This window comes from Anolis sagrei, chromosome 4, assembly GCF_037176765.1.
Source record: "Anolis sagrei isolate rAnoSag1 chromosome 4, rAnoSag1.mat, whole genome shotgun sequence".
Taxonomy (NCBI): Eukaryota; Metazoa; Chordata; class Lepidosauria; order Squamata; family Dactyloidae; genus Anolis; species Anolis sagrei.
In genome coordinates, this window is record NC_090024.1 from 240,810,423 (window position 1) to 241,098,780 (window position 288,358).

The 288,358-nt window shown below is 44.5% G+C and overlaps 3 protein-coding genes across 3 annotated transcripts; 1 reads left to right on the forward strand and 2 right to left on the reverse strand.

Moving 5' to 3' along the window:
* Window positions 1-1,012: 1,012 nt before the first annotated feature.
* Window positions 1,013-41,984, forward strand: FAM110A (family with sequence similarity 110 member A). Its single transcript, XM_067468263.1, has 2 exons — window positions 1,013-1,170; window positions 36,997-41,984. Exon 2 carries the CDS (start codon window positions 37,309-37,311, stop codon window positions 38,401-38,403), a length of 1,095 nt encoding a protein of 364 aa, XP_067324364.1. The 5' UTR covers window positions 1,013-1,170; window positions 36,997-37,308; the 3' UTR covers window positions 38,404-41,984.
* Window positions 41,985-95,851: 53,867 nt separating this feature from the next.
* Window positions 95,852-145,640, reverse strand: ANGPT4 (angiopoietin 4). Its single transcript, XM_060771872.2, has 9 exons — window positions 145,076-145,640; window positions 107,608-107,763; window positions 106,557-106,678; window positions 104,826-105,058; window positions 102,244-102,359; window positions 101,844-101,945; window positions 100,139-100,305; window positions 99,169-99,299; window positions 95,852-96,781 (listed from the first exon to the last, which is right to left on the reverse strand). Exons 1-9 carry the CDS (start codon window positions 145,406-145,408, stop codon window positions 96,609-96,611), a joined length of 1,533 nt encoding a protein of 510 aa, XP_060627855.2. The 5' UTR covers window positions 145,409-145,640; the 3' UTR covers window positions 95,852-96,608.
* A 17,525-nt stretch (window positions 145,641-163,165) lies between these two features.
* On the reverse strand, window positions 163,166-236,587 carry RSPO4 (R-spondin 4). The gene is made up of 5 exons (XM_060771871.2): window positions 235,428-236,587; window positions 176,796-176,984; window positions 174,526-174,672; window positions 174,233-174,418; window positions 163,166-166,382 (listed from the first exon to the last, which is right to left on the reverse strand). Exons 1-5 carry the CDS (start codon window positions 235,507-235,509, stop codon window positions 166,294-166,296), a joined length of 693 nt encoding a protein of 230 aa, XP_060627854.2. The 5' UTR covers window positions 235,510-236,587; the 3' UTR covers window positions 163,166-166,293.
* Window positions 236,588-288,358: the final 51,771 nt, after the last annotated feature.

Here is a 288,358-nt window from a genome sequence, read left to right on the forward strand (position 1 = left end):
ACAAAAACCACTGGATGAAAACTAACAAAATGAAGTTCAACAGTTCAACAAGTGACCCCTTGCCACTTTGGCAGGAAAAACGAAATGCAAAGATACAGAATGGGGGAGCAGTACATGTGAAAAAGATCTTGGAGTCCTTGTGGACAACAAGTTAAACATGAGCCAACAATGTCATGTGGCGGCAAAAAAAGCCAATGGGATTTCGTCCTGCATCAAGAGGAGCATACTGTCTAGATCTCGGGAAGTAATGCTACCCATGCTCTATTCCGCTTTGGTGAGACCACACCTGGAATATTGTGTCCAATTCTGGGCACCACAACTGAAGAGAGATACTGACAAGCTGGAATGTGTCCAGAGGAGGGCGACTAAAATGATCAAAGGTCTGGAGAACAAGCCCTATGAGGAGCGGCTTAAGGAGCTGGGCATGTTCAGCCTGAAGAAGAGAAGGCTGAGAGGAGATATGATAGCCATGTATCAATATGTGAGAGGAAGCCACAGGGAGGAGGGAGCAAGCTTGTTTTCTGCTTCCCTGGAGACTAGGACGCAATGGAAGAATGGCTTCAAACTACAAGAGAGGAGATTCCATCTGAACATGAGGAAGACCTTCCTGACTGTGAGAGCCGTTCAGCAGTGGAACTCTCTGCCCCGGAGTGTGGTGGAGGCTGCTTCTTTGGAAGCTTTTAAGCAGAGGCTGGATGGCCATCTGTCAGGGGTGATTTGAATGCAATATTCCTGCTTCTTGGCAGAATGGGGTTGGACTGGATGGCCCATGAGGTCTCTTCCAACTCTGTGATTCTATGATTCTATGCTGCACCCAGCCTTAAGGAGAGTATGGCAAGGAATCAAACCTGTTGTTGTTATCCTTGCAAGGACTGCTGGGAATCATTGGCAGGCTTTCTGCAGGGAGGCAGGGCAGTGCCTTCCTTGGGCAAGCCCTCTTTCCCTCCCTCTCTCTTCCCAAATGCTGCTGCCTTCTTCTCTGCTGCTGGGCGAACCCCCTTCAGGAAGGGAAATTCCCCAGGTGAGTGTCAACAGGAAGTTGTGCAAGGCGCTCACCTGGGCGCTCAGGTCACCTGGGAAGGTTTAACTCGGCGCAGGCAGAACGAGAAGCAGCTGCTTCAGAGAAGAGACGAAAGGAGGAAAGGAGCTCCTGTTTTCTCTCTCAAGAAGGTAAGAAAGCTCCCTTTCTTTTCCTCCATTGCTGCCCACGTTGCAGATTGTCCTGCCAACTGAGGAGCCATGCCAGGCAGGCAGAGATGCAACAGGTAGAGTTGCATCTACCTGCCCTCTCTTTTGAACTCCCAGGATCATTTTTTCTTACTAGCTCAAAACTCCGATTCCCATTTTCCCCCTTTCCCCAGCTATCAGGTCTCCAAGAGCTGCATGACAGGTAGAAATCCAACAGGTAGGGTGCCTGCTTTCTCTTTTCAACTCCCAGAGCATTTTTCTTAGTTGTGCATGGCTTCTATTCCTCTTTCTCTCCTTTCTTTGGCTATCAAGTCTCCAAGAACTACCTGGCAGGTAGAAACTTAATAGGTAGAGTGATTGACCTCTCCCTCTTTTAGACACCTAAGTCACTTTTTTCTTAGTGGCAGAAGGCTCCCATTTCCTTTCCCCCTACTTTCCGGATTATCATATGTGGCAGGCAGAAATCCAACAGGTAGACTGACAACCCTCTCTCTTTTAGATACCCAGGTCTTTCTTCTATTCCCTTCTATTCCCATTTTCCCATGCTATCAAGACCCCAAGATTTGTGTTGCAGGTAGAAATCCAACAGGTAGGGTGCCTGCTTTCTTATTTCAACTCCCGGATGATTTTTCTTAGTAGTGCATGGCTTCTATTCCCCTTTCTCTGGCTATCAGGTCCCCAAGAGCTGCCTGGCAGGTAGAAACCCAACAGGTAGAGAACTTGACCTCTCTCTCTTTTAGACACCTAGGTCACTTTTTTCGTAGCAGCAGAAGGCTCTCATCCCTTTCCCCCACCATTTTCCGGATTATCATGTATGGCAGGCAGAACTCCAACAGGTAGGGTGGCAACCCTCTCTCTTTTAGACACCTAGGTCTGTCTTCTTAGTTGTGCAAGACTTCTATTCCCATTTTCCCATGCTATCAAGACCCCAAGATTTGTGTTGCAGGTAGAAATACAACAGGTAAAGTGCCTACTTTCTTTTTCAACTCTCAGAACATTTTTCTTAGTAATGCATGACTTCTATTCCCCCTTCCCTGGCTATCAAGCCCCAAAGACCTGCCTGGCAGGTAGAAACCCAACAGGTAGAGTGCTTCACTTCTCCCTCATTTAGACGCCAAAGTCACTTTTTTCTTAGGAGCAGAAGACTCCCATTTCCCCAACTTTCCAGATTATCATGTCTCCAAGAGCTGTGTGGCAGGCAGAAATCCAACAGGTAGGGTGGCAACCCTCTCTCCTTTAGACACCTAGGTGTGTCTTCTTAGTAATGCAAGACTTCTATTCCCACTTTCCCTCGCTATCAAGACTCCAAGATTTGTGCTGCAGGTAGAAATCCAACAGGTAGAGTGCTTGCCCTGTATCTATTTTCAAAGATGTCCTAGGTCATTGGTTCTCATAGAAAGCTGGAAGAAAATACAAGTTTTTGGACACTTTCAAAACTTATTGGCTTATTTTCACCTATGCTTGTCTCTGAAAAAAGGGCAAAAGCTTTGATTTAAGGTTAGCTTTTAAGGTGCCACGAAAGTCCCCATACAATAATAATAACAATAATAATAATAATAATAGAATACAGAAATAATAATAAAATCCCCTTTTCCTTCCCTTTTTGTCCCATACCCAGTAGAGAAGGGCAGAGAACTGTATGGCCTTCGGAAATATAGGGACCGGAACCCAAAGTATTCCTCACAACTGGCTCTGCTGGTCAGGGATGATGGGAATTGTTGTCCAAGGACATCTGGAAAGCTCCAAGATTCCTTCTCATGATAGATGGAGGGCCAACAGAAAAATGTAACTTTTCTTTTGACGAGAACACAGGATCGTTGGATTGAGTTAGGAATAATCGCTCAAGACTTAAGGGATCATGGGTTGCTGTGAGTTTTCTGGGCTGTTTGGCCATGTCCGAGAAGCATTCCCTCCTGACGTTTCACCCACATCTATGGCAGGCATCCTCAGAGATTGTGAGGTCTGTTGGAATCTAGGCAAGTGAGGTTTATATATCTGTGGAAGAATGTCAAGGGTGGGAGAAAGAACTCTTTGTCTGCTTGAGGCAAGTGTGAATGCTGCAATTGATCACCTCGATTAGTATTGAATAGCCTTGCAGCTTTAAGGCTTGCCTGCTTCCTCTCTGGGGGAATCCTTTGTTGGGAGGTGATTAGCTGGCCCTGATTGTCTGGAATTTCCCTGTATTTGAGTGTTGTTCCTTATTTACTGTCCCGATATTAGAGTTTTTAAATACTAGTAGCCAGATTGTGTTGATTTTCATGGTCTCCTTCAAAGAGTTGGAAGAGACCTCATGGGCCATCCAGTCCAACCCCATTCTGCCAAGAAGCAGGGATATTGTATTCAAATCACCCCTGACAGATGGTCATCCAGCCTCTGTTCAAAAGCTTCCAAAGAAGGAGCCTCCACCACTCTCCGGGGCAGAGAGTTCCACTGCTGAACAGCTCTCACAGTCAGGAAGTTCTTCCTCATGTTCAGATGGAATCTCCTCTCTTGTAGTTTGAAGCCATTGTTCCATTGCGTCCGAGTCTCCAAGGAAGCAGAAAACAAGTTGCTCCCTCCTCCCTGTGGCTTCCTCTCACATATTTATACATGGCTATCATGTCTCCTCTCAGTCTTCTCTTCTTCAGGCTAAACATGCCAGGCTCCTTAAGCCGCTCCTCATAGGGCTTGTTCTCCAGACCCTTGATCATTTTAGTCGCTCTCCTCTGGACACATTCCAGCTTGTCAATATCTCTCTTGAATTGTGGGGCCCAGAATTGGACACAATATTCCAGGTGTGGTCTAGATGGCTGGGAGGACAACAGATGGAGAATATACACTTCCCAGAATAGGGCCTGGATTATCATATGTGAAAAAGAAACTGCATTTTTCCCCTGGGTTATATTGACTGCGTGCCAGATTCTCCACCAAGAATCACTTTGTGATTAGCATACATATAAAAAACTATAATATTTTGGTTTTTTTTCCAAGTGTTGTATCACTTGATTCACTATCCAGACTCAGATTTTAAAAAAAAATAAGGATTACTAATGCTTTACAAAAAATACTGCATAAATAATGTGGATTTTGGAGGTCTCCATTAGTGACGATATACATGAATTGGAGAATATGGTTAAGGAAGATGTTGTGTGCCTTCAGGCCCCCTGTCAACATATTGATTGTGTTATTGTGATTGTGTTTATTGGAATGTTATTTTGTTACTGTATTTGGTTTTTTTCTTTTTATGTAATTTTGATGATGTTGCTTGTTGTTTATGTTTTGGTTTTATTTTGCTGTAATATGTTGTCTGGGCTTGGCCCCATGTAAGCCTCTCCAAGTCCCCATTATTATTATTATTATTATTATTATTATTATTATTATTATTTGGCTGTGGATGGTGAGATCCGGACTTTGGATACCAGAACCCAAAGGCGCGGATACCAAGTCTGTTAGGCAGCCGCCAGAACCGGTCTACAGCCAATATTCCAGGTGTGATCTACAGCCAAAGCAGAATAGAGGGGTAGCATGACTTCTCTAGATCTAGACACTATGCTCCTATTTGGCCTGCATCAATAGGAGCATAGTGTCTAGATCTAGAGAAGTCATTCTCCCCATGCTCTATTCCGCTTTGGTTAGACCACACCTGGAATATTGTGTCCAATTCTGGGCACCACAATTCAAGAGAGATATTGACAAGCTGGAATGTGTCCCGAGGAGGGCGACTAAAATGATCAAGGGTCTGGAGAACAAGCCCCATGAGGAGCGGCTTAAGGAGCTGGGCATGTTTAGCCTGAAGAAGAGAAGGCTGAGAAGAGATATGATAGCCATGTATAAATATGTGAGAGGAAGCCACAGGGAGGAGGGAGCAAGCTTGTTTTCTGCTTCTCTGGAGACTAGGACGCAATGGAACAATTTCTTCAAACTACAAGAGAGGAGATTCCATCTGAACATGAGGAAGAACTTCCTGATTGTGAGAGCCGTTCAGCAGTGGAACTCTCTGCCCCGGAGTGTGGCGGAGTCTCCTTCTTTGGAAGCTTTTAAACAGAGGCTGGATGGCCATCTGTCAGGGGTGATTTGAATGCAATATTCCTGCTTCTTGGCAGAATGGGGTTGGACTGGATGGCCCATGAGGTCTCTTCCAACTCTTTGATTCTGTGATTCTATGTTGTCCGGGCTTGGCCCAATGTAAGCTGCTCTGAGTCCCCATTGGGGAGATGGTGGTGGGGTATAAATAAAGTTTTTATTATTATTATAATTACCCCTCTGATACCCCCTTGCAACCCCCCCCCCAAGAGTCCCGACCCCCAGGTTGGGAAACACTGCACTGGACGGCTGTTGACCGGTGCTGGTGGCCACCTAAGAGACTCGGTATCTGCGCCTTCAAAGTCCAGATCTCATCATCCGTGGACCGTTTCAAATTGCTTTATTTCAATATGGCAACCCATGAATTTTATCGAGTTTACCCGACATTCATGATGGTCTCCCACCCAACTGCTAACCTGGGCTGACCCTGCTTATCTTCCAAGGTCACTTGGGTTTCTAGTGCCTCTGATCTGGAATTGTTTCCAACATTTCAAAAGTCAACAGATTTTAAAAAGGGAATTCAAATCCAGTATTGGTTCTTTTTAAAAGTCCTTTCAGTTGACTTTCAAAACACTATGGACAGTGTTCATAGAAGTGAACGGCAGACTTTGGAATGCAGAGGCGTGTTCAAATATATGAACAGAGTTTTCTTAATGGGATGGAATTCTGCTTTGGAAAGGAGATGTTTGCAGAACTTCTTGGCTTGCTTTTCCAGTTTGTAGAATGAATGCAGTTTGGCAATATGTTAACAGCCATGCCTTGGTGCTATGGCTTCCAGGGAGTTGTAGTTTTGTGAGGCAGAGAAGGCAAAGTACCTTGCAAAACTACAATTCATGAAATTAGATAGTGCTGCACAATGGGAGTTAAAATGGTGTCAAGCTGCATTACTTCTACAAAGTTCAGTTCAACAATATGTTAACTGCCGTGGCTTAGTGCTATGGCTTCCAGGGAGTTGTAGTTTTGTGAGGCAGAGAAGGCAAAGTACCTTGTAAAACTACAAATCATGAAATTCGATAGTGTTGCACAATGGCTGTTAAAATGGTGTCAAGATGCATTACTTCTACAAAGTGCAGTTTGACAATATGTTAACTGTCGTGGCTTGGTGCTATGGCTTCCGTGGAGTTGTAGTTTTCTGAGGCAGAGAAAGCAAAGTACCTTGTAAAACTACAATTCATGAAATTCGATAGTGTTGCACAATGGGAGTTAAAGAAGTGTCAAGCTGCATTACTTCTACAAAGTTCAGTTCAACAATATGTTAACTGCCGTGGCTTAGTGCTATGGCTTCCAGGGAGTTGTAGTTTTGTGAGGCAGAGAAGGCAAAGTACCTTGTAAAACTACAAATCATGAAATTCGATAGTGTTGCACAATGGCTGTTAAAATGGTGTCAAGATGCATTACTTCTACAAAGCGCAGTTCGACAATATGTTCACTGCCATGGCTTGGTGCCATGGCTTCCAGGGAGTTGTAGTTTTGTGAGGCAGAGAAGGCAAAGTACCTTGTAAAACTACAAATCATGAAATTCGATAGTGTTGCACAATGGCTGTTAAAATGGTGTCAAGATGCATTACTTCTACAAAGTGCAGTTTGACAATATGTTAACTGCCGTGGCTTGGTGCTATGGCTTCCGGGGAGTTGTAGTTTTGTGAGGCAGAGAAGGCAAAGTACCTTGTAAAACTACAATTCATGAAATTGGATAGTGTTGCACAATGGGAGTTAAAGTGGTATCAAGCTGCATTACTTCTACAAAGTGCAGTTTGACAGTATGTTAACTGCCGTGGCTTGGTGCTATGGCTTCCGGGGAGTTGTAGTTTTGTGAGGCAGAGAAGGCAAAGTACCTTGTAAAACTACAATTCATGAAATTCGATAGTGTTGCACAATGGAAGTTAAAATGGTGTCAAGCTGCATTACTTCTACAAAGAGAAATTCACCCTTGGAGGGTTGGGAACAAAGATGTCATCCTTAGGATTGATTGAAAGGCCCACGAGATATTGTCAATTGATTACCTATTAGTTGTTTGTGGTCAAACATTCTCTGAACTTCCCTGCGGCCTTCTTTGTTTGTTTGTTATTGCCTCATGCTTGGAGCTGATAGCAACAATGGGAACAAGGGCAACCAAATCTGGTTTCTTCTTCCCCCAAGACAAATATTTAGGATGCTTTTGAGAAGCTCACAAGAAAAGCATGCAAGTAATGATACTCTCTTTTGGTTTGCTTCAGTGTTGGACTCCTGCAGGTGGGTCTACATTGTCGAATTAATGCAGTTTGACACCTCTTTAATCTCCATGACTAAATACTTTGGAATCCTGGGATTTGAAGTTTGGGAAGGCAAAGCACTCTTTGGTAGAGAAGATGGAGGGGCTAGTTATGTTTGAGCCATGGCAGTTAAAGTAGTGTCAAACTGCATTAACTCAACTCGCATGATGTGGATTCCACTTTGTGGCCCCATTTCTTGAGGTTGGCTCTGCATCTCATGGTGCCAGAGCGCAGTCCGTTCAGCGCCTTCCAAGTCGCCCAGTCCTCTGTGTGCCCAGGGGGGGAGTCTCTCATTTGGTATCAGCCATTGGTTGAGGTTCTGGGTTTGAGCCTGCCACTTTTGGACTCTCGCTTGCTGAGGTGTTCCAACGAGTGTCTCTGTAGATCTTAGAAAACTATTTCTAGATTTAAGTCGTTGACATGCTGGCTGATACCCAAACAGGGGATGAGCTGGAGATGTCTCTGCCTTCATCCTTTCACTATTGGCTGCTACTTCCTGGCAGATGTCAGGTGGTGCAATACCGGCTAAGCAGTGTAATGTCTCCAGTGGTGTAGGGCACAGACACCCCGTGATAATGCGGCATGTCTCATTAAGAGCCACATCCACAGTTTTAGTGTGGTGAGATGTGTTCCACACTGGGCCTGCATACTCAGCAGCAGAGTAGCATAGCGCAAGGGCGGATGTCTTCACTGTGTCTGGTTGTGATCCCCAGATTGTGCCAGTCAGCTTTCGTATGATATTGTTTCTAGTACCCACTTTTTGCTTGATGGAAGGTTGAGAGCCACTGGTGTAGACACACCCATAGTAAAATGTTGAAGTTCTGTGCCTCTTTTATAAAAACAAATAAGCTGCAGAGAGCATTTGGAGATCCCTACCCATTCTGTCTACTCTAAAGCCATTGATGTTTTCAAGTATCCAAAATTCACATGCAAACACCCTCTAGGACCAGAAGGCCGTTTTCTGAATTAATTCAAGAGGAGCACATTTGTACACCAAGTTACTGATTAACAACCTTTTTGTTTTGGAAGGAAGGAGATTCCTGGCACAGAATTCAAAAGGTTTTTCCCCCCTTTCTCTATTTGTACAGAAGGAGCAAAGGCAGGAATCCAAACAATTCTAGGTCAGCCGGATTACGAAAACCTGCGCCCTTGGGTCAACCTTGGAAGGCTGAGAAAACACCAATTGAACACCGGATGCTGGTGCCTCCTCCATACTACAACTCCCAGGGTTCCATAGCATTGAGGTCCAATTAATGCAGACTACTTCAACTGCCATGCCTCAATGCTGTGGAACCCCGGAGGTTGTAGTTTGCTGGGCCACTAGCACTCTTTGGCAGAAAAGGCTGAAGACCTTGTAAAACTGCATCTCCCAGGATTCCACAGCATTGAGCCTTGGCATTTCAAGTGTTCATAGAATCATAGAATCAAAGAGTTGGAAGAGACCTCATGGGCCATCCAGTCCAACCCCATTCTGCCAAGAAGCAGGAACTACAAGAGAGGAGATTCCATCTGAACATGAGGAAGAACTTCCTGACTGTGAGAGCCGTTCAGCAGTGGAACTCTCTGCCCCGGAGTGTGGTGGAGGCTCCTTCTTTGGAAACTTTTAAACAGAGGCTGGATGGCCATCTGTCAGGGGTGATTCGAATGCAATATTCCTGCTTGTTGGCAGAATGGGGTTGGACTGGATGGCCCATGAGGTCTCTTCCAACTCTTAGATTCTATGATTCTATGATTCTATATTGCATTCAAATCACCCCTGACAGATGGCCATCCAGCCTCTGTTTAAAAGCTTCTAAAGAAGGAGCCCCCACCACACTCCGGGGCAGTGAGTTCCACTGCTGAACGGCTCTCACAGTCAGGAAGTTCTTTGTCAAACTGCAGTCATTTTGCAGTGTACGTACAGAAGTGGACAAGGATTAGAATACAGGTCACTCCAGTCTTAAAGTCAACATTCTCTATATTTATTAATTAGATGTACCAGTATGTTTATATTTTTATGGCGCTGCCCTTTGGACGGTTCGCAACCGGAATTTCATCACCTTGCTTTTTTATTTTGGGATTACCATCCAAGCATCCCATTTGAATATGAAGCTGTCAGAGAGGTTTTCTTTGCAGCTGCCCCAGTTCGGAATATGTTGCAAAATCGTTACTGAACCTCCCTTGGCAAGTATTTTGTGGCAAGGGCTAAGCAGCAACAGGGTGGACATATGCAAACTGTATTTATTTAATGCAGCGTTTCTCAACTTGGGGGTCAGGACACCTGGGGGAGTCACGAAGGGGTGTCAGAGGGGTCACCAAAGACTATCAGAAAACATAGTATTTTCTGTTGGTCATGGGGGATCTGTGTGGGAAGTTTGGCCCAATTCTATAGTAGGTGGGGTTCAGAATGCTCTTTGGTTGTAAGTGAACTAAAAATCCCAGCAACTACAACTCCCAAATGTCAGTACCTATTTTCCCCAAACTCCCCCAGTGTTCCCATTTGGGCATATTGAGTATTCATGCCAAGTTAGGTCCAGATCTATCATTGTAGTGTCAAAGGCTTTCATGGCCGGAATCACTGGGTTGTTGTAGGTTTTTTCGGGCTGTATGGCCATGGTCTAGAGGCATTCTCTCCTGACGTTTCACCTGCATCTATGGCAAGCACTCGGAGGATGCTTGCCATAGATGCAGGCAAAACGTCAGGAGAGAATGCCTCTCTAGACCATGGCCATACAGCCCGAAAAAACCTACAACAACCCAGATCCATCATTGTTTGAATCCACAGTGCTCTCTGGACGTAGGTGAACTACAACTCCAAAACTCAAGGTCAGTGCCCACCAAACCCCTCTTGTATTATCTGTTGGTCATGGGAGTTCTGTGTGCCAAGTTTGGTTCAATTCCATCTTTGGTGGAGTTCAGAATGCTCTTTGAATATAGGTGAACTATAAATCCCAGCAACTACAACTCCCAAATGTCAATACCTATTTCCCCCAAACTCCACCCGTGTTCCCATTTGGGCTTAAAGAGTATTTGTGCCAGATCCATCATTGTTTTAGTCCACAGTGCTCTCTGGATGTAGGTGAACTACAACTCTAAAACTCAAGGTCAATGCACACCAAACCCTTCCAGGATTTTCTGTTGGTCATGGGAGTTCTGTGTGCCAAGATTGGTTCAATTCCATCGTTGGTGGAGTTCAGAATGTTCTTTGAGTGTAGGTGAACTATAAATCTCAGCAACTACAACTCCCAAATGTCAATACCTATTTCCCCCAAACTCCACCCGTGTTCCCATTTGGGCTTAAAGAGTATTTGTGCCAAGTTAGGCCCAGATTCATCATTGTTTTAGTCCACAGTGCTCTCTGGACCTAGGTGAACTACAACTCCAAAATTCAAGATCAATGCCCACCAAACCCCTCCTGTATTTTCTGTTGGTCATGGGAGTTCTGTGTGCCAAGTTTGGTTCAATTCCATCATTGGTGGAGTTCAGAATGTTCTTTGATTGTAGGTGAACTATAAATCCCAGCAACTACAACTCCCAAATGACAAAATCAAGAAATCCTCCCCACCCCACCCCATCTGTATTCAAATTTGGGCATATTGTGTATTTATGCCAAATTTGGTCCAGTGAATGAAAAAACATCCTACATATCAGGTATTTACATTACGATTCTTTGCTACTCATAAGAGTAGCAAAGTTACAATTGTGAAGTAGCAATGAAAATCATGTTATGTTTGGGGGTCACCACAACATAAGAAACAGTATCAAGGGGCCGCGGCATTAGGAAGGTTGAGAAACACTGATTTAATGTGTTGTTGAAGGCTTTCATGGCTAGAATCACTGGGTTGCTGTGAGTTTTCTGGACTGAATGGCCATGTTCCAGAAGCATTCTCTCCTGACGTTTTACCCACATCTATGGCAGGCATCCTCACAATCTTTGAGAATGCCTGCCATAGATGTAGTTAAAATGTCAGGAGAGAATGCTTCTGGAACATGGCCATACAGCCCAGAAAACTCACATCAGACAAGTATTTATTTAGTTCATCTTGGTCATGCCAAGAGTTCAAGTTCTGCCACATCGTTCCTTGCATCTCATAATTTTGTTCTCACAACAGTCCTGTACAGTAGGCTAGGCTGGGAATTAAGGGAGATTGAGTGTATCTTCACAGTCAAATTAATGCAGTTTGAAAACACTTTAACAGCCATGGCTCAGTGCTATGGAATCCTAGGACTTGTAGTTTCATGAAGTCTTTAGCCAGGAACTGGGAAATAAAGGAGTGGAGAAGGGAAGTCTTCAAGGTGTGGAAAAACAAAGGGTTGCATTCACCCTTGGGTTTTGAAATGCAGTTCATCAAAGGCCTCACAAGTAAGAACAAAGGACACTTTATAAGTACTGTTCTTAAATTGACTACACACTATAATTATAAGGGTGGACATGATATTATACGAATAGGCGTTGAAAAAGGGGGAGAGGGGAGAAACATCAACAACACCTTTTGAACTGTCTTCAGCCCAATATCTGCCCTTTGTTTCCTGCACAAAATTATTATAAATACTAGCCGTCCCCTGCCACACATTGCTGTGGCCCACTCTGGTGGTCATGGGGGTTCTGTGTGGGAGGTTTGGCCCAATTCTATCATTGGTGGGGTTCAGAATGCTCTGTGATTCTAGGTGAACTATAAATTGTCAGGATTGTTGAAAGTATGCATGTATGTTTTCCAATGTGTTTCAATATGTTTAACAATGGTGTTCATGTGTATTCAAAATGGATTCAGTTATGTTCAATTGTATGCTAGATTTGGGAGAGATCATCCGGAGTTTCGGGGTACAGTGTCATCTGTACGCAGATGATGTCCAACTCTGTCACGCCTTTCCACCTGCTACTAAGGAGGCTGTTCAGGTCCTGAACCGGTGCTTGGCCGCTGTAATGGACTGGATGAGGGACAACAGATTGAAACTAAATCCAGACAAGACAGAGGTACTCCTGGTCAGTCGAAAGGCCGAACAGGGTATAGGGTTACAGCCTGTGCTGGACGGGGTCACACTCCCCCTAAAAGTGCAGGTTCGCAGTTTGCAAGTTCTCCTAGACTCATTGCTGAGCCTGGAGCCCCAGGTTTCGGCAGTGGTCAGGGGAGCTTTTGCACAATTAAAACTTGTGCGCCAGCTGTGCCCGTACCTTGGGAAGTCTGACTTGGCCACGGTGGTCTACGCTTTGGTTATATCCCGTTTAGAGTACTGCAACGCTCTCTACGTAGGGTTGCCTCTGAAGACTGCCCGGAAGCTGCAGCTAGTCCAACGCTCGGCAGCCAGACTACTAACGGGTGCTGAGTACAGGGAGCACACCACTCCGCTGTTACACCAGCTTCACTGGCTGCCAATTAGCTTCCGAGCACAATTCAAAGTGCTGGTGTTAACCTATAAAGCCCTAAACGACTCCGGCCCTGTTTACCTCTCCGAACGTATTCTCCCCTATGAACCATCAAGATTATTAAGATCGTCTGGAGAGGCCCTGCTCTCGGTCCCACCGGCCTCGTGAGCGCGCCTGGTGGGGACGAGGGACAGGGCCTTCTCGGTGGTGGCCCCTCGACTCAGGAACTCTCTTCCACCGGAGATCAGAACCGCCCCGTCTATCCTGACATTTAGGAAACAGGTGAAGACTTGGTTATGGAGACAGGCATTCGACGAGTGAGCCAGATATGGATGATGATGAACAACGAGTTAGTGTGACAACTGACCATTGTAGTTATTGAATGTAATTGCTGTTTTAATTTTTTAGTGTAAAATGAATTATTATGTTTTTATTAACTGTATGTGATATTATGGTTGGAAAATGGTCTGAGTCCCTCAAGAGAGGTGAGAAGGCCGGTATATAAAACTTTTAAATAAATAAAAAATAAAATAGATTTGTTGTTGCTAAAGGCAGAGAGAGTCAAGACCTTGACAGAAGTTAGATAACACAGTTTCCTGCCAGGGAAGAAAAAGGGAGGATCCAGCCAGAGAGAAACGAGATAAGCAGATGATCTGAAAACTGTTGTGTGTTGTGCTTTGTAGTGTTCATGATGTAGTCTGCTTGGAAGTAGACCTGTCTTAAGATGTGCTAAGTAACCTGGTAACCTCAATTCCGCTGTGCATAGACCCCATCCAGAGAACACTGTGAACACAAACAATGATGGATCTATGTATTGTCGAAGGCTTTCATGGCTGGAATCACTCAGTTCTTGTGGCTTTTTTTGGGCTATATGGCCATGTTCTAGAGGCATTTCTCCTGACGTTTCGCCTGCATCTATGGCAAGCATCCTCAGAGGTGAGGTCACCTCTGAGGATGCTTGCCATAGATGCAGGCGAAACGTCAGGAGAAATGCCTCTAGAACATGGCCATATAGCCCGAAAAAACCCACAAGAACTGAATGATGGATCTGTACCAAACTCTACACGAATACTCAATATGCCCAAATGTGAACACTGGTGGAGTTTGGGGGAAATAGAATCTTAACATTTGGGAGTTGCAGTAAACTTTGTTATTTTTGAAACTGAAAACTGCAGTGAGTCCTGTTTTGCGTCTGTGTGATCTGGTAACCTCAATTCCGCTGTGCATAGACCCCAAGGGTCTCACTCTGACAATAAGGTTATGGGCCCTGACCTGCTGACCTGCATCCCAGACCTGCGTTCCTGACCTGACAGAGTTGAGAGGGTGTCGCCGGTGGTTTACTAAGATCCAGACCTGGAAACTTGCTGACTAGACCCCAGTTTAGTCATGGTTACTCCTTGCGTGGCCTTGGGCAAGTCACATTCTCTCAGCCTCAAAGGAGAGCAATGGGAAAATTCCTCTCAAGAACTTTAACCTTATTTGAAAGCACATAACTATGGAATGGGGTGGGGACCAGCAAGGGATGAAAATAGAGTGAATACCTTAAAGGAGGTATGGGCAAACTTTTTCCCTCCAAGTGTTTTGGACTTCAAGTCCCACAATTCCTAACAGCTGGTAGACTGTTAGGAATTGTGGGAGTTGAATTCCAAAACACCTGGAGGGACAAAGTTTGCCTATGCTTGCCCAAAAGCCACCTGATCCCCTCTAATCTTGGAAGCTAAGCAGGGCCAGACCTGGTTAGTACTTGGATGGGAGACAGCCAATGAATACCAAGCTACATTTCAAAAAAAGGAACTGGCTAAACCACCTCTTAAATATTCATTACCTTTTTAAGAAAACCTGATGGGGTTGCCATAAGTTGACAAACGACTTGAAGGCACATTTGACTGGCAGCTTGACTTGAAAACATTGACGCAGCAACATTTCGTAATGCATGTTTTTCTGCTCCCATCTCAAGCCTTTAGGGAAGAAAGTGGGAGAAAAATATAAATAAACCTATTTGGACCAGGAAGCTGGGATTTCCAGTTCTTTGTGTCCTTTGAGACCTGCCTTCCAGGAAGGCCCTTTATACGTTGGGAGCACCCTCTTTTTCGTCTCTCCTTGTGGGAGTATCTCTCAAATTAAGAGTTTGCAGAGGCTGAGACCAGAAAGACAGGAACTGGCATGGAAAAACATAATCTGCAAAACAAAACAAAACAAAGGATAAACAGATGTTTAAAATTATCCACCCTAAGCAACCCCTAAACCTGCTTCAGATGCTTTTGTTCCGACCAGGATCCTCTTCCTCCTCCTTTCTTCTTCTTGCAGACACTGTGTTTTCCAAACTGGGTGAGCTGAGCTGCTCAATAAATCATGAAAATTATGATGCGATTACAAAAACATGCCATTTAAATATAGAAACAGAGCTTAGACACTGCCTGGCGGCGGCGGCTCTTACTCCAAATGCTGTTATTACCATCTTTATTATTAAAGTATTTTGGTCCCACCTTGCCTTATAATGTCTCGGGGCAGGCTGCAATAACAATTAAAGTTTTAAATGGTTTTATAAAAAGGGAAAAATAATGTGTGCATTCTCGAATCATGTTATAGACATTGGAAAAGCATGTTAAACAACTTGGAGAGGTTGAAATGCAGCAGAGTCTCGCATATCCAACATAAACGAGCCGGCAAAACTTTGGATAAGCAAAAATGTTGGATAATAAGGAGGGATTAAGGAAAAGCCTATTAAACAACAAATTACATTATGTTTTTACAAATTAAGCACCAAAACCTCATGTTTTACAACAGATCAACAGAAAAAGCACTTCAATGTATGGTAACGTTATGTAGTAATTACTGTATTTACAAATTTGGCAGGAGCTAGGGCTAACAGCGGGAGCTCACCCCAGATTCGAACTGCCAACCTTCAGATTAGCAGTTCAGCATTATAAAGGGTTTAACCCAATGGTTCTCAAACTTCCTTATGCTGCAATTCCTCAATACAGTTCCTCATGTTGTGGTAACCCTGAACCATAATTTTGCTACTTCATAACTGTAATTTTACTACTGTTGTGAATCATAATATCCAATATGCAGGATGTATTTTCATTCACTGGACCAAATTTCGTGACTGTGTCTTCCCTTACGAGTCCATACGTTCCCTAATCATAGAATCATAGCATCAAAAAGTTGGAAGGGACCTCATGGGCCATCCAGTCCAACCCCATTCTGCCAAGAAGCAGGAATATTGCATTCAAATCACCCCTGACTGATGGCCATCCAGCCTCTGTTTAAAAGCTTCCAAAGAAGGAGCCTCCACCACACTCCGAGGCAGAGAGTTCCACTGCTGAATGGCTCTCACATTCTTATGGGGAGTGTCTTCTCTCTCTCTCACCTCCATCTCAGGCTTGGTTAGTGGGGACGAGGGAAAGGGCCTTCTCGGTTGCAGTCCCCAGGTCTGGAATTCCCTCCCCAAGGCTAGCACCCTCCCTATCCACATTTCATAAAGATCTAAAGACGTGGATGTTTCGTTGTGTATTCGATTAGTCAATTCCCTGGACAGCTGGCCCAGGTAAAGGTAAAGGTTGTCCCCTGACATTAGGTCCAGTCATGTCTGACTCTGGGGTGTGGTGCTCATCTCCATTTCTAAGCCGAAGAGCCGGCGTTGTCCATAGACACCTCCAAGGTCATGTGGCCGGCATGACTGCATAGAGCGCCGTTACCTTCCCGCCGGAGCGGTACCTATTGATCTACTCACATTTGCATGTTTTCAAACTGCTAGGTTGGCAGAAGCTAGGGCTGACAGCGGAAGCTCACGCCGCTCCCTGGAATCGAACCTGCGAACATTTGGGCAACAACCTCAGCAGCTCAGTGCTTTAACCCACTGCGCCACTAGTGCTTTGACTTGCAGGAAATTTTCAAAGATTCCCCCTTGATCTTTTTAAACTGAAGATGTCTGTCATCAGTCCATGCACAAGTGCAAAGCAACATCACATTTTGATCAGGATGACTCAGTGTATTAATGAAGACACAACTCTGGAGAAGCTACATCAGTTTGCCTATGCTTGTTCCTTCTGGGAAGGCAGACTGCTCTCCTGCTTCGTCTCACCTCATTCCTGATTTAATTGTGAACTCCTTTTGCACTCTGAACTAGTGGCAACTGAACTCAGCTGAGGACAAAAGGATAAAGTTGGAAGAGAAAAGAGACAGTGGGATGCTTTAAAAGCAGCCAAGAAAGTGAGAGGACAGAGGATTCATAGGGACTGTCCCGGCCAAACTAGGACAGGTAGAGATTACGATGTGTCACTCATTTCCACCCTTCCAACGTGTCCTTTAAACCACTCACTTTCTCTTTCCCGAGACCCTAGTACAAAAGATTTCAAATCATCTAAACAAAAGAATTTTGCATCAGGGAAATTTAATCCTGTTTTATTCTAATCTCAGGATTCTGGACTTTTCAAAGGGCAGGATTTCAGTTATATCTTGTGTCCTATACCCTTTCTATACATCTGTGAAGCTCTAAATGCAGAGGAAAGGTCATGCAAAGAGAGACCTAACATTTTGGATTATCTTTACTGCAGTTTTGAGCATATAAAAGAACTTTTGTGCATATAATGTGCTTCGAGCAGAGGAAAATCAAGTTCCTATGAAAAAAGAAGCATGTTTATCAATGGGTTGTTGTAGATTTTTTGGGTTTTATGGCCATGTTCTGGAAGCATTCTCTCCTGACGTTTCGCCTGCATCTATGGCAAGCATCTTCACAACCTCTGAGGATGCTTGCCATAGATGCAGGTGAAACGTCAGGAAAGAATGCTTCTAGAACATGGCCATAAAGCCCGGAAAGCCTACAACAACCCAGTGATTCCAGCCACGAAAGCCTTCGACAATACATGTTTATCAAGTTTGCAGGTGGCACCAAATTGGGTCGGATCACTCCAGAGGACAGAATCAGGATCTTATACTCCAGAGAACAGAATCAGGATCCCAATGGCTTTAACAGATTAGAGAGCTGGACCAAAACTAACAAAATGAATTTCAACAGTACTAGATTTATGCACAATACATTTTTTTCGTGTTGAGAAACTGCAAGTTGCTTCTGGTGTAAGAGAATTGGCCGTCTGCAAGGACGTTGCCCAGGGGATGCCCGGATGTTTTGATGCTTTACCATCCTTGTGGGAGGCTTCTCTCATGTCCCTGCATGGGGAGCTGGAGCTGACAGAGGGAGCTCATCCACACTCTCCCCGGATTCAAACCTCTGACCAGTTGGTCTTCAGTCCTGCTGGCACAAGAGTTTAACCCACTGTGCCACTGGGGGCTCCTGCAGAACACATGAAATGCACAGATATAGGATGGGAGAAGCTTGGCTTGAAAACAGTCCATGCAAAAGGGATTTGTGAATATTGGTAGACCTCCAGCGGAACATGACTGAATAGTGTAATATGGCAGCTAAAAAAGCCAATGCGATTTTAGGTTTTATCAATAAGAGGATAGTGGGTTGTTCTAGTTTTTTTCAGGCTGTATGGCCATGGTCTAGAGGCATTCTCTCTCGACGTTTTGCCTGCATCTATGGTAAGCATCCTCAGAGGTTGTGAGGTCTGTTGGAACAAGGGAAAAGGATTTATATATCTGTGGAATGACCAGGGTGGGACAAAGGACTCTTGTCTGCTGGAGCTAGGTGTGAATGTTTCAACTGACCACTTTGATTAGCATTTGATGGCCTGACAGTGCCTGGAGCAATCTTTTGTTGAGAGGTGATTAGATGTCCTTGTTTGTTTCCTCTCTGTTGTTGTGCTGTTGTAATTTTAGAGGTTTTTTAAATACTGGTAGCCAGATAGTGTCGAAATTGTGTCGAAATCGAGGGAAATCATAGTTTCCCTTTGTTCTACTTTGGTCAGACTTATTTATTTATTTATTTATTTACTTAATTTGTATACCGCTCTTCTCAGCCCTTAGGCGACTCAGAGCGGTTAACAACAATAGTTTCAGAGTACACAATACAGAACCATTAGACATTTAAAAGCCATAGCATCACAATTAATTAAATATCAACATCAATACATCAATATAATAATCCATCACTTCTCATCAATAGAATCAGAATCCAGTTTCGTTATCCAATTATCCGTGTCCCAATAATCAATAACCAGTAACACTGCCTAGTTGAATGCCTGTTCATACTGCCAGGTCTTCACCTTTCTCCGGAATGCCAGTAAGGAAGGGGCCGATCTAATATCTGCAGGAAGGGCGTTCCACAGCCGAGGGGCCACCACTGAGAAGGCCCTGTCTCTCGTCCCCGCCAGGCGAGCCTGTGAAGCCGACGGGACCGAGAGCAGGGCCTCCCCAGACGATCTTAATGTCCTAACTGGTTCATAGGAGGAGATGCGCTCGGACAGGTACGTCAGGCCAGAACCGTTAAGGGCTTTAAAGGCTAAAGCCAGCACTTTGAATTGTGCCCAGTAGCAAACTGGCAACCAGCGGAGCTGGTGCAACAGAGGAGTTGTATGCTCCCTGAATGTCGCTCCTGTTAGCATCCTGGCTGCCGATCATTGGACCATTTGAAGCTTCCGAGCAGTCTTCAGAGGCAGCCCCATGTAAAGAGCGTTGCAGTAGTCTATACGGGATGTGGCTTGACCTGGAATACTAACCATGTGTCCAGTCCATAGTTCAAGATGGACAACCTAGAAGGTGTCCAGAGAAGGCCAACCAAATTTGCAAAGGTCTAGAAACCAAACCCTATGAGTAGCAATTGAAAGCTTGGAGAAGAAAAGGTTGAGAGAAGGCATGGGAGTCACGTTTCAATATTGGAAAGGATGTCACATTGCTCCAGAAACAAGGACATGGAGCAGTTGATTCAAACTGTAGGAAAAGATGGTTTCCCCTTGACATTAAGTTTAGTCGTGTCCGACTCTGGAGTTGATGCTCATCACAATTTCTAAGCTGAAGACCTGGCATTGTGCATAGACATGTGGTTGGCTTGACTGCATGGAGTGCCATTACTTTCCCTCCAGAGTGGTACCTATTGATCTACTAACATTTGCATGTTTTTGAACTACTAGGTTAGCAGAAGCTGGGGCTAACAGTTGGAGCTCACCCTGCTCTCCGGATTCGAGCCACCAAAGTTTGGTCAGCAAGCTCAGCAGCTCCAAAGATACTCCACTAAAATTAGAATGAACTTTCTGAACTTTCTGACAGCAAGACCCACTCAGCAATGGAACAGGCCGCCTCAAAATGTGGTGAAGTTTCCTTCTCTGGTGGTCCTTAAACAAATATTGAATGACTATCTGGCAGGAAGGCTTGCATTGTGCCTTCTTACAGTGCAGATGGGGGTTGGACTGGATGGCCTTTGGGGTCTCCAACTCTAGGATTCTATGCTTCTAGTCCTTAAAAGATTTCCCCAATCCAAATGCCTGGCTCTGTTTAGTCCCATGCAAAAATTGAGCTGTAATTATCCCTTTCCAGAGAAGGTTTCTCCTTCCCACCCAAGGCGTGCGCCTTTTCCTGGACTCCATTGGTAACACGTCTAACTGGTTTGGAGGACTTGAGCGGGAAGCTATATCGGGCATAGGACGTAAACATGGAGATAGTGAGGTGTGTGTTGTTTTCGGCCTGACCCCATCCCTGGTTGTGTAGGTGAACATACCTGTTTTAAAAGCATCCTGGAATGTTGTACCAGTCAGTGCTAAGAGTTGTTGTCGTCGTCGTGTGCCTCCCAGTCAACTCCAGTTTTCAGCTTGACAACATTTATAGGGAAGAGCTTTGCCATTGATGCTTCCTTGTTCAAGGTCACCAAGTAAATCTTGGCAAGGTTTACTTCAAAGAGGTTTGTCATTGCCTTTTTCAAAGTAGCTTGCCTAAGGGCACCCAGCAGGTTTCCATGGCCAAGTAGAGACTCGAACCCAGGTTTCCCAGAGTCTGAATGCATTCCTCTTCTCAACACCATCTGGGTTCCCCCATTATTTGGGTTAGTGCTGCATAGTGGATTGATTATTGGATTGATTATTGGATTGAATTGTGTCCAATTCTGGGCACCACAATTCAAAAGAGATATTGACAAGCTGGAATGTGTCCAGAGGAGGGTGACTAAAATGATCAAGGGTCTGGAGAACAAGCCCTATGAGGAGCGGCTTAAGGAGCTGGGCATGTTTAGCCTGAAGAAGAGAAGGCTGAGAGGAGATATGATAGCCATGTATAAATATGTGAGAGGAAGCCACAGGGAGGAGGGAGCAAGCTTGTTTTCTGCTTCCATGGAGACTAGGACGCCGAACAATGGCTTCAAACTACAAGAGAGGAGATTCCATCTGAACATGAGGAAGAACTTCCTGACTGTGAGAGCCGTTCAGCAGTGGAACTCTCTGCCCCGGAGTGTGGTGGAGGCTCCTTCTTTGGTGGCTTTTAAACAGAGGCCGGATGGCCATCTGTCGGGTGATTTGAATGCAACATTCCTGCTTCTTGGCAGAATGGGGTTGGACTGGATGGCCCATGAGGTCTCTTCCAACTCTTTGATTCTATGAATCTATGATAGTTGGACTAAAACTCCGGAGAACAGAGTCAGCCATGAAAACCCTCTGGTGAATCTTTGGTAAGCTACAGTGAGGAAGGCAATGGTAGACATCAAGAAAACCCTATCATAAATTGGAGTCCAACTCTGGATGTCATGTAAATGCACTGGGGTTACACACTCTCAGCCTAATTACATCTTTGGAGTCTCTGGTGGTGCCATGGGTCAAACCTTTGTGCCGGCAGGGCTGAAGACTGACAAGTCGCAGGTTTGAATCCAGGGAGAGCGCAGATGAGCTCCCTCTATCAGCTCCAGCTCCTCATGCAAGGACATGAGAGAAGCCTCCCACAACGATGGTAAAACATCAAACATCTGGGCATCCCCTGGGCAATGTCCTTTCACCTGGAATACTAACCATGTGTCCAGTCCTGGGCACCACGATTCAAGATGGCCAATTCTCTCACATCAGAAGCGACTTGCAGTTTCTCAAGTTGCTTCTGATATGACAAAAAAATTATAGATTTGCCTGAAGGCTGCCTGTGTCTAATTCTGGACACCGCAATTGAAGGGTAGCTACCAATGCAATGCAGATTAAAAATTCAAACATGCTATAAGAGCAGATCGCATATGACACAATTTTTGCTAAGGTCTTCAACGGAGTCCCCCATGACCTTGCAAGCAAACTAGTCAAATGTGTGCTAGCCAATGCTACTAAGAATGGATCGGTAATTGGTTAAGTGAATGGGTCCAGATAAAGGTGACTAAAATGATGAAAGGGTCTGGAGAACAGGCCCTATGAGGAGCAAAGATACAAAATGGGTGATGCGTGGCTCGAGAGCAGTACGTGTGAAAAAGATCTTGGAGTCCTCTTGGACAAGAAGTTAAACATGAGCCAACAATGTGATGTGGCAGCAAAAAAAGCCTGCATCAATACCCCTCCATTCTGCCTTGGTTAGACCAAACCTGGAATACTGTGTCCAATTCTGGGCATCACAATGGAAGAGAGATATTGACAAGCTGGAATGTGTCCAGAGGAGGGCGACTCAAATGATCAAGGGTCTGGAGAACAAGCCCTATGAGGAGAGGCTTAAAGAGCTGGGCATGTTTAGCCTGCAGAGGAGAAGGCTGAGAGGAGACATGATGAAAACCATGTATAAATATGTGAGGGGAAGTCATAGGGAGGAGGGAGCAATCTTGTTTTCTGCTGCCCTGTAGACTAGGACGCAATTGAACAATGGCTTCAAACTACAGGAAGGGAGATTCCACTTGAACATGAGGAACAACTTTCTGACTGAGAATTGTTCAGCAGTGGAACTCTCTGCCCTGGAGTGTGGTGGAGGCTCCTTCTTTGGAGGCTTTTAACCAGAGGCTGAATGGCCATCTGTCAGGGGTATTTTGAATGCAATTTTCCTGCTTCTTGGTAGAATGGGGTTGGAATGGTCTCTTCCAATTCTAGGATTCTAGGCTTAAGTTGGGCATGACTTTAAGGCACGCAACAAGATTTGAATGAGAAACATCTGAGAGCCCAGGTCAGTAACAACCTCACATAGATGTTGCAACTCAAGACAGGACATCCACAATAGTTTATCTTATTTTGTATGCCATTTATTATTTCTTTTAAATAACAGTATCACCAAGAAAAGCAAAAATATGGACCCAGACTCCAATTCCAAATGGAGCAGGGCAGATCTTGCAAGGGCAGCATGGATCTTGCAAATGTTACTTATAATCCCAAAGAATTCCCCAGATGACATAGCCAAACCCATACCAGTTGAGGCAGTTTAGGGGTTGTAGTCCAAGTAGTGTTTTTGGAGCTATTCCATCCACCCTCATTGATACTTTCAGGAAATACCCTTTCCTTGCCCTTTGAAGCCTTGGAGGTGTGTCCTTCTTCTTTCCCTGTCTCTCACCCGTTGCTCAAGTCTTTCCAGTCTATGCATGCACAAGGCTTTCCTGGCTTCCCATTTATTAACCCTGTCTTGAGGTCTCCTGTTTCTTTTTCCCCTTTGTCAAAAAAGTCTGGAGATTTAATAGCAGAAATGGTACAGGTTCCCCTAGGCCAGCATTTCTCAACCTAGGGGTCGGGACCCCTTGAGTGTCAGCGGTGTCAGAGGGGTCACCAAATACCATCAGAAAACACAGTGTTTTCTGTTGGTTGTCGGGGTTCTGTGTGGGAAATTTGGCCCATTTCTATCCTTGGTGGGATTCAGAATTATTTTTGATTGTAGGTGAACTAGACATCCAACAACTACAACTCCCAAATGTCAAGGTCTGTTTTCCTCAAATGCCACCAGTGCTAACATTTGGGTATATTGAGTATTTCTAGATCTAGGGAAGTCATGCTACCCCTCTATTCCGCTTTGGTTAGACCACACCTGGAATTTTGTGTCCAATTCTGGGCACCACAATTCAAGAGAGATATTGACAAGCTGGAATGTGTTCAGAGGAGGGCGACTAAAATGATCAAGGGTCTGGAGAACAAGCCCTATGAGGAGCGGCTTAAGGAGCTGGGCATGTTTAGCCTGAGAGGGGATATGATAGCCATGTATAAATATGTGAGAGGAAGCCACAGGGAGGAGGGAGCATGCTTGTTTTCTGCTTCCTTGGAGACTAGGACGCGGAACAATGGCTTCAAACTACAAGAGAGGAGATTCCATCCGAACATGAGGAAGAACTTCCTGACTGTGAGAGCCGTTCAGCAGTGGAACTCTCTGCCCCGGAGTGTGGTGGAGGCTCCTTCTTTGGAAGCTTTTAAACAGAGGCTGGATGGCCATCTGTCAGGGGTGATTTGAATGCAATATTCCTGCTTCTTGGCAGAATGGGGTTGGACTGGATAGCCCAGGAGGTCTCTTCCAACTCTTTGATTCTATGATTCTATGAGTGGAACCAGGTTGCAGTGGCACCACCTGGCCTTGGGAAGGCTTCCTGAGTCAGTTTTACGGACAGGGTTTACGAAATCGGATCTGCCGATGTGTGTCTTTCCATGGCCCCGGGGCCGGCAGACATCCTTATGATGACATTCTTCTTTTTCTGTTGCAATCTTTGGTTGCATCTTGGACTGGAAGGAGAGTTAGTTTAAGCTTCAGCTGGTGGTATTTTGCAGCATGGAGGTCATTAGGGAGAGAGTTGGCATGGTTTGAGCATTGCATTGTGACTCTGGATACCTGGGTTCAAATCCCCACTTGGCCACGAAGCCCACAGATTGAACCTTGGGTGAGTCACACTTTCTCAACCTCAGATGAAGGTAATGGCAAATATCTTCGAAGCAGATCTTTCCACGGATGAGGAATTCACCATGGATGGGGACTCCCAAAGCTCAGATAACGTACATTCCAATCCTATTTTCAAGATTCCCAGGATGGCATGAAATAAAATAAATTCAAATAAGAAGCAGTAAAAAGTAATTTATGACCCGAAGGTGTATTAAACTCTGTGCAATAATTAATAGCATTAGAATTATGTCAATGTATGATGATGCCAAACCAGCGTCAGCTAAGATCCTTGCCTTATTCCAAGCCTTATGCATTATATATTAATTGTTGCTCAGTTAGCAGGCACCACATTTTAATTGCATGGCCAGATTGCGTCTGCATAAATCAAGAGAAAATGGTAATAGAGAAAAGCAGATGTATTTCTTTTGAAAGGCACCCCAGCTAGTTATTTGAGAATCATAAGAAGAACAGAATGGAAGGGTAGGATAAAAGGATTTGTGTAACAAAGAGAATCAAAAGTAAATGTCCTCTGCACAGTGCCAGTTACGCTTTGTTACATAGAATTGTACAATTGGAAGGAAGGGCCATCTAGTCCAACACAACATCCAAAATCTTGAACATTTCTGTTCCCAACCATTTAGGATAAAGCAGCGTTGCCAAAGACCATCAGGAAACACAGTATTTTCTGTTGGTCATGGGGGTTCTGTGTGAGAAGTTTGGCCCAATTCTATCACTGGTGGGGTTCAGAATGCTCTTTGATTGTAGGTGAACTATAAATCCCAGCAACTACAACTCCCAATTGTCAAGGTCTATTTCCCCCCAAATCCACCAGTGTTCACATTTGGGCGTATTGAGTATTTGTGTCAAATTTGGTCTCCTTGGTCAGCTTTCACCACCTATTGATTATAGATTTATGTTGCCTTCATCTGAGGTTGAGAACGTGTGACTCACCCAAGGTCAATTTGTGGGCTTCGTGGCCAAGCGGGGATTTGAACCCAGGTCTCCAGAGTCACAATGCAATGCTCAAATCATGCCAACTCTCTCCCTAATGACCTCCATGCTGCAAGATACCACCAGCTGAGGCTTAAAGTAAGTCTCCTTCCAGCCTTCAACATAAAGGCGTTTCTCAACCTGGAGGTCAGGACCCCGGGGGGGGGGGGGGGTGTCACAAGTGGGTGTCAGAGGGGTCGCCAGAGACTATAAGAAAACACAATATTTTCTGTTGCTCATGTGGGTTCTATATGGGAAGTTTGGCCCGGTTCTATCGTTGGTGGGTTTCAGAGTGCTCTCTGATTGTAGCTGAACTATAAGGTAAAGGTTTCCCCTGACATTAAGTCCAGTCATGTCTGACTCTGGGGTGTGGTGCTCATCTCCATTTCTAAGCCGAAGAGCCGGCGTTGTCCGTAGACACCTCCAAGCTCATGTGGCTGGCATGACTGCATGGAGCGCCGTTACCTTCCCGCCGGAGCGGTACCTATTCATCTACTCACATTTGCATGTTTTCGAACTGCTAGGTTGGCAGAAGCTAGGGCTGAAAGCGGAACCCTTCCAGTATTTTCTGTTGCTCAAGGGAGTTCTGTGTGCTAAATTTGGTTCAATTCCATCATTGGTAGAGTTCAGAATGCTATTTGATTGTAGGTTAACTATACATCCCAGCAATTACAACTCCCAGTTATCAAGGTCTATTTCCCCTCAAATCCACCAGTGTTCACATTTGGGCGTATTGAGTATTTGTGCCGAATTTGGTCCAGATCCATCATTGTTTGGGTCCACAGTGCTGTCTCAATGTAGGTGAACTACAACTCCAAAACTCAAGGTCAATTCCCACTAAACCCTTCCAGTATTTTCTCTTGGTCTTGGGAGTTGTGTGTGCCAGGTTTGGTTCAATTCCATCATTGGTAGAGTTCAGAATGCTCTTTGATTGTAGGTGAGCTATACGTTCCAGGAACTACAACCCCCAAATGACAAAATCAATCCCACTCAGAACTCCCATTAGTATTCAAATTTGGGCATGTTGGGTATTGTTCCAAATCTGGTTCAGTGAATGAAAATACATCCTACATATCAGATATTTATATTATGATTCATAACAGGAGCAAAATTACAGTTTATGAAGTAACAACAAAAATAATGTTATGTTTGGGGATCACCACAACATGAGGAACTATATTAAAGGGCTGCGGCATAAGAAAGGTTGAGAACCACTGGGATAAAGGATACTCAACCTGAAGTTTTCTTTGTCTGCCACATTTGCCACAGTCTGTTGTTCTCAAAACAATTTGCAGAACAAACAAACAGGGCACCGCAATTGTGTTTCATCACAGCATAAACCCAGTTACAGTTGAGTTGCTGCGTTTCAAAAACTGGAACGAAAAGGAGACCTACCAGTAAGTCGGTTAACTCTACGGTGTGCCAACATCAACATTACCTTTGTCCTTAACCTTTCACTGAACTGTTCCTATTAAGAGACCTAATCCAAGAATGCCTCTCCAACACATTCTCAGCCTCAGATCACCATAGGAATGAACTTGAAGGCACACAAGAAGGTGAATTTATCATGAGGTTTCATTGGCAGGACTTGTTTCGGTGGGAATGCGTATGCTGCCCTTTGAGGCTGAAAGCGGGAGACTTGATCAATGTCTTCCAATGGGTTTCCATAGCTGAACAAAGCACTAGTTCGTTCTTCTTTTTTGTGCTGAGGCGTTATATAAATTAGTGAAATGGAATCAACCATACTATTCTCTAGATCTGCTGTTCTGAACCTGGAAGGAGAATCTGAGATTGATGAGAGATTTAATCCCATCTGGCTGACTTTGCAGTGTTAATTCTTCCTTATTGGAGCAAAATTGTGGAATTGGCTATCAAAACAGAAAGTACAGATTGATGTTGATGTGTTTTAATAGGTTGTTAATGATTTTAATGGCTTGTGTTTAATTTTATTTTAATGTTTATATGTTTTTGGTTTTTAATTGAGAAAAAGTGGGATATAACAACAACAACAACAACAACAACAACAACATTATGTTATGAAATTTTAAATAATTTTTGTTTTTGGTTTGAAAGTGTTATTCCCTGTTTAACTGTGTAGTACTTTCTTTGAAAGTAGCTGTTCAACTCCAGAAACCTTTTTTTTGGCTGTCACAAACTATGTTGAATTGGGTTGCTGTGAGTTTTCCGGGCTGTCTGGCCATGTTCCAGAAGCATTCTCTCCAGATGTTTCACCACATCTATGGCAGGCATCCTCAGAGGTTGTGAGGTTTGTTGGAAACTAGGCAAGTGAGGTTTATACGAGTATATCTGTGGAATAATGTCTAGGGTGGGAGAAAGAACTCTTGTCTGTTTGAGGCAAGTGTGAATGCTGCAATTGATCACTTCACTTCACTTCACTTTATTTCTTCATTAGTCACTCTCCACCAAGATGCTCCGAGCAACTTACAATCTAAAATAGCATTTACACAATATAAAAACATTCAACATACAAACATTCAACAGTGACTATTTGGCAAATTAGATCTGATTACTTAAATGCACAACCAAACAGCCAAGTCTTGAGCGCCTTTACAAAAGGTCGCAACTCCGACATTGCTCTAATGTATGGAGACAATGAGTTCCACAGAATTGGAGCATAGGTCCAAAAAACTCTACGCCTTGTAGCTTCCAGGTGTACCTCCCTAGGGCCCGGTATGTATAGGAGATTTTCCTGGGTGGATCGAGGTGACCACTGATGGAGAAAAGGAATGAGGCGGTCCCTAAGATATAAAGGTCCTTGGCCATTTTGAGCTCTAAATGTCAGGATCAGGATCTTGTAAGAGACCCGATGTTCTATTGGTAGCCAATGCAGTTGTTGCAGAATCGGTGTAATATGGGATCTTATAGATGATTCCACTAGCAGCCTGGCCGCTGCATTTTGGACCATCCGAATCTTCTGGGTTGTTGACTTCAGAAGGCCAGCATATAAGGCGTTGCAATAGTCCAACCTCGTGGTGACTGTTGCGTGGATTACCGTTGCCAATGGTTCTACCGAAAGGTAGGATGCCAATTTCCTTGCCTGGCGAAGATGGAAAAAGGACTGCTTCCTTATGGCAGTGATCTGGGCCTCCATCGTCAGCGATGAGTCCAACACCTTGATTAGCATCGAATAGCCTTGCAGCTTCAAGGCTTGGCTGATTCCTGCCTGGTGGAATTCTTTGTGGGGAGGCGATTAGCTGGCTCTGATTGTCTCTTGCCTGGAATTGCGCTGTTTTTTAGTGTTGTTCTTTATTCACTGTCCTGATTTTAGAGTTTTTTAAATACTGGTAGCCAGATTTTGTCCATTTTTATGGTTTCCTCCTTTCTATTGAAATTGTACACATACTTGTGGATTTCAGTGGTTTCTCTGTGTAATCTGACGGTGGTTGTTAGAGCGGTCCAACATTTCTGTGTTCTTAAATCATATACTGTGTCCATAATATGCTCATGAACCAGCCTGGACACATATCATTCTCTCATTCACAGATATATAAACCCCATTTTCCTAGCTTCCAACAGACCTCACAATCTCTGAAGATGCGTGCCATAGATGTGGGCAAAACGTCAGGAGAGAATGCTTCTGGAACATGGCCAGACAGCTCAGAAAACGAACATCAACCCAGTGATTCCGGCAATGAAAGTCTTCAGCAATATACCTCCCTATATCCCTGTGTTTCAAATGTATCCTCCTCTCTTGCTAGCCTTGAGGAGAGGCAGGTAATGAATAAAATTATTATTACCATCAGCAGCAGCATTAGCATTTCCATTAACATTACTAGCATTGCAGAGAGAGAAATGCCGAAGATATCCCTTTGTTTTAACTGTGCTGTATCCAGCCTTGAGGAGAGGTTCAATCCCACTATAGATATTGAACTATACTTCCCAGCAGACTTCGTGAGCACTAACCATGTGCAGAATGCTGGGAGTTGTAGTCCAACAACAGTCAGAAAGTCCCAATCCCAGTCTCTTTTTGCATAAAGATGTTTGGAGTCATTGGAGGACGGGAAAAACCTTGAAACTAGTCTTGCCAGGTTTCGTGAAAAACTTTCCCTTTTACGTTGCATACTGTAGTTTTTCTTGCAAGACATTTGTGGCAAAGCGCTGCCACGATCACTTTGAAGAAAGGATCAAAGCTCGTAATTTCCATTCCTGGGATAGGCGCTATCTCTTGCTTTTGCCCACAGCAAGCCCCCTTTTCTAAATCTCTCAACTTAAAAAAGGGTTTGATTGTGTCTTTGCAAGATGTTGACACTGTGGTAAACCATTTTGGCGACCCCCTGCTATTCATCCTGCTGGTTAATGAGCCACGAGAACAGTTTGAAACGGGCTTGTCACAAATGTGGGAAGAGAAGGCGAGAGGCGGGCGCAGGGCTTCCTTCGCCTTGGGCAATCATGGCAGCCCTCCTTTCATCTCTCCTCTGTTGCAGAGACTGATATGTGCCTATTTAGCTGTTTCTCCTTTTCCTTCCACCTTCTTTTTGGGCAAACCTATGGTGACCCTAAGGCATGGCCATCAGTGGGGTTTTCTGACCAAATCAGTTCAGATTAGGCAGAAAAAAATGAAATGCAAAGATACAAGATGGGTCATGCCTGGCTCTACAACAGACTTCAAGATCTCGTTGAGAAAAAGATCTTGGAGTGTCTCTGTAGAATGCATACTCAGCAGCAGAGTAGCATAGCGCAAGGGTAGATGTCTTAACTGTGTCTGGTTGTGATCCCCAGGTTGTGCCAGTCAGCTTTCGTATGATATTGTTTCTAGCACCCACTTTTTGCTTGATGTTCAGGCAGTGCTTCTTGTAGGTCAGAGCATGGTCCAGAGTGACTCCCAGGTATTTGGGTGCATTGCAATGCTCCAGTGGGATTCCTTCCCAGGTGATCCTCAGAGCTCAGGATGCTTGTCCAGATCAAGGAAAGTCATGGTGCCTCTCTATTTTGCTTTGGTCAGTCCTCTTTACCCAGAATATGGTGTCCAATTCTGGACAAAACGGTTTAAAAGAGATATTGACTAGAATCATAGACTCTATGATTGGAAGGAGACCTCATGGGCCATCCAGTCCAACCCCTTTCTGCCAAGAAGCAGGAAAATTGCATTCAAAGCACCCCCGACAGATGGCCGTCCAGCCTCTGTTCAAAAGCTTCCAAAGAAGGAGCCTCCACCCCCCCCCCCCCGGGGCAGAGAGTTCCACTGCTGAACGGCTCTCACAGTCAGGAAGTTCTTCCTCATGTTCAGATGGAATCTCCTCTCTTGTAGTTTGAAGCCATTGTTCCATTGCGTCCTAGTCTCCAGGGAAGCAGAAAACAAGCTTGCTCCCTCCTCCCTGTGACTTCCTCTCACACATTTATACATGGCTATCATATCTCCTCTCCGCCTTCTCTTCTTCAGGCTAAACATGCCCAGTTCCCTAAGCCGCTCCTCATAGGGCTTGTTCTCCAGACCCTTGATCATTTTAGTCGCCCTCCTTTGGACACATTCCAGTGTGTCAATATCTCTCTTGAACTGTGGTGCCCAGAATTGGACACAATATTCCAGGTGTGGTCTAACCAAAGTGGAATAGAGGGGTAGCATGACTTCCCTGGACCTAGACACTATGCTCCTATTGATGCAGGCCAAAATCCCATTGGCTTTTTTTGCCGCCACATCACATTCCTGGCTCATGTTTAACTTGTTGTCCACGAGGACTCCAAGGTCTTTTTCACACGTACTGCTCTCGAGCCAGGCATTATCCCCCAATAAAGTAGTGGTTCTCAACCTTCATAATGCCACGACCCCTTAATACAAGTTCCTCATGTTTTGGTGACCCCCAACCCTAAAATTATTTTTGTTCCTACATCATAACAGTAATGTTGCTGCTGTTGTGAATCATAAATATCCGATTTGCAGGATGTATTTTCATTTACTGGACCACATTTGGCACCAATACCCGATACGCACAAATTTGATTTCTAGTGAGGTTGGGGTGGGATTGATTTTGTCATTTGGGAGTTGTAGTTGCTGGGATTTATAGTTCACCTACAATCTGAACTCCACCAACAATGGAATTAAACCAATCTTAGTACACAAAACTCCCTTGACCAACGGAAAATACTGGAAGGGTTTGGTGGGCATTGGCCTTGAGTTTTGGAGTTGTAGTTCGCCTACATCCAGAGAGCACTGTGGAGTCAAACAGTGATGGATCTTGGCACAAATACTCAATATGCCCAAATGCGAACACCGGTGGAGTTTGGGGAAAATAATCCTTGACATTTGGGAGTTGTAGTTACTGGGATTTATAGTTCACTTACAATCAAAGAGCATTCTGAACTCCACCACCGATGGAATTGAATCAAACTTGGCACACAGCTCTCTCATGACCAATAGAAAATACTGTGTTGTCTGATGGTCTTTGGTGACCCCTCGCGACCCGCTCAGGGGTCCCAACCCCCAGGTTAAGAAATGCTGCCTTAAGCAATAAGTTTTCAAAGTTTTACACTGTAGAATTAATGCGGTTTGACATAACTTTAACTATTGTGGTTCAGTGCTATCGAATCCTGGGAGTTGTAATTTGGGAAGGCACAGTGTGAAACTACAAATCCCATGATTTCATAGTTCTGAGCCATAGCAATATAAGTGGTGTCCAACTGAATTAATTCTACAATGCAAATGCACCCTAGGACTTTATAGATCTTCACCAGCACTTTGAATTGCTTCCAGAAACAGAGCAGCAGTCAGCGGAGCGGCTGCAACAAAGGAGTGGTGTGCTCCTTGTGGCCAGCCCCAGTTAACAATCTGTCATTACAGTCATCGTTAAAATGCAATTAAACTGCCAATAACATTTTAAGAAACTTGAAAAATGCTTTTTGCGGCTGCAGAGACCAGAAAATGAACCAACAGATTCAAATATCAAGAGAAAAGATTCAATCTAAACATTAGGAAGACTGGGTTTTGTTTTGTTTTGTTGTAATAACGGTTTGAGAATGTAATACATTGCCCTAGAAGGTGGTGGGCTTGCCTGCTTTGGTGAAAGGTCATCTGTCAGGAGGCCTTTGATTGTGTCTTCCTACCTGGCAGAAGGGAGTTGAACTGGGGGCCCTTCCACACAGTCCTATGTCCCAGAAGATCAAGGCAAAAAGCCCCACATTATCAAAGTGTGGATGCAGATAACCCAGTTCAAAGCAGTTATTGTGGGATTTTCTGCCTTGATCTTCTGGGATAGAGAGCTGTGTGGAAGGGCCTTGGATACCCTTTGGGGTCCCTTTCAACTCTGAGGTTTCTGTCTTTCTTGAAACAAACAAAGTGAATTAAATTCAATTAAATTCATTTAATTCACTGACTGAGAGCCATTCAGCAGTGGAACTCTCTGCCCCGGAGTGTGGTGGAGGCTCCTTCTTTGGAAGCTTTTAAACAGAGGCTGGATGGCCATCTGTCAGGGGTGATTTGAATGCAATATTCCTGCTTCTTGGCAGGGGGTTGGACTGGATGGCCCATGAGGTCTCTTCCAATTCTATGATTCAATGATTCTATGAAATTCAACTTTGCTGTCCAGTTTGGAGATTTTAGATGGTGTTCAGGTATTCCTTGTGTGGAGTCCCAATTAAATTATTGCATATTCACTTATTTGTGGATTTGATTAAAACGTTCTAAGGATTTCTTGGTTATCGAGCGCAACTCCTTGGTCAGCTTTCACCACCTATTGATTATAGATTTATGCTGAAGGATCTAGAACAGTGTTTCTCAACCTGGAGGTCAGGACCCTGGGGGGGGGGTCACAAGTGGGTGTCAGAGGGGTCACCAGAGGCCATCAGAAAACACAATATTTCCTGTTGATCATGTGGGTTCTGTGTAGGAAGTTTACCCAGTTCTATCGTTGGTGGGGTTCAGTATGCTCTTTGATTGTAGGTGAACTATAAACCCCAGGAACTACAACTCCCAAATGTCAAGGTCTGTTTTCCCCAAACACCACCACATTTGGGTATATTGAGTATTTGTGCCAAGTTTGGTCCAGATCCATCATTGTTTGAGTCCACAGTCCTCCCTGGATATAGGTGAACTACAACTCCAAAACTCAAGTTCAATGCCCACCAACCCCTTTTAGTATTAGTGTTCCCATTTGGGTATCTTGAGTATTTGTGCCAAGTTAGGTCCAGATCCATCATTGTTTGAGTCCACAGTGCTCCCTGGATGTAGGTGAACTACAACTCCAAAACTCAAGGTCAATGCCCACCAACCCCTTTTAGTATTAGTGTTCCCATTTGGGTATATTGAGTATTTGTGCCAAGTTAGGTCCAGATCCATCATTGTTTGAGTCCACAGTGCTCCCTGGATGTAGGTGAACTACAACTCCAAAACTCAAGGTCAATGCCCACCAACCCCTTTTAGTATTAGTGTTCCCATTTGGGTATATTGAGTATTTGTGCCAAGTTAGGTCCAGATCCATCATTGTTTGAGTCCACAGTGCTCTCTGGATGTAGGTGAACTATAACTCCAAAACTCAAGGTCAATGCCCACCAAACCCCACCTGTATTTCACCTGGTTGAGCTGAAAAATGCGGTATAGAAATAAAGCAAATAAATAAATAAATTCTGGTGGTCATGGGAGTTTTGTGTGCCAAGTTTGGTTCAATTCCATCGTTGGTAGGGTTCAGAGTGTTCTTTGATTATAGGTGAACTATAAATCCCAGCAACTACAACTCCCAAATGACAAAATCAATCCCCTCCCAACCCCACCAGTATTCAAATTTGGGCGTATAGGGTATTTGTGCCAAATTTGGTCCAGTGAATAAAAATACATCCTGCAGATCAGATATTTGCATTACGATTCATAACAGTAGCAAAATTACAGTTATGAAGTAGCAAAGAAAATAATGTTATGGTTGGGGGGTCACCACAACATGAGGAACTGTATTAAGATGTCACGGCATTAGGAAGGTTGAGAACCACTGGCCTAGATATTCCTAGAGAGGTGTAGCATTGTAAACATTCAGTGTCGCTAACCCCCAAATCGTACATTTCAGTGGCTGAGATTGTGTCACTTTTTACTTCCTGATGGTTCACTGCAAAGAGATTTTTTTCATGCTCAATTTGGATGAAATCACCTTTCCGGCTATATGTATACAATGTATCTGAAACATAAATGAATGTTGTGCTTAGAATTGGGTCCCATCTTCAAGATGTCTCCTTATGTATGTGCAAACATTCCAAAATCTGAAATGTGGAACAGGCGTTTCAGGTGAGGAGCACTTAACCAGTATTTATAGTATCCCACCTTTCCCCTAAAATTGGGACTTGAAGAAACAATGCCATTCAAACTATGCAACATGTGAACCTTAAAATGGAACAAAGCTCTTTGCAGCATCCCAATGGATATCACTCATTGGGTTGTTGTAGGTTTTTTTCGGGCTATATGGCCATGGTCTAGAGGCATTCTCTCCTGATGTTTTGCCTGCATCTATGGCAAGCATCCTCAGAGGTAGCGAGGTCTGTTGGAACTAGGAAAATGGATTTATATATCTGTGGAATGACCAGGGTGGGACAAAGAACTCTTGTCTGCTGGAGCTAGGTGTTAATGTTTCAACTGACCACCTTGATTAGCATACAATGGGCTGACTGTGCCTGGAGCAAACTTTTGTTGAGAGGTGATTAGATGTCCTTGTTTGTTTCCTCAATATTGTTGTGCTGTTGTAATTTTAGAGTTTTTTTAATACTGGTAGCCAGATTTTGTTCATTTTCCTGGTTTCCTCCTTTCTGTTGAAATTGTCCACATGCTTGTGGATTTCAATGGCTTTTCTGTGTAGTCTGACATGGTGATTGTGAGAGTGAAACATTCACACCTAGCTCCAGCAGACAAGAGTCCTTTGTCCCACTCTGGTCATTCCACAGATATATAAACCCTTTTTCCTAGTTCCAACAGACCTCACTACCTCTGAGGATGCTTGCCATAGATGCAGGCGAAACGTCAGGAGAGAATGCCTCTAGACCAGTGGTTCTCAACCTGGGGGTCGGGACCCCTGGGGGGCGGGCGAGGGTGTATCAGAGGGTTCACCAAAGACAATCAGAAAACACAGTATTTTCTATTGGTCATGGGGGTTCTGTGTAGGAAGTTTAGCCCAATTATCTCATTGTTGGAGTTCAGAATGCTCTTCGATTGTAGGTGAACTATAAATACCAGCAACTACAACTCCCAAATGTCAAGGTCTATTTTCTCTAACCTCCTCCAGTATTCACATTGGGGCATGTTGAGTATTCGTGCCAAGTTTGGTCCAGATCCATCATTGTTTGAGTCCACAGTGCTCTCTGGATGTAGGTGAACTACAACTCCAAAACTCAAGGTCAATACCCACCAAACCCTTCCAGTATTTCCTGTTGATCATTGGTGGAGTTCAGAATGCACTTTGATTGTAGGTGAACCCTAATATATCCCAGCAACTACAACTTCCAAAGGATAAAATCTCCCTCAACCCCACCAGTATTCAAATTTGGGTGTATTGGGTATTTGTGTCAAATTTGGTCCAGTTAATGAAAATACATCCAGCATATCAGATATTTACATTAGAATTCATAGCAGTAGCAACGAAAACAATGTTATGGTTGGGGGTCACCACAATATGAGGAACCGTATTAAGGGGCCGTGGCATTAGGAAGGTTGAGAAACACTGCTCTAGACCATGGCCATATAGCCCGAAAAAACCTACTACAACCCAGTGATTCCGGCCATGAAAGCCTTCGACAATACAATAATCACTCATTGTTTGATCTTCAGTCTGCAGTGGGAGATCCCCCATAGGATCCATGCATTCAGTCCTTTGCAGGAAGGCAACCATGAGACTTGCGTGCTAATGAGACGTCATGCAAATGCGCCTCTTTTGATGCCCATCTCCTTTGGGGTTTCTTGATGCATTCCCCCCTCCAGGAAGAACAAAATCATTTGCTCCTATATGGGAAAAGCACAGGTGATGCTGCGAAGCTGCAAGAAGGGGTCAGCGGAGGTGGTGTGGTAGGAAAGGAAAAAGAATCCGCACCATAATAGCCTAGCAAGCGGAGGCTGGAGTTGACAGGAGGTGTGGGGGAGAGAGTGTGTGGGTTTTTTTCCTCCTTCCTTTCTTCTGGGCTTTTTATTTTCATTCAATGAGTTCCTTTCTCTTCCCCTCCTGCCTCGTGATAGGCCAAAGTTCCTATTTGAAGCGCCTGTGTGGCGGCCCATTGGCTGGCAGAGCAGCCCTAATGAAAGAGGTGGGCAGGGCCTTCCCTTGAAATAGACAGCCCTTGGCTCCCGTCTTTCCAGGGAGGGAGAGGGATAGAGAGCAGGCAAGACAGCCAGCCTCCCAGACTGCCTTTGTCTGCTCCTGAGTGTCCGCCGCACCAACATTGTTGTGCCGAGCAACCCAGGCGTGCAAGGATACAGAGGCTTCATTCGTGAAGGTGGAGAGATTTCCAGGCTTTGCACTCATCCATCTCTGATTTTTCCTCCTTTCTTTGCAGAACGTCGCTCTTCGGAAAGGGTTGTTTATCTCCTGCTAAATGGTTGACAAGACGGATTCAGCATTGGTGAGACCCATCACAAATCCGGTACCAAACAAAGCATTGTAAGAAGAGGTGAGCGGCTACCACACCTGAATTGCATGCTGTCTAGAAAGGACAGATTTTCTTCCACTGTACGGTTTGGAGAAGACGGATTTGGGGTTGGCGAGCCTGGCATGTGAGACCCATTGCGGCCTTTGACACTCATCAGGAACCAAGTGGGAGTAGAAACATTGTCGGAAGAGGTGAGCGGCTTCCAGCCTCTGGAGCATCATGCCAGTGGAGACGCTCCAGGCCAGCCACGCCATGAAAGGCATCTCGGTGACGGCAGCCCCTTTCACTTCGGCCATGCCCTTCCGCATCCTCAACAAGGGGCCTGAATATTTCCGCCGGCAAGCCGCCAGCGCTCCTCCAGCTGCCAAGAAGCTGAGCGCCGTGGAAAGGTTGGAGGCCGACAAGGCCAAGTACGTCAAGAGCCAGCAAGTGGCCACCACCAAGCAGGAACCGGTGAGGCCCCTGTTGCTCAAACAGCCACTCTTCACACCGGGGGTGAGGCGGGTGATGCTGACTCCAAGCCGCAAGACCCCGCAAGGCAGCCGCTGTGGGGCCAAGACCTCCCTCAACTTAGACATCCTCAACAACCTGATCAATTTTTGCGACAGCCCACTCTCACCCTTCCCCAAAGCAGAAAAGAGTCCCCTGGAGTCCAAGTGGATGTCTGAGGATCGTAGTAGAAGCCCTGTGTATCTCCCGGGCACCCCAAAGACAAAGAGTGCCCCCTCAGAAGGTATGAGTAAGCTGTCTCAAAGCTCAGCTTCTTCATCCTCTAAGCCGCCCAGCACCGTCGCCGTGCGCAGAGTGGACGTCCGGCCCTGTGGACCAATGAGGGCCAGAGTCACTCCGGCTATCCAGCTGACGCCCGTCCCTACCTCTCCGGCTCAGGCCCGGATCTTGTCCGCCAGTCCTCTGAACTCCCCCAGCCCCTGCGGCGAGCTGCGGCCGGACAGCGCCAAGCGCCAGACCTGCTTGCACCGCTCCAAATCGGACCTGAGTGACCGGTATTCGCGAGCCACGGCCGACCTGGAGCGCTTCTTCAACTACTGCGGCTTGGACCCCGAGGACATGGGGGACATGGAGGTGGAGCGCTTCACCCGGGCCAGTTCGGACATTGTGTCCGTCAAGTTCCACAGCGTCAGCACGGCCAGCTCCGAAGGGACCCGCTCCCGGCGCAGCGCCGTCACCTTGGAGGAGCGGCAGGCCGAGCGCATGCCCTACGGCATCTCCATCGTCGAGCGCAACGCCCGGGTCATCAAGTGGTTGTACGGACTGCGCCAAGCCAGGGAGTGCCAAAAGGTATCCAACGTATAGCTGGCCCGCGGAGGATGAATGGAAAGAGAGCAAGGCCTTCCTTCCCAAGATGGTTTTCTCTGTGTCTGTTTTGCTATTGACCGTGGTGGGGAAAGTTTTGCAGCTGTTTTGCATGGTTTTTGTAGGGGGTCCCTTTTGGGAAGCATCGTCTTACGTGTGCATGTGTGTGTATGTGTGTTTTTGCAGTAACTCTGATCAGGGATCTTTCATCCAAAATAAACCAGGTCTTCATGATATAGGTCAGAATAATCCCACTGCAAAGAGAAAATGGTTTGAACACCTTCATGTATTAAGATTTAGGGAACAAAGCATGGCCCTCTAGAATGTGTTGGACTATAATCCCCCAAATGCTAGTTACTATAGCCCATGATGCTGGGAGCTAAAGTCTCAAACATAGAACTATACCTTGCTCCCAAATTAACCACCTGCACATAGAAAAATGGGATGGTTTCTTAGAATTTCTCCCCTATTTCCAGGATTTGTCACCGCTGCCAAATGTGTCTGATTTCAACTCCCATCATCTCCAAGCAACATAGGTTCTTGGGAATGATGGGTGTTGCTGTCAGATAGATCTAGGAAGTGTCACAATGGCTGAGCTGTAAATGTAAATATTGCAAAGCCAACATAGTAGAGAAATCCTGAATGAACTTGGCTAGAATGTATATGGGTGTGTTTAGACTGAAGAGGGAAGACCGAGAAGTGACATGATAGCCATGTTTAAATACTTGAAATGATGTCATCCTGAAAATGGAGCAAGCTTGAATCTGCTGCTCTGGAAACTAAGACACAGACAGAGCAATTGATTCAAACTGCAGGACAAGAGAGGACACCTAAATACTAGGAAAAGCTTCCTTGCTCCAAGAACACATCCGAAGGTGATGGACTTGCCTTTTTTGGAGGTCTTTCCATAGAGGCTGGATGAGCATTTTTCAGGAGTGCATTTCTGTATGAAAAGAGATTGGCTTGGATAGTCTTTGGAGGTCCCTTCCAACTCTGCGATCCTATTCCCAGCACTCTCTGGACCCTGAATGCTATCCAGTCCATTCACCTCTTTGCTTTGCTTTGGGTTGCCAAATGACACAGAGAAGATTTATAGTAAAGGCAAACAACCCAAATTAGGTAACAATGGGAAATCTTGAGGGCGAGATTGCTGCAGAAATCAGAAACCCATTGTGTGGCAGCCACTGGATTGCAAACTGCTTTTGTCTGGAATCTACCTGGGTGCCCAGTAGAGAACCAGGTGAGCTCAGACACCCATTGTGGCATTTTGGGGCAGGGCATCTTTCCAGCAGGAGCAAAACTGGGCAGAGTAATGAAATCTGTGCTAAATGTTCCCAGAAACCCAGTGCAAGACTATGGGGATCTATCGGATCCTATTGGGGTGAATCTTCCATCAGACAATTGCTTTCTCTAGCCTGTTAATGAACCTCTCCATCCCAGAATGGGGAAATGTTACCCTTTGGGCATGGCTGGCTGCAGGATTCTGGGAGTTGTAGTCCCCAAAAGGGCATATTGCCACGCTCTAGCCTTTTTGCTTTCAAGCACGGGTCACAAATGCGGATAGCAAGCTGCTATTGAAAAACAGGGTATTATTATTATTATTATTATTATTATTATTATTATTATTAAGTTTCAATGAACCTTTTCACAGGTGGTTTTCATTGTCCATGTCTTGCTAAATTAAAACACATATGAGTATTTTCCTCCTGTTTGCAACCAAGGAGTAAAGGTGGGTTGCAGCAAATTTCCTCTCTGATTTATTTGCTGGTGGGTTCTGATCCTTTTTGTTCCTTGAGTTACATGACCTCATTTTGATGCCTTTCCAATGCAACAAATCTTTGTTGTTTCAGTTGAGCTATGCTTCTTTCACTCCCTCTACTTGCATTGGATTCACATGGGGTTATTTCCTTGATTCTTTGATGGGAAGTCAGAGCCATTTGACCTCCATGGGTGCAAGAATTAATGCACATTGTTGACTTTATTGTGGACTTTAAGGCTGAAGTGACCTGTGTTCTAATCCCTGTCCACTTCTGTATGTGCACTGTAGAATGAATGCAGTTTAGCACCATTTGAACTGCCCTTGCTCGATGCTATGGAATCATGGGATTTGTAGTTTACTGAGGTCCCCACACTTTTTTGGAAGAGAAGGCTAAATACCCTGAAAAACTCCCATGGTTCCATAGTATTGAGAAAGGGCAGTTAAAGTTTGCACAACTGCATTCATTCTACAGTGTAGATGCACTTGGTATTTCATTTTAGTGGGGTTTATTTTCCTTTGAGGAGCCCCCAGTTTGTTTGTGGGTTTTTTTTGTCATGTCAGGAGTGACTTGAGAAACTGCAAGTCGCTTCTGGTGTGAGAGAATTGGCCATCTGCAAGGACGTTACCCAGGGGATGCCCGGATGATTTGACTTTTTTTTATCATCTTTGTGGGAGGCTTCTCTCATGTCCCTGTATGAGGAGCTGGAGCTGATAGAGGGAGCTCATCCACCTCTCCCTGGATTCGAACCTGCGACCTGTCGGTCTTCAGTCCTGCCGACACAGGGGTTTAACCCACTGCGCCACCAGGAGCCCCCAGTGACGCAATGGGTTAAACCCTTGTGCCGGCAGGACTGCTGAACGAAAGGTCGGCAGTTCGAATCTGGGAAGTGGGGTGAGCTCCCATCTGTCAGGTCCAGCTTCTCATACGCAGACACGAGAGAAACCTCCTATAGGATGGTAAAACATCTGGACAATGTCCTTGTAGACGGCCAATTATCTCACTCCAGAAGTGACTTGAAGTTTCTCAAGTTGTTCCTGACACAAAGAAAAAATTCTTTGGAAGTGGGAAGTATGCACTGGCAAAAATTGACCCAGATCCGGGTTAAACATATAGGACAAAGTTAAACAAGAGTATTTCCGTGATAATAATTCTTTGCTTACGACATTCACTGACAGCTTGGCAGGGAATTTATAGAGATCCATGACAAGCAAGTACTGAACTTGGGAAAAATGTATGGACTGCAATTGCCAGTCTCCCTGCCCTTCTGACCAAAGCCATGGTCCAAAAAGGAACCTCAATTTTCTATAGCAAACTTTACATAGGAATTTAACCATTAAGGTTCTGTACTGGAGAGGGTTTTTGGACTACAACTTCCAGAATCTTAGCCAGCTTGGCCTAAGTTGTTGAGTTATTGTCCGAAAAGGAAACTGAAATGACTTTAGCAGACTTGACATCGGACCTCTTCCAAGCTCCAGATCAACTGACTATAGGAAACATTACCTAGGAGTTGAGCCATGCAGGCATCCACCTACCTCTGTACAACAAACCAGAGTTTTGCTGTGTGTTACGTGTGTGTGTGTGTGTAATTGTCTGTTTATATATGCCTTTGTATCCCAAAACACTGAGCCCTGCTCTCTTTGCAATCCCTTTTGCATTGAAGATGATGTCCCGTTCCGATATTTATAATATTTCTTCATACTGTTTCTAAGTTTGTACATTATTTTCTGCTGACCACTGTCCGGTCGGAACAGGGAAAAAGAGATAGAGAAACCCTGTCGATGTCTTTGTATTAAAGTCGTGTTCTTTAAAAAACAAACAAAACGCCTTTGGGTTTTAATTCCCGCTTTATGGAGCTGAACTCTCGCTCGTAACCTCAGCCGGAAGGCTGTCCTGGAAGTGGCTTATTGCCGAAGGATGCTGTTACATTTAAAAATAAACTCGCTTTGCAGAAGGGAAGGTGGGGTCATTTTGGAGCCAGGAGGCACAGCTGGGATTAAAATATCTCCATAATCATAAAATATGCACAGAAATAAGGGGTCTTTTTGGAAAAGAAGAAGCCAGGAAGTTGTCCTTTTGCTTTGGAGGAGATGGAAAAAATGCAGAAATCTTTTTTGTCTCATTGGTGGAAGCTAGTCAAAAGTTTTGCTGTTTACTTATAGTCAGACCCTTATTTAGCTCAGCGTTCCTCAACCTGGGGGTCAAGACCTGTGGAGGGTCCATGAGGGGGTTCCAGAGGAGTCACCAAAAACCACCAGAAGACACATATTTCTGATGGTCTTAGGAACCCCTTTGGCAGAGAAGGCTGAAGACCTCTCCACGTGTCCTTCTCTTCCTTTTTTGGAAACAGACAGGAAATCCTTGCACCAAAAGACCTCCTCCTGCTGTGATCGTAGGTGAACTATAAATCCCAGCAACTACAACTTCCAAATGTCAAGATCTATTTTCCTCAAACTCCACCGGTGTTCACATTTGGGCATATTAAGTCTTCGTGCCAAGTTTGGTCCAGATCCATCACTGTTTGACTCCACAGTGCTCTCTGGATGTAGGTGAACCACAACTCCAAAACTCAAGGTCAATGCCCACCAAACCCTTCCAGTATTTTCTGTAGGTCATGGGAGTTCTGTGTGCCAGGTTTGGCTCAATTCCATTGTTGGTGGAGTTCAGAATGCTCTTTGATTGTAGGTGAACTATAAATCTCAATAACTACAACTCTCAAATGTCAAGGTCTATTTTCCCCAAACTCCACCGGTGTTCACATTTGGGCATATTGAGTATTTGTTCCATGTTTGGTCCGGATCCATCACTGTTTGACTCCACAGTATTCTCTGGATGTAGGTGAACTACAACTCCAAAACTCAAGGCCAATGCTCACCAAAAACTTCCAGTATTTTCTGTTGGTCATGGGAGTTCTGTGTGCCAAAATTGGTTCAATTCCATCGTTGGTGGAGTTCAGAATGCTCTTTGATTGTAGGTGAACTATAAATCCCAGCAATTACAACTCCCAAATGTCAAGGTGTATTTTCCCCAAACTCCACTGGTATTCACATTTGGGCATATTGAGTATTCATGCCAATTTTGGTCCAGATCCATCACAGTGCTCTCTGGATGTAGGTGAACAACAACTCCAAAACTCAAGGTCAATGCCCACCAAACCTTTCCAGTATTTTCTGTAGTTCATGGGAGTTCTGTGTGCTAAGATTGGTTCAATTCCATCATTGGTGGAATTCAGATTGTAGGTGAAATATAAATCACAGCAACTACAATTCCCAAACGACAAAATCAATCCCCCAATCCCACCAGTATTCAAATTTGGGTGTATTGGGTTTTTGTGCTAAATTTGGTCCAGTGAATGAAAATCCATCCTGCAGATCAGTTATTGACATTACAATTCATAACAGTAGCAAAATTAGAGTTATGAAGTAGCAATGAAAATAATGTTATGGTTGGGGGTCCCCACAACATGGGGAACTGTATTAAGGGGTCGCGGCATTAGGAAGGTTGAGAGCAGTACATGTGAAAAAGATCTTGGAGTCCTTGTGGACAACAAGTTGAACATGAGCCAACAATGTGATGTGGCGGCAAAAAAAGCCAATGGGATTTTGGCCTGCATCAAGAGGAGCATAGTGTCTAGATCTAAGGAAGTAATGCTACCCCTCTATTCTGCTTTGGTTAGACCACACCTGGAATATTGTGTCCATTTCTGGGCACCACAATTCAAGAGAGATATTGACAAGCTGGAATGTGTCCAGAGGAGGGCGACTAAAATGATCAAGGGTTTGGAGAACAAGCCCTATGAGGAGCGGCTTAAGGAGCTGGGCATGTTTAGCCTGAAGAAGAGAAGGCTGAGAGGAGATATGATAGCCATGTATAAATATGTGAGAGGAAGCCATAGGGAGGAGGGAGCAAGCTTGTTTTCTGCTTCCTTGGAGACTAGGACGCGGAACAATGGCTTCAAACTACAAGAGAGGAGATTCCATCTGAAAACAAGGAAGAACTTCCTGACTGTGAGAGCCGTTCAGCAGTGGAACTCTCTGCCCCGGAGTGTGGTGGAGGCTCCTTCTTTGGAAGCTTTTAAGCAGAGGCTGGATGGCCATTTGTCAGGGGTGTTTTGAATGCAATATTCCTGCTTCTTGGCAGAATGGGGTTGGACTGGATGGCCCATGAGGTCTCTTCCAACTCTTTGATTCTATGATTCTATGAGTGCAATTGGAGTCATTGGGTTATAACCCTCCCATTTATACCCTATGTTAAGTTATAACATTTAAAGAATATACTGGATCAGTACATTTTGGCACAAGTGAGAATCATGCAGACTTCCAGATGTTGTTAATCATATGATTTCTCCAAGCAAGTGGAACAAGGCTGCTTTTGGGCACAGAGAGATCGTCTCAAAACTTGAAGACTTAAGATCCAAATGGATCGTAAATTCTCAAGACTTTTCAATATCCCATGAAATTTAAAAGTTGCAGGCTTTCCTTCTTTGTAGAGAAATGTGACCAGTGCTATAATATGACAAAATAAGACAACTTTGCCATCAGAAATGGCAAAGGAACAAGAGGACCTTCCAACATTCAGATGATTTTGGCCTTTCCTAGAAACCAACACTTCATATAAGTTAGGAATACAAACCACCCGTTCCATTGAAGAGAGAGTGCTTTACATCGCTGCGAATTTTTCAGGCTGTATGCAAAATGCCAGCCATAGATGCAGGTGAAACATCAGGAGAGAATGCAGTTGGAACATGGCCATACAGCCCAAAAAATTCACAGCAACCCAGTGATTCCGGCCACGAAAGCCTTCGACAACAGCCTGCTTTGGTTTTACACATTTCATTCTTAATGAAACAGTCCATGGACCTGGAGCAATTTGACCTGTTAGCTTCTCACTCAAAACAATGGACCATTGTGTTGTTGAAGGCTTTCATGGCTGGAATCACTGGGTTGCTGTGCGTTTTCCAGGCTGTTTGACCATGTTCAAGAAGCATTAACATTACGATATTTCGCCCACATCAATGGTAGGCATCCTCAGAGGTTGTGAGGTCCACAAACTCTGAGGATGCCTGTCATAGATGTGGGTGAAACCTGCACCTATGGCAGGCATCCTCAGAGGTTGTGAGGTCACAACCTACAACAACACAGATAAGTAAATAAACACTCAAAGAGTTTCTCCGCTCTGCAAGACCAATTCAATAATAGGAGAAGGGAAGAAAGGGGGTCAGTTGTCAGTTTTCTTCATACATTTGGGAAAATTCTCCTGTTTGGGGGGCAGGGGGATTGCAATCGGCCTATGATTTTACATCATATGGAATCTGTTAAGTGTGCATTAAAGAGCAAAGCCTGTTTTGCCCTCAGCCTGATCCTTGCAACGTCAGCCTGCTGCTAGTGCCATGTTCTCCCCCTCTTTAAAATCCAAAAAAAAAGGAAAACAATGGAAGCAAAGTTAAGGAAAAGAAGATCCTTCTGAGGTCATGTATAGGGAATAGGCCAGTGTTTCTCAACCTGGGGGTCAGGACCCCTGGAAGGGTCATGAGGGGGTGTCAGAGGGGTCGCCAAAGACCGTCCTGAAAATACAGTAATTTCTGTTGGACATGGAGGTTCGTGTGCGGGAAGTTTGACCCAATTGTTGGTAGGGTTCAGAATGCTCTTTGATTGTAGGTGAACTATAAATCCCAGCAACTACAACTCCCAAATGTCAAGTCTATTTTCCCCAATCTCCGTCACTATTCACATTTGGGCATATTGAGAATTCATGCCAAGTTTGGTCCAGATCCATCATTGTTTGAGTCCACAGTGCTCTCTGGATGTAGGTGAACTACAAGTCCAAAACTCAAGGTCAATGTCCACCAAATCCTTCCAGTATTTTCTGTTGGTCATGGGAGTTCTGTGTGCCAAGTTTGACTCAATTTCATTATTGGTGGAGTTCAGAAGGCTCTTTGATTGTAGGTGAACAATAAATCCCAGCAACTACAACTCCCACAGGACAAAATTAATACCTTCCCCCAATCCCACCAGTATCCAAATTTGGGTGTATTGGGTATGTCTGCCAAATTTGTTCCAGTGAATGAAAATACATCCTGCATATCAGGTGTTTACATTACTATTCATAACAGCAACAAAATGACAGTTATGAAGTAGCAACAAAACTAATTTTATGGTTGGGGGTCACCATAACATGAGGAACTGTATTAAGAGGTCGTGGCATTAGGAAGGTTGAGAAATACTGGAATATGCAATTGAGGGAAGAAGGCATCAACTGGAGCAATGGACAGCTCCTCCATCACAGACAGAGGGTGCATCTACACTGTAGAAATAATGCAGTTTGATTTCAACAGCCACAGCTCCATGTTATGAAATCAAGGAATCTGTAGTGTTACAAGGTCTTGAGCCTTCTCTGCTAAATGCCTCTCCAAATGCCAACTCCTAGACTTCTAGGATTCCATAGCACTGAGCCATGTGTTGTTAAACTACATTAATTCTACAGTGTAGATTCACCTGTTGTTGTTCATTCGTTCAGTCGCCTCCGACTCTTCGTGATCTCATGGACCAGCCCACGCCAGAGCTCCCTGTCGGCCGTCACCACCCCCAGCTCCTTCAAGGTCAGTCCAGTCACTTCAGATTCACCTAGGGCCAATGTAATGGTGCTGGAATCATAAAGGCACGTGCCTTGTTTCCTGCTCAGCTGTTTTGCAGCGTTGAGGCTTGCAAAGAAACTCACAGGAAGAAACACACCAGGAAACACTAATAAGTTTCTAGAGCCACATTGTCAGGGATTGCTTTAATACAGGATATCCTGCCGCAGGTTTTTGTGAATGGCAGCCAAGATATATTTGGCAAAGGCATAGAAAGGCATAGTTTATTAGCTCTGGCAAAGGAAAGAAGAGGACACTCCTACCAACACAAGTGTCTCTGATCCGCTATGGTCTAATATGCTGAAGTTAGGGGCACAAGACCCCCCTGGAAGTGAAAAATAACTAATAAAGACATTGCCAATAAAGACAATAAAGACCTGCGTAGAAATGTATTGGTCTCCCAGCACAAATCTGTGGCTAACCTCTGCTGGAAGTTGACCATAGAATTGCACTGGAAGAACTAAAGGACCCACATGCACTGACTTGGAGGTTCCGGAAGTTGTACCCCCAAACACAACTTGCCCAATGTGATTTGCTGACCATAGGAGGAAACACCAAAGTATTATTTGCCATCAAATGGATGAAGAACCTGCTCACTAATCAGGGGAAAGTCATACTCTCTCAGTTTCAGATGGGAAGCCAATGGCAACCCCCCTTGGAACAAACCTTGCCCAAAAAAAAGCTCTGGACTGATTCTCCTCATTGGTGTTGTATGCCTTCAAGTTCTTTCTGCAAAACTATCATGAGGTTTTCTTGGCAAAGTTTGTTAATAGGGAATTTGTTATTGCCTTCCTCAGAGGCTGAGAAACCCCCGTCTCCAAAGAAACGATCCAATGATCAAGCCAATACAACACAGTGGTTCAGGCCCCTTCTACACTACCATATAATCCATATTATCAAAGGAAGTTATTATTATTTATTATTATATTTATAGAATCATAGAATCATAGAGCTGGAAGAGACCTCATGGGCCATCCAGTCCCACCCCATTCTGCCAAGAAGCAGGAATATTGCATTCAAATCACCCCTGACAGATGGCCATCCAGCCTCTGTTTAAAAGCTTCCAAAGAAGGAGCCTCCACCACACTCCGGGGCAGAGAGTTCCACTGCTGAACGGCTCTCACAGTCAGGAAGTTCTTCCTCATGTTCAGATGGAATCTCCTCTCTTGTCGTTTGAAGCCATGGTTCCGCATCCGCGTTATTATATTATATATCTTGCTTTGTCTCCCCAAAGGGAGATACACATTATCTGCTTTGAACTGGATTTTATGAGTCCACACTGCCATATAACCCAGTTCAAAGCAGATAGTCTGGATTTTATATGGCAGTGTGGAAGGGGCCTCAGTTTACAGGTGCCATATAAAATCCATCTGCTTTGAACTGGGTTATATGGCACTGTGGACTCAAATAATCCAGTTCAAAGCAGATAATGTGTATCTCCCTTTGGGGAGACAAAGCAAGATATAAATAAATATAATAATAAATAAATAATAATAATAACCTCAAACTTGAAGGCACAAAAGGACCACAATGATAATACAGCCTGTTCTCCACAATATAAGAGAGGCACTCCATGCACTCATGCTGGCCACATGGCCTTGGAGGTATCTACGGACAATGCTGGCTCTTCGTGCAGAAGTTAATGAGAATCAAGTTAATTAGTGTAGATAGAAGGCAAGGCTTTTGCAAACAGAGACAGAATGCTCAGGTGCAAAGAAGATCAGTTTGTTTACAAGATGGCCTACGAGGTCTCTTCCAACTCTATGATTCTATGATTCTAAGAAAAGAGAGATAAAAAAAACCTTTATCTGATGGTAAGGTCAAGAGAAATGCTTTCCTTTTGGTTTTGGGATCTGGAAAAGCCTTATATTGATTCATGGGAAAGAGTTGCCTCAGTTGGGTCAACATTGGAATTTCATGATGGTCTTGCTTTCAAGTGTTCTTAGTTCCATGTACCAAGTTTTTGCCAAGCTCCTGTTTACAGTATTGGATTTTTCGTGCTGCCCTGTTTCATGGATTTTTGTTCCCGTTTCATGGATTTTTATACTTATGGATCTTGTTTTGCCTTGAAGCTCATGGACTAACCTTTGTTTTGGAACTTTACTGGTTTTGCTAATTTTACTACTTTGCCTAATTATATTCTTCACTAAACTGCTTGCTGATTTTACCAAGCTGGTGTGGTGTTTAAGGTCAGAGGTGTTCCTGCTCTGGTGTACAATAGCCCATGCCTGATTTAAAACCACCGAATCCATTATGCATTTGCATATATTTCATGGTTGTATTTGAGTATGCACAGTCGGCCCGTCCACATTTACAGAACTGACTTTTGCAGATTTGATAATGCTGGAGGAAGTAGAAATTGTGAGAAAGGTGCACCACATTCCAAAAAAAGTATTTTTTCCCAGTTCTGACAACAAGGTAATCTGAGGAGGATTAAATTACCAGTGGGTGGATCATCCTGTCTCCAGCAGCCCAAAATTCTGTCCTAAAATACCTTTGGTTTCGTAACTTGCTCATATTATGCAAATGAAGTGAATGCATCAGGTTTCATTAGTTTGTTCTTTCAGCTCGTTCTGCATAATCTATTTTTGTTTCAGCCATTTATGGAAAGGGAAGAGGAGATGTACGAAGCCGTGAATCCTGATCTTCTGTTCTCCTCACCCATTTACAATAGCAAGAGTTGCCCAACCTGGTTATTTCATTTCGCCTGCCCATATTATTGTGGGAATGAACATTTTGTAGGTATATGTCAAACTGCTCTTCTTTTTTGTCGATTATGAAGTTTCCTATCCCTATTCTTTCCATGTTATTCCTGCTTCTAGTACCAAACTTTCCATTACAGAAGGGATGCCCAGGAACGCAATGGGGTCATTAGCTGTGTTATACCTGGACTTGTCCTTTGGCAGAACCTGCTGCTCTGAGATGCCAAGGTTTGTGGGCCGGCCTGCCCAAGCCTGCCTGTCAATACACCGCCAAGGCTGCACAAAAGCAGGGGAAGCATGAAGGGCAAAAATCCTGATAAGTATCTGAAGCAGCTGGGCACGTTTTATAGGGCAAGCTTAGGTTGGTATTGAGTTCCTGCCATTCTATGGCCCCGTGATCGCGTTTCCACACAGCCTTGCAACCTGCCCTGCTGCATTTCTTTAGTTTTTTATTTTTAGTGCCATAATGCAGTTGTGCAATTCAAGCATTTAAAAACAGATACAAAAGCTAATTATAAAATACATCCCATGGAAACAAGCATCCTGGAAAAGGGGGGCAAGGAGGAGAATTTGCCCCTTGATATTACTCTACACCAGTAGTTCTCAACCTTCCTAATGGCGTGACCCCTTAATACAGTCCCCCATGTTGTGGTGACCCCCAACCATAATATTGTTTTCATTGCTACTTCATTACAGTCATTTTACTACTGTTATAAATCATAATGTAAATATCTGATATGCAGGATGCATTTTCATTCACTGGACCAAACTGAGCACAAATACCCAATACACCCAAATGTGAATGCTAGTGGGGTTGGGCGAGGATTGATTTTGTAATTTGGGAGTTGTAGTTGCTAGGATTTATAGTTCACTTATAATCAAAGAGCATTCCGAACTCCACCAGCAATGGATTTGAACCAAACTTGGCTCCCATGACCAATGGAAAACATTGGAAGGATTGGATGGGCATTGACATTGAGTTGTAGTTCACCTATATCCAGAGAGCACTGTGGACTCATGCAATGGTGGATCTGGACCAAACTTGGCATGAATACTCAATATGCCCAAATGTGAACACTGGTGGAGTCTGGGAAAAATAGATCTTGACATTTGGGAGTTGTAGTTGCTGGGATTTATAGTTCATTAAAATCAAAGAACATTCTGAACTCCACCAACCATAGAATTGGCTCAAACTTCCCACATGGAATCCCCATGACCATCAGAAAATACTGTGTTTTCTTATGGTCTTTGGCGACCCCTCTGACACCCCCTCGCGACCCCCTCAGGGGTCCCGACCCCCAGGTTGAGAAACACTGCTCTACACAGAAGCAGAAAGGATTCACTGCACCAGCGTAGGTGACAGGGACACTATGGAACTGGGAATGACCATAATTATCGATTTTACTCATTAATTGCTAGAGGTGGCATAATTATGGAGAAGACCATTACCAATGTTGATAGGTGCCGCTCTAATGTTGATGGGTCCAACTCCAATGTCGATGGGTCCAGCTCTGGTGTTCTGTCGTGCGCTGGGCCTGTAACAGCTGTATTTTCTATAGGACGTATACTTTAAGCCCAGCGGGAAGCCAGGGGTGCCTCAAAGAGAGGTTCTCAGGGATTTTTCTGAAGTGATGGTCTTTAGAGTCTTTAATGATACAACAAAGTCTTTATTATGGAACAAACAACAAATCTTCAATGGTTCAAACAACACTTCAAGGCTTTCTTAGTCTGGCCCTCAATGGACTGGAACCTGAGTTTGATTAACTGTACTTTCTCTGTAGGAAAAAAACCCCTATTTAACCTCTCCCAGGCTGTTTACTATCTATGCCTCATCAGTGTGGGTCCTACTACCGATTCCAAATGCATCTGGGTATTGAGTAGACCTACCAGCCAAGGTTTGAAGATATTTCAGCTGGAGTTCCGTGGATCTGTAGTGCTGTCCTCCCTCAGAAAATTCTTTGAAAGTTCAGGGCTGTTTTCCCTCTGTTTGCTGTGAGATTGAGAGGCCGTGAGCTCTCAGCCAGAGCCTTGGGACCTTTTTCCTGGAATTTCTGTTTCTGTTTCCCCGGATGTTCTTGAGAAAAGAAGCTTTTCTACGGGACGAGCTGGTCTACATCCCATAGTTTAGCTTCCTTATGAGAGACTGCCTAAAAAATGGCTCCTTTCCCTCCCAGAGCCCTGAACAAGGGGCGGAACCAAAGCTTAATTATGATGGACAGGAGGCCTGTCCTATGACTGCAAACAGATAACAGAAAGAAAATAAAGTTGGAGCTCCTGTATAGCCGTACCACACACCGGTACCAATTAGCTTGCTTCATATCATAAAGTCCTGAATGGCTCAGAGCAATGGGCACAACTAGCAGCTTCATTGATGGTAACTGTCATCAAGACAACTTTGGTTTTCAGCAGCTCTATGAATGAGAGACATCCAAGTCTCTCTATCCTCATGGCCCTCCTCTTTTCCCACTGATTCCCACTTCACCAGACATTACTGTCTTCTGCTGTCTTCTCATGATACACCCAAAGTATAACAGCCCCAGTTGAGGGTGCATCTACACCTGGTATGGGCCGACTTCAGCCCTCCAGGTGTTCTGATATTCAACTCTCACAGTTCCTAACAGCTAGTAGGCTGTTAGGAATTGTGGGAGTTGAAGTTCAAAACATCTGGAGGCCAAAGTTTGCTCATGCCTGATCTACACTGTAGTGTTAATGCAGTTCGATAGCACTTGACTGTCATGGCTCAATGCTATGGAATCCTGGGAGTTGTACTTAGCCTTCTCTGCTAAAAAAAATCTAGTGCTTCACCAAAACTACAACTCCCAGGATTCCATAACACTGGATCATAGCAATCCAAGTAGTGTCCAATTGCATTCATTATACAGTGTAGATGCACCCCAAAAAGGACAAAACCATGCAGGCCTTATAGGATTCACTGACTTATTCATCCAATAGAGATGCTTCAAATATTTACTTACTTACTTACTTTACTTAGGTGATCCCTCGTTGGCCGAGTAGGATAGCCTTCCAAGATCAGTGTTATGGTGGGTCCGTAGGTGATTGTGGAGCCCTATTCTTGATCTGCATCTTCTCCCACAGTGAGGGCATTGGACTGAAAGATCAGTGTTATGGTGGGTCCGTAGGTGATTGTGGAGCCCTATTCTTGATCTGCATCTTCTCCCACAGTGAGGGCATAGGACTGAAAGCTTTGTGCTTGGTAGTTCCTTTGGGCAAAGTTGCTGTTTGTCATCTGTTTACCTTCTGGTTCAGTTACATCTAGAAAAAAAATTAGGTGCTGTATAGATAAAGCTTGCTCACTATCTCTGATGATGTAACTGAATGCATGCTCAGGTGAGCCACACAATGTGTGCGTGCATCCTGTGTGCCTCCATGCAGATCTGCATTGCATCACGTAAACAAACAACTACTGCAACGTTGACCTGTCTGCAAAAGGCACAAAGGGTGTCCTGCCACTTCAGTAGGAGAACTGACACTTATGTAGATACCCACAGAATGCTATGGGAATTTCGCTCCTGGCATGAGAAGAAAGACAGGCAGCAAATCTTGAGAGAAATTAAAACTACGGCGCGGTTGGGTGCAGCCAAGATAAGACGACAAAGCCTGGGTAACAAGCAAAGCTTTTATATTTATAGGAACCTTATCTTTTCCCACAATTGATCGGTTTTCAAAATGCTGCATAGGCAAGAAAAGAAAGCTGTGAAGCGACGGCTTCATTGTCTCTCCAGCTCACCACTCCTTGTTGGTGTTCTGCCGAATAAGCGCCTACAATGCAAGCTTCTTTCAGTATATGGCTGCTTATCAGTTCGTTAGCCTTCGGTAAATGCACTTCCATGGCAGAGCTCCAAATATGAACAATGTAACTCTTTCAGAAACTAGAGCATAGCTTCAAGAACTCCAAAACCCAGCATGCTCAACAACAAACAATAAACCCCAGCAGGCTGAACAGATTTTTATCTCAGCCATGATCTGAATCAGGCATGGGCAAACTTTGGCCCTCCAGGTGTCAACTTCCACAATTCCTAACAGCCGGTAAGCTTGCTGGGATTTCTGGGAGTTGAAATCGAAAACACCTGGAAGGCCAAAGTTTGGCCCTACCTGATAGCTGCTCCTTCATTTGGTTTTGTCACAGTTCTAGGTTGCATCAATAGGTGTATAGCGTTTAGATATAGGGAAGGAATAGTCCCACTCCATTCTGCTTTGGTCAGATCTTACATAGAATAACCCTATATCCAGTTCTGGGCACCACATTTCAAGAAGGATATGGACCAACTGGAACATGTCCAGAAAAGGTCAACCAAAATGGTTAAACGTCAGGAAACTATGTGCCCCTCTGAGGAGCAGCACAGGGATCTGGGTATGTTTAGCCTGGAGAAGAAAAGTTTAAGAGGGGACAGGAGAACCATGCTTAAGTATCTGAAGGGATGTCATATTGAGAAGATTGCAAGCTTATTTTCGGCTGCTCTGGAGACCAGGACACAACAGAATAATGGATTCAAATTACAGGGAAAGAGAATCTATTTAAACCAGTGTTTCTCAACCAGGGTGTTGAGACCTCTGTGGGGGTTGTGAGGGGGTGTCAGAGGGGTCGCCAAAGACCATCAGAAAGCATAGTATTTTCTGTTGGTCATGGGGGTTCTGTGTGGGGAGTTTGGCTCAATTCTATTTTTGTTGGGGGTTTAGAATGTTCTTTGATTATAGGTGAACTATAAATCCCAGCAACTACAACGCCTAAATATCAAATCTCTTTTCCTCAAACTCCATTAGTGTTCACATTTGGGCATACTGAATATTATTCATGCCAAGTGTGGTCCAGATCCATCATTATTTGAGTCCACAGTGCTCTTTGGATGTAGGTGAACTACAACTCCAAAACTCAAGGTCAGTACCCACCAAACCCTTCCAGTATTTTCTGTTGGTCATGGGAGTTCTGTGTGCCAAGTCTGGTTCCATTCCATCATTGGTGGAGTTCAAAATGCTCTTTGATTGTAAGTGAACTATAAATCCCAACAACTACATCTCCCAAATGTCAATGTCTATTTTCCTCAAACTCCACCAGTGTGTACAATTGGACATATTGAGTATCCATGCCAAGATTGGTGCAGATCCATCATTGTTTGAGTTCACAGTGCTCTTTGGATATAGGTGAACTACAACTCCAAAACTCAATAACCACCAAACCCTTCCAGTATTTTCTGTTGGTCATGAGAGTTCTGTGTGCCAAGTTTGGTTCAATTCCACTGTTGGTGGAGTTCAAAATGCTCCTTGATTGTAGGTTAACTATAAATTCCAGCAAGTACAACTCTAAAATGACAAACTCAATCCCCCCCAACCCCACCAGTATTCAAATTTGGGTGTATCTGGTATTTGTGCCAAATTTGGTCCAGTGAATGAAAATACCTAGCAGATATTTACATTTGGATTAATAACAGTACTTACTTACTTAGGCGATCCCTCGTTGGATGAGTAAGATGGTCTTCCATTATGGATTTCCTTGTGGGTCCGTATGTGGCTGTGGAGCCCTATTCTTGCTCTGCATCTTCTTCCGCAGTGGGGGCATTGGTTTCCAGGTGGAAGGCGGTCCCGGTCGGGGTTGGCTTGACGCGCCTTCCTCCTGGCACGTTTCTCTCTTTCACCCTCCACTCGTGCCTCCTCAAATTCTGCAGCACTGCTGGTCACAGCTGTCCTCCAGCTGGAGCGCTCAAGGGCCAGGGCTTCCCAGTTCTCAGTGTCTATGCCAGAGTTTTTAAGGTTGGCTTTGAGCCCATCTTTAAATCTCTTTTCCTGTCCACCAATATTCCGTTTTCCGTTCTTAAGTTCGGAGTAGAGCAACTGCTTTGGGAGACGGTGGTCAGGCATCCGGACAACGTGGCCGGCCCAGCGGAGTTGATGTTGGAGGACCATCGCTTCAATGCTGGTGGTCTTTGCTTCTTCCAGCAAACTGACGTTTGTCCGCTTGTCTTCCCAGGAGATTTGCAGGATTTTCCGGAGGCAGCGCTGATGGAAACGTTCCAGGAGCTGCATGTGACGTCTGTAGACAGTCCACGTCTCACAGGCATAGAGCAGGGTTGGGAGGACAATAGCTTTATAGACAAGCCCCTTGGTCTCCCTACGGATGTCCCGGTCCTCAAACACTCTCTGCTTCATTCTGGAAAATGCTGCACTTGCAGAGCTCAGGCGGTGTTGTATTTCGGCGTCGATGTTGACTTTGGTGGAGAGGTGGCTGCCAAGGTAGCGGAAATGGTCCACATTTTCTAATGTGACACCATTAAGCTGCATTACTGGCATTGGAGAGGGATTGGCTGGCGACTGCTGGAACAGCACCTTGGTTTTCTCAATGTTCAGTGACAGGCCGAGCTTCTCATATGCTTCTGCGAAGGTGTTTAGAGTGGCTTGTAGATCTTCTTCTGAATGCGCACAGACGACATTGTCATCAGCATACTGGAGTTCTATAACAGCTGTTGTTGTAACCTTGGTTTTGGCTTTCAGTCTGCTGAGGTTGAATAGCTTGCCATCTGTCCGATAGATTATTTCCACTCCGGTGGGAAACTTCCCATCAACAAGGTGAAGTATCATAGCGATGAAGATGGAGAATAGAGTTGGGGCAATAACACATCCCTGTTTGACACCTGATTCCACCTTAAATGGGTCACTTTGGGAGCCACTGCTGTCCAAGACTGTTGCCATCATGTCATCGTGGAGGAGCCGCAGGATGTTCACAAATTTGTTTGGGCACCCGATTTTGTGGAGGATGGTCCAGAGAGCGCTGCGATTCACTGTGTCGAATGCCTTTGCAAGGTCGATGAATGCCATGTACAGAGGTTGGTTTTGTTCTCTGCATTTTTCTTGGAGCTGTCGTGCAGTGAAGATCATGTCCACGGTTCCTCTGGAGGGGCGGAAGCCGTTCTGGGATTCTGGGAGGGTGTCTTCTGAGAGGGGCAGAAGGCGGTTTGCAAGGATTCTTGCGAGGATTTTCCCAGCGGAGGTTAGAAGGGAGATACCTCGATAGTTTCCGCAGTCTGTTCTTTCCCCTTTTTTGAAGAGGGTGATGATGGTGGCGTCCTTGAAATCTGCTGGGATTTTCTCAGTCACCCACACTTTTTCTATGAGCTGGTGGAGTTGGTGTGTCAGCTCAGGTCCTCCCTCTTTAAAGATTTCAGCAGGGATCCCATCTGGTCCACTGGCTTTGTTATTCTTCTGTTGTCTGATGGCATTGCTGACTTCTTCCAAACTAGGCAGTGCTGCAAGCTCGTCCCTGGTTTGTTGTTGCGGGATTTGTGAAAGGACCTCTTTGGCCACATTGGAGCTGCGGTTCAGGAGGCTTCGGTAGTGTTCTTTCCAACGTAGTGCAATTGAGTTTTGGTCCTTCAGGAGTTTGGTTCCATCTGATGAGTGTAGAGGCTGTATCCCATGGTTTCTTGGTCCATAGATGACCTTTGTGGCTTTGAAGAATCCCTGAGCATCATGGGTATCTGCCAGGTGTTGGATTTCTTCAGCCTTCTTTGTCCACCAGATGTTCTTGAGTTCTCTTGTCCTTCTTTGGACCTCAGCTTTTGCACTGGCATAGATCTTTTTCTTAGCAACACAGTTGATGTCTCTCTGCCATGCTTGGAAGGCTTTCCTTTTCTTGTCAATTAGCTGTTGGATCTCGATGTCATTTTCATCAAACCAGTCTTGATGTTTCTTGGCTTGGTATCCAATAGTTTCTTCGCAGGCTTGGATGATGGAGGTCTTCAGTTTGTTCCAATGTTCCTCGACACTTTCGGGGTGTACTGTGGGTAGATGGTCCTTGAGTGCTGTTTGGAGATGGGCTCGTCTGGAGGGCTCCTGAAGGGCTTGGGTGTTCATTTTGCGCCTTGTCTTCCTTCCTTGGAGTCTGCGCTTGGGGGCGATCTTGAGAGCCATCGAGGATCGAATTAGCCTGTGGTCAGTCCAGCAGTCGTCAGCACCTGTCATGGCTCTTGTGAGGAGCACATCACGGCGGTCTCTGGCGCGTGTGATTACATAGTCTAAGAGGTGCCAATGCTTTGACCGGGGGTGCTTCCATGATGTCTTGAACTTGTTTTTCTGGCGGAAGAGCGTGTTGGTGATGACAAGGTTGTGCTCCGCACATTTGGTGAGAAGCAGGATGCCATTTGAGTTGCTGTTTCCAACCCCGTCTTTTCCGATGGTCCCTGGCCACAGGTCGAAGTCTCGCCCGACTCTTGCATTGAAGTCCCCCAGGAGGATGATTTTGTCCTCCTTAGGTATCCCCGATAGGACGTTGTCCAGCTGACAGTAGAATTTCTCCTTGATGTCTTCGTCAGCATCTAGTGTTGGTGCATAGGCACTTATGATGGTTGCCCGTTGGTTTTTGGCAAGATCGATTCGGAGGTTTGAGAGTCGTTCGTTGATGCCAGTGGGTGCTTCGGACAGATGTTTCACCAGATTATTCCTGATGGCAAAGCCAACTCCGTGCATTCTTTGGTCTTTTTCAGGCAGTCCCTTCCAGAAGAAGGTGTAGCCTCCTTTTTCTTCCTTCAGCTGTCCCTCTCCTGCTCTCCGGGTCTCCTGAAGGGCTGCTATGTCGATGTTGAAGCGTCCCAGCTCCCTTGCAATGATGGCAATTCTGCGTTCGGGGCGTTCACTGCCACTGTTGTCCATCAGAGTCCGTACGTTCCACGTACCGAAGTTCATTTTCCTTTTTTGGCCGCAGGGTGGTGACCCCACTGGACGTGGCAGTCCAGTCAGGGATAAGTGAGGCAGACTATGTTTAGGGCACCTTTTCTAGCCCCCTCCCCATGTGGGGTGAGCAGAGTGGGTCCTCAATAGGGCTGCTCAGTCGCGGATACAGCTGCCGAACTACTCAACTGCCTCGGACCTTGAGGTAGAACGACTGAGTCCGTACCCACCGCCCATGTGCCAGTCTGTGACTAGGGGCTTCCAGATTTCACAGTCCTGCCCCCGTCGCCACTCGCTGATTGCCATGGGACTTTGGTTGCTTGGTTTTTGTTTTCTTTGGAAGACGCCTGTGCGTGGGTTTTTTTAATGTGTGGAGGTCAGTGCACAACTGATCAGCACACAGACTTCGCAGAGTGAGGTTCCACTGGTGATGTAGTTTAACACAATGACCGTGGCTTCTCAGTCTGTTGCAGCCTTCTTCCGCCTTCGCAGCCGTTGTAACATGTGCCATGTTATCCTCCGCCTGCTCCGCCGTTGAGGTCTTTGGGTCTTCGGACTGTGCTTGGTCTGGAACCTCCCCCGCGGCCACTCCTGGGAGTGCACGACTCCAGTTGTTGTGCCTACAGGTTCATTGGAACGCGCAAGCCCCCTCACCACGACAAGGTGACAGTCCATTGAGGGGGTAATAACAGTAGCAAAATGACAGTTATGAAGTAGCAACAAAAATAATTTTATGGTTGGGGGTCACCACAACATGAAGAACTGTATTAAGGGGTCGCAGCATTAGGAAGGTTAGAAGAACCACTGACCAAAACATTAGAAAGGACTTCCTGATGGTCATAGCTGTTTAACAGTAGAATGTATTGTCTGGGAGCCTCCCCTCTTTGAGGTATTTCAACAGAGACTGGATAGCCATCTGTCAGGAGTTCTTGGATTGTGCGTTTCTGCATGACGGAATAGGGTTGGACTGGATGGCTCTTGGGGTCTCTCCCATGAGTCTATGATTTCTCCTGTTTCTCTGTTTCATGCAAGCTTCCCCAAGGCATTGGACTAAGGGCTATTGGAGACAAGCGGGTGTGCCTTTGGCCTCATCTTCCCAGGCCGTTCTTGCATCTCTCTTATCCAGTTCCACTGGTCTGCCTTCCACACAATCTGGCCCATTGCCTCTCTCTCTCCCCTGTGGGTCAGCTTGAATTTCTGCCCGCAGGTGGTTCTTGCCTCAGCTGCTTGCTTCCCCCTCAGAAACCACGTCCTTCCCGTTCTCTGCCCAAGGTTCTTGCGGGCTCAGCTTCTCTCCCCTTTCTTCATGGTAAACATGATCCTCGCCTCAGCGTTCGCATCTGGCACCAGGAAAGCCGCCGGCAGCTGTTGCCCAACCTCTTTAACAATCCTTTCCTTGAGTTGCAAAGCAAGGCAAAGAAATATGATGCTTGGATTTGACCAGGTTGGCTGAGACAGAATATGGCAGGGGAAGGCCCTGGAGAAGAAGACCCAAAAGACTGTAGACATTTTCTGACAGTTGAGATGGTCATTGCAGCACAGTTCACCATCTACTGAGAGTACTTGGATCGTGCATTTCTATGGGGCAGGATGGGATTGGATTGGGTGCTTGAGCAGTCTATTCCAACTGTGGACTGGACTGTGGCGCAGCTAGTTAGTAGCTAGCTGCATTAAATCACTACTGACCAAGAGGTCATGAGTTCGAAGCCAGCCCAGGTTGGAGTGAGCTCCCGACCATTAATAGTCTTGCTTGCTGTTGACCTTGGCAGCTCCAAAGACAGTTGCATCTGTCAACTAGGAAATTTAGGTACCACTTTATGCAGGAAGACTAATTTAACTAATTTACAACACCATAAAACCTTCCAGCAGCGTGCGGAAGAATGAGAAAGTTCTCCATCAAAGGACTTGGTGTCACAAGTTGACGGAGAAGCTGCAGCTCCTCCTGTGGCCAGAATGGAGCATACCCTCATGAAGCTGGAAAAACTGGATCGTTAAATTACCTCTGTGTCTGTCTATAGATGTTGTATGTCTAATGGCATTGAATGTTTGCCATGCATATGTGCATTGTAATCTGCCCTGAGTCCCCTGTGGGGTGAGAAAGGCAGAATATAAATACTGTAAATAAACAAACAAACAAACAAATAATAGAATTCTATGATTGCGTGTCACCTATTTATAGCCCATGTCTCAAATCCTTTTGGTTTTATGCCTGCATCAGTTCCTCAATGGAAGATGTTAGTTGTATTTGATGTAGAATGTGTGTACTGTTTGCTAAATTCAAGGCCAGTCCAAACACACCTGGCCAGATCCCTCAATGTTGGTTCGTGACTGCCTTTCTCATAATCTGCCAGTGCGTGTTTCTCTTCTTCAACCATTTGTTTCATTTGCAGAAGCCCTCTCTTTGCCTCCTGATTTTCTGGACAGGTAAAGTCTGTCAACATTACTGTTCACGTGTATAACTACAGGCATATGTGCAACCACACTTCATGCCCAACTTCCACTGCCTTTGCAAATCTTCTACATTGAACAAAAATGTCTAGTTACTTTAATAGGGGGAATTTACATAAAATCTGCATGATTTGTGCTCTTAAATTCTGGTTGGTCCTTCAGGTATCAGATGAATTTCAAAATCTCACTCTGTCATAGAATCATAGAATGGTGGAGTTGCAAGAGATCCCAAAAGCCATCCAATCCAACCCCATTCTGTCGAGACAGGAAGACACAATCTGAGCCCTCCAAACAGATGGCCACCCAATCTCTGGGTTGTTGTAGGTTTTTTTCGGGCTGTATGGCCATGGTCTAGAGGCATTCTCTCCTGACGTTTCGGCTGCATCTATGGCAAGCATCCTCAGAGGTAGTGAGGTCTGTTAGAACTAGAAAAAAAGGTTTATATATCTGTGGAATGACCAGGGTGAGACAAAGGACTCTTGTCTGCTGGAGCTAGGTGTGAATGTTTCAACTGATCACCTTGATTAGCATATAATGGCCTGCCAGTGACTGGAGCAAACTTTTGTTGAGAGATAATTAGATGTCCCTGCCTGCTTCCTCTCTGTTGTTGTGCTGTTGCAATTTTAGAGTTTTTTAATACTGGTAGCCAAATTTTGTTCATTTTCATAGTTTCCTCCTTTCTGTTGAAATTGTCCACATGCTTCTTGTGGATTTCAATGGCTTCTCTGTGTAGTCTGACATGGTGGTTGTTGGAGTGGTTCAGCATTTCTGTGTTCCCAAATAAAATGCTGTGTCCAGGTTGCTTTATCAGATGCTCTGCTATGGCTGATTTCTCTGGTGGCAAAACCACCAGAGAAGGAGATTCCGCCACACTCCCAGGAGGCATATCGTAACTTTGATAATCTTCAGGATGACACATACAACTACTATTGATATCCTTGAAAACCACTGGCGATCCTGGATTGTTCATGGTTAGGACACACCCTGCCCCGGATTAGGAAAATTTTGCAGGTTTTTACAAGTCGTTCCTGCCAAAGACTAACATTGCCGCAACATGTTCCATAGGACGGGACAGCAGGGCGATGTTGCAATGGGTATTTTTAAGATGTACTTTTGAATGCGCACGGAAGTGTATAAAAAGGAATGAACATGGTCACATCGAGCTGGAAATGGAATAAGATTTTGCGTTTTCAGGGGGTTATTTTTGGCTAGGCACTGCCTCACCAACAGGGAGGAGTGGGCGGATGGAAGACAAAACTGGGTCACGCAGAAGGATGGCACAGGAGCTGCAAGAGGAGGAGGAAGAGGAAGAGGAAGATGAGGAGGAGGAGGAAAAGGAGGATCCAGGCAGCCTGAGATGAGGAGGGTGGGATGCTGGCAAAGGCAGCCCTGAGTCGTGCGTCTCTGTTGCTGAATCACTGCTCGGCTGGCCAATTCATGTACTGTCTGCCCACAAGACAACACTGAGTCAGAAGTCCCACCCTGATAACGCATGCACCTCTTCATGTGTTCTACAGGACCAGCTATAACTGAACATCGCAAATACAATATAGGGCAGTGGATCTCAACCTTCCTAATGCTGTGACCCCTTAATACAGTTCCTCATGTTGTGGTGACCCCCAACCATAACATTATGTTCATTGCTACTTCGTAACTGTGATTTTGCTACTGTTATAAATTGTAATGTAAATAATCTGATATGCAGGGTGTATTTTCATTCACTGGAACATTTTTGGCACAAATATTCGATACACCCAAATTTGAATAACGATGGGGTCGATTTTGTCATTTGGGAGTTGTAGTTCCTGGGATTTCTAGTTCACCTACAATCAAACAGCATTCTGAACTTGACCAATGAAGGAATTGGACCAAATTTGACACACAGAACTCCCATGAGCAGCAGAAAATACTAGAAGGGTCTAGTGGGCATTGACCTTGAGTTTGGGAGTTGTAGTTCACCTACATCCAGAGAGCACTGTGAACTCAAATAATGATGGATCTGGACCACACTTGGCATGAATATTCAATATGCCCAAATGTGAATGCTACATCCAGAGAGCACTGTGAACTCAAACAGTGATTGATCTGGACCAAACCTGGCATAAATACTCAACGTATCCAAATGTGAACACTTGTGGAGTTTGGGGGAAAATAGACCTTGACATTTGGGAGTTGTAGTTGCTGGGATTTATAGTTCACCTACAATCAAAGGTCATTCTGAACCCCACCAATGATAAAATTGGACCAAAATTCCCACACAGAACCCCTATGACTAATAGAAAATACTGTGTTTTCCGATGGTCTTTGGCGACCCCTCTAACACCCCCTTGCGATCCCCCCAGTGGTCCCGACACCCAGGTTGAGAAACACTGATGTAGGGCCTTGTTTACATGGACCACTTAATCTGGAGTCAGTCTGGAGTAGTGGTGGAGATACAGAGTCCAGCCAAGCTGTACCTGGGCTGTTTATTACTTACCCTTCTACCTGGTTGCATGGGCTCATATGCTGATGTCAGCAAGAGGTGCCCACAATGGTCGAGAACCATCAAGGAGCTTTGTGGCCATCCGACAGTGACTGTGATGGCAACTTAGGCCCAGTCCCTGCACTGATGAATGCGGGGTAAAGGCGGTGGCAATAGTGGCCTGTGTGAACCAGCATGCTGTTTCACTAATTTCTGCTGTCCACTCTAGGATGAAGTTGTATCACTGCTCTGGAGTTTGGAGCAAACTCTGGAGGACCCTCAGACATTTTTAACATGGAGCTAAATCAAGTTAACACTGCTCTCCTTCTGTTCCCCTTTGCCATAGCAGCGCCCAGACTCACCTCTTTCCCCATCAATAGCCCCTGATGGCTTCATCATGGAGAGGTGGCAGACCAGCAATGGGTATGGCATTCCGCAAAGTCAGAAATACAGTTTAATGGTGTAACATTAGAAAATGACCATTTCAGCTACCTTGGCAGCTACCTCTCAACTAAAGTTAACATCGACATTGAAATACAACACCTCCTGAGCTCTGCGAGTGCAGCATTTTTCCAAATGAAGCAGAGAGTGATTGAGGACCAGGTCATCCATAGGGACACCAAGATGCTTGCTTATAAAGCCATTGTCTTCCCAACCCTGTTATGCGCCTGCAAAACGTGGACCATCTATAGATGTCACTCTTGACTTCTGGGATGATTCCATCAGCGTTGCCTCCAAAAAATCCTACAAATTTCTTGGGAAGATAGGCAGACAAATGTCAGTGTGCTGGAAGAAGCAAAGACCACCAGTATTGAAGCGATGCTACTACATCATCAACTCCGCTGCACTGAATGGCACATTGTCCGAATTCTCCCAAAGCAGTTATTCTACTCCCAACTCAAGAATGGAAAATGGAATTTCAGTGGACAGGAAAAGAGATTTAAAGATGGGCTTAAAGACAACCTTAAAAATGTGGCATAGAGTCTGAGAACTGGGAAGCTCTGGCCCTTGAGTGTTCTAACTGGAGGTCAGCTGTAATCGAAAGTACTGTGGAATTTGAAGAGGCATGATTGGAGGGCGAAAGGGAGAAATGTGCCAAGAGGAAAGCATGTCAAGACAACCCTGACCAAGACCATCTTCCACCTGGAAATCAATGTTCTCACTGTGAAAGAACATGCAAGTCAAGAAGAGGGCTCTTCAGTCACCTACGGACCCACCACTTAGAAGGCAACCATACTTAGCCATGAGGGATCACCGGAGGAGGAGGAGGAGGAGGAGGAGGAAGAGGAGGAGGGGGGGGGGGAAGGCATGACTATGCTGGTTAGCCACCACCATGCAGTATTTATTTATCATGTCAGAAGGAAGTTGAGAATACAGTTATAATATATTTAAAAACTACAAACAAAGTTTTAAAACTTGGCATTATGTTAAATTTCCTTTGACCAGAAGCTGGCCACTTCAAGTGCCTCTGGTGTTGCTGCAGAATCGTATGTTTGGTGATTCATTGTCATTGTTAAATGCCCTCAAGTAATGTGCTGGTACAGCTGTACCAGGAGCTCCAATTTTATTTGCTTTGCATTGAATGTTTGTTTGCAGTCCTAAGTTTCAGGACTTTGCAGATAGGTGGCTTCTTTTGGTTGCAGTCATAGGGCAAGTCACCTGTCCATCATCATTAAGTTTGGTTCTGCCCCTAGCTCAGGGCAATTGGGAAGGGAAGGGAGCCATTTTTTAGTTAATCTCAGCTAGGAAAGCTAATGTACAGGATGTGTACAAGCATCCCCTGTACAAAAGCTTCAACCCTTAAGACCTTCCGGGGGAAAACAGTCCTAAGAGTCTCCAAAGAATTTCCTGGAAAACAGCCCTAAAGACCAAAGAACTCCAGCTGGAGAACATCTAAGCCTTTACTGGTAGGTCCACTCAGCGTTTGAGAAGCAGTTTGACCCGGTAGCGGAGCCCACATCGGTAAGGGTTAGATTACAGTCAGCCTGGGAGAAGTTAAAAAGGGGATTTTCCTTTAAAGAAGAAGTTATTGAAGACAGTTGCCTGTCCTTCGTGGGCAAGATTAGGAATTCTCCAGTTGCCTAAAAGCTTGGAATCATTTGCTTAACTTTACTGAAGAGAAGAGAAGTTTCTGTTTGATTGTTCATTAATAAAAGACTTGGTTGTACTTCACAAGCCATCTAAAGATCATTTGTGGTGGAAAGCCTCTGAGAACTTGCACTTCCTGTTCTAAAGACAATTCTTTACAGGCCCAGCGTGCGACAGAACAAGTAAGCTTCAACCCTATGAAAGAGAGACCTCCAAGTCAGCTTGTCCTCAACCACTCGGTTCAGGTCTTGCAGATTCAGAGCATTTGTGGCTTCTTTGGTTCAGTCCATCCTTCTGCAGTGTCCATGCTTATGAGATCTTTGAAGGGAGAGTCATCATAGCAAGCCATGTTTTATAGCAGTCAGTTGGTAAAGGCCTTCTCTTTTTTGCTTTCCAAAACAATGGAACAATGGCTTCAAACTACAAGAAAGGAGATTCCATCTGAACATGAGGAAGAACTTCCTGACTGTGAGAGCCGTTCAGCAGTGGAACTCTCTGCCCCGGACTGTGGTGGAGGCTCCTTCTTTGGAAGCTTTTAAATAGAGGCTGGATGGCCTTCTGTCAGGAGTGCTTTGAATGCAATATTCCTGCTTCTTGGCAGAATGGGGTTGGACTGGATAATGGCCCATGAGGTCTCTTCAAACTCTATGATTCTATATGCTAATCTTACTTAAATTTTTAAAAAGGCAACAGCAAAGGGATACAAAAGTATGCATATATATTAGGCCTGTCTGTTTTGTATCGTTAATTCGTTATTCGTTTTTTATTCGTTTATTTTTTAATATCCGACGCGATATCAAAACAATATTTTCAAACCCGGAAGGGTTTGAAAATATCGAAGCAGAAGCCTCCATTTTTTTACGAGCTGAAGCTCGTCTCGTTAATGGGGGAGGCGTGCTGCTGCTGTGTGCTGCTTCTGTGCTTCAGTGCTGTGCTGGCCTGGGTGGCTGGGAGCCAATCCGGCGCTCCCAGCCACCAATGCTGGCATCGTGGCTGGTTTTGATTGGCCAGGGAGGGCTTTAAAAGGAGCTCCGCGCGGCCGCGGAGCTCATTTGGCGAGGCGTTTGAGGAGAGAGGTGTGTGGGAGGAGGGTGTGCTCGCTCTCACAGTGCTGCTTGCTTGCCGGACCGGTGCTTGTTGCTTGGGGTTGGGGGTTCTAAGAACTCCTTTACTTTTACCTTTTGTGTGTTTTTCTTTTTATTTTGGTCCCTGTTGGTCCCTGTTTGTGGTCTGTGTGGTCCACAGCAGGGCGATTTCCTCCTTTTTTTGCATTTCTGACTATTTTTTAAAATACCTTAAGTGTTATTCTTTAAAAAAAATACCAAAAAAAATTCAGAAATATTCCAAAGCTCTTGTGTGGCTGCTGAGTACTCCTGTTGGACCCTGTGGCTCTGTGCACCACAGCAGGGCGATAATTTCCTCCTTTTTTGCATTTCTGACTATTTCTACAAATACCTTAAGTGTTATTCTTTCCAAAAAAATACCAAAAAAAATTCAGAAATATTCCAAAGCTCTTGTGTGGCTGCTGAGTACTCCTGTTGGACCCTGTGGCTCTGTGCACCACAGCAGGGCGATAATTTCCTCCTTTTTTGCATTTCTGACTATTTCTACAAATACCTTAAGTGTTATTCTTTCCAAAAAAATACCAATAAAAATTCAGAAATATTCCAAAGCTCTTGTGTGGCTGCTGAGTACTCCTGTTGGACCCTGTGGCTCTGTGCACCACAGCAGGGCGATAATTTCCTCCTTTTTTGCATTTCTGACTATTTCTACAAATACCTTAAGTGTTATTCTTTCCAAAAAAATACCAATAAAAATTCAGAAATATTCCAAAGCTCTTGTGTGGCTGCTGAGTACTCCTGTTGGACCCTGTGGCTCTGTGCACCACAGCAGGGCGATAATTTCCTCCTTTTTTGCATTTCTGACTATTTCTACAAATACCTTAAGTGTTATTCTTTCCAAAAAAATACCAATAAAAATTCAGAAATATTCCAAAGCTCTTGTGTGGCTGCTGAGTACTCCTGTTGGACCCTGTGGCTCTGTGCACCACAGCAGGGCGATAATTTCCTCCTTTTTTGCATTTCTGACTATTTCTACAAATACCTTAAGTGTTATTCTTTCCAAAAAAATACCAAAAAAAATTCAGAAATATTCCAAAGCTCTTGTGTGGCTGCTGAGTACTCCTGTTGGACCCTGTGGCTCTGTGCACCACAGCAGGGCGATAATTTCCTCCTTTTTTGCATTTCTGACTATTTCTACAAATAATACCTTTAGTGTATATTCTTAAGTGTATTTCTTTTTACCAAAAAATACTCAAAAAATTCCAAAAAAATACTGAAACTCTCCTGTGTGTCCGAGTCTCCAGTTGGTCCCTGTTTGTGGCTGTTCCTCGCCCACGGCAGCGCCATTTTCTGCTTCATTTTGCATTGCTGACTATTTTTAAAAAATACCTTTAGTGTATTTCATTTTTCCAAAAAATACTCAAAAAAATTCCAAAAAAATACTGAAACTCTCCTGTGTGTCCGAGTCTCCAGTTGGTCCCTGTTTGTGGCTGTTCCTCGCCCACGGCAGCGCCATTTTCTGCTTCATTTTGCATTGCTGACTATTTTTAAAAAATACCTTTAGTGTATTTCATTTTTCCAAAAAATACTCAAAAAATTCCAAAAAAATACTGAAACTCTCCTGTGTGTCCGAGTCTCCAGTTGGTCCCTGTTTGTGGCTGTTCCTCGCCCACGGCAGCGCCATTTTCTGCTTCATTTTGCATTGCTGACTATTTTTAAAAAATACCTTTAGTGTATTTCATTTTTCCAAAAAATACTCAAAAAATTCCAAAAAAATACTGAAACTCTCCTGTGTGTCCGAGTCTCCAGTTGGTCCCTGTTTGTGGCTGTTCCTCGCCCACGGCAGCGCCATTTTCTGCTTCATTTTGCATTGCTGAGTATTTTTAAAAAATACCTTTAGTGTATTTCATTTTTCCAAAAAATACTCAAAAAATTCCAAAAAAATACTGAAACTCTCCTGTGTGTCCGAGTCTCCAGTTGGTCCCTGTTTGTGGCTGTTCCTCGCCCACGGCAGCGCCATTTTCTGCTTCATTTTGCATTGCTGACTATTTTTAAAAAATACCTTTACTGTATTTCATTTTTCCAAAAAATACTCAAAAAATTCCAAAAAAATACTGAAACTCCCCTGTGTGTCTGTGTCTCTAGTTGCCAACTCAAAGTCATACAATACAGTGCTTGATCGCTCATTTGTGTGCTTCCAACCTGTGTGATGAAACGCTTCCTTCCTGGCTTTTCTAGTCGCAAGGGCCAAGTGCTATCGCGAATACCAAAGAAAGGCAGGGGACTGCAGATGGACACATTGACAAGAAGGGAACATTCAACCGACGAGATGGTTATTGAAACACCCACAGATGCTTCAACCAGCAGTGAGATGGGAGGACCTCCTCCTTATTCCTCAGTTCGAAAGACTCTACATTCAGATCCTGATGTCCTTCCAAGTACCTCTCATACTAGTAGTTGTTATGAAGAGGAGGGCGAGGAGGCGGACGTGTCTGAGGAATGGGAGGAAGGAGACAATAATATGGAATCTGCTTCCACCACAGGAATTAGTGATCAAGAGGACTGCTTGGTGCTGCAGGGCGAGCCACAGAAACAACCAACAACAAGCCCTTTTACAAACACCGACAGTCCAAACACGAGCATGAGTAGTACATCTCAAGTGCGTGGTAGGGGTAGGCCGAGATCGCTCCTATGGGATCATTACGACGTCCATAAGGACAAGGCCACTTTGGCCGTTTGCAGGCATTGCGGTGCGAACGTCAGCAGAGGAAAAGATATGAGGCATCTTGCCACAACAGGGCTAAGTACGCACATGAGGAGACACCACCCAACTGTGAAGTTGGACGTAGTTGAAGTCGCCAGCACATGCAGCAGCACTCCGAACACACCAACAGGCCCCGTGCAGAAAACCTTTGATGCTTGGGGCCTGCAAGTTACAAGGATGAGATCTGGAGTTAAGGCGCCATCAGTGAAGGAAATAACACGTCGCCTGGGAGAGATGATGGCTCTGGACCACCAGCCCTTCCGTATGGTGGAACGGGAAGGTTTCCGCCGATTTGTTCACCTCCTGGCACCATGGTACAAGATCCCAAGTCGCATAACTTTCTCTCAAACAGTCATTCCCGCTTTGTTCGAGGGATGCAAGCAACGTCTCAGGAACCTTTTGAGCAAGTCACAACCCGTCCATGTACATTTCACCTCTGATATCTGGACGAGCACGGGAGGAGGGCATTCCTATTTGTCCCTGACCGCTCACTGGTGGGAGATGGAGGGTTGCCAAGACTCGGGTCATCGTTGGGCACTCCTGTCCCTTGAGGTGATCGATACGGATCACAGGGCCGACACCATTTCTGAGTACTTGCGAGAGATGATGAGAGACTGGATGCGGCATACTCATTCTGGTGGTACTAACTCGGGATTCATGGTCACAGACGCAGGAAGGAACATGATCCGGGCGGTCGAAACTGCCGGCTTCACTAACGTAACATGCATGGCGCACTTGCTGCATAACTGCGTAAAAGATGGGTTCAAGGGGACCGATGAGAACAGCGCCACCGCCGTCTCTCAACTCATTGAGCGTTGCCGCAGAATCTCGGGCTTCTTCCACCGTAGCTCTAAGTCTGCAAAACTGCTGCGTGACAGGCAAATCCTGGAGCGCCTCCCACAACACCGGTTACTGCAGGATGTCCCCACCCGCTGGAACTCCACCTACATCATGTTGGAGCGCATGGTGGAGCAACAGAGGGCAGTCCATGCTGTCTCGCTGTCAATTGCGGCTCCGATAAACAAGCTGGTCCCCAACAACCAGGAGTGGATGACCATCACTCAGCTGGTTGAGATCCTAGAACCGTTCAAACTGGCAACCGAAAAACTTTCAGGAGACAAAGCAATACTCAGCCATGTGCTCCCAGTCGTCTCGCGTTTGAAGAGCCATTTGGAGTCGCTGGGTGGACAAAGTACATTGCAGTGTACGGCTGGGCCCTTGACTCCACAGGCCCAGGAGGTGGTCAGAAAGTTGAATTTGTCCCTCCGTAAACGTCTTCTACCGTTGACAGAGAGTAAGACTCATGTTTTGGCAGCACTCTGCGACCCTTCCATCAAGGACACTGTCTGCTCCAAAGAACTGCCAAAGTGGAAGGCCGAACTTATCTCGCTTGTGAGAGAAGAATACTCTCGGAGGGTGGGGGAACGCTCAGAGCAAATTCCTTCTGCCGTTACTCCCCCAAACACCAGCGGTTATGGCAGCACCGATAACGTCACACCCACCTTGCCACCTATCAGGGATGAAGCAAGAGCACTGCAGCTGAAAAAGAGGAGAGCGGAGCGTTTCATTCCCGACAGTATAGCTTTGATGGCAGGGCAAGGAACATCTTCGTCGGCCCGGGCAGCAAATATGGACTCGGCAGAGTTCTCTGTCAATCGGTACTTTGACGAGCCTCAGGAGGATGTAGACACCGATCCATTGGCGTACTGGTCCTCAAAAAGGAGTACATGGCCTGACCTCTCAACCGTAGCCCGCAAGTTTCTCAGCTGCCCACCAACTAGCGTGCAGAGTGAGAGGGTTTTCAGCCTGGCAGGAGATGTCGTCACCCTCCAACGTACCGCACTCAACCCCCTTTCGGTGGAAAAGCTGGTGTTCTTAAAGGCCAACTTGCCACTTTTGGGCTACCCGGAGATAGATTTCGACACCAACCCTGGCTCCGTGCGGTAGATCACCTTAGTTGCTTTGTGCTTTGTGCCTGCTCTACGCGGGAAGATTGCCCTGATGTGTACTTTACTGCTTCGTGTTGCCTTCCGTTACCACTGCCTGCCTGCTCAACGCGGGAAGATTGCCCTGATGTGTGCTTTACTGCTTCGTGTTGCCTTCCGTTACCACTGCCTGCCTGCTCAACGCGGGAAGATTGCCCTGATGTGTGCTTTACTGCTTCGTGTTGCCTTCCGTTACCACTGCCTGCCTGCTCAACGCGGGAAGATTGCCCTGATGTGTGCTTTACTGCTTCGTGTTGCCTTCCGTTACCACTGCCTGCCTGCTCAACGCGGGAAGATTGCCCTGATGTGTACTTTACTGCTTCGTGTTGCCTTCCGTTACCACTGCCTGCCTGCTCAACGCGGGAAGATTGCCCTGATGTGTGCTTTACTGCTTCGTGTTGCCTTCCGTTACCACTGCCTGCCTGCTCAACGCGGGAAGATTGCCCTGATGTGTGCTTTACTGCTTCGTGTTGCCTTCCGTTACCACTGCCTGCCTGCTCAACGCGGGAAGATTGCCCTGATGTGTGCTTTACTGCTTCGTGTTGCCTTCCGTTACCACTGCCTGCCTGCTCAACGCGGGAAGATTGCCCTGATGTGTACTTTACTGCTTCGTGTTGCCTTCCGTTACCACTGCCTGCCTGCTCAACGCGGGAAGATTGCCCTGATGTGTGCTTTACTGCTTCGTGTTGCCTTCCGTTACCACTGCCTGCCTGCTCAACGCGGGAAGATTGCCCTGATGTGTACTTTACTGCTTCGTGTTGCCTTCCGTTACCACTGCCTGCCTGCTCAACGCGGGAAGATTGCCCTGATGTGTGCTTTACTGCTTCGTGTTGCCTTCCGTTACCACTGCCTGCCTGCTCAACGCGGGAAGATTGCCCTGATGTGTGCTTTACTGCTTCGTGTTGCCTTCCGTTACCACTGCCTGCCTGCTCAACGCGGGAAGATTGCCCTGATGTGTGCTTTACTGCTTCGTGTTGCCTTCCGTTACCACTGCCTGCCTGCTCAACGCGGGAAGATTGCCCTGATGTGTACTTTACTGCTTCGTGTTGCCTTCCGTTACCACTGCCTGCCTGCTCAACGCGGGAAGATTGCCCTGATGTGTGCTTTACTGCTTCGTGTTGCCTTCCGTTACCACTGCCTGCCTGCTCAACGCGGGAAGATTGCCCTGATGTGTGCTTTACTGCTTCGTGTTGCCTTCCGTTACCACTGCCTGCCTGCTCAACGCGGGAAGATTGCCCTGATGTGTGCTTTACTGCTTCGTGTTGCCTTCCGTTACCACTGCCTGCCTGCTCAACGCGGGAAGATTGCCCTGATGTGTGCTTTACTGCTTCGTGTTGCCTTGCGTTACCACTGCCTGCCCTGATGTGCACTTTAGTGCTTCGTGTTCCCCCCCCCCCCCAAACTCCTTTTCATAAACCCTTTCCCCTGTCGTCCCCTACCGGTCCCCTTTCAGCCTGTTGGGCATCGCCTCTGGGGTGCCAGGAGAAGAGGCTGTCCTGTACTCCTGTGTACGCTTCCCCCCTCCCCCAACTCCCTTACCCATAAACAACTACCTACCTCATAAAAAAAAAACACAAAAAACCACCAAAAAAATGAAAAACCCATTAAAAAGGAAGGTACTTATATTTTAATAGTAGAGCAGCTGCTACTATTATTCGTTGATTTAATTATTTAAAAAAGGAAAACAAAGGTACTCACCAAAAAATGCTGCTATTATGTGTTTATTTATACATTTCTTTAAGAGGCACTCCTGTAGTCCTGTGTACGCTTCACAACAGGGCGTTTGTCCTCTATTTTGACCTGTCTCGTGGCTGTTTTTTGTTAATTTTAAATTTCTGAATATTTCCTAAAAATACCTGCCTTTCATTCTTTTAAAGAAAGAAAATATTCGCTTTCACGAATCGATTCGTTATTAATCTCAATATCGAATCGAATCGTATGTAATAACGACGTTTCGGAAGTCGCTTTTGCGCATGCGCGATCGCGTCCGCCGTACTAACGAATAGATTCGTTATATCCTTAACGAATCGACCCCGTGCCAATAACGCCCTCCCCCCCAACTCCCTGTCATACAGCCTTGATTATTGTAGTGAGCCACTATCAGTCTCACTGTAACGCCCTTGTGTACTTTACATCCCAAGCTTCCTCTCGCATCCTTCCCTCTCAGCCTTCTGCTGTGTTTTTCAATGTTTTTATGAGTGATCTCTGACTGTTCCTGAGCAGTGAAATACAGAAGACATGGCTGCCCGGCTCCTCTCCCTCTCAGCCTTTGGCACTCCTGTGCCTTCCCCCCCCCAACTCGCCTCACGCCAGACCGACAGCTTAATTTTAGTTTAATTTAATTTAATTTTAAATTTGTATTTAATTTAATTTTAATTTTCCATTTTTAAATAGAGGCAAACAACTCGGTGAAATAGGTTTTGTTTCACCATGGGAAAACCACCTTCGTGAGCACTTCTTTTTATTGATGACTTTAATTTTCAGGAACATTTCCCTGATGCGATCGGACCCAGGTTATCTAGAGTAACCAAGGCGGCCGGCCGAACTTTTTGGTTCATTTCCCATTTTTGAATGGAAACCCTCCCCCCCACCTCCCCTGAATACACGCATCCTGAGGTCTGCGCTCGTCGGCATGTACTAGCTGTAGAGGCCATCCAATCCAATCTCCTTTTGCTAGGCAGGAAGGCACCATCCAAGCCTTCCTGACAGATGGCTAGCCTGTCTCTACTGAATCATAGAATCCTGAATCACAAAATCCTACATTTGGAAGAGACCCAAAAGGCCACCTAGATGGCTTCCCCTCCCCCCAACTCCCTTTCATACACGCATCCCTGAGGTCTGCGCTCGTCGGCATGTATTAGCTCTAGAAATAGCTTTTGTTTCACCATGGGAAAACCACCTTCGTGAGGACTTCTTCATCACGGAGGTCTGCGCTCGTCGGCATGTATTAGCTCTAGAGGGTGGGTGAAATAGCTTTTGTTTCACCATGGGAAAACCACCTTCGTTAGCACTTCTTCATCACGGAGGTCTGCGCTCGTCGGCATGTATTAGCTTTTTGAAGTTAAAATTAAAGATTCTGAACAATGTCGTTGAAGGATGTAATTATATTTTGGTAGGGTGCCGTGATGCGTATTATTGATGGTTTTAATCCTAACCCTAACCCCCCCCCCAACTCCCTGTCATACAGCCTTGATTATTTTAATGAGCCGTTATCAGTTTCACTGAGTAACCAAAGCGGCCGGGCCATCATCTCTCCCACGCACTGGGTGATCTGCTTGGCTGTGGGTGACTTTTCCCCCGATCTCATCCTGCCCATGGGCAGACCCCAAACTTTCAGCGTGGACTGAGTCTGTCTCCCCGCTCCCCCCCAACTCTCCCCACCAAGTCATCACAACAGCTACGGGAGGGAAGCACATGAAGCGGTGAGGGAGGAAGGGGACACCCGCATAGTAGCCAGATCGTCCGAATCAACCCTGGCGATCAATGGCAACTTATTTTTATGGCGACTTTTAGGCAAGTTTTTTTTTATATTATATTTTGGGAGGGTGCCCTGATGCGTATTATTGATGGTTTTAATCACAGGGGTCAGCACACACGGAGTGCAATGGATGAGCCTAACCCCGGAGGACCACCTTCGTGATCACGGTGTCTCCCCGGTCATTCCCTGCCAGTTTCCCGCATTTGGGGAAATCGCAGGGGTCAGCGGGACTCAAATGGAAATTTCACTTTGAATGGCTGTCTTGCAAGGCACTTCTGTGAGTCTTCTCTTGCCGTGCCGTTTCAGGCTCCCAAACTTTTTGGAAATGTCTTCCTTTTTGCTAGGACACTGTAACTTTCATTTCATTGGTTTATTTAAAAAAATACAAAAAAAAATTCTAAAAAAACAAACACCGACACTCTGACAGTCCAAACAGGAGAATGAGTACACCTGAAGTGCGTAGGGGTAGGCCGAGATCGCGCCTATGGGATCATTACGATGTTATCCCAGTCGAGGAGAGGCAGTTTAAGGAGAATATCCCGGCTCCCAAACTTTTTGGAAATGTCTTCCTTTTTGCTAGGACACTGTAACTTTCATTTCATTGGTTTATTTAAAAAAATACAAAAAAAAAATCTAAAAAAACAAACACCGACACTCTGACAGTCCAAACAGGAGAATGAGTACACCTGAAGTGACGCCACGTTCCACTCCAGCAACACGCGCCTCACCTTCACAGCCACACACATCCCAAGATCAATCAAATCAATCAAATCAAATCAATTAAATCAAATCAAATCGGACCCAGGTTATCTTGAGTAACCAAATCGGCCGGGTGAGCTTTTTGGTTAATTTCCCTACTTTTTGGTTAATCTCCCCCACAACTCCCCGTCATGCAGCCTTTGGCACTCCTGTGCCCTCCCCCCCCCCCAACTCCCCGTCATGCAGCCTTTCCTCCTTTATTTTCCTTTCTTTACTATTTTTAAGAAATACCTTTACTGTATTTGTTCTTCATTTGTTCTTCATTTGTTCTTCAATAAAATACCAAAAAAATTCGAAAATATTCTAAAGCTCTTGTGTGGCTGTTTCACCTACTTGGTCCCTGTTCCCTGATGCGTATTATTGATGGCCTCCTGCGCTGCCTGTGTGCTTACCTCCTCCTCCTCCTCTTTCCTCTGCAACGCACCTCCCATGACGCCACGTTCCACTCCAGCAACACCTCCGACTTTCATTTCATTGATTTATTTTAAAAAATACAAAAACAATTCTAAAAAAACAAACACCGACACTCTGACAGTCCAAACAGGAGAATGAGTACACCTGAAGTGCGTAGGGGTAGGCAGAGATCGCGCCTATGGGATCATTACGATGTCTCCTGACATTTCGCCCACATCTATGGCAGGCATCCTCAGAAGTTGCGAGGTCTGTTGGAAACTAGTCAAGTGGGGTTTATATATCTGTAGAATAATGTCCAGGGTGGGAGAAAGAAGTCTTGTTTGCTTGAGGCAAGTGTGAATGTTGCTATTGGTCACTTTGATTAGCATTGAATAGCCTTGCAGCTTCAAAGCCTGGCTGTTTCCTGCCAGGGGGAATCCTTTGTTAGTAGGTGTTAGCTGGCCCTGATTGTTTACTATCTGTTTTCTGAGTATTGTTCTTTATTTACGGACCTGATTATAGAAGGTTTTTTTTAAATTATCTGCTTTGAACTGGATTATATGGCAGCGTAGACACTTATAATCCTGTTTAAAGATGATGATGGGGATCATCAGCTTCGACATTCAGGATTATATGGCAGTATAGATCCAGCCTTAGAGTTAGTTACAGATTTCCCTTTATGAATGCATAGCCTGGAAAATTATTTTGCAATATATATATAAATTCAAATCAATTTTGCTTTGCTTTGCTTTGCTTTAGTTTTACATTGCCACTGCCTGCTAAACGCAGGAACATTGTCCTGATATTGAATACAAAACAGATCATAGAATCAAACAGTTGGAAGAGACCTCATGGGCCACCCATTACAAACCCCTGCCAATAAGCAGGAAAACCGCGTTCAAACCACCCCTGACAGATGGCCATCTAACCTCTTTTTTTTTTTAGGCCAGCTCGATCCCAAGATCAATCAAATCAATCAAATCAAATCAATTAAATCAAATCAAATCGGACCCAGGTTATCTTGAGTAACCAAATCGGCCGGGCGAGCTTTTTGGTTAATTTTTGGTTAGTATTATTGATGGTTTTAATCACAGCCTTGATTATTGTAATGAGCCATTATCAGTTTCACTGTAACGCCCTTGTGTACTTCACATCCCAAGCTTCCTCTCCCATCCTTCCCTCTCAGCCTTTGGCACTCCGACAGTCCAAACAGGAGAATGAGTACACCTGAAGTGTACTTTCAGCCTGTTGGGCATCGTCTCTGGGGTGCCCGGAAAAGAGGCACTCCTGTGTGTACGCCCCCCCCCCCCCAACTCCCTGCAGCCTTTGGAAAAACGAATGCGACTTTATTTTGGTATAAAAAATAGGGATTACAACAAAATTGGAAAGTTCAGAAAAGCAAAGGGGAAGCAAACTACAAGCTAGCTATCATTACCTAAGTATTTCTTTTACTCTTGATTAATGATTAATGATTAATGATTGATTTTAATGGCGACTTTAGTACTGGAGACCTCGGTACACTCCTTCTTTACCTTGGACGTAGTCCTCTGCCACCGAGCGCCATCAAGCGGCGGAAGCCTTCCCGCTCAACCATATGGAAGGGAGTATTCTTCCTGCGGATGCAGGTGCTGCCAGTTTCTCTTACTCTCACCTTGATCATTGGGTGATGCCTCTTCATATGCATCTCCAACCCTTCCTGTCAGATGGCTAGCCTGTCTCTACTGAATCATAGAATCCTGAATCACCAAATTCCTACATTTGGAGGAGACCCAAAAGGCCACCTAGATGGCTTCCCCCCCCCCAACTCCCTTTCATCCACGCATCCCTGAGGTCTGCGCTCGTCTGCATGTATTAGCTCTAGAGGGTGATCATGATTTTAATCTCAACTTTTCGTCAAGTTTTTCATACAGTTTTTCGTCAAGTTTAAAATAGCTTTTGTTTCACGTAAGAGAAATGCTCCCATTACTTCATTCACTGCCAGTCCCCATTTTCGTAGAAGCACTTCTTTTCATTAATTGTTTTTATTGCCAGTCCTGTACTCTAGTGTACGCTCCCCCCCCCCACAACACAACGTGCTTTGAGCACAGTAGTTTTTTCAAAGTAAATGCTTCGGAACCGCGGGACTCAAATGAAAATTTGACTTTGAATGGCTGTGAGACCAAAGTTCGTCTTTGCCTCCCTTAACTCTCTTTCATACACACTTTCCCCTCCTCTTTACCTCCCTTAACTCCCTGTCATACACCCTTTCCCCATACTCCTTTCCTCCGGTATCTGTTCGTCTGCAAATTAAACTCTAGAATTACCACATTTATATCTAAGGAACAGGGGGAGCGACCAAAGGAACCATAACAGATTCAAATCAACTCTGTGAAATACATACCACCCCCCCCCCAAACTCCCTTTCATACACGCATCCCGGAGGTCTGGGCTCGTCGGCATGGATTAGCTCTAGAGGGTGAGCATTTGGAAAATTTTCCATTTTTAAATAGAGGCAAATAACTCGGTGAAATTGTTTTTGTTTCACCATGGGAAAACCACCTTCGTTAGGACTTCTTCATCATGGAGGACTGCGCTCGTCGGCATGGATTAGCTCTAGAGGGTGAGCATTTGGTTAATTTCCCATTTCTGAATGGAAACCCTCCCCCACAACTCCCCTTCATACACCAGGGTTCAGAGACGTTGCTCGCATCCCTCATACAAGGATGGAATTACATTTTGGGAGGGTCCCCTGATGCATACTACTTTGGTTTCTGCGTTGTGGTGTCTTACATTGTCACTGCCTGCTGAACGCGGGAACATTGCCCTGATGCGATCGGACCCAGGTTATCTAGAGTAACCAAAGCGGCCGTTTGCCCGGTGTTCCTGAGCAGTGAATACAGAAGACATAGCTGCCCGGCTCCAGCACTGAATATTTTAATGAGCCATTATCAGTTTCACTGTAACGCCCTTGTGTACTTTACATCCCAAGATTCCTCTCCCATCCTTCCCTCTCAGCCTTTGGCACTCCGACAGTCCAAACAGGAGAATGGGTACACCTGAAGTGTACTTTCAGCCTGTTGGGCATCGTCTCTGGGGTGCCCGGAAAAGAGGCACTCCTGTGTGTACGCTTCCCCCCCCCCCAACTCCCAGTCATGCAGCCTTTGGCACTCCTGTGCCCTTCCTCCCCCCCCCCCAACTCATCACAACAGCTTCAGCATGGTCACCAAAATACTGTATATTTCTGGTTTGTGATTGATGATTACCAGTCTTGGAATTACTCTAAAGATTTTCTATCTTCAAACCTCCGACTTTCGTTCTTGATTGATTGATGCAAGCGGCCAGCTTTGACGGCACTAATTTTTTCAAAGTAAATGCTTTGGTCCTCCACATTTTCATAGAAGCACTTCGTTTTATTGATGATTTTAATTGCGACTTTATGGCAAGTTTCTGTGCCCTTCCTCTTGGCAGTCCTGTGCCTTCCCCCCCAACTCCCCGTCATGCAGCCTTTGGCACATTGCCCTGATGCGATCGGACCCAGGTTATCTAGAGTAACCAAAGCGGCCGTTTGCCCGGTGTTCCTGAGCAGTGAATACAGAAGACATAGCTGCCCGGCTCCAGCACTGAATATTTTAATGAGCCATTATCAGTTTCACTGTAACGCCCTTGTGTACTTTACATCCCAAGATTCCTCTCCCATCCTTCCCTCTCAGCCTTTCGCACTCCTGTGCCCCCCCCCAACTCCCTGTCATGCAGCCTTGATTATTGTAATGAGCCATTATCAGTTTCACTGTAACTCTCAGCCTTTGCATGCGTGTTATTTGTTCATTTGTGTAGTAACTTCCAACCGGTGCAGCCCATGAGCCTACACGAAGCCCCAACTCATCACAACAGCTTCGGGAGGGAAGCACATGGAGCGGTGAGGGAGGAAGGGGACACCCGCATAGCCAGCCAGATCATTTCTGTAGTTCCAACCAGTGTGATGAAACGCTTCGTTCCCGGCGAATACATTGAAACACCCGCATAGCCAGCCAGATCATCCGAATCAACCCTGGCGATCAATGGCACTCCTGTAATCGTGCACTTGTTCCTGATTGATGGGACCGGCCTGCTTTGAACACACTAAAAAGGAAACACTTTGGACCACAGGGACACTCGTTTAAGAGCATGGGGGGAGCGCCGAGAGAAGTTGAAATTTGACTTTGCATGGCTTCCCAACCCCCCAACTCCCCTTCATACACCAGGGTTCAGAGACGTTGCTCGCATCCCTCATATAATGCTGGAATTTTGGGAGGGTGGTAACTGTCTTCCTGGCTGCTGAGAGTAGGCCAGTACTTAATCCCAGACATTTTCAAGGAAGCTCTTCTTTTTATTTATGACTAGCTTGGGGACCCGGCGCTGCCCGGGTTATTAGAGAAAGTGGGTAATGGCGGTTCTGTATGCCAAGTTTGGTCTTTATTGGTCATTGGATAACGGCTGCATTGTTTTCAGGAAGTGAGTGAAGGTACTTGAAGTGCCATCATCCATGGCCCATCCTCCTACAAACAGCAGCAGGATATAGAGTGGGTCATGGGGGCTCTGTGTGCCAAGTTTGGTCTTTATCAGTCATTAGATGAGGGTGGCAGTGGTGTCAGTAAGTGAGTGAAGGTACTGCAAGTCCCATCATCCAAAGTCCATTGTCTTTCAAACAGCAGCAGAATGTAGAGTGGATCATGGGGGCTCTATGTGGCAAGTTTGGTCTTGATTGGTCATTAGAAGAGGGTTGCAGCAATCTTCAGAAGGGAGTGGAGGTACTTGAAGACCCATCATCCATGGTCTGTCCTCCAAACTGCACCAGGATGTAGAGTGGGTCATTGGAGCTCCATGTGGCAAGTTTAGTCTTGATGAGTCATTGGCGAGGGTCTCAGTGGTCTCAGGAAGTGAGCAAAGGTACTGCAAGTCCCATCATCCATCTCCAAAGTTTTCCAAACAACACCAGGACGTAACGTGGGTCATGAGAGGTCTATGTGCCAAGTTTGGTCTTGATCCGTCATTGGATGAGGTTTGCAGAGGTCTCACAATGTGAGTGAAGGTACTGGAAATTCCATCATCCATGGTCCACCCTTCTCCAAAACTGCAGCAGGATGTAGAGTGGGTCATGGGGGCTCTGTGTGCCAACTTTGGTCTTGATTGGTCATTAGATGAGTTTTGCAGCAGTCTTGGGGAGTGGAGGTACTTGAAGTCCCATCATCCATGGTCTGTCGTCCTCCAAACTGCTCCAGGGTGTAGAGTGGGTCATTGAAGCTCCATGTGCCAAGTTTAGTCTTGATGAGTCATTGGCGAGGGTCTCAGTGGTCTCAGGAAGTGAGTGAAGTGACTGCAAGTCCCATCATCCATTGTCAAATTCTTCCAAACCGCACCAGGATGTAGAGTGAGTTATGCAGGCTCTCTGTGTAAATTGTGGTCCTGATCCATCATTGTTGGCAGTTGTAATGGTCTTAGGAAGGGAGTCCAGGTATTGCAAGTCCCATCGTCCATGGTGCATCCTCCTTCAAACTGCACCTGGATGTAGAGTGCGTCATGGAGACTCAGTGTGCCAAGTTTGGTATTTTTTGGTAATTGGATGAGGGTTGCAGTGGTCTGAAGAATGAGCAATGGTACTGCAAGTCCCATAATCCATGGTCCATCCCCAGCCAAACCACACCAGGACGTAAAGTGGGTCATGAGAGGTCTCTGTGCGAAGTTTGGTCCTGATCAGTCATTGGATAAGGTTAACAGTGGTCTCAGAATGTGAGTGGCGGTACTGCAAGTCCCATCATTCAAACTGCAGGAGGATGTAGAGTGGGTGATGGGGGCTCTGTGTGCCTATTTTGGCCTGTATTGGTAGTGTTCTGACCCAGCCTCCGGCCTTTCCTTTCCTCTCTTTCTCATCTCGGAATGTTGGATTTGAGGCTGGCCAATCAGAGACCATATGCAAATTTCCTTCTGTCATGCCCCGTTTCTGCCATGAACCCTCTTCTCCACCAGGGGCTCCTAATCAGTCTTTGGCAAGGGTCTCAGTGGTCTCAGGAAGTGAGTGAAGTGACTGCAAGTCCCATCATCCATTGTCAAATTATTCCAAACCGCACCAGGATGTAGAGTGGGTTATGCGGGTTCTCTGTGTAAATTGTGGTCCTGATCCATCATTGTTGGAAGTTATAATGGTTTTAGGAAAGGAGTGCAGGTATTGCAAGTCCCATCGTCCATGGTGCATCCTCCTCCAAGCCGCACCAGGATGTAGAGTGGGTCATGGAGACTCAGTGTGCCAAGTTTGATCTTTATCGGTAATTGGATGAGGGTTGCAGTGGTCTCAAGAATTGAGCAATGGTACTGCAAGTCCCATAATCCACGGTCTATCCCTGGGCAAACCACACCAGGACGTAAAGTGGGTCATGAGAAGTCTCTGTGCGAAGTGTGGTCCTGATCAGTCATTGGATAAGGTTAACAGCGGTCTCAGAATGTGAGTGGTGGTACTGCAAGTCCCATCATCCATGGTTCATAGTCCTCCAAACTGCAGTAGGATGTCGAGTGCGTGATGGGGGCTCTGTGTGCCTATTTTGGCCTGTATTGGTAGTGTTCTGACCCAGCCTCCGGCCTTTCCTTTCCTCTCTTTCTCATCTCGGAATGTTGGATTTGAGGCTGGCCAATCAGAGACCATATGCAAATTTCCTTCTGTCATGCCCCGTTTCTGCCATGAGCCCTCTTCTCCACCAGGGGCTCCTATTGAAGCTGCCCAATCAGAGACCATATGCAAATAGCACCACAGCGGCAGCCAATCAGAACGCTGGCACATACCCCTTCCGCCCTCCGCACCTCTGTCCTTCCCATACAAACAAACACTCTTCTTTATTATATATATATGATACAGATTATGTTACATTACTTTATTAATATGTTTTTTTAATTATTACATTTCTTTTAATTTCCAACCGTTCTAAATATGGGGGAAGGGGTGAAGATAAGGGAGGAAAAAAATCATAAATGCAAAAAAAAAATTGACTCCCTTCTATTCTGCTCGTGCAATATCTTTTCATTTTCTAATGTATATGAAAAAAAACAAAATGAGTTCCATCTAAATGTATGATGAAGCTGTAAAATGTGTTGTAAGGTAATGTTTTCCATTAACGAATCGATTCGTTATTAACGAACTCGCGATTAACGAAATTTCGTTAATGCCTGCGCGCATGCGCTACAGCGCTACAGCGCCATCTTAACGAATCGATTCGTTATTAACGAGCCCGCCAATAACGAAATTTCGTAAATACCTGCGCGCATGCGCTGCAATGCGGAAGCGCCATCTTAACGAATCAATTCGTTATTAACGAAATTTCGTTAATGTGGAATTCGTTAATCGATTCGTTAATAGCGGAATGACGTATTAACGAATTTCGTTAACGTCCGCGCATGCGCAAAAAACCCGCGGCGCCATCTTAACGAATCGATTCGTTATTAGCACCAAATTACGAAATTCGTTAATATTTACGAAATTTCGTAAATAACAAAACATTTTTGGGTAAAGTTTTGTAAATAATTTAAATATCGAAACAAAAAAACACCCCAATTAAGAATCGAATTTAGAAACAAATTTTTTCTTGATCAAACAGGCCTAATATATATATTGCTGCTCCCCAAAAGAACTGTTTGGAATGAAATATGGGGTGAAAGGCATATTTTCATAGAATCACAGAATCATAGAATTGGAAGAGACCTCATGGGCCATCCAGTCCAACTTCCCACCGTGAAGCAGGAAAATCACATTCAAAGCACCCCTGACAGATGACCATCCAGCCTCTGTTTAAAAGCCTCCAAAGAAGGAGCCTCCACCACACTCCGGGGCAGAGAGTTCCACAGCTGAACAGCTCTCACCATTTGGAAGCTTTTCCTAATGTTCAAGTAGAATCTCCTTTCCTGTAGTTTGAAGCTATTGTTCCGCGTCCTAGTCTCCAGGACAGCAGAAAACAAGCTTGCTCCCTCCTCCCTATGACTTCCCCTCACATATTCATACATGGCCAACATCATATCTACCCTCAGCCTTCTCTTATTTAGGCTAAACATGCCCAGCTCTTTAAGCTTGTTCTTCAGGCCCTTGATCATTTTCGTCACCCTCTGGACACATTTCAGCTTGTCAACATCTCCCTTCAATTGTGGTGCCCAGAATTGGACACTTTTCATTTCCTCCCAAATAAGCCACTTTCCCAGGTCCGGCAGGTGTTCTGAACATGCCACATTCCCTCTTTGGATCATAAGAACAATCTCAAAGAGGCCAAGTTTTTGTTGAACTTGGGCTGCTTATTACTTGTGTGCCAACAGAACTGGAGGAGAGGAATGCTTCTGAAAGGCCAGGTGGGAAGAAATAAAGGCAAGTGAGGACAGATTGGCCTTTCTGTCCCTTATCTCAGCCTCTTGAACCAGCTCCCCTTCTCTGCTCCTTTTCATCACCCTCTGAATGTCAGCTGTTTGTGGAAAAGTCAAAGCAGGGTGTCTGGGGCGAGAGGGCTGAGCAGCAGGAGGAATGGGATGGCGCTAATGCGAATGCAATTATGATCTGTATGTTTTTCAAGAAGCATAATTGCACCGGGACAGCTGGCCGGTTCCCCGTCTTTGTCCTTTTCGCCTCCCTACGTCAAGATGGGGCCGGGGGTGGCTCATGCCCACATGCAAAACTGGGAGGGGGAGGCAGTTGCCATGGCAGCCACCCCATGGGATGCGCAATCGCTGCTAGGCACACGCATCATGTGTCAAATCTGTACCGGTCCCTGGAGAATGTGTCCACCTTGCAAACCACCCCCAAGACTGGGCTGAGTGTCAGACTGAGATTGCAAATCTTTGAATCCATTAATAATGATAGTGCTGGGAGATGCTCCAAGGGACATCCAGTCCAATCCCCTTCTGCCATGCAGGAACACCCAGTCAAAGCAACCACAACAGATGCCCATCCAGCCTCTGTTTAAGCTTCCGGAGAAAGAGACTCCACCAATTTAGGTTGTAGTCTGGAGATGTTCCTATTTGCCATCAAGTCAATGCTTTAAACGAGCTGTCCTCCTTTCTTCACAACCGTGGACAGCAAGTGGAGAGGGGAGGTCTGGTCTCTACTTTGTGGGGTTCCTCAGGGGCCCATTCTCTCTCCTCTGTTGTTTAGCATCTATATGCGACCACTTGCTCAGCTGGTTCGAGGTTTTGGGCTTGAGTATTACCAGTACGCTGATGACACTCAGCTTATGTTGAAGATGGAAGACCGACCGGACTCTGTACCTGATAATTTTCATCAATGCCTTGAGGCCATTACTGGATGGCTGCGTGCCAGCAGGTTGAGGGTGAATCCAGCAAAGACGGAGATCCTATGGCTGGGTCAACTGGGCAGTGGGGATATCCAGCTGCCTACCCTGGATGGCGAGGCGCTACGCCCGTCACCGTTGGTAAAGAGTCTGGGAGTCCTTTTGGACCCTCTGCTGATGATGGAGGCTCAGATCTCTGCCGTGAGCAAAACCGCCTTTTTTCATCTGCGGCAGGCTAGACGGCTGGCCTTCTATCTGTCCGGAGACGACCTAGCTACGGTGATCCAGGCCATCTCAAGACTGGACTACTGTAACACCCTCTACATTGGCCTTCCTTTGCTGGTGATCCGGAAACACAAACTGGTGCAAAATGCAGCTGCTCGGCTTCTTGCGGGAAGTCCGATGAGATGCCACATAACTCCAATCTTACTGCAGCTGCATTGATTACCGATTGAGCACTGGATCACTTTAAAGGTGATGGTACTCACCTTTAAGGCCTTGCATGGTACCTGAGGGACCAGGCATGTAGCCAGGGGGGGGGGCTCGGGGGGCTTCAGCCCCCCCCCCCCCAAAATTCTCATGGTGGTTCGCGGAAAGGCCTTACTGGTGCATTATTTAAACTGTTATGTTTATTAATATCATGATTTGATCACCATTCTCAATATATCCCATATGTATGGGGGTATTGGGGTAATGATACAAAAGGTTTGCTAGGCTAGACCCTCTTTCACTCAGACTCAGCCCCCCCCCGAAACTCAGCCCCCCCCCCGAAACCCCCCCTGAAAATTTTTTAGCCCCCCCCCCCCGAAACGAAATCCTGGCTACGGGCCTGTGAGGGACCCCCGACCAACCCCAGAGATCTCTCTGCTCTGAAGACCAAGATTTATTGGAGGTTCCTAGTTTTAAAACTTTGCGTCTAACAGCAACCAGACGCAGAGCCTTTACAGCAGTGGCACCATCACTCTGGAAAACTCTGCCACTAGAAGTCCATGCCTTGCGGGATTTATCAGCTTTCCGCAGGGCTTGTAAGACATACTTGTTTCGACAGGCCTTCGATCTTTGATATGTTGTTTTAAATTGTGTTAGATTCATAGAATCCTAGAATCAAAGAGTTGGAAGAGACCTCATGGGCCATCCAGTCCAACCCCCTGCCAAGAAGCAGGAATATTGCATTCAAAGAAATGACTCAGATTCGAGTCATTTCTTGTAAGCCACTCCGAGCCTTAGGGGAGTGGTGGCATATAAGTTTGAATAATAAAATAAATAAATAAATAAATAAATAAATGTTGACCGTATGAATGAAATAATTCCAAATCTTATCAATTGCCTTGGCCACTCCTTGCAAATTCGGGGCAGCCATCATTTCATTGATGGAGTCCATCCCCTTCTAATTTTGTCTCTCACTTTTCCTCCTATCTTCCACTTTACATACACTATGTAGCAAACTTTGAAAAACAAAATCTGTTCCTGGTTTGAAAGTGTTATTTCCTGTTTAATTATGCTGTACTTACTTTGAAAGTAACGGCGCTCCATGCAGTCATGCCGGCCACATGACCTTGGAAGTGTCTACGGACAACGCTGACTCTTCGGCTTAGAAATGGAGATGAGCACCAACCCCCAGAGTCGGACACGGCTGGACTTAATGTCAGGAGACTACCTTTACCTTTTACTTTGAAAGTAGTTGTTAGACCCCAGATACTTTGTTTTTGTGGCTACCACAAATTATCTTGAATTGCTTGAGACACAGTGATATATTCATTGAAAAACTGTTGCAAAATATGTTGCAGGATGTCCTGCAAAACCAAATTTTTCTCAGTTTAATAAAGTAGTCCCGTGCTTCTATGATAGAACTAATTAAGAAATGGCTTGGGCACAGTGGTCCACGTTCGTGTTACATCCAGGATAGACTACTACAATATGCTTTGAGAGCATCCAAATCCCTGCATATTTCCTATTCCTGGACTGCAACTCCCAGCAATCCTCCAGATAGATAGATAAGATAGAGATAGATAGGTCTGTAGATAGATTGATCAGGAGGACTGCTGGGAGTTACAGTCCAAGAATAGGTAGAGAGGGAAGAAAGGGAAGAAAGAGGAAGGGAAAGAAAAGGAGGGGGAAGGGAAGAAGAAGAAAAGGAAGAAAGAAGAGAAGGAAAGAAAAAAGGAAGGAAGGAAGGAAGGAAGGAAGGAAGGAAGGAAGGAAGGAAGGAAGGAAGGAAGGAAGGAAGGAAGGAAGGAAGGAAAGAAAGAAAGAGGAAAAGAGTGAAGGAGGGTTGGCCACAGCAATGCATGGCAGGTACAGCTAGTTTGTTATAAAAGAGAAGCAAACAAGTAGAAGTATCTTGGTGAGAAAAGTCAACATAATAATAATATTTTTTCCACCCAGTTCTAGGTGCTCTTACTGCCTATTACAGGGAAAACCAACTGATCCCTAATCCATCTAAAACACAGACATGTGCCTTTCACCTTAAGAACAGACAAGCTTCCCGAGCTCTGAGGATGACCTGGGAAGGAATCCCACTGGAGCATTGCAGCACACCCAATACCTGGGAGTCACTCTGGACCGTGCTCTGACCTACAAGAAGCACTGCCTGAATATCAAGCAAAAAGTGGGTGCTAGAAACAATATCATACGAAAGCTGACTGGCACAACCTGCTGATCACAACCAGACACAGTGAAGACATCTGCCCTTGCGCTATGCTACTCTACTGCTGAGTATGCATGCCCAGTGTGGAACACATCTCACCACGCTAAAACAGTAAATGTGGCTCTTAATGAGACATGCCACATTATCACTGGAGAAATTACACTGTTTAGCTGGTATTGCACCACCTGACATCCACCGGGAAGTAGCAGCCAATAGTGAAAGGACCAAGGCAGAGACATCTCCAGTTCATCCCTTGTTTGGGTATCAGCCAGCACGCCAATGACTTAAATCAAGAAATAGTTTTCTAAGATATACAGAGACACTCGCTGGAACACCTCATGTGCTGTCGCACGCTGGGCCTGTGCATAAGACTGTAGACAGGACATAAATTCTGTGTGCCCAACGGGACGCCGGGGCTGCCTCAGATTAAAGGCCTTTGGATTTCCTTAAAACAGAGTCTCTAGATTGCTTAAAGGTTCAACAAAGTTCCTTATTAATGAAAACAAACAGGTACTTTAAGGCTTTCTTAACAGTCTATTGGTTCTTTCAATCTTGTCCACAGGGAACAGGCACCATCTTCATAACTGTAACTAATGGGGAAATCCTTAACTTCTAATCTGGGCAGTCTGTTTTTGCCTCTGTTGGCATAGAGCGCCTGCACCCGGTACCAACTGCGTCTGGCTTCCGCGAGTGACCCTTACCAAGCAGAGCTTTGTAGACTTCCAAGGGAAAAGGAGTTCAGGTTTCGGTGATGGCTGGCTGAAGTCCCTCAGCGAAGGAGCTGCAGGGCTGTATATCTCCTCAGCCAAGCTGTGGGGCTGTATGATCCTTGGCCAAGCTGTGGGCTGTATAACCTCGGCCAAGCTGTGGGCTGTATAACCCCGGCCAAGCTGTAGAAGACGAAGTTTTCTACAGGAGCTCTTGGTATTATGTCCTGTATGGAAAGTTTCTCTGTGTGGACTGAACTCAAAATGGCTCCTATTCCCTCCAAAACCCAAAAAGGGGGCGGGACCAGGGAACCTAACTATAATTGACAGGTGGCTTGCCCTATGATTGCAGCCAAAAGAAGCTACCTATCTGCAGAGTCCCTGAAATTTGGGACTACAACAAACATTCAATGCAAAGCAAACAAAATTGGAACTCCTGGTACAGCTGTACCTGCACACTCCTGGCTTAGATTTCTCAATGATGAGAAATCTACACTATAACAGTGACAAATATCCCCACACAATAACACAATATCCCCAACTTGTTGGTTGGGCTTAGAGTCTTTCCACTTCCTGCGACTCTGGAGTTGAGCCAGGTACTCTGCCTTCCAGCATCTCCAAAACAAATTCGTCGAAGGACATTTAATCAACTACCAAACCTTGCAAACTTTGTGTTTTGTCTGTCTGTCTGTTAAAAAATGCAATACAACTGTTTGGTTTGCTCCTGACATGATAAATAAATAACCAAGAAAATAATGTTTCTTCCACCAGGGGCTTTGCTTTCCTGAGGGAAAAGCTGTTTTCTGTGCATAAAGAAATCAATGCATGTATTTCATGCAGAATATATCCTGAAGCATGATTCTTCTTGACCCAACACAATTCTAACACTATGGGTCCTCTTTAATCACTGCAGCACCATCCTATGAAATCCTGACATTTGTGCTTTAAGGAGAGCCATAGAGTCATAGAGTCATAGACTCAAAGAGTTGGAAGAGACCTCATGGGCCATCCAGTCCAACCCCATTCTGCCAAGAAGCAGGAATACTGCATTCAAATCACCCCTGACAGATGGCCATCCAGCCTCTGTTTAAAAGCCTCCAAAGAAGAAGCCTCCACCACACTCCAAGGCAGAGAGTTCCACTGCTGAACGGCTCTCACTGTCAGGAAGTTCTTCCTCATGTTCAGATGGAATCTCTTCTCTTGTAGTTTGAAGCCATTGGTCCGCGTCCTAGTCTTCAGGGAAGCAGAAAACAAGCTTGCTCCCTCCTCCCTGTGGCTTCCCCTCACATATTTATACATGGCTATCATATCTCCTCTCAGCCTTCTCTTCTTCAGTCTAAACATGCCCAGCTCCTTAAGCCGCTCCTCATAGGGCTTGTCCTCCAGACCCTTGACCATTTTAGACGCCCTCTGGACACATTCCAGCTTGTCAATATCTCTCTTGAATTGTGGTGCCCAGAATTGGACACAATATTCCAGGTGTGGTCTAACCAAAGCAGAATAGAGGAGGAGCATTACTTCCCTAGATCTAGACACTCTGCTCCTATTGATGCAGGCCAAAATCCCATTGGCTTTTTTTGCTGCCACATGCTTATTGATAAGAGTTTTATATTACCATGCACCTGATCAATCTCTTTCATTGAATTTTACCAGACTAATGCGAACTCTGATCAATGCTGTGTCCCATTCATACTTCCCTTTGGCTTTTTTTCAGGGGTAGTTCCCCCTAACTCTCTATTTTCTTCCCACTGAAACCCCATTAAACAGGAAATAAAAAGAGCCAACAATGGCCCCCAAGTTTTACTGGTGAATTCCAACAAGAGGAGACACATGGTTTCGATTGCTGAATAGCCATTGAAATGTCAACATGTTTGTAAATGAAACTGATTTAATGCAGGGTTGGCAACCCCCCCCCCCCCCATTGCATGTGGTCTCTGGCAGCGACTTTTATGGCCCTTGAAACTGTCCACTGGCCTTGCAATGACAATAACAACAACAAGAACAGCAACCTTTCTCTCTCAATCGAGACTCTAAGCATCTCCCAACATTAGCAATAATACAAAGACTCCGAAACACTATTTGGAGAGTCTCACTAGGTTAGGCAAAGGTTGTCCCCTGACATTAAGTCCAGTCGTGTCTGATTCTGGGTGTTGGTGCTCATCTCCATTTCTAAACTGAAGAGCTGGCGTTGTCCGTAGACTGGGTTGTTGTAGGTTTTTTTGGGCTATATGGCCATGTTCTAGAGGCATTCTCTCCTGATGTTTCGCCTGCATTTATGGCAAGCATCCTCAGAGGTAGTGATGTCTGTTGGAACTAGGAAAGGGGGTTTATATATCTGTGGAATGACCAGGGACAAAGGACTCTTGTCTGTTGGAGCTAGGTGTGAATGTTCCAACAGACCTCACTCCCTCTGAGGATGCTTGCCATAGATGTAGGCAAAACGTCAGGAGCAAATGCCTCTAGAACATGGCCATATAGCATGAAAAAACCTAAAACAACCCAGTGATTCCGGCCATGAAAGCCTTCAACAATACATTGTCCATAGACTCTTCGAAGGTCATGTGGCCAGCATGACTGCATGGAGCGCCATTGCCTTTCTGCCAGAGCGGTACCTATTGATCTACTCACATTTGCATGTTTTCAAACTGCTAGGTTTGAAAACAGAAGCTGGGGCTGACAGCGGAAGCTCACATCGCTCCCCAGATTCGAACCTGTGACCTTTCAGTCAACAAGTTTAGCAGCTCAGTGGTTTAACCCCCTGCGCCACTGAGGGCTCCATATCACTAGCCCACATTAAACCACAAATGTCAGGATTCCATAGGATGGTGCTGCGGTGAAGACCTATAGTTTTAGAATTGTGTTGGGCCAAGAACAATCATAGTTCAGGATATTTTCTGCATAAATCCAAGTGTTGAGTTCTTTATGCTCAAAAAACAGCTTTTCCCTCAGGAAAATCAAGCTCCTGATGCAAGAAATATTATTTTCTGAGTGGAAAAATAATATTATGTCTGGGTTGCTGTAGGTTTTTTCGGGCTATATGGCCATGGTCTAGAGGCATTCTCTCCTGAAGTTTCGCCTGCATCTATGGCAAGCATCCTCAGAGGTAGTGAGGTCTGTTGGAACTAGGAAAAAGAGTTTATATATCTGTGGAATGACCAGGGTGAGACAAAGGACTCTTGTCTGCTGGAGCTAGGTGTGAATGTTTCAACTGACCACCTTGATTAGCATATAATGGCCTGACGATATTATGTAGACTATTCTCACTTCTACTTCTTTGCTTCTCTTTTATAACAAATTAGCCATCTCCTGCCACACGTTGCTGTAGCCCAGTCCGATGATCTGGAAAATAAAGTAATGAGAAAGTGTTGGTTTCTAATATATGTAATGTCTTTATGCTTGTGGGTAAACAGTTTTTTGTTGTTTCTTTGTCAGTGTTGATGTGGAGATTGTCTGGTTTGCCTACTCTGGAACATGCAACATAGAATTGTCCTTCTATAGGGTCCCTTTCAAATCTGTGATACTATATCTGTCATATACATGTATGTGTGTTTGTGAATCATATATGTCTATCTATATCTATAGCTGGATGGCTGTTTGTCAGGAGAACTTTGATTATGTTTTCTTGCCCTGGTGAAGGGAGTTGGACTGGATGGCCTTAAGGCAGCATTTCTCAACCTGGGGGTTGGGCCCCTTGAGGGGTCATGAGGGGGTGTCAGAAGGGTCACCAAAGACCACCAGAAAACACAGTCATGAGGGTTCTGTGTGGGAAGTCTGGCCCAATTATATCGTTGGTGGGTTTCAGAATGCTCTTTGATTGTAGGTGAACTATAAATCCCAGTAACGACAACTCCCAAATGTCAAGGTCTATTTCCCACCAACTCCATCTGTGTTCATATTTGGGCATATTGTGTATTTATGCTATGTTTGGTGTAGTTCCTTCATTGTTTGAGTCCACAGTGCTGTTTGCATGTAGGTGAACTACAACTCCAAAACTCAAGGTCAGTGCCCACCAAACCCTTCAAGTGTTTTCCGTTGGTCATGGAAGTCCTGCGTGCCAAGTTTGGTTCAATTCCATTGTTGGTAGAGTTCACAATGCTCTTTGATTGTAGGTTAACTATAAATCCCAGCAACTACAACTCCCAAATGGCAAGGTCTATTTTCCCCAACCTCCACTGGTGTTCACATTTGGGCATATTGAGTATCTGTGCCAAATTTGGTCCTGATCCATCATTCTTTGAGTCCACAGTGCTCTCTGGATCTAGGTGAACTACAACTCCAAAAATTCTAGGTCAATTCCCACCAAACCCTTCCAGTATTTTCTGTTGGTCATGGGAGTTCTGTGCGCCAAGTTTGGTTCAATTCCATCATTGGTGGAGTTCAAAATGCTTCTTGATTGTAGGTTAACTATAAATTCCAGCAACTATAATGATCACTCCTTGTGTTAGTAGTGTCTTGTGGCCAAATCTGGCAGCAATTCATTCAGCGGATTTTGAGTTATGATGTCACTCAAAACAAACAGAGATTTTTTTGGGGCTATATGGCCATGGTCTAGAGGCATTTTCTCCTGATGAGGTTTAACACTTCCCTGATTTGATAATAAACAGTGGGAACCACCAATGGCACAATGGGTTAAACCAACAGGTCAGAAGTTTGAAGACCAATAGGTCAGAGGTTCGAATCCGGGGAGAGCGCGGATGAGCTCCCTCTGTCAGCTCCAGCTCCCTATGTGGGGACAAGAGAGAAGCTTCCCATAAGGATGGTAAAACATCCTAGCGTTCTGTGGGCAACATCCTTGTAGACAACAAATTCTTTCACAGCAACTTGCATTTTCTCAAGTCCCTCTTGACACACACAAAAAATCATAAATAGTAATTGATTGTTGGATTTGTGTTGTCAAAGGCTTTTTGTGAACGGAATCACTGGGTTGCTGTAAGTTTGCCTCAAAACTTGCCTCAAACAGACAAGAGTTCTTTCTCCCACCCTAGGCATCATTCCACAGATATATAAACCCCACTTGCCTAGTTTCCAATAAACTCACAACCTCTGAGGATGCTTGCCATAGATGTGGGCGAAACATCAGGGGAGAATGCTTCTGGAACATGGCCGGACAGCCCAGAAAACTCACAGCAACCCGATTGTTGGATTGATTGATCCTTCACATTATGGACACTATTCCTTTGCAAACTTTTTCCAAGCTTGGATGAGTTACTTTTGCTGGAGTATAACTTAAATCATCATCACTGGGGGATTCTGGGAGCTGTAATCCCAAAAACAAACATTTCCAAGCTTCTGCTTTTGCCAGTATTTCCGTTTACAAAAAATGTGCTTCTATATAATTCCTTAGATACTTGGTTTGATGTGAAATCACCACCAAAAATCCCACAAACTCTGGCTTTGTATTTTACTTCCAAGAAAACCTGGGGAAAATTCAACTTCTTCTCATTGGCTTTCCTGGCAATGAAATTATACTTCTGTCCTTTAGCGACCTCTAGTGGCCTATTCCTCTACTTGCAAGTATGTGTATACTATATTCTCAAAGTGAATGCAGGATCTCCTCCTAAGAAAGGATTGTGGAAAAAGATTCCAATGAGTTGTGCTATCCTTTTGATGGCTAGGTTACGGCCATTCCCTTCACCCAAGACTCCAAAAAGAAAATTTGGCTCATGCAGACTTCTTAGAGGCAAAAAGAAGCTGAAAAGAACAGCCAGAAAGAGCATTCCTAACAGCACATTTTAGTACCTATCAGGAGAACATGGGAAATGAGGCCAAGGCCCTGCTATGCAGAAAAGTTGCATATAAGGTAAACAAACAGAAATATGTTATTTCTCCCACTCATCTTTCCAACTCTCATTTTTAAGGTCTTGCAAATCAACCACTATTTCCTGCAACATATAGCTGGATACATGGGATGCATCTACATTGTAGAATTAATGCAGTGTGGCATTAACTTCCCATCGCACATCGGGAGGGGGCAATGGCAGCTAGCTTGTAGAGTTTATCAACAGGTGTAGGTTTAAGACATCCTGTGATTATTCTGCATGTTTCATTCAATGCTATGTTCACCTGCTTTGCATGGGCAGACCTATGCTAAACAGGGCAGCCATACTCGGCAGTTGAGTAAGACAAGGCCAGGACTGATGTACTTACTTACTAATTTTGGGTCTGCAGACAATGTGCTGCTAGTAAGTTTTCACAGGATGTTATTGCATGTAGCTACTTTGTGCTTGGTGTTCAAGCAGTGTTTCCTATATGCTAGTGTTCGATCTAAGGTGACACCGAGATATTTAGGATGGAAACCATGTTCAATCTCTTGACTTTCCCAGGTGACTTTCAATTTCCTGTTGGCTTCACGGTTGCGTAGGTTGAAAGCACACACTTGTGCCTTGGCAGGATTGGGCTTTAGAACCATTAGGATCACTAGTACCAAATGGGTTATGAATCAGTTTTTGTCAATTTTAGATTCGGTTTGGTTATTTGGGGTGCAGATTCAGAAAATTGCATTGGACAGACCACATCAGCTCTAGTTTCTAATATAGAACATATGCCACCCAGTAGTTGCCATCTGCTCACCCACAGTAAACCATATTTAAGAAGCCTCAGCACTATAAGAGGGTTTTGTGAGAACAGTCACTCTCATTGATCTTCCGGAGAGGCCCTGCTCTCAGTCCCACCACTTTGGCAAGTGCATTTGGTGGAAACGAGAGACAAGGCCTTCTCTGTGATGGCCCCTTGACTATGGAACTCTATCCTGAGTGAGATTAAATCTGCCCCCTCCCTCTTGTCGTTCAGGAGGCTAGTGAAATCCTGGTTATGGAACAAAGCATTCCCAGAATAATGGCTGAGACTGGTTACAGACCAAAGTGAGTGGCTACATATGTGGACTGAGTTGAACATGATTTTACCTTGACGATTTGGTATATATGTATTTTATCTATATGTATTTTAATCTTGTATTGTTGTATGATGCTTTAACTTGTATTATTAGCATTGAATCCTTGCTGTAAGCCATAGTCCCTCTACGGAGTCCCTCTACGGAGGTGAGAAAATCGGGATATAAAAGTTTTAAATAAATAATAATAATAAATATTGAAACGAAGTAATAATTGTGAAGCCATGGACCCTATTTTAGTTCTTGCAGACCACTGGTGGCTCAGGAACCACTGCTATAGAGGGTGTCCCACAGATGTTGACCACAAAGTCATAATGGAGAACCAATACATTTTAGCAAGACCATATTCCTTAATTTTCTGCCAACCTAGCAGTTCAAAAACATTCAAATGTGAGTAGAGCAATAGGTACTGCTCCAGTGGGAAGGCAACGGCGCTCCACGCATTTATGCTGGCCACATGAATTTGGAGGTGTCTGGACAATGCCGGATCTTCGGCTTAGAAATGGAGAGGAGCTCCAACCCCCAGAGTCGGACACGACTGGACTTAATGTCAAGGGAAAACCTTTATCTTTACTTATATTCCATAATTAATCAAATCTACAAATGTGGAGGACCAACAGTAGCTGAATGCTTAAACCCAATGGGCAAAAGCTTCCACTCTTACCACATTCAGATTCTAGAAACCCTTGTTTTGGAAAGCTCAGCAAGGAACACACGAAGGAGAGAAGAACCACTAGAGACAACAATAAGAAAACTTTACTTCTCTTTCCCCTTCTCTATTAAAAGCAGAATGCAAACTAGCAACGTCACAGAGAATGGTTACTATTCTACACCAGCCTCGAAATGGCTTCCTTACATGTCCATTGCCATAAATGAGTCTAGTCCTTGGAACAATGGCCACTGGCCAGTAATAGGGAAATGGCAAGCAGTTTGGCTCTTTTAGGGGAAAGAATAAATGTCAACGCCAACCAAATGGATGCACTAACCTGTAGTACAACCATTCTGAATATCTAACACTTTCAGGCTTTGTCCATGTTCGCCAACACATTCCTCGAGCATAAATGTGCCAAAAAGGATGTAGCATACACTATAAGATTTCCATATGTTATGAACTGTAGCAGTGATGGTACATGACTTAAAATCCAAACAAACACCCTCCAATCCAGGAGAGAACTGGAGGAAAAGAAGTCCAACTATACGACTAAAAATGGCATATATTTCCCCCAAAGGACAAGCATTAACATATGCAAGAGTCCTTTCTTCTTTTCATTGGTATCCTAAGATACCTCTGAAAGCTTCCATTTGTTATCAGAAAGGCAAGATTTGATGCTTGCATCTTTGATGAATTCCTGATCACTTTTCACAAGGGACATCATTCCCAGAAAGTCTGCCATTGCTCCGTTGCCACAAGTCTAGGATAGAAGACCCTTCGTTATCCATCTAGGAGCATCCTTGTTGGTCCAGAGAAATGGTGTCCCAGCCACCTTCTGCTACACTGCTTCGCGGCCACTCAAAGGCCGGATCATCATCCGCGTGCTTTTCAGCGAATATCCCGGTCCCTGGAAGTAATGCCATCGGATCCCGTTCAGTTTCCGGATGTTGTGCCTGGCTGGGTAATAGATGCCGTTCAGATTCGAGAGGCCGCAGGCATCAAACCACCAACCTGGAGGCAGAAGGTTTAGAAGTCAGGGAGGAAGATAATCATAGAGACGGAAGAGCCACAATGGCCGTCTAGTCCAACCCCCTTCTGCCAAACAATCCAAGCCCTCCTGACAGATGGCCACCTAGCCTCTGCTTAGAAACCTTCAGAGAAAGAGACTTGATCAGACTCTGAGTCCAATATCAAACAGCTTTGACCATCAGAAGTTCTTACATGGAATCTCTTTCCCTGCATTTTGAATCTATTCCTCTATTGTGTCCCAGTCTCTAGAGCAGCAGAAAACAAGCTTGCCTTCTCCAAATTTATAAATGAAACTTTATCATAGGTATGTATTAGGCATGGTTTGGTCTGGTCGGAATCATCTTAATTCGGAATAAGTTCAAAAAGATTTGCTTTTTGAAGCAATTTTGAAGTTTTTAAGGAAACCAGAAGTCCCTTTGCCCTTCTGAAGCTTTTTCTGCCGTTTCTGTTATGAAGAAGTGAGTGAGTCGGAAATTATTCAGTTTTTCCCCGCTTCTGGTCCCTGGCCTCGGCTCAAGCCTGGGAAGCTGTTTCAAACCAGAGTGGATGAATTTCCTCCCTTTCCTCTCCCTCCACTTTTGTCTCAAGCCTGGGAAGCCATTTTAAACCAGAGTGGATGAATTTCCTCCCTTTCCTCTTCCCCCTACTTCTGTCTCAAGCCTGGGAAGCCATTTTAAACCAAAGTGGATGAATTTCCTCCCTTTCCTCTCCCCCCACTTCTCTCTCAAGACTGGGAAGCCATTTTAAATCAGAGTGGATGAATTTCCTCCCTTTCCTCTCCCCCCACTTCTGTCTCAAGTCTGGGAAGCCATTTTAAACCAGAGTGGATGAATTTCCTCTCTTTCCTCTTCTCCCACTTCTGTCTCAAGCCTGGGAAGCCATTTTAAACCAGAGTGGATGAATTTCCTCCCTTTGCTTTCCTCCCTCCCAGCTTCTGGAGTAAAACAACTACTTTCAAAGTAAGGACCACCCAATGAAACAGGAAATAACACTTTCAAACCCTTAAGGAAGGATTCAGAAGTCTCGGAAGTTTTGAAAAGTTTTGAACATTTTTTTTCTGTGAAAATCAGAATTGACTTTAGAATTGAACCACCAGCGTACCCTACATCCGAAACGAGTTTTGAACCATTTTTTTTATCAAACAAGCCTAGTATGTATATATGTATGTATGTATGTATGTATGTATGTATAGAAAAAACAACATGCTTTTGTTGTTGTGCAAATACCTTCAAGTCATTCCCAGTTTATGGTGACCCTATCATGGGGTTTTCCTAGCAAGATTACTTCAGGTGGAGTTTGTTATTGTGTTCCTCTGAGACGGAGATAATGTGATTTTTTTCCAAAACGGGGGAAACATATAGTAGTTACAGGCCCTATCTACACTGCCATATAAAATCCAGATAATCTGCTTTGAGCTGGATTATATGGCAGTGTAGACTCATATAATCCAGTTCAATGAATATAATGTGGTGCATTCACTTTGTTAATCTGGATTATATGGCAGCATAGAAGTGGCTGCAGTGAGCAATTGGCATTCACTGGGATTTGGAACTGCATTATATGGTCAGTGTAGACCCATATTGCAGTTTAACTCAATTGAACTGGATTATATAAGTCCATACTAACCATATAATGCAGTTCAAGGAGCCCCTGGTGGTGCAGTGGGTTAAACCCCTGTGCCGGTAGGACTGAAGACCGACAGGTCGCAAGTTCAAATCCAGGGGGAGGCGGATGAGCTCCCTCTATCAGCTCCAGCTCCTCATGCGGGGACATGAGAGAAGCCTCCCACAAGGATGATAAAAACATCAAATCATCTGGGTGTCCCCTGGGCAATGTGCTTGCAGACGGTCAATTCTCTCACACCAGAAGCAACTTGCAGTTTCTCAGGTCGCTCCTGACACGACCAAAAAAAATGCAGTTTCAAACTGCATTATATGGCAGTGCAGATGGGCACTAAGTCCCATGATATATCATAGCACAGTAAAATGGCATCCCTTCTATAAAATGGCAAAATAAAGGTTGGTTAGTGCTTTCAAGCCATATACAGTGAATCCATGGGTGCAAAATCCATTGGATACAGAGGGCTGACTGTATAGGATTTGGCACTCTACATGGTTTCTGGCATACACTGAAGGCCTTGGAACATATTACCTGTGGATAAAGGGGGACTACCATATAGAGCTTACATTTCCAATCCAGTTATTGTGGATCATGCCTGAAAACCAACTGGTAGCCCAGTGAATCCGTTTCAGCAAGGGACTTATCTGTTCCCTTGCTTTAAAATAGTCAGTGCCCAAACTCATAAGCCCTGCCCTCTTCTCCTCCTCCTCCTCTCCTCCCAGAGTTGCCAAGGTTGAGGCCATACTCACCTCCAGACAGCATCTGGGCACATTTGCACATACAGTTGTCATTGTCTGCATCTCGAGTGCTGAAGCCGGTGCCTTGGAGGGGCAAGCCACTCTGCTGCCCAGCCGTGCCCCGGTAGCCTTTCAAGAATAGCCTGGAGAACAAAGGCCAGGAGGAGAAGCATGAAATTCATGGAATGGGGAGATTACTTGAGTATTTTTAAAATGTATCTTTCTTCCCAACATGGCCCCACCCTTGGGGACAAGAAGGAGATGGTGCAAAGGACCACCCAGCTCTTCTGTTGTTTCTGTGGACACTCTTTGTGCCCTCTCTTGGCCTCCTTTCCACCAGCAAGACTGGAACTGTCTTGGGATGAGATCTCTGGCTAACAGTTTTGGTTTGAAAAGCGAGGGAGGATGTCTTGGTGGAGGATTAGAACACCTTTCTCTGCTCTGAGGTTTGTTGAAGATCAAATTTACTTGTCTGGGATCCAACCTGGAAATTCTAACTCTGGCGAGCTGTCAGTTGACCACACACCTTCTAACATTTCACAGCTGAAAAGTGGAATGTTTATGCGTGCCTTCAAGTTGCTTGTCAACTTAGGACAACCCTGTAAATTTAAGAGCATTTCTTTAAACAAAGAGGTGGTTTTTGTCAACTCCTTCAGAAATATAACCTAGGGCACCTGGGGTTCATTGGCAGTCTCTCATCCAAGTACTAACTTGTGTCGATCCTACTTAGCTTCCAGGACCTGGTTGTCAGTGTATGAACTACTATCATATTTACTTGATTCTCCTGCTCACCTTTTTGGGCTAAATTACTTCTCCAAAATTAAGGCACACATTAGATGGTGATTTTGAGAGTGTGTTGGAGAATTGCTGCTGTGAGTAGTGAGGAAGAAGAAGCTGTAAAGTTTGTACAATACACTGACAATACACTAGGTCAACTTATACATGTCTAACCTGTGTATGGCTAGCCAAGATGCTTTCTCACCTGTACCGTTGCTTCTCGCCCCCAAGCTGGAACTTCTCATACAAGGCATAAGCACGATGTCCCTCCCAGTCCAGGAGATCCACCCTCAGAGAAAAGGCAGCTTGGTTGGTCAAGAGATGGACTGCTTCGTTCCCCAGCCAATACTCTCCTGCAGGATCCCCAAAGCCCTAAGAGAGAGGGAAACACAAGTACTCAGGGAAGGGTTCGATGTTCTGGGAAGGAGAGCTAAAACACTTTCCTGACTTCTAAGGCTGAATTCACCTCCTGTTTTGGGCCTTCAAGTACCTGTTGACTTATGGTGTAAGATAAAGGTTTCCCCTGACATTTTCTAATCGTGTCCAACCCTGGGGGTTGGTACATATTTCCATTTCTAAGCCAAAGAGCTGGTGTTGGCTGTAGATGCCTCCAAGGTCATGTGGCCAACATGACTGCAAGGAGCACCGTTACCTTCACGCAGAAGTGGTACCTATTGATCTATTGTCGAGGGCTTTCATGGCCGGAATCACTGGGTTGTTGTAGGTTTTTTCGGGCTATATGGCCATGGTCTAGAGGCATTCTCTCCTGACGTTTCACCTGCATCTATGGCAAGCATCCTCAGAGGTAATGAGGATGCTTGCCATAAATGCAGGCGAAACGTCAGGAGAGAATGCCTCTAGACCATGGTCATATAGCCCAAAAAAACCTACAACAACCCACCTATTGATCTGTTCACATTTGCATGTTTTCAAACTGCTAGGTTGGCAGAAGCTGGACCTAACAGCAGGAGCTCATCCCACTCCCCAGATTCGAACCGCCAGCCTTTCGGTCAGCAAGTTCAGCAGCTCAGAGTTTTAAACTGTTGTGCCACTGGGGGCCTTATGGTGACCCCATAAGGCAAGGAAGATTCAGAGGTGATTTTGCCAGTTCCTTCCTCTGAAATATAGCCTTCAGCACCAGGAATTCATTGGCAGTCTCCTGTCCTAGTATTAACTATATCTGATTGGGCTTGTTTTCCAAGATCAGATAAGATCTGGGCATTCAGACCTACTCTCACATGTACCTTCTGTTGACACACAGGATGCATTCAAACTGCAGAATTAATGTGGTTTGACACCACTTTCACTGCCATGGCTCAATTCTATAGGATCCTGGAAATTATACTTTTAACCTTCTCTGTGCAAGAGTGCTAATGCCTTACCGAACTACATCTCCCAGGATTCCAAAGCATTGAGACGTGCCAGTTAGTGTTGTCAAACTCCATTACTTCTACAGTGTAGGTGCAGCCACACAGTCACTAGATCTCGCTGGCAAGATGGATTCAGAAGCGGTTTACTATTGCCTTTCTCTGAAGCTGAGAGAGACTATTTTATATGTGCTTATTTTATTCCTCATCCTTGTTTTTGTTTTCCTACTTTGCATTTGATTCTTGATTTGATTGTCAATATTAAAACGAATAAATAATAACTATTTTAAGAGAGTGAAAGAATTAGAGGTCAACTTTGAGTCTCCTTGTGGAGTGAAAAAGCAGGGTATAAATAAACATAAACATAAACATTAACATAATAATAATAATAATAATAATAATAATGGTTGTCTTAGACACTTGGAAAGTGTATGTATGATACAATACAACAGCCAACATAGTGATCTTGTCTGCTGTGTACTATTCTTGTTGTGTTTCAAATAAATAAATAAATAATGTGACAAGTTTAAGGTGGACCCAAACCTGTTTGTACTCTTTCCAGCTCTTTTGGAAACTGATGCTGCCATTGACTCTGTGTTGGATCACAATCCATCCACCGCCGTCTGTCTCCATGTCACAATAGGTCTGTGGAAGAAGAAAAAGGAAACATCCACATAATCATCACCTCCAACAAGTGCTAATCATGACTGACCTTGCTAAGCTTCCAAGATCAGAGGGAGTCTGGTGCCTTTAGGGCATTTAGAATCCAGTATTAGTCCCAAATCTCTTCGTTTTTCTCTGTGGCAACATAAACAATGATGGGGCCACAGAAGTATTAGGGTCATTTCAATCCAAGCCACTTAAAAGAATTTGGATGGAAACAGCAGACCTAATTTTATGAAACAAAGCTGACACCTCCCTTCTTTTGCGTTCATTTACTGACCTTTTTGGGTTCAGTCATATTGTTGATATGGAGGGTGTAGACCCCACTGCGGTTCATTCCAGACTGGAGGATTTCCATGCAATCCTGAAACATCCGGGTCTCTTTCTTAGGAGGAACTGGAACATGAAAGACAATCCTAAATAACCCTTTTGCTACTTCAAGGAATGCAATTCTTCTCCTTAAGTACTTTCCCCTGAACTGTAGTTCAAGAACTCTCTAAGGGTGCATTTACACTGTAAGATGCTTCAGAGAGGTAATAAATACAGCCCCATGGTATGCAAAGATTATGGATGATGTTGCTGATTGCTTTCACAGGTTGCAGCAGTACCAAAGAGAAGAACTGTTGTCGTAAACTAAGAATTACACATTCTGCTGATCTCTTGTAATTAGCCTGATTAACTTCATTTTTGCGAATAGCTAACATCTCACATATGGCTTGTACTGTTTTGCTATTCTCTGCCATTTGTGCTATAGAATCATAGAATCAAAGAGTTGGAAGAGACCTCATGAGCCATCCAGTCCAACCCCCTGCCAAGAAGCAGGAATATTGCATTCAAAGCACCCCTGACAGATGGCCATCCAGCCTCTGTTTAAAAACCTCCAAAAAAGAAGCCTCCACCACACTCCGGGGCAGAGAGTTCCACTGCTGAACAGCTCTCACAGTCAGGAAGTTCTTCCTCATGTTCAGATGGAATCTCCTCTCTTGTAGTTTGAAGCCATTGTTCTGCGTCCTAGTCTCCAGGGCAGCAGAAAACAAGCTTGCTCCCTCCTCCCTGTGGCTTCCTCTCACATATTTATACATGGCTATCATGTCTCCGCTCAGCCTTCTCTTCTTCAGGCTAAACATGCCCAGCTCTTTAAGCCGCTCTTCATAGGGCTTGTTCTCCAGACCCTTCATCATTTTAGTCGCCCTCCTCTGGACACATTCTATGCTAGAAATGCCATAAATGCAATATCATGTGCCCAGGGCCACCCCATCTGATGTTATGGTATTGGCTACAGTGCCAGGCTTTAAGAACATCCTCGTAAACAACAAGCAATCTCATTATATATTCTGTGCAAGCCACATATACATTAAATAAGGATCACCATGGATGCATTAGATATTGCTTATGGACACTTTGTCTTTTTCTTTGTAGATCTGAATTCCAGTAAAATACCGATGCCTGAAATAATGCTTACTAACTTGACCAATACTGTGAGTAGATTGGACTGAAATCAATGCTGCACTTTGGCCACAGTTATTGTTTGCTGCCTCTTTGGTCCTATCTACACTGACCATTTAATGCAGTTTGAAGCTAGCTTCCAACTGAAGTGGCCAGGCAATGAATTTCCACATAAGCGTATGAAAGAACCTGCTTAATGTGGCCAAGTGCTCTGTGGTTTGTGTCATCACCATCCTTTCCTCAAACTGGTTCCAGGAATTCCTATGTAATCATCTACACCAGCGTTTCTCAACCTGTGGTTCAGGACCCCTGGGGGTGGGGTCACAAGGGGATGTCAGAGGGGTCTCCAAAGACTATCAGAAAAGATAGTATTTTCTGTTGGTCATGGGGGTTCAGTGTGGGAAGCTTGGCCAAATTCTATTGTTGGTGGGGTTCAGAATGCGCTTTGATTGTAGGTGAACTATATATCCAAGAACTACAAATCCCAAATGTCAAGGTCTATTTTCCCCAAACTCTACCAGTGTTGACATTTGGGCATATTGAGTATCTGTGCCACGTTTGGTCCTGATCTATCATTGTTTGAGTCCACAGTGTTCTCTGAATGTAGGTGAACTACAACTCCAAGAGCAAGGTCAATGCCCACCAAACCCTACCAGTATTTTCTGTTGATCATGGGAGTTCTATGTGCCAAGTTTGGTTCAGTTCCATTGTGGAGTTCAGAAGGATCTTTGATTGTAGGTTAACTATAAATTCCAGCAACTACAACTCCCAAATGACAAAGTCAATCCTCCACTCCAACCTCACCAGTGTTCAAATTTGGGAGTATTGGGTACTTGTGCCAATTTGGTCCAGTAAAGGAAAATACATCCTACATATCAGATATTTGCATGACAATTCCTAACATTAGCAAAATTACTGTTATGAAGTAGCAAAGAAAATAATGTTATGGTTGGGGGTCACCACAACATGAGGAACTGTATTAAGGGGTTGTGGCATTAGGAAGGTTGAGAACCTCTGATTTACACAGTGAAACCACTTTGTTCAATACTGGTTGGAAACTACTTTAAATGGCCAGTGTAGATGGGTTCTTTGTCTTCCTGCTCAGCTTCAGGGCTCATCCTAGATTTGCATCCCAACTGGGAAGATACAGTAGGGCTGATATTTCAGTCCTACTAATAGCATCACCACTGGAGACTGCCTTTTCACCCTTAGCATCTGTGACTCTCAACAAGAGAGCTACTCCTTTCTTACTCCTTACATTGGACACCATGAGTTACTGCTATAGTTGATACCAGCCCTAGTGATGCTGGCGCCTGTCATTTCCATGAACATCTTTCAAAATCCCCAAATGAAAGAAGTCCTTCTACAACATCATCTGAGTCTGTCTTGGACTTCTTCCTGTGACCCTAAGCTCACCTTTGCCTTGGGAGACCAGCTGGACCAAATTCTGGACAGACTCCAGGAGCTGCAACTGCTGATGATGGAGCAGGCTGGCGTTGCTGTTGGCAGCCTGCAAGGACATCTCCAGGCCCTCAATGGTGTCACTTTGGCGGCTCACCAGCTCCTGCAGCTGCTCTTTCTCCTTCCGGATCCCCTCCAGCTCCATCAGGTGCTTCGTCTCCATCTGCTGGACCCGTGTTTCTAACAGGCTGAGAATAGAAAGGAGACAATCACATGACACAATTATAGTGCTATGATTCCACTTTAATCACCATCCTATACAATCCTGGGATTGGTAGTATGCTGACGCACTAGAGCTTCCAACTGGAATGACCTCTCTCCAAACTGCACTTTGCAAGATTCCATAGGAGAAAGCCACATCAGTTAATGTGGAATTAGCACTCTGTGAGTGTTTTTGGATAGTGTCCAGGCTCAAGTCTAATTCATAAGTATTTTGCCACAGAAGTGTATGCCAGTGAAATACTGAGAGTAACTATGAGTTTTTAGGGGTTTTTTTCCATATCAGGAGTGACTTGAGAAACTGTAGGTCGCTTCTGGTGTGAGAGAATTGGCCACCTGAAAGGATGTTGCCAAGGGGACACCCGGATGTTTTGTTGTTTTTACAATCCTTGTGGAAGGCTTTTCTCATGTCCCCACATGGGAGCTAGAGCTGACAGATGGAGCTCATCCACGATCTCCCTATTTTAGGACCTCCAACCTGTTGGTCTTCAGTCCTGCTGGCACAAGGGTTTAACCCATTGCACCACTGGGGGCTACTGAATATGAGTTCATAGAGACTTTGAAAGGGACCTATGTGACATTTATGTGCCATCAATTCATCTTTGGGAGCTTTCAGACAGTACCAGAAAGAAGTGGGACAGAAAATCATGGGACCTGACTGCAAGTCCAAACACAGAGTTATCAGTCCTGGGAAATCCTTTGGGACTAAGTTTTTCCCCCCAGTCGACTCTCTGAGATGTGCTGGACCTTATATGCGCTGATGTGGGTGTGCACATAATCAGATTTCTTATTCTTGCTCCTCACCCTCCTGTAAATTCAAGTTCTGTTCAATTTTATAAACATCAGAACAAACAAATGGTTGCAGTGAGTTGTCAGTGTAATTGCTTTCCAATTGTGCTTCCATTTAGCCACCTTTGTGTCCATGGCTCCATTTGTTTACAGCCCTGATTAGCTGTTTTGTGATTTTAAAATGCATCTATTTAGCTTAAACTTCACTTAAGCCACCCTCCCTTTTATCCTTACACTTTTCAGGGCCTGTGTCGAAGGGCCCTGAGATGTTGTTGAGTGTGCTTTGAAATCATGTACAATGACCCTAAGTGAGCCTATCATGGGATATTCTTGGCACAAGTTGTTAGAGGGGATTTGTCATCATTGCTGTTCTTTCAGGCTTAGAGACAATGATTTGCCCAATGTCATCTCGTAGTTTTCAATGGTTGAACAACTATTTGAATCCTGGTCTTTAAAGTCCTCATCCAACATTCAAATTGCTAAACCATGCTGGCTGTCAGAGCAAGAATACACAGTAAAATGTGTAAATAAATTTCAATGCAATGCTCTCACCCTGAGATTTTTCCTGCTCGTCTCAAGAAACAGCAGCAAGTTGTAGGGCCTGAGATGATGGATCAGGCTCCGAAATTGAATACTATTACCACTTGCTACTTAGATGAGGTTCACAGAAGAGCCTACCTGTTTCGGTTCTGGAGTTTATGGATTTCATTCGTCTGCATCAAGAGTTGCTTCTCCAGCTTGTTTGTGGACAGAGAGTTCTCCAGAAGTTGGATCTCAATACGCGACGTTTGGTTTAGTACCTGCATATGGCATGGAACAAAATGTAAAGTCAGAATGAGAAAATACGCTGAGACAGGTTGAGTGTAATGTGCAAAGAAGCATGTACAGAGTGCTTGCCCATGCTACAAAACAGCTACAGCCATTAACTACATGCCAAAGAACTTCCAGGACTCAATAGCATTAAACCATGGCAGTAAAAGTGGTGTCAAACCACATTAATTCAACAATGTAGATGCACCCTAAGATTCAGTGCTTCAACATTCTGGTCCTGGAAAGCTTGAAACCAGACTTGGTGAAAAACTTCCACCTCTTGCAAATCCATTAGTTTTGATGTAGAAAGCTCATCTTTAGTGGCACTTTGTTTTTAATGGTCCACTTCAAGAAGAAGAATGTCTAAGGCAGAAAGATGGGACAGACAGACTGGGAAATCTCCTGAGGGGGCTGGGAAAATTAGTGATGGAACTAGATCTCACTTTTGATCTAGACTCTGGTTTCCTTCCACACAGCTGTATAAAATCCACTTTGAACTGGGTTATATGTCAGTGTGGACTCAGATAAACCAGTTCAAAGCAGATATTGTGAATTATCTGATATTCTGGGATATATCGCTGTGTGGAAGGGTCCTTGAAGGCATTTATTGTTCCTGTATGCCAAGAGGAGTGGGACTTGTGTAGTGTAGTCTCTACTGCAGTCTCCATCAGCCAGCAGAATTAATAGTGAGGAATGCTGGGATTTATTGATTTTATGGTTATATTGCATGTATGTCAACTGCGAATTGTTGTAATTTGATGTAGTCTGTGTACGATTGTTTATGTTGCAGGCATCAAACTGTGCCTTGCTCCTGTAAGCCGCCCTGAGTCCCCTTCGGGGTGAGAAGGGCGGGGTAAAAGAACCCCCAAATAAATAAATAAATAAATTTACAGTGCAACCTTTTTGCTCTGGAACCTACTTGGGCCTCCACATCCGTGAGTTTCCTGGTTTGTTCGGCTGTTTGATTCAAAAGGTTTGTGCCAATCTCTAGCATGGTGGCCGTCTGGTTGTGCACCACATTTTGCTGGATCTGCACCATTTCTGACTTCATGTTCATCTGGATGTAGCTCTCCAGCTAAAAAGAAAATAACAATAGTAATAATATTAATATAATAATAATAATAATAGCTGATGAAATCATTGATCATATCCTCAGCTGCTGCAAGAAAATTACACAGACAGACTACAAACAGAGGTACAACTCTGTGGCCCAAATGATTCATTGGAACTTATGTCACAAGTACCACCTGCCAGTAGTAAAGAACTGGTGGGATCATAAACTTGCCAAGATAATGGAAAATGAACATGCAAAAATACTGTGGGACTTTCAAATCCAGCCTGACAAAGTTTTGAAAGACAATACACCAGCAAGACGATTGTGGAAAAGAAAAAAGTTTGAATTTTAATGTCGCCATACCGGTGACAGTCGCATTGAGGAAATACAACAGGAAAAATTCCGCTGTTATCAGGACTTCAAAATCAAACTGCAAAGGCTCTGGCATAAACCAGTCCAGGTGGTCTCAGTGGTCATGGGCACACTGGGTGCCATCCCAAAAGATCTCAGCTGGCATTTGGAAACAATAAACATTGACAAAATCACGATCTGCCAACTGCAAAAGGCCACCTGACTTGGATCTGTGTGCATCTTTCGAAAATACATCACACAGGGAAGTGTTTGATGTGACAATGTATTGTCGAAGGCTTTCATGGCCGGAATCACTGGGTTGTTGTAGGTTTCTTCGGGCTATATGGCCATGGTCTAGAGGCATTCTCTCCTGACGTTTTGCCTGCATCTATGGCAAGCATCCTCAGAGGTAGTGAGGTCTGTTGGAACTAGGAAAAAGGGTTTATATATCTCTGGAATGACCAGGGTAAGACAAAGGGCTCTTTTCTGCTGGAGCTAGGTGTGAATGTTTCAACTGACCACCTTGATTAGCATGCAATGGGCTGACTGTGCCTGGAGCAAACCTTTGTTGAGAGGTAATTAGATGTCCCTGCCTGTTTCCTCTCTGTTGTTGTGCTGTTGCAATTTTAGAGTTTTTTAATACTGGTAGCCAGATTTTGTTCATTTTCATGGTTTCCTCCTTTCTGTTGAAATTCTCCACATGCTTGTGGATTTTAATGGCTTCTCTGTGTAGTCTGACATGGTGGTTGTGAGAGTGGTCCAGCATGTCTGTGTTCTCAAATAATATGCTATGTCCAGGTTGGTTCATCAGGTGCTCTGCTATGGCTGACTTCTCTGGTTGAAGTAGTCTGCACTGCCTTTCGTGTTCCTTGATTCGTGTCTGGGCGCTGCGTTTGGTGGTCCCTCTGTAGACTTGTCCACAGCTGCATGGTATGCGGTAGACTCCTGCAGAAGTGAGAGGATCCCTCTTGTCCTTTGCTGAACGTAGCATTTGTTGGATTTTCTTGGTGGGTCTGTAGATGGTTTGTATGTTGTGTTTCCTCATCAGCTTCCCTATGCGATCAGTGGTTCCCTTGATGTATGGCAAGAACACTTTTCCTCTGGGTGGATCTTCACCTTTATTCTCGTGGCTTGTTCTTGGTCTTGCAGCTCTTCTGATGTCTGAGGTGCAGTATCCAAGATGAACTGAACCATCTCAACTGGGCTCTCCAGGCCAATGAATACTCCACCTCAGACATCAGAAGAGCTGCAAGACCAAGAACAAGGGGGGAAAAAAGAAGGGGCCTGAGGTTGTTAGGACTTGTGGGAATTGGAGGGCCAAAGTTGGCCCATGCCTGGTCGAGAACATATTTTTTTTGCGGTAAAAAAAATCCCAGCTCTTCTTGAAGCCAGAGAGTATGCTATCTAGCAACCTGACCATTGCGTTCAGGAAACAAAATGAAACAAAATGCTATCCTCCACTTGGAAAAAATCAATCTCTCTGGGAAATGTTAGCTGGAGCAATATTGCTCTTTTTATCCTTGACATCTTCTTGCTTTAGAAACATCTCAGCATTTCCAACATTCAGGCTATATGACTAGACCAGCTGGGAAAAGATGATTTGACTGAGCAAAACCCTGGAACACAACACAAGTTCAGAGGTGAATTTTCCAAGCCAGACAACCCAACACTGTATAGGAAGGAAAGCATTTACATTTCTTGGATTTAAATTGCAATTTTTGAAAATGTAATCAAAATTCAATTTAAAAAAAGGAAGGAAAGCATTATCTCAGTTCATCCTTCAGCCAAGGGAATGAAATTTGTAAATATCTCCCAGCGCTGCTGTTTCTCTTTCCAACTTCCCTTTTGTGTCTTTATTTACTGTATTATTTATATACCGCTTTTCGCAACCCCTGAGGAGACTCAAAGTGGATTACAACAAATAATGGCAAAATTCAATGCCTAGCATACATAAAACCAAATCATAAATCTGAACAACATATAACTAAAGCATAAATTCAATCAGACAATCGACTCTAGGATAAGAGGACATTTAAACATGAAAACATAAAAATTAAAAACACCTCATGAAAACGTATTGTCGAAGGCTTTTATGGCTGGAATCACTGGGTTGTTGTAGGTTTTTCCGGGTTATATGGCCATGTTCTGGAGGCATTTTCTCCTGACATTTCGCCTGCATCTATGGCAAGCATCAGGTGCTTGCCATAGGTGCAGGTGAAACGTCAGGAGAAAATGCCTCCAGAACATGGCCATATAACCCAGAAAAACCTACAACAACCTCATGAAAACATTAAAATCACATGATCCAAAATTGTAGATCAGGCCATTCCAAATGTCAATTGCACATATTCCATATTTACTTCTTGTACTGGTAACTTTACTAATCAAAAGCTTGGTTCCATAACCTCGTCTTTGTTCTCCTTCTAAAGGCCAGAAGAAAGAGGGCTGATCTAATCTCACAGGGGAGAGACTTCCAGAGTCGAGGAGCCACCACTGAGAAGGTCCTGTCTCTGGTCCTGTCTCTCATCCCCACCAACTGCACTTGCGAAGCAGATGGGACCGAAAGCAGGGCCTCCCCAGAAGATGTTAACCTCAGTGATGGTTCATACCAGGAGATACATTCATCCATGTAAGCTGGACCGGAACCATTTAGGGCTTTATAGGCTAAAACCAGCACTTTAAATTGTGCTCGGAAGCAGACTGGCAACCAGTGGAGCTGGCATAACAGGGGAGTTGTGTGCTTCCTGCATGCCGCTCCAGTGAGAAACCTGGGTGCTGCCATTTGAAGCTTCTGTTTTGGTACAGCTGCACCAGGAGTTCCAGCTTATCTTGCTATCTGTTTGATGCTGCATGTATTTTGAAGTTATATGCCTTTGCAGTTAGATGACTCTCCTTATTTTGCAGTTATTGGGTCAATTGCTTGTCAATTATCCATAGGTTCCCTAGTCCTGCCCCCTTTTTGGGCTTTGGTAGGGAAGTGAGCCATTTTGAGTTTATTTTCAGCTAGGTTAACCAATGTATGGGATGTGTGTTGCTTCCCCTGTGCAAAGGCTTCAACCTTTAAGAATTTCCAGGGTTACAACAGAATTCCAGGGTCACAGAAACTCTAACAGATGCTCCAGGGGAGAACAGCTTTACGAGTCTCCTAAGAACTCCAGGGAAGCCTTCCACAGCCTTGAGAGTTTCCAGGAAGACAGCCTTAAGGTCTAAAGAACTCCAGCTGGAGAACATCCATTGCCTTGCTGGTAGGTCCTCTCAGCGCTCGAGAAGCAGTTCGGCCTGGCAGCGGAACCCACACCAGTGAGGGTTGGATTTTAGTCAGCCTTGGGAGAAGTTAAAAAAGGGGAATTTTCCTTTAACGAAAATTATTGAAGACAGTGCCTGTCCCCTGTGGGCAAGATTGGGAGAACTAATTCTTTATCAAGAAAGCTTTGAAGTACCTGTTTGATTCATTAATAGAAGACTTTGTTGTATTTTTCAAGCCATATCAAGACTCTTTTGTAGTGGAAACCTCTTAGAACTTCTTCTTAGGCCCCTGGCTTCCTGCTGGGCAAAGGTTACACATCCTATATTTAAAGCCAACCAAATACAGGCCCAGCGGCGACAGAACAGCTTCTGAACAGTCTTCAAAGGCAACCCCACATAGAGTGTGTTGCAGTAGTCTATTCGGGATGTAACCTGAGCATGGACCACCATGGCCAAGTCTTGCTTTCCAAGGTATGGGTGCAACTGGCTCACAAGTTTGAATTGTGTGAACGCTCCCCTGGCCACTGCTAAGATCTGGGGTTCTAGGCTCAATGATGAGTCCAAGAGAACTCCCAAGCTGCGGACCTGCGTGTTCACGGAGAGTGCAACCCCATCACGGAGAGTGCAACCCCCAGGCTGTAACCCTATATCCTGTTTGGCCTTACAACTGACCAGAAGTGCCTCTGTCTTGTCTGGACTCAATTTCCATTTGTTCGCCCTCATCCAGACCATCACAGCTGCCAAACACCGGTTCAAGACCTGAACAGCCTCCTTAGCAGCAGGTGGAAAGGAGTGATAGAGTTGTACATCATCTGCATACAAATGATAACACTGTACAGCAGTGTTTTTCAATTTTCTGTCTTCCAGATGTTTCGGATTCCAGCTCCCAGAATTCCTGGGTGCATCTACTCTGTGGAATGAATGCAGTTTGACCCTACCTTAATTCTATGGCTCAATGCCATGGGATCCTGGAAGATGTAGTTTTATAGAGTCATTAGCCCTCTCTGCCAAAGAGTGCTGGCGCTTCATAGAATCATAGAATCAAAGAGTTGGAAGAGACCTCATGGGCGATCCAGTCCAACCCCATTCTGCCAAGAAGCAGGAATATTGCATTCAAATCACCCCTGACAGATGGCCATAAAAGCTTCCAAAGAAGGAGCCTCCACCACACTCCAGGGCAGAGAGTTCCACTGCTGAACAGCTCTCACAGTCAGGAAGTTCTTCCTCGTGTTCAGATGGAATCTCCTCTCTTGTAGTTTGAAGCCATTGTTCCATTGCATCCTAGTCTCCAGGGAAGCAGAAAACAAGCTTGCTCCCTCTTCCCTGTGGCTTCCTCTCACATATTTATACATGGCTATCATATCTCCTCTCAGCCTTCTCTTCTTCAGGCTAAACATGCCCAGCTCCTTAAGCTGCTCCTCATAGGGTTTGTTCTTCAGACCTTTGATCATTTTAGTCGCCCTCCTCTGGACACATTCCAGCTTCATCATACAATTCTCATAATTCCATACCACTGACCCTATGGTAGTTAAAAGTAGTGTCAAACTGCCTTATTTCTGCAGTGCAAATGCACCTTAAGAGGGAAAATAACACACACACACACACACACACACACGAGATTTCTTTTTTCTGCTTCCATCCCATAATTCCCAAACAGCTGGGGAATATCCGCTTGCATCTCCTTTGGGATTTGGTTGCTCCAATCCCAACTATGTTTTGGACGCTGTGTGACAGTGTAGAAATAAACATGTCGTTTCCTCCAACACGCATCCTAATCTGCGTTTTGTTGAAGCATTTCTGGGGATGGCAAGCTTTTATTTTAATATCACTACAAAAGATTCCTGCAAAGTTTAATAGCAGATTTATATATATATATATATATGTTCATGTCACCAGCTTGATGGCCCTGGCTCCATTTGGACTCCTAGAAATTCCTTGCCCACAGCAATGGAAAATGAAACTTGAGCAAGGAACATTATGTATCGCAGGCGCATCCAAGGACAGAGTGCTAATGCTGTAATTTAATTGTTACCCAGTGGAGCCCGCTTTCTTTCTCTTCTCTCACTTTCAATTGTTAAATGGTGAATCAACATGTAATTAATCCAGTTGATTCAAAGCTTTACTTTATTTGGGGATGCATCTTTACTGAGGAATTAATGCACTTTGACCCAACTTGAATTTCAATTTATTGTTGAAGACTTTCATGGCCGGAATCACTGGGTTACTATGAGTTTTTCATGCTGTATGGCCATGTTCCAGTAGCATTATCTCCTAACGTTTCACCTGCAGCTGTGGCTAATGGCATTCTCAGAGGTTCTGTTGACAGTTAGGCAAGTAGAGTGTATATATACATGTGGAATATCCGGGGGGCAGGGGAGAGAAGCCTTTGTTACAGTAAGTCGTAGCAGGACCAAGTGTGTGTGTGTTGAAGAAAAACCTTATGATGGTAATTATTATGTGCAACTGGTAATGTAGGTCAACCAGCAAGCTTGGGCCACCCCTGGTGGGGTATAACTAAACGACTCCGACCCTGTTTACCTCTCCAAACGTATTCTCCCCTATGAACCATCAAGATTATTAAGATCGTCTGGAGAGGTCCTGCTCTCGGTCCCACCGGCCTCGCAAGCGCGTCTGGTGGGAACGAGGGACAGGGCCTTCTCGGTGGTGGCCCCTCGGATCTGGAACTCTCTCCCACTGGAGATCAGAACTGCCACTTCTATCCTGATGTTTAGGAAACAGGTGAAGACTTGGCTATGGAGACAGGCATTTGACGAGTGAGTCAACACCCTGAGATATGGATGGAGGATGATGAACAACGATTTTAGTGTGACGACTGACCATTGTAATTATTGATTGTAATTGCTGTTTTAATGTTTTACTGTAATATGTATTATGATGTTTTATTGATTGTCTGTGATATTATGGTTGGAAACCGGCCTGAGTCCCTCAAGAGAGCTGAGAAGGCCGGTATATAAAACTTTTAAATAAATAAATAAAATAAATAAATATAACTGTATGGGTTTTAGAATACAGTTCAGTGTTTGCTCTCAGGAGCTCTATACACAAAGGCTTTGCTCTGGGGAGCAGTTTGGAGAAGCTACTCTGAAGGAGGCTATGGTGGAATAGCTATTTACTCAAGGTTTATATTTTGCTCTCTCATTTGATTGAAGATGAAGGACTATGTAAGTTTGTTGCATTGTTATTTTTGTATGCAACACTGAAAGTTTATGTTTCACCTCTGCTATTAAGAGTAAAGATTTTTCTGTTCATTTATCCTCTTGCCTGTGTGTCTTTTACATGAGACATTGACTAGAATTCTCTTGCTGCACAACAACCTTGTCTGTTTGAAGCAAGTGTTGTTGTTGCAATTAGGTAAAGGTAAAGGTTTTCCCCTGACATTAGTCCAGTCATGTCCGTCTCTGGGGTTGGTGCTCATCTCCAACTCTAAGCCATTTCTAAGTTGTCCGTAGACACCTCCAAGATCATGTGGCTGGCATGACTGCATGGAGCACTGTTACCTTCCCACCGGAGCAGTACCCATTGATCTACTCACATTTGCATGTTTTCGAACTGCTAGGTTGGCAGAAGCTGTGGCTGACAGTGGAAGCTCACACCATTCTCCAGATTCGAACCTGCAACCTTTCAATCATCAAGTTCAGCAGCTCAGTGCTTTAACCCATCGCACCACTGGGGGGCTCCTGGGTGTTGCAATTAGCAAGCTCGAATTAGCATTTGAGTAGCCATGAAGCTTGCAAAGTCAATCAGGAAGTGAGTGGGTGAACCAAAACACCTAAACCAGGCTCTACAGGCCAATGTGTACTCTGCGACAGACATCAAAAGAGCTGCAAGACCAAGAACAAGCCACAAGAGTAAAGAAAAAGATCAATCCAGAGGAAAAGTGTTCTTACCATACATCAGGGAAATCAGTGACTGCATACGGAAGATGATAAAGAAACACAACCTACTAACGATCTATAGACCCACTAAGAAAATTCAACAAATGCTACGTTCAGCACAAGACAAGAGGGATCCTCTAAACACTACAGGAGTCTACCATAGTGTTTGTCCTAAGCAGTTCGAAAACAGTTTGAGCTGTAATTAGAGAAATTAGGTATCATTAAAACAAGTGGGGGAGGTATTTTATGACATATAGAAAAAGTTCAAAAAATGCCCAATGACCAGGGCAAAAGGAAGGAGGAAGCCCCAATGGCTCTTGATTATACAGGATGGAGTGACAGCACCCTCCTGTGGCTGGATTCAAGTCTGTTGGAGCTAGGTGTGAATGTTTCAACCTAGCTCCTTGATTAGCACTTGATGCCTGACAGTTTTTAGGTGTGACTTGTTACTGCCTAGCAATATCCTTTGTTGAGAGGAGATTGGGTGTTCCTGATTGTTTCGTGTCTGGAGTTCCCCTGTGTTCGAGTTTAGTTCTTTATTTACTGTTATAACTTTAGATATTTTTTAATACTGGTAGCCAGATTTTTAAAAAAAATGGCCATACAACCCAAAAAACCTACAACAACCCAATCAAGTGGCAGTTAACACCTCCCAAACAAAGGATGCCTCAAGCCAAACAACAGCCAGGCTACCTCTATGCAAATAGTGATTGACTTTGCAGCTGCAAGACTACCCAAATACTAATCAAGTTTGCTAATTGCAACATTTGTACTTGCTTCAAACAGGCAAGAGTTATTTCTCCCACCCTGGGCATTTCAGAATTATATACTAGGGCTGGGCGGTTTTGTTCGTTAATTTCGTAATTCGTTATTGATTCGTATTTAAATTAGCTTACGATCTGATATTGAACCATGCAGGAGCAACTAAAAATCGAAACGAATTTTTCAATTTATTTCGTAATTGTTTCGTAATTGGTTCGAAATCATTTCGAAATTGTTTCGAAATCGTTTCGTTATTATTTCCGTATGTCCGGTGCAATTTTTATAGTTGTTGTTTGTTTTATCAGTGATGAAAAAATAAATTATCACACCAACAGTCAACAACAGAGGGAGAGGGAAGCTTCAGAAGTTCCCCCTCTCCCATTTGGAGGTTTTTTTAGCGTATTGCGCAATCGCGTCCGCCATTAATGAATCAATTCGAAATTTACAAAATTTTGAAATTTTTAAAAGGGAAAATTTCAGAATTATTACAAAATACCAAACACAAGGGCCACCTAAAAACGAAACGAGTTTAGAAACAATTTTTTCTGTTGTTACCCAGCCCTATTATATACACATCACTGGCCTCATATCCAACAGACCTTTGAAGATGCCGGCTACAGATGCAGGTGAAATGACAGGAGAGAATGCTACAAGAACAGGGCCATACAGCCCAAAAACTTACAGCAACCCATTGAATTACAATTACTATGGCTTAAAGCTGTGGAATCGTGGCACTAATAGTTTTTAGCAGAGAGGTTTCACCTTGTAAAACTACAGCTCTCAGGATTCAAAGCATTGAGCCATGGGCAGTTAGAATGGTGTCAAACTGGGGTGGAACTCCTTCCTTGGAGGCATTTAAACAGAGGCTGGATGGCCATCGGTCAAGGGTGTTTTGATTGTGGGTTTTCTGCATGGCAGGGAGTTGAATTAGATGCCCCATGTGTATTATTCTATGAAACTGTGTTAATTCTACAGTGTGGATTCACCCTCAGATTCACAATAGGATTTAGGCAAATAAGGGAGCCATTTAGATGCTAGAACTGTGGAACTAGATGTCCACTCCAAACCTAAATGCATAAATAATACATGGAAGTAAATGAGTTTTTTATATAAAAAAAAATACATCACTTATAAAGAGACCCATAAGATCTGGGGAAAAAGACATTCCACTACAAAGTTGGACAGGACCTTGCTGTCAAAAGAGGATGCGATGGCAGATTGGGCGTCTGCAATGTTTGGCATCCTTGCAAAAGACAGAAAGAGAGATGCTTTCCGTTTAGGACACAGATTAAAGTCAGATGTGGTCTCCTTTCTCCCAATGCACCAGGGAGCTACATTTCCCAAAACTTTCCTATTTTTAAGAATTGTTATTGTAAATCAGATGTTTAGCTAGTTTGATGCATTCCAGGTGATCAGTGTTTTGGAAAGATTTGTGGGACTTGGAGAGGAGGAGGACTTCCAAAGATATACTGCACAGATCCATGGGGGAATGTCCCAAAAATGTATTCATTCTGTGGAAGTCAGTCAGGAAGCAAGATATTTAGGGGGAAAAACCTAACAGTGTTACAAGTACCCATTATCCAAAAGTGTTTTAGATTCTGAATTTTATTTTTTTTAAGATTTTGGAATACTTATATTGGCTCTCAATCTGGAGATGAATCCAAGGTCAAACACAAAATCCCTTTATGCTCCATATACACCTTGTATACACACTTTGAAGGTAATTTTATACACAATACAAAATTTTGTGCATGAAGAAAAGTCGTTTACATTGGACTCTCAGAAAGCATTGGTATTGCTATCTCAGGGCCCTTCTACACTGCCATATAAAATCCAGATTATCTGCTCTGAAATGGATTATTTGGAAGTGTAGACTCATATAATTCAGATCAAAGCTGTATTGTCGAAGGCTTTCATGGCCGGAATCACTGGGTTGTTGTAGGTTTTTTTGGGCTATATGGCCATGGTCTAGAGGCATTCTCTCCTGACGTTTCGCCTACATCTATGGCAAGCATCCTCAGAGGTAGTGAGGTCTGTTGGAACTAGGAAAAAGGGTTTATATATCTGTGGAATGACCAGGGTGGGACAAAGAACTCTTGTCTGCTGGAGCTAGGTGTGAATGTTTCAACTGACCACCTTGATTAGCATTTGATGGCCAGACAGTGCCTGGAGCAAACTTTTGTTGAGAGGTGATTAGATGTCCTAGTTTGTTTCCTCTCTGTTGTTGTGCTCTTGTAATTTTAGAGTTTTTTTTTAATATTGGTAGCCAGATTTTGTTCATTTTCATGGTTTCCTCCTTTCTGTTGAAATTGACCACATGCTTGTGGATTTCAATGGCTTCTCTGTGTAGCCTGACATGGTGGTTGTGAGAGTGGTCCAGCATTTCTGTGTTCTCAAATCATATGCTGTGTCCAGGTTGGTTCCTCAGGCGCTCTGCTATGGCTGATTTCTCTGGCTGAAGTAGTCTGAAGTGCCTTTCATGTTCCTTGATTTGTGTTTGGGTGCTGTGTTTGGTAATCAAAGCTGTTATTGTCGATTATCTGTTTTGATAATCTGGGTTATATGGCAGTGTAGAAGTGGTCTCAGCCACTCACGTGGACGATTTTGAGTTTTGGAACTCAGGGTATGGGATGCTCCACCTGGATGCTTTTGGTAAAACTGCTTCCTCAAAAGATGAAAGATGTCTGTTTGCCATTGCACGTGCTTTTGTTCACTATGTATCTTGCACTAAGAGTGCTGTTCCATCAACATTGCCATATAATGCAGTCTGAAACTGCATTGTATGGTCACTGTAGACTCACCTAATGCAATTCAATGGGATTAAACTGCATTAAATAAGTCTATACTGACCTTACAGACCAGTTTCAAACTGCATTATACGGAAATAAAGATGGGGTAAGTATGTGTTGAATTTACAGATCAGTTAACAAGGAACTTCCTGATGGTAGGGGCTGTTTAGCTATGGAACTTGCTGCCTCTTCTCTGGAAGTTTTTAAGCAGAGGCAGGATGCCCATCTGTCAGGAGTGGTTGGGTTGTGTCTTCCTTCATGACAAAAGAGGGTTGGACTGGATGACCCTTGTGGTCTCTTCCAGCCCTTGAATTCTAGGGTTCTATATGTCTTTCCTTTAAGGCTCCTTCTACATTGCCATATAACCCAGTTCAAAGCAGATAATCTGGATTTTATCTGGCAGTGTAGAAGGGGACTAATTCTATTTCCGCTTGCTGCTTTTCTTTATACGGCTTCTGCTGTCCAGTCACATCCGCCTGGCTGGAATCAATTACTGATTTTCACTCCACTTGTTTGTTTATTGAAAAGCTTTCTTTGGTTTTTGTTTGGTTTGGTTTTGTTTATAATGCAAGTTGCCTTTTCCAGCCAATGCTTCCTAAGGAAGTGTATTAAAAGATTCAAGCCAGGCAAAACAAAACTCAGATGTCAAAGCCAGACAGCAAGCAAGTTCAAAACAATGGCTGCCAAAGTCACCCAGGTTTAGAGGTCAAGGTGGATTTGAGAAGGAAGTAGGAAGTGGTGCCCATTATACCTACAAGGCTGTGGTATGATGAAAATCAGAGACTTGGGCAAAACCCTGATATCTAGCAACCCTCCTCCTTACAATTTCTAATGTTGCCCTTTGCTGCAGATTGGGAAGGCTTTAAGACAGTGTTTCTCAACCTGGGGGTCGAGACCACTGCAGGGGTGGGAAGGGGGTGTAAGAGGGGTCACCAAAGACCATCAGAAAACACAGTATTTTCTGTTGCTCATGTGGTTTCTGTGTGTGATGTTTGGCCCAATTTTATCATTGTTGGTGGAGTTCAGAATGCTCTTTGATTGTCGGTGGACTAGAAATCCCAGCAACTACAACTTCCAAATGTCAAGATCTATTTTCCCCCAACTTCACCAGTGTTCACATTTGGACATATTGAATATTCATGCCAAGTTTGGTCCAGATCCATCATGCTTTGTGTCCACAGTGCTCTCTGAAGGAAGGTGACCTACAACACCAAAACTCAAGGTCAATGCCCACCGAACCTTTCCAGTATTTTCTGTTGGTCATGGGAGTTCTGTGTGCCAAGTTTGATTCAATTACATTGTTGGTGGTGTTCAGAATGCTCTTTGATTGTAGGTGAACAAGAAATCCCAGCAACTACAACTTCCAAATGTCAAGGTCTATTTTCCCCCAACTTCACCAGTGTTCACATTTGGACATATTGAATATTCATGCCAAGTTTGGTCCAGATCCATCATGCTTTGTGTCCACAGTGCTCTCTGAAGGAAGGTGACCTACAACACCAAAACTCAAGGTCAATGCCCACCGAACCTTTCCAGTATTTTCTGTTGGTCATGGGAGTTCTGTGTGCCAAGTTTGATTCAATTACATTGTTGGTGGTGTTCAGAATGCTCTTTGATTGTAGGTGAACAAGAAATCCCAGCAACTACAACTTCCAAATGTCAAGGTCTATTTTCCCCCAACTTCACCAGTGTTCACATTTGGACATATTGAATATTCATGCCAAGTTTGGTCCAGATCCATCATGCTTTGTGTCCACAGTGCTCTCTGAAGGAAGGTGACCTACAACACCAAAACTCAAGGTCAATGCCCACCGAACCTTTCCAGTATTTTCTGTTGGTCATGGGAGTTCTGTGTGCCAAGTTTGATTCAATTACATTGTTGGTGGTGTTCAGAATGCTCTTTGATTGTAGGTGAACAAGAAATCCCAGCAACTACAACTTCCAAATGTCAAGGTCTATTTTCCCCCAACTTCACCAGTGTTCACATTTGGACATATTGAATATTCATGCCAAGTTTGGTCCAGATCCATCATGCTTTGTGTCCACAGTGCTCTCTGAAGGAAGGTGACCTACAACACCAAAACTCAAGGTCAATGCCCACCGAACCTTTCCAGTATTTTCTGTTGGTCATGGGAGTTCTGTGTGCCAAGTTTGATTCAATTACATTGTTGGTGGTGTTCAGAATGCTCTTTGATTGTAGGTGAACAAGAAATCCCAGCAACTACAACTTCCAAATGTCAAGGTCTATTTTCCCCCAACTTCACCAGTGTTCACATTTGGACATATTGAATATTCGTGCCAAGTTTGGTGCAGATCTGTCTTTGTTTGAGTCCACAGTGCTCTCTAGATGTAGGCGAACTACAACTCCAAAACTCAAGGTCAATGCCCATCAAACCGTTCCAGTATTTTCTGTTGGTCATAGGAGTTCTGTGTGCAAAGTTTGGTCCTATTCCATCATTGGTGGAGTTCCGAATGCTCTTTGATTGTAGGGAAACTAGAAATCCCAGCAACTACAACTCCCAAATGTCAAGGTCTATTTCCCCCAAATTCCACCGGTGTTCACATTTGGGCATATTGAGTATTGGTGCCAAGTTTGGTCCAGATGTCTTTGTTTGAGTCCACAATGCTCTCTAGATGTAGGTGAACTACAACTCCAAAACTCAAAGTCAATGCTCACCAAACCGTTCCAGTATTTTCTGTTGGTCATGGGAGTTCTGTGTGCCAAATTTGGTTCAATTCCATCATCAGTGGAGTTTGGAATGCTCTTTGATTTTAGATGAACTATAAATCCCAGCAATTGCAACTCCCAAATGACAAAATTAATCCTCCCCAGCCCCACCAGTATTGGGTGTATTTGGGTGTATCGGGCATTTGTGCCAAATTTCATCCAGTGAATGAAAATACATCCTGCAGATCAGATTTGTACATTATGATAACAGTAGCAAAAATACAGTTATGAAGTAGCAACAATAGTAATGTAATGGTTGGTGGTCACCACAACATGAGGAACTGTATTAAGGGGTCGCAGCATTAGGAAGGTTGGGAACCACTGCTTTAAGACATTGCCCTCTGCTGTGGGCACATTGCATTGGAGAAGTTGGGCACTTTAAAATGTTCCCCTTGGTGCTGATTTGCTGCATTCGGCTTTACTTTGTTGACCACTTTTATTGCCAGACAAAAGCAATATTCAGTGGTGACTCATTCTTGGCTGTCCCTGTCTTTGGACCCTGAAACTGCTAACAACTCCCCAACTTGGATAAGTATTGTGCGGTCATTAAGTCGTGGATCTGGCTGCTGCTTCGGAGAACTGAGTTCAAATTACTGCTAACCCATGAGATGTCCAAGGCAACAAAGCATAGTAATCATCAGTGTAATTTTTTTGCACACATGCAAAAAAATTACATTGATGATTGCTATGCTTTGTTGCCTTGGACATTTCATGGGTTATGTTCACAAAACACAAAGAAAGCACATTTTCAGGCAATGGTCAGGCGAAATCTAGAGAATGCAGGTGTTTTGGCTGGTGAGATGGTTGGAAAGAACACATGGAGCACTTCATATAAGCAATGTCTGGCTAATGCCAAAGAAAGCAGAAGAAGAGGACATTATGTAGAGCCAAATTGGTTGAGGTAAGAATCAGGAGAAATGAAAATATGCACAGGAGTGTTGTTTATGGTCCAAAGCCTGATAACTAATCAGAACTTGGGAAAATTGAGTCTTTGGCTCCAAATCTAGCTGTTCGTCCCAATTAGAGGAAATTTAGTTAAATCGATTTAATCTACAATACGTTTTGGCTTTTATTATTATTCCAGTCAGGATAAATGTTTGATTTTAGACCACAGATTACAAATCTCAGAACCCCCTATATAGAATCATAATGTTGGAAGAGACCTCATGGGCCATCCAGTCCAAACCCCTGCCAAGAAGCATGAAAATCGCATTCAAAGCACCCCCGACAGATGGCCATCCAGCCTCTGTTTAAAAGCTTCCAAAGAAGGAGCCTCCACCACACCCCGGGACAGAGAGTTCCACTGCTGAACAACTTTCACCGTTAGGAAGTTCTTCCTAATGTTCAGGTGGAATCGCCTTTCCTGTAGTTTGAAGCCATTGTTCCATTATCTTCAATTCCATGTGAAGTTAAGGAAGAATTTCTTTGTGGTAAGACTAATCCAACAATGTACTAGGTGGATTCTCTAAGGTCCCATTTACATTATCATATAATCCAATTTCTGGATCCAGATTATCTGCTTTGAATTGGATTATGTGGCAGTATGTAGACTCAGGTAATCCACTTCAAAGCAGGTAATCTGGCATTCAGAAACTAGATTATGTGGCAGTGTCAATCCAGTCTTAGTTTAAAGATCATTTTTTGAGATCTTTAAACAGAGGTTGGATGGGCTTCCTTGTGGGGCATTTGCGTATCTCTGCATGGCGAGGAATTAGAGCAAATGACCTTTGCTGTTCTTTCTAACATTAAAATTAATCAAAATGATGACCTCATTGACTGTTTTTTTAAGGAGTCAGTGCAACTTTCATTCTGCAATAACTTTGCTCAAGGCAATTGCAAGAAAGAGCAGCTTATAAGTGTGATGGCGCGACTGGCACCACCTATATGTAGAACTGTAAGTTGCAGTATTTGAACTGTTGTATCATGCCTGATTTTGCCTTTTTATTCTGTAAATGTATAGTTGGATTGATTGGTTATTTATAGCTGTAAATCAATCTTGTTTGCACCAGTTGAATTGCTCCTCCTGCTCAATTGTTTGACCCCACCTCTTCCTAGAGAGCAGGACAGTGTTTCCTTTTCCATTCCACCATCAAACTTTCTATCAGATGGACGTGAGAGAGAGACATGGCTCTGAAGCCCTTGATTAAGTTACCTCTCAGCACCAATTCTGAGGTTCTTACCCTTGAGACTTATGCTTCATGTTCAGATCAACCTGGATGACACTGAGAAGTCTCAAGCGCCTTCAAACCAGTTCTTTGGCACCAGAGGAAGGCTTTGTGCCTTCAAAATATAGGCCATTGGAACTGGGGTTGTGATTATTCCGATATTCACAGCCATTGAGAAAGAGGGACCTGGAAAAGCTGCTCAGCTGCAAAACTCCTTGGACCCAAGACAACCAGAGACTGTCATGTATATTTTCCTTTACCCCATTTGAAACTTCCAGCTTATTGCCTTAAAGGGATAACTCTTTGTGAACAATAAAACCTATTTTGAGTTATCTACAGTGTTTTGGTCCTTGGGAGTTCCAGTTTTCTTAAAGGAGGGCAAGAAGCAATCCCTTGGGGAAAGATGTCACGTCCATGCCTCTTTCACTAAGAGTTATAGTCCCCAGGCACAACTGCACAATAAGGATTTCCAGATAGTGCTGAAAAGTGCATCAAAAACACGCTAAACGTATTAGAAATGGCTGTCTTTTGAGCTTAGCCTGTTTAATTCTGTAGTCAGTTGCAGCTTCTTGGTTCTTCCACCCCGAAGGGTAGCAAGTGAATGTTCATGTCTAATTAGGCATGGTTAACAATTAGCACTTTTCATAAGCAAAGGAGGTCCAAGCTGCAGCTGTTGGCCATGTTATTCTCAGCAGTGTTCCTCCAGGCTATCTCTCATTTCTCTTCATCGCTCCCGCACCAGAACCTCGGTCTGTGTTTACTGTACTCTTCTCACAAATGTGTTTGTTTTCATCAAACAATGGTTTTTGCCCAGGAAAGTTTTCAGATTAATTAGGCGATCGTAAGTCTCCAGAAGCCGTGGGCTTCACAAAAGTTTCTCCAGTAACAGTCCCCAGCTACTCTGTCCTACAAACTGCTCTTCCGCAGTCATACAAATTTGTGAGTGTTTGTGTGTATGTGGGGAGGCAGAACAGTCTTAAGATCTTTCTGGACCTTATCATATTGGGAAATGCTCTGTTTCTGAGAGATTCTTTGAAAACGAGAAATGCAAAGATACAGAATGGGGGATGTGTGGCTCGAGAGCAGTACGTGTGAAAAAGATCTTGGAGTCCTCGTGGACAACAAGTTAAACATGAGCCAACAATGTGATGCAGCGGCAAAAAAAAGCCAATGGGATTTTGGCCTGCATCAAGAGGACTCTAGTGTGTAGTTCCAGGGAAGTCATGCTATCCATTCTCTATTCTGCCTTGGCCAGACCACACCTGGAATATTGTGTCCAATTCTGGGCACCACAATTGAAGAGAGATGTCGAGAAGCTGGAATGTGTCCAGAGGAGTTCAACTAAAATTATCAAGGGTCTGGAGAACAAGCCCTATGAGGAGTTCTTAAAGAGCTAGGCATGTTTAGCCCGCAGAAGAGAAGGCTGAGAGACGACATGATAGCCATGCATAAATATGTGAGAGGAAGTCATAGGGAGGAGGGAGGAGGCTTGTTTTCTACTGCCCTGGAGACTAAGACACAATGGAACAATGGCTTCAAACTACAAGAAAGGAGATTCCATCTGAACATTAAGAAGAACTTCCTGACTGTGAGAGCTGTTCAGCAGTGGAACTCTCTGCCCCAGAGTGTGGTGGAAGCTCCTTCTTTGGAGGCTTTTAAACAGAGGCTGGATGGCCATCTGTTGGGGGTGCTCTGAATGCAATTTTCCTGCTTCTTGGCAGAATGGGGTTGGACTGGATAGCCCATGAGGTCTCTTCCAACTCTAGGATTCTATGATTCTGAATGGGTCCTAGGAATGTTTGCCTCATTCCGTCAGTAATCAGTGAGAATCCATCTGGAAAACATTGCAGAAACAGAGTAACTGCACACAGGATTCTAATCGTGTTTTCTGATTTGCTACTTTTTTACTGTTGCTGAAGTGCTGTTAATAGATGTGATTGGAAAATAAGTAAGCATCCCACGTGAATACAGTATGCATCCAGTCCTAAAAAAATACAGATGCATACTGATTGAAACCGATTACAAGCAGTCTCCAAGTTATGAAAAAATAGGTTTGTATGTAAGTTGGAACTGGTACACTTTTTAAGTATAACTAGCCAAACACACACACACAGAGAAGCTTTAGATAGCAATAGGGAAGGGTTAACTCCTCTGTGGTGTTTCCTTTGCTGTCTGTGCCCCTCACTTTCTATCCCAGTGGAATAGGAATTTGAAAAATTTGGCTTATTGTGGAAACAAGGATTGGTGATAAAGTTTCAGTGGAGACTGCTTTTCCCCATGATAATAACTCAAATTTCAGAAGTGATTTTCTCTTCTGGGGGATAAATTTCTCTCACTTCCTGTTATCTAACCCCCGTTCATGTGCTTTTCATCTCAAGAACAGACAAGCATCCTGAGCTCTGAGGATTATTACCTGGGAAGGAATCCCACTGGAGCATTGCAGCGCACCCAAATACCTGGAAGTCACTCTGGACCGTGCTCTGACCTACAAGAAGCATTGCCTGAACATCAAGCAAAAAGTGGGTGCTAGAAACAATATCATACGAAAGCTGACTGGCACAACCTGGGGATCACAACCAGACACAGTAAGACATTTGCCCTTGCGCTATGCTACTCTGCTGCTGAGTATGCATGCCCGGTGTGGAACACATCTCACCACACTAAAACAGCGGATATGGCTCTTAATGAGACATGCTGCATTATCATGGGGTGTCTGCGCCATACACCACTGGAGACATTACACTATTTAGCTGGTATTGCACCACCTGACATCTGCCGGGAAGTAGCAGCCAATAGTGAAAGGACCAAGGCAGTGACCAGGGCTGTAGCCAGAAAAAAATTTCGGGGAGGGTTGACAATTTCGGGGGGGGGGGGTTGAAAATTTCAGGGAGGGTTGAAAATTTTGGCGGGGGGGGGGGGGGAGGGGTGAAACCTGCCTCCTAGCTCACGCTGAAGCAAAGAGTACAGCAGGGGGCAGAGCAACCTTCAATAGTCTGCAGCTCCGCCCCTGTCAACCACCTCCAGCAAATCTGGCCTCCTTAATGAGAGCATTCAACACACAAACCCCCAACTTGGTTGCTTCACTACATCAGGTATTGCTGCAAGTAATGACATTGTGAATAAATTGTCAATATTTGCCTGAGATAGTGCTTGCAGTTCTGGAGGGACTCTTAATTTGGGTTTGCATCTCATAGACTTAGCATGGGGATTTGGTTAACCAGTTAAAATTCATGAGTAAACCAGGTTTTTAAAAAAAATCTGAAACATTTCGGGGGGGGATTGAACCCCTAAAACCACCCCCTCGCTACAGGCCTGGCAGTGACATCTCCAGCTCATCCCCTGTTTGGGTATCAGCCAGCACGCCAACGACTTAAATCAAGAAATAATTTTCTAAGATCTACAGAGACACTCGCTGGAACACCTCAGCAAGCAAGAGTCCAAAAGTGGCAGGCTCAAACCCAGAACCTCATTTAATGGCTGATACCAAATGAGAGACTCCCCCCTGGGCACACAGAAGACTGGGCGACTTGGAAGGTGCTGAACAGACTGCGCTCTGGCACCACGAGATGCAGAGCCAACCTCAAGAAATGGGGCCACAAAGTGGAATCCATGACATGCGAGTGTGGAGAAGAGCAAACCACTGACCACCTGCTGCAATGCAACCTGAGCCCTGCCACATGCACAAGGGAGGACCTCCTTGCGGCAACACCAGAGGCACTCCAAGTGGCCAGATACTGCTCAAAGGACATTTAATCAACTACCAAGCTTGCAAACTCTGTGTTTTTTGTATGTTTGTTTGTTTGTTTTGTCAAAAATGTAATACAACTGTTCGGTTGCCTGACACGATAAATAAATCCCCGTTCTGAACTAGGAGTCCTTTTTAAGTTGGATGTCTGTAAATCATGGACTTCCTCTACATCCTCTGTCTTTCTAACCAGATTTTGAGCAGCCAATGGCTCTTTCTGGTTACACGTCCTTGGCTTGTCATTATTATGAACCGGCTGGAGTAGGGGTACAGGATTAAAAGTGCTGATGTGTCGGAGGGATATGGGGTTATAATATAAGTGCGGTGTGCGGAGATCCTGGTTCTAACTAAAGTGCTTCTGGGATTTGGTACTGGGGTTCCTAATCTGAAAAGGCACATTGGAACAGTCAGGTTTTCAAATTCTTTCTGAAGACTGCCAATGTAGGGGCTTATCTGAGGTCTTTTGGGAGGGCATTCCAGAGGCGGGGGGCCACCACAGAGAAGGCCCTGTCTCGTGTCCCCACCAAGCGCGCTTGTGACACAGGCGGGATCACGAGCAGGGTCTCTCCAGATGACCGGAGTGAACATGTGGGTTCATAGACAACGATACGGTCATGCAGGTAGGGTGGTCCCAAACCGTTCAGGGCTTTGTAGGTAAGCACCTGCACCTTAAATTGGGCTCGGAAAATAAACGGCAGCCAATGGAGCTCCTTAAACAGGAGGGTTGACCTCTCTCTGTAAGGAGCACCAGTTAACATCCTGGCTGCTGCCCGTTGGACCAATTGGAGTTTCCGAGCCATTTTCAAGGGCAGCCCCACGTAGAGCGCATTGCAGTAATCCAGTCTGGAGGTGACTAAGGCGTGGACCACCCCGGCCAGATCAGCCTTAGCGAGGTACAGTCGTAGCTGGCGCACAAGTCTCAGTTGTGCAAAAGCCCTCCCGGCCACCGCCGACGCCTGAGCCTCAAGCGTGAGCAATGAAATGTCTTTGGGTACATTTCATAAAACCATAGTTGGAAGAGGCCCCAAGGCCACCTTATTCTGGGGAGCTCTTTCCTTCTTGTCCCCTGATCCTCTTTGCAGCAGGTTTCATTGCAGAGAGAAGGAGAAGCAGGGAATATTTGTTTCCATTGGTCTGACTCCATGTGCTGAAATCTGGATTCAAACCAATGTTATGATTTCCCTGGGATTTGGGTGGATTGCTTCCCGACGCTTGACCTGTTCCCTCATCTGTCAAGGCTGATGGCAGCTCTATAGGAGTTCTCTCTCTCTTTCTTTCTCAATCTCTCTCTCTGTCTGTCTGTCTCTCACTCTCTCTCTCCCACTGATCATTGAGTGGAGCATGGTCTCGCAGCCCTGAACCTCCTCCCCTCTCCATGCATGACTCCATCCCATATTTTCATTTGCCTTAAAATTAATTTCCCCCTCAATGAGAAATAGCTTCCTTCGTCTAGAACTCTTAAGCTCCAAGCTCGGTGACTTTAATTTCAGATAAAGTAAGAACAACAAATGCAGAAGAACATCCGGAGTGCCAAGAAGAGGACAAGCCAGGGCCAGAGATGGGTGGTGGGTACATGCTCCTTTCTATTTTGGGAATTATATTGGTTTCCCAAGATCCCCAAAATGGAGGGAAAATGCTGTAATGTGTCCAGAGGAGGGTGACTAAAATGATCACAGGTCTGGAGAACAAGCCCTATGAGGAGCGGCTTCAAGAACTGGGCATGTTTAGCCTGCAGAAGAGAAGACTTTGGAGCTCCGAAAGCAGCCAAAGGAATGGCCATGTATAAATATGTGAGAGGAAGTCATAGGGAGGAGGGAGCAAGCTTGTTTTCTGCTGCCCTGGAAACTAGGATGCAATGGAACAATCGCTTCAAACTACAGGAAAGGAGATTCCACCTGAACATGAGGAATAATTTCCTAACTGTGAGAGCTGTTCAGCAGTGGAACTCTCTGCCCCAGAGTGTGGCGGGGGCTCCTTTTTTGGAGGCTTTGAAACAAAAACTGGATGACCATCTATTAGGGGTGCTTTGAATGCGCTTTTCCTGCGTCTTGGCAGAATGGATGAGCCCCCGGTGGCGCAGTGGGTTAAACCCCTGTGCTGGCAGGACTGAAGACCGACAGGTCGCAGGTTCGAATCCGGGGAGAGGCGGATGAGCTCCCTCTATCAGCTCCAGCTCCTCATGTGGGGACATGAGAGAAGCCTCCCATAAGGATGATAAAAACATCAAAATCATCCAGGCGTCCCCTGGGCAACGTCCTTGCAGATGGCCAATTCTCTCACACCAGGAGTCACTCCTGACAGGCCAAAAGAAAAAAAAAGGCAGAATGTAGTTGGACTCTTACAACTCCAGGATTTCATGATTATATGATTGTATAATTAATACAGTTTGACACCACTAGACAGCCATGGCTCAGTGCTACAGAATAATGAGGGTTCTAGTTTCGCAAGTACTTTAGCCTTCTCTGCCATAGATTGCTGGATTCCACACCATTAAGGATTCCATACCGTTAAGCCCTGGCAATTTAAAGTAGTTTCAAACGGCATTAAATGTACAATGTAGATGCACCCACTGCGGCAACTGGATGTACAACCAAATGTCGATGTGTAGTGATGACATAGAAATATCTTGGAGTCTTCGTGGACAATAAGTTAAACATGAGCCAACAATGTGATGTGGCGGCAAAAAAAGCCAATGGGATTTTGGCCTGCATCAATAGGAGCATAGTGTCTAGATCTAGGGAAATCATGCTCCCCATGCTCTATTCTGCTTTGGTTAGACCACACCTGGAATATTGTGTCCAATTCTGGGCACCACAATTCAAGAGAGATAGTGACAAGCTGGAATGTGTCCAAAGGAGGGCGACTAAAATGATCAAGGGTCTGGAGAACAAGTTCTATGAGGAGCGGCTTAAGGAGCTGGGCATGTTTAGCCTGAAGAAGAGAAGGCTGAGAGGAGATATTATAGCCATGTATAAAAATGTGAGAGGAAGCCACAGGGAGGAGGGAGCAAGCTTGTTTTCTGCTTCCCTGGAGACTAGGATGCAGAACAATGGCTTCAAATTACAAGAAAAGAGATTCCATCTGAACGTGAGGAAGAACTTCCTGACTGTGAGAGCCATTCAGCAGTGGAACTCTCTGCCCCGGAGTGTGGTGGAGGCTCCTTCTTTGGAAGCTTTTAAACAGAGGCTGGATGGCCATCTGTCAGGGGTGATTTGAATGCAATATTCCTGCTTCTTGGCAGAACAGGGTTGGACTGGATGGCCCATGAGGTCTCTTCCAACTCTTTGATTCTATGATACTATGACTCTATGAAATAGGCAGAACTCATGTCTGTCTGGATGCATGACAGCACAGCAGGCACACCTCTGTTTCTGCAACTTGGAACAGAAGAGATTAGGTATCATGCAACAATGCCTATCCACTTCCATAGTGAAACTTGCCTTTGCAGAAGACACCAGCAAGCTATATTTGTCCAAAATTAAATTCTGGGCATACTGCCACTAACAAGTGCAAGGTTTCCAGGTATCTTTTGTAGCAATTCCAGCATCATTGTTCCTTAAGTGCATACTAACCCCTCATTTTTGCAGATTTTTGTAGTGTTCCCAAAAAAGCAATTGGCCAAAACCTGTGATAGGATTAGCAAACTGAATGAATACATGATGGGCATTTCCTTTAAAACCATGGCTTCTCTCCGTTGACTGAGTTTGTGGTGTGTGCGTTTCCTGGATAAATTTTATCATATGCATTCCAGATATTCTTGGTGTCTATCCAAATAAGAGGCCTGTTTTCTATCCAGTCGGATAGTGGCGAATCTTCGCCTGGGGTTGTAGTCGAGATGCAAACATTTCGGGGCTGCTTTGTTTATCCACGACAGTAAACCAATTCTAACTGGTTCAACTCCTGAAGGAGTGGCTCCTTTTGTAAAATTAATAGAACTTTACAACAAGAGGGATTGCTCTGCACAATACATACTTGGTGATGGATTTTCCCTTCTAGCTGTTGTGAGTACACTAAGAAGCAATAGGGAAATCAAGGTGGGAGATGGCACACAGAATCATAGAATTGGAGGGAACCCCAAGGGCCATCCAGTCCAACCCCATCTTGGCAGGAAAGAATGCATACAATGCAAGACATCCCAACAGATGGCCATCCAGTCTGCATTCAAAAACTTCCAGAGATTTAACTAGACTTCAAGGAACTCAGATACAGCCAACCCTCAATTTCTACACACTTCAAAAACAGTTTATAGACGGAGCCCCACTGGGCTATCATTCGATGCAAACCATTTCCACCTGTCGTTCTGTGGCCTGTGAATTGTTTCAGAAGTATTGTCAAAGGCTTTCATGGCTGGAATCAATGGATTTTTGTAGGTTTTTTGGGGGGCTATATGGCCATGTTCTAGAACAGCATTTCTCAACCTGAGGGTCGGTACCCCTGGGAGGGAGTCACAAGGGGATGTCAGAGGGGTCGCCAAAGACCATCAGAAAACACAGTATTTTTCTGTTGGTTGTGGGGGCTCTGCATGGGAAGCTTGGCCCAATTCCCTTGTTGGTGGGGTTCAGAATGCTCTGTGATTAGGTGAACTATAAATCCCAACAACTTCAATTACCAAATGTCAAGTTCTATTTCCCCCAAATTTTACCACTGTTCACATTTGGGCATATTGAGTATATGTGCCAATATTTGCTCCAGATCCATTATTGTTTGAGCCCTCAGTGCTCTCTGGAGGTTGTGAACTATAACTCCCAAACCCACGGTCAATACCACCAAACCCTTCCAGTATTTTCTGTAGGTCATGTGTGCCAAGGTTGGTTCAATTCCATCGTTGGTGGGGTTCAGAATGCTCTTTGATTGTAGGTGAACTATAAATCCCAGCAACTACAACTTCCAAATGACAAAATCAATTCTCTCCCCCAACCCCACGTATCGGATATTTGTGCCCAATTTGGTCCAGTGAATGAAAATACATGCTGCATGTCAGATATTTACATTTCAATTCATAACAGTAGCAAAATTACAGTTACGAAGGAGCAATGAAAATAATGTTATGGTTGGGGGTCACCACAACAGGAGGAACTGGATTAAGGGGTCGTGGCATTAGGAAGGTTGAGAAACACTGTTCTAGAAGCATTCTCTCTTGACATTTCGCCTGCATCTATGGCATGCATCCTCAGACGTTGTGAGGTTGCAACCTCACAACCTCTGAGGATGCCTGCCATAGATACAGGCGAAATGTCAGGAGAGAATGCTTCTAGAACATGGCCATATAGCCCAAAAAACCTACAACAACCCACTGTTTCAGAAGTGCTTGGAAACAGAGGATTCTGGAGTTTGAAAGCAATCGTCTTCAGAGCTCCCAGTGTGTGCAGAAATGGCGAAAGGTGCCTGGTTGCATTATAAGATAGGAACTATCAGGTTCACCTGTGTTAGTTAGTTTTAGTGATATTTAGAGTAGGTGTCTCGAAGTGAGTCTTTGTGGACAACAAGTTGAACATGAGCCAACAGTGTGATGCAGCAGCTAAAAAAGCAAATGGGATTTTGGGGTGCATGAAAGGTAGTGTGTAGATCGAGGGAAGTCATGGTGCCTCTCTATTCTGATTTGGTCAGACCTCTTTACGTGGAATAACACTGTGTCCAATTCTGGGCACCACAGTTTAAAAGAGATAATGACAAGCTGGAAGGTGTCCAGAGGAAGAGGGCAACTGAAAGGATCAAAGGTCTGGAAACTATGAAACCCTATGAGGAGCATCTTAAAGAGCTGGGTCTGTTTAGCCTCAGAAGAGAAGGTTGAGAGAAGACATGATGAGAGTCATGTATACATATGTGAAAAGGTGTCATAAGGAAGAGGGAGCAGGCTTGTTTTCTCTTCCCTAGAAACAGGACTCAGAGAGTTACACTGTTGAACAGCGCTCACAGTTAGGAAGTTCTTCCTAATGTTCAGGTGGAATCTGGACACATTCCAGCTTAGAGTCAACACCTCCAAGGTCATGTGGCTGGCATGACTGCATGGAGCACCGTTATCTTTCCACAGAAGCAGTACCTATTGATCTACTCACATTTGCATGTTTTCGCACTGCTAAGTTGGCAGAAGCTGGGCTTAACAGTGGGAGTCCACCCCGCTCCCCACATTCGAACCACTGACCTTTCAGTCGGCAAGTTCAGCAGCTCAGCAGTTTAACCCGCTGCATCACCAGGGTCTGTTAAAGTGGAATCAAACTGCATTATTTCTACAGTATAGACACACCCTTGGTGCAATGCGGTCTTCCCCCTTTTCCATTGTCTTCTAATTTGTGCAGAAGCTGGCAGAAGCTGGGCCTAACAGCTGAAGCTCACCCCACTCCCCAGATTCGAACTGCCAACCTTGCAGTCAGCAAGTTCAGCAGCTCAGCAGTTTAACCTGCTGCACCACTAGGGACTATTAAAGTGGAACCAAACTGCATTATTTCTACAGTATAGACACACCCTTGGTGCCATGCGGTCTTCCTCTTTTTCCATTGTCTTCTAATTTGCGCAGAAGCTGGGCCTAACAGCTGAAGCTCACCCCACTCCCCAGATTCGAACCGCCAACCTTGCAGTCAGCAAGTTCAGCAGCTCAGCAGTTTAACCCCCTACACCTCCAGAAAACTATTTTTCAGTTTTTGAAGGCTATGTGCAGCCTACAAGTTCCATATTATCTATCTTGTTATGAGTACAAAAAAGCAGGGAATGTTGTGTGCATGTTAAAAAGTGCAGGGAAGCTGATAATTCAGAAACAGCTTGTCCTTACTTAATCAAGGGACCCTGGCAGGCTAGAGCCTGTGAGTTGTTTCTGTTGCTATAAATAAATGTAGAGTAAAAGAAAAGAAAGCTGGTAATTCAGAAATAGTTTGTAACTCTGATTTATCTTCTTGTGTGCTGCTTTGAGACCAACTTTTGCAGAAGGAAGATGGATAAACATAAGGGAGGGAAGGAATACAACTAGATGAGATTAAACCATACAAAAACACCATTGAAATAGAAAATTAAAGAGCAATACATTTATAGAATTAGCCGCCCCCCCCCCCCCCCCCATGGTAGCACAGTGGGTTAAACCCTTGTGCCGGCAGGACTGAAGACCGATAGGTTGGAGGTTCAAATCCAGGGAGAGTGTGGATGAGCTCCCTCTGTCAGCTCCAGCTCGGCATGTGGGGACTTGAGAGAAGCCTCGCTCAAGGATGGTAAAACATCATAACATCCGGGCATCCCCTGGCCAACGTCCTTGCGGACTGCCAATTCTCTCACACCAGAAGTGACTTCAAGTTTCTCAAGTCGCTCCTGACATAGAAAGAAAAATAAACCATTTCCTCCTATCTAAATGGGATCTTTTTTGCCTCCAATTTTTGTGTAGAGGAGGTATAATCCTTTTTTATACCTTTCCCAGGGAAAGCTCGGATGTGGTACCATGCAGTGGAAGGCTTCTTTCATGTCCCCGCATGGGAAGCTGGAGCTGACAGTTGGGAGCTCACCCCACAAAAATTATAGAATGGGCACCACAATAGAAGAGAGATATTGACAAGCTGGAATGTGTCCAGAGGAGGGCGACTAAAGTGATCAAGGGTCTGGAGGACAAACCCTATGAGGAGCGGCTTAAGAAGCTGGGCATGTTTAGCCTGAAGAAGAGAAGAATGAGAGGAGATATGATAGCCATGTATAAATATGTGAGAGGAAGCCACAGGGAGGAGGGAGCAAGCTTGTTTGCTGCTTCCATGGAGACTAGGATAAGTAACAATGGCTTCAAACTTACTTTACTTACTGACTTAGGCGATCCCTCGTTGGACGAGTAAGATGGTCTTCCTTGATGACTATTTTTGTGGGTTTGTAGGTGGCTGTGGAGCCCTATTCTTGGCCCGCATCTTCTCCCACAGTGAAGGCATTGGTTTCCAGGTGGAAGGCGGTCCCAGTCGGGGTTGGCTTGACGCATCTTCCTCCTGGCACATTTCACTCTTTCACCCTCCACTCGTGCCTCCTCAAATTCTGCAGCACTGCTGGTCACAGCTGACCTCCAGCTGGAGCGCTCAAGGGCCAGGGCTTCCCAATTCTCAGTGTCTATGCCAGAGTTTTTAAGGTTGGCTTTGAGGCCATCTTTAAATCTCTTTTCCTGTCCACCAACATTCCGTTTTCTGTTCTTAAGTTCAGAGTAGAGCCACTGCTTTGGGAGACCGTGGTCAGGCATCTGGACAACTCCGGTCCAGCGGAGTTGATGGCTTCAAACTACAAGAAAGGAGATTCCATCTGAACATGAGGAAGAACTTCCTGACTGTGAGAGCCGTTCAGCAGTGGAACTCTCTGCCCCAGAGTGTGGTGGAGGCTCCTTCTTTGAAAGCTTTTAAACAGAGGCTGGATGGCCATCTGTCAGGGGTGATTTGAATGCAATATTCCTGCTTCTTGGCAGAATGGGGTTGGACTGGATGGCCCATGAGGTCTCTTCCAACTCTTTGATTCTATGATTCTATGATTCTATCATAACATCCAGGCATCCCCTGGGCAACGTCCCTGCAGACTGACAATTCTCTCACACCAGAAGTGACTTCAAGTTTCTCAAGTTGCTTCTGACACAGAAAGAAAACAAAACCATTTCCTCTTATCTAAATGGGATTTCTTTTGCCTCCAACTTTTGGGTGAAGAAGGCATAATCCTTTTTTATACCTTGCCCAGGGAAAGCCCAGATGTGGTACCATCCGGTGGAAGGCTTCTCTCATGTCCCTGCATGGGAAGCTGGAGCTGACAGATGGGAGCTCACCCCACAAAAATTATAGAATTCAAACTTTTTAAAATATTCATTAAAATATATGTGATAAATTCCTAAAAGCCTGTTAGAATAGGAAAGTTTTTGCTTGCCAGCAGAAAGAGAGCAAGGAGGGAGACCTCTGAGTGTGCATCTACACAGCAGAGTGAAACCAGTTTGGCACTGATTTAACTGCCATGATGATTGAATACCATGAATCCTGCCAAATCAGAGGGCACGAACGTACATTTATATTTCAGCCCATTTTAAACCCGAATTGGTTTCTGCAAAGCCCCGTATCACCGACTTTGCAGACTTCTAAAGGAACCCTAGTGGGATCTGGCAAAAATAATGTTACTTCCCCAAAGAGCATTTGGGAAAGCATTTGCTTTCCCAAATCCCCCCTTTCCTTCTGACCCTTGTCCTACAGTGTGGCTCTTCCAAGGCAGGATTGTTTTGCATAAATCCAGCTGGAACCACTTACCGGGACCTGTTTTCTTTGGATTCAGGTCCTGAAAAAACAAGAGAGAAGCATGGTATGATTGGGGTGAGGGGGAGAGGAGAAGGCAGGCCACGAAAGAGTGTTATTGCTTAGCCAAAAATATAACCAGGATACTAAATAAAAAAACTTTAAAAACTATTTGATTTGCCTTCAAAGCCCATCATTTAGGAGGAAAGAAGTGCCTCTGAGCATGTGCAAAGTGCTCCCACCACCAAGGAGTAAAAGGTCTAAGGTTCCATCTATACTGCCATATAATGCAGTTTCATATCTGCATTGAACGGCGTGATGTGACAATGTGGATGAGCCTGAAGATAAAGGAGGAAAGTTGGTGAAGTTGGGACATTTGAAAAGTAGCTGGAAAAATGGGAAGGCCAAGGATTAGAATCATAGAATCATAGAATCAAAGAGTTGGAAGAGACCTCATGGGCCATCCAGTCCAACCCCCTGCCAAGAAGCAGGAATACTGCATTCAAATCACCCCTGACAGATGGCCATCCAGCCCCTGTTTAAAAGTTTCCAAAGAAGGATTAATTAGGATTGACCTTGCCAAATTGGATCAGTTGGAGGGTAGGGTATCATTCCCAGACCTTAGTTTCGGGAGTAAAGTGTGGAGACCAAGAGATGGCTTCTGGTAATGTCACAAGAGGTGGTTTCTGTAAGTCAGTCTACACTGTATCATGAATGTGGACAACTGAAACATTCACACCTAGCTCCAGCAGGCAAGAGTCCTTTGTCCCACCCTAGTCAGTCCACAGATATATGAACCCTTTTTCCTAGTTCCAGCAGACCTCACTACCTCTGAGGATGCTTGCCATAGATGCAGGCGAAACATCAGGAGAGAATGCCTCTAGAACATGGTCATATAGCCCGAAAACACCTTGCCAAATTGGATCAGTTGGAGGGTAGGGTATCATCCCCAGACCTTAGTTTTGAGAGTAAAAAGTGGAAATCTAAGGGCTGAGAATGGCGGTCAATAAGTGCATCTAATAAATAAATAATAATAAATAATAAATAATCTAGAGATGGCTTCTGGTAATGTTACAAGAGGTGGTTTTCTGTAAGTCAATCTACACTGTATCATGAATGCGGACAGTTGAAACATTCACACCTAGCTCCAGCAGGCAAGAGTCCTTTGTCCCACCCTGGTCAGTCCACAGATATATGAACCCTTTTCCTAGTTCCAGTAGACCTCACTACCTCTGAGGATGCTTGCCATAGATGCAGGCGAAACGTCAGGAGAGAATGCCTCTAGACCATGGCCATATAGCCCGAAAAAACCTACAACAACCCAGTTTGATATCACTTTAGCTGTCATGGCTCAAGGTTATGTAAGTTGTGCTTTGGTGACGCACCAGCAGTCTTTTCTACTTCATCACACTGTTAAAGGCTCCTCCTTAAACTACAAACCCCAGAATTCTGCAGGTGGCAGTAACCGGATTTAAAGTAGATTCTAGTATAATGAAGTCCATTATTAGGCAGAGAAACTTTAAAGACCTTTGGAAACTACAGCTCTCATGATGGAAGAAGAAAAAGAGTATGACTATGTCCTGCCTTCCATTCCTTTTCAGAAGGGGAGGAGACATGCAGAGCAAACACCAGGAATTTAGCTGCTCTAAACCACTGAGATGTGAAGAAAAAGAGACAGACGATGATGATGATTGATGATGATAATAATAGACACTTGGGAAGTGTCTGATGTGTGATCCAATACAACAGCCAGCAGAGTGATCTCGTTTGCTGTGGACTCATCTTGTTGTGTTTCTAATAATAATAATAATAATAATAATAATAATAATAATAATAATTTGAAGACTCTGCAAGGAAGCAGATGAAACAATAGATCCCATCCTCAGCTGCTGCAAGAAGATCGCGCAGACAGATTACAAGCAGAGGCACAACACCATTGCTCAGATGATTCATTGGAACTTTTGCCACGAATCCCATCTGCCTGCGACAAAGAACTGGTGGGATCACAAGCCGGAAAAAAGTTACAGTGAATGAACACATCAAACTCCTCTGGGACTTCCGAATTCAGACAGACAGGGTTTTGGAGCACAATACTCCTGACCTCACGATCGTGTTAAAAAACAAAGTATGGATTGTCAATCCCCGGTGACAGCAGGCTTGAAGAGAAACAACTAGAAAAGCCGACACAGTACGAGGATTTAAAGATCGAACTGCAAAGACTGTGGCACAAATCAGTCAAAGTAGTCTCAGTGGTGATCGGCACACTGGGTGCAGTGCCCAAAGACCTTGGCCTGCACTTAAACACAATCGGCGCTGACAAAATTACCATCTGCCAGCTGCAGAAGGCCACCTTACTGGGACCTGTATGCATTATTTGTCAATACATCACACAGTCCTAGACACTTGGGAAGTGTCCAATGTGTGATCCAGTTCAACAGCCAGCAGAGTGTCTGCTGTGGATGCATCTTGTGTTTTAAATAATAATAATAATAATAATAATAATAATAATAATAATAATAAATTATTTATATACCACTCTGTCTCCCCTAGGGGACTCAGGGCAGTTTCAAAATAGCAAAACACCAACATACATAGTATGCAAAACATAAGCATAGTATGCAAAACATAAGCACCTCACTACCTCTGAGGATGCTTGCCATAGATGCAGGCGAAACGTCAGGAGAGAATGCCTCTAGACCATGGCCATACAGCCCGAAAAAACCTACAACAACCCAGTGATTCCGGCCATGAAAGCCTTTGACAATTCATTAAGCATAGAATTATTTATTGCGCTTTGCTTTTCTGTTTTGATTGATAAACCAAAGCATCCCACAACATTAAAAGGTAAAGGTAAAGGTTTTCCCCTGACATTAAGTCCAGTCGTGTCCGACTCTGGGGGTTGGTGCTTATCTCCATTTCTAAGCCAAAGAGCCGGCGTTGTCCATAGACACCTCCAAGGTCATGTGGCCGGCATGACTGCATGGAGCGCCATTACCTTCCCGCTGGAGCAGTACCTATTGATCTACTCATATTTGCATGTTTTCGAACTGCTAGGTTGGCAGAATCTGGGGCTAACAGCAGGAGCTCACCCCGCTCTCAAGATTTGAACCTGCAACCTTTCGATCAGCAAGTTCAGCAGCTCAGCAGTTTAACCCACTTAAAACAATACAATTAAAAACCTGCAAAATCAGATCAGGAGCTGCATATCAAAATTGAGATTCCCACCTCCGAAGATTGTTTGACCAATGTTTACAAAGGAGAGTGATGATGGAAAGGCATTGAGGAGAGTATATTTATAAGAAGAATCATATTTAATATTTCTCTGTCTATTTCAGATTCTTCCCCCTCCTTTGTCCCTTCCCCAACTCCAAAGTAAAAACAATCAGACATCCGCTTCTGGTGACAGGCCTGCCAAACCCCCCTGGGAACCTAAATGTCCATGAGCCCCGGAAGGAAGACGGGTTTTCGAAAAGGAAGCCAAGATTTAGGAACATGCTTGGGAAACCACATCCTCTGACCCCCGTGCCCTGTTCCAGTCCCAAATGCAGAGGGGACAGTGGGGATAGTGGGAATGAAAGGCGGGTTGATGGGGAAGGGACACATTATTCACATATACACTTCCTTCCAGGATGCTAGTTAATGATGGTAACATTTGAAAAATGTTTTGCTCCTGGTTTGAAACTGTTTCTTTTTTCCTGTTTAGTTGTGTAATACTTACTTTGAAAGTAGTTGTTACACTCCAGAAACTTTGTGTTTGTGGCTGCCGCAAACTAGGTCGAATTGGTTGAGACTCGTTGAGATATCCATTGAAAAACTATAGCAAATTGTGTTGCAGGATGTCGCACAAAACAAAGGTTTTGCAGGTTAATAAAGGTTTTCTATGTGTTTTTAATGATATATCCAATTAGGAAAAGATATTTGTAATCCAGGAACAAAAATTTTCCCCCAGGCACTGCCAAACCATCAAATGCTAATCAAATGCTATCATATCTCCTCTCAGCCTTCTCTTCTCCAGGCTAAACATGCCCAGCTCCTTAAGCCACTCCTCGGAGAACAAGCCCTATGAGGAGCGGCTTAAGGAGCTGGGCATGTTTAGCCTGAAGAAGAGAAGGCTGAGAGGAGATATGATAGCCATGTATAAATATGTGAGAGGAAGCCACAGGGAGGAGGGAGCAAGCTTGTTTTCTGCTTCCCTGGAGACTAGGATGCGGAAGAATGGCTTCAAACTACAAGAAAGGAGGTTCCATCTGAACATGAGGAAGAACTTCCTGACTGTGAGAGCCGTACAGCAGTGGAACTCTCTGCCCTGGAGTGTGGTGGAGGCTCCTTCTTTGGAAGCTTTTCAACAGAGGCTGGATGGCCATCTGTCAGGGGTGATATGAATGCAATATTCCTGCTTCTTGGCAGGGGGTTGGACTGGATGGCCCATGAGGTCTCTTCCAACTCTTTGATTCTATGATTCTATAAGGTGGTCAGTTGAAACATTCACACCTAGCTCCAGCAGACAAGAGTCCTTTGTCCCACCCCGGTCATTCCACAGATATATAAACCCATTTTCCTACTTCCAACAGACCTCACTACCTCTGACGATGCTTGCCATAGATGCAGGCAAAACGTCAGGAGAAAATGCCTCTAGAACATGGCCGTATAACCCAGAAAAACCTACAACAACACATTGTTACATAATGTTTTTCAGCATTATAATACAACTATAAGTTGGACAGGATCCCAAGGACCATCTAGTCCAACCCTCTGCTCATGGAGATGTATACCAGAGGAGTGGCTATGCAAAATCTAGTCAATATCCTCTCCCCTTCCTGTTCAGATTTGGAAAGGACACTTCTGATTAATCCTCTCTCGTCCCATGCTTCTCAATTGCTTTTAAAATGTCCCAGTTTCTCTCACCGCCTCCAACTTTCCCCTTTTGGTCTCACCTTGTTTTGATAGTTGCAAAACATGTTTATAGTGTAAAGATTATTGGCATGCAATAACCTCAGCAAAGGACGAGGAGAGGAAGCAAGTGGGATCTTACACTTCCCAGCAGACTCATAGAATCATAGATTCGGAAAAGACCTCATGGGCCATCCAGTCCAATTATTATACTAACAGTCCAAAGGACATCAGAAGCTTTTGGTCTGCCTAAGCTTCACAGGAGAGAAGATTAAGACAGTTTGTAAGCAGCAATTTATAATCCATCGCTTTGCATCAGAGGATTCCAGGAAAGATTAATGCAACTAGCAAAATCTCCTTTTGTAATGTATTGTTTTAAGTTATCTTATGATAGTCCCTGGTGGAGTTAACCCTTTATTCATCCTGTTTTCAGTAAACTCATTTTGGTTATCTTTTCATCTTGCCTAAAGTGCCTCCGTTTGTTAAGGGTCTTTATCTTAACAGAAGGTATCAGAAAGTAAAGCAAGACATTATAGTTTTCCCAAAGGCTCGGGCATGCCATCCCAGCATAGTATCAAGAATGAGGGAAATCATATACCCATTCTCTTCTGCTTTGGTCAGACCTCACCTGGAATAACCCTGTGTCCAGTTCTGGGCAAAGCACTTCAAGAAGGATATCAGCAAACGGGAAGTTGTCCAGAGAGGGGAAACCAAAATGGTCAAAGGTTGGAATAACATGAATTTTTGTGGGTAGTGGCTTAGGGACCTGGGTATGCTTAGCCTTTGCCACTAACCCTCGCAAAAGTAGAAGGAATACTTCAATGTCTACAGGACAAGGTGAATTTGTTAATTATGTTGGATGTAGAATCATAGAATCAAAGAGTTGGAAGAGACCTCATGGGCCATCCAGTCCAACCCCTTGCCAAGAAGCAGGAATATTGCATTGTTATTGTTTTTGCTCAACTTTAAATGAAGAATCATAGAGAACCAGAGAACTATAGGGCCACTTGCACTATAGTTCTGTTTGTTGCAGGAAATCGTGCAGATGAAGCCTCCTTGGCACATGGCCATCCATCCTCTAGTCCAAACTCTCCCACAAAGAAGAACTTATCACCTTCTGAGATACGCAATCTGCTCTTACCATCAGGACATTCCTTCTATGCTAGTCATCTTATACAGTTGTCCATCACATTTGTGGTTATGACTTCTGCAGATTTGAGCGTTCACAAATTCCATTAAAATGTTATCTCAGAATCTCTACATTCTCTAGTGTCACCATTTCATCTGACCATCCTGGAAAACCTAGAGATTTCCAGTGAGAGAGGTTTCTTGGAAATTCTATGCCCTCTGGAACAATGTTATGGTTAGATTCCACCACATGTCAATCACAGAGTTAGCCTGGAATAACTAGACATTGCTCAGGAGATGCTCTCACAGATAAAAAAATAATAATGACAATTTATTTATTTGGTTTTTTTCATGTCAGGAATGACTTGAGAAACTGCAAGGTGCTTCTAGTGTGAGAGAATTGGCTGTCTGCAAGGACGCTCCCCAGGGAATGTCTGGATTTTTTTACCATCCTGTAGGAGGCTTCTCTCATGTCCCCACATGGGGAGCTGGAGCTAACAGATGGGAGCTCACCTCACTCCCCAGATTTCACTTTCCTAGGGATCCTGAGTTCTGAACTTCAGTGAATGTGGAGGGTTTACTATAATTCAAAAACTGAGACTGAAAGAGAAATGCTCACTCCAGGTGTGAAAAGATCCTCTTTTGTTTTCTATATTACTCCCTTTTTTCAGAGCTCAGCACTTGACCCCGGATATACCGGACTATACAGGTAATTCCTCCCTTATCTAGAAGTCTAAAAAAACTCCAAAACCCTAAACATTTTCCTGCCAACTACCTGCTTCGGAGGGAGTGGCTTTATTTCGTACATTTCTACCCTGCCCTTCTCCCCATAAGGGGACTCAGGGTGGCTTTAGCACTCATCCTTAATGATGCAACCTTGGGATGCTTCCTTATTTCTTTGGTTTCCAGGTCAAACTCTTACTGACCTATCACTTGGATTAGCATTCAGTGAAAAGTCAAGGCCAATAGTGGATGGTCCCGGGAACCATTCCCCAAATACCTGGGCATGCATGAGAACCAAGCCATCGGAGGGATTGTGTTATGTTGTCATGGGTCTAGCTTGGTGGTGGTGCTGAAGCCAAAGGGGATGTCTTGCCTGAATGTTGACCAAGTTGACAGAGATTGGAATCTGCTCAGCAGTAATGAGCCAACGCACCAATCACCTCTTCTGTCACTCCAGTGCTGTGCAGTGCAGCTGGAGTGGGAAGATAATGTGACCAACTCCTGGGGAGGCAAGTAGAGAGAGTTCGTAGCCTGTCCCCAAATGTCCACATGCTTTTCTATCTTGACACCATCACACATCAGCCAGCAAGCCAACACCTTAAATCTGTGTTTCTCAACCTGTAGATTCCCAGGTATTTTGGCTTACAACTCCCAGAAACCCCAGCCAGTTTACCAGGTGTTAGGATTTCTGGGAGTTGAAGGCCAAAACATCTGGAGACCCACAGGGCGAGAACCTGTCTTAAATCAAGAAATAGCTTTCTAAGATCTACAGAGATACTCGCAGTAACACCTCAGCAAGTAAGAGTCCAGAAGTGGCAGGCTAAAATCTGGAACCTTAAGCCATGGCTGATACCGAATGAGAGACTGCCTCCTGGGTGCCCAGAAGACTGGGCAACTTGGAAGGTGCTGAACAGACTGCACTGTTTTAGTGTGGTGAGATGTGCTTTGCACTGGGCATGCGTACTCAGCAGCAGAGTAGCAAAGAGCAAGGGCAGATGTTTTCACTGTCTCTGGTTGTGATCCCCAGGTTGTACCATTATTTCAAGGTTTTATATACTGACCTTCTCACCTTCAAAGAGGGATTCACAACATGTGTTAACATACAAAGAATATACAATAACAACACAATGCCACTACCAGTCAGTTTCCTAAGATTGACAGACATACTTGGAGGAACATCTCAGCAAGCGAGAGTCCAAATGTGACAGGTTAAAACCCAGAACCTCAATCAGTGGATGAGCAACTCCCTCCTGGGCACAAAGAAAACTGGGCAACCTGGAAGGCGCTAAACAGACTGAGCTCTGGTACCACAAGATGCAGAGCCAACCTTAAGAAATGGGGGCACAAAGTGGAGTTCACGACATGCGAGTGTGGAGAGGAGCAAACCACAAACCACTTATTACAATGAGCCCTGACATATGCACAATGGAGGACCTTCTTGCAGCAACACCAGAGGCACTCCAAGTGGTCAGCTACTGGTCAAAGGACATTTAGTATAAAGCCAAGTTTTTTAAACTTTGTGTTTTTAAAATACATTACAACTATACCCTCGGTTTACTTTTGAGACGATAAATACCATCACAACACAATATATGTATCTCTCCTCGGATGTCTGTCTGTGTGCATATCACAAGATGGTGCCCTGTGGAGCATTCCTTCCAGGTGGACCATTGGTAACCTGGCCATGGCCTCACTTACCTTCAGCAGCCACTGGGTGTTGTTTTCCAAGACCCGCTCAAGCTGCTGGTATCGCTGGGCAGACTGGTCCTCCTCATCGCTCCTCAGCAAGGGTCCGGCCGGTGAATCCCGCTGCAGGATGTTGGGGTTGAAGGTGTCCCCTGGGCGCTGCTGGTGGCAGGGCAGAGGGTCAACCTCTGGCAGGACAAAAGTGTAGCTGCAGCGCCCCTGCTGCACACGGTGGGAGCGGCGACGGAGACCGCTCTCCAGTGCCCTCCTCTGGCTGCCCTCTGCCCAGAAGACCGCCAGCAGGGAGCCAAAGGCCCAAATGTGGGGGGTGCCCATCTTCCACATAGTTGCAGTGGCAACTGCAAACACCCAGTCCTTGGGAAGGCTTTGCCTTAGTTCCTCCTGATGCGCAGAAGTGGTTAGAGCCCCCTTTCACCGTTCTGTATTCTTCTCCTCCTGTTCTAGATGCCCCCTTAAAGCCGCCAATGCTCTTTCTTTTATCATCCTTACTGGCTGCAGCAGCAATATTGGCCAGCCTCACCAAGAGAGAGAGGGAGAGAGAGGGAAACGGGGGGAAATCCAGATGAGTTTGATGCTCGACTCCCCACCCCCACTGGTGCAGCTCATATTTCAAATGGGATGTTTTACACACACTCACACAGGCTCCAAAGCCAAGAACTTTATTTTCAGGCTCTTACGCAGATTTCTGCATCATTCCATGGTCCGCTGCAAATGCCACCATGCCAGGGGTGGGCTGCAATTTCTGGGGATCGAAAGCCCACTTTAGAAAGAAATCTCTGCATGCCACACTTGTTATCTTTGTAGGGCAAATAATGCTCATCCCAGAGGTTTTCAAAAGCATAAAGAAATTGGGATATATATGTGTGTGTGGGGGGGGGGGGATTCCAGGGATCTGGGGGTCACAGGGCAGCCAGTCAATTATATTACATTTCTAACAGAACAAAGCAAACAGAGAAAACACAAAATGTGTGAGTTTGGTAGTTGATTAAATGTCCTTTGACCAGTATCTGGCCACTTGGAGTGCTTCTGGTGTTGCTGCAAGAAGGTTCTCCATTGTGCATGTGGCTGGTCTCAGGTTGCATTGCAGCAAGTGGTCTGTGGTTTGCTCCTCTCTGCACTCGCATGTCGTGGATTCCACTTTGTGGCCCCATTTCTGAAGGTTGGCTCTTCATCTCGTGGTGCCAGAGCGCAGTCTGTTCAGCGCCTTCCAAGTCGCCCAGTCCTCTGTGTGCCCAGGAGGGAGTCTCTCATTTGGTATCAGCCATTGGTTGGGGTTCTGGGTTTGAGCCTGCCACTTTTGGACTCTCGCTTGTTGAGGCGTTCCAGCGAGTGTCTCTGTAGATCTAAGAAAACTATGTCTTGATTTAAGTCATTGACGTGCTTGCTGATACCCAAACAGGGGATGAGCTGGAGATGTCTCTGCCTTGGTCCTTTCACTATTGGCTGCCACTTCCCGGCGGATGTCAGGTGATGCGATACCGGCTAGACAATGTAATTTCTCCAGTGGTGTAGGGTGCAGACACCCCGTGATAATGCGGCATGTCTCATTAAGAGCCACTGTTTTAGTGTGTCACAGTTTTAGGGTCACAGTTGAAAACCATGAAGACCCCATATGTCCCAAGGCTTACATGTTTCCTATACAATGCGAATATTTTATATGCATTTTCCAAGGAGCTCCCAGTGGCACAATGGGTTAAACCCTTGTGCCAACAGGACTGCTGACCAAAAGGTTGGCAGTTCAAATCTGGGGAGCAGGGTGAGCTCCCGTCGATCAGCTCCAGCTTCTGGCTTCCCATGTAGTGACATGAGAGAAGCCTCCTACAGAATGATAAAACATCAGGGCGTTCCCTGGGCAACGTCCTTGCAGACACCCAATTCTCTCACACCAGAAATGACTTGTTTGGGGTTGAATGTTTGGAGCAGGCATGGTAGCTGAAAATTCCCATGCATCCTTCCATTTCTTTTTCTTGGATGCTATGCAGCAGAACAAGCCCAAGCTGTGGCCCTCCAAAATATTCCTCCTCACACCTGGAATATTGTGTCCAATTCTGGGCACCACAATTCAAGAGAGATATTGACAAGCTGGAATGTGTCCAGAAGAGGGCGACTAAAATACCATAATCAAGGGTCTGGAGAACAAGCCCTGTGAGGAGCGGCTTAAGGAGCAGGGCATGTTTAGCCTGAAGAAGAGAAGGCTGAGAGGGGATATGATAGCCATGTATAAATATGTGAGAGGAAGCCACAGGGAGGAGGGAGCACGCTTGGTTTCTGCTTCCCTGGAGACTAGGACGCAATGGACAATGGCTTCAAACTACAAGAGAGGAGATTCCATCTGAACATGAGGAAGAACTTCCTGACTGTGAGAGCCATTCCGCAGTGGAACTCTCTGCCCCGGATTGTGGTGGAGGCTCCTTCTTTGGAAGCTTTTAAACAGAGGCTGGATGGCCATCTGTCAGGGGTGATTTGAATGCAATATTCCTGCTTCTTGGCAGAATGGGGTTGGACTGGATGACCCATGAGGTCTCTTCCAACTATTTGATTCTAGGATTCTATGAAAAAAAGGCATTTTGTTGGAATTCCCTGCAATAGACAGAGCACCCAAAGCCCCTTTGTTCTAATCCATGTTTACAGCTCTTGACATGGGAATGATTCATCTTCTTCTATTCCAAACTTTAAAGGACCTCTCTGGGCCCTTCCACATAACTATGTAATCCAGAATATCAAGGCAGATAATTCATGATATCTGCTTTGAACTGGATTATCTGAGTCCACACTGCCATATAATCCAGTTCAATGTGGATTTTGTACAGCTGTGTGCAGTGCCTTTCATGATCCTTGATTCGTGTTTGGGCAATGCTGTTTTTGATAGTCTCTATGCAGACTTGTCCACAGTTGCATGGTACATGGTAGACTTCTGCAGAGACAAGAGGATCCCTCTTGTCCTTTGTTGAATGTAGCATTTGCTGGATTTTTTTTTTTACAACAACCCAGTGAATCCGGTCATGAAAGCCTTTGACGATACAATATACTAGCTTGGGGACCCAGCGGTGCCCGGGTTATTTGAGATAGGCATTGTTTCTCTGTGCTGCAGTTTTAGTCTAGACCCAATGTCATCTGTGTTCAGTGGGTGCAGGTGAACTACAACTCCCATATGCAAGTCCCATGGTCCATCCTCCTCCAAACTGCATCAGGATGTAGGGTGGGTCATGGGGGCTTTGTGTGCCAAGTTTGGTCTTGATCAGTCATTGATGTGAGTTGCAGTGCTCTCAGGAAGTGAATGAAGGTACTGTAAGTCCCATCATCCATGGTTGTTCATCCCACAAACCATACCAGGATGTAGAGTGGGTCATGGGAGGTCTGTATGCCAAGTTCGATCTTAATCAGTCATTGGTGTAGGTCAGAACGGTCTCAAGAAGTGAGTGAAGATAACTGCAGTTTCCATCATCCATGGTCCAAAGTCTTCCAAACCGCACCAAGATTTAGGGTGGGTTATGGGTGTGTGCTAAATTCGATCTTGCTCTGTCATTGGTGAGAGTCACAGTGGTCTCATGAAGTGTGTGATGCTACTGCAAGTCCCATCATCCATCATCCATGGTCAACCCTCCTTCACACCACAACAGGATGTAAAGTGCATCATAGTAGCTCTGTGTTCCAAGTTTGGTTTTGTTCAGTCATTGGATGAGAGTCGAGGTGGTCTCAGGAAGTGAGTGTAGGTAGTGCTAGTCCCATCATCCATGGTCAATCCTCCTTCAAACCACAACAGGATGTAAAGTGCATCATAGTAGCTCTGTGTTCCAAGTTTGGTCTTGATCAGTCACTGGATGAGAGTCGAGGTGGTCTCAGGAAGTGAGTGTAGGTAGTGCTAGTCCCATCATCCATGGTCAATCCTCCTTCAAACCACAACAGGATGTAAAGTGCGTCATAGTAGCTCTGTGTGCCAAGTTTGGTCTTGATCAGTCATTGGATGAGAGTCGAAGTGGTCTCAGGAAGTGAGTGTAGGTAGTGCTAGTCCCATCATCCATGGTCAATCCACTTTCAAACCACAACAGGATGTAAAGTGCATCATAGTAGCTCTGTGTTCCAAGTTTGGTCTTGATCAGTCATTGGATGAGAGTCGAAGTGGTCTCAGGAAGTGAGTGTAGGTAGTGCTAGTCCCATCATCCATGGTCAATCCTCCTTCAAACCACAACAGGATGTAAAGTGCATCATAGTAGCTCTGTGTGCCAAGTTTGGTCTTGATCAGTCATTGGATGAGAGTCGAGGTGGTCTCAGGAAGTGAGTGTAGGTAGTGCTAGTCCCATCATCCATGGTCAATCCTCCTTCAAACCACAACAGGATGTAAAGTGCATCATAGTAGCTCTGTGTGCCAAGTTTGGTCTTGATCAGTCATTGGATGAGAGTCGAAGTGGTCTCAGGAAGTGAGTGTAGGTAGTGCTAGTCCCATCATCCATGGTCAATCCTCCTTCAAACCGCAACACGATGTAGAGCGCGTTGTGGTGGCTCTATGTGCCAAGTTTGGTCTTGATCAGTCATTGGATGAGAGTCGAAGTGGTCTCAGGAAGTGAGTGTAGGTAGTGCTAGTCCCATCATCCACGGTCAATCCTCCTTCAAACCACAACAGGATGTAAAGTGCATCATAGTAGCTCTGTGTGCCAAGTTTGGTCTTGATCAGTCATTGGATGAGGGTCGAAGTGGTCTCAGGAAGTGAGTGTAGGTAGTGCTAGTCCCATCATCCATGGTCAATCCTCCTTCAAACCACAACAGGATGTAAAGTGCATCATAGTAGCTCTGTGTGCCAAGTTTGGTCTTGATCAGTCATTGGATGAGGGTCGAAGTGGTCTCAGGAAGTGAGTGAAGGTAGTGCTAGTCCCATCATCCATGGTCAACCCTCCTCCAAATGGTACCAGAGGGGTAAATGAAGTGTGCGAAGGATATCCCCCTTCCTGATATTGTTGGACTGCTACTCCCAGCATTTTTCATAATTCCCTCTGCTGATCCAGACTGCTGGGTGTTGCAACCGAACAATCGGAGAGCATACACCTCCAAAGGTAAATAACCAGAGCTTGGGAACCTTGCTTTCCTGGGCCGCAGTCCCCAGACTCCCCTTGTGTTCACAGCCAGTGACTTTCCCAACCTCTGCTCCGTGCCTCTGCCTTCTCACAAGGATTCAGATGTTGACTTCTGCCCCCTTTTCCTTACATGCCTCCAGTCGCCTCTGTTTCTGAAGTTTGCCTTTTCTTTGCATGCTCTTTTTAGACTCACAGCCCTTCACTCCAGGACGGAGCCTTGACCTCATCCTCGAAGGCAAAGCAAGGGAGGCTCCTCTGACTCAAGCGCTTTCGCCTTTCAAAGGAGGAGAGATCCCCCTTCCTTGCTCTGGTTCTGCGAAGTCTTCCTTGATTAGTACCAGCTGTGACCTCGCTGGGTTCATGCCTAGCAGCCGTTGGGATCCCAGAAAGCATTTCCTTCTCTCTCTCTCCATCTCTTCCATCTATTTATACCATGTCCCAGGGAACTGATTCGGGTCCTGTCTGCAATCATTCCTCACATCCAAGAGAATGCTCCCCAGAGTGAAGGAGACTACTATGGATTTTGGCAGGGCCCTCATTAAAGGACTAATTGGCCAGGCACCATCGCTGTATCGCAGGCACGGGCAAACTTTGGCCCTTCGGGTGTTTTGGACTTCAACATTAGAAAATGTTGACCATTTCCAGGTTGTTGTAGGTTTTTTCGGGCTATATGGCCATGTTCTAGAGGCATTCTCTCCTGACGTTTCGCCTGCATCTATGGCAAGCATCCTCAGAGGTAGTGAGGTCTGTTGAAACTGGGAAAAAGGGTTTATATATCTATGGAATGACCAGGGTGGGACAAAGGACTCTTGTCTGTTGGAGCTAGGTGTGAATGTTTCTACTGACCACCTTGATTAGCATTTGATAGCCTGGAAGTGCCTGGAGCAATCTTTTGTTGAGAGGTGATTAGATGTCCCTGATTGTTTTCCCTCTGCTGTTTTGCTGTTTTAATTTTAGAGTTTTTTAATACTGGTAGCCGGGAGCCCCCAGTGGCGCAGTGGGTTAAAGCACTGAGCTGCTGAACTTGTTGATCGAAAGGTCGCAGGTTTGATTCTGGGGAGCGGCGTGAGCTTCCGCTGTCAGCCCTAGATTCTGCCAACCTAGCAGTTTGAAAACATGCAAATGTGAGTACATCAATAGCTACCACTCCGGCGGGAAGGTAACGGCGCTCCATGCAGTCATGCCGGCCACATAACCTTGGAGGTGTCTACGGACAACTCTGGCTCTTCAGCTTAGAAATGGAGATGAGCACCACACCCCAGAGTCAGACATGACTGGACTTAATGTCAGGGCACTACCTTTACCTTTACCTAGCCAGATTTTGTTCATTTTCATGGTTTCCTCCTTTCTTTTGAAATAGTCCACATGCTTGTGGATTTCAATGGCTTCTCTGTGTAGTCTGACATGGTGGTTGTTGGAGTGGTCCAGCATTTCGGTGTTCTCAAATAAAATGCTGTGTCCAGGTTGGTTCATCAGGTGCTCTGCTATGGCTGACTTCTCTGGCTGATGTAGTCTGCAGTGCCTTTCATGTTCCTTGATTCGTGTCTGGGCGATGCTGCTGCATTTGGTGGTCCCTATGTAGACTTGTCCACAGCTGCATGGTATTCGCTAGGTTCCTGCAGAGTTGAGAGGATCCCTCTTTTCCTTTGCTGAACGTAGCATTTGTTGGATTTTCTTGGTGGATCTGTAGATAGTTTGTAGATAGAAAGCCTTCGACAAGACATTGACCATTTCTGTTCCCTTGGCAGCTACCTCTCCACCAAAGTCAACAGCGACACCGAAATACAACACCACCTGAGCTCTGCAAGTGCAGCATTTTTCTGCATGAAGCAGAGTTTGAGGATCGGGACATCCGTAGGGATACTAAGGTGCTTGTTTATAAAGCTATTATCCTCCCAACTTTGCTATATGACTGCAAAACGTGGACTGTCTACAGACGTCACATGCAACTCCTAGAACGATTCCATCAGCGCTGCCTCCAGAAAATCCTGCAAATCTCTTGGGAAGACAAACATCAGCATGCTGGGCGAAGCAAAGATCACCAGCTTTGAAGCGATGGTCCTCCGGCATCAACTCTGCTGGACCAGCCACGTTGTCCGGATGTCCGACCACCGTCTCCCAAAGCAGTTGTTCTATTCCGAACTCAAGAATGGAAAACAGAATGTTGGTGGGCAGGAAAAGAGATTTAAAGATAGGCTCAAAGCCAACCTTGAAAACTCTAGCATAGACACTGAGAACTGGGAAGCCCTGGCCCTTGAGCGCTCCAGCTGGAGGTCAGCTGTGACCATACAGACCACCAGAATATTGATCCTGGAAGACTATCTTACTCGGCCAACGAAGGAATTGTAACGAAGGAATTGTGGGTATTGAAGTCCAAAACACCTGGAGGGCTAAAGTTTGCCCATGCCTATTGTACAGCATGTGTCTTTAGAAATGAAAAAATAGCAAAATTCAGTAAATATCCAAATTTCAGCCCATTCTGATATTACCTGATTCTTATGAAGAAGGCCTATCTGTGGAAATGCATTCAGCCCTTACTTAGGCGATCCATTGTAAACCAAGGATGATGGACTTCCAGGTGTAGTGTCTTGTCGGTGGGTCCGTAGGTGGCTGTGGAGCCCTATTCTTGATCCACATGTTCTCCCGCAGTGAGGAAATCGGTTTCCAGATGGAAGGCAGACCCAGTCAGGGTTGGGTTGACATGCCTTCCTCTTGGCACATTTCTCCCTTTCACACTTTATTCGTGCCTCTTTGAATTCTGCAGCACTGCTGATCACAGCTGACCTCCAGTTTGAGCACTCAAGGGCGAGGGCTTCCCAGTTCTCTATGCCACAGTCTTTGAGGTTGGCTTCAAGCCCATCTTTAAATCTCTTTTCCTGTCCACAAACATTCCTTTTTCTGTGCCGTTGTGCCTGGGGGCTATAAAACCCTTAGTGAAAGAGGCATGGACGTGACATCTTTCCCCAGGGGATTGCTTCTTGCCCTCCTTTAGGAAACTGGAACTCCCAAGGACCAAAACACTGTAGATAACTCAAAATAAATTTTAGTGTTCACAAAGAGCTATCCCTTTAAGGCAATAAGCTGGAAGTTTCAAAGGGGTAAAGGAAAATATACATTACAGTCTCTGGTTGTCTTGGGTCCAAGGAGTTTTGCAGCTGAGAAGCTTTTCCAGGTCCCTCTTTCTCAATGGCTGTGAATATCGGAATAACCACAACCCCAATTCCAATGGCCTATATTTTGAAGGCACAAAGCCTTCCTCTAGTGCCAAAGAACTGGTTTGAAGGCGCTTGAGACTTCTCAGAGTTATTCAGGTTGGTCTGAACACAAAGCATAAGTCTCAAGGGTAAGAACCTCAGAATTGGTGCTGAGAAGTAACGTAATCAAGGGCTTCAGAGCCAAGTCTCTCTCTCACGTCCATCTGATAGAAAGTTTGATGGTGGAATGGAAAAGGAAACACTGTCCTGCTCTCTAGGAAGAGGTGGGATCAAACAATTGAGCAGGAGGAGCAATATAACTGGTGCAAACAACATTGATTGACAGCTGTAAAAACCAATCAATCCAACTATACATTTACAGGGTAAAAATACAAAATCAGGCATGATACAACAGTTCAAATCCTGCAACTTACAGTTCTACATATAGGTGGCGCCACTCGCGCCGTCACATTTTCCGTTCTTGAGATGGGAGTAGAGTAACTGCTTTGGGAGACTGTGATTGGGCATTTGGACAACGTATAACATTTTATATGTTTTATACTTCCACCTGGAAACTGTTGTCCTCATTGCAGGATAAGAATCAAGAATGGGGCTCCAGGGCCACCTACAGACCTACCGCCAAGACACTTCACTTGGACGACCATCATCCTCAAGCTACAAGAAATCACCTAAATAAGTAAGTAAGTAATAATATTTTTAAAATTTTATTATTATTTGTGTCAGGAGCAACTTGAGAAACTTCAAGTCGCTTCTGGTATGAGAGAATTGACTGTCTGCAAGGGGGACACCCAGATGTTTTACCAGCCTGTGGGAGGCTTCTCTCATGTCCCCGAATGAGAAGCTGGAGCTGATAGACAGGAGCTCACCTCGCTCCCCATATTTGAGGAACAGCTACACCTTTGAATTAATGCAGTTCGACACCACTTTTACCTCCATGGCTCAATGCAATAGAATCACTGGAGTTTTATTTTGACAAAGCCATTTTGTGCAGGTACAGCTGTACCAGGAGCTCCAATTTTGTTTGCTTTGCATTGAATGTTTGTTTGTAGTTCTAAGTTTCAGGGACTCTGCAGATAGGTGGCTTCTTTTCACTGCAATCATAGGGCAAGCTACCTGTCAATTATAGTTAGGTTCCCTGGTCCCGCCCCCTTTTTGGGGTTTTGGAGGGAATAGGAGCCTTTTTGGGTCAGTCCACACAGAGAAACTTTCCATGCAGGACATAATACCAAGAGCTCCTGTAGAAAGCTTCGTCTCCTACAGCTTGGCCGGGGTTATACAGCCCACAGCTTGGCCAAGGATCATACAGCCTTACAGCTCCTTTGCTGAGGGACTTCAGTCAACCATCACAGAAACCTGAACTCCTTTTCCCCTGGAAGTCTACAAAGCTCTGCTTGGTAAGGGTCTCTCGCAAAAGCCAGAAGCAGTTGGTACCGGGTGCAGGGGCTCCACGCCAACAGAGGCAAAGACAGACTGCCCAGATTAGAAGTTAAGGATTTCCCCATTAGTTACAGTTATGAAGATAGTGCCTGTTCCCTGTGGACAAGATTGAGAGAGAGCCAATAGACTGTTAAGAAAGCCTTAAAGTACCTGTTTGTTTTTATTAATAAAGAGCTTTGTTGAACCTTTAAACAATCTAAAGACTTTATTTTGGGGAGGTCCAAGGGCCTTTAATCTGAGGCAGCCCCGGCGTCCTGTTCGGCACACAGAATTTATGTCCTGTCTACAGTCTTATGCACAGGCGCAGCGTGCGACAGCACACATTTCATCCCAAGCATTCTGGTACCTTAGCAAACTTTAACTGCTAGGATTCCATAGCATTGAGCCATGGTAGTGAAAGTGGCGTCAAACAGCATTAAATCTACAATGTGGATGCACCCCTGGTCTTGAGAAAATACTGTAGGGCAAGGGGAAAATACAGTTCCATTTCCCGTGAACAGAAAAGCCTCTGGCTCCTTGCTCTTGGCCTGGCATGTTGTGTTGTGGTTGGCAATTGACTTTGGCTGGAATAAGGCCTCCTCTTCTCCCAAGGGGTGGACAAAAGCAAGTTGGCACTGATAACGCCGAGCATCGTTAATCATGCTTGGGGCTTACTTGACAGGCTGAGGGTCTTGACGGGGCTGGGATGGTAGTCAGTGATGTCACAGGGAAGTGGTTGGCTGAGAACTACAATTTACATGCAAAAATGGAGTGAAATGAGCACTCAGCTTATAGTCAAGAGCTTGGATAAATTCCACCGCTTTTTGTTGGGACTTATGGCAACCCTGCGAATGAGAACTCTCCAAGGGTGTGTCTATACTGTAGAAATAATGCAGCTTGAAATCATTTGAACTGCTATTCCTCAATGTTATGGAGTCCTGGGAATTGTAGTTTGGTGAGGCATCGTGACTCTTGACACAGAGGGCTAAAGATCTTGTAAAACAACAACTCCCACGAAACATAGCATTGAGCCGTGGCAGTTAAGGTGGTGTCAAACTACATTAATTCTACAGTATAGATCAGGCATGGGCAAACTTTGGTGCTCCAGGTGTTTTGGACTTCAACTCCCACTATTCTTAATAGCCGGTTATGGGAATTGAAATCCAGAATCATAGAATAAGAGTTGGAAGAGACCTCATGGGCCATCCAGTCCAACCCCATTCTGCCAAGAAGCAGGAATATTGCATTCAAATCACCCCTGACAGATGGCCATCCAGCCTCTGTTTAAAAGCTTCCAAGGAAGGAGCCTCCACCACACTCCAGGGCAGAGAGTTCCACTGCTGAACAGCTCTCACAGTCAGGAAGTTCTTCCTCGTGTTCAGATGGAATCTCCTTTCTTGTAGCTTGAAGCCATCATTCCATTGCGTCCTAGACTCCAGGGCAGCAGAAAACAAGCTTGCTCCCCTCCTCCCTATGACTTCCCCTCATATATGTATACATGGTTTTCATCATGTCTCCTCTCAGCCTTCTCTTCTGCAGGCTAAACATGCCCAGCTCTTTGAGCCACTCCTCATGGGGCTTGTTCTCCAGACCCTTGATCATTTTGGTCGCTCTCCTCTGGATACATTCCAGCTTGTCAACATCTCCCTTCAATTGTCGTGCCCAGAATTGGAAACAATATTCCAGGTGTGGTCTAACCAAGGCAGAATAGAGCATGGGGAGCATGACTTCCCTGGATCTAGACACTAGACTCCTATTGATGCAGGAGCATGCAAGAAATCAGTTAGTGTGTGTGTCAATAAGATGCATGAAGCTGATTGGTCAGGCTACACGCAGGGAGCAGGCTGAGCCTGGGACTTTTGGATACTGTTATATTTTTCAGGCTTGAGCTATGCAGATGTTTGCAAAGAAGCAGAGAGAAGCAGAGAGAGAGAGACAGAGTTTGTAGTGTGCTCTTGCTTCATTCGCTGCTGAAGGGGTTTATCCACATGGACAAAGAAAGACCATTTTAAATGTCTCATAAAAGAGCATCATGTGCATCAATGCAACTGATCACATTATTGTAAATATGTTGTTTTGATTTATGAAGAGTAAACTACTTGTTCTTTGGGTTGTTGTAGAGTTTTTCGGGCTATATGGCCATGGTCTAGAGGCATTCTCTCCTGATGTTTCGCCTGCATCTATGGCATGCATCCTCAGAGGTAGTGAGGTCTGTTGGAAGTAGGAGAAAGGGTTTATATATCTGTGGAATGACCAGGGTGGGACAAAGGACTCTTCTCTGCTGGAGCTAGGTATAAATGTTTCAACTGACCACCTTGATTAGCATATAATGGCCTGACAGTGCCTGGAGCGAACTTTTGTTGAGAGGTGATTAGATGTCCTTGTTTGTTTCCTCTCGTTGTGCTGTTGCAATTTTAGAGTTGTTCTGGATAGCTTATTTTCTTTCTCCAGTAAGGCAATGTGGGGGCTGGAGAACAAGCGCTATGAGGAGCGGCTTAAGGAGCTGGGCATGTTTAGCCTGAAGAAGAGAAGGCTGAGAGGGGATATGGTAGCCATGTATAAATATGTGAGAGGAAGCCACAGAGAGGAGGGAGCAAGCTTGTTTTCTGCTTCCCTGGAGACTAGGACAAGGAACAATGGCTTCAAACGACAAGAGAGAAGATTCCATCTGAACATGAGGAAGAACTTCCTGACTGTGAGAGCCGTTCAGCAGTGGAACTCTCTGCCCCGGAGTGTGGTGGAGGCTCCTTGTTTGGAAGCTTTTAAACAGAGGCAGGATGGCCATCTGTCAGGGCTGATTTGAATGCAATATTCCTGCTTCTTGGCAGGGGGTTGGACTGGATGGCCCATGAGGTCTCTTCCAACTTTTTGATTCTATGATTCTATGAAAACACCCAGAGGACCCAAGTTTGCACTGGGACCAGGGTTTGAGCTTGTGGAAGAGGTCTGTCTGCAGCATTTGCTCTCTTTGGGTCCAAGTGTTTGGACTTGCAAGAAAGAAAAATCCAGCAAAGGGCGTCAATGCAACCGTTTGTGCCTCAGATCATGTCTGTTTATATTTTCCCGTAGCCTTAACTGCAGGCCCTGGGGACTCTCTCGGAGCCAGGTCAGAGTGTGCGATCCTGTCTTCTCAAGGCATTTCATCTCCCGGCTTGCTGGTGGAAATCTTGCAGCGAGAGGAGGAGGATGGCCAAGTTCGTCCCAGCATTTGACCCGAGCTTTGGGGGTTTTATAACTTCCCGTCTTCTCAAGAGTCTCCAGGAAAAGAAATATAGTCTCAGGGGAGAGAGAACAACCAGCGGCGTTTTCAGTTTGGCCTGTTAAGAGTTCTGTTCTCCTGTCCAAAAGGCTCAATTTCTGATCCACTGGACACATAGCTGGGCTGTGATCTTTCTCTACTAGATGCTGTTCCTGATCTGGAAGATCCCATGAGTGCACCCATACTATGGAATTAATGCAGTTTGACACCACTTTGGATACCATTCCTCAATGCTATGTGGTCCTGGGAGTTGTAGTTTGATGAAGTGTCAACACTTCTTTGCAGAGAAGGCTAAAGACCTTGTAAAATGCCCCCTCCTATGCAGAGGTGGCCCTAGGTAATTTTCAATGGTAAACAAAAAATTTGTTTCTAAATTCGTTTCGTTTTTAGGGGGTCCATTGCGTTTCATTTTTTTTTAAAGAATTCCAAATTTTTTCTTTAAAAAACTTCAAAATTTACAAAATTTCGTAAATTTCGAATTGATTCGTTAATGGCGGACGCGATTGCGCAATATGCTAAAAAAACCTCCAAATGGGACAGGGGGAACTTCTGAAGCTTCCCTCTCCCTCTGTTGTTGACTGTTGGTGTGATAAAACAAACAACAACTATATTATATTATATTATATTATATTATATTATATTATATTATATTATATTATATATTATTATATTATATTATTGTATATTATATTATTATAATATATTATATTATATATATTATATTATATTATATTATATTATTATAATATATTGTATTATATATTATTATATTATATTACGAAAATAATTACGAAATAATTACGAAAATTGGAAAAATTGTTTCGATTCTTAATTACTCCTCACACTATTCCAAAATGGCTCAATATTGGATTGTAAGCTAATTTAAATACGAATTAATAACGAATTACGAAATTAACGAACGAAACCGCCCAAGCCTAATTGATACATATTTTCTGTTCGTCGTGGGAGTATTGTGTGCCATATTTGGTTCAATTCCATCATTATGGAGTTCAGAATGCTCTTTGATTGTAGGTGAACTATACATTCCAGTAACTACAACTCGCATATGTCAAGGTCTATTTTCCCCCAAGAGCGCCTCAAGAGCGCCCCTGGGGAAAATCAACTATACTGCAAATGCTTACTTTGCGTAATGGGTTGAGCCACTTCTGCTCCTATGATTCCATAGCATTGAGCCATGGCAGTCAGAGTGGCGTCAAACTGCATTAATTCTGCAGTGTGGATTCATCTGTGGGATTGACCAGGGTAGGAATAGCGTCTACCAGGATCCAGCGATATGTCTTTCCTGAGATTCAAAAGTCTGAGAGCTGGAAACTCCAGATGAGTCCCATGTTGTTCACAAAAAACATTGGAGCAGCATTAGTTCACAACAAAGTTTCAGACTTTACAAGGAGAGCTCCTCTTGAAAGGATTCAATATCCAGTATGATAGAATCATAGAGTTTAAAAGACTGCAAAGAAGGAGCCTCCACCATACTCCAGGGCAGAGAGTTCCACTGCTGAACAGGTCTCACAGTCAGGAAGTTCTTCCTAATGTTCAGATGGATTCTCCTCTCTTGTAGTTTGAAGCCATTGTTCTGAGTCCTAGTCTCCAGGGAAGCAGAAAACAAGCTTGCTCCCTCCTCCCTATGACTTCCCCTCACATATTTATCCATGGCCCTCATCATGTCTCCTCTCAGCCTAATCTTCTGCAGGTTGAACATGCCCAGCTCTTTAAGCCGCTCCTCATAGGGCTTGTTCTCCAGACCCTTGATCATTTTAGTCGCCCTCCTCTGGATGCATTCCAGCTTGTCAACATTTCCCTTCCATTGTGGTGCCCAAAATTGGACACAATATTCCAGGTGTGATCTAACCAAGGCAGAATAGAGGGAGAGCATGACTTCCCTGGATCTAGACACTAGACTCCTATTGACTCAGGCCAAAATCCCATTGGCTTTTTTTCCGCCGCATCACATTGTTGGTATATCCTAGAACTGCACTGGCTTTTCAAGCAACTACATCACTCGGTTGATCCATTTTCAAACTGCAAAATGCTATTTTTCTGGCAAAACATTTGCTTTTTCTGGAACCCTCAGGACAAGCCACAATTTAACTGCATTAAAATACCAATTATTCAATATTAGAAATAAATTGCGAGTTGTTTTATTCATTTGGGGCATTTTTGGAAGCAGTTGGTAAGCTCTTTATTGCTCCCTTAAGCTTATGCACCCGCAAACTTTGGAGAGAAGCAAACCCACAAATACTCAACAAATGCTAAACACATGAATGTGAAGAGCCAATTGTAATCATCATCATCATCATATATTCTAAAATTTTCTTCCTTCTTCAGAGGATATTCAGAGCAGTCCTTCAAAGGGTCTTGTGCATATTTCCAGCCCTTGTCAGAGATCTTGCAACAGAAGTTTTAGAATAAAAGAATCATAGAGTTGGAAGAGACCTCATGGGCCATCCAGTCCAACCCCCTGCCATTTGGGAGTTGTAGTTGCTGGGATTTATAGTTCGCCTACAATCAAAGAGCATTCTGAACTCCATCAATGATGGAACTGAACTAAACGTGGCACACAGGATTCCCATGACTAACAGAAAACACTAGAAGGGTTTGGTGGGCATTGACCTTGACTTTAGGAGTTGTAGTTCACCAACATCCAGAGAGCACTGTGGATTCAAACAATGATGGGTCTGGACCAAACTTGGTAGGAATACTCCATATGCCCAAATATGAACACAGATGGAGTGTGGGGGAAATAAACCTTGAGATTTGGGAGTTGTAGTTACTCGGATTTACAGTTCACCTACAATCAAGGAGCATTCTGAACCCCATGAACTGTTTACCCACAAACATAGAGAAATTACATATATTAGAAACCAACACTTTCTCGTTACTTTATTTTCTAGATCACCAGACTGGGCCACAGCAACATGTGGCAGGGGATGGCTAGTATTCGATTAAACAGTGTAATTGATTACAAGGAACACGGAATAACGGATGATGAGATTGGATTCTGATTCTATTGATGAGACATGAATGATTTGTTATATTGATGTTTAATTGTTGTTATGCAATTGTTTTTAAATCTTTCAATTGTTTTGTAATGTGTGCATTTAAATTGCTGTTGTTAACTGCTTTGAGTCACCTAAGGGCTGAGAAAAGCAGTATATAAATGAATTAAATAAATAAATAAATAATTCATATACTGCTGCAACAAAAGGGAAAGAAAAGCCTTCCTGCTTATTTGGGAAAGAACACAAGTTTCTGCATGTTTTGTTTTTTGAGTGGAAGACCACTACAACTGTGTTTTTGGAGACCGGATTCCTTAACCAGAATAGAGTTGCTTCGGCAAGAACAAGAGTTTTATGACTGCATAGAACCCCTGACATGATCAACATGCTTCATATAGGATATGGATTAGGGTTCCTAGATGTTGACCTAAGATATTTAGTGAGAGGAGGAATCTCAGAGAGAGAGAGCACTGCCTTGTAAAGTGTTTGCACAGGTTAGACATTCACAATTTGATTACATATGGCCTGCATCAATAGGAGCATAGTGTCTAGATCTAGGGAAGTCATGCCTTGGTTAGACCACACCTGGAATATTGTGTCCAATTCTGGGCACCACAATTGAAGAGAAATATTGACAAGCTGGAATGTGTCCAGAGGAAGGTGACTAAAATGATCAAAAGTCTGGAGAACAAGCCCTATGAGGAGCGGCTTAAGGAGCTGAGCATGTTTAGCCTGAAGAAGAGAAGGCTGAGAGGAGATATGATAGCCATGTATAAATATGTGAGAAGAAGCCACAGGGAGGAGGGAGCAAGCTTGTTTTCTGCTTCCATGGAGACTAGGACATGGAGCAATGGCTTCAAACTACAAGAAAGGAGATTCCATCTGAACATGAGGAAGAGAACTTCCTGACTGTGAGAGCTGTTCAGCAGTGGAACTCTCTGCCCTGGAGTGTGGTGGAGGCTCCTTCTTTGGAAGCTTTTAAACAGAGGCTGGATGGCCATCTGTCAGGGGTGATTTGAATGCAATATTCCTGCTTCTTGGCAGAATGGGGTTGGACTGGATGGCCAATGAGGTCTCTTCCAAGTCTAGGATTCTATGATTCTATGATATCTGATTTAAATATTTTCTTTAAAAATCTCTAGATCCTCCAGCATGACTGTATGGTCAAGTTCTGCCAAAAAAATGATCAACCCTTCTGTTGGAATCTCTAGGACATTCAATGCAATTCTACGATCAATTTCCATTAGAAACTGATTATAGAGTGGCACTGGGGAATCCAGACATTCCTAGAGAAATCAAAACCCTTTACGGTTCTGGTCCGAACGTATCTCCCTCTACGTCCCACCCTGGAGTCTGAGATCATCTGGGGGCGGGGGGGCTGCTCTTGACCCCACCACTGTCACAAGTGAGGCTGGTGGGGACGAGGAACAGGGCTTTCTCAGTGGTGGCCCCTCACCTGTGGAACTCACTCCCGGGGGAAATCAGAGCATCATCATCCCTCCTCTTCTTCAGGAGGAGTGTGAAGATGTGGTTATGGGACCAGGCCTTTGGGCAATCTGGCAATTAAATAAGACAATCAGGCGAGTAAGACCAACAGGATTGACGAAGTGAAATTGAAAATTAGAACTATGAGATAACAAACGCTGACCATGTAGGAGGAGGAATTGGGTTTGTATTGGTTTTATTGATTTTATTGATTTTATCGGTATAATGCATGAATTGTTGTTAACTGTGAATTGATGTAATTTTGTGTTTTGATTGTTCTGTGATGCAAGCATCAAATTGTGCCTTTGCTTTTGTAAGCCGCCCTGAGTCCCCTTCGGGGTGAGAAGGGCGGGGTAAAGAACCCCAAAATAAATAAATAATCTAAATTTTATTTTCAGTTTTTTTATTTTGGTAGGGGTCTTGTTGCCCCTAACCCCACTTAAGCGACTGAGGGGGGAAAGGAAAGGGCCCGAGGCTGTTAGGAATTGTGGGAGTTGAAGTCCAAAACACCCGGAGGGCCAAAGTTCACCCATGCCTGTTCCAACTCTATTCTGGAAATGTTGCAAAGGCCTGCTTTCATGCAAAGAATAAGAAATCTTCTGTTTTTAAATTGTCTTTATTGAGTAGCAAATGAACCAGACAGCAGCCCTGCTCTTTGATGCAATACAGACAATATATAAAACATCTTAACAGTGGATGTATTTATGTGCTTGCACTCAACAGAAAGCAAAAAATTGTGTCGCAGCAAGATAAGGAAGGAATTTTTTTTTTGGTCCGGTAGTGCCTCCATGTGGTTATTTGTAGATTTGAACGTGGAAAAAAAAAGAGATCTTTCCTTTGGATACTTTCTGATGGAGATGAGAACTACAGCAGCAAAGCTTGCCTTCTTGCATTTCCCTCTCCTTTTTTCCTCAGCCAAAGTCCTGATATACAGTTTGATATACAAGGCAACGTTTTATAACAAAAAAATATGCAAAATTCAAAAATAAAACACATACTTCTTATATCCATATAAAATGAAGGGCATTTTTTTAAATACATGGACACTCTAGAAATAAATTCTTTATATTTTAATATATATATAATTATATAATATATAACTTTTATTTGTTATTTATAGAAACAATAAAATGTCATTTCGCTTCATCCAGAATTACAAAAAAACCCCAACGTATCTGACATACAAAATTTGCTCAAGAAAAGGACCTACGGAGACTTAGAGTGCATGTAAACATCTGTAGATGTAGTGGTTGCTGAAAGCTAAAGACCAAAAGCATTTCAATTGGAATTGTGCAGGACAGACAGACTCACCATTGCCTATTCAAGCCTTCAGCAAATAGCTCTCTCTCTGGGTTGTTGTAGGTTTTTTCGGGCTATATGGCCATGGTCTAGAGGCATTCTCTCCTGACGTTCCTCCTGCATCTATGGCAAGCATCCTCAGAGGTAGTGAGGTCTGTTGGAACTAGGAAAATGGGTTTATATATCTGTGGAATGACCAGGGTGATACAAGGAAGGGGTCTGAGGCTGTTAGGAATTGTGGGAGTTGAAGTCCAAAACACCTGCAGGTAGCCAGAAACTCTAAAACTCTTTTTAAAAACCCTCTAAAATTACAACAGCACAACAACAGAGAGGAAACAAACAAGGACATCTAATCACCTCTCAACAAAAGTTTGCTCCAGGCACTGTCAGGCCATTATATGCTAATCAAGGTGGTCAGTTGAAACATTCACACCTAGCTCCAGCAGACAAGAGTCCTTTGTCTCACCCTGCAGTCATACTGGCCACATGACCTTGGAGGTGTCAATAATGCCAGCTCTTTGGCTTAGAAAGGAAGATGAGCACCACCCCCCAGAATCGGACACAACTAGACTTAATGTCAGGGGAAACCTTTACCTTAACTATCCTCTCTAAGAATCTTCTAGGTCCCTGAGGGTGATTCTATGGAAGCAACCAACAGAAGCATACCATAGAATTACCTGGAGGACCTATAAAGTTTCTGAAGATGTGGGTAGGTCAACCCAAAGTCCCTTGTGTAGAAGATTTAAACTACTTGTTGCACATTTATTTTACCTTTCTGTCCCTAGAGCCAATCTAATTCAACTTAGATGCAATCCAAGGCACCAATTCATTTTCAATTTAGGACAGTGCAGAAGAAAAGAACAAAAACAGTGGCAATGTAAGCTAACCAGAAGATTCTATTAACTATTTAAAAAACTCATCAAATCCACAATTTTACTTTGCTGTTCATTAGGAATGGTCTACAGTGCCATTTCAGCACATGGCAGGACCCCTTGACACCAGCCAGGTTTGGTTTCATCTCCAAGGTCCCTTTTAATTCCTGATTCTAAAACTGGGGTTTGAACAAAGGTTCACTATTGCTTTACTAAGCAAATGTAAGTGATCCATTGCTATGGCCAAGACAAGTGTTGGATAGAGATGCCTCCTCTTTATTCCCTATTTCTTTTCAATGGAGAGGATGGGCAAGACAGAGCTTTGTGCAGGAAGGAAGCAAAGAGGCAAAGCAGCAGATTTTCAGCATTAAGGTAGAGAAGGTTTGAGCAGAATGGAGTTTTGGAGCATTTGAAAGCTAAGAAGTTTGTAGGGTGCTGTAGGTCCAATATGGAGGCCATCTTTGTTCATGTCTGGGGTTGCCTTAACCTACGCTCAACATATATTGCAACATATGAAAATACTTCCAGCATCCTACTTCCAAAGAAAAGAGTCTGGACACAAGGTTTCACCTCTGACAACTGTGGAACATGTAGAACAATCCATCTTGGAGGCCCACTGGGAGATCTGGATGAACCTCATCAAAGCCAACTGAAGAACGCAGTTGTCAGAGATCAAGAGCCCAAGATGACCCCAGGAAATTGTTCTAGACCATCTGTTTGGCTTCTCCATCCTGCAAGAAGTCTCCTGCCTTTCTTGGTCCCACTGGAAAGTAGGCTGAGCTCAAGGACAGCTGTCTAGCCAACTGCTCCACTGTTCTTGATAGGTCAAGAATGTTGGGTTCAATCCAGACACCTTTCACTATGGAGTAATGAGTTCTCTTAGCTTGTTGGTTCCATGCCAAGGTAAAGGATGCAATGAACTAGGTGTATCAGTCTTTTTGGACAAGATAAGGAGTTATCCATCCATCTTTAAAAGAATCCATGTCAATGTTAACTGCTGTGCTACTTTGGAGAAAGATGTAACAATGCATTGGCGAATAATAGTCTTAGGCCTATGAGAGACTACATTTTCCAGTCCATCATGGAGTTTGGGCAGTCCTGGTAGCTTTGTGGAGGTCTTCTTCTCCCTGGGTCCCTGGTGGTGGAGGGATATTATTCCTTGTCTTCTGTTGCAAAACCATTTAGGGCACCACTCCATTTATTACACACAGAACCAGCACTGTATAGCCGTGATGTTTCTTCCAGTGGTGTTCTGTGTGTGCAAACTCATGAATATTTCAACAAACCAGAACTTGGAAATCTTGTGGCAGGGAAATGCTGGGGAGGCTAAAAGTCTGGATCTGTAAAGGTTCTCGCATTCAACAGGCCATAACATGACCCCTCTTCTCTCTTTCTGGAAAGCAGGGATAGAAGGCATTATCTGGATGGAAAGGAACCAGGAGAAAAACGTAATGACGGGAAAGAGATTTCATCGAGAGGCTGCAGAGAGAGGCCACATCTTGGTGGACTACCTGGTGGACTGCCTTGTGTGTCGCTCCCCAACCCTCCCCAGGACCTTCCACTTGCTTCGAAACAGATTAGGTGGCCAGGAGAACGTCCAGTTTCTTCCTTCTCCTTTGTTTCCTTTCCCTCTTCTCTTTCCTTTGGTTTCTCTTTCCTTTCTTCTCTGAAAGTCAAAAACAAGAAATTGTCAGGTATTTCTTCAATCTAAAGTAGTTTCTTAGTTCAAACCTCCAAGCAGTATTAAAGTACCATCTACAGCAGCACTTCTCAATCTGGGGGTCAGGACACCTGGGGGGGGGGTCGTGAGGGGGTGTCAGAGGGGTCTCCAAAGACCATTAGAAAACACAATATTTTCTGTTGGTCATGGGGGTTCTGTGTGGGAAGCTTGGTCCAATTCTATTGTTGGTGGGGTTCAGAATGCTCTTTGATTGTAGGTGAACTATTCATCCAACAACTAAAAATTCCAAATGTCAAGGTCTGTTTTCCCCAAACTCCACCAGTGTTCACATTTGGGCATATTGATTATCTGTGCCATGTTTGGTCCTGATCTATCATTGTTTGAGTTGAGCCCCCGGTGGTGCAGTGGGTTAAACCCCTGTGCTGGCAGGACTGAAGACCGACAGGTCGCAGGTTTGAATTCGGGGAGAGGCGGATGAACTCCCTCTACCAGCTCTAGCTCTTCATGTGGGGACATGAGAGAAGCCTCCCACAAGGATGATAAAACATCTAATCATCTGGGCGTCTCCTGGGCAATGTCCTTGCAGACGGCCAATTCTCTCACACCAGAAGCGACTTGCAGTTTCTCAGGTCACTCCGGACACGGAAAAAAAATGTTTGAGTCCCCAGTGCTCTCTGAATGTAGGTGAACCACAACTCCAAAACTCAAGGTCAACCCCTTCCAGTATTTTCTGTTGATCCTGGGAGCTCTGTGTGCCACGTTTGGTTCAATTCCATTATTGGTGAAGTTCAGAATGCTCTTTGATTGTAGGTTAACTACAAATCCCAGCAACTATAACTCCCAAATGACAAAGTCAATCCCCCGCTCCAACCTCACCAGTGTTCAAATTTGGGAGTATTGGATATCTATGCCAATTTGGTCCAGTGGATGAAAATACATCCTGCATATCAGATATTTACATTTCGATTCACAACAGTAGCAAAATTATTGTTATGAAGTAGCAACAAAAATAATGTTATGGTTGGGGGTCACCCCAACATGAGAAACTGTATTAAGGGGTCATGCCATTACGAAGGTTGAGAAGCATGGCACTACCATATATCATAACATCACCCAACACCAACTTATTCTGTTGGTGTTCTTATATACACTTGCACGATGCAATGTCCCATTCATGCATTCGTTATCTCATACACCTGATGCAAATCTAACTTCAGGGTCTCACTATCCTCATGTTTTATCACTAACCTCAATCAGTGGCTGATACCCAATGAGAGTCTCCCTCCTGGGCACACAAAAAACGGGGTGACTTGGAAGTCGCTGAATAAACTGTGCTCTGGCACCATGAGATGCAGAGCCAACCTTAAGAAATGGAGCCACCAAGTGAAGTCCACGTCATGCGAGTGTGGAGAAGAGGAAACCACAGACCACCTACTACAATGCAACCTGAACCCTGCCACATGCACAATGGAGGACCTTTTTAAAACAACACCAGAGGCACTCCAAATGGCCAGTTACTGGTCAAAGGACATTTAACAGAATGGCAAGTTTGCGAACTTTGTTTTTAAACGCAATACAACTGTTTGGTTCGCTCCTGACACGATAAATAAATAAATCACTGCAAGTATGACTCAGCCCTTACAGTACTTAAAGTAACCCATCAATGCATCTTCAGAATAGGTTAGTATATTTTAAAACTCCAACACAAGATCCTATTAGTTCAAGCATCATGGGGTTTGATGGAGTCCAACAAGATTCTGGCAGGTATTAGGTTGGTGAAAGCTGTCCTCAGCAAAAGCCGTATCTTAAAGACTGGCTAAAAGGCAGTTGCATTTCACCTTACACACTAGCCTAGGACTGGGATAGAACTGTCTGTTTTTAGTGGGAATTGTAGTCCATGGTAGGGTTGCAGTAAGTACAACCCAACTTGAAGTGCAAAAATAATATTTTCATGATTGGAGAACTGCACAGATAAAAATCCCCATTATGAGACAAGCCCAGATTGCAGGCTTCAACTGGCAGCCATGCCAATCAGGATGCCTTATTCCCACACTGGCCAATGATCTGTCTAGTCTAGGGGTGCTTCTACATTGTAGAATGAATGTAGTGTTTGACCCTACCGTAACCACTGTAGTAAAATGCTATGGAATCAAGGGAACTGCAGTTTGGTAAGGCACAAGCAGTATTTGACAGAGAAGGCTGAAGATCTTGTAAAAGTACAACTTCCATAATTCCATAGCTGAGCCATGATAACTAAAGTGGTGCAAAACTGCATTTGTTTTACAGTGCAGATGCCCCCTTGATTATCTCCACTCTTTCCTTTTTATGACAGGCATAACAGTACTGTTCCATTATCTGAGCAGAGGACAGAAGGTGGCGCTAGAGAGAGAAGGATAGATTTCCTGAATTTAACAATTCTTTTCCCCTTATTCGGTCAAAAGTAATTACTGACAATCCTGAAACTCAGTCATGTTTACACATTGTAGGAGAAAGTGGGTCTCGGAGTATGATTGGTATTTCAGTATTACTGATATAGTAATTACTTCAAGTAATAATCTGCTCTGCCATGGAAATCTGTATTATGCGATGAAAGCAAAAAGACCGATTTGGGAGGCCAAAAAAAGAGGATGTCACTGTTATATGGTGGCATACAGTATTTATTATCTGTGTGCATTATACTGCTGCCTCATATCTGTTTTTAATACTGTTTATATTTAATTCTGTTTTAATGTTTGTATGTTTGTATATTTTGAATTGTATGCTATAATGCTTTTGTGTTAAGTTGCTTTGAGTCTCCTTCAGGAGAGATAGAGCGGGATATAAATAAATTTGTTGTTCATTCATTCAGTCATTTCCGACTCTTCGTGACCTCATGGACCAGGCCAGAGCTCCCTGTCAGCCGTCACCACCCCCAGCTCCTTCAAGGTCAGTCCAGTCACTTCAAGGATGCCATCCATCCATCTTGCCCTTGGTCGGCCCCTCTTCCTTTTGCCTTCCATTTCCCCCAGCATCATTGTCTTCTCCAAGCTTTCCTGTCTTCTCATGATGTGGCCAAAGATCTTGGCCTCTAGTCTCCTTCCCTCCAATGAGCAGTCGGGCTTTATTTCTTGACGTATAGACTGGTTGGATCTTCTTGCGGTCCAAGGCACTCTCAGCACTTTCCTCCAGCACCACAGTTCAAAAGCACATCTCTTCCTTGGCTCAGCCTTCCTTATGGCCCAGCTCTCACATCCATAGGTGACTATGGGGAATACCATTGCTTTAACTATGCGGATCTTCGTTGCCAGTGTGAGATCTTTACTCTTCACTATTTTATTGAGGTTAATCATGGCCACAGTCTGCATCTGCAGTAATCTTTGCGCCTAGAAATACAAAGTCTGTCACGGCCTCCACGTTTCCTCCCTCTATTTTCCACTTGTCAATTATTCTTGTTGCCATAATCTTGGGGTTTTTTTTATGTTTAACTGCAATCCAGCTTTTGCGCTTTCTTCTTTCGCCTTGATTAGAAGGCTCCTCAGCTCCTCCTCACTTTCAGCCATCACTGGTGTCATCTGCATATCTGAGGTTGTTAATGTTTCTTCCAGCAATTTTTACTCCAGCCTTGCATTCGTCAAGCTCCGCACATCGCATGTGTTCTGCATTCAAGTTGAATAGGTTGGGTGAGAGGATGCAGCCTTGCCGTACGCCTTTCCCAATCTTGAACCAGTCTGTTGTTCCATGGTCAGTTTTTACTGTTGCTACTTGGTCCTTCCTCAGGAGAGAGACAAGGTGATTTGGTATCCCCATACCACCAAGAACAAGGCGTAGAGCTTTTTCGACCTCTGCTCCAATTCTGTGGAACTCATTGCCTCCATACATTAGAGCAATGTCAGAATTGCGACCTTTTGTAAAGTCATTCAAGACTTGGCTGTTTGGTTGTGCATTTAAGTAATCAGATCTAATTTGCCAAATAGTCACTGTTGAATGTTTTTATGTTGAATGTTTTTATATTTTGTAAATACTATTTTAGATTGTAAGTCGCTCAGAGCACCTTGGTGGAGAGGCAACTAATTAAGAAATAAAGTGAAGTGAAGTGAACTTGCTACAATTTAGTATGATCCACACAGTCAAATGCTTTAGAATAGTCAATAAAACAGAAATCGACATTTTTCTGAAACTTCCTGCCTTTCTCCATTATCCAGTGGATATTGGCAATTTAAATATAAATAAATATTATAATAACAATATAGTCTGTTTTATGAGGCTGGAGGGTGGGTTGAAAGAGGCAAACAATTCCCCCTTGTTTTCCTGTTATTTCCCACACCCGCATCCCCATTGTGAAATCAAACCTCATTTATTAAATGGGAAGCAGAGAGGGGGAATACCCAGTGCAAACACCCCACTGTAAGATGGACTATCCTTCTCTCTCTAGCGCCCCCCTGTGGCCTCCGCCTGGATAATGGAACAGTACAAAAGAAACAAATAAAACATCTCCAGCTCCAATGCTTCTGTTTTCTGTTGTCTTTGCATTCAGCTTGCATGAAGGCTTCCCTTCAAAGTTTTTATGCACTTTGCTCAAGAGGATGAGTTCAGCTCCCTTGAGAATAAAAACAGAAACAAAACCCAGAAAACAACTCTTGCATTACCCAAAGCGAAGAACAGCAGATTGAGCTTCCTGTTTTCCCACAATTTCCATGTCTTTTTGGAAAATTCTCCCATGCCAGGCTGCCTTGTCATAAGGGTTTGGTTCAAAACAGGAGAAAAATGGTGCAGCCTTCTAGATGTAATGAAACTATAACACCCAACAACATCCCTGGGTTGTTGTAGATTTTTTTCGGGCTATATGGCCATGGTCTAGAGCAGGGGTCCACAAACATTTTAAACAGAGGGCCAGGTCACAGTCCCTCAAACCGTTGGAGGGCCGGATTATAATTTGAAAAAGACATTAATGAATTCCTATACACACTGCACATATCTTATTTGTAGTGCAAAAAAACACTTAAATGCAATATAATAATTAAAATGAAGAACAATTTTAACAAATATAAACTTATTATTATTTCAATGGGAAGTGCGGGCCTACTTTTGGCTAATGACATAGGATTATTGTTGTTGTTGTGTGCTTTCAAGTCTTTTCAGACTTACGTTGACCCTGAGCAAGGGCCGGATAAATGACCTTGGAGGGCCGTATCCGGCCCCCGGGCCTTAGTTTGAGGACCCCTGATCTAGAGGCATTCTCTCCTGACGTTTCGCCTGCATCTATGGCAAGCATCCTCAGAGGTAGTGAGGTCTGTTGGAACTAGGAAAATGGGTTTATATATCTGTGGAATGACCAGGGTGGACAAAGAACCCTTGTCTGCTGGAGCTAGGTGTGAATGTTTCAACTGACCACCTTGATTAGCATATAAGTGCCTGGTGCAAACTGTTGTCGAGAGGTGATTAGATGTCCTTGTTTGTTTCCTCTCTGTTGTTTTGCTGTTCTAATTTTAGAGTTTTCTTTAATACTGGTAGCCAGATTTTGTTTATTTTCATGGTTTCCTCCTTTCTGTTGAAATTGTCCACATGCTTGTGGATTTCAATGGCTTCTCTGTGTAGTCTGACATGGTGGTTGTGAGAGTGGTCCAGCGTTTCTGTGTTCTCAAATAATATGCTGTGTCCAGGTTGCTTCATCAGGTGCTCTGCTATGGCTGACTTCTCTGGTTGAAGTAGTCTGCAGTAAGTTTCATGTCCCTTGATTCGTGTTTGGGCAATGCTGCTGCGTTCGGAGGTCCCTATGTAGACTTGTCCACAGCTGCATGGTACACGGCAGAGGTGAGAGGATCCCTCTTGTCCTTTGCTGAACATAGCATTTGTTCGATTTTCTTGGTAGGTCTGTAGATAGTTTGTATGTTGTGTTTCCTCATCAGCTTCCCTCTGCGGTCAGTGGTTCCCTTGATGTATGGCAAGAACATTTTCCCCTGGGTAGATCTTTGTCTTGACTCTCGTGGCTTGTTCTCAGTTTTGCAGCTCTTCTGATGTCTGAAGAGCTGCAAGACCCTTAGCATCCCCCTAGCCAATGCAGCCAGTAATGAGGCATTCAGGGAATTGTAGTTCTGCAATGCTACAGGCTAAAATCCCATGTAAGTTTAGGGTAAATCTCCACATTGAGAGCTACAACTTGATTGTGTTACACAAGCCTTTTCTCAAATGGCTGTATGACATGCAGCAATACACAACAAAATGTGCAAGTGAATGCACAACCCAATGAAGACAAAATATGGGAGACTAGGGAGGAATTTGCTGATTATGTTCACAACGTTAGTCTTGGCTTTAATCTGGAACAGACTGGTCTGCTCTTCTTTGATTGACAGCCACTGCCCGGGGCTTGAGGGGGTCTCTCCCAAATCTGATACCGGAGACCCTTCAGCTTGAGATGCCAAAGAATGAACCGGAGACCTTCTAGATGCCAACCAGGTGTTCTCCTTCTCTGAAGCCAAAGGCCCCGAAGGCCACATTCGACACAAAATGGACTTCTAAGTTATCGCCCCCTGACTCATCCGCACATGTGTTTTTACTCCTCAATAAATCCAAATGAAGTCCAGCATTTTGCCATTTGGAAGCTTCTCTTTCTCCCCCCGTTTTGGCTTCTTTTATTTTGTAATAAAGGAATGATTTATGAAGGATGTTCCCAAAGAACAAGGTTGCTATTTCATGTTTTAAAATAATTTTTTCATATACAGGGAGGTGCAAAGACCATTTGTGCAAAAAACATGCATTATTTAAAATAATAGCCTACATTTTTTGCTCTGAAAACTATGTGCTTTGTTCAAAAGATTGCATAAAAAACCTAGCGAATTACAACTGTGTAAGTGGAACTTGTGTTATCACTTGTGTTAATACTGGTAGGGTTGGGGGTGTATGTGATTTTGTCATTTGGGAGTTGTAGTTGCTGGGGTTTATAGTTCACCTACAATCAAAGAGTATTCTGAACTCCACCAACAATGGAATTGAACCAGACTTGGCACACAAAACTCCCATGACCAACAGAAAATACTGGAAGGGTTTGGGAGTTTGACCTGGAGTTTGGGAGTTGTAGTTTACCTACATCTAGAGAGCATTGTGGACTCAAACATCTGGATCAAACTTGGCACGAATACTCAATATACTGAAATATGAACACTGATGGAGTTTGGGGAAAATAGGCCTTGACATCTGAGAGTTGTAGTTCCTGGGAGTTTGACCTTGAGTTTGGGAGTCGTAGTTCACCTGCATCTAGAGAGCATTGTGGACTCAAATATCTGGATCAAACTTGGCATGAATACTCAATATACTGAAATATGAACACTGATGGAGTTTGGGGAAAATAGGCCTTGACATTTGGGAGTTGTAGTTCCTGGGATTTATAGTTCACCTACAATCAAAGAATATTCTGAACTCCACCAACGATGGAATTGCACCAGACTTGGCACACAAAACTCCCATGACCAACAGAAAATACTGGAAGGGTTTGGGAGTTTGACCTTGAGTTTGGGAGTTGTAGTTCACCTACATCCAGAGAGCATTGTGGACTCAAACATCTGGATCAAACTTGGCACGAATACTCAATATACTGAAATATGAACACTGGTGGAGTTTGGGGAAAATAGGCCTTGACATTTGAGAGTTGTAGTTCCTGGGATTTATAGTTCACCTACAATCAAAGAGCATTCTGAACCCAACCAATGATAGAATTGGGCCAAACTTCCCACCCAGCACCCCCATGACCAACAGAAAATACTCTGTTTTCTGATGGTCTTTGGTGACCCTTTTGACACCCCCTCGCAACCCCCGCAAGGGTCCTGACCCCCTGGTTGAGAAACGCTGCTTTAGACCCTTACCTCCAGGGCAGCGCTTCTTCATGCGGCATTTCCTAGACTCGGTCAGCACTGGGCATGCCTCTGTTTCCTCTTTGCTGGTCTTGATGGCCTCCCGGCTCCTTGTGGCTGAGCCCCACCGCCAGCCGCACGTCTGGCCTTGGTTGGCGCAGGGGCTCCAGTTGCCCCACGGCCCCATCTCACACTTTTCTGGAAGGGAGAACAAGACACAAAACAATTGCAACCACATTCCTCCCAAAAATAGGAAGTCGGGCAGGGGCGTTGATGTTGCACCACAAAGAGCAAAAGCTACTTGCCTGGCTTGCATTCCTGGGTACTGGGCTGGGCCATCGTGTCTAGGGGACACGTGCTGAAGCATTTGCCTTTGTGCAAGAAGAATGGCTTCTTGCATTTTATGCAGAAGTCTTTGCTGAAGCAGATCTCACAGTTGGGCGACCGGCATTCTGCAGAGGCAAAGAGAGAACCCATTGGACACAGCAATGGTCAACTGAGACATCTCCAGATCATCCCCTGTTTGGGTATCAGCCAGCACGCCAACGACTTAAATCTAGACATAGTTTTCTAAGATCTACAGAGACACTCGCTGGAACACCTCGGCAAGCGAGAGTCCAAAAGTGGCAGGCTCAAACCCAGCACTTCAACCAATGGCTGATACCAAATGAGAGACTCCCTCCTGGGCACACAGAAGACTGGGCAACTTGGAAGGCATTGAACAGACTGCGCTCTGGCACCACGAGATGCAGAGCCAACCTTCAGAAATGGGGCTGCAAAGTGGAATCCTCGACATGCGAGTGCGGAGAAGAGCCAACCACTGACCACTTGCTGCAATGCAACCTGAGCCCTGCCACATGCACAATGGAGGACCTTCTTGCAGCAACACCGGAAGCAATCCAAGTGGCCAGATACTGCTCAAAGGACATTTAATCAGCTACCAAACTCACAAGTTGTGTATTTTCTCTGTTTGTTTGCTTTGTTCTGTTAGAAATGTAATATAATGGACTGGTTGCTCTGACACGACAAATAAATAACTGAAACATTTAAGAGAGATTTTTAATAAACAGGCTGAATATTCCCAGGCAGAAGGACACTGCTCCTGTCCATCCCTGCGCTGCAACTTCCACAATGCACCAGTCAGCATGCCTCCTCCATGGCTGCCAGCATTGGACATACATGAAAGGCAAAGCTCTTACAGAGCTCCACAACCATCTGGCAGAGGCAACAAGACAGAATGACACTGTATTGTCAAAGGCTTTCGTGGGTTGTTGTAGGTTTTTCGGGCTATATGGCCTGGATGGCCCATCAGGTTTTCTTCCAACTCTAGGATTCTATGATTCTATGAGAGGCCGGCCTCAAACCAGTTCCAGGATCCACAACTATAAATAATGCTGGTTTTTTCCCCCCAATGCAACCTTCTGGAATGCGTATGAAGCACATCCATGGAGTACTTTGGGTATCTGAACACCAATTCACCTTTTGTGGGGACAATTTCATGCAATGTGGTTTATACTACAGCGTGCCAATGCCCATCAAGGACTTCATTTCTAGCTTTCCCCTGCTTTTGCTTGTGTTGGATTACTGGGCGTGAAGTACACTGCAGTGCGTTTTCATGATATGCATGGTGTAGTGGATTAAAGCCCGACTGCTCATTGGAGGGAAGGATAGTAGAGGCCAAGTACTTTGGCCACATCATGAGAAGACAGGAAAGCTTAGAGAAGACAATGATGCTGGGGAAAAATGGAAGGAAAAAGGAAGAGGGGCCAACCAAGGGCAAGGTGGATGGATGGCATCCTTGAAATGACTGGCTTGACCTTGAAGGAATTCGGGGTGGTGATGGCCGACAGGGAGCTCTGCCCTGGGCTGGTCCATGAGGTCACCTAGAGGAGACAATGATGCTGGGGAAAATGGAAGGAAAAAGGAAGAGGGGCTGACCAAGGGCAAGGTGGATGGATGGCATCCTTGAAATGACTGGCTTGACCTTGAAGGAGTTCGGGGTGGTGACGGCCGACAGGGAACTCTGGTGTTGGCTGGTCCATGAGGTCACGAAGAGTCGGAAGCGACTTGACGAATGAACAACAACAGTGGGTTAAAGCACTGAGCTGCTGAACTTGCTGATCGAAAGGTCGCAGGTTCGAATCCGAGGAGCGGCATAAGCTCCTGCTGTTAGCCCCAGCTTCTGCCAACCTAGCAGTTCGAAAACATGCAAATGTGAGTAGATCAATAGGTACCGCCTTGGCGGGAAGGTAATGGCACTCTATGCAGTCATGCCGGCCATATGACCTTGGAGGTGTCTACGGACAACGCCGGCTCTTCAGCTTAGAAATGGAGATGAGCACCAACCCCCAGAGTCGGACACGACTGGACTTAATGTCAGGGGAAAACTATTTACTTTTATTAATCCAGACATGGGCAAATTTGGTCCCTCCAGGTGTTTTGGACTTCAACTCCCACAATTCCTAACAGCCTACCGGCTGTTAGGAATTGTGGGAGTTGAAGTCCAAAACACCTGGAGGGACCAAATCTGCCCATTCTTGCAATAAAGACATGATTGTTGGAATGGGCCACTTACTGATGCATCGGTTGACCTCTTGGCCTCGCACCCCAAAGTACCCCGATGGGCAGGCGTGGAGGCAGGCCCCGTATTGGCGGATCCCATCCCTCCAGAGGAGCAGGAAGAGCTTCTGTTGGCAGGAGGTGCACCCGTTATCCTCCGAACACATGATACATCCTGTGCAGTTCTCAAACAACGTGGTGCTTACTGAAAGAGAGAAGAAAAACAGATGCAACTTGTGAGAAGAACCATCCTAATCAGTGCCGATCCAGACTGAGAGAGAGAGAGAGAAGAGGAAAAGTGAACCAGAAGTTGAAAGTGTGTCACGTTGCCGTAATTTAGATCTGTTGAAAGTGCAACTCATCAGAAAGCGGGGTGTCGAAAGCCTGTCTAAAGAAGATGAAGTGTTGGGAACAGGGTGACCCGCTAGTCTTTATTTCAACAAAACTGCTGGAGAAATCTCAGATGGCAGAGTCTGCAATTGCAAAACAGCTATTTTTGGTCGATACAAATTAATACAGATGGGCCCATCTGGACAGATTGAAAACACCCGAAGATCAATCTCTGGTTTCTCGTTCCTGTCCTTACTGTTTGTTTGTTTGTTTTGGGATTTGCAATGACGCCGTCCTCCTTCTGAATTATTCCCAGGGAACTCCCAGGAGGACATTTAATTCCCACTCTCCACATCAGTTTTAATTTAAACAGTATTTCCTGAAATGAGATGGATTTCTCCATCGCAGTGTGCTTGTGTTATCCAGCGACTAAGATGGTGAAATAAAATAGCAACTGTTCCTAGGACTGCTATAAAGATCTAAAGGACCGATCGGCCGTTGGCAGGGGGGAAAACCTTTTTATCCCACCGCTGCCGCCAGTTTGTAACGATCAGCCGAAGCTCTAGGGAATAATACTTCTAATATATTCCCCAGCACACACACTCTAACGTTCCTTCGGCTGTTATATTGCCCCCAGCTGTTCACCAATGTAAGCTGGACTGAATGACCATTCAGCCGTTGATACCAATTTGAAGGAACAGAGTTGAGGACTTTGTTTTCTAAGGCTCCAGCTGGACACTTGTCATAAAGCTCTATGTGTATTAAGGTATTACTGCCACCACTCAAATAGATTTTGAGAATTTATCTTGATGTTATGTCTGAGGTAAAGCTTGTTGTGCCCCAGCCCTTCCTTTAACTCCCTCTAAAGTGTCTGAGGCGAAAAGATGTAAGAAACCACTGGAACCGACTTGATGGAATGAATCAATGTGAGGACTTCATGTAAAGTTGAACTAGAACAAAGTTTATTTAAAAGTACTGGAACAAACAACTGGATTCTTCTTTGAGTTACAAAAGCGTATATGGTTAGCACAGCACAATCTTCTTAAACGGTTACTAAGTCTTCACAAGCTTACTGAACTTCCCAACTGGGTATCTGTTCTTCGACGTGAGCAGATTCCCTCAGACAGATTAAACCTATCTGTCCCCTCAGCGTATCCAGATCCCACTAGAATACTCTGTCCTTTAGAGTGTATAACAACCAGTGTGTTCTTCCCCCACACCAGTTCACAGGCGGCTATTGACCCTTCATGCCACTCTATAGCCCCACCTGCCTTTCAAACACTCTCCCTCGGGAAATCTTCAGCTCACTCGAAAACTACCCTCTCCCTGTAGCTTAAAATCCAATCTCCCTCTTCTGCTGTTTAAAACCCTTCTCTCTGTGATGTTAATCCCTTCTCTCTCTCTGATAGAAGCTGCCTGCCTCTTTTCACTCACAGCTCCAGCTCCTCCCATCTGTCCTAGCCAATCCTGTATTGAATCGTCTACAACTGCCGATTCAATAGAGATCATTCATTCATCCTTTCAGTTCCCTTTTCATGGCTGGAAGGACCGGGCAGACCCCATTCAACTCAGTATGGGTGTGCTGGTGCGGCAGTACCAAAAGCTCCAACTTCCTTTTCTTTCTTTGAGTGTTTGCATGTATTCCAAAGTTCCGTGTATTTTGCAATAAGGTGGCTTCCCTTGGTTTGTATTTACAGGGCCAATGACCCATCAATCATTGCTAAGTTTTGGTTCCGCCCCTTTTCCCAGGGATCTGGGAGGAGAGGGAGCCATTTTAGGTCAGTCTTATAGTTGAAAGCTTAGCTACAGGATGTGAATCAGCTCCACCTGTAGAGAAGCTTCGTTTCACCAGAAATTCTGGGAGAAACAGTTCCAAAGGACTCCAGCTGGAGAATCTACAAAGCCTTGAATGGTAGGTCTACTTGGGACCCAAGAAGCAGTTTGGAGCCGGGAGTAGAGCCCACACCAGCAAAGTTTAGAAAGTAGATTGCCCAAGGAGGGGTTAAAAGGGGTTTTCCTCTTAAAGAAAAGAAACTGTTAATAAAGCCACCAGTTCATTCAAAGCCTTGGAGTATTTGTTTGACCTGTTGAAGATCTGAGAAGTATTTGATTGTTTTGTTGAAGACTAAGCAATAATAAAGGACTTTGTTAAACTTTTCAAGCTTCTAAAGACTTTGTATAGGAAAATCCTTAGGGCCTCTCAGCTGAGGTACCCCGGCTTCCCGCTGGGCACAAAGAGCACGTCCTGTTCAAAACCCAATTGCTATAAGCCCAGCGTGTGACAGCACAGTGGGGTTGCAAGTCGATCTCTGCTCTCTCCAAACTACACCTAGGTTGCATCTACACCAGTGGATCTCAACTCACCTAATGCCATGACCCCTTAATGCAATTCCTCGTGTTGTGGTGACCCCAACCATAGAATTATTTTTGTTGCTACTTCACAAATGTAATTTTGATACTGTTATGAATCATACGTAAGTATCTGATATCCAAGATGTATTTCCATTCACTGGACCAAATTTGGCACAAATATCCAATATGCCCATATTTGAATACTGGGGGAGTTGGGGGGGGGGATTAATTTTGTCATTTGGGAGTTATAGTTGCTGGTATGTATAGTTCACCTACAAAGAGCACTCTGAACCCCACCAACAATGGAATTGAACCAAACTTGGCAAAGAGAACTCCCATGACCAGCAGAAAATACTGGAAGGGTTTGGTGGGCCTCAACCTTGAGTTGTGGAGTTATAGTTCACCTACATCCAGAGAGCACTGTGGACTCTTGATACAAATACTCAATATGCCCAAATGTGAACACTGGTGGAGTTTTGGGAAAATAGACCTTGACATTTGAGAGTTGTAGTTGCTGGGATTTATAGTTCACCCACAATCAAAGAGCATTCTGAACTCCACCAGTGATGGAATTGAACTAAACTTGGCATATAGAACTCTCATGATCAACAGTAAATACTGGAAGGGCTTGGTGGGCATTGACCTTGAGTTGTGGAATTGTAGTTCACTTACATCCAGAGAGCACTGTGGACTCAAACTATGATGGATCTGGACCAAACTTGGCATGAATACTCAATACGCCATATGTGAACACTGATGGAGTTTGGGGAGAATAGACTTCACATTTGGGAGTTGTAGTTGTTGGGATTTATAGTTCACCTACAATCAAAGAGCATTCTGAACCCCACCAATGATAGCATTGGGCCAAACTTCCCACACAGAACCCCACGACCAACAGGGTGGTCTTTGGCGATCCCTCTGACATCCCCTTGTGGCTCCTGCAGGGGTCACACTGTAGATGCAGTTGGACAATACCTTATCTGCCCAATGTTATGGAAACATGAGGGATTGTAATTTGTGAGACATCAACACTCTTTGGCAGAAAAGGCTGAAGACTTTGTAAAACTACAACTTCCAGGATTCCCTAACATTGAGCCATTACAGTTAAAGTGGTGTCAAATGACATTAATACTAATAATACACTTTATTTATATTTCACTTTATCTCCCCGGAGGAACTCAGAGCAGATTACAATATATATAAGGCAAACATTCAATGCTTTTTTTTTTTTACACAAACAACAACATACAATACACAGATAAGGTAAAGGGTTTCCCCTTTTTCCATTTCTGGCATCTGGAGGTGATGCTCAACTTCCAGCCATGGTGAGGTACTGTTGTTCTATCTTCCATGCCAAAGGAGCCTGCTATCCATAGACATCTCCAATCTTTTTGTTGGCATGTTTGCATGGAGCACCCTTTTTCCTTTTCATCGAGGTGATACCTATAGATCTACTCACATTACATGCTCTCGAACTGCTAGGTTGGCAGGAGCTAGGAGTGACAGATGAGAGCTCACCCCGACTCATGGCTTTGAACTGTTGACCTTCTGATCAGTAGCCTTTCCTGAAACTAGCACACCCTGGGAGTCAGGTCATGAGGGGGTTGCCAAAGACCATCAGAAAATATATATTTCTGATGGTCTTAAGAACCCCGTTGGCAGAGAAGTCTGAAGATCTCTCCACCTGTCCTTCTCTTCCTTTTTGTCGGTGAACTATAAACCACATCAATTCCAACTCCCAAATGCCAAGGTCTATTTCCCCCAGACTCCATCAGTGTTCACATTCAGGCATATTGAGTTTTCGTGCCACGTTTGGTCTTGATCTATCATTGTTTGAATCCACACAGTACTCTCTGAATGAAGGTGAACGACAACTCCAAAATTTATTTATTTATCTATTTACTATGCTTCTATACCACCATTCTCAGCCCAAGGGTGACTCAATGGCACAATTCAATGCCCACAACAGTACAAAATAATGTAACATTAGAAACATTTAACACAGGTAAAAAAATCATTACAATTAACATCAGTAACATAATAAAAACCATAAGTCCTACGCATTTCATTACCATTCATTATCCAATCACGTTGTCCAACCGTTCCAAGATCAGAGTTTCATAGCTACACTGCGTTTGGGAAGGCCTGCTCATATAGCCAGGTTTTAACTTTTTTGCGAAATGTTAAGAGGGTGGGGGCTGATCTAATGTCCCTGGGGAGGGCATTCCACAACCGAGGGGCCACCGCTGGGAAAGCCCTATCCCTCGTCCCCGCCAATCAAACCTGTGAAGATGGCAGGGCCGAGAACAGGGCCTCCCCAGAAGATAGAATCATAGAATCAAAGAGTTGGAAGAGACCTGAATGGGCCATGTCTTAAATCCCTAGAGGGTTCGTAAGGAGAGATACATTCGGACAGGTAAGCAGTGCCAGAACTGTTTAGGGCTTTATAGACCAAAGCCAGCACTTTGTGCTCGGTAGCAAATTGGCAGCCAGTGGAGCTGGCGCAACAGAGGAGTTGTATGCTCCCTGGGCGCCGCTTCTGTTAGCAACCTGGCTGCTGCCCGTTGGACCATTTGGAGCTTCCGAACAGTCTTCAAAGGCAACCCCATGTAGAGAGCATTGCAGTAGTCCATACGGGATGTAACCAGAGTGTGGACCACCGTGGCCAAGTCAGACCTTCCAAACCTCAAGATCAATGCCCACCAAACCCTTCCAGTATATTCTGTTGGTCATGGGAGTTCTGTGTGCCAAGTTTAGTTCAACCCCATTGCTGGTGAACTTCAGAATGCTCTTTAATTTTAGGTTAACTAGAAATCCCAGCAACTACAGCTCCCAAATGACAAAATCAATCCCCACCCTCACCCCAACCACACCAGTATTCAGTATTCACATTTGGGCGTATTGGGTATTTGTGCCAAATTTGGTCCAGTGAATGAAAATACATCCTGCACAGGCCCGTAGCCAGGATTTTGATTTGGGGGGGGGGGGCAGAGTTTGATTTGGGGAGGGGGGGCTGAGTCTGAGTGAAAGAAGGGTTACCCTAGCAAACCTTTTGTATTGTTACCCCAATACCCCCTGCATATGGGATATATTGAGCATGGTGATCAGATCATGATATGAATAAACATAACAGTTCAAATAATGTACCAATAAGGCCGTCTCTCAGACCACCCTGAGAATTGGGGGGGGGGGGGGGCTGAAGCCTGAGAATTGGGGGGGGGCTGAAGCCCTTCAAGCCCCCCCCCCAGCTACATTCCTGATCCTGTATATCAGATATTTACATTACAACCCATAACAGCAGCAATATTACAGTTATGAAGTAGCAACAAAAATAATTTTATGGTTGGGTGGTTGGGGGTCACCACAACATGAGGAACTGTATTAAGGGGTCGTGGCATTAGGAAGGTCGAGAAACACTGAGCTAGTGGCTTTTAACCGCTGTGCTAACGCAGCCCAATAATTCTGCAGTGTAAATGCACCCTGAGAAGATCGAACCAGTCCATACTTCAGGAAATAAAGCCCGACTGCTCATTGGAGGGAAGAATAGTAGAGGCCAAGATGAAGTACTTTGGCCACATCATGAGAAGAAAGGAAAGTTTAGAGAAGACAATGATGCTGGGGAAAATGGAAGGAAAAAGGAAGAGGGGCCAACCAAGGGCAAGATGGATGGATGGCATCCTTGAAGTGACCGGCTTGACCTTTTAGGAGCTGGGGGTGGTGACGGCCGACAGGGAGCTCTGGTGTGGGCTGGTCCATGAGGTCACGAAGAGTCAGAAATGACTGAATGAATGAACAACAACAAAATGCACCCTGAGCTATATTTTGAGAGCCAGGATTTGAGCTCAGCCATAGAAACTCACTGGGTGACCTTGGCTGAATCACACACTCTCAGCCCTAGAAAACCTGTGAGAGGGTTGCCATAAATCGGAAATGACTTGAACTTTTGAGCGGATCCTCTTTCAGATTTTGTGCTTCTGTGTTCCTTTCCAGCATGCCTTTCGGATAAAGACTTGGCGGGCCAAATCCAATATGTGGTTGAATTCCAAAGTAATATTTTTGGGAATTATCCCAGGAAAATTGAACGACCAAATTTCATACAGAAAGGTTGGTTTTCGCTTCTTTTTCTAATTTGCACCATTACACAATGGTGCAATTTCCACAAATTAAGAAAAGGATTGGGACGAAACAGCTAATATGTGGTGCTCATAGATGGAAATTACACAACAAGGCAGTTTCCATGTACAAGAACCAGATATTCCATGTCCTCAAATCTTCCTCAAAGCACGTTTGGCGATTCTTTTTCGTTTTCGCATAGTTTCCGTTGTACTAAAATGTTGTGGAGGTAGAAAGGTAGAGAAAAAGGGAAATGGCACAACATCTGTTATGTTGTCTTTCTGATGGTTGGAGCCTATATATATATATATATATATATATATATATATATATATATATGACATAACTCATGTACAGAATTTGTTCCATCTTGCAATTCTGCAATCTGTATTTCCAACCAGAACTTAACCAGAGCAGAACCAGTTGGATACCCAAGTCCCCAAACAATTATGGGATGGAACGGTTCCACTCCTCTCATCCTTTGTCCCAAGACATGCGGGCGCCTACAGCAGAGAAACATAAACCTCAGGCCGAGCTCCCCCTCTGCGCAAGAGACAAAATAAATTGATAATTCCCTGACCTTTAACGCTGTCCCAAAAATATATTGCTTTTCAGCCTCCTGCAGACAGTGTTTTCTCTCTCTTTCTCTCTTCCAAGAGATCCAGAAGTCGTTGGAAGACAATATGAACCTCAAGGCCTGGATGTTATTTGTTGATGCCAACTACAGTAGACCCACAAAATGAAAGCAATTTTCCCTAAAAGTTAACTTACTATTCAACAATTGACTTAAAGCAGTGGTGAGGAACTGTGTGGCAAATAACAAAACGAATTTCAAACGGGAGCAGAAGCTGAACATGAGTCAACAAAGAAGCCAGTGCAATTCTAGGCATCCACCATAGGAGGATGGTGTCTAAATCGAGGGAAGAATTAGTCCCACTGGAATAATTCTGTACAGTCAGTCCCCAAGTTATGAACAAGATCGATCCTTGTATTGTCGAAGGCTTTCATGGCTGGAATCACTAGGTTCTTGTGGGTTTTTTCGGGCTATAGAGCCATGTTCTAGAGACATTTCTCCTGACGTTTCGCCTGCATCTATGGCAAGCATCCTCAGAGGTAGTGAGGTCTGTTGGAATTAGGACAATGGGTTTATATATCTGTGGAATGGCTGGGGTGGGGCAAAGAGCTCTTCCCTGTTGGAGCTAGGTGTGAATGTTTCAACTGACCACCTTCATTAGCATTTGAAGGCCTGGCTGAGCCCTGGAAAATCCCCTGTTGAGAGGTGTTAAGATGTGCCTGGTTGTTTCCTCCCTGCTGTTTTGCTGTTGTAATTTTTGAGTTTTTTAATACTGGTAGCCAGATTTTGTTCATTCTCATGGTTTCTTCCTTTCTGTTGAAATTGTCCACATGCTTGTGGATTTCAATGGCTTCTCTGTGTAGCCTGACATGGTGGTTGTTTGTGTGGTCCAGCATTTCTGTGTTCTCAAATAATCTGCTGTGTCCAGGTTGGTTCATCAGGTGCTTTGCTATGGCTGACTTCTCTGGTTGAAGTAGTCTGCAGTGCCTTTCATGTTCCTTGATTCGTGTCTGGGCAATGGTGCTGCATTTGGTGTTCCCTATGTAGACTTGTCCACAGCTGCATGGTATAGGGTAGACTCCTGCAGAGGTGAGAGGATCCCTCTTGTCCTTTGCTGAACGTAGCATTTGTTGGATTTTCTTGGTGGGTTTGTAGATTGTTTGAATGTTGTGTTTCCTCATCAGCTTCCCTATGTGGTCAGTGGTTCCCTTGATATATGGCAGGAACACTTTTCCTGCCATACATCACTTTTCCTCTGGGTGGATCTTCACCTTTACTCTCATGGCTTGTTCTTGGTCTTGCAGCTCTTCTGATGTCTGATAGCTCCTGTAGATTTGTTCTTAAGTTGAAATTGTAAAACTTGTGCGCCAGCTGTTCCCATACCTTGAAAAGCCAGACTTGGCCACGGTGGTCCACACTCTTGTTACATCCCGAATAGACTACTGCAACACACTCTACATGGGGTTGCCTTTGAAGACTGTTTGGAAGCTCCAAGTCGTCCAATGGGAGGCAACCAGATTTTTCACCGGAGTGGTGTACAGGAAGTACACAACCACCCTGTTGTACCAGCTCCATTTGCTTCCCGTAATGTTGTATGTTGGTAGACATGAAAAGAGATTTAAATATGGACTCAAAGCCAACCTTAAAAACTGTGGCATAGACACCAAGAATTGGGAAGCCCTGTCCTTTGAATGCTCTAACTGGAGGTCAGCTGTGACCAGCAGTGCTGCAGAATTCAAAGAGGCACAAATTAGGGTGAAAGGGAGAAACATGTCAAGAGGAAGGCGTGTCAAGCCAACCCTGACTGAAACCACCTTCCACCTGGAAACCGATGTTCTCACTGCGGGAGAACATGCAGCTCCACAGCCACCTACGAACCCACCACCAGACATCAGACTTGGAGGACCATCATCCTCGGATTACGAGGGACTGCCTAAGTAAGTGAGTACTGACTGCCCGTCTGCTACCAAGCAGAATTTAAAGTGCTGGCTTTAGCCTATAAAGCCCTAAATGCCAGTTTTGACCCAGCTTGCCTGTCCGAACGCATCTCCCTCTATGAACAAACTTGGAGGTTAAGATCATCTGGCAAGGCTCTGTTCCCAGTCCCACTCTTTCACAGGCATGACTGGTGAGGATGAGAGCCAGGGCCTTCTCAGTGGTGGCCTCTCGGCTATGGGACTCCCTCCCCAGTGAAATCAAGTCAGCTCCCTCCCTTCTTACCTTTATATGATTTTAAATTCATGTTTTAATGTACTGTATATGTTGAAGTTGTTTGCAATTTATAATGTAGATTTCAAAGTATGTATGTATGTTTAAAATGTAGTAGCAATGTGCCAAGTGTAATGTATTCCTGTATGGAAAGAGTTAATTAATTCACTCCTGATGTTTCACCTGCATCTATGGCAAGCATCCTCAGAGGTAGTGAGGTGGGGATGCTTGCCATAGATGCAGGCAAAATGTCAGGAGAGAATGCCTCTAGAACATGGCCATATAGCCCGAAAAAAACCTACAACAACCCAGTATAATTTCTCCATGGTGTTGGGCATAGACATCCTGTGATAATGCGGCATGTCTCATTAAGAGCCACATCCACTGTTTAATGTGGTGAGATGTATTCCAAACTGGGCATGCATACTCAGCAGCAGCGTAGTTATGTGCACGGTCAGATGTTTTCACTGTCTCTGGTTGTGATTCCCAGGTTGTACCAACCAGCTCCCTAAGATCGACAGAGATATTCACAGGAACACTTCAGCAAGCAAGAGTCCAAAAGTGGCAGGCTAAAACCCAGAACTTCAATCAATGGCTGAGACCAGATGAGAAACTCCCTCCTGGACATACAGAAGACTGGGCCATTTGGAAGGTGCTGAATAGGCTGTGCTCTGCCACCACGAGATGCACAGCTAACCTTAAGAAATGGGGATACAAAGTGAAGTCTGAACCTTCCTAATGCCGTGACCCCTTAGTACAGTTCTTCATGTTGTGGTGACCCCCAACCATAACATTATTTTCGTTACTACTTCATAACTGTCATTTTGCTCCCCTCATGAATCGTCATGTAAATACCTGAGATGTAGGATGTATTTTAATTCATTGGACCAAATTTGACACAAATACCCAATATGCCCAAATTTGAATACTGGTGGGATCGGGGAAGGGGGAGTCGTTTTGTCATTTGGAAGTTGTAGTTCACCTACCTCCAGAGAGCACTGTGGACTCTAACAATGATGGATCTGGACCAACTTGGCATGAATACTCAATATGCCCAAATGTGAATACTGATTGGGAAAAATAGACCTTGACATTTGGGAGTTCTGGTAACTGGGATTTATAGTTCACCTACAATCAAAGAGCAATCTGAACTCCACTAACGATGGACTTGATCCAAACTTGGCACACAGAACTCCCATGGCCAATAGAAAATACTGAAAGGGTGTGGTGGGCATTGACCTTGAGTTTGGGAGTTGTAGTTCACCTACCTCCACAGAGCACGGTGGACTCAAACAATGATGGGTCTGGACCAACATTGACACGAATACTCAATATGCCCAAATGTGAACAGTGGTGGATCTTGAGGAAAATATACCTTGACATTTGGGAGTAGTTGCTGTAATTTATAGTTCACCTACAATTAAAGAGCCTTCTGAACCCCAGAATTATGCCAAACTTCTCACACAGAACTACCATATCTAATGGAAAATACTGGAGGGATTTGGGGTGAATTGACAGTGATTTAGGGATCCGGAGAGCACTGTGAACCCAAACAACTATGCCAAAGGGGTTCCAAAGACCATCAGAAATATGGGTTTTCTGATGGTCTTCAGTGACCCCTCTGAAACCCCCTCGCGACCCCCCCAGGGGTCCCGGCCCCCAGGTTGAGAAACACTGGACTCGGACTTTGGTGCTGTATAAGTAAATCTCCGCCAATTAGTGTTACCTACATGGGAACTAGAAACCTCAAAGAGTTTAAGCCCCACTTAAGTTCCTCCTTGTTTAGGATTCCCCTGTTGCTGCAAAATCCGACATCTCAAAATCCAGGAAACTTATTTGGATTTTGTTTTATTTTACTGCATGGTCCAAATATGTGTCCTGAATGAGTTGAATTACTGCCACCAATTACTAAACATTTCAAATACAAATCAAAATTTAAAAAAAACAAAACAGACGTCTGTTTATGGTTTTGCAATCTAGTCCTTCCTTGGCCCCCGTTAAACTGCGTGGCTGGGAAGTGTCAATCAACCAGGACCAAATTAGGATCCAATAAACAAGTGCTTTTCTCAGATGCGTCCAGCTTTGCAATTAAATCCACTCTTTCTTCCCCTTAGCATACCCTTCATAATACAGAAAGCCCTGGGACAAATTCTATTTTCAGGTCTGACCAGAGCAGAGCCACTGAATCCATTGGAATTACCTTCATGTTGATTCATCGTTTGAGAATGAGTTGGATATAGGGCTGTCCAACCACGGAAAAATTTGTTTCTAAAATCGATTCGTTTTTAGGGGTTTTTTGCGTTTCGTTTTTTAAAAGAATTCCGAAATTTTTCTTTAAAAAAGTTCGATATTTACGAAATTTCGTAAATTACAAAACAATACGAAACAATTACGAAACAATTATGAATCGATTTGTTAATGGCGGACGCGACCGCGAAATACGCTAAAAAACCTCCAAATGGGACAGGGGGAACTTCTGAAGCTTCCCTCTCCCTCTATTGTTGACTGTTGGTGTGATATTTATAATTTTTTTTCACTGATTAAACAAACAACAACTATAAAACTTGCCCCAGACATGCGGAAATAATAACGAAACGATTTCAAAACGATAACAAAACGAATACAAAACGAATTCGAAACAATTACGAAACAAATTTAAAAATTCGTTTCGTTTTTTAGTTGCTCCTGAATGGTTTGTTATCACTTCGTTATCAAAAAAAATAACGAATTTTTAACGAATTACGAAATTACGAAATGAAACCACCCAGCCCTAAGTTGGAACGGTCTACTCACAGCTAGAAGAGAAGCTATAAAGGGAGTGAAATGTATGGATCTATCACTGAATACTAAAGTTAGCATGGCCTACGCCTGTGGTTCTCAACCTTCCTAATGCCGCGACCCCTTGATACAGTTCCTTGTGTTGGGATGACCCTCAACCATAACATTATTTTCGTTGTTACTTCAAAACTGTAATTTTGCTACTGTTATGAATTGTAACGTAAATATTTATTTAATTATTTACAGTATTTATATTCTGCAAAAATATCTGATCTTGTGACGGCGCGAGTGGCGCCACCTATGTGTAGAACTGTTAGTTGCAAGATTTAAACTGTTGTATCATGCTTAATCCTGCCTTTTTATCCTGTCTATGTATAGTTGGATTGATTGGTTATTTATAGCTGTCAATCAGTGTTGTTTGCACCAGTTGAATTGCTTTTTCAGCTCAATTTTTTGGCTCCACCTCTTCCTGGAGGAGGGGAGTGCTTCCCTTTTTTATTCCACCATCAGATTTTCTACCAGATGGACGTGAGTAAGAGTCTTGGCTCTAAAAGCCCCTGATTAAGTTACCTCTCAGCACCAATTCTGAGGTTCTTACCCTTGAGACTTATGCTTCATGTTCAGACCAACCTGAATGACGTTGGGAAGTCTCAAGTGCTTTCAAACCCATTCATTTGGCACCAGAGGAAGACTATGTCTTCAAACATTTCATTTGGACTGGGGTTGTGGATTGCTCCGGCATTTACAGCCATTGAGAAAGAGGGACCTGGAAAAGTTTCTCAGCTGCAAAACTTCTTGGACCCAAGACAACCAGAGACTGTAACGTACATTTTCCTTCACCCCTTTGGAACTTCCAGCTTATTGCCTTAAAGAGATAACCTTTGTGAACAATAAAACTTATTTTGAGTTATCTACAGTGTTTGGGTCTTTGAGAGTTCCAGTTTCCTAAAGGAGGGCAAGAAGCAATCCCCTGGGGGAAAGATGTCACGTCCATGCCTCTTTCACTAAGAGCTATAGCCCCCAGGTGCGACGGCACAGATATGCAGGATGTATTTTGGCACAAATTTGGCACAGATACCTGATACACCCAAATTTGAATAATGGTCTTTTTTCATTTTGTCATTTGGGAGTTGTAGTTGCTGGGATTTCTAGTTCACCTACAATCAAAAAGCATTCTGAACTCCACCATTGATAGAACTGAACCAATCTTGGAACATACCAACAGAAAATACTGGAAGTGTTTAGTGGGCATTGATCTTGAGTTTGGGAGTTGTAGTTCACCTACATCCACAGAGGACTGTGGACTCAAACAATGATGGATCTGGAGCAAACTTGGCATGAATACTCAATATGCCCAAATGTGAACACTGGCAGAGTTTGGGGAAAATAGACCTTGACATTTGGGAGTTGTAGTTGCTGGGATTTATAGTTCAACTACAATCAACTCCACCAATGATGGAATTGAACCAAATCTAGCACACAGAGCTCCCATGACCAACAAAAAATACTGGAAGGGTGTGGTGGCCGTTGACCTTGACATTTGGGACTTGTAGTTGCTGGGTGTATAGTTCACCTACAATCAAAGAGCATTCTGAACTGTCGCAACTATGGTGTTGCTGCTTTATAGTTGGAGTTGTATTCAAACATTCAAACCACCTTCTCGGAAGCTGCGCCCCGTTGAGAAAAATAATACAATCCACAGAAGACAAACTTTCTTCTAATAAAGTAAATGTTTATGCAATAGTCACAAATACAGATTCAATCCATCAATCCCAATATTCCAGCAAACCTTCCTTGAGCTTTTACAGGAATCTATTTCTCTTCCTCTACTTCTTGCTTTCTTCACAGTCTCATCATCACCATCAGCATTCCCTGCTCATTCCCTGCTCATTCTCTTCTCTACTCTCTACATTCTCAGTCTCTTAATTTGTAGTAGCTAAGCTCTCACAGGTGGCTTGACTGTTGCTTGCCATACAATGACTGGACATGATTCCTGCAACCACTTATTCATTTTTCACTTAAGAAATGATCTAAATAACATAAAACTCTGACACCCCTTTCCTTTCTTAAGTGGAAAACCCAATACAAAATATTACAATTATACAGCAAATTATATCACACAGTTCTTGTGGGTTTTTTCGGGCTATATGGCCATGTTCTAGAGGCATTTCTCCTGACGTTTCGCCTGCATCTATGGCAAGCATCCTCAGAGGTCTGATTATATCACATTTACATAATTTTACATACAGGCATACAGGATACACTTATCTGTTCAATTTTCTTTTACATTTACCAAACTCAAACCATTTTTCTTATGTAAAAACACCTTGCCCCACGAACCTGTCTGGAGGTACCCCTATATTTGTTGTTTTTGACCTCCTAGGAATTTCAATCATTCTTACTTTTTTATCTTCTTCATCACTGCTAGATTGATGTTGCCTTTTTACTCCAGTCATGGATCTAGCTGCTTCATTGCTGGTACTAGGTAATTCAGAAGTCTCAGTTTGTTCCTGGTCTTGTGCTATTTCTGGCTTATTGGACTCAGAAACTGATCTCACTTCTCTTTCAGTATTAACTTCTTGATCTAGAATTGAACCAAGCTTCCCACGCAGAACCCTCATGACCATCAGAAAATACAGTTTCCTAATAGTCTTTGGAGACCCCTGTGACACCCCCTCGCGACCCCCTCAGGGGTCCTGACCCCCAGGTTGAGAAACACTGTCCTAGATGGTCCATAAGGAGAGATACGTTCAGATAGGTGAGCCAGACCGGAACCATTTAGGGCTTTATAGGCTAAAGCTAGCACTTTGAATTGTGCCCGGTAGCAGACTGGTAGCCAGTGGAGCTGGCGCAACAGAGTTGTGTGCTCCCTGAGCACCGCTCCCGCTAGCAACCTGGCTGCCGCTTGTTGGACCATTTGGAGCTTCCGGACAGTTTTCAAAGGCAACCCCATGTAGTCTATACGGGATGTAACCAGAGCATGGACTACCGTGGCCAAGTCAGACTTCCCAAGGTACGGGCGCAGCTGGTGCACAAGTTTTAATATATTATATTATTATTAGGATTGGCAATCTTGGGGGAAAAGATGAGATATACATTTACTAAATAATACAGGGAATAATCATCTCTGCTGTCTCGCATTCCTCACATCATTGGGTCTGTCCTCTTAAGACCAACCTTTTATGAAGTTTTGGTTTCCAATATGCTTGTACCTATTACAGAGATTGACATCAGTACCAACTCCTCTAAAGTTTAGACAAAGGCCCCTTCTATGTTGTTGTTCATTCGTTCAGTCGTCTCCAACTCTTCGTGACCTCATGGACCAGCCCACGCCAGAGCTCCCTGTCGGCCGTCACCACCCCCAGCTCCTTCAAGGTCAGTCCAGTCACTTCAAGGATGCCATCCATCCATCTTGCCCTTGGTCGGCCCCTCTTCCTTTTGCCTTCCACTTTCCCCAGCATCATTCCCTTCTCTAGGCTTTGCTGTCTCCTCATGATGTGGCCAAAGGACTTCAACTTTGTCTCTAGTCTCCTTCCCTCCAATGAGCAGTTGGGCTTTATTTCCTGGAGGATGGACTGGTTGGATCTTCTGGCAGTCCAAGGCACTCTCAGAACTTTCCTCCAACACCACAGTTCAAAAGCATCTCCCTTCCTTCGCTCAGCCTTCCCTAAGGTCCAGCTCTCACATCCGTAGGTTACTACAGGGAATACCATGGCTTTGACTAGGCAATGGATCTTTGTTGCCAGTCTGATGTGTCTACTCTTGACTATTTTATCGAGATTGGACATTGCTCTCCTCCCAAGAAGGAAGCGTCTTCTGATTTCCTGGCCTCTTCTATACTGCCATATATTCCAGATCATAAAAGCATCAAAAACCACATTATCTGATTTGAACTGAATTGTATGAGACTACACTGCCAGATAATCCAGTTCAAAGCAGATAATCTGGATTTTATATTGCAGTGTAGAAGGGGCCAAAAAAGCATAAGGACGCTATCTGTGCTCTCTAGGAATTCTGAGAATTACAGGCCCCAAAATAAACATTTCCAAACACTAGAAAGACTGAACAGTCAAATCTTTCCTTGAGTGGTTAAAGAGGACAGCATTTGGAAGACAGAAATCAGAACCAGTCCCAAAATACTTTTCCAAGATCAGGACCACCTTGGTCTACTCTGACAGGTAACTGTTCTCACACCAACCTTCTTACTTTACTAGCTAAGATCCTTTTAAAGTCAGTGGCCCTGGAGACATAATGTTCTGGTTGTGTAACGATGGAGTAGTCTGGAGCGGACACCGGCTGTGAGAAATGAGCTTGTAAAGCCATTCTGCCTCCGGCATTCCAAGGTCCTCCCTGACAATGGTGTGACTTGATAGAGCTGTTGCCAGCAGCACATCCTCTTTCAGTTACTAACGCATCTGGGAGTGATAAAAGTTTATGGTCTGTGTAATGTATTTGCTGAATGCTGTCTGCATCTGTGGGGTGTTTCTTTTTTTTAAGGTGGCGGACTTTACTGCACAAGGTAGCCAAATCAGTATTGCAGATGGACTGCCACCTTTGGTGAGGGTCCCTATCCCATGATGCCATGATACTACACTGTCTATCTCACTTCTTCTTGTAATTCTCCCATCCCTACCTAATTACAGGTAAAACCCATCAATCCTGCAACGTTCCCAGTATCTACCATGCTGCAATAGGTCCCTCTGCTTCTGTGACAAATGCAAGATACTCCACTTTGGCAGGAAAAACGAAATGCAAAGATACAGAATGGGGGACAATGCCTGGCTCGAGAGCAGTACGTGTGAAAAAGATCTTGGAGTCCTCGTGGACAACCAAGTTAAACATGAGCCAGGAATGTGATGTGGCGGGAAAAAAAGCCAATGGGATTATGGCCTGCATCAATAGGAGCATAGTGTCTAGATCTAGGGAAGTCATGCTACCCCCTATTCCGCTTTGGTTAGACCACACCTGGAATATTGTGTCCAATTCTGGGCACCACAATTCAAGAGAGATATTGACAAGCTGGAATGTGTCCAGAGGAGAGCGACTAAAATGATCAAGGGTCTGGAGAACAAGCCCTATGAGGAGCGGCTTAAGGAGCTGGGCATGTTTAGCCTGAAGAAGAGAAGGCTGAGGGGAGATATGATAGCCATGTATAAATATGTGAGAGGAAGCCACAGGGAGGAGGAGGGAGCAAGCTTGTTTTCTGCTTCCTTGGAGACTAGGACGCCATGGAACAATGGCTTCAAACTACAAGAGAGGAGATTCCATCTGAACATGAGGAAGAACTTCCTGACTGTGAGAGCCGTTCAGCAGTGGAACTCTATGCCCCGGAGTGTGGTGGAGGCTCCTTCTTTGGAAGCTTTTAAACAGGGACTGCATGGCCATCTGTCAGGGGTTATTTGAATGCAATATTCCTGCTTCTACGTGATTCTATGTGCTGGCACACCTCCTCTCCCCTTTCCCCGCTATTCCCAAGGTGCCTATTTACTTTTTATGTTATGTAATAATAATAATAATAATAATAATAATAATAATAATACACTTTATTTATACCCTGCTACCATCTCCCCAAGAGACTCGGTGCGGGTTACATGAGGCCAAGCCTACAATACATCAGCAAAAAAAAAACAACAGCAGTAATACAAAACAATAAAATAAAGCTCATAAACAAAATATAGGCAGTAAACATCGAAAATAACATAATAACATTTAAAAAGCAATGGCTGGGCCAAATGTAATAGTTAAAAAATTAAAAATAATGCTGGACAAGACCAGGTGAAATATAATTAGGATAGAATTTTGGAAAAGAATGGGGCGAACAGACAGTTCTAGATCACTAATAAGGTGCAATTTGGGACATATTGCTGGGAGTTTCCTTATTCTGGGAAGGCACACTGGAACAACCACATTTTCAAGCTCCTCCTAAAAATTGCCAAAGTTGGGGCGTGTCTGATATCCTTGGGGAGTGAGTTCCAGAGTCGGAGGCCACCACCGAGAAGGCCCTCTCCCTCGTCCCCACCAATCGCACCTGCAATGGAGGTGGGAGCGTGAGCAGGGCCTCTCCAGATGATCAAAGAGATCACGCAGCCCCAGGATTTGGGCGAGGAGCAATGGCTTTGGCACAAGCAGACAGCCTCCTATTCTTCCTCATCACAAAGCAAGCCTGCCCTTGACCATAGTACGTGTAGTCACAGTTTTTCCACATTTGCAGGGTGATTGAACCCCTAACTGGAAAATTGTGGAGGGAGGCTGAAATTTCCAAACTTCTAGGGATGAAACCTGTTTTGAGGACAAGGCTCAGTACTTTGGAAAACTTTGTTAAAGTTTCAGAAGAAAACCCAACTGGATTCACCACTGACCCGCACATTAGCCATCACTCATCATTGATGGAACCATGACTTCTCTTTATGGGAACATGCCTATTTGCAAATGCCTCATATTTCCTATTTGCACATTCAAGCCTATGGCATGGTTGCTCATTTGTTTTTGCAGAGAAAAGGAGCTCACTTGCCTCTCAGTACTACGAGATCCTGGTAGCTGTCATTTCACAAAGTCTTTAGCCTTCTCTGCCCAAGAGGCCTGGTGCCTCACCAAATTACAAATCCCAGGATTCCACAGCATTGAGCCATAGTGGTTAGTGTGGTGCCAAACTGCTAGGGTTGGATAGGTTCGTTCGGAAAACACTGAAATTCAGAATAAAACATATGCATTTGGACATTCAATGCAGTTTTGAACCATGCAGGAAAGGTGGGGGGGGGGGGGAGATCTGAATTTGCACCACTTACCATTTTTTCTGGAAATATTCTATAATGTTTGGATGTCTACCAAGGTTATTTTAATTTTCACAACCATTAAGCCCTGCCCTGGTAAAGGCAAGCGAATTTTTAAAGTCTCATGCCTTCTGCTGAAGGGAAGCGATGGGCATGGATAATCACAGCCATCTTTAATTGTAGTTTGTGAAGGCCAGGCCCCACAATGGTACAGATTGCAAAATGCCCTGCTGTTAAACTACATTTCCCACAATGTGTTGCAACCCAGAGCAGGAAACTGGACCCTCAGACAACAATCCACCACACTTGACTTCAGGAAAACAATCCTTCTTTATTGATGAAAGATGAATACAAAATAGAAGAAATATGCAAAGGTAAAAAGTCACAGTAAAAATCAGCAACAAGAAATGTCCATAAACAAGATCATGAAACCCACAGCAAAACTGCTGAATCCTGGAACCTGTTAGCAATCCACTAACCATACTTGGAACAACTAGAAAACCTCCAAGGAACAAGGCCACTTGAATCAGGAGACCTGGAAAAGCTTGCACACGAATCTGGAACGATGCCTGGTCTGAAGCTGCATTCAGGCCAGGCATACTTAAGGCCGAGAAATCTATTGCGAGACATGCCTGAAGACTTCGTTTGCGTTTCTCTTAATCTAGCTGACCTACGTAAACTTTGTGCTTCCCCCTGGCTCTGCCAAATCTGCCCCTACCTATCCTCATTAGGCAGACCAGATGTCAGATTCTCCGGAGAACTAAGACTGGGAGGAAAAGGGAGTGAAACGTCTCTGCTCGGCTCGGAATGCATGTTCTCATGGGAATCTTGACTTTCACTTTCCAAGGCTGTAGGATTTTTACTACTCAAACCATCATCATCTAAATTGGCTTCAGAATTCACATTGACATCTACATTGGCATCAGGAAATACAATAAGAGAATCAGGTTGAGGTTCACACAAAGGCTGAACCCCAACACAATGCTTGCCTGCTCATTAGCCAAAATGGCTGAAGGACCCAAAAATAGCTGTATGTAGCAGTCTTCATCTAAATATAAAATAAACCGATTGAATCTACAAAGGTGTCTAAAGAAGGCAGCAAAGCAATAAGCAACTTTTACAAAGCCAAGAGAACATAAACTGCTTAAAAACCCGTCATTTTACTTTTGCCTGATTGCCATGAACAAGGCACTGGGATATCCAGCCACAGCCAGCTTGCCCTTTACGGTTAGTAAGTAATGATAAAATAAAATGATTGATTGCATCTGCAAAAAGGAATAAACAGATGGATGTGTCTTGAGGGTCCCCTCCAACTCAGTAGAGGAAGAAAATGGATGTCAGGAGAGTTTGGATGGTGACTTTCTGCCCCAAAGAAGGGGGTCAGTCTAGATGTCCCTTGATGGGGTCTGTAGTATGATTTCTTTTCTTCACCAATTTAAAACAGTTTGTGCCACACAAACAAAGTTTCTGGAGTAGAGCAACTACTTTCAAAGTAAAGACCACCCAATGAAACAGGAAATAACATTTTCAAACCAGGAACAGATTTTCTTTATTATTAATTTTTAAAATAAAAACTTTGAAAATTTGCCAAAAATCCATGAATATGGCAAAGGTTATGAAATTTGGTGAGCTAACAGGGGTACATGTGTTCTACCACTGTAGCAAGTTTCATCAGGATTGGTCTAAAAATGAGGGAGGGAGAATCCCCTGAAGTTTCCCCAGTGCCTTGTCCTACTGAGCAAGCATGTCCGCATTCACGAATCAATTTGGAAGTTTTGGAAATTTTTGATTTTTTTTAATCTGAAAGTGACTTTAGAATCGAACCACCAGCGCCTCTACATTCGAAACAAGTTTTGAACCATTTTTTTTAATCAACCAAGCCTACAAACTACATCAATCTATATAAATAAAAATGTAATGTTCATTTGTGGGATTAACAGAACTCAAAAACCAGTGGACGATTTGACACCAAGTTTGGCAGCAAAACACATTCTAATCCGATCTATGTCTTTCAAACAAAAAAAAAAACCCTTTAAAAATGAAGGGGAAATAGGTTAAAACTCCCCAAAAAGAAAAATGCCTTACAGAGCATACACAAAAGCTCCTCTCCCCATCGCGCGAGAAGAATGAAGTACCAACTGTTGTGAGAGAAGAGAAGCCTTGCCATGGAGTCCCTTTCCATGCAGGAAGGCAGAGTCCTTTTTCATTTGGGTAGGGGATTGAGGAAAGGAAAGAGGGAAGAAAGGAAGGAGAAGGCCTGGTCCAATGAAGGGGTGGAGGCTTGGCAAGGCAAGCCCCGGCAGCAGCTGGAGCCACCACAGAAGCTCCATGAGGCCCAGGTGGCTACCAGGCAACTCTCTCCCCAAGGCCAGAGGATTGCAAGGCAAGCCTGGCTGCAGGAGCAGCTGAAGCCCCCTCCCCCTCCCCCCCCCGGTTGGGTGAAGGGAGGATGTGAACCATGAGAAGGCCAGCAACTCTCCCACTTGGGCTCCACATCCCCCCTTTCACCTCCCCCCCCCCCAAAAAATCCCTTAAAACCCATTATTATTATTATTATTATTATTATTATTATTCTACATTTATACCCCACCCTTCTCACCCCAGTGGGGGACTCAGGGCGGCTTACAATCCATGGCATACCATTACACATATAAAAATTAACATATCAATTTAAACATACAGTAATAAACATGACATAATGATTCAAATATAAATACAATAAAAAGCTTCAAAGTAATTCAAATATAAATACAATTAAAAGGCTTAAAAGTAAACATACAATAATTCAAATATAAATACCAAAAAAAAAGCTTAAAAGTAAATATTCAATCCCAACCAAAGTGGGCTGATGGAATACAAACTGTCCCAGAGGAAGGAGGGGAAAGAACGGGAAAGGAGAGAAGAAAGGAAGAAAAGGATTGGTGAAGAGAAGATTATAAATGGAAGGAAAGGTAGAAGGAAAGAAAGAGGAAGGAAGGGAAAGGAGGCAGGGATGGGAGAGGAAAGGAAGGGAAGGAACAAAGAAAGAAAGAATGGGGGAAACTGGTGAAGGGAAGAGAAAATCACATTCAAAGCACTCCCAACAGATAGCCACCCAGCCTCTGTTTCAAAGAGGCTTTTTTGAGTGTTTTGGCCAGCATGAATATAACTGAAAAGGCTTGCAGCTTCAGTGGCTGCTTCCCATGACTTTATTTTCCATACCACCTTGCACCTTAACAGCCTGGCTTCTACTAGCCAGCAGGAAACCTTTGGTGGGAGGAGTTCCCTAACTCAGATTGCTTCATGTCTGCAAATCCTTTGTTTTCTGAGGGTCACAACAACGTGTGGCTGGGTACAACTAGTTCTATAATATAAATAATAAATATGCAACCTTCTTGCAGATGACACCAAATTGGGAGGGATAGCCAATACTCCAGAGGACAGGAGCAGGATTCAAAACGATCTTGACAAATTAGAGAGATGGGCCAAAACTAACAAAATGAAGTTCAACAGTGACAAATGCAAGATACTCCACTTTGGCAGGAAAAACGAAATGCAAAGATACAGAATGGGGGACAATGCCTGGCTCAAGAGCAGTACGTGTGAAAAAGATCTTGGAGTCCTCGTGGACAACAAGTTAAACATGAGCCAACAATGTGATGTGGCGGCAAAAAAAGGCCAATGGGATTTTGGCCTGCATCAATAGGAGCATAGTGTCTAGGTCCAGAGAAGTCATGCTACCCCTCTATTCTGCTTTGGTTAGACCACACCTGGAATATTGTGTCCAATTCTGGGCACCACAATTCAAGAGAGATATTGACAAGCTGGAATGTGTCCAGAGGAGGGCGACTAAAATGATCAAGGGTCTGGAGAACAAGCCCTATGAGGAGCGGCTTAAGGAGCTGGGCATGTTTAGCCTGAAGAAGAGAAGGCTGAGAGGAGATATGATAATCATGTATAAATATGTGAGAGGAAGCCACAGGGAGGAGGGAGCAAGCTTGTTTACTGCTTCCTTGGAGACTAGGACGTGGAACAATGGCTTCAAACTACAAGAAAGGAGATTCCATCTGAACATTAGGAAGAACTTCCTGACTGTGAGAGCCATTCAGCAGTGGAACTCTCTGCCCCGGAGTGTGGTGGAGGCTCCTTGTTTGGAAGCTTTTAAACAGAGGCTGGATGGCCATTTGTCAGGGGTGATTTGAATGCAATATTCCTGCTTCTTGGCAGAATGGGGTTGGACTGGATGGCCCATGAGGTCTCTTCCAACTCTAGGATTCTATGATTCTATGATTCTTTGATAAATAAGTAGCTGATGTAGAATCTCAGTCCTCATTGAGATGCATAGAATGAACAAAGAAACATGAGCATAATGGACTTAAGTAGAAATATTATCAACTTCAAGGAAAACAAAGATAGAAAATACAGCTGTTAGATGGAGTTGATTGCAACCGGCAAAAGACAGAAACATTATATAACATGAATGAGAAGCAACCAGTAGATGGCGTGGGATACGTCAAACACGAGCAGCTAGCAAACAAAACACCATTAAGAAGTTGATGATAGGCAAGGCAGGAATTCCAGATAATCTCCTGTTTTGACATTTCTTCCTCAATACAAGCCAAATGTCTTGTTGAACGGCCAAAATATGCAAACATAACTGAAAACACAAACAATAACTCTGCGGTTATGGGACAATTGGTGCCACTATAGTGATTTGCTCATTGAAAGGGAGAAAAACTCACTGGCTGCCTTAGAAGCACGCTGCCAGTACGGGGGAAATGAGATAATTTATCCCCCAGATATTCAAATCTGAAGAAACGCAGACTGCATTAAGTATATTAAGTAATGTGCATTAACTATATTGAATTTCTAAGCTATGAGGAGTTCCAGTCTTTGGAGAAAGATAGAATATAAATAAAGGAGCAGTGGAGTGGCGTGGTTTAACATTGGATTATAACTCAAGAGAAGAAGCTTCAAATCCCCTTTCAGGCCCCTTCTACACTGCCATATAAATTCCAGATTATCTGCTTTGAACTGGATTATCTGGCAGTGTAGACGTATATGATCCGGCTCAAAGCAGATAATGTGGATTTTCTGCTTTGATGATATGGATCGTATGGCAGTGTAGAAAAGGTGACCTTGGTCATGTCACACTCTCTCAATCCCAAAGGACAGCAGTCACAAACATCTACAGGCACTTCCAGACAGGCCTATATCCCAGGATCTGGTCCCAGGTTTTCTTTAAACTGGATTATATCAGTCTGCACTGCCAGATAATCTGGTATAAACAGAAACAGGGAGCACAGCTAGAAGCCTAAATGGCAAAACTAAAGTTGCTATACTTTGGACACATCTTAAGACAACATGATCCTTTAGAAAAGATGAGGATGCTTGAGAAAAAGGGAAAGCATGTGTTCTAGAATGTGATCTTTCCCATCAGGGCACGTCTGAAGTGATGGCATCGGATTTTGGAAATATAGTAAAAAAGTAGTATGTTTTAGGGAAAAAATGATGTACAAATTAGAAGACAATAGGAAAAGAGGAATACCGCATTACACCACTAAGGGTGTGTTTATACCAGTGGTTCCTAACCTGTGGTCTAAGGACCATTGGTGGTCCCCAACAACTAAAATATGGTCCGTGGCCTCACCATTGCAATGAGAGCAACTGGTCTTGCGAAACCCTCTTATAGTGCTAAGGCAATGGGGATGTCGGGAGGGGAGAAGCTGACTATCCACGAAAGGCACAACAACAAGCCTCCTGACTGTTGCTTCTCCTCCTCGTCCTTTCCCCTGAGTGGAGCCGTTCCATGTGGCGCCTGGAAACAGGGATGCCTTGGTGTCTTTGTTTTTAGGCCTGTTCCTGGGGTTATTTGGGGTGTTGATTCAGAACACTGCATTGCATAGACCATATCAGTTCAATATTATTAAATATGGTTTTCTGTGGGCAAGCAGATGGCAACTACTGGATGGCATATGTTCTAAAGCTGATGTGGTCTATCCAATGCAATTTTCAGAATTAGAACCCCAAATAACCAAACCAAATCTAAAGTTGATCAAAAACTGATTTGTAACACTTTTGGTACGAATGTTGGAGAGTAGAGCCTGGTCAAAACAAGATTGGAAACTATGATGGCACACCCGCGCCTTTGGTAAAAACTATAGTGTCTGACATTCCTCAGGGGCTATCTGTATACATTCTGTTAAGACTGAGACCCTTAACATACAGAGGAACTTTAGGCAAGGTGAAAAGATAACCAAAATGAGTTTACTGAAAACAAGATGAATAAAGGGTTAACTCCACCTGGGACTATAATAAGGTAACTTAAAACGATACATTACAAAAAGAGTATTTGTTGGCTGCAGTCATCTCTCTGGAGTCTTTGAAAGTCTCTTGCCTCTGGTGCAAATATTATTTATTATTTATTTCAAAGTTTTCTATACCGACCTTCTCACCTCATTGAGGGACTCAGCCCGGTTTCCAACCATACAAACACATACAATCAGTAAAATATCATAGTTCACAATTACCGAAACACATTTAAAATAACAATATATTTAAAACTACAGTGGTCAGTCATCATATTAAAATCAATATACATCATCTTCCATCCAAAATCCTAGGGTGTTGTCTCATTCATCGAAAGCCTGTCTCAACAACCACGCCTTCACCAGTTTCCTAAATGTCAGAATAGACAGGGCGGTTCTGACCTCCGGTGGGAGAGAGTTCCAGAGTCGCAGGGCCACCACCGAGAAGGCCCTGTCCCTCGTCCCCACCAGATGCGCCTGTGCGGCCGGTGGGACCGAGAGCAGGGCCTCTCCAGACGATCTTAATAATCTTGATGGTTCATAAGGGAGAATACGTTCGGAGAGGTAAACAGGGCCGGAGTTGTTTAGGGCTTTATAGGTTAACACCAGCACTTTGAATTGTGCTCAGAAGCTAATTGGCAGCCAGTGGAAAGCGATAGTTATAAACTGTCTCAATCTTCTTTCTTGTGAACCATAAGCCGGCCATAAGCTTCTGTTGCCCTTTGGACTGATGGTATAAAAAAACTGCTGAATGCAAGTGCTAAGGATACCTGTTTTTTTATTGCTTGGGACTAGGATTCCAGACAATGCCTCCGAGCCTCTAGTGACTGTAGAAAAAGGGGGAGTCCAGCAAGAGAGCTCTGTACAGGCAAATGGAATAAACCAACTAAGGTTGGCCTCGAGGGGGGGGGGGGGGGAGTGTTATGCTCCACCCAAAAACTAATTCAAAGGAAGGTATCTACACTATTGGTTAAACCTATAAACAGGGGGAACTAAAGCAGAGGAGAGGAGGGGGCAGAGCCAAGACATCACAGAAACTACTGGTCTATACTTTGGAAATAATGCAGATTGATTTCTCTGTAACTCCCATGGCTCAATGCTATGGAATCCTGGGAGTTATCGTTTGATGAGGCTTCTGCACCACTTTGCGGAGAAGGCAAACAATCATGAAAAAACTACTACAAATATAAAATAATCAAAATATTAAAAATATATACTTCTCTGTAGGAATATAATTTTAGTGCAGAAAATGCTGTTTTCTGTGCATAGCAATGATGTGCGTATTTTGCAAAGAATTTATCCCAAATTAATAGACGTTGAGTGCTGCTTGGCTTCTGAAAATTTTACTCCCAGCAGGAGGATAATTAGAAAAGTGACTCCTTGCTTCCTTCAAAAAAAAAAAAAAACTTCATGGAGAGTCACATCCCTGCACTTCACAGCCAGATCTTTTTCAGGCTAACCAAGGAATTCATTTACATTCTCCCAAAATGGGAACCAAAGCAGTTTACAATATGAGTTAAAACAGCTACACCACATCCCCTCAACATGGCATTAATATCCACATGAATGGGTATATTGCGGCAGCACGGTGCAACCCCTGGGCAGAATAGCAACACTGAGCATCACACATCAAGGATTTGGCGCCATTATGGAATGCACACTACACAATGCACAACCACAATGCAAAGAATCAGATGCACAACTAAAATGCAAAGTGTCGGATTCTCAACCACAACGGGTAATCCTAAAGCAGTGAATAGGATGCACAATCACAATGCATAATGTGCAAGCTGCAAAGACCAGAGATAGATAAACATTGCCTGAGCAACTCCATCAGCAGGATACATGTATTGCTCAATGGTAAACAACAACATCAACAATTACATGTGAATACATACCTGGCCCATGTGTGAGGAAGTGATTATTGCTCACCTTCTGCTTATGAATAGTAATTACTGTGCTTTTTGAGGTGCAACACTCCCTCTCATATCCATTACCAGAACTAACCAAGATCTATACTATTCCAAAACAGATAAAATCAATAATGGCCACACAACAAAGAGAGGAAATAGAACATCCAGAACATTGGGTAGACAGCACAGGTCTTCTATGAATCTCTTGAACTAGAAAGAATGTAATATTTTCACAGAAAGAGCAGGGAATTGATTTCCAGAGATAGAGCAGCCACCAAAAAGGCCCCGTTTCCTATGTTCCCATTAGATATAACTGTTAGATAGAAATGGCACAGCTTTTCTAGTCATATAAAATACTATTTGGTTTATTTATTTATTGTGTCAGAAGCAAATTGAGAATATAGTTATAATGTATTTTTTAAAAACTAGAAACAAAGTTAAAAACTTGACATTATGCTGAATGTCCTTTGAACAGAAACTGCCTGCTTGGAGTGCTTCTGGTGTTAAGAAGGTCCTCCATTGTTATGCCGTCAAAGAAAATATACATTACAGTCTCTGGAGTCTTGGGTCCAAGGAGTTTTCCAGCTGAGAAGCTTTCCAAGTTCCTTCTTTCTCAATGGCTGTGAAGTCGGAACATTCACAACCCCAGTCCAATGACCTATATTCATAGAATCATAGAATCAGAGTTGGAAGAGACCTCATGGGCCATCCAGTCCAACCCCATTCTGCCAAGAAGCAGGAATATTGCATTCAAATCACCCCTGACAAATGGCCATCCAGCCTCTGCTTAAAAGCTCCCAAAGAAGGAGCCTCCACCACACTCCGGGGCAGAGAGTTCCACTGCTGAACGGCTCTCACAGTCAGGAAATTCTTCCTAATGTTCAGATGGAATCTCCTTTCTTGTAGTTTGAAGCCATTGTTCCGCGTCCTAGTCTCCAAGGAAGCAGAAAACAAGCTTGCTCCCTCCTCCCTGTGGCTTCCTCTCACATATTTATACATGGCTATCATATCTCCTCTCAGCCTTCTCTTCTTCAGGCTAAACATGCCCAGTTCCCTAAGCCGCTCCTCATAGGACTTGTTCTCCATACCCTTGATCATTTTAGTCGCCCTCCTCTGGACACATTCCAGCTTGTCAATATCTCTCTTGAATTGTGAATTGTGAATAATATCTCTCTGGAATATTGTGCCCAGAATTGGACACAATATTCCAGATGTGGTCTAACCAAAGCAGAATAGAGGGGTAGCATTACTTCCCTAGATCTAGACACTATGCTCCTATTGATGCAGGCCAAAATCCCATTGGCTTTTTTTGCCGCCACATCACATGGTTGGCTCATGTTTAACTTGTTGTCCACGAGGACTCCAAGATCTTTTTCACACGTACTGCTCTCGAGCCAGGCATCGTCCCCCATTCTGTATCTTTGCATTTCATTTTTTCTGCCAAAGTGGAGTATCTTGCATTTGTCACTGTTGAACTTCATTTTGTTAGTTTTGGCCCATCTCTCTAATCTGTCAAGATCGTTTTGAATTCTGCTCCTGTCCTCTGGACTATTGGCTATCCCTCCCAATTTGGTGTCGTCTGCAAACTTGATGATCATGCCTTCTAACCCTTCATCTAAGTCATTAATAAAGATGTTGAACAGGACCGGGCCCAGGACGGAACCCTGCGGCACTCCGCTCGTCACTTCTTTCCAAGATGAAGAGGAAGCATTAGTGAGCACTCTCTGTGTTCGTCCACTTAACCAATTACAGATCCACCTCACCGTAGTTTTGCCTAGCCCACATTGGACTAGTTTCCTTGCCAGAAGGTCATGGGGGACCTTGTCGAAGGCCTTACTGAATATTGAAGGCACAAAGTCTTCCTCTTGATGCCAAAGGACTGGTTTGAAGGCGATTAAGATTCCTCAACGTCGTCCAGGTGAGCTGGGCATGAAGTATGAATCTTAAGAGTACAAACTTAAGAATTGGTGGTAAGAGATGACTTGACTGAGAGCCAAACCTTTCTTACGTCCATCTGTTGAGTAGTTTGATGGTGGAATGAAAAAGAAAGCACTGCCCTCCTCCCTAGGAAGGGGTGGAGGCAAACAATTGAGCTTGGGAAGCAATTAAGCCAATGCAAAACAACATTGATAGAAAGCTGTAGATAACCAAACAATTCAACTATATATTTACATACAAGTGGGGCCAGACGCGCCATCACAATTGTGCATATGGCAGGGCTCGGGCTGCATTGTACTAGGTGGTCTGTGGTTTGCTCTTCTCCACACTCGCATGTCACGGACTCCTCTTCGTGGCCCCATTTCTTAAGGTTGGCTCTGCATCTCGAGGTCCCAGAGTATAATCTGTTCAGCACCTTCCAAGTCGCCCAGTCTTCTGTGTGCCCAGGAGGGAGTCTCTCATTTGGTATTAACCAATGAATGCTGTTTGATGAATGTGTGGAATATTGAAAGCACCTGGGTAATGACTGTGAATGTCATGATACAATATCTAAAGGTTGTTGTAGGTTTTTCGGGCTATATGGCCATGGTCTAGAGGCATTCTTTCCTGACATTTCGCCTGCATCTATGGCAAGCATCCTCAGAGGTAGTGAGTGGTAATAGCTGAATCATGACCATGTGAGGGTTATTGCAAAGGGGTTGCATCAACCAGTGTCCCTTACTGATGACTGTCAGCAGGTGGCTATAAAAGGGGTGTATGTGTGTGTCTGTTTGTGAATGTGTGAAAGGTTCCATTTGTCTCTCTCCTGAATGACTCATTGCGAGTATCTGTCTATTTTGTATATGACTCTCTGACGATCTGATCGCTTGTAAGGGCAAGCCTGAAAGTGGATCTGCGTATCCTGATTGTACATTTGTATATATTGCAACAGTGAAGATTAAAGCCTCTGGATAATTTGGATGAAAACTCGAATCCATGAGTTTACTAAACAGTGTGTAGATAAGGTCAGATGCTTACAGTTGGACTCTGCTGATAGAAGGGCTGAAGTATGTTTAAACTGAGAAAGGACTCAGCTGTATTTTGTTTCGCTTCTGGGACACTTGCTATCCAGAGTGCAGCAGTTTAGGGAAATCATGATTGGGAAACTATAAATCATTTCACGAACCCATCCCGCAACAATACCTGTGGGCAGGGGTGGATCAACCCATTATGCAAAGTAAGCATTTGCAGTATAGTTGATTTTCCCCAGGGGCGCTCTTGAGGCGCTCTTGGGGGAAAATAGATCTTGACATATGCGAGGTGTAGTGACTGGGATGTATAGTTCACCTACAATCAAAGAGCATTTTGAATTTCACCAATGATGGAATTGAACCAAATATGGCACACAGAACTCCCATGACGAACAGAAAATATATATCAGTGATTGGTTGGGGGGGGGGGGCAAAATACTGTTTGCTTACCATTGAAAATTACCTAGGGCCGTCTCTGCCCGTGGGATTGGTGGGACAGAGAGAAGGACCTTCATACATTATGTCAGAGCACAGAAAGGTCTTTCAGGACCTGAGGTATATGCCATATACACCATCAATTGTAAGATGCACACTAATTTCAGTAGCAACAACAATGAAAACATAACACATAGCCACCGTTCTAAGGGCCCTTCCACACAGCCATATAACTAAGAATATCAAGGCAGATAATCCACAATATCAGCTTTGAACTGGGTTATATGAGTGCACACTGCCATATCATCCAGTTCAATGTGGATTTTAAACAGCTGTGCCAGAAATACAACTTAATGATGTAACATTAGAAAATGCTGACCATTTCCGCTACCTCGGCAGCCACCTTTCCACAAAAGTCAGCATTAAGACTGAAATACAACACTGCCTGAGCTCTGCGAGTGCAGCATTCTTCCGAATGAAGCAGAGAGCGTTTGAGAACCGGGACATCCATAGGGATACCAAGGTGCTTGTTTATAAAGCTATTGTCCTCTCAACCCTACTATACACCTGAGAGACGCAGACTGTCTACAGACTTCATACACAACTCCTGGAACGATTCAATCATTGCTGCCTCTGAAAAAATCCTGCAAATCTTTTGGGAAGACAGGCAGACAAATGTCAGCATGCTGGAAGAAGCAAAGACCACCAGCATTGAAGCAATGGTCCTCCGCCATCAACTCCGTTGGATCGGCCACGTTGTTCAAATGCCCGATCACCATCTCCCAAAGCAGTTACTCTACTTCGAACTCTAGAATGTTGGTGGACAGGAAAAGATGGTCTTAAAGCCAACCTTAAAAACTGTGGCATGGACACCGAGAACTCAGAAGCCCTGGCCCTTGAATTCTCTAGCTGGAGGTCAGCTGTGACCAGCAGTGCTGCGGAATTCAAAGAGGCACAAACAGAGGGCGAAATAGAGAAATGTACCTAGAGGAAGGTGCATCAAGCCAACCCTGACTGCAGGCATGTAGCCGGGGGGGGGGGGGCGGGGGAGGGGCTTTGGGAGCTTCACCCCCCCCCCCAAATTCTCATGGTGGTTCGCGAAAAGGCCTTACTGGTGCATTATTTAAACTGTTATGTTTATTCATATCATGATCTGATCACCATAATCAATATATCCCATATGCATGGGGGTATTGGGGTAACGATACAAAAGGTTTGCTAGGGTAGACCCGCTTTCACTCAGACTCAGCCCCCCCCTCCCCCAAATCAAAATCCTGGCTATGGGCCTGTCCTCCACTATCAACTATGTTGGACCAGCCACGTTGTCCGAATGCCCAATCACCGTCTCCCAAAGCAGCTACTCTACTCCAAACTCAAGAACGGAAAACAGAATGTTGGTGGACAGGAAAAGTGATTTAAAGATGGTCTTAAAGCCAACCTTAAAAACTGTGGCATGGACACCGAGAACTCGGAAGCCCTGGCCCTTGAACGCTCCAGCTGGAGGTCAGCTGTGACCAGCAGTGCTTTGGAATTCAAAGAGGCACAAACAGAGGGTGGAAAAGAGAAAGGTGCCAAGAGGAAGGCATGTCAAGCCAACGCTGACCGGAAACACCTTCCACCTGGAAACATGCAGGTCAAGAACATGCAGGTCAAGAATAGGGCTCCACAGCCACCTACGGACCCACCGCCAAGACATCCCATCTGGAAGACAATCATCCTCAAGCTACGAGGGAACACCTAAATAAGTAAGTATACAGCTGTGTGGAAGGAGCCCCCAGTGGCACAGTGGGTTAAACCCCTGTGCTGGCAGGATTGAAGACTGACAGGTCGCAGGTTTGAATCCGGGGAGAGGTGGATGAGCTCCCTCTATCAGCTCCAGCTCCTCATGCAGGGACATGAGAGAAGCCTCCCACAAGGATGATAAAAACATCAAATCATCCGGGCATCCCCTGGGCAATGTCCTTGCAGATGGCCAATTCTCTCACACTAGAAGCGACTTGCAGTTTCTCGGGTCGCTCCTGACACGACAAAAAAGCTGTGTGGAAGGGGCCCCAGGTGACCTCATTTTTAGAGATGTTTATATGGCAGAAATAGTAGTACCTCATAGGTTAAAAGCAGAACTTTTAACTGTGCCCAACAAAAGATCAAGTGGAGCTTTTCCAAGGGAGTGGTATATCGTACACAGTTGCCTGATTCATGGCAGAAAAATCCTTCATAACAATTGAGGATCCTCAAATACAAAGACAACAATGTATGAAAAATATTCATTTTTCTCCTGGAACGGGGAGAAAACAGCAGGGATTATTCACCCTTGCATGCAAAGATAAAATATCCGCTATTTCATGCTATGCACTGTTGCATTCTGGTAAGGCAATGGCTTGGAAATGTTGCAATGACACTAATATGGAAAGATTCCCATAACAGGCAATGTAAACTCCTGGAAATACTTTGGAAGATCCTTCTTTGGAGAGTTTCAGTAGAGGATCATATTGCTGTTGTATTTAACCGTATTTTAGGGACTAGAGCAGGCATGGGCAAACTTTGGCCCTCCAGGTGTTTGGACTTCAACTCCCACAATTCCTAACAGCCGGTAGGCTGTTAGGAATTGTGGGAGTCGAAGTCCAAACACCTGGAGGGCCAAAGTTTGCCCATGCCTGGACTAGAATGAAGACCACTGTCTGTGGCAAATGGATGCATGCCTTGGATTGCATGCCGCGTCTATAAAAAGGAGATTGGAGAGGATGGTGTTTGCTTCAAGAACTGCCACTAAAGATCCTTGTCTGCCCTCTTCTTGAGAAGTTTTAATGAGCCATATGAGGTATTTTTCCTATACGGCGAACGCCAAGTATTGCTCAAACCTTTGTAATAAAAAACCCATCCGGTTCCTATAAAATCTGTCAGGTCCATCCAATTCTCCAGTATCTCCAGCATGTTGCTGTTCTCCAGGGCAGCGTTTCGTCTGTTTCTGTTTTCTTTTCCCAGGACAACGGGCTGCATCATCTCGCCGTTTCGGCTCATCCCTTCCAACATTCCACAGATGTGGCCAAGAAGCATCAGAGTGTGGTCAAGATAGGAAACTTTATTAACGAGGAAGTGTTAAACCAGTGGTTCTCAACCAGGTGTTTTGGCCTACAACTCGCAGGAACCCCAGCCAGTTTACCAGCTGTTAGGATATCTCGGAGTTGAAGGCCAAAACATCTGGAGACCCACAGGTTGAGAACCACTGAGTTAGACGAATGCAAACTCCATTTGCACCTTGAGCTCAGTTTGCTGCAATCGGCAAAAAACGTGGGAGGAGGAAGGGAGGTCTGGAATCCTCCAGATTTAGATTTTGTGACATCCCATAGGATCATAGAATCAAAGAGTTGGAAGAGACCTCATGGGCCATCCAGTCCAACCCCATTCTGCCAAGAAGCAGGAATATTGCATTCGAATCACCCCTGACAGATAGCCATCCAGCCTCTGTTTAAAAGCTTCCAAAGAAGGAGCCTCCACCACACTCTGGGGCAGAGAGTTCCACTGCTGAACGGCTCTCACAGTCAGGAAGTTCTTCCTCATGTTCAGATGGAATCTCTTTTCTTGTAGTTTGAAGCCATTGTTCCGCGTCCTAGTCTCCAGGGAAGCAGAAAACAAGCTTGCTCCCTCCTCCCTGTGGCTTCCTCTCACATATTTATACATGGCTATCATATCTCCTCTCAGCCTTCTCTTCTTCAGGTTAAACATGCCCAGCTCCTTAAGCCACTCCTCATAGGGCTTGTTCTCCAGACCCTTGATCATTTTAGTCGCCCTCCTCTGGACACATTCCAGCTTGTCAATATCTCTCTTGAATTGTGGTGCCCAGAATTGGACACAATATTCCAGGTGTGGTCTAACCAAACCAGAATAGAGGGGTAGCATGACTTCCCTAGATCTAGACACTATGCTCCTATTGATGCAGGCCAAAATCCCATTGGCTTTTTTTGCCGCCACATCACATTGTTGGCTCATGTTTAACTTGTTGTCCACGAGGACTCCAAGATCTTTTTCACACGTACTGCTCTCAAGCCAGGCATTGTCCCCCATTCTGTTTCTTTGCATTTTGTTTTTTCTGCCTAAGTGGAGTATCTTGCATTTGTCATTTTGTTAGTTTTGGCCCATCATGTCTCTAATCTGTCGAGATCGTTTTGAATCCTGCTCCTGTCCTCTGGAGTATTGGCTATCCCTCCCAAATTGGTGTTGTCTGCAAACTTGATGATCATGCCTTCTAGCCCTTCGTCTAAGTCATTAATAAAGATGTTGAACAGGACCGGGCCCAGGATGGAACCCTGCGGCACTCCACTTGTCATACTCAGGTATGCATGTGGGAATGCTTGCCTTACTCTGGGGCTGTTGGTTTCAAAGGGGTTTCTTTCTTTGCTCTGGAAGTAACGTTGCTAAGAGTGACTCTCCTGAAATATTTTTATTTATTTATTTATTTATTTAAAGGTAAAGGTAAGGTAAAGGTTTTCCCCTGACATTAAGCCCAGTCGTGTCCGACTCTGGGGTTTGGGGCTCATCTCCATTTCCAAGCTGAAGAGCCGGCATTGTCCGTAAACACCACCAAGATCATGTGGCCGGCATGACTGCATGGAGCGCCGTTACCTTCCCGCCAGAGAGGTACCTATTGATCTACTCACATTTGCATGTATTCGAACTGCTAGGTTGGCAGAAGCTGGGGCTGACAGTGGAAGCTCAAGCCGCTCCCCGGATTCAAACCTGTGACCTTTCAGTCCACAAGCTTAGCAGCTCAGTGGTTTAACCCACTGCGCCGCCAGGGGCTCCATTTATTTATTTACGACATTTATATGCTGCCCTTCTCACCCCGAAGGGCACTCAAAGCAGCTTACAAGATATATATACATACAATATATTATGTTATTAGTATAGTACAATATCAGTATTAAATATTACTAAATATTAAATATTCCTGGGGATGAGATTTCCATTTTGGAGAGGCTCTCTTGCCTTCTTTAGTATAGAAAAAACCTCAGATGTGCTGGTGGCCAAGCTAGGCAGCTCGGACAAGCCATTGTGAGTACAGTTGAGGTTACCCTCTCGCCTTTGAAACTGGCACTGAGCTCAGATAGAGAAAGACCTGCTCTTTCTAAATGACAGTAGCTCAGCGCTGGGGCAGGGAATATCTCAGGATTTCCTTGCCATTGGGAGAGGCTATCTCCAAAACTAATCTTGAGCTTAGATAGGGGAAGACCTGCTCTTTCTGAAAGATAACAGCTCAGGGTTAGGGTAAAGGATCCCAGGATTTCTTCTACCGTTGGGGAAAAGTTAACTCGGGTAACTGAAGAAAAAAGGAAAGAAAGAACATCTATATGGTTTCCCAAATTGACTGTTTTGTTTGTAACTTCTTCAAGCTGTGCCAAGTCTGTCAAGGACTTTGTAAAATAAATGTTCTGTTGATGTTCAATTCTGGACTGGCCTCAGTTGCTGAGAATTTTGAGCTTCTAAGAAAGGCACCCGCAGTTCACCCAGATAAAGAGAGAAGCACATCTTAGTTTTAACTTCATAGTGTCTGGGGGTGACAGCACAATTATTATATTCTACTATACCATTATATTGTAATATTATTAGTAATGTAATATAAATATATAATTATAATATCATATTATTAGTATTAGTATTATATTGCATTACAGTATAATATTATAAGTATAATAGTTATATACAATATATTATATTATATTACAATATATATTACATTATATTATATTATTACAATAGCACAGGAGACAATAGCAAAATAGTTTTGCTCAAATGGGGCCTTTGAGCAGATTGCAAAGGCAGCTATGATATCATTGGTATCATTGGTCATCATCTTCCCATCGACTGAGCCATTTCACTGAAATGATGGGAAGAAGAGCTATAAAATCTATCTATCTGTCTGTCTGTCTGTCTGTCTAATGTATTGTCGAAGGCTTTCATGGCCAGAATCAATAGGTTGTTGTACATTTTTCGGGCTGTATGGCCATGTTCCAGAAGCATTATCTCCTGACATTTTGCCCACATCTATGGCAGGCATCCTTAGAGGTTGTGAAGTTTGTTGAAAACCAGGAAAATGGGGTTTATATATCTGTGGAATAATGTACAGGGTGGGAGAAAGAACACTTGTTCTGGAATTCCAGACAAAAAACAATCAGACAACTAATCACCTCTCAACAAAGGATTCCTCCAGGCAGTAAGAAGCCACAACTTGAAACTGCTAGGCCATTAAATGCTAATCAAGGTGGCCAATGGAAACATTCACACCTTCCTCCAACAGACAAGAGTTCTTTCTCCCACACTGGACATTACACAGATATATAAACCCCATTTTCCTAGTTTCCTACAGACCTCACAACCTTTGAGGATGCTTGCCATAGCTGCAGGAGAAATGTCAAGAGAGAATGCTTCTGGAACATGGCCATACAGCCTGAAAAACTTACAACAACCCCCCCCCCCCCCCTATATACACACACACACATTTATATATATTTTAAATATACAAATTCACCTGGAATCCCATGTCCAGTTCTGGGCAACTCGATTCAAAAAGGATCTTGGACAAACTAAAGCATATTCATAGAAGGACATCCAAATTCCCAACATGCGAGTGTGGAGAAGAGCAAACCACAGACCACCTACTACAATGCAACCTGAGCCCTGACACATGCACAAGGGAGGACCTTCTTGCAGCAACACCAGAGGCACTCCAAGTGGCCAGCTACTAGTCAAAGGACATTTAATAGAATACCAAGTCTTGAGTTTTGTTTGTTTGCCTGCTTTTTTTAATGCAATACAACTGTTTTGGTTCACTCCTGACACGATAAATAAATAAATCCAAATTCACAAAGGTCTGGAAGCCAAGCCCTTCAAGGAACATCCAGATATGTTTAGGGTTTAGGAGAAAAGAAGGCCAACCAAGGATGTGATAGCCATGTTCAAATATTTTAAAGGATGTGACACTGAAGAGAAGGGAAGCTTATTTTCTGCTGCTCTGGAGACAACACGGAGACATCAGTTCAATTGCAGGGGGGAAAATATTCCATCGAAACATTAGGAATAGCATCCTGATAGTAAGAGCTGTTTGGCACTGGAGTCTAGGGGAGTCTCCTTTTCTGAAGGCTCAATGGGCATCTGTCGAGAGTGCTTTGATTGTGTTTTCCCGCATGGCAGAAGGAAGTTGGACTCTTCCGACTCTAGGATTCTATGAGGATTTTATTGCCTGAGGCAACCAAATTGGCACTGAAGCTGAGCCATCCCTTTTGGAGACAGTCCCTATCACAACAGCATGCGCATCTGTCTCCTCACCATAATTAACTTGCCCCTTCTGTTGATGGGCAAACCCATCAAAAAGTCAAAATCCCACATTACCTTCGCCTACTTTATGCAATGGGTCCATTCCACTTCTGTGCCGTCCTGCAAGCAATAAACTAAACTCAAGAGGCAGGAGGCTCTTCCTTTCCCAACCACCCACCATTGCTATTTCCCAGTGATCTGTTGTGTGTTCATTTCTTATTTCACAGTTACAGTTGCACTTTTTTGTTATATGTTGCTGAAACTGCAAAATTATTGGGGCAAAAAGGTACAAAGTAGCAGAAGTAGTAGAAGGCGAGTTTATGAAAGTACGATTGCAAGACCACGGATTACCGAGCTGACGCAACTGCATGAACGAAAAGAGTTGCAACGTGAAAGGTGCATCTGCTATGTATAATAGAACAACTGATGTGGAATTGTAGTTTGCTGAGATGCCAGTACTCCTGGGCAGAGAAGGCAAAATACCTTGTGAAACTACACTTCCATAGTACTGAGCCATGGCAGATAAAGTGATGTCAAACTGCATTCATTCTATACTTTAGAGGCAGCCTTAGATGGAGACAGCAAACATATCTAGACTCAGACACATCTTCATTCCAGTTACACATGCACCACTTTAACTGTATATTAATATACGAGGGTTGAATGAAAAGTAATGCCTCCACCTCCGTTACTTGGGTTTGGATGGGAATATTATAATAAATAAAAGGCAGAAATAATCCTTAGAATGTGCTCTTCAACTACCACTATTCACTTTTCCACATAATCACCACATAATCACCGGGACTGTGGCGCAGCTGGCTGAGTGTCAACTGCATTAAGATCACTCTGACCAAAAAGTCATGAGTTCGAAGCCAGCCTGGATTGGAGTGGGTTTCCAACCAATTGTGTGTAGCCTGTTCTCGACCTTTGCAACCCGAAAGACAGTTGCATCTGTCAAGTAGGAAAATAAGGTACCACCTTAAAGTGTGGGGAGGCTAAATTAATTGATTTATGAGGCCATAAAAAAGACTCCAGCAAAGCATTCCAGCGGGGAAGCATGCGGGGAATGCGGAAGTGCTTCATCAGCATTGCAGATGGACGATTAAAGCGACAGCTCCCCTGGCAGCCAGAAAAAGTTAAATAGCCTCTGTGTATGTCTGTATATGTTTGTATGTCAAAAATTGGCATATATGTGTAATCCGCCCTGAGTCTCCTGCGGGGTGAGAAGGGTGGGATATAAAAGCTGTAAATAAATAATAAATAATAATTGGATGCATTTCTGCCAACGATGAACACATTTTTCTGAAGCCGTCATGAAAGAAGTCAGCACTGTGTTTCCACAGCCCATTGTGCACAGACCTTCCGGATAGCCAAGCAAAGCAATAATGTGACCCACACGTTCTTGTGAAATGCTAATTATGTTTGAAATTTCAATATGTCAACCTTTTGTTTGTGAAACTCGGTGGCTGCTGTCACAGGATGTAAAACTGTTTGGCATGCAAGTCAGATGTTTTCACCTCAACATCTTTAAATTTACTCGCCCAATGGCACACAGTACTCACATCAACACAATCACCTTAAACAGCTTGCATTCTCTGATGAATCTCCTTTGGGGCGACACCTTCAATGACTGCACATTGCTTTATTTATTTATTATTTATTTACTATATTTCTATACCACAATTCTCAGCCCGAAATGCAAAGATACAGAATGGAGGACAATGCCTGGCTCAACCTCATGGCAGTTTACAGAATGGCACAATTTGATGTCCACAACAATACAAAGATAGTTAGAACATTAAAAAACATTTAAAATAGATAAAAATTCATTACAAATAAAAACAATAAAAACAATAAAAATAAAATTACAATAGCACAACAACAGAGAGGAAACAAACAAGGACATCTAATCACCTCTCAACAAAAGTTTGCTCTAGGCACTGTCAAGCCATTATATGCTAATCAAGGTGGTCAGTTGAAACATTCACACCTAGCTCCAGCAGACAAGAGTCCTTTGTCTCACCCTGGTCATTCCACAGATATATAAACCCTTTTTCCTAGTTCCAACAGACCTCACTACCTCTGAGGATACTTGCCATAGATGCAGGCGAAACGTCAGGAGAGAATGCCTCTAGACCATGGCCATATAGCCCAAAAAAACCTACAACAACCCAATCAAAACAAAAATCCTCCGCTTAAGTTGCATTGACTGACCGTCTGCACAGGGTTCCATACTTCGCACTTTAACAACACAACCATTCAATGCTAAAGCTTCCTGGCAAAATGGAACTGTAGAGGAGAGTCTACTGAACAAGCCAGTACCTGCCGCATACCAGTACTGCCATCTGTTGAGGAGTTACGAAGGTGGAGGCATTACTTTTCTTTCAATCCTCGTAGTTAAGATACAATTGTAGTTTTGAAATGCACCAGCACCCTTTGGCAAAGAGTGCTGGTGAAACTACAACTCTGTGAATTCCATAGCATTGAGCCACGGTGGTTCAAGTGGTGTCAAGCTGCATTAATCCCACAGTGTAGATGCATCCTCAGGTGGGCCCCTGTTGTGCCGGCAATCTTGCACTTTGCTTGGGTCTGGTTCTCGTCAAGTCCCTTCCATTGGAGAGAAGAGAAAGAAATCGGTGGCAGGCATCCAGGCACTTTTTTCTTCAGCCAAGGGGGATGTCAGGACGGGGAAAAAAGCCGAAGGCGCATCAACACATGCGCTGCAGTTTCTGTCAGCACCAGAGAGGCCTTTCAGCACATTTCCAAAGTGTACTTGCATGCGTAAATATGGTGAGCCAATACACACGAATGAGCCTTGTACAAAAAGAAGAAGCCCATTAAGTTCAATAACTTACTTAGGTGATCCCTCGTTGTCCGAGTAAGATTGTCCTTCAAGTTTGGTGTCCTGGTGGTGGGTCCGTATGTGACTGTGGAGCCCTATTCTTGACATGCATGTTCTCCCGCAGTGAGGGCATCGGTTTCCAGGCGGAAAGCGGTCCCGGTTGGGGTTGGCTTGACACACCTTCTGCTTGGTAAGTTTCTCTCTTTGACCCTCCATTCATGCCTCTTCAAATTCTACAGCACTGCTGGTCACAGCTGACCTCCATCTAGGTTAGAAGGCAGGATCATCAAGTTTGCAGACGACACCAAATTGGGAGGGATAGCCAATACTCCAGAGGACAGGAGCAGGATTCAAAACGATCTTGACAGATTAGAGAGATGAATGGCCAAAACTAACAAAATGAAGTTCAACAGGGACAAATGCAAGATACTCCACTTTGGCAGAAAAAACGAAATGCAAAGATACAGAATGGGGGACAATGCCTGGCTTGAGAGCAGTACGTGTGAAAAAGATCTTGGAGTCCTCGTGGACAACAAGTTAAACATGACCCAACAATGTGATGTAGCGGCAAAAAAAGCCAATGAGATTTTGGCCTGCATCAATAGGAGATTGTGTCTAGATCCAGGGAAGTCATCCTACCCCTCAATTCCGCTTTGGTTAGACCACACCTGGAATATTGTGTCCAATTCAAGAGAGATATTGACAAGCTGGAATGTGTCCAGAGGAGGGTGACTAAAATGATCAAGGATCTGGAGAACAAGCCCTATGAGGAGCGGCTTAAGGAGCTGGGCATGTTTAGCCTGAAGAAGAGAAGGATGAGAGGAGATATGATAGCCATGTATAAATATGTGAGAGGAAGCCACAGGGAGGAGGGAGCAAGCTTGTTTTCTGCTTCCTTGGAGACTAGGACGCAATGGAACAATGGCTTCAAACTACAAGAAAGGAGATTCCATCTGAACATGAGGAAGAACTTCCTGACTGTGAGAGCTGTTCAGCAGTGGAACTCTCTGCCCCGGAGTGTGGTGGAGGCTCCTTCTTTGGAAGCTTTTAAACAGAGGCTGGATGGTCATCTGTCAGGGGTGATTTGAATGCAATATTCCTGCTTCTTGGCAGAATGGGGTTGGACTGGGTGGCCCATGAGGTCTCTTCCAACTCTTTGATTCTATGATTCTATGATTCCAGAGCGCTCAAGGGCCAGGGCTTCCCATTTCTCAGTGTCTATGACAGAGTTTTTAAGGTTGGCTTTGAGCCCATCTTTAAATCTCTTTTCCTGCCCACCAACATTCCGTTTTCCATTCTTGAATTTGGAGTAGAGTAACTGCTTTGGGAGATGGTGATCGGGCATTCGGACAATGTGGCCGGTCCAGGGGAGTTGATGGCGGAGGACCATCGCTTCAATGCTGGTGGTCTTTGCTTCTTCCAGCATACTGACGTTTGTCCACTTGTCTTCCCAAGAGATTTGCAGGATTTTTCAGAGGCAACGCTGATGGAATCGTTCCAGGAATTGCATGTGACGTCTGTAGTAGATAGTTCATGTTTCACAAGCATATAAGCAGGGTTGGGAGAACAATAGTTTTACAAACAAGCACCTTGGTATCCCTACCAATGTCCCAGTCCTTAACATGCTGGACATACTATAGAGCAGAATACTCTTTCAGACTTTTAAAAGACCATCCATAAGCATGGGAAGACTCATCCCATCCTTTGCTTGTGGACTATAATACAATCAGCTCTGCTCCGGCACATTCGACTTTTGCAGATTTGATTATTTGTGGGTTTAGTTAATATGGGCTGCATCTACACTGCAAAATGTAGATGGTTCAAGTGGTGCCTCAATGCTATGGAATGCTGGGAGGTGTAGTTTACTGAAGCAACAGCACTCTTGGGCAGAGAAAGATAAAAACCTTATGAAACTGCAGCTTCCAGGATTGCATAGCATTTGAGGCACATTGGTTAAAGTGGTGTCAAATTGCATTCATTCTACAGTGTAGATGCATCTGAAATGCACCAGCTTTGAGAGAAAAGCATACAAGTAAATATCATCATTGTGTTGTTGTAGGTTTTTTCGGGCTATATGGCCATGGTCTAGAGGCATTCTCTCCTGACGTTTCGCCTGCATCTATGGCAAGCATCCTCAGAGGTAGTGAGGTCTTGCCATAGATGCAGGCGAAACGTCAGGAGAGAATGCCTCTAGACCATGGCCATATATTTATTTATTTATTTGATGCATTTATTAACCGCCATTCTCAGCCCTTTAGGGCGACTCATGGCGGTGTACAACACATATAAAAAGGCAATTTACAAAGAGGCAATTACAACAACATATTAACAATACAACAATTACAAAATTACACTAAAAATCCGCTTCGTCTCATAGTGGAATCATAACCAATCTCATATTCCTTGTTCCTTTCCAGTCGTCTTTACCACATTTTTATAGCACTTAATTAAATGCCTTCTCGAACAGCCATGTCTTAAGGCTTTTTCGGAAGGACATAAGGGAGGGTGCCTGTCTGATGTCTGCAGGGAGAGTGTTCCACAGCCGGGGGGCCACCACCGAGAAGGCCCTCTCCCTTGTCCCCGCCAGACGTGCCTGTGAGGCAGGCGGGACCGAGAGAAGGGCCTCCCCAGACGATCTCAAGGTCCTCGTGGGCTCGTAGGCCAAGATGCGGTCTGAAAGGTATTTTGGGCCGGAGCCGTTTAGGGCTTTGTAGGCCAAAACCAGCACCTTAAATTGGGTCCGGTAGCAAATCGGCAGCCAGTGGAGCTGGGACAACAAGGGCATTGTGTGCTCCCTGCCTCCCGCTCCAGTTAGTAACATGGCTGCCGCGCGTTGAACCAGCTGAAGCTTCCGGGCCGTCTTCCGGGCCGAAAAAACCTACAACAACCCAGTGATTCCGGCCATGAAAGCCTTCGACAATACATCATCATCATCATCATCATCATCCTTCTTTAACTCTTCTTTAAGGATTATTATCCTAACATCTTTGAAAACGGAACCCTCGGTGGTGCAATGGGTTAAACCCTTGTGTCAGCAGAACTGAAGACCGACAGGTCGGAGGTTCGAATCCAGGGAGAGCATGGATGAGCTCCCTCTGTCAGCTACAGCACCCCATGAGGCGACATGAGAGAAGCCTCCTACAAGGATGGTTAAACATCAAACATCTGGGTATCCCCTGGGCAACGTCCTTGCAGGCGGCCAAGTCCCTCACACCAGAAGTGACTTGCAGTTTCTCAAGTCACACCTGACACACACAAAAAAATCTTTGAAAATACTCAAGCATCACTTCCCATTCAATTGCAAAAACATTGTTGATTTTTTCCCCATTAGGTAACAACTGTAATGGCTATTTTTTTTGCAAAGAGCCCTCACTGCATGTACTTCATTTTTGCCCTCACTGCATGTACTTCATTAACACTGGCCTCATCTACACTCTTGTGTAATACTGTTTGAAAATGCACTATATGCTCAGTGTAGATTCCTATAATGCCGTTTAACTACATTATATGAGTCTAAACTAACCATATAATGCAGTTCCAAATTGCATTATATGGCAGTGTAGATGGGGCTGCTGATAAGCTGTATCAACACAAAAGTGTTAGAGCACCACTTTAAGTACGGTGCATTTTAATGCATCCTGGGATTTCTAGTTTGTTCAGGTACTCAGGATTCAATGTAGGCAGACATTTATGCTTCATACACACCTTATACATAAATCTTGAAGATAATTTTATATGCAATATTTTGTGCATTAAGCAAAGTTTGTGTCCATTGAAATCGTTTTTCTGTCCGAACGTATCTCCCACTACAAACCACCTAAGACCTTTAGATCGTCCGGGGAGGCCAAGCTCGCTGTCCCCCCACCATCGCAATCGTGGTTGGTGGGGACAAAAGACAGGGCCTTCTCTGTGGTGGCCCCTCGGCTATGGAATTCCCTCCCAAGGGAAATCAGATCCGCTCCTTCCCTCCTGACCTTCCGGAAAAAGGCGAAATCCTCGCTGTGGGATCAGGCCTTTGCGGACTAGACCGACGTGATGGTAGAGCAATGGTTTAATGGACTTTGATGGACTCGAATGGACTGTGTGTAGGACGACGATTTAATTTTTACAATTGTTCTAATGTTTTACTGTTTTTATGGTGTTTTTATAATGTTTTATACTGTTTCTATCCAAGATGTATATTTATGTTTTTGTTGTTAGCTGCCCTGAGTCATAGAATCATAAAATTATAGAATCATAGAATCAAAGAGTTGGAAGAGACCTCCTGGGCCATCCAGTCCAACCCCATTCTGCCAAGAAGCAGGAATGTTGCATTCAAAGCACCCCTGACAGATGGCCATCCAGCCTCTGCTTAAAAGCTTCCAAGGAAGGAGCCTCCACCACACTCCGGGGCAGAGAGTTCCACTGCTGAACGGCTCTCACAGTCAGGAAGTTCTTCCTCATGTTCAGATGGAATCTCCTCTCTTGAGTCCCTCTGCAGGGATCGAGATAGGGCGGGATATAAATGTCCAAATTAAATAAATAATAAATATAGGAAAGGAAGAGACCATGAAAATGAACAAAATCTGGCTACCAGTATTAAAAAACCTCTAAAATTACAACAGCAAAACAGCAGAGAGGAAACAACCAGGCACATCTTAACACCTCTCAACAAAAGATTTTCCCAGGCTCAGCCAGGCCTTCAAATGCTAATGAAGGTGGTCAGTTGAAACATTCACACCTAGCTCCAGCAGAGAAGAGCTCTTTGCCCCACCCCAGCCATTCCACAACCCCATTGTCCTATTTCCAACAGAACTCACTACCTCTGAGGATGCTTGCCATAGATGCAGGCGAAACGTCAGGAGAAATGCCTCTAGAACATGGCCCTATAGCCCGAAAAAACCCACAAGAACCTAAATATAGGAAAGCAAAAATAGCACTCTCTCAGCCAAATATGTGGACATGTTTTGGAGCACTTCAGATACTTGAAAAGACAATAAATCCTAGATTTCCATAAGAAGTTGATAGATCAGGCATGGGCAAACTTGGGCCCTCCAAGTGTTTTGGGCTTCAACTCTCACAATTCCTAACAGCCTACCGACAGTAAGAAAAATTGCCTCCATGAATTGGAAAGTGTGTGTGGCATGCAGGCCCAGAAAGCACGCACCTGCCCACAGCGGAGTGCCTCCTCTAGAGTAAGAAACAGGTAAGAAGCCTCCTTAAAGTATGCACCTGCCTGCAGCTGAGCACCTCTCGTCTAGAGTAAAACAGCTTAAGTTCCTTAAATGATAGGAAGCAGAGCCTGGGAAACCCCTCCCCCCCCCCCAAATTGGCCGATAGGAAACAGATCTTTTGGCACCCCAGAGCGAAATATAGGTATCTGCCCTCTTGATTTTGGAGACGCCAAAAAATGGATTGGGGGTGAAAACCAGCGCACGAAACGGGTCAAGATTTACCCAAATGCACAACCCTAGTGGGTTTATTGTCAAAGGTTTTCATGACCAGAATCACTGGGTTGTTGTAGGTTTTTTTTGGGCTATATGGCCATGGTCTAGAGGCATTCTCTCCTGACGTTTCGCCTGCATCTATGGCAAGCTCACTACCTCTGAGGATGCTTGCCATAGATGCAAACCTAATGGGTTTGGTTTTTTTTTATCGTGTCAGGAGTGACTTGAGAAACTGCAAGTCGCTTCTGGTATGAGAGAATTGGCTGTCTGCAAGGACGTTGCCCAGGGGACGCCCGGATGATTTGATGTTTTTATCATCCTTGTGGGAGGCTTCTCTCATGTCCTCACATGAGAAGCTGGAGCTGATAGAGGGAGCTCATCCGTCTCTCACTGGATTCGAACCTGCGACCTGTCGGTGTTCAGTCCTGCCGGCACAGGGGTTTAACCCACTGCGCCACCAGGGTAGAAAAGAGATTGAAAGATTAGCTTAAAGCTAACCTCTGAAAATGTGGCATAAACTCAGAGAACTGGGAAGCCCTGGCCAGTGAACTTTTAACTGGAGGTCATCTGTGATCAATACTGCTGTGGAATTTGAAGAGGCAGGAATAGAGGGCAAAAGGGAAAAATGTATCAAGAGGAAGAAGACACCTCAAGGAAACCCTTGTCAGGAGTGCCTTCCACCTGGAAACCTATGTCACCACTGTGAAAGACCATGTAGATCTGGAATATGTCTCCAGAGTCATTTATGGGCCCACCTCCAAGACTCTACTTCTGGAAGACAATCAGACTCATCCACAAGTGGCAGGACTTAGAATCATAGAATCAAAGAGTTGGAAGAGACCTCATGGGCCATCCAGTCCAACCCCCTGCCAAGAAGCAGGAATATTGCATTCAAATCACCCCTGACAAATGGCCATCCAGTCTCTGCTTAAAAGCTTCCAAAGAAGGAGCCTCCACCACACTCCGGGGCAGAGAGTTCCACTGCTGAACGGCTCTCACAGTCAGGAAGTTCTTCCTCATGTTCAGATGGAATCTCCTCTCTTGTAGTTTGAAGCCATTGTTCCGCGTCCTAGTCTCCAAGGAAGCAGAAAACAAGCTTGCTCCCTCCTACCTGTGGCTTCCTCTCACATATTTATACATGGCTATCATATCTCCTCTCAGCCTTCTCTTCATAGCATCCAGCCATAGCAGTGCCCCACCCGCAGCCAAGCAAAGCTTAGGATGCGGGAGGGCATTTTGAATTACCCCATGAAGGAGGCAGACTTGGTTTGGGCCAGGTAGTTGCTGGCCCATGCATGTGAGGGGGCGGAGCAGAAAGTTGGGTGAGGCTGCTCTGTTCCTCTCTTTCAGTTTCCTTTGGATGGCGTGACCCACCCTCCCTCCCTATGAACAGTGTGAGTATAGACTGGTCACACATGGGCCGGGTAGGAATTTTTCCCCCTCAAGTTTGCATTGGGGGCTTTTTCGCCTACCTCATACTGTTTCAGATGGGTGTTGGCAATTGGCTTTTGGGTGGTGTCATTTAAATAGGTTTCCTTTAGTATTAATAAGTTTCCATGGCATGTTAAAGGTGAAATGGTTATGGTAGGCACCGTGGCACCCCCGCCTTAGGGGGTGAAGGGTGGACTCCCACAAAAGTCCCCAGAAGTTTTCATAAAATGGGGCTGGATTGAGGGTTCTCACTCTTGAAAAACTCTGAGGTTTGGGAGGGAGCGCCCTCATGATGGCCTTCCAACTATGATCGGCCGAGAGGTGCAGACAAAGAATTTTGCTTGGCCCTCAGGATCCTTGGTGCACGCTTGTCCTTGGAGGTGGTCAGAGGAAGTGACACCTGGCCCAGGGACTAGGCTCACTAGGTGGCCATTCAGCCATGAGTTATATGTTGCATTTTTACAGATTTTCCCTCTACAGCTTATTGCAAATTCTTTCAATAAATAGGTCAGAAAATGGCCCTTTAGATCCATTTTCTTGTGTCTGACTCGTTATTTCATGGTGGGGGTTCAATAAACAGAGGATCATACTACATTCTACCTTATAGTTCCACTCGTAGATGCATCTCCTGATGCAGTGGTTCACAACCTGTGATTCATGGCCCACCCATGGTCCACAAGAACTAAAATATGGTCCACGGCCTCACCATTACGGCACCGTTACAACGAGTGACTGGTCTTGCGAAACCCTATTATAGTGCCGAGGCTTATGAAATATGGTTTTCTTTGGGCAAGCCGATGGCGACTACTGGGTGGCATATGTTTTGTATCAGAAACTAGAGCTGATGTGGTTTATCCAATGCAATTTTCTTAATCAGCACCCCAAATAACGAAACTGAATCTAAAGTTGACCAAAAACTGATTCGTAACCCTTTTGGTACTAATGTTGGAGAGTGGTTCCTGGTCAAAGTGGTCCCTGGTCAAAAAAAAAAAAGATTGGGGACCACTGTCCTAATTGCAAGGTCCAAGACATTATTCAGCCAAGGGGACATAAAATACAAAATGCCCCAAAATTGAGAGAAGAATATTTGCCCTCAAATGGTCCTTTTATGCTATCAAATGCCGTATTTTCCAAGACTACTTCCAGTGAGAAATAACCTCAGCACAGAAATAAATCTCTCTGAGAGCAAATTAATAATAATAATAATAATAATAATAATAATAACTTTATTTATACCCCGCCGCCATCTCCCCAAGGGACTTGGAGCGACTTACATGAGGCCAAGCCCAATAGCACATCAAAACGGAAAAGCAATAAACAAAACAATACAATGCAACACAAAATAATATAAATCACATGTAACAATAACACACAGCCCGAAGTCTCCCAAAAACTCTCATATTTTGAGATGAAATGAGCCACAATTCAAAACTGAGCTCAATTAAGTTGAAAGGTCTTCAGAGAAGGAGAAGCAAGATAATGATACTTCTGGAAACTATGGATCTCTTTGAGAACCAACCTAAGGATCTGAGTAGGTTTAGCTTGGATAAGAGAAAGTAAGGATGGGTCATGGTAGCTGTGTTGGAAAGAATGTCACATAGAGGATGGAGCAGATTTGTTCCCTGCTGTTTAAACATTTCAACACAAGACTGATGGGTTCAAATTATGGGGAACATCTTAACTCTAAGGAAGTCCATCATTCTTTGAAGCGCGGCTGACTCTCCATCGTTGGAGGTCTTTAAACAGTGGTTAGATGTGCATCTTACAGTTGTATGAATCATACAAAGGATAAACATGTAAGTTGAACCAACAGCAGAATGGGTTGTTGTAGGGTTTTTTGGGCTATATGGCCATGTTCTAGAGGCATTCTCTCCTGACGTTTCTCCTGCATCTATGGCAAGCATCCTCTGAGGATGCTTGCCATAGATGTAGGGGAAACGTCAGGAGAGAATGCCTCTAGAACATGGCCATATAGCCCAAAAAACCTACAACAACCCAGTGATTCTGGCCATGAAAGCCTCCGAAATTACAATTTTTAAAATGACAATTAAAAGAGAAAAACAACAAAGACAAACAATATATGACATTATGAAAGCCTTCTTTGAGAAGAGAGTTCAGGGCTTGGGAGCAACCACCAAGTAGGCTCTATCCTTACCATTACATGTGCCATTGAAAGAGCAGAGCGAGGAAAGGGTGATGCCAAAACAGGAAAAGACTTATGTCTGTTTTTTCAACCTTGCTAATGCTGCGACCCCTTAATCAAGTTCCTCATGTCGTGGTGACCCCCAACCATAATATTATTTTCGTTGCTACTTCATAAGTGTAATTTTGCTCCTGTTATGAATCAAGATGTAAATATCTGATATGCAGGGTGTATTTTCATTCACTGGACCAAACTTGGCACAAATATCCAATATGCCCAAATTTGAATACTGATAGGGTTTGGGGCAGGGGGATTGGTTTTGTCATTTGGGAGTTGTATTTGCTGGGATTTATAGTTCACCTACAATCAAAGAGCATTCTGAACTCCACTAACGATAGAATTGAACTAAACTTGGCAAACAGAAAATACTGGAAGGGTTTGCTGGGCACTGACCTTGAGTTTTGGAGTTGTAGTTCCAGAGAACAGTGTGGACTCAAATAGTGATGGATCTGCCCGAATATGAACACTGGTGGAGTTTGGAGAAAATAGACCTTGACATTTGGGAGTTGTAGTTGCTGGTATTTATAGTTCACCTACAATCAAAGAGCATTCTGAACTCCACCAATGATAGAATTAAACCAAACATGGCAAACAGAAAGCCCATGACTAACAGAAAATACTGGAAGGGTTTGGTGGGCACTGACCTTGAGTTTTGGAGTTGTAGTTCCAGAGAACAGTGTGGACTCAAATAGTGATGTATCTGGACCAAACTTGGCACAGATACTCAATATGCCTGAATATGAACACTGGTGGAGTTTGGAGAAAATAGATCTTGACATTTGGGAGTTGTAGTTGCTGGGATTTATAGTTCACCTACAATCAAAGAGCATTCTGAACTCCACCAATGATAGAATTGAACCAAACATGGCAAACAGAATGCCCATGACTAACAGAAAATACTGGAAGGATTTGGTGGGCACTGACCTTGAGTTTTGGAGTTGTAGTTCCAGAGAACACTCTGGACTGAAATAGTGATGGATCTGGACCAAACTTGGCACAGATACTCAATATGCCCGAATATGAACACTGGTGGAGTTTGGAGAAAATAGACCTTAACATTTGGGAGTTGTAGTTGCTGGGATTTATAGTTCACCTACAATCAAAGAACATTCTGAATCCCACTGAGAGAATTGGGCCAAACGTCCCATGCAGAACCCCCATGACCAACAGAAAATACGGTGTTTTCTGATAGTCTTTGGCACCCCATCGTGGCACCCCCTCGTGACCTCCCCCCCTCCCAGGGTCCCAAATCCCAGGTTGAGAAACACTGACTTATATGATAAGATACAGCCCACTTGCAGTGTTAGACTTCTAACTGCCCACTTAAAAAATAATGTTATAGTTGTCGAAGGCTTTCATGGCCGGAATCACTGGGTTGTTGTAGGTTTTTTCGGGCTATATGGCCATGGTCTAGAGGCATTTTCTCCTGACGTTTCGCCTGCATCTATGGCAAGCATCCTCAGAGGTAGTGAGGTACTTCTGAGGATGCTTGCCATAGATGCAGGCGAAATGTCAGGAGAAATGCCTCTAGAATATGGCCATATAGCCCGAAAAAACCTACAACAACCCAATGTAATAGTTGGTTCTTTGTGGTTGTGTGCCTTGAAACCATTTTCTTCACGGAAGACCAAGTTCTCTTAGAGTTTGGCCCAATTTCTTATTTGTTTTGTGCCTTTAACTCTGGCATGTGCAAACTTTGGCCCTCCAGGAGTTTTGGACTTCAACTCCCACAATTCCTAACAGCCGATAGGCTATTAGGAATTGTGGGAGTTGAAGTCCAAAACACCTGGAGGGCCAAAGTTTGACCATGGCTGCACTCATTTCCAACTTGTGACAAACCTAAAACAAGCTTCTAGAAGGTTATCTTGGCATGATTTGTTCATAGGTGTGTGTTTGCCATTCCCTTCGTCTGAGGCTGAGAGAATGTGACTTCCTCAAGTTTACCCAGGGGTTTCCATGAATGATGATTTGAAATCTGGTCTCTAGAGTCCAGTACTCAAACCACAACACAACACTGCCTCTTTTTGTCAATACAGATTAAGTATCTCTTATCCAGAATTCCTAAATACTTCAAAATTCAAAATTATCCACAAGGATGGTTTAGATGGAGAAACCTTTGCTTTTCGATTATTCAGTATATGCAAAAAATATTATTATTATTACTATTATCATCAGAGCCCCCGGTGGCGCAGTGGGTTAAAGCATTGAGCTGCTAAGCTTGTTGATTGAAAGGCCGCAGGTTCGATTCCGGGGAGCGGCGTGAGCTTCCGCTGTCAGCCCTAGCTTCTGCCAACCTAGCAGTTCGAAAACATGCAAATGTGAGTAGATCAATAGGTACCGCTCCGGCGGGAAGGTAATGGCGCTCCATGCAGTCATGCCGGCCACATGACCTTGGAGGTGTCTACGGAAACGCTGGCTCTTCGGCTTAGAAATGGAGATGAGCACCACACCCCAGAGTCAGACATGACTGGACTTTATGTCAGGGGACTACCTTTACCTTTACCTACTATTATCATCATCATCATCATCCACTTTTTCTCTGCCAAAGAAGACTCAAAGTGGCTAACATTTTTTATTGTGTCAGAAGCGACTTAAGATAACTGCAAGTTGCTTCTGTTGTGAGAGAAGTGAACTTCTGCAGAGATGTTGCCCAGGGGACACCCAGATGTGTTACCATCTTTGTGGGAGGCTTCTCTCATGTCCCTGCATGGGAAGCTGGAGCTGACAGACTGGAGCTCACTCTGTCTCGTAGACTCGAACCGCTGACTTTCAGGTCAGAAGTTCAGCCAGCACAAGGATTTAATCCACTGCGCCACCGTGGCTCCGGTTAACATTAAAAATAAATAACAATGTATGAAATGGGTTGTTGTACGCCATGGTCTAGAGGCATTTTTCTCCTGACGTTTCGCCTGCATCTATGGCAAGCATCCTCAGAAGTAGTGAGGATGCTTGCCATAGATGCAGGCGAAACGTCAGGAGAAAAATGCCTCTAGACCATGGCCATATAGCCCGAAAAAACCTACAACAACCCAGTGATTCCGGCCATGAAAGCCTTCAACAATACAATTTGTGAATTGCAACCTATATTAAAATAGAATTAAACATAGAAATATTAAAAGTACATCATAAAAACCAATAAAGCACTTGAAACAAACCTATTAGTCTACATAAAACCCATCACCCCTGGCTTGGTCTTATTATTTAAGGTATTGTTACCTTCAGGCTATGCGTATCGGGTGTATATGGAACATAAATGAATTTCCTGTTTATACTTAGATCCCATTTCTAAGGGACATTATTATGGATGTCTGTGCAAATACTTATATATATGTGTGCATGTGTGTGTGTTTATAGCACATACAAAAAACCAAAACACTTCTAGTCCCAAACATTTTAAATAAGAGATACACAACCTCTGCTTATTGCATTTTACCAATTCCCAAAGCCTGTGAAAGTGTCCAATGTAAATATTATGATTACAAACCTTCTATTCAACATTGACTGAATAGTAGTTTCAGCAGGAAAAGTGAGGTTAAGGACAGAGTAAGTTTTAAAATCTAAACACAGGTTGAGCATTCAAAGGGTCTGAAGAACAAACCCTGTGAGGAGCGGCTTCAAGAACTGGGCATATTTAGCCTGCAGAAGAGACGGCAGAGAGGAGACATGAGAAGTGCCATGTATAAATATGTGAGGGGAAATCATAGGGAGGACGGAGCAAGCTTGTTTTCTGCTGCCGTGGAGACTAGGACGCAAGGGAACAATGGCTTCAAACTACAATGATCAAGGGTCTGGAGAACAAGCCCTATGAGGAGCGGCTTAAGGAGCTGGGCATGTTTAGCCTGAAGAAGAGAAGGCTGAGAGGAGATATGATAGCCATGTATAAATATGTGAGAGGAAGCCACAGGGAGGAGGGAGCAAGCTTGTTTTCTGCTTCCTTGGAGACTAGGCTTCAAACTACAAGAGAGGAGATTCCATCTGAACATGAGAAAGAACTTCCTGACTGTGAGAGCCGTTCAGCAGTGGAACTCTCTGCTCCCGAGTGTGGTGGAGGCTTCTTCTTTGGAAGCTTTTAAACAGAGGCTGGATGGCCATCTGTCAGGGGTGATTTGAATGCAATATTCCTGCTTCTTGGCAGAATGGGGTTGGACTGGATGGCCCATGAGGTCTCTTCCAACGCTAGGATTCTATGATTCTACAAGAAAGGAGATTCTACCTGAACATTAGGAAGAACTTCCTGACTGTGAGAGCTGTTCAGCAGTGGAACTCTCTGCCCCAGGGTGTGGTGGAGGCTTCTTCTTTGGAAGCTTTTGAACAGAGGCTGGATGGCAATCTGTTGGGGGTGCTTTGAACGTGATTGTCTTGCTTCTTGACAGAACAGGGTGGTAATGGATGGCCCATGAGGTCTCTTCCAACTCTAGGATTCTATGATTCAAATTAAATATCTGGAATGCTACAAAATCTGACATTACCCAAGTATTCCACAATCCAAGGAAAATAAACCCAATATCCCAAACAGTTCAGGTCCCAAGCATTTCAGACAAGGTATGCTCAACTGTGCAGTGTCAGTTTTTGGAAACAAGGTTATTGTAATCTTATCTATAAACGTTTTATATTTCACATGGTTTGTCTCTCGGTCTCTTTGGGATTGTTTATGGATCACCTCATACTTGTGGAACCACTACTATTTACTTTTCTCAAAGACTAGAGGAGACAATAGTAAAGAATCAGGAAAGAATCCCTTTAACATATGAGAGGTGATCTGGTCGTGATTTCAAGTGGAGTGACAAAACCTGAAGGAAGGAAATAACCATAGGTAGGATCACAGTAACAAGCAAATATGGTGTTCGGCTATGGCTTTGCAAACCAGGATTTGAATATCTGCTTAGCTAATAATAATAATAATAATAATAATAATAATAACAACAACAACAACAACAGGGAACAGGAACAGGAACAGGAACAATGTATTGTCGAAGGCTTTCATGGCCGGAATCACTGGGTTGTTGTAGGTTTTTTCGTGCTATATGGCCATGGTCTAGAGGCATTCTCTCCTGACTTTCGCCTGCATCTATGGCAAGCATCCTCAGAGGTAGTGAGAATGCTTGCCTCACTACCTCTGAGGGTGCTTGCCATAGATGCAGGCGAAACGTCAGGAGAGAATGCCTCTAGACCATGGCCATATAGCACGAAAAAACCTACAACAACCCAACAACAGGAACCTTCTGTGTGACCTTGGGCATGTCACATTCTCTCAGCCGCAAAGGTAAACAAGGCAAACTCCTTTCAAAAATCTTGCCAGGAAAATTTATGATATGTTCACATTTGGGCCTCCGAAAATCAGAAACGACTTGAAGGCGTCCAAAAACAACCTTGCTGTTTTCTAGATTCCTGGATAGACTCCAAATTCCCGAAAGCCTGTAATACTTGGTACACCGTGTCACCAAGTTAGTAACAATAATAACCATCCTCCTACAGTAACATGCTTCACAATTCAGGACTTCCGCTCATTCTTTTAATCATCCTCTAAGCAATTTCTCTTTCGTGCCTGCAAAGTATCACCCCTGCCAAAAAAATAATGTCCCACCCTGGTCATTCCACAGATATATAAACCCTTTTTCCTAGTTCCAACAGACCTCACCACCTCTGAGGATGCTTGCCATAGATGCAGGCGAAACGTCAGAAGAGAATGCCTCCAGAACATTGCCATATAGCCCGAAAAAACCTACAACAACCCAGTGATTCTGGCCATGAAAGCTTTTGACAATACATAAAAAAAAAGGATGGGGGAAAATATATTTGTATATTTGTAAAAACTTAAAAGTCTCCGAATAGTTCCCTTTGTTTAAATCATCCTTGCCCTGTCCAAATTAGAAAGCCTTCAATAGTTGGACTTTGCAACATCTTTTTCCCGATCTCTGTTTGGATGCCTCATTTTGTATCTTTTGGTGAGACATTTGGCTTTTGGTGTCCCACCTGTGCATCTACACTGAAGAATGACTGCAGTCTGACACCAGTTTGATTGCTATGGTTGGATACGGTGGAATCATTGGAGTTGTAGTTTTACAAGGTCTTCAGCCATTTTTGCCAAAGAGGGTTGGTGTCTCACTGAATTCCAGCTCCAACAATGAAATAGCACTGTGCCGTGACAGCTAAAGTGGTCTCAAACTGTGCCGATATAATAGTGTAGATGCACCCTAAGATGGTGCAGCGGGTTAACCCCCTGTGCCGGCAGGACTGAAGACCGACAGGTCACAGGTTCAAATCTGGGGAGAGCGTGGATGAGCTCCCTCTGTCAGCTCCAGCTCCTCATGCGGGGGCATGAGAGAAGCCTCCTACAAGGATGATAAAACATCAAAACATCTGGACGTCCCCTGGGCAACGTCCTTGCAAACGGCCAATTCTCTCACACCAGAAGCGACTTGCAGTCTCTCAAGTCGCTCCTGACAAAACCAAAAAACCCCCAAACAAACCCGAAGATGTTAATTTAAGAAACAGGATGGACGGAGGGCAGTAGATTCAGGGAATGGGAAAAGTCGTGTATCCAAATTCCCACGAGGCTGAAAAGGGATGGCTCAACATACTCATTCCTGCATTTGTTGACAGGTTTTTCAGGAGTCTGCTGTGCAAACATATGTTTGATGTCAGACTAAAAATCAAAAGAGGGAACTAAAATCTCACATCAGAGATGACACTGAGCAGGTACAGGATGGGAAATCACAGCTCTTCTAAACATCTTGTCTGTCTCCAGTGGGGAAGGGGATCTTTTGGACTACAGCTCCCAGAATACTTTTCTATCCTACCTGAGGAAGCTGAAAATTGCTGCCCAAAAGGTATGAAAGTTGTTGCCCAAAAGGTATGAACGGATCAAGAATGGGGATCTACAGTCACCTAGGTATCCACTGTCAAGACACTACATTTGGAAGGCCATCATACTAGGACAACGAGGGATCGCCTAAGTAATAAGTAAGAGATTGCTATGTTATGACTGTTTTCAGCATTAAAAGGCATAAAGGGATTCAGCAACAAGGGTTTGCTCTAGTATGGGCATGGGCAAACTTTGGCCCTCCAGGTGTTTTGGACTTCAACTTCCACAATTCGGCTGTTAGGAATTGTGGGTGTTGAAGTCCAAAACACCTGGAGATCCCAAGTTTGTCAATGCCTCTTCTAATAAGTCTGCCTTAGGGTTACCATAAGGCAGATGTGAAGGCACGCAACAACAAACTCCACTTGTTGGGATGGCTTTAATTCTCCCTTCTCTGTTTACCCTGAGAGCAATGAATGTGTTACGGATACATTTTTGTGTCCTAAATAAGGTTGCAAGTTCAAGAGCTAGGCATGGCTCCTATGATGCAGTTAAGCGTTAAGTATTATCGTACTTATCAACCACAGCTGCTCATAGCTTGCCTTGCAAACACGTACATACACTCAGTATATATTTTCCTGTTTGGAAACCAAGGGTGAAATCTTAGCTAAAGACTTACCTGTTCCCAGATCAAGATGGAAGAAGGAAATGGTTCCTTCTCACTTATGTAAAAAGATGGGATAAGGTAACGGTAAAGGTAAAGGTTTTCCCCTGACATTAAGTCCAGTCGTGTCCGACTCTGGGGGTTGGTGCTCATCTCCATTTCTAAGCGAAAGAGCCAGCATTGTCCGTAGCTGTGGAACTCTTTGGCTGAACTACAAGACCTGCAAAACTACAACACCTATGGTTCTAAAGCAGGCATGGGCAAACTTTGGCCCTCCAGGTATTTTGGACTTCAACTCCCACAATTCCTAACAGCCGAAGCCCTAGTCCAAAACTTGGATCACGATGCTCTCAGTTGGTTCTTCATGGAAGGCCAAGTTCTCTTAGAGTTTGGCCCAACTTCTTATTTGTTTTGTGCCTTTAACTCAGGCATGTGCAAACCGGCTGTTAGGAATTGTGGGAGCTGAAGTCTAAAACACCTGGAGGGCCAAAGTTTGCCAATGGTTGCTCTAGCATGAGCTTTTGCTGATAACCAATCACTTTGGTGCATCTTAATAAGTTGATTGCTATAAACCATTATAACGGTGCTCCATGCAGTCATGCCAGCCACATGACCTTGGAGGTGTCTACAGACAACGCTGGATCTTCGGCTTAGGAATGGAGATGAGCACCACACCCCAGAGTCAGACATGACTGGACTTAATGTCAGGGGACTACCTTTACCTTTACCTATAAACCATTTAACAAGGAAGGAAGATAATAATGAATCAATAGGAAGATTTCTATCTAAATCCTCAGTATAGACCTGGTGTGGGATAAATAAAGGAACCAGCATAGTGTAGTAGTTTGACTATGGTAGTAGTTTGACTATGACTTCCTCAGTTAGCCATGGAAACCGATTGGGTGACTTGCGGGATGTCGGATCTACTCAGCCTCAAAGGAAAGCAAAGGCAAACTTCCCCGAACAAAGTTGCATGCAACAATAACAACTGGAATAATAAACAGAGACATGCACTCAAAACTAGAGACAACATGTGCATTTTGGGAAAGCGTTAAACATCATTTTGGAGGAGTGCATACACCTGGTACTGCAGTTGTGCAAAAGTTGTGAAGTCGGAACAGTAGGGGAAAGGAAGGGGAAAGGGATCAATTCATCTTGGCCTCCCCTATCTTGAAAAAATAGTCATGCAAATCAATGGTTTGCAGGTTTTTTGAGTTATCACATCGAACCCTGACCGAGCGCCTGATAAGTGAGCGACCCATACCTTGTATCTTCCGTCTGTCTTGCGTGAGCATTTCCATGGAGTTGATGAACCACAGTAACAGGAAAAGTACGATCCACTGCATCTGGCCAGGAGTTAAATGGGACAAGGAAAGAATCAGATCCTCCTTTTTGTCTCCGTCCTTGATGCCAAAAGTGAAGGAGAGAGAGTAACCACTGCTCTTGCGAAGAGTTGAGGACACTTTGAAAGAACAGAAGCCCGTCACGACATCCTCAAGGAATGATGTCTTGGCAGAAGACAGTCATAAAAGCTGGGCTCTTCGATGGCGTGGGCATCCAAGGTGAAGCGCCGAGATGTTCAGTCTGTCAGCAGGCCCATGGTGCTGAAGAGGCATTGGTGACACATCCGGCGCACTCCCTTATAAGCAGCAATGACGCGGCCGTCCTCTTCACCTGTCTCAAGGTGACCTCCACATCAAAGGGATGCGCACAAAGAGGCTTGCCAATGGGGTAGACCCCTCTGTGGGCACGGCTGCTCCCCTGATCTCAACATGCCTTCCTCCAGTCCGACTCCTGCCATGGCTAGAAGGAAACCAGGTTCAACGTAAACCCTTCCCAAATTATTGGGGTGGAGTTAGAGGATTAACCGTGTCCCTGCCAACCAGCCGCAGAGAGTCGCCCCTTGCCCTGGTCTTGCTGTGGACAGATTTTCTGGATTAGCCGGACATGAAATGCTCGCCTTTCCTCCAGATCCAAGCTCTGAAAGGGGGAAATTTAATCACCACATGAATGTATTCGACCGCATTCCTTATGACGAACTCTGTGTCTCCTGGCAGGGGGTGAAAGGAGGCCCCCCTTTCTGAACAGAGCAAGAAGCCCAAGAAGTCCCGGCCTCGGCTTTTTTACGGCCAGCCTTGACTAATGCTGCAACTACCAATATCTCTTCTCATTCATTTCCCAGCTACTGACCTGAATGGGTCTTTTCAAGGCTTGAGCCTGGAGCTGCGGGCCGTGTTTCTTCCTCTCTGAGCAAAACGGCACATCCTCCAGTCTTTCAAGTGTGGTCTTGCGTGTTCGTTAGCCGAAGAGCCGAACGCTACGGCTTTCCACAGACACTTGGCACAAGCGAACGCGCTCCATCGCCAGGAAAGAAAATCCAAATGGATTTCAAAGGAGGAGGGAGAAATGAGAAACCAAACCAACAACAAATGTGAGAAAGGGGGAAGAAACAAGAAGAAACCAGCATACGTTTTCTTTCCTTTTCCAAACTGACTATTAGTTAACGCATGATTAAACACTTACCAGCACAAGTAAGTGTTGAGCAGTCATTACTCCTTTATAGAAAACCTTTATAAAAAGCATGATTACAATTGGAAGACAAGGATGCAATTTACATTTTCAAGGAGAACTCAAATCTGTCTATCATCTATCTAGTGGTCATCTTTCTCTTGCTCTCTCTATCTGTCTGTCTGTCTGTTGTCTCTCTCTCTGTCTATCTGTCTATCTATCTATCTATCTATCTATCTATCTATCTATCTATCTATCTATCTATTGGGTTGTTGTAGGTTTTTTCGGGCTTTATGGCCATGTTCTAGAGGCAATTTTTCTCCTGACGTTTCACCTGCATCTATGGCAAGCATCCTCAGAGGTAGTGAGGTCTGTTGGAAGTAGGAAAAATGGGTTTATATATCTGTGGAATGACCAGGGTGAGACAAAGGACTTTTGTCTGCTGGGGCTAGGTGTGAATGTTTCAGCTGATCACCTTGATTAGCATTCAATGGCTTGGAAGTGCCTGGGGGGAATATTTTGTTGAGAGTGATTTTATGTGCCTGTTTGTTTCCCCTCTGTTGTTTTGCTGTTGTAATTTTAGAGTTTTTTAATACTGGTAGCCAGTTTTTGTTCATTTTCATGGTTTCCTCCTTTCTGTTGAAATTGTCCACATGCTTGTGGATTTCAATGACTTCTCTGTGTAGTCTGACATGGTGGTTGTGAGAGTGGTCCAGCACTTCTGTGTTCTCAAATAATATGCTGTGTCCAGGTTGCTTTATCAGGTGCTCTGCTATGGCTGATTTCTCTGGTTGGAGTAGTTTGCAGTGCCTTTCATGTTCCTTATGTTCATGTTCATGTTTCATATGAACATGGCCATATAGCCTGGAAAAACCTACAACAACCCAGTGGTTCTGGCCATGAAAGCCTTCGACAATATCTCTCTCTCTCTGTCTATCTATCTATCTATCTATCTATCTAAGTATGTATCTATCATCTCTCATTTTCTGTATCTCTCTCAATCATTTCTCGATTGATCTATCAATCTAGGTATCTATTAGAGCACTTCTATCCTACATCCAGGATATCAGAACAGCACACAATATAAATGATGGGAAACATTTCCTTTTTAAAATAAGCAAATAATTAGAACCTGTTAAAAGTTAAAAAATCCACTTGAAAAGCAACAGTTTAAGCTGCTTTTAGAAACTGCAGCCATTTAAAGCCATGTACATGTAGATTTTAGGTGCGTAACTCCTCGAAGCTTCAACTATAAACAATTTCTCAAGGATCGGCCAGCGTAACCAGTCACTTTTTAAAAAAGGCCACCAAAAATGGCAAACAGAATGTTCTAATTTCTTTCATTAATATGTAGAAATTCAATGCTTACCAGCTGTCACTCAAGGCACATAGAAACTGAAATGCAGCCGAAAGAAAAGAAAAAACAACAATGCCGGTCTTTGCAACTATCTTTGTTTCATCCTGTTTTTCAAGAGCCCCCAGTAGCACAATTGTGCCAGCAGGACTGAAGACTGACAGGTTGGAGGTTCAAATCCAGGGAGAGCGTGGATGAGCTCCCTCTGTCAGCTCCAGCTCCCCATGTGGTGACATGAGAGAAGCCTCCCATAAATATGGTAAAACATCAAAACATCTGGGCATCCCCTGGGCAATGTCCTTGGAGATGACCAATTCTCTCACACCAGAAGCGACTTGCAGTTTCTCAAGTCACTCCTGACATGAGGGGGGAAAAAATCCCATTTTTCAAAATGTGCTGACTGGGGACACTAAAACTCAGGTGTAATGTCAGCATTCCTTACTAAAATAAAACACCAGATTGAAAAAAGGACTCTTCTTTTCTTTCTGATGCAGTTCACCTTTTGTATGTCTTGTGTGATTGGTGAATCAGAACTTTACACAACTTGGCAACTAATTCCAAATGCATTTTTATTTTTCCCCGTTCTCTCCCTCTCTTCCAGTTCCACACCATCGCTTCTTTAATAATAAAGAAACTTGTTCAACTTTGGATTTTCTTGGTGGCGAAAGAGATATCCTAATCTGGAAGAAATCCATTCCTTTCTAAACACAAACTGTATGAGATGTTCCTGTAATCTGGTTTAAGGGAGGGGGAAAGAAGGACGTGGATCTAAAGATCCTGGATTTAACAAAAAGATCAACATGGATTTGGTACGGGATGGAAGAAATGTTTTAATGAGAAGCATTAAAATCAAATCATTTCTTGTGCTGACCACAGCGGTATGTTTTGGGTAGGTCCTTTAAATGTGTATTCCACTAACAAATTGCTCAGTTCTTTTAGATAGAATGGAAACAACTCTCTAATAAACTGAAAGCTGCAATGAATATAGTCCAACGCGTACTCTGTAAATTCCATATCCAAATCCTGGTATTGTTTGACATCTTTATAAACAACTTGGAGGATGGAATAGAGAGTATACTTATCAAAGTTGCAGATGACACCAAATTAGGAAGGATACTTCATACCCCGGAGGATGAGATCTGGATGCAAAACAGCCTGAATAGATTGGAGAACTGGGTCAAAACACGCAAGATTTCAGCCTGGAGAACTGTAAGGAACTACATGTAGGAGAGAGAACTAAAACACACAAATATAGGATGGTTGGCAGATGTGCGATACATAGGAAATGAATGCCAGGGTTTTATCAGACCACAAGATGAATGTGAGTCAACAGTGTGACAGGCTGGATGGCCATCTGTCAGGGGTGCTTTGAATGCAATATTCCTGCTTCTTGGCAGGGGGTTGGACTGGATGGCCCAGGAGGTCTCTTCCAACTCGTTGATTCTATGATTCTAGGCTGCATTAATAGGAATATAATCTCCAGATCAAGGGAAGTAACATTCCCACTATTTTCAGCTTCGGTGAATATTGTGTCCAATTTTGGGAACCACGGTTCAAGAAAGATATTGACAATTGAATGTGTTCAGAAGGAGGTCACCAAGATGATCAAGGTCTAGAAACCAAACCTTAAGAAGCTGGATATAATAATAATAATAATAATAATAATAATAATAATACTTTATTTGTACCCCGCTACCATCTGCCCAAGGGACTCAGTGTGGCTTTCATGAGGCTGAGCCCACAACACAGCAATAACAAAAGCAAAAACAACAGTAATACAAGCAGTAAATAAAACTCATAACAGAAAATAAGCTATAAACATTAACAATAGCACAACAACATTTAAAAACTTATGGCTGGGCCAAATGTAATGATTAAAATTTTAAAATATGCTGGACATGGCATGTAAAATATGATTAGGGTAGGGTTTTCGGAAAGTGATGGGCGTGCAAACAATCCTAGGTCATTAATAAAGTGCATTTAAGGACAGATTTCAGGGAGTTTCTTCTTCTGGGAAGGCACATTGGAATAACCACCTTTTCAGACTCCTCCTCAAGACTGCCAAAGTTGGGGCATGCTTAATGTCCTTAGGGAGTGAATTCCAGAGACGAGGTGCCACCACTGAGAAGGCCCTCTCCCTTGTCACCACCAGTCGCAACTGCGACAGAGGTGGGAGTGCGAGTAGGGCCTCTCCAGATGATCAGAGAGATCATGTGGGTTCATACACAGAAATACGGTCACGCAGGTAGGCGGGTCCCAAACCGTTTAGGGCTTTGTAGGTAAGAACCTGCACCTTGAATTGGGTCCGGAAAATGAACGGCAGCCAGTGGGGCTCCAAGACAAGAGACATTAGGATAGACACCAGTACTAGCTTAGTATACAGCTTCCCCGCAATCCCTAAAGCTTGGCATACAGAAACTGGGTTTTGTAGGAGTGTGGAGGAAGAGACAGCTTAAGGTGAGCTTGGGTTAAGGCTGTTGTGCCTGTTAGTGGAAGGCAGTTTGCTTGTGTGAGCTGAATGGGTGCTTACTTTCTTGCATGCCATTTACGGTTCTATTGTTCTTCTATTGTCTTCTGCTGTGCCTGGCTCTGTTGGGTTAAGGCTGCTTCTCTTCAAAGAAAAGTGAGAAAATGGTCTGGAAATCATGAACTACTATCAGGAGTGGAGTGGCTTAAAAGAGCTGAGGATATTTATCCTGGAGAAGGGAAGATAAAGAGGGGACGTGAGAGCCATGTTAACATATTTGAGAGGATGCCATGTTGAGAAGGAAGTAAGTTTGTTTCCTCCTGCTCAGAGACAATGGGTGCATCAACACTGTATTTATTTATTTATTTATTTATTTATTTATTTATTTATTGTACTTCTACCCCGCCCTTCTCAACCCCCGAGGGGGGACTCAGGGCGGCTTAAAAAAGGCACAATTCGAAGCCGGCACAACAACAAGGTAAAAAATAAAACATATAAACAGTAATTAAACAATTAAAACAATCAATTATACATCACAATCCCTAAAAACAATCTAGTGCTCAACGTTTACCAGCTCAGAGCCCGTAAATTCAAATTCCACATTGTCCAATCCATTCATTCTAGTTGTCGCTTGTCCTTTATCTCTCTGCCAGATTACCCGAAGGCCTGGTCCCAAATCCATGTTTTTAATTTCCTTATAAAGGAGAGGAGGGATGTCGATGACCTAATTTCCCCGGGGAGTGACTTCCACAGGTGAGATATTTAGGACACTTTAGGATAATATACAGTAAATATGCTCTCATTGCTTCCCATTCAGATATTCTTCTGGTTGAAAAGGAGGTGGGAAAGTATAGAGTAACTCACTCTGAAAAGTATTTTAGTACCTGAGACCTAGAAATATCATTCAGCCCTGAAATATCTTTCACTTAATCCTACACTCTCTCTTTTTTAGAATAGCTAGTTCCTTGATTGTCTTCGTTTCCAATTTTCCTCCTAGATCTTTAATCATCTTACTATTGTACTTCAGAAGTTATTTCCAAATCTCCAGGATCTTCAAAGAAATGTAGTGTCTAGCCATCCTCTTTGGAGCTGGAGACTTCTAAGGGGCAAACTTCATGTGACAAATATATTGGCATTAGCAGAGTATCGCAGAAGCTCAGAATAATGCACTCTGGAGTCCCCAGTAAAAGCAGGTTTTCAGCTTTACTTAAAGAGCTCAAAATAAACAACATACACCATCAGCGGACAGATGTGAAGAACCACAAACCGAAGGAGATAGGAATTAATACAAACTGCAGCTGGAAGGAAGTTTATCTCTGGCACTCCCTAATCTTACACAGAGCAAGAACTCAGGGTCACATTCTCACAGCTTGTTACTTTGCTGTTTAACCCTTCTGTGTCAAACTACATCCTGGCAATACAATTCTATTACAATCACAATCCTATCACATAAAATTACATTTAAACACACTTCATACATGAATTACACACTGACAAAATATCCTTTTTAAAATGTGGTTACCACTTATTTGATTTCCCATTTTTATTGTGAAACAAAACTAGATGTAGGATCCTGATTGAGGATGTACTTCGAATCCAGATTATGTACCTCATGATCATTCCCAGTTGAAAAGTCCTTGTTTAAGGTAAATTGCACATTAATATCGAACTGTGATTGGAGGCAGGTTTTGGAAAAAAAGAACTGAATCAGATTCATTTTCTGGATTGGGATCCATCCCTGCTTTTCCTTCCAAACAAAAAATTACCAGTTTCAGCAGACTAATTAAAAGGTGACTCAAAAAAGAATCATGATAGAGTTGGCTGGACCCCAAGCATCATTTAGTCCAATAACCTGTGTCCCAAAGCAACTCTTTGGGTTCCATCTTATCTTGTAGAAGAAAACAATGCCATTTTCCATGTGGCATGCTTTCGGAGATTTAAAGATGATTATTATAAAACGATATGTCTGTTGTTGTGTGTCTTCAAGTCATTTCCAACTGATGGCAACCCTAAGACCATGAGGTTTCCTTGGCACTATCTGTTCAGTGAGGATTTGCCTTTGCCTTCTTCTGAGGCTGAGAGAATATGACTTATCTAAGATCATTCTGGGAAGATATTCAAACTCTGCTCTCCAGAGTCATAGTCCAATGCTGAAACCATCATGTTGCCTCTGGTTAGTGTCATATTCGGTTGACATCTGCAGAGTCCTGCATGTATTATTTATTTTTATTTATTTACTATATTTTTATAATGCCCTTCTCAGCCCGAGGGTGACTCAAGGCAGTTTACAAAATGGCACAATTTGATGCCACAATAATATAAAACAGCTAAAAGCATATCACATACATAAAATTCTGTAAACAGTAGCACCAATAAAAGCATAAAAGTTGTACTAATAGCTACACATCCCTGGATGGTGTCTTAATTATTTGTCGGATGAGGATGAGGATGATGTCCAATTCAGGTTTTCCAAAGATTTGAGCCCACAATGCACCATGTGATTTGTGAAGCTAACTAAAAGGCATTCTTTTGCCCAATGGGGCATTAAACAAGCCCATTAGTGGGATGCACAATGTGGGTGTCCAAAAGACGTGTGGAGTAACACAATCACCACATGCCTATATGTATGCAAGATTATCCCCTGCAAATATGATGTAAGGACAACATCAAGCTCATTGGAGGGAAGGATAGTAGAGGCAAAGATGAAGAACTTTGGCCACATAATGAGAAGACAGGAAAGCTTAGAGAAGACAATTATGCTGGGGAAAATGGCAGGAAAAAGGAAGAGGGGCCGACCAAGGGCAAGATGGATGGATAGCTTACTTGAATGTGACTGGATTGATCTTGAAGGAGCTGGGGGTGGTGACGGCTGATAGGGAGCTCTGGCGTGGGCTGGTTCATGAGGTCACGAAGAGTCAGAAATGACCGAACAAATGAACAACAACAAAAAACAACAAGCTAGTTGGAGGAGAAACGTCAGGAGAAATGCCTCTAGAACATGGCCATATAGCCCGAAAAAACCCACAAGAACTGAACAAGCTAGTTGCTCCCATGCCAGCCAGAGCTCGCCAAAGTGCTGCACATAATTAGGAATAGAATTCAGCACTTGGGACAGTTCCCAAGATGAGAATAAATGCGGTCTGACACCACTTTAACTGTCATGTCTGAAGGCTATGGAGCATTGGGATTTGTAGTTTGATATGGCAACTTCAATCTTTGGCAGAAGCAGCTTAACTCCTTTTAAAACTACAGCTTCCATTGTTATCAAAGATTGGACCCACAAAATTTGAGCCCCAGAGTCCAGGGCTCCATTGGGGCAGACAGTGAGCACGCGTTGACCTCTCCCTTAATTCTAAGCTAATCTTAAATATTGCCTAACCTTTCTCCATGCTCTGGACCGCATGGGATAACCACACATTTAGCATCACCCCTTTACAATACCATGGAAAAGTCAGAGGGAGCATATGATGGGTCTCTCTGAAGAGCCACAAAAGTTGTTATAATATTATCTGATTTTGTCCTGTGAATATTTCTTCATTTATAGTATGGTGTCAGACCCCATTTTGTGAGGTTGTATATGCCAACAACCTGAGCATCTTTTAGTCTGTCTGGTCGACACACATTGGTCAAGTCCAGTGCTGAGATATGAAAAACTCATTTCAGCCTATTATCTCTTGCTCAGCTGTATTCCTTTCTGATCTCACCTCTCTCCAGGGCGCATCAATAAATGAACACAGATCTTCAAAATGATCCAATGACCGTTTATTAAAATTCCTGCCAGGACTGGAGTCAAACCTGCAATGACGACAGATAAAGTCCCAAACCAGCCAAGGAGCAGATCCTAGCCAACCACATTTTGGACCAATCAGAAACTAGCATAGCATCATGCCTTTGTTTTCAATGTGCTATAAATAGTTCTGTATGTTTTCATTGAGGTACGCCAGTCTTTGGGAGTTCAGACTCTACTGGCATCCTCTTTGGCCAAGGAGAATAAATGCCTCTGATTTTTCATTCAACCCAATTGTGTCTCATTCAATTCTTTGGGAGCTAGGCACTCTAGGCCCTGAACCTGTGATTTTAGTGGAGCTGAAATCATATAACATCATGATTCTATAGCATTGAGTCATAGCAGTAAAGTGGTGTCAGACTGCATCCATTCAACTGTGTAGATGTAGACACAGGAGTTCTTGAACTGGCCCTGAAATTGGGGCTGAAATCCTGCTGGTGTTTTATTCATGTGTAAGTTCTCATACAGTAAGGGCTTGACATCACCACTTTCACTCCAAATGTTGGAAATGTGGACAGTGTGTGCCTAGGTCTAGGTCAGTGGTTCTGAACCTGTGGGTCCCCAGGTGTTTTGGCCTACAATTCTCAGAAATCCCAGCCAGTTTACCAGCTGTTAGGATTTCTGGGAGTTGAAGGCCAAAACATCTGGGGACCCACAGGTTGACAACCACTGGTCTAGGTCTTAATGAAGGACATAAGAATAAGCAATGCCATTGCGTAAAATGATAGGAAAGGGAGCCTGGGAAGTTTCCCCATTGCTGCCAATGGGCTGGATCTAGCCGCATTTTTCAGCTACGGTCCGAAAACGGCCATCCTGCTGTGTGCCCATATTCAGGGGGTGGACGAAAATGGATATGAGGGTCTACTGGTACCCGGCCAGCAGAAATGGAGTGAGGTTCAGCCAAAATGCACAAGCCTATTATACATGTGCATGGTTTTGCATTAGGCGCATGAGTCACTGTTTCCCCACCTTTGTTTTAAGTAATTCCATTACTTTAGTAAGTTGAAAGCTGAAAAATGCTTTAAAGAAATGAATTAATTCATGTCTAATGTGTTGTTGTTGCCTCCATTTCATACTTTATCTGGAGTTTTTGATGGTCAATGATTTGGTTTTTGTCTCCGAATCTAGAATTTGTCTCCTTGGATAACATGGCCTGCTCCAGGCATTGCCATTTTTTGTAATGCTGCTAAAATATTTCTATATTTGGTGATTTTGTTCAGATGTTTGTTGTCAGTTCTTTGTAAATTGACCTCACAGGACTTCTCCCTGCTGGAGCGACAGTTGTTTCCCTTTCCCGAGAGGTGCTGAAATCTGTGGGCCACAAAATTTCATAATATTTTTCCACGCTTTGTCTTCACGTCCACATTCTCCTAGGATTGCCATATCTATAATCCAAGCTTTCTTTTTCTCAACTACAGTCAAATTTCCACACTCTTGATAGTTGCAAGAACTACGTAGGTGTTGAAAATACGAATTAGTTCCATCTTGGTTTGAATTACAAACATACTTAAAATTTCTCAGATCATAGTTAGGGCTTGGTATATATTTCAGGGTCACAAACATCCCAGGTATGTTGCCAGATTGGGATAGGCTCATTCGAAGCAGGCAATTCAAAACATATAGAAAAAAAGCCCATAGTGTTCCATTATTGAGCTTCCAATTTTCAGCATATATGGAACAATTCTCTCTTCATTGTCACTCAAGTCTGACCTGATACGCCTATACCTGGTACGAACAAAAAAAAAAGAAAAAGAAAAAGGTTTTGGTAACCATTTTATAAGATCTGTTTTATTAAGAACTTGGTTAAAATACAAAAGAAATTTTTATTTAAAGACTCCTCTATGGGTTTCCCCCATGGAGGCAAACCAAAGAAGACTGTTAGGGTGGCAAAAGTGGCCAAGGTATAAGGATTTGCTGGTCAAAAATACTGAATTGCTAAAATCTCATGAGGACCTAAAAAAAGAATTTGAGAATCTTTCATGGTTACATTATATGCAATTGCGTAACTACTATAAACAGGATAAGAATATAGGTTTTTGTTTAGAAAATACCGCATGGGAGAAAATTCTAAACTCAGAGAAAAAATTGATAACCAAAATCTACGATAAATTATTGGATTGTGCAACGGAAACAGAAACTGTAAAAAATTGTATGATTAGATGGGCCCAAAATTTGAGGAGGCCAATCCATTTGAGGGAATGGGACACGATTTGGAAAAAAAAATTAAATACACCTATGCGATGAACCTAAAAGAAAATTGGTAGAAGATGTTCCATAGGTGGCATATGACACCAAAATAAAAAATAGGTATAATGTACAAAAACATAGACAAAACTGTTGGAAATGCCAGGAAGACGAAGGTAGTTATTTCCACATGTGGTGGACTTGTAAGAAAGCACAGGAATTTTGGAAAACCATACATATAGAAACTCAGAAGATTTTAGAAATTACCTTCCCAAGAAAGCCCGAATATTATTTACTAAATATTACGGACTCTGACATAAATTTGGACTTAAATAAAGACATATTACTGACGTATATTGCAACGGCTGCAAGAATAGTTTATGCGAAATTTTGGAAATTGGGGGAAATTCCAGAGGTAGAGACTTGGTTTATCAAAATTTTAGAGATTAAAGACATGGACAAACTAACTTTTTATTGAAAAAAAGCTCAGGAAAACCAATAAGAGAGACAGATTGGTCTCTCTTTGAAAAGTTTATTGAAGAAAAGAAGAAAGAAGCTGGAAAATGGAGACAAAGTACTAAAATGAAGAACGATGCAGCGAAGTCTCAGAATGGAAGTCAACATTGTATATATGTGTTTTTTTTCCCTTTCTCGTTTTGATTTTAGATTTAGTTTTCCCTTTTAGGTAAATCTCGTAGAAATCTTTCTTTCTCACTCTTTACTATTCTGAATTGTTCTCACTCTTTCCTTGTAAACCTTACTGATATCTGGAAATATTAATAAAAACCAATTTTTAAAAAAAGTCTGACCTGGAGTCTGTATTGTAGTTGAAAATCTTCCCAAAAGCCCAAAAAGAAAAAAAAAGGAACAGCTGTCGAAATTAGGAAGGGCAGCAGGATTGGATTTTTAAGCTTCATAATAAAGTCAAATATTTCTCCCTCTCTTGCTTTCCTTCCTTCCTTTTCTTCTTCTTCTGCTTGTGTGTGCAATCCAGAACTCTTGTCTTCTGGTTGCCATTAATAACGTGACATTTACTGGTTTCCCTCCAGATGTTTGAGCCAGCAATGTCCTTTTGGAGGCATTTCGGATCGCAGTCTTTCATAAGGACAGCCATGTGATGCCTTTGCAAAATGGGGGCATCCAAGGGGGAAACGGCGCTTAAGCGAGGCCCAAAATCCCAACTTCTTACCTGTTTGGCTCATTCTTCAGGTGTCCCTTAGAAAGAGGACAAATTAGGAGGACAGAGAAGAAGAAAAGAAGGCAAAAGCGGGGTGACGTCTCCAATGACTCACAAAGCAATGGAACCAAAGCCGAATGGCATCTGGAGCCAAGCTATTTAATAGCAACAATACCCCCTTCCCCCCAAAAAAAAAAAATTCTTGGGAAAGAGACAGTGGAAATACACCACATGCGACCACAGGCATTTAAAAATGAAATTCAGAAAATATGAATGAAAGCCCCTCTCTTCATTGGATAAGTCTGTCTCGCATATTCGGCTTTCTCTGATCTGTGGAGCACGCATTTGCCCCATTGCAACATGCGCCGAGGGCTCCAACTTCCCATTAAAAGGCAAACACACAAAAATCTATAAATCCAGAAGCCGGGGATGCGCAGGACACCCAAGTTTGCCTCCTTTGGGTGCTTTGAAGCGGAGGGTGGGATTCTTGGCAGATATTGATCGTTTCTCAGATTGGCACACAGGAAGAGTGTAAATTTGACACCAATTATGGCTTTTTAATACACTTCAATTATTCTTTTGGGAAGAACAGGCCAAGAACGTGTCGGGGCTTTTTCTCAGGCTCCCGTTCCTTATTGGTGCCATTTTCACACAAACATGTTCTTCTTCTTGCGAAAATGGGAAGAAACCGAATTTGAATGAGATGGTGGGGGGTGGGGGGAGCTTTTCCTTCTGAAAGTCTTGGCGAGAGAAATCAACCATAACTAGACTCAAAGTCTAGAATTAATGCAGTTTGATCCCACTTTAACAGAATGCCATGGAATCCCGAGAGCCCTAGTTTTGCAAGCTCTTTAGCCTTCTCTATCAAAGAGTATTGTTGCTCCACCAAACAAACAAAAGCAGCAAAGGTGTTTTGACGTTATTTCTCCATATACAGTTTATAGACATTTTTCTGTTTCTAACCCTTTTTCTTCTCTAGATCTCACAATCCTTACAGATATGCAATCAGATCATAGAATCATAGAATCCTAGAGTTGGAAGAGACCTCATGGGCCATCCAGTCCAACCCCATTCTGCCAAGAAGCAGGAATATTGCATTCAAAGCACCCCTGACAGATGGCCATCCAGCCTCTGTTTAAAAGCTTCCAAAGAAGGAGCCTCCACCACACTCCAGGGCAGAGAGTTCCACTGCTGAACGGCTCTCACAGTCAGGAAGTTCTTCCTCATGTTCAGATGGAATCTCCTTTCTTGTAGTTTGAAGCCATTGTTTCGTGCCCTAGTCTCCAGGGAAGCAGAAAACAAGCTTGCTCCCTCCTTCCTGTGGCTTCCTCTCACATATTTATACACAGCTATCATATCTCCTCTCAGCCTTCTCTTCTTCAGGCTAAACATGCCCAGCTCCTTAAGCCGCTCCTCATAGAGGTTGTCATCCAGACCCTTGATCATTTTAGTCGCCCTCCTCTGGACACATTCCAGCTTGTCAACATCTCTCTTGAATTGTGGTGCCTAGAATTGGACATAATATTCCAGGTGTGGTCTAACCAAAGCAGAATAGAGCATGGGGAGCATGACTTCCCTAGATCTAGACACTCTGCTCCTATTGATGCAGGACAAAATCCCATTGGCTTTTTTTGCCACCACATCACATTGTTGGCTCATGTTTAACTTGTTGTCCACGAGGACTCCAAGATCTTTTTCACACGTACTGCTCTCGAGCCAGGCATTGTCCTCCATTCTGGATCTTTGCATTTTGTTTTTTTTTTCTGCCAAAGTGGAGTATCTTGCATTTGTCCCTGTTGAACTTCATTTTGTTAGTTTTGGCCATTCATCTCTCTAATCTGTCAAGATGGTTTTGAATCCTGCTCCTGTCCTCTAGAGTATTGGCTCTCCCTCCCAATTTGGTGTCGTCTGAAAACTTGATGATCCTGCCTTCTAGCCCTTCATCTAAGTCATGAATAAAGATCTTGAACAGGACCGGGCCCAGGATGGAACCATATCTGCAGATTCTGCATCCACTTATTTGATCATCCAGGCTTCAAAAATATTTTCCCCAAAATCAAAGGAGCTATTGCACTCCAGGGCAGGAAGCACCTCTTATTTTATTTATTTATTTATTTATTATTTTATTCCCAGTATTTCTACCCCGCCATTCTCAACCCCAGGAGGGGGACTCAGGACAGCTTACAATTGGCAGCTGCCAGTATATATAATCAAGAAATATAAAACAATTAAAAACAACAAATAAACAATAATTAAAACTGGGTTTTTATAGGTTTTTTCAGGCTGGATGGCCATGGTCTAGAGGCATTCTCTCCTGACGTTTCGCCTGCATCTATGGCAAGCATCCTCATAGGTAGTGAGGTCTGTTGGAACTAAGAAAAAGGGTTTATATATCTGTGGATGTGAGAGCTGGACCTTAGGGAAGGCTGAGCGAAGGAAGATCGATGCTTTTGAGCTGTGGTGTTGGAGGAAAGTGCTGAGAGTGCCTTGGACTGCGAGAAGATCCAACCAGTCCATCCTCCAGGAAATAAAGCCCGACTGCTCACTGGAGGGAAGGATACTAGAGACAAAGTTGAAGTACTTTGGCCACATCATGAGGAGACAGCAAAGCCTAGAGAAGACAATGATGCTGGGGAAAGTGGAAGGCAAAAGGAAGAGGGGCCGACCAAGGGCAAGATGGATGGATGGCATCCTTGAAGTGACTGGACTGACCTTGAGGGAGCTGGGGGTGGTAACGGCCGACAGGGAGCTCTGGCGTGGGCTGGTCCATGAGGTCACGAAGAGTCGGAGACGACTGAACGAATGAACAACAACAACAAATATCTGTGGAATGACCAGGGTGGGACAAAGGACTCTTGTCTGCTGGAGCTAGGTGTGAATGTTTCAACTGACCACCTTGATTAGCATATAATAATTAAAACAATAAAACATGGTATTGACATCCATATCACAATTCCAGTCAAAATCCATTTCCAAAGTAGAGTAGAGCAATTGAATTGAATGGATGCCATGGACTGCTCAGAGCAAATCAAGACTATATTCTCACTAAAAGCCAAAAATATGAAACTGAGGCTATCATACTTTGGACATGCCATAAGATAATATGACTCATTGAACAAGATGATAACATTTGGTAACGTGAAAGGCAAAGAACATTAGATTAGGATTTTGGGAGACTAAAGGCACATCTATACTGTAGCATTAATGCAGTTCAACACCACTTTAACTGCTATGGCTCAATGCTATAGGAATCATACAAGTTGTAGTGGTCAAGATCCGGTTGAGGCATGGAAATGCATAATGGATAGATAATGTTAAGGAATGATATTAATGTTAACATAAGAGTCAGAAGGAAATGAGGCAAAAGAATTTGTTTTTCTGATTTCAACAATGTATTTTGTGTCCTAATATGTATTATAATCCACTCCATCATGATTAAGGGACAATTTTTCCGTCTCCAATGCCTTCAGTGCCAGACTTTTACCTTCATTACAAAACATATGTTTACACTATCTCGAGTGTTTACATTTTTAGGACCGGGTCTTGTGTGCCTTGCGCAAATAATACGACAAGAGATTACTTTTAAAGATACTGTATTAATCCATTCCATTTTCGATGGCAAGAGCAGCGCTTTGCCACACAAGGATTTAATTTGCCTAGTGCTTGGAGCTGAAATATCAAGAGCTTGGAAGACAGCAGACAATTATCTATTTAAAGATGGCTAGACAAACTTGGATGGACAACATGGCTGTAATTCTTCATTGGGTTCTTCTTGACAAAACAACAAACAATTTAAGCCATTTCCTCACCATTGCAAGACAGTCTTGGAAAATGACACACTTTTATATTGTTTTGACGCAAGGCTTTCTGCCCTGGCAACATAAAAAATAGAAGTAGTGTCTAGATCTAGGGAAGTCATGCTCCCCATGCTCTATTCCACTTTGGTTAGACCACACCTGGAATATTGTGTCCAATTCTGGGCACCACAATTGAAGAGAGATATTGACAAGCTGGAATGTGTCCAGAGGAGGGCAACTCAAATGATCAAGGGTCTGGAGAACAAGGCCTATGAGGAGCGGCTTAAGGAGCTGGCCATGTTTAGCCTGAAGAAGAGAAAGCTGAGAGGAGATATGATAGCCATGTATAAATATGTGAGAGGAAGCCACAGGGAGGAGGGAGCAAGCTTGTTTTCTGCTTCCATGGAGACTAGGACGCGGAACAATGGCTTCAAACTACAAGAGAGGAGATTCCATCTGAACATGAGGAAGAACTTCCTGACTGTGAGAGCCGTTCAGCAGTGGAACTCTCTGCCCCGGAGTGTGGTAGAGGCTCCTTCTTTGGAAGCTTTTAAACAAAGGCTGGATGGCCATCTGTCGGGGGTGATTTGAATGCAACATCCCTGCTTCTTGGCAGGGGGTCGGACTGGATGGCCCATGAGGTCTCTTCCAACTCTTTGATTCTATGATTCTAACTATCTTAGAGTTGGAAGGGACTTGGTTGGCTGGCTAAACCAGGCACGGGCAAACTTTGGCCCTCCAGGTGTTTTGGGCTTCAACTCCTGCAATTCCTAAAAGCTTCAGGTCCTACCACCTGTTAGGAATTGTGGAAGTTGAACTCCAAAACACCTGGAAGGCTAAAGTTTTCCCATGCCTGGTCTAGATCAAGGGGAATAATAGCTCCACTCTATTCTGCTTTGGTCAGACCTCACCTGGAATAACCTTGTGTCCAGTTCTGAGCACCACGATTCAAGAAGGATATTGAGAAGCTGGAAGGTGTCTAGAGAAGGGCCACCAAAATGGTTGGATGGTGGAAATGATGAAACTCTATAGCAGTGGTTCTCAACCTGGGGTCCCCAGATGTTTTTGGCCTTCAACTCTCAGAAATCCTAACAGCTGGTAAACTGGCTGGGATTTCTGGTAATTGTAGGTCAAAAACATCTGGGGACCCCAGGTTGAGAACCACTGCTTTATAGGAAGCAGCTTAGGGAGCTTTGTATGTTTAACCTGGAGAAAAGGAGGTATGAAAGCCATATTTCAATATTTGAAATAATGTTACATTGAGGGGGGACAAGCTTATTTTCTGTTGTTCTGGAGATGACAAGGAGATAATGATTCAGTTGCAGGAAAAGAGATCCAAAATAAACATTAGGAAGAACATCCTGAAGGTCAGAGCTATTCAACAGTGGAATATACTGCCATGTTGGATGGGATCTGCTCCTTTGAAAGTTTTTTGACTAGAGAGGTTAGATGGTCAATTTCTGGAATCGTTGGGTTGTGTCTTTCTGCTTGGCAGAAAGGAGATGGACTGGACGACATTTGTGGTCTCTTCCAACTATATGATTCTATGTCTGTGCAAACACAGATAGAAGATAATAGTCTGTGAAAAATATTTTTTCAAGTTGAAATACTGTATATGCCCACAGTCCAGAGGGCAATTTGACCCCAGAACCCTTCTGCCCTTGGCTAATAAAGGATCTTAGCTATCATGGAAGCCTTTCAGCTGTATATACTGAAGAGCTTAACAATACATTTGTGTCATCACTCATCAGACAATATTGTTCCAATACGTCACATGTGTTGGTGACCCTGGAGAAGATGCAAGATCTGAAATGTGGAGAATGAAAGGGTGCCAAATGGCTGAGGAACTGTCTTCCGAAATCTCGCCTAAGCTGGAACAGATGGCCAACTTCTGTGTGAGTTAGGGACAAAAAGAAGACGATTGAATAAAATGTGTTACTTGAGTGTTGGGAATCCCTCACAAGAAGAATTCTGGTCTGATGAAAGACTTTGCTGTTCCTGACTTGTTCTGCACAAAGTTCACAAGGTTCACTCAGGGGGTTGTGCACAGAAAGTGGAATTTTCTGCACAGGAAACAGTGTTTCTGTACAGAAATAAGCTAAAATGTATGTTCAGAGACAGACAACCAAGATCATCAACATAATGGAAACCAAGCTTTGTGAGAAACAACTCAGAGAGCTGCATAAGATTGAGAGTCCCAATCTTCAAGAAGGGAAAAAAGGATGACCCAAACAATTACCGTCCGGTCAGCCTCACATCGATATCGGGCAAGATTCTGGAAAAGATTGTCAAGGAAGTGGTCTGCAAACACTTAGAAACAAATGCGCTCATCGCTAATAGACAACATAGATTTATCAAAAACAAGTCATGCCAGACTCATCTGATCTCTTTTTTCGATAGAGTTACAAGCTGGGTAGATGCAGGGAATGCCGTGGATGTAGCGTACCTGGATTTCAGTAAGGCCTTCGACAAGGTCCCCCATGACCTTCTGGCAAACAAACTAGTCCAATGTGGGCTAGGCAAAACTACGATGAGGTGGATCTGGAATTGGTTAAATGGACGAACACAGAGGGTGATTCTCCCCAAGGCTCTTCCTCTTCATCCTGGAAAGAAGTGACGAGCGGGGTGCCATCAGCAGGGTTCTGTCCTGGGCCCGGTCCTATTCAACATCTTTATTAATGACTTGGATGAAGGGCTAGAAGGCAGGATCATCAAGTTTGGAAATGACACCAAATTGGGAGGGATAGCCAATACTCCAGAGGACAGGAGCAGAATTCAAAATGATCTAGACAGATTAGAGAGATGATTGGCCAAAACTAACAAAATGAAATTCAACAGTGACAAATGCAAGACTCCACTTAGGCAGAAAAAATGAAATGCAATGATACAGAATTGGGGACGATGCCTGGCTCGAGAGCAATATGTGTGAAAAAGATCTTGGAGTCCTCGTGGACAACAAGTTAAACATGAGCCAACAATGTGATGTGGCGGCAAAAAAAGCCAATGGGATTTTGGCCTGCATCAATAGGAGCCTAGTGTCTAGATCTAGGGAAGTAATGCTACCCCTCTATTCTGCTTTGGTTAGATCACATCTGGAATATTGTGTCCAATTCTGGGCACCACAATTCAAGAGAGATATTGACAAGCTGGAATGTGTCCAGAGGAGCGCGACTAAAATGAACAAGGGTCTGGAGAACAAGCCCTATGAGGAGCAGCTTAAAGAGCTGGGCATGTTTAGCCTGAAGAAGAGAAGGCTGAGAGGAGATATGGTAGCCATGTATAAATATGTGAGAGTAAGCCACAGGGAGGAGGGAGCAAGCTTGTTTTCTGCTTCCCTGGAGACTAGGATGTGAAACAATGGTTTCAAACTACAAGAAAGGAGATTCCATCTGAACATAAGGAAGAACTTCCTGACTGTGAGAGCCGTTCAGCCGTGGAACTCTCTGTCCCGGAGTGTGGTGGAGGCTCCTTCTTTGGAAGCTTTTAAACAGAGGCTGGATGGCCATCTGTCAGGGGTGATTTGAATGCAATATTCATGCTTCTTGGCAGGGGGTTGGACTGAATGGCCCATGAGGTCCAACTCTTTGATTCTATGATTCTATGAGAGATGGCATGTTAATCATGTTTAATATCTAAAAGGATGCCATGGAGGAGATGGAGTCAGATACTTTTCAGCTGCTCCAGGGGGTAGAACATCAACCAATGGGTTTGAATTACAAGGCAAAATGCTCTATCTAACCATTAAGAACAATGAATGGTTCTTAGACTGCCTTGAAGGAACAGTTGAATAGACTGCCAACATGTTTGGTAAATTTATCCATCTTTGGTGGTCTTCAAACAGGCATCTTTCAGGGGTGCCTAGTTGCACACGCAACTCCTGAATGGATAGAGGCTGAACTAGATGGCCCTTGTTTGTCAACATCCTTTTTGAGATGTGGCCCTCTAAAATCTCTTGAGGGACCCATACAGTCCTCTAATCTACCATAGCTGACCATTCTGCTGGAGTCAGATGCATGAATGTGATGTCCTTCTTCTTCTTAAATTTCTGGAAAAACAACAGGAGGCTCAAAAGAATGTCTTTCTTCATGTGTCTCACTCCAGGGCCACAGCCTGTAGTCCTCTGCGGTATTGGTGGTTGGTGGATCTCATGTCCTTGGGGAAGAAAGTCCATTCCAGCTTTTAATTCAGGTTCCAAAGGAGCCATCCAAGGTGCTGAATTTGATTCAGTGTCAAGTTTGACACCTTTCAGAGTTCCCTCAGAGCAAGGCAAAAAATCAACATGAGTCCCCTACTAACATGGAAGCCATGAGCTGCCATTGCTTCAAATGTCATTAAATGGTCATTCGGGGGGGGGGGGGGGGGTCTTAAGACACAGTACTCACATCAACACAATCACCATAAACTGGAGTTGATAGAGGGAGCTCATCCGCAGGTTTGAATCTGGGGAGAGGTGGATGAGCTCCCTCTATCAGCTCCAGCTCCTCATGCGGGGACATAAGAGAAGCCTCCCACAAGGATGATAAAAACATCAAATCATCCGGGCGTCCCCTGGGCAACAACCTTGCAGATGGCCAATTCTCTCACACCAGAAGCGATTTGCAGTTTCTAAAGCTGCTTCTAACACAAAAATCTCTTATCTATTGCCAGAACCTGAAGGGCTAGATTTCTGACTGCAAGGTATTTTAATAAGGGAGAACTACATTCCAACAGGCAAACTGCAAGTTCCCAGAGAACTAGGCAATTTGCTGTTTTCTAAAAATGGGAACCAGTTCCTGAAACATCTATGTTTTGGGTAAGCTTTCAACGACTGATACTTAATCCCTGTGAAAGTTCCCCATCTGTTTTGTAGAAGGTGGGAAATCCGAAGATGAAGTTTATGTTTGAAGTGCCTTGTTTGTTCCATAAGTGATGTTCATTTGTGTAACATGAGGATATTACACTTCTTGTTGTTGCTGTCAGGCTCTCTGATTTACTGCGTGTGTTTACACTCAGAGCTCCTGCGGGGAGGATAGACTTAGGCTAACTGAAATAAACACGCCGCAATAATGGAAGAAAGATACCAAAGCCAGATGAGGTAATCAACACAGCGGAGCGATGCAATAAATATTGTGATATCGATGCCAAAACTGTGAAGAGGGGAATTGTAATAACCTACTTCCTGCCCCATTCGAAAGCTCTCACCGTTTTCTTTTCCAGAACTTATCCAGAGTCACAGGGTTTCTGGAAGGGGAATCTGCTCCGGAGTTTTGTGCAAAGTTTCAAGGCACAATCCAAAAAGGTTAAGCTGAATGGTGTCCTTCTTGGACAAGTTCTCTAAAGTTCAGACTACAAACCAGAGTAGATGGACACCCTTTACACCAGTGTTTCTCAACTTTCCTAATGCTGCAGCCCCTTAATGCAGATCCTCATGTTGTGGTGACCACCAACCATGAAATTATTTTCGTTCCTACTTCAAAACTGTAATTTTGCTAATTGTATGAGACAAAGTTGAAGTCCTTTGGCCACATCATGAGGAGACAGCAAAGCCTAGAGAAGACAATGATGCTGGGGAAAGTGGAAGGTAAAAGGAAGAGGGGCCGACCAAGGGCAAGGTGGATGGATGGCATCCTTGAAGTGACTGGACTGACCTTGAAGGAGCTGGGGGTGGTGATGGCTGACAGGGAGCTCTGGCGTAGGCTGGTCCATGAGGTCACGAAGAGTCGGAGACGACTGAACGAATGAACAACAACAAACAACAATGAATCGTCATGTAAATATCTGAACCTGAAGGCACAAATAGACTACTGTAATGCACTCTGTGTGGGGTTGCCTCTGAAGACTGCCTGGAAGCTCCAACTCGTCCAACGCTCGGCAGCCAGGTTGCTCACCGGAGTGGCGTACAGGGAGCGCACAACGTCCTTGCTACGCCAGCTCCACTGGCTGTCTATTAGGTTCCGAGCACAATTCAAAGTGCTGGCTTTGGTCTATAAAGCCCTAAACGGTTCTGGCCCAGTTTACTTGTCCAAATGTATTTCCCGCTGCGATCCACCTAGGGCCCTGAGATCATCCAGGGAGACCTTACTCATTGTTGCAATCATGGTTGGTGGGGACAAGGGACAGGGACTTTTCTGTGGTGGCCCCTTGGCTGTAGAACTCCCTCCCAAGTGAAATTAGGTCTGCTACATCCCTCCCGACCTTTTGGAAACAAGTGAAATCCTGGCTATGGAATCAGGCCTTTGCAGACTATTTATTTATTTATTTATTTGCTTCATTTGTATACCGCTCCTATCAGCCCTTAGGCGACTTGGAGCGGTTTGCAACAATTCAACAGTATACATAGTACAGACAATAGGCATTTAAAATAATAGCATCACAATCAATAAACATAGCATCAATACAAAATTACATCAGTATAGCAAATCCATCAGGTCTCACCATTAGAATCAGTGACCTGCTGGCAAAGCGATGGCTTTAATGGACTTGACGGACTGCCTTTAGGACGATGACTTAAATTGGTGACTGATTAACTGTTTTTGTGACGGCACGTCTGGCCCCACTTGTATGTGAATGTATAGCTAGATTGTTTGGTTACCTATAGCTGTCAATCAACATTGTTTTGCACCGGTTAAATTGCTCCCCCTGCTCAATTGTTTGACTCCACCCCTTCCTGGGGAAGAGGGCAGTGCTTTCTTTTCATTCTACCATCAGACAACTCAGCAGACGGACGTGAGAAAGGCTTGGCTCTAAAGCCCTCAGTCAAGTCATTAAGATGGTCCGCCCCAGGAGGCTTATGGATCCGAATGGATTCCTGACGGCTCTTGGGGATTTTCCTGCCACCTCGGTTGGTGATCCTGTTGAAGCCCTGGTCCCTCTCTGGAACGGGGAGATGACTAGGGCAATAAACACGATTGCTCCGGAACGTCCCCTCTCAAGTAGCCGAGCTAAACCAGCACCTTGGTTCAACGAGGAGCTGGCAGCGATGAAGCGAAGGAAGAGGAGACTAGAGCGCGTGTGGCGTTCGGACCCGAGCGAGTTAAATCGAACACAGTTTGTTGCCCTACTAAGGGCATATGCCGTGGCAATAAAGGCGGCAAAGAAAGCCTTCTTTGCGGCCAATATTGCGTCCGCAAAGAACCGTCCGGCGGAGCTGTTTTGAGTTGTCAGAGGGCTATTGAACCCCACCATTCCGGATGGGAACCCTGACAACTCGACGACCCGCTGCGAAGCATTTGCTCGGTTCTTTGCGGACAAAGTCGCTTTGATCCGCTCTGGCCTGGACACCATGTTAACGGCAGTCTCTGAGGATGTAACATGAGCATCTGCTTGTCCGATTTTGATGGATTCATTTCAATTGGTGAAACCCGAGGATGTGGACAAGATACTTGGAGGAATGAGAGCAACCACATGCATCCTAGATCCCTGCCCATCCTGGCTTCTAAAGGAGGCCAGAGGGGGATTGGCCGAGTGGGTGGAAGTGGTGGTTAATGCCTCCCTTCGGGAAGGCAAAATTCTAGCCAGCTTAAAACAAGCTGTAATAAAACCACTGTTGAAAAAACCATCACTAGACCCCACTCAATTCGTCAACTATTGGCCTGTTTCCAATCTCCCCTTTTTGGGCAAAGTCCTGGAACGTGTGGTGGCCTCACAACTCCAGGTATTCTTGGTAGACACAGATTATCTGGATCCGGCACAGTCTGGCTTTAGGCCGGGACATGGTACCGAGACAGCCTTGGTCGCCTTAGTGGATGATCTCCGCAGGGAGCTCGACAGGGGGAGTGTGTCCCTGTTGGTCCTGCTGGATCTCTCAGCGGCCTTCGATACCGTCGACCACGGTATCCTTCTGGGACGCCTCGCGGGAATGGGCCTTGGTGGCACTGTTCTACAGTGGCTCGGGTCCTTCCTAGAGGGTCGTACCCAGAAGGTGTTGATGGGGGACAACTGCTCGTCCTCACAACCATTGTCTTGTGGGGTCCCGCAGGGTTCAATACTGTCCCCCATGTTGTTTAACATCTACATGAAGCCGTTGGGAGAGATCATCCGGAGTTTCGGGGTGCGGTGTTATCTGTACGCAGATGATGTCCAACTCTGTCACTCCTTCCCACCTACTACTAAGGAGGCTGTTCAGGTCCTGAACCGGTGCTTGGCTGCTGTGTCGGACTGGATGAGGGCGAACAAATTGAAATTGAATCCAGACAAGACAGAGGCACTCCTGGTCAGTCGAAAGGTCGAACGGGGTATAGGGTTACAGCCTGTGTTGGACGGGGTTACACTCCTCCTGAAGACGCAGGTTCGCAGCTTGGGTATGATCCTGGACTCATCGCTGAGCCTGGAGCCCCAGGTCTCGGCGGTGGCCAGGGGAGCATTTGCACAGCTCCGGCTCGTGCGCCAGCTGCGCCCGTACCTCGGGAAGTCTGACTTGGCCACGGTAGTCCACGCTCTGGTCACATCCCGCATAGATTACTGCAACGCGCTTTACGTGGGGCTGCCCTTGAAGACTGCCCGGAAGCTTCAGATGGTTCAGCGCTCAGCAGCCAGGTTGCTAACAGGAGCGGCACTCAGGGAGCATACCACTCCTCTGTTGAGCCAGGTCCACTGGCTGCCAATCTGCTACCGGGTACAATTCAAGGTGCTGGCGCTAGCCTACAAAGCCCTAAACGGTTCCGGCCCCACTTACCTCTCTGAACGCATTTCCACCTATGAACCGACGCGGACACTAAGATCTTCCGGGGAGGCCCTGCTCTCGGTCCCGCCTGCATCACAGGCACGGCTGGCGGGGACGAGAGACAGGGCCTTCTCGGTAGTGGCCCCTCGGCTATGGAATGCCCTACCCATTGACATCAGACAGGCCCCTTCGCTGCTGGCGTTTCGAAAGAAGGTTAAAACCTGGCTCTTTGAGCAAGCGTTTGGCTAATCAGCGCAATCAAACATAGGATGACGGTAAATTGAACATAGGAATGGCACAAGGCTTATGAGATTGGATCTTGCTTTGTGATCGAGGCATTATGTATGAATGATTAATTGTGTATTTTGTTATTGTGTATGGTGTGTTTTAATTGTTATTGTTGTGTTAATTTACATTGTTAAACCGCATTGAGTCGCCTAATTAGGTTGAGAAATGCGGTATAGAAATAAAGCAAATAAATAAATAAATCTCTCATCACCAATTTTTAAGTTCGTACTCTTAAGATTCATTCTTCATATCCAGCTCACCTGGACAACGTTGCGGAATCTTAAGCGCCTTCAAACCAGTTCTTTGGCATCAAGAGGAAGACTTTGTGCCTTCAAATATAGGTCATTGGACTGGGGTTGTGAATGTTCAGGCTTTCACAGTCATTGAGAAAGAGGGAACTTGGAAGGCTTCCCAGCTGGAAAACTCCTTGGACCCAAGACTTCAGAGACTGTAACGTATATTTTCTTTACCCCTGTTGAAATATCAAGTTTATGCCTAAAGAAGATAACTCATTGTGAACAATAAAGACTATTTCAAGTTATCTATAGTGTCTTGAAGTAATGCTACCCCTCTATTCCGCTTTGGTTAGACCACACCTGGAATATTGTGTCCAGTTCTGGGCACCACAATTCAAGGGAGATATTGACAAGCTGGAATGTGTCCGGAGGAGAGTGACTAAAATGATAAAAGGTCTGGAGAACAAGCCCTATGAGGAGCGGCTTAAGGAGCTGGGCATGTTTAGCCTGAAGAAGAGAAGGCTGAGAGGGGATATGATAGCCATGTATAAATATGTGAGAGGAAGCCACAGGGAGGAGGGAGCAAGCTTGTTTTCTGCTTCCCTGGAGACTAGGATGCAATGGAACAATGGCTTCAAACTACAAGAAAGGAGATTCCATCTGAACATGAGGAAGAACTTCCTGACTGTGAGAGCTGTTCAGCAGTGGAACTCTCTGCTCCGGAGTGTGGTGGAGGCTCCTTCTTTGGAAGCTTTTAAACAGAGGCTGGATAGCCATCTGTCAGGGGTGATTTGAATGCAATATTCCTGCTTCTTGGCAGAATGGGGTTGGACTGGATGGCCCGTAAGGTCTCTTCCAACTCTTTGATTCTATGATTCTATGATTCACCTCTCAACAAAAGATTGCCCCAGGCACAGTCAGGCCATTTTATGCTAATCAAGGTAGTCAGTTGAAACATTCACACCTAGCTCCACCAGACAAAAGTCCTTTGTCTCACCCTGGTCATTCCACAGATATATAAACCCTATTGCCTAGTTCCAACAGACCTCACTACCTCTGAGGATGCTTGCCATAGATGCAGGCAAAACGTCAGGAGAGAATGCCCCTAGGCCATGGCCACATAGCCCGAAAAAACCTACAACAACCCAGTGATCCTGGCCATGAAAGCCTTCGACAATACTATAAATAAATACATGACTAATATATTATATCCTTAAAATATCATTTAAAATCTCTAAAATTAGGCTAAAATTGCATCTTATCAATGACATTCCATCATCGCCACGATGTCTGATGATGTCATTGTGATTTAATAATAAAGACTTGCATGCTACTCATAATAACTATTTAGAAGCCCTGACATTTCTCCTTCGGTGACGTACCCCCAATGGCATGAAAGAGAGGTTTGGGTTTGGGCCAGATCTACAACACTTTTGAGAATCTTAATACCACTCGCAAAGCTTTTATTTGACCGTCCTCATCTTGGCACAATTTGGAGGTGGAGGAGCCGTTGGGTGGTAAACGGAACCACTTGCAAGACACTTGCATTCCTGGCTCCTTCTCTCCCGCCAAAGGTCTATAAAGTTACCCAGTAAATAACAAGCCTTTGACAGTCTTAAGCCCTGAGAAATCCTCCTTCGAAAGCCAGCCTTTATCTCTCTTTCTTCTCCCCAGATCTGTGTCTTTTGTAACTCTGATTCAAACTGACAGCAGATGCCTGAAAAACAAGAAGTACGTCAGATCTATTTTTGAAGAGAAATGGGCAGGAGAGTCAAGAATGAGGGTGAGGAAAATGTGCTGATGGACCACATGTTGGCCAGAACTCCAATTTTTGTGATCTCCGAGGATTCCTTTGATATTTCTCTTTCTAGCATAGGAAGGCTGCTCTTCGGTGAAGTCATTTTGAGGTTCTCCTTGATCAATAATGGCATTAGCAGATGAGTAGAATCCTAGATCCTACAATTCTATGGCTGTCCAGTCCAACACCAATCTGTAATGTAGGAATGCACAATCAAAGCACTCCAGACAGATGACCATCTGTTTTAAAACTTCCACAAAAGGAGACACCCCCCCCCCCCACCACCACCACCACTTAGCAGGAGATCCCACTGTCAAATAGCTCTAACCATCAGGAAGTTCTTCCTGAAGTTTAGGTGGAATCCCATTCACTATAGTTCTGTGTTTCTCAACCTGGGGGTTGGGACCCCTGGATGCAGGCATGTAGCCGGGGGGGGGGGGGGGGGGGCTTGAGGGGTTTCAGCCCCCCCCCCCAAATTCTCATGGTGGTTCGCAAAAAGGCCTTACTGGTGCATTATTTCAACTGTTATGTTTATTCATATCATGATCTGATCACCATACTCAATATATCCCATATGCATGGGGGTATTGGGGTAATGATACAAAAGGTTTGCTAGGCTAGACCCTCTTTCACTCAGACTCACCCCCCCCCCCCGAAACTCAGCCCCCCCAAAACCCCCCCTGAAAAAAAATTCAGCCCCCCCCCCCCCCCGAAACGAAATCCTGGCTACGGGCCTGCCTGGATGGGTCACATGGGGGTATCATAGGGGTCTCCAAAGACCATCAGAAAACACAGTATTTTCAGTTGGTTATGGGGGGGGGGGGTCCGGGTTGGAAGTTTGGTCCACTTCTATCGTTGGTGCTTCCTCTTCATCTTGGAAAGAAGTGACGAGCGGTGTCCTGGGCCCGGTCCTGTTCAACATCTTTATTAATGACTTAGATGAAGGGCTAGAAGGCAGAGTCATCATGTTTGCAGACGACACCAAATTGGGAGGGAGACAGGAGCAGGATTCAAAACGATCTTGACAGATTAGAGAGATGATTGGCCAAAACTAACAAAATGAAGTTCAACAGGGACAAATGCAAGATACTCCACTTTGGCAGAAAAAACAAAATGCAAAGATCCAGAATGGGGGACAATGCCTGGCTCGAGACCAGGACGTGTGAAAAAGGTGTTGGAGTCCTTGTGGACAACAAGTTAAACATGAGCCAACAATGTGATGCGGCGGCAAAAAAAGCCAATGGGATTTTGGCCTGCATCAAGAGGAGCATAGTGTCTAGGTTCAGGGAAGTCATGCTCCCCATGCTCTATTCTGCCTTGGTTAGAGCACACCTGGAATATTGTGTCCAATTCTGGGCACCACAGTTGAAGAGAGATATAGACAAGCTGGAATGTGTCCAGAGGAGGGTGACTAAAATGATCAAGAGTCTGGAGAACAAGCCCTATGAGGAGTGGCTTAAGGAGCTGGGCATGTTTAGCCTGAAGAAGAGAAGGCTGAGAGGAGTTATGATAGCCATGTATAAATATGTGAGAGGAAGTCACAGGGAGGAGGGAGCAAGCTTGTTTTCTGCTGCCCTGGAGACTAGGACGCAATTGAACAATGGATTCAAACTACAAGAAAGGAGATTTCATCTGAAAATGAGGAAGAAGTTCCTCTCTGTGAGAGCTGTTCAGCAGTGGAACTCTCTGCCCTGGAGTTTGGTGGAGGCTTCTTCTTTGGAGGCTTTTAAACAGAGGCTGGATGGCCATCTGTTTCGGGTACTCTGAACATGATTTCCCTGCTTCTTGGCAGAATGGGGTTGGACTAGATGGCCCATGAGGTCTCTTCCAACTCTAGGATTCTATGATTCTATCATTCTAAGCCAACCCTGACCAAGACTGCCTTCTGTCTGGAACCCGATGTCCTCATTGCGGGAGGACATATGGATCAAGAATAGGGCTCCACAGCCACCTACGGAGCCACTGCCAAGACACCACATCTGGAAGACAATCATCCTTGAGCTACGAGGGATCACCTAAGTGAGTGAAGTAGCAGATGAGTAGAATCCTAGATCCTAGAGTTCTATGGCCGTCCAGTCCGACACTAATCTGTAATGTAAGAATGCACAATCAAAGCCTTCCTAACAGATGGCCATCTGTTTTAAAACACAAAAGAACACACATATATACACACACACAATAAGGCAGGAGATCCCATGGTCAATAGTTCTAACCAAGTTCTTCCTGAAGTTTAGATGGAATCCCTTTCTCTATAGTTTGACTCCATTGCTCCATATTGGCCTGGTCTCTGGAGGATATGAAAATGCCCTTCAATGCTCTTCAATGTGACCACCTTTCAAATATTTAAACATGATTATCATGCCCCCTCTAAATATTATCTTTTCTGAGCTAAACATACTCAGCTCCTTTAGTTGCTCCTCATAGGGATTCATGTTTTCCAGACCTTTGGCCATTTTGTTCACCCTCCTCTGGATGCGGTTCCAAAGGTTGGATGCAGCCACAGGCGACGCTTTTCCTATCTGATTCTATCTAATTCTCAACAGGCAACTTTCACACCTGTGCCCTTCATATATGGATGCACCAGAAGTGATAGTGTGTTATTTCTTTTTGCAATCTGGAGCTGAATTTTGTACACATTGTGGCTTTGGGGAGGTTATGAAGCAAGTACAAAGGAAAATCACCATATCCTCGCATCATTGTTGGGAAAGATTGAAGGACCTGGGCACCACAATTGAAGAGAGATATTGACAAGCTGGGATGTGTCCAGAGGAGGGCGACTAAAGTGATCAAGGGTCTGGAGAACAAGCCCTATGAGGAGCGGCTTAAGGAGCTGGGCATGTTTAGCCTGAAGAAGAGAAGGCTGAGAGGGGATATGATAGCCATGTATAAATATGTGAGAGGAAATCACAGGGAGGAGGGAGCGAACTTGTTTTCTGCTTCCCTGGAGACTAGGATGCAAGGGAACAATGGCTTCAAACTATAAGAAAGGAGATTCCACCTGAACATGAGGAAGAACTTCCTGACTGTGAGAGCCGTTCAGCAGTGGAACTCTCTGCCCCAGAGTGTGTTGGAGGCTCCTTCTTTGGAAGCTTTTAAACAGAGGCTGAATGGACATCTGTCGGGGGTGCTTTGAATGCAATTTCCCTCCTTCTTGGCAGAATGGGGTTGGACTGGATGGCCCATGAGGTCTCTTCCAGCTCTATGATTCTGTGATTCTGTGATTTTGTGACCACCTGTGTTGCCATACAACCAGAAAAGGGCAAAGGCTGACCCTCTCTTTAAAACGGGGCAATAAGAAACTGGATTGCTGTGAGTTTTCCAGATTGTCTGGCCATGTTCCAGAAGCATTCTCTTCTGACATTTCACCCATATCAATAGCAGGCATCCTCAGAGGTTGTCAGGTGTGTTGGAATCAAGGCAAGTGAGGTTTAGATATCTGTGGAATAATGTCCAGTGTGGGAGAAAGAACTCTTGTCTGTTTTAGGGGATTGATTTTGTCATTTGGGAGTTGTAGTTGCTGGGATTTATAGTTCACCTACAATCAAAGAGCATTCTGAACCCCACAAATGATGGAATTGAACCAAACTTGGCACACAGAACTCTCATGACCAACAGAAAATACTGGAAGGGTTTGGTGGGCATTGACCTTGAGTTTGGGAGTTGTAGTTCACCTACATCCACAGAGAGCATTGTGGAATCAAACAATGATGGATCTGGACCAAACTTGGCACGAATACTCAATATGCCCAAATGTGAATGCTGTTGGAGTTTGGGGAAAATAGATCTTGATGTTTGGGAGTTGTAGTTGCTGGGATTTATAGTTCGCCTACAATCAAAGCACATTCTGAACCCCACAAATGATGGAATTGGGCCAAACTTCCCACACAGAACCCCAGGACCAACAGAAAATACTGTGTTTTCTGATGGTCTTTGGTGACCTCTCTGACACCCCCTTGCAACACTCCCCCCAGAGGTCCCAACTCCAAGCTTGAGAAACTCTGTGTTAAAGGTTGGTTGACTACTTTGGTCCCTCTGAGGTTTTAGAAAAGAAACAGAAAGTTGTTTGTGTTTAGACAATTGCTTCTGTCTTGTAAACGAACGGGAAACTCGGTTGCATGCAAAACAACAAATGTGGGTTTCATCACTGAAGGATTTTGGGTGGATGGTAGAGGATCAAAATGAAAAGTCGCCAGCATTCTTCCCGCATAACAGGCCCAGATGCCTGGATGGTAGCAGTCATCCCGGAATGGAGGAATGGAAATTCACAGCTGTTCCTCCGCCAGCATTTGCAAACAGAGCTTCCTTCTGTGAGTGTTTTCAGACATGCAAGACTAGGGAATGCAGAACTTACTGAACCCACCTTTTGCGGTTGGAGTCCATTGCAACATCCTTCACTATGGAAGGAACAAAAAAGGACGTTTGTAGAGTGAAGGGGTTCCATAGATCATCTAGACCAACCCCTTTCCATGTAGGAATGTAACTCTTGAGGGAGAGCCATGTATGTTTAAAGACCTTCAAAAAAAGGGAGAGTGCACTAGTTTCCAAGGGTTCCGTCCTGGGCCCGGTCTGTTCAACATCTTTATTAATGACTTAGATGAAGGGCTAGAAGGCAGGATCATCAAGTTTTCAGACGACACCAAATTGGGAGGGAGAGCCAATGCTCCAGAGGACAGGAGCAGGATTCAAAACGATCTTGAGAGATTAGAGAGATGATTGGCCAAAACTAACAAAATGAAGTTCAACAGTGACAAATGCAAGATACTCCACTTTGGCAGGAAAAACAAAATGCAAAGATACAGAATGGGGGACAATGCCTGGCTCGAGAGCAGTACATGTGAAAAAGATCTTGGAGTCCTCGTGGACAACAAGTTAAACATGAGCCAACAATGTGATGTGGCGGCAAAAAAAGCCAATGGGATTTTGGCCTGCATCAAGAGGAGCCTAGTGTCTAGATCTAGGGAAGTACTGCTACTCCTCTATTCTGTTTTGGTTAGACCACATCTGGAATATTGTGTCCAATTCTGGGCACCACAGTTCAAGAGAGATATTGACAAGCTGGAATGTGTCCAGAGGAGGGCGACTAAAATGATAAAAGGTCTGGAGAACAAGCCCTATGAGGAGCGGCTTAAGGAGCTGGGCATGTTTAGCCTGAAGAAGAGAAGGCTGAGAGGGGATATGATAGCCATGTATAAATATGTGAGAGGAAGCCATGGGGGGGGGGGGAGGGAGCAAGCTTGTTTTCTCCTTCATTGGAGACTAGGACGCAGAACAATGGCTTCAAACTACAAAAGAGGAGATTCCATCTGAACATGAGGAAGAACTTCCTGACTGTGAGAGCCGTTCAGCAGTGGAACTCTCTGCCCCGGAGTGTGGTGGAGGCTCCTTCTTTGGAAGCTTTTAAACAGAGGCTGGATGGCCATCTGTCAGCTACATGTATATGTTAAACAACATGGTGGAAAGTATAGAACCCTGAGGAACCCCACAAGACAACGGTTGTGGGGTTGAACAAGTGTCCCCAGTAACACCATCTGGGTGCGACCCTCCGGAAAGGACCGGAGCCACTGCAGAACAGTGCCTCCTAGGCCCATTCCAGTGAGGCATCCCAGAAGGATACCGTGGTCAATGGTATTGTAGGCTGCTGAGAGGTCCAGCAGAACCAATAGGGAAACACGCTCCCCCTGTCTAGCTCCCGGTGTAAAGCCAGACTGTGCCGGATCCAGGTAATCCGTGTCTTCCAATAATACCTGGAGTTGTGAGGCCACCACACGTTCCTGGACTTTGCCCAAAAAGGGGAGATTGGAAATAGGCCAATAGTTGATGAATTGAGTGGGGTCCAGTGATGGTTTTTTCAACGGTGGTTTTATAATAGCTTGTTTTGAGCTCGCTGGAAGGTTGCCTTCCCAGAGGGAAGCATTAACCACCACCTTCACCCACTCGGCCAATCCCCCTCTGGCCTCCTTTAAAAGCCAGGATGGGCAGGGGTCTAGGATGCATGTGGTCAGCCTCATTCCTCCAAGTATCTTGTCCACATCCTTGGGTCACAGCTATCAAGCACTGGTTCAGGACCTGAACAGACTCCTTAGTAGTAGATGGAAAGGAGTGATAAAAGTTGTACGTCATCTGTGTACAGATGGCATCAAACTCCAAAACTCCGGATGATCTCTCCCAGCAGCTGCATGTAGATGTTAAACAACACGGGGGACAGTACTGAACCCTGGTGGACCCCACAGGTCAAAAACTGTGGGGCCAAGTAGATGTCCCCCAACAACACCTCATCCACCAAGGAGACCAAGGCTGTTTCAGTTCCATGGCCCAGTCTAACGTCAGATTGTGCCGGATCCAGATAACCAGTTTCCTCTAGAAACACCTGGAGTTGTGAGGCCACCACACGTTCCAGGACTTTGACCAAAAAAGGGAGACTGGAAACTGGCCAAAAGTTGTTCAATTGAGTCAGGTCTAGTGATGGTTTTTTCAACAGTAGTTTTATGATGCCCTCCTTTAGACATGCTGGATCTTACCTTCTTGTAAGGAGGCATTAACCACAACCTAACCTCACATCACCCACCCATCAACATTTTTGCTGTCCATACTCAGTATCAGCATTCATAGCATCATAGAGCTGAAAGAGACCATCAGGGCTATCCAGTTCAACTCCATTATGCCAGCCAGGAATCTTCTGATGAAAGATGAAGACTCCACTGGACTCCCAGTATCTCCCTCCGTTCAGAAATTCTTCAGTCTTCAGTTTAGGTGGAATCTCTTTTCCTGGAGTTTGAATTCATTGCTCCATTGTGTCCTAGTCTTGGGAGCAGCAGAAAACAAAGCTTGTTCCCATCCTCAATGTGACATTTGAATATGAAATATTTAAACATAGCTAGCATCATCATAATAGGCAATCCCTCATGGCCAAGGCTGATTCTCTTCCAGAAGTAGAGTCTTGGTGATGGGTCCATAAGTAACTGTGGAGACCTATTCTGGATCTGGATGGCCTTTCCTTCACAGTGAGGACATTTCCAGATGGATGGCAGCCCAAACAAAGGTTTGCTTGAGGCGTCTTCTTCCTCTTGGCACTTTTCTCCCTTTCACCCTCCATTAGTGTCTCCTCAAAATCCACAGCACTGTTGGTCACAACCAACCTCCAGTTCCATGCTCAAGGGTCACGCTTCCCATTTTTGAGATTAGCTTTAAGACTATCTTCCAATCTCTTTTGAGTCCACTGACGTTCCATTTTCCATTCTTGAGTTGAGAGTAGAGTAACTGCTTTAGGAGACGTGGCTAACGTGTCTCCTCTTAACCTTCTCTTCTCCAAACTAAACATGTCCTGCTCCCTAAGCAACTCCTCAGAGGGATTCATAGTGTCCACCTTCAACCATTTTAGCTGCCCTTCTTGGGACATGTTTATTTATTTATTTCGGTTGCTTCTACCCCGCCCTTCTCACCCCGGGGGGGACTCAGGGCGGCTTACAAAAGCAAGGCACAATTTGATGCCCGCATCACATAACAGTAATAAAACAAAAATAGCATAAATTAACAATTAACTAACAGTTGTTACATTACAACCATAAAACTAATAAAACCAATAAAAACCAATACAAACCAATTACTCCTCATTGACGGTCAGCGTTCGCTATCTCATAGTTAAATTCCAATTCCACAATTGTCAGTCCTGTCAGTCCTAGTCGTTTGATTGTCCTTACCTAGTTGTCAGATTGCCCAAAGGCCTGGTCCCACAACCACGTCTTTACTTTCCTCCTGAAGGAGAGGAGGGATGTTGATGCCCTAATTTCCCCCGGGAGTGAGTTCCACAGGTGAGGGGCCACCACCGAGAAGGCCCTGCTCCTCGTCCCCACCAACCTCACTTGTGATAGTGGTGGGGTCGAGAGCAGGGGCCCCCAGGATGATCTCAAATTCCGGGGTGGGACGTAGAGGGAGATACGTTCAGACAGATAATAATTAGCCTCCTTAAAGTGTGCATGCCTGCCTGTAGTATCTCTGTCTCCAGTCTCCTCTAGAGTAAATAATTTTAAAGCCTCCAGCTTGTCAATATCTTTCTGGAATTGTGGTGCCCAAAAATTAAGTGCCCTGGCTTTCCTTTTCCGGGCTCACTCCATTTTGTCTATGTGCAATGCACTTCCATGCTCAGGAACCTCTGCTGCTGAAATTCTGAATTGAGCATGTCTATCTAACACCGAACAAAAACCAACAACAATCCAGGGAAGCAGAAAACAAGCTTGCTCCCTCCTCACTGTGGCTTCTTCTCACATATTTATACATGGCTATCATATCCCCTCTCAGAGAAGGCTGAGAGGAGATATGATAGCCATGTCTAAATATGTGAGAGGAAGCCACAGGGAGGAGGGAGCAAGCTTGTTTTCTGCTTCCTTGGAGACTAGGACGCGGAAGAATGGCTTCAAACTACAAGAGAGGAGATTCCATCTGAAAATGAGGAAGAACTTCCTGACTGTGAGAGCCGTTCAGCAGTGGAACTCTCTGCCCCGGAGTGTGGTGGAGGCTCCTTCTTTGGAAGCTTTTAAACAGAGGCTGGATGGCCATCTGTCAGGGGTGATTTGAATGCAATATTCCTGCTTCTTGGCAGAATGGGGTTGGACTGGATGGCCCATGAGGTCTCTTCCAACTCTAGGATTCTATGATTCTATGATTTCCCTTAGTGATGTTCTGCATGTGTAAGACACCTGTCAATATTGAACCAATCTATTGAATAAATATTTCCACATCTGGCCAAAATCTGATGAATCCCCATAAGAGTGAAAACTTGTTGGCCTGTTTTCTAAAGCGCAAACCTTTCTTTTCTTTTCTTGTAAGAGGCAATTTTCAGTTCATTGCTTGACAAGGATAAAACAGTCCAAAGGTACCTCGCAGCTGTCTTATCCAGATCTTTTGAGTTTTACGCCTGATGCAATGTGTGGGAAAGGAAAAGATAGAAGCATCTTGTTATTGTTAATGACAATCCCACCAAGTTTGGCTCACACCAGCCTCCATTTGGATGCACTCTTAATTCAGGTTTGTGTCGATGAGATCAGTTTTGGCCTGAAACAAAAATGCTCTCTCATGCTTTCTCTCGCTCTGTGGATATTTTTGAAAGGGGGAATGCAATTCCCAGAATGCCACAGAAAGCAGTGGATAGTAGGCTTGTGCATTCTGGGTAAACCGCAATCCGTTTTGGTGTCCCGGATTTTGGTGGGGCCCTGATCCATTTTTCGGGAGACTCCCAAATTTGAAAGAGCAGATATCTGGTTTTGCTCTGGAGTGCTGAAAGTTTTGTTTTCTATCAAGCCCAATATTGGGGGGGGGGGTGCTTCCCAGGCTCCCCTTTCCATCATTTTAGGCATTTAAGCTGCTTCTACTCTACAGGAAACTAGAGAGGTACTGCATGCAGGTGTGCATGCTTTAAGAATGTTTTAAAGGTGTTTACTCTAGAGGAGACTGGAGAGGCACTGAAGGCAGACTCACACTTTAGATAAAGGTAAAGGTTGTCCCCTGACATTAAGTCCAGTCATGTCTGACTCTGGGGTGTGGTGCTCATCTCCATTTCTAAGCCGAAGAGCCAGCGTTGTCCATAGACACCTCCAAGGTCATGTGGCCAGCATGACCGCATGGAGTGCCGTTACCTTCTCACCGGAGCGGTACCTATTGATCTACTCACATTTGCATGTTTTCGAACTGCTAGGTTGGCAGAAGCTAGGGCTGACAGCGGAAGCTCACGCCAGTCCCTGGAATCGAACCTGCGACCTTTTGGTCAACAAGCTCAGCAGCTCAGTGCTTTAACCCACTGTGCCACCGGGGGCCCTACACACTTTAAGGAGACTTTAAAGCTGTTTACTCTAGAGGAGACTGAAGAAGCACCGCGGGCAGGCATGCACACTTTAAGGAGGCTTTAAGGTTATTTACTCTAGAGGATACTGGAGACAGAGATACTATGGGCAGGCGCACATGCTTTAAGGAGGCTAATTATTATCTCTTTTTACTCTAGAGGAGACTGGACATGCTGCAGGCAGGCACGCATGTGCTTCAAGGAGACTTTATGCTGTTTGGTCTAGAGGAGACTGGAGAGGTGCTGCAGGCAGGCATGCATGCTTTAAGGAGGCTTTAAGGCTATTTACTCTAGAGGAGGCTTGAGACAGAGATACTGCAGGCAGGCGCACATGCTTTAAGGAGGCTAATTATGATCTCTTTCTACTCTAGAGGAGACTGGACATGCTGCAAGCAGGTACGCATGTGCTTCAAGGAGACTTTATGCTGTTTGCTCTAGAGGAGACTGGAGAGGTGCTGCAGGCAGAGGTGCATACTTTAAAGAGGCTTTAAGGCTATTTACTCTAGAGGAGACTGGAGACAGAGATACTGCAGGCAGGCACACGCACTTTAAGGAGGCTAATTGCTATCTCTTTCTACTCTAGAGGAGACTGGACATGCTGCAGGCAGGCACGCATGTGCTTTAAGGAGTCTTTATGCTGTTTGCTCTAGAGCAAACAGACAGGTGTGCATGCTTTAAGGAGGCTTTAAAGCTGTTTACCTGAGAGGAGACTGGAGACAGAGGTACTGCAAGGAGGCACACACATTTTAAGGTGGCTAATTAGTACCTGTTTCTATTCTAGAAGAGGCTATAGAGGTGAGGCAGGCACGTGCTTTAAGGAGGCTTTAAAGCTGTTTACTCTAGGGAGGACTGGAGACAGAGGTACTACACGTAGGCATGCACTTTAAAGAGGCTTCTTACCTGTTTCTACTCAAGAGGAGACTGGAGAGGATCTGCAGGCAGGTGTATTTATTTATTTATTTATTTATTTATTTATTTATTTATTTATTTGGTGCATTTGTTAACCGCCGCTCTCAGCCCTAGGGCGACTCGCGGCGGTGTACAACATATAAAAAGCATATTTTACAATCAACTACAACGACAAAACAACATATCACTAATACATTATCATTTAAATTACACTAAAAAATCCGCTTCGTCTATCATAGAATCATAACCAGTCTCGTAGTCTATATTCCGTTCCAGTTGTCATTACCAGTTACTGTAGCATTTAGTTAAATGCCTTCTCGAATAGCCATGTCTTCAGGCTCTTCCGGAAGGACATAAGGGAGGGCGCCTGTCTGATGTCAACAGGGAGGGTGTTCCACAGCCGGGGGGCCACCACTGAGAAGGCCCTATCCCTCGTCCCCGCCAGGCATGCCTGTGAGGCAGGCGGGATCGAGAGAAGGGCCTCCCCAGACGATCTCAAGGTCCTCGTGGGCTCATAGGCCGAGATGCGGTCCGAAAGGTATTTTGGGCCAGAACCGTTTAGGGCTTTGTAGGATAGCACCAGCACCTTAAATTGGGCCCGGTAGCAGATCGGCAGCCAGTGGAGCTGGAACAACAAGGGCGTTGTATGCTCCCTGCGTCCTGCTCCCGTTAGTAACATGGCTGCCGCGCGCTGGACTAGCTGAAGCTTCCGGGCCGTCTTTAAGGGCAGCCCCACGTAGAGAGCATTGCAGTAGTCAAGGCGGGATGTGACCAGAGCGTGTACCACCGTGGCCAAGTCAGACTTCCCAAGGTACGGGCGCAGCTGGCGCACGAGCCTAAGCTGTGCAAATGCTCCCCTGGTCACCGCTGAAACCTGGGGATCCAGGCTCAACGATGAATCCAGGATCACACCCAAGCTGCGAACCTGCGCCTTCAAGGGGAGTGCGACCCCATCCAGCACAGGCTGTAACCCTATACCCTGCTCGGCCTTGCGACTGACCAGGAGTACCCCTGTCTGTGTACATGCTTTAAGGAGGTACTTTAAGGGGGGCTTTCTTTTTGTTTACATTGCTGTGATTAATAAAAAAAGATTAAATTGTGATGCCAAAAAACAGAGGAGGAGCCGAGATCAGCTCCTGCTTGTTTTCATTGCAGGTGGGTTTTGGTCCGGAAGGGTCTTTTCCTTTATGTGTTCCCAAGGGTATTGAAGAAAAACAGATTCACACACAAGCCTAGTGGATAGTGGATGATGGCTGTCATAGTGCTCCAAAATACAACAAAATACAAAACCCACAAGCAACAATGCCTTTCTTGGGCCAACTCCAAAGCATAAAATACTTTGGAGCTGTCATCGCCATCATCACTGTTTTTCTCTTGTATGAGTTCAACATCTTTGCCTAATGAAGAAGCTGGTAAAGCTTCAAAAGCTTGCATAATCTCTTTTAGGCTTTGAAGTTTGCCCAAGAAAGGCATTGCCACTTTGTCGATTTTGGATTCAGTTGCATTTTGCTGCAAGTTATCCAAAAGGAAAATTTCTGAGCACCTCTGCCATGCAGACACAAACAGGTAAAGCAGAAACTGGAAAACAGGAATTTGTTTGTAGTGTAAATAATAAATAGATGCTCAAAATTTCTCTCATTTTCACAATACAGTTATTTTTATTTATTTATCATGTCATCAGCAACCATACTATTGTATTACATTTCTAACAGAATAGAACAAACAAACAGATTTAAAAAAACACAGATTTTGCAAACTTGGTTGTTGATTAGATGTCCTTTGACCAGTATCTGGCCACTTGGAGTGCTTCTGGTGTTGCTGTAAGAAGGTCCTCCATGGTGCATGTGGCTAGGCTCAGGTTGCATTACAGCAGGTGGTCAGTGGTTTGTTCTTCTGCCTGAACATCAAGCAAAAAGTGCCTGAACTGCCTGAACATCAAGCAAAAAGTGGGCGCTAAAACCAACATCATACGAAGGCTGACTGGCACAATCTGGGGACCACAACCAGACACAGTGAAGACATCTGCCCTTGCACTATGCTACTCTGCTGCTGTGTACGCATGCCCAGTGTGGAACACATATCACCACACTAAAACAGTAGATGTGGCTCTCAATGAGACATGCCGCATTATCACAGGGTGTCTGCCCTACACCACTGGAGAAATTACACTGCTTAGCCAGTATTGCACCACCTGACATCCGCCGGGAAGTAGCAGCCAATAGTGAAAGGACCAAGGCAGAGACATCTCCAGCTCATCCCCTGTTTGGGTATCAGCCAGCACGTCAACGACTTAAATCAAGACATAGTTTTCTTAGATCTACAGAGACACTCACTGGAACCCCTCAGCAAGCGAGAGACCAAAAGTGGCAGGCCAAACCCAGAACCTCAACCAATGGCTGATACCAAATGAGAGACTCCCCCCTGGGCACACAGAAGACTGGGCGACTTGGAAGGCGCTGAACAGACTGCGCACCACGAGATGCAGAGCCAACCTTAAGAAATGGGGCTACAAAGGGAATCCACAGCATGCGAGTGCAGAGAAGAACAATACAGTTTGAGTATCCCTTATTCAAAATGCCTGAGACCAAAAATTTCAAATTTGGGGATACCTGTTTTTTTCATATATTGACATAATGACATACCTTGGAGATTGAACCCAAACCTAAAAACAACATTCATTTACATGGCAAGCTGGAATGTGTCCAGAGGAGGGCAACTAAAATGATCAAGGGTCTGGAGAACAAGCCCTATGAGCAGAGGCTTAAGGAGCTGGGCATGTTTAGCCTGAAGAAGAGAAGGCTGAGAGGAGATATGATAGCCAGCCATGTATAAATATGTGAGAGGAAGCCACAGGGAGGAGGGAGCAAGCTTGTTTTCTGCTTCCCTGGAGACTAGGACACAGAACAATGGCTTCAAACTACAAGAAAGGAGATTCCATCTGCACACGAGGAAGAACTTCCTGACTGTGAGAGCCATTCAGCAGTGGAACTCTCTGCCCCAGAGTGTGGTGGAGGCTCTTTCTTTGGAAGCTTTTAAACAGAGGCTGGATGGCCATCTGTTGGGAGTGCTTTGAATGCAATATTCCTGCTTCTTGGCAGAATGGGGTTGGACTGGATGGCACATGAGGTCTCTTCCAACTCTTTGATTCTATAATTCTATGATATGCACATGTCCTGAAGGCATGTTTAAACCCATTGTTGTTAATAATTTTGTACATGAAGCCATGTTTGTGTACGTTGAACCATCAAAACACAAAGGTGTCGCTATTTCAGCAAGCCATGTAGATAATCTGGGAGTAACATCAGATAATGGATGTTCACCCTATAATGCCATGATAATTAATTTGCCATTTTAAACAATTCTCAGACTGCTGCAACATTTCGAATGATCGGATCCATACTTTCGAAACAAGCCTGCCCAAGTTGGCACCACTATGTGCATCCCAGTTGCCAGTGGCTTCACACACTTCCCCCAAGCCAGCACCTCCCAAATATGTTGGACTGCAACATCCATCATCCTCATCCTCAGACATCGGGGGATAATGGGAATGGTGTGCAATACATTCATAGAACTGTGGATAGCAGATGTCGCGCACCTTCCTCTTATTTATATTGGGCAGGATCCAGAGTTAGGGGTGCATCTACACTGTCAAAATAATGCCATTAAGTGACTCAATGCAATGTTATTGCTGTAGTTTATGAGTTTAGCACACTTTGGCAAAGTTGGCTAAAGACCTTATAAAACTGCAACTCTCAGGATTCCATAGTTTTGAGCCATGGCAGTTAAAGAGATGTCAAACTGTATTCATTCTACAGTGTAGATGCACCCTATGTTAACTGTCATGGCTGCATCTTATGGAATCCTGGGATTTGTAGTTTCAAGAGGCATTCAGTCTTTGGCTAAGAATTTCAGATACCTGTCACTGAACAGTACATTTCAGGCTTGCATAGGAAGAATCCATGACAGTTATTGACATCAGAGAGCTATTGCTATATAATATGGAGCATTCCTTGACTTTTCTCAGCATGGGACTAAACTGATTCAACCCAGTTGAGCCCTCATTAAGAACCAGAAGTCCCTGAACAGCATGTAGTTGTATTGCTGAAGGCTTTCATGGCCAGAATCACTGGGTTGTTGTAGGTTTTTTTGGGCTATATGGCCATGTTCTAAAGACATTCTCTCCTGATGTTTCGCCTGCATCTATGGCAAGCATCCTCAGAGGCAGTGACTTCACTACCTCTGAAGATGCTTGTCATAGATGCAGGTGAAACATCAGGAGAGAATGCCTATAGAACATGGCCATATAGCCTGAAAAAACCTACAACAACCCATAATGTAGTTATCAAGAAGTGACATTTGGGTTACTGCGGGTTTCTTGCTCAGTGTAGACAAACCCTCAGTTGCTGCTCCCTCATATCCATCTGCTTCTTGTGCTCAAACACTCTTAGGGCCCTTCCAACAGCCATATACGAGGATTGAATGAAAAGTAATGCCTCCACCTTCGTAGCTCCTCAACAGATGGTAGTACTGGTATGCGGCATGTTGTGAGTCAGCTTCCTGAGAACTTACCTACTACTGATAGTAGAAGGAGAAGAAGGAGCGAGGCAGAATCAGAAGAGAATCAGCGCCAGCTGAAACGTATTAGAGACATCTTTCTGGCCTCCTCTGATGAAGAAAGCTTCGCAGGGTTCAGGCCAGAGGAGGCTTTGCAAGAAGATCTCAGGGGAATGAAGAGAGTGGCTAGTGACTCTGGCAGTGAGAGTGACACCATGTCCAAGAGACTCAGGGACACAGCAGATAACTCTAGTGACAGTGAGGATGAGATGGAGGAGGCTGTGGACTGGACTTTAGTGCAGAACATCAGAGACATCTGTAATGAGGCTACATCAAGCGATGACTTTGAAGGTTTCAGAGATAATGGGAATGAGGGTACTGACTGGCAGGATCAGGCACTAGATCAAAGGTGGCAGGCTTGGCGTGGAATAGATGTTGCAGCTGCGGGAGATGAATCAGATGCGAGCAATGAGTCTCATTGTTCTGACAGTGAATAAATCTGCACTCTGGGATTCACTCTTTGCAGACGACAAAGCGTTGTTTGGGTGTTCTTGTCTGCCGTTAACCTTGTTTTGGATTCCAGTCTCCTGCTTCCCTGCCGTGCTTCGGACCAAGGAACCTTAGTGAGTGTACTTCTGGCTTATCGACCATCTGGACTGATTGACTACGCGTTTGTATTCCTGGATTCAACTTCATGCCTTGCAACGTCTAAAGAGACTGTTTGTTTTGTGTTTTGCTTCCTGCTCATCGCATTTTCTGTTATCTTTTGGCTCAACTCAAGTCTGCTTATCTAGCATTTTATGTTCCTGTTTAATTACGCTCCTTGAACTGTTGCACTGACTTTTAAGTGCCATATTTAGTTTGTTTTACATTAAACTACCTTTAGTTTGACCTTCAACTGCTGTTAAAGACTTTTTGTGTCCTGTGGGTCACGACACGGCAGGTACTGGCTTGTTCAGTAGACTCTACAGTTCCATTTTGGCAGGAAGCCTTAGCATAGAACGGTTGTGTTGTTAAAGTGCAAAGTATGGAACCTTGCGCAGACGGTCAGTCAATGCGACTTAAGCAATGTGCAGTCATTGAATTCTTGACTGCAGAAGGTGTCACCCCAAAGGAGATTAATCAGAGAATGCAGGCTGTTTATGGTGATTGTATTGATGTGAGTACTGTGTGTCACTGGGAGAGTAAGTTTAAAGATGTTGAGGTGGGAACATCTGACGTGCGTGACAACAAAGCGTTGGACGTCCTGTGACAGCAACCACCAAGTTTCACAAGCAAAATATTGACAGATTGATTCAGGACTATCGTCGTAACACTCAGAGAGAAATTTCAAGCATAATCGGCATTTCACAAGAATGTGTGGGTCACATTATTGGCTATTGGAAGATCTGTGCACGACGGGTACCCAGGATGCTGACACCTGAAATAAAAGCGCACCACAGCAGAACTTCAGAGACTGGATCTCACCACCATACGGCATCCTCCATACAGTCCAGATTTAGCACCATCTGACTTCCATCTGTTCCTGATAATGAAAGAAGATCTCTGGGAACATCATTATGCTTCTAATGAAGACATTGAGAAAACTGTGAGACGCTGGTTGCGGAAACAGAGTGTCGACTTCGTCCGTGATGGCTTCAGAAAATTTATTCATAATTGGCAGAAATGTATCCAATTGTGTGGTTATTATGTGGAAAAGTGAATAGTGGTAGTTAAAGAGCACATTCTAAGGATTATTTCTGCATTTGGTTTATTAAAATATTCCCATCCAAACCCAAGTAACGAAGGTGGAGGCATTACTTTTCATTCAACCTCGTAACACAGAATATCAAGGCAAATAATCCACAATATCCGCTTTGAACTGGATTATTTGTGTCCACACTGCCATATAATCCAGTTGAATGTGGATTTTATTTAGCTGTGTGAAAGGGGCCTTAGACTCGGAAGGGTCCCCCAAAGGGCATCTAGTCCACCCACTGGCATTGCAGAATCCTTACATGAACCATCTTGGAAAGGTGGCCATACAACCCCTAATTTTAAAGCCCCACCAAATACTACACACCAGCTGTGGGGATATCCAGGGTTTGGCTGGCTCTCCCCCAAGACAGCCTTGCTAATCCCACTTGGAAAATTCAACACTTCCACCACCGGAATTGGGCGGCCACTGAAACTTGGCCAGCGATGCCACATTTGTTTTCCTCGCCGTGGCACTTGAAAGGCGGCGGTGTAATCAGCTCGCTATTTATTTCAGCTTCTCGCTTTCATGTTTATCTGATCTCTGCTTTAAAGGCAGCGTCTTGTTTTAATTAAGTGTTTCGCTGTGTCTTTTGGAGCTATTTGGATTTGACTCTGGCCCATAACCGTGCAAAGCCTTGCTTTTTATCCACCGGCTACTGTGCGATAGTCGACGGCGTTTTGAACAAGGGGGCTTTGAGTAGTAAAACTGGAACAGACCCTTGAGTTGAGCTGAAAGGGGGGGGGGGGATGTATTGCCTGACATCAGGTTCCAGTTAAACTCCTGGCTATTGTTCCCAAACATATGTACTGCTTGCTTTTTTTTTTCAAACGTGCGGTCAGCCTAGTGTTTAGGCTATAGAGGACCAGTGAGAAAGCTGCTAAGACTAACATAGGTTTCTCTATTTATTTTAACAGTGCCAGAGCAGAAGGCGTTGCCAGGATTCATTCACTCGGGGCGGCTGGTTCCAAAATATAGAACACAAAGTTTGGAAAGACGATCCTTTCCATGATATTAATGTACAGCTAGGGGAAAGTCAAGGTTTAGAATGTCCTTCCAGAATTCATTTCACACATTACGTTAGGACAGGGACCTCAGGGTTGGAACCGGTTTCTCTCATCCTAAGAGGAACGAGGAGGAATCGCAGAGTGAGAGAACTGCCTTGCAATTTATTTCTTTATGCCTTCAAATCATTTCTAGGCTTGTGCACATATTCAATTTGTGCACAAGCCTAGAATTCCCTTAGGGTAATCCAGCTGGTTCGGCTTGTTCGGATGGCTGCAACGGCAAGGGCACAGCCTCCATGTTTTTTCCATCTGCAACAGAACAGTGGCTGTCAAAAGTGGAGTGTGGGAACCAGCCACTAGAAGGAAAAATGTAAGGGGAGAAAAGGCCTGCAAATCAACAGAAATGAGAGGGCTTTTTAAAGGAAGTCCAGGGTAGGATAGCTCCGGGTTGATTGGTCTTCCTTCCCTGGGAAGTGGGGAAGCCTCCTTAAAATGCCTTGGAAAGCTGCCTACTGCAGGGAGAGAGTGCCGCTCACGTGCCTGTCTCCTCTAGAGTAGAAACAGCTTTTACTACTAGCATTAAACCCAAAGCAGAAATGCATGTGGGGGGTGGGGTGGGGGGTAAGGAAGCACCATTTCAGGGCCTGCAAATCAAGAGAAGCAAGAGGGTTTTTTAAAGGAAGTCCAGGGTAGGATAGCTCCACGTCGATCACTCTTCCTTCCCGGGGAAGTGGGGAAGCCTCCTTTAAATGCCTTGGAAAACTGCCTGCTGCAGGGAGAGAGTGCTGCGTGTACCTGTCTCCTCTAGAGTAGAAATGGTTTTAACTACTAAGCATTAAACCCTAAGGAGAAAGACATGGGTTTAAGGTATTGGGAAGGCACTCCTCAAGGGGCTGCAAATCAAGAGAAAAGAGAAGGCTTTTTAAAGGAAGTCCAGGGTAGGATAGTTCCAGGTCGATTGCTCTTCCTTCCCTAGGAAGTGGGGAAGCCTCCTTTGAATGCATTGGAAAGCTGCCTGCTGCAGGGAGAGAGTTTCACATGCACCTGTCTCCTCTAGAGTAGAAATAGCTTTCACCACTAAGCATTAAACCTTAAGCAGACAGACATTTGGGGAAGGGGAGAGGCACTACTCCAGGGCCTGCAAATCAAGAGAAAAGATAAGACTTTTTAAAAGAACACCAAGATAGGATAGATCCAGGTCGATCGCTCTTTCTTCTCTGGGAAGTGGTGAAGCCTCCTTAAAATGCCTTGGAATGCTGCCTGCTGCAGGGAGAGAGTGCCGTGTGTACCTGTCACCTCTAGAGTAGAAACAGCTTTAACTACTAAGCATTAAACCCCAAGCAGACAGGCATGGGGGGAAGCACTACTCCAGGACCTGCAAATCAAGAGAAAAGATATGACTTTTTGAAGGAAGCCCAGGGTTGGATAGCTCCAGGTCAATCGCTCTTCCTTCACAGGGAAATGGGGAAGCATCCTTAAAATGCCATGGCTAATTGAGAATTGAAATCCTGATTTCCAGAGTCATAGTATAGCACTCAAACTGTGAAATGGGGAAACGATATTAACGATCATTATCAAACTTTCCTCAGTTTAGATACTCCTATTAATGCACCACATAACTATCATGGCGTGTACATTACATATGTCTACTGTACATGGGCAAGTTCTTCTTGGTGTCCTCCACGTGTGTCTATTCCCCTGCAGATGTGGTTGACCATTTATTTATTTATTTATTTATTTATTTATTTATTATTCAAACTTATATGCTGCCACTCCCCTGGGGCTCGGAGTGGCTTACAAGAACAGGCTAAAATCTAACACAATTTAAAAACAATTTAAAACAATTTAAAAACAACAATATCAAAGATCAAAGGCCTGTCGAAACAGGTATGTCTTACATGCCCTGCGGAAAGCTGGTAAGTCCCGCAAGGCACGGACTTCAGGTGGCAGAGTATTCCAGAGTGATGGTGCCACTGCTGTGAAGGCTCTGCGTCTGGTTGCTGTTAGACGCAAGGTCTTGACACTGGGAATTTCCAATAGATCTTGGTCCTCAGAATGGAGGGATCTCTGGGGTTGGTAGGGGGTGAGACGGTCCCTCAGGTACATCGGCCCCAGACCATGCAAGGCCTTAAGGTGAGTACCATCACTTTTAAAGTGATCCGGTGCTCAATTGGTAACCAATGCAGCTGTAGGAAGATTGGGGTTATGTGGCATCTCATCGGAGTTCCTGCAAGAAGCCGAGCAGCTGCATTTTACACCAACTTGAGCTTCCGGATCACCAGCAAAGGAAGGCCAATGTAGAGGGCGTTACAGTAGTCCAGTCTTGAGATGACCGTGGCCTGGATCACCATAGCTAGGTTGTCCGTGGACAGGGAGGGGGCCAGCCGTCTAGCCTGCCGCAGATGAAAAAAGGCAGTTCTACTCACAGCGCAGATCTGAGCCTCCATCGTCAGCAGAGGGTCCAAAAGGACTCCCAGACTTTTTACCAATGATGACGGGTGTCGCGCCTCGCCATCCAGGGTAGGCAGCTGGATGTCCCCACTGCCCGGTTGACCCAGCCATAGGATCTCCGTCTTTGCTGGATTCACCCTCAACCTGCTGGCACGCAGCCATCCAGTAACGGCCTCGAGGCACTAATGGAAACAATCGGGTACAGAGTCCGGTCGGCCTTCCATCCTCAGCACCGGCTGAGTGTCATCAGTGTACTGGTAACACTCAAGCCCAAACCATTTGGTTCAATTCTAACCATTTGGTTCAATTTTGCAGAAGCGGGAACATGCATGTGGTGCCATAGCTTATGAATATGGCTTGCACATAGATATGCATAGATATGTCACATATGCATTTGCATTTCCTTGTGCATACAGTTGCACATTTGCTGCCCTTTTGTGTAAATGATGCCATCTAGCACTAGAGTGACTGCAGCATCAATGCATCGTATGTGGATATTTATGCTATGCAACCGTGCCAATATATTTGCATTCCATATCCTTTTTTTCTTAAGAGTTAGTCCAAGTTTTTCCCCACACCCTCCCTTTCTTTAGTGTCTGTTGTGGGTAGTGGGTATGTGAGAGCATCTCATTTTCTCTTGCAAGAGAATATATTAAATGTCTTGAATTTTATTGCTTCAAAGAGCAGCTGTGGGGCTTCTAGAGGTGGCCAGCATATGCATGGCCCCTGGCGCTCATGTTTGGAGGATTGTTGACACATGTAGATAGCATCTTCCAATTTTCCATGGCACAGCTGTCAAAATACAAAGCGCAGAGGCCACGCATGGAGCCCAAGTTGTGAAGCTGGGGGGCTTCTGTCACAGGTTGCGTTTGTGGCTCTACCGCTGTGGCCGCAATGTGGTGATGTTGGCAGCACAAAAAGGAAGATCCTGAGTCTGAATCTGCATCAGCTTCTAAGTCGAGGGGAACTGAAGCAGCTGGCTTTGGAAACTATGAAGCTGCCCTGGAAGAACCGTGAAATGGGGAAACTATATTAACGATCATTATCAAATGAGAAACAGACAAAACGGAAAACATATGGCTCTGCAGAGGCATGCGTGGAATTCTTGGATAAGTGTTTGGAAGAGCTGCAATTGCCGACAGTGGAAATTGTACCTAAATATCTCCAACAAAACATATATAAAACTATCTCAGCATTGGTCTTGTGAAGCCCAGAACGGCTGGGTGGGTGCATCTCCCAACAATCCTGGCAAGGGCTCTCTTATTGTGGGGTTTTCCTACCATCTGCTATCTGGATCCATCTTTTTTAGCTGGATAGCAGTCTGCACTCTCTCCAAATCTTCTTTGAACTTAGAGCTGGCAGACACTTTCCACTGAAAGTGGATGGATGCTAAAAGTGGAGTTTGCAATGTGTTACCCTCCAACAATTCATAACTGGGGCATGTGTGGCTAAGCCAAAGTTATTAATGTAGGAAAACACAGGAGCCAAAAGGGGCTGGAGCAATTTGCTTTTGCCTGAGTCTACTGGGAAAGACTAGAGTTCTCTTGCCCTGCAAACTAGTTTTACACATAGCTCTCATTTGGCAGCAATTAAAATGAAAATGAAAGGAGAGAGAAACTCAGACATTTTGAAAGCAGCTTAACATTGGGATGTTGTTGTTGTTGTTGTTGTTGTTGTTGTTAGGCGATCCCTCGTTTTCCGAGGATGATTGCCTTTCAATATTCTTGTGGGTCCGTATGTGGCTATGGAGCCCTATTCTTGCTCTGCATCTTCTCCCACAGTGAGGGCATTGGTTTCCAGGTGGGAGCCGGTCTCGGTCGAGGTTGGCTTGACACGCTTTCCTCTTGGCACGTTTCTCTCTTTCACCCTCCATTCGTGCCTCTTCAAATTCTGCAGCACTGCTGGTCACAGCTGACCTCCAGCTGGAGCGCTCAAGGGCCAGGGCTTCCCAGTTCTCAGTATCTATGCCAGAGTTTTTAAGGTTGGCTTTGAGCCCATCTTTAAATCTCTTTTCCTGTCCACCAATGGGTCTTTGGGTATCATTCCAGGATTAGTGCGATTTTTAAATAATTGGCAATCTGCTTGCATTATAGGTGATTGCTCTATCTCAAAGAGGATATCATTCCATAATATGGGGACTAACACAGCATGGCAGATTCTCCACTATCACACAAATAATTGCTTCACACATTTATCACTGAATTGCAATTTCCCATCTGAACACTTTTCAAGTTTCAGTCATCAGGCATTCCTTCATAGGAGGGTGTGTTCTTTTACCATTTGCTCGCAGCAGGAATGTTGGCCACCATCAAGAACATCCATTTCGAAGCATCTTCTAACTATCTCTATTTTATACAAACATTCCCAGCCAGAAATTTCAACAGCGACAGAACTTAAGATAAGGATTGTTGTTGTTGTTGTTGTGTGCTTTCAAGTCGTTTCAGACTTAGGTTGATCCTGAGCAAGGGCTGGGTAAATGACCTTGGAGGGCCGTATCCAGCCTTCGGGCCTTAGTTTGAGGACTCCTGCCCTAGTTCAATGCTATGGAATCCTGGAAACTAAACCTTTTCTGCTCCCCTGGAAACTAGGACGCAATGGAACAATGGCTTCAAACTACAAGAGAGGAGATTCCATCTGAACATGAGGAAGAACTTCCTGACTGTGAGAGCCATTCAGCAGTGGAACTCTCTGCCCCGGAGTGTGATGGAGGCTCCTTCTTTGGAAGCTTTTAAACAGAGGCTGGATGGCCATCTGTCAGGTGTGATTTGAATGCAATATTCCTGCTTCTTGGCAGGGGGTTGGACTGGATGGCCCATGAGGTCTCTTCCAACTCTTTGATTCTATGATTCTATGTGTGGTCTAACCAAGGCGGAATAGAGCATGGGGAGCATGACTTCCCTAGATCTAGACACTAGGCTCCTCTTGATGCAGGCCAAAATCCCATTGGCTTTTTTTGCTGCCACATCACATTGTTGGGTCATGTTTAACTTGTTGTCCACAAGGATTCCAAGATCTTTTTCACACGTAGACACACTTTGGTGTCTTTGGACATATTTTACTACAATCCCCCAAATCCCCAGACCTCGTGGGTCCTAGTTTGGGGAAGGCTGACTGCAGGAATATTTCTCTATAACACCAAATAGCAGGAATCATGCTACACATTTTGATGAACACGGAAGAACATGAAAAGCGGATTGGATTGCACTGGAAGGTCCAGTTTGCCAAAGTGGTTTCTGATGCTTTCCACCTGGATCGTAACAGCGCATCTTCCAATCTTTTCCAGATTCCGCCTTCTTCATCATCATCATCATAAAGGACGTTTCCATGTGCTTCAGCCGGACATTGTGCTTTAGCAAGGGTGTTCCATATCTTCCAGAAAGGACTTGTTATTTTCGCTACTTAATTAGCTCTGCATTTCTTCAGACAGTGGAAAAGGGGGGAGAGTATTTCATTTATTTCCCCCTTTTTATAGTCAGTAAGGATAGCCAAGTTTCTTGCCTCCGTCGTATTGTTTGGTCTGCCAATTTAGCCAAGGAAAGTTTAATTAAAAATGGTTTCCAACGGAAGCGTTCAAAAAGAAAGCAACTGGTGGAAATATTTCTCGCTGGGGTCCTTCGGGTTTTTTTTTTTTAATAAAAGCAATATTCTTACCTTTATATTGAAGTCCTAAAATTAGCTTCCCTTCGGGGGAGAGGAATTGAGATTCCTTTTTTCAAAGAGCAAAAATGGAATTTGGATGCTGGAGTTTATTACGTGGCTCGACGGATACGTTGACATGTGCAGAACATCCAGGGCTGTTTTATGGGACAAGTGTCTCCTCCGTCTTTTCTCCAACAAGTCAGAGCTAAATAAAAATGAGACAAAAATAACACTTACAGGAAGCAACGCAGCGGGAATACAAAACCACAACATTTGAGGGCCCCTTTTTTTCGATCAAGAAAATCCCTTACAAGGTTTTGGCTGTCCAAATCGGCAACGGCAACCTCTTCTGAACAAATCTAGCTGGGCAAACCCATGATACGAGGTTTGCCTTAGAATTGCCATAAGTCAGATATGACTTGAAGGCACACAACAGCAGCAAAAGAGAAAGGCAGTAGGCAGAGAAGAAAACTGCATTATAGATTAGTTTGGAGGCCCCTGAACTAAACTATCAAATTTTTTTTATTTGTTTGTTTGTTTGTTTATTTATTTATTTACAGTATTTATATTCCACCCTTCTCACCCCACAGGCACAACCTGGGGATCACAACCAGACACAATGAAGACATCTGCCCTTTCGCTATGCTACTCTGCTGCTGAGTACGCATGCCCAGTGTGGAACATATCTCACCATGCTATAACAGTGGATGTGGCTCTTAATGAGACATGCCGCATTATCACAGGGTGTCTGCGCCCTACACCACTGGAGAAATTACATTGTTTAGCCTTGGTCAAGTGGGGATTTGAACCCTGGTCTCCAGAATCATAGTAGGGTTGAATGAAAAGTAATGCCTCCATCTTTATTACTTGGGTTTGGATGGGAATATTTTAATAAATCAAACGCAGAAATAATCCTGAAAATATGCTCTTTAACTACCACTGTTCACTTTTCCACATAATCACCAGACCAGTGGATGTGACTCTTAATGAGACATGCCGCATTATCACGGGGTGTCTGCGCCCTACACCACTGGAGAAATTACACTGCTTAGCTGGTATTGCACCACCTGACATTCACCAGGAAGTAGCAACCAATAGTGAAAGGACCAAGGCAGTGACATCTCCAGCTCATCCCCTGTTTGGGTATCAACCAGCATGCCAATGACTTAAATCTAGAAATAGTTTTCTACAGAGACACTTGCTGGACCACCTCAGCAAGCGAGAGTCCAAAAGTGGCAGGCTCAAACCCAGAACCTGCTGAGCACCTTCTCTAGAGTAAGAAAGTCAGAACTTGCCTGCTTGCCTTGGAAAGTATGTGTGTGGCGTGCAGGCCCAGAAAGCGTGTGTGTATGTGCGCCAGCAGCCAAGTACCTCTCTTCTAGAGTAGAAACAGATAAGAAGCCTCCTTAAAACTCACACCTGCCTGCAGTCAAGTGCCTTTCCTCTAGAGCAAAACAGATTAAATGCCTAAAATGGTGGGAAGGGGAGCCTGGGAAGCCCCCCCCCCCCCCATAATGGTACATTAGAAAATGGATCTTTTGGCACCCTAGAGCAAAAACAGATATCTCCCAAAAAATGGATCAGGGGCCCCACCAGAAGCCGGGACACGAAACGGGTTTAGGTTGACCCTGAATGCATCCCACTGAAATACTGGTATGTTTTGGACTCCAACTCCCACTATTCCTAACAGCCTCAGGCCTCTTCCTTTTCCCTGCTTAAGTGGCTGAGGAGGGAAAGGAAAGGAATTGTGGGAATTGGAGTCCAAAACACCTCGAGGGCTGAAGTTTTCCCATGCCTGCACTAGATTCTTGTTGATGCAGCCAAATACCAC

Bases quoted from the DNA above. Each gene is read 5' to 3' on its own strand.
- RSPO4 (XM_060771871.2), bottom strand. From the start codon at position 235,509: ATGCAGTGGATCGTACTTTTCCTGTTACTGTGGTTCATCAACTCCATG. The intron at 176,985-235,427 runs GTATGGGTCGCT...TCTCTCTTTCAG, and splicing joins AGACAGACGGAAGATACAAG to TAAGCACCACGTTGTTTGAG. The intron at 174,673-176,795 runs GTAAGTGGCCCA...TTGCCTCTGCAG, and splicing joins AGAGGTCAACCGATGCATCA to AATGCCGGTCGCCCAACTGT.
- FAM110A (XM_067468263.1), top strand. From the start codon at position 37,309: ATGCCAGTGGAGACGCTCCAGGCCAGCCACGCCATGAAAGGCATCTCG.
- ANGPT4 (XM_060771872.2), bottom strand. From the start codon at position 145,408: ATGTGGAAGATGGGCACCCCCCACATTTGGGCCTTTGGCTCCCTGCTG. The intron at 105,059-106,556 runs GTAGGCTCTTCT...TTCTATTCTCAG, and splicing joins AAACTCCAGAACCGAAACAG to CCTGTTAGAAACACGGGTCC. The intron at 99,300-100,138 runs GTGAGAAAGCAT...TTTGTTCTCCAG, and splicing joins GGCGAGAAGCAACGGTACAG to GCTATTCTTGAAAGGCTACC.